The sequence below is a fragment of the Thunnus thynnus genome, chromosome 5 (genome assembly GCF_963924715.1).
Source record: "Thunnus thynnus chromosome 5, fThuThy2.1, whole genome shotgun sequence".
Classification (NCBI taxonomy): Eukaryota; Metazoa; Chordata; class Actinopteri; order Scombriformes; family Scombridae; genus Thunnus; species Thunnus thynnus.
The window spans coordinates 5,986,457-6,258,918 of record NC_089521.1 but is presented as its reverse complement, the minus strand read 5'-3'; the positions used below and the strand labels follow the sequence as shown (position 1 = coordinate 6,258,918).

General features: G+C 39.7%; 5 protein-coding genes and 1 long non-coding RNA gene across 12 annotated transcripts; 1 reads left to right on the top strand and 5 right to left on the bottom strand.

The window, feature by feature from the left end:
• Positions 1 to 57,680: 57,680 nt before the first annotated feature.
• Positions 57,681 to 161,353, bottom strand: kiaa1549la (KIAA1549-like a). Of its 4 annotated transcripts, none has more exons than XM_067588888.1 (24): positions 160,704 to 161,353; positions 121,809 to 122,540; positions 118,266 to 119,078; positions 117,361 to 117,476; positions 112,886 to 113,108; positions 110,199 to 110,332; positions 109,082 to 109,250; positions 100,644 to 100,703; positions 99,574 to 99,734; positions 96,851 to 97,022; positions 94,630 to 94,790; positions 93,037 to 93,072; positions 84,848 to 85,038; positions 79,093 to 79,238; positions 72,524 to 72,648; positions 71,483 to 71,703; positions 69,842 to 69,974; positions 67,290 to 67,531; positions 66,844 to 67,009; positions 65,029 to 65,126; positions 62,513 to 62,658; positions 62,255 to 62,409; positions 62,064 to 62,136; positions 57,681 to 61,286 (listed from the first exon to the last, which is right to left on the bottom strand). In XM_067588888.1, exons 1-23 carry the CDS (start codon positions 160,945 to 160,947, stop codon positions 62,107 to 62,109), a joined length of 4,674 nt encoding a protein of 1,557 aa, XP_067444989.1. In that variant the 5' UTR covers positions 160,948 to 161,353; the 3' UTR covers positions 57,681 to 61,286; positions 62,064 to 62,106. The 4 variants fall into 4 exon arrangements, with proteins under 4 accessions (XP_067444989.1, XP_067444992.1, XP_067444991.1 ...); XM_067588891.1 differs by lacking the exon at positions 160,704 to 161,353 and adding an exon at positions 148,568 to 148,827; XM_067588889.1 differs by lacking the exon at positions 57,681 to 61,286 and adding an exon at positions 61,298 to 61,751.
• Positions 161,354 to 162,218: 865 nt separating this feature from the next.
• LOC137183796 (uncharacterized) lies at positions 162,219 to 164,104 on the bottom strand. The gene is made up of 3 exons (XR_010928536.1): positions 163,881 to 164,104; positions 163,196 to 163,227; positions 162,219 to 162,571 (listed from the first exon to the last, which is right to left on the bottom strand). It is a non-coding gene; the product is annotated as an uncharacterized lncRNA (long non-coding RNA).
• Positions 164,105 to 164,671: 567 nt separating this feature from the next.
• LOC137182575 (homeodomain-interacting protein kinase 3-like) lies at positions 164,672 to 203,486 on the bottom strand. Of its 2 annotated transcripts, none has more exons than XM_067588885.1 (18): positions 203,103 to 203,486; positions 199,281 to 200,332; positions 198,783 to 198,974; positions 198,316 to 198,497; positions 183,747 to 183,870; positions 180,042 to 180,161; positions 179,322 to 179,408; positions 179,010 to 179,194; positions 178,658 to 178,823; positions 177,930 to 178,053; positions 177,600 to 177,694; positions 176,395 to 176,549; positions 174,781 to 174,942; positions 174,318 to 174,689; positions 173,996 to 174,157; positions 173,590 to 173,864; positions 170,845 to 170,996; positions 164,672 to 169,108 (listed from the first exon to the last, which is right to left on the bottom strand). In XM_067588885.1, the coding sequence occupies exons 2-18, from the start codon at positions 200,328 to 200,330 to the stop codon at positions 168,539 to 168,541; spliced, it is 4,173 nt and encodes a 1,390-aa protein (XP_067444986.1). In that variant the 5' UTR covers positions 200,331 to 200,332; positions 203,103 to 203,486; the 3' UTR covers positions 164,672 to 168,538. The 2 variants fall into 2 exon arrangements, with proteins under 2 accessions (XP_067444986.1, XP_067444987.1); XM_067588886.1 differs by having other exon boundaries at positions 176,395 to 176,546.
• Positions 203,487 to 206,401: 2,915 nt separating this feature from the next.
• Positions 206,402 to 216,408, bottom strand: tcp11l1 (t-complex 11, testis-specific-like 1). Its single transcript, XM_067588884.1, has 10 exons — positions 216,084 to 216,408; positions 215,544 to 215,693; positions 212,749 to 212,881; positions 212,536 to 212,656; positions 212,047 to 212,267; positions 211,618 to 211,754; positions 211,056 to 211,234; positions 210,737 to 210,918; positions 209,397 to 209,569; positions 206,402 to 209,286 (listed from the first exon to the last, which is right to left on the bottom strand). The coding sequence occupies exons 2-10, from the start codon at positions 215,683 to 215,685 to the stop codon at positions 209,063 to 209,065; spliced, it is 1,512 nt and encodes a 503-aa protein (XP_067444985.1). The 5' UTR covers positions 215,686 to 215,693; positions 216,084 to 216,408; the 3' UTR covers positions 206,402 to 209,062.
• A 1,006-nt stretch (positions 216,409 to 217,414) lies between these two features.
• LOC137182573 (DEP domain-containing protein 7-like) lies at positions 217,415 to 224,413 on the bottom strand. The gene is made up of 12 exons (XM_067588883.1): positions 224,212 to 224,413; positions 223,798 to 223,983; positions 223,513 to 223,654; positions 223,268 to 223,363; positions 222,529 to 222,719; positions 221,666 to 221,867; positions 221,365 to 221,519; positions 221,025 to 221,156; positions 220,688 to 220,830; positions 220,358 to 220,483; positions 219,465 to 219,540; positions 217,415 to 217,932 (listed from the first exon to the last, which is right to left on the bottom strand). Exons 1-12 carry the CDS (start codon positions 224,276 to 224,278, stop codon positions 217,721 to 217,723), a joined length of 1,728 nt encoding a protein of 575 aa, XP_067444984.1. The 5' UTR covers positions 224,279 to 224,413; the 3' UTR covers positions 217,415 to 217,720.
• A 236-nt stretch (positions 224,414 to 224,649) lies between these two features.
• Positions 224,650 to 247,446, top strand: LOC137182572 (coiled-coil domain-containing protein 73-like). Of its 3 annotated transcripts, XM_067588881.1 has the most exons (22): positions 225,338 to 225,405; positions 226,444 to 226,471; positions 227,370 to 227,459; positions 227,882 to 228,022; positions 230,125 to 230,196; positions 230,315 to 230,386; positions 230,465 to 230,500; positions 230,689 to 230,763; positions 232,325 to 232,363; positions 233,638 to 233,773; positions 235,317 to 235,396; positions 235,560 to 235,682; positions 235,923 to 235,982; positions 236,176 to 236,280; positions 239,089 to 239,199; positions 239,370 to 239,510; positions 240,257 to 240,476; positions 240,698 to 242,376; positions 244,051 to 244,144; positions 244,348 to 244,487; positions 245,984 to 246,072; positions 246,797 to 247,446. In XM_067588881.1, the coding sequence occupies exons 3-22, from the start codon at positions 227,415 to 227,417 to the stop codon at positions 246,969 to 246,971; spliced, it is 3,633 nt and encodes a 1,210-aa protein (XP_067444982.1). In that variant the 5' UTR covers positions 225,338 to 225,405; positions 226,444 to 226,471; positions 227,370 to 227,414; the 3' UTR covers positions 246,972 to 247,446. The 3 variants fall into 3 exon arrangements, with proteins under 3 accessions (XP_067444983.1, XP_067444981.1, XP_067444982.1); XM_067588882.1 differs by lacking the exons at positions 225,338 to 225,405; positions 226,444 to 226,471 and adding an exon at positions 224,650 to 224,668; XM_067588880.1 differs by lacking the exon at positions 226,444 to 226,471 and having other exon boundaries at positions 225,318 to 225,405.
• The last annotated feature ends 25,016 nt before the right edge of the window (positions 247,447 to 272,462 follow it).

The following is a 272,462-nucleotide window of genomic DNA, read 5'->3' as shown; positions in this document are numbered from 1 at the left end:
TGGAATCCAATTAACACACAATACCCCAGGTGGAAACACTCAGCATTGTTCACACACCAATCACAACATCAGGATTGATAACAGGGTCATGGATTAGTTCACTTGTTTTGGAACAATGGATCCAAAAAGACCTGAGGCAGAATAAATGTGATTTCTTTCTTTATGTACAAACTTTCTTTATGTTTTTTTTCCATTGGTTTATACTGGTAAATACATAGAAATTATTTTACTGTATTCTACTTTCTTTATCAGTTGCATATTCTTACATTACATTTCCTTTTTCACTCAATTTCAGTTTATTTCATTACATTGAGGAATTAAAAATTTTGAAAATGTATACATGTGTTGTGTCTTTATATTGTGCTCATCATGTAAATAGGTTGTTCTGGGTGAAAATCATAAGCGCCATTATTCATTGCAATAACAGGTTTTAACAGTATTGTTTTGAATGGATCTCACCAGTGTGTAATGGCTGTTTTGTACTGTTTGTGTATTTGATGGCTTTTGTGTGATGTCTGAAGGCAAAGTTTGGTTTAGATGTAAGATTACATGGTTTTGAGTGAAGAGATTGGTTTTGAAGTTTGAAGTTTGTGAAGATGAGTGTGCGGTTAAACATTTGTGTTTATACTTTGGGAAATGGAGCATAATTTCAAGAAAAATGTCTTAGCAATCGAGAAAAAATGTAATCCACAGTTCAAAATAGTCCCAAACAAATGCACTCTTTACTCCTCTTTGAGTGATGTTTGCTATAAACTATGTTGCCCAGATGTTTTAGAAAATTATTTAGCCTTTTTTTTAATGAAAGTATATATTCATGACCCATTTTTAAATCTTCAGTAGGAACCCCTGGGCTTGAGACAGTGCCAGAGACAGTATGGAAGTTAGAAAGCATTTAGAGACAGACTAACACGTTGATGGTTTTGGTCTTTTCACAGAATTTGTTAACAAAAATATAGAAATCACCAGCAACATACAGAGTGCCAGAGTCACAAATAAGGCTAATCCTGAATACAAAACCCAAATAAAGCCTCAAAACTGGCATAATGGTGTCCATGTAAACATACTGACTGACTGGTTGCTAATAGTTTAACAACTAATTGTACACTTTAATGGTTGCACAAGTTTTATGCTTGAAAACTTATTTGTTGAATGAGTTAAGGTAACCAACTGTTGAACAATACACGGGAACACAATTTTCCAGTCAATGTGGCAGGCACTGAGAACATTTGGAACACTGCTGTTAGATAAATAAAACAAAAATCAATCTGTCATTCTAGTAGAAAGCACGGTTATAATTTTGTAAGGATTTCATCAAAACACAAGGCAAGCAAACTGTCTGCTGAGAACAGGTGGTGAGGTGGCGATTTGTTCAATTTTCAATGTGTTTATTCAGTTAGTATGTTGCAATATGGAAGCACATAAATGTAATTGGCTGAGAATTGTTGGCGAAGATGAAAATACCCGACACAGGTGCTTGTGTTTTCAGGGAGAAGGCAGGTGTTAGCCTAGCTCACGTATTTTCTGTTTGATAGACAAATGTATTTCTAGAGCCTACCATCAGTGTTTTATCACTGCTACAGTATAGAACTAATGGTTTTCCAAGAGCCTTAATGGGCTTTCAGTGCAAGCATTTGGTTTAGATTATCTCAGCTGTTTATGCCAGGAGCTATTGGCATTCACTCACAATTTAGTGAGTTAAAATTAGTTGAAATATATTCAGGAAAAAATCACTTGCAGCATATTTCCTGTTTCCTGTGTTATAACTTGGTTTTCTGGGATTCTCATCCCTCTTCACTTGGTCTTACATTGATTAGGAGGAATCCTATTTCCCAATAAAAGAGATAATTATACCATCCCCGTAAGTCACTGCCCTTCACCATCTCATTCTTTTTCATCCTAAAGCCCTGAACTCCATCTGCAGCAGTGATTTTTGTCCAACAGGAATAATGAAAATGCCAGCTGCCTTACACATGACATCTGTTTTACTGGGGTCTGCATATTAACAGCGGATTTATCACTGCCAGCCAGCCACAAGCTGTTAAGATGGTAGTAATACATGACAGATTTACACAGAATCACACCTTGATTAAAAAAAAAGAAAACAAAAAGAGTAATTTGCTGAAACACAGCAAAGATGCAGATGTAGATATGGTTTTCCATGCCATGTTAATAGCATTTGTACCCATGATTGATTGCATTAATTAAAATAACAATTACCTCTTTTTTAGAGATAGGTGAGACTATTAATTGTTTTTTTTGTGGACTGGAGATTAAAAACATAAGATGTGGTGTGAATATTTTGTTTGTCAGACTACAGAAAGTGATAGTGTTGTTGTTTTTTTTTTTAAAGAAAAAGCTCTTTCAGTCAACAATAAGAGAAAAAAGACTTTGATACACAATTGCTCATCAGTGATTACAGTGATTACATTTCTCGCAGATAGGAGTACATTCCCTACAATTATGGGAAAAACAGCTGCTTCAGTCTTTAGTTTGAATACTGATATAAATAAATATATTGTGAGAATTTAATTTGCATGCCAAGATTTTATTTTCAAGAAAACACATGCCATAGATGGAGGTCTTCTTGGTCATGGTGAAAAAAAGCTTTATGTCTTCCTCTAATCCAGCCAGTAGGTTTCTTAAGCTCAGAAACCAATAAGCCAATTAAACTCCTTTTTTTTAATCAAAAGCTTTTCTCTGAGCTGAGGATCAATGGCATGGAAATTCCCTGGGTTCAAAGCAAGTCACATCCTAAATGTTTAACCAAATCCCTCTGCTACACACACAGCCAGAGGATTTGGTTAAACACACACACATGCACAGTGACTGCTGAAAACAAGGGCTCAGCCTACACTGATAGTAAATATCATGCTACTTGAACATCATCCTACTTGGATGCATGAAGCCAGATATTTGAAAGAAGACCGGGATAGTTGACAGAGCATGTCTTGGTACTAATCCATCAATCATCTGCCTCCCTCTGATTTCCCCACAGAGCACATACTGATTGATTTAAATCTCTCAAAGACCGTCTCCAAACCTCCTCTCAGAACCACTTTAACTCAATCGCTCCCTTTCCTCTGACTTTCCACAAACACACGCTCAATACACTTGTAAATGTATCTTATGCTAGAGTATGATCCCAGGTAAAGAGCAGCTCTTATCCCTCTCCCTACTGCCAAATAAAGGTCCCGGTTGATGTATAATGTTCCCTTAAAAGCCCCATCAGCTCTGGAGACCACAGAGACCAAAGAAGATCCCTCTGCAGTCACTGTGAAAGATGTTCCCTTTTTTCTGAATAGATGGAGGCTCATTAAGTAACTTCTATTCTTTTTTTCTTGCAAGTTTTTAATTGATTTTTTTTAACTTATTTTCAAAGACAAATAAAAAAAGCATCTTCAGATAAAAAAATGCAATCAAAACAAACATGAAATGAAAGCATGTGGGCTGGTTGAAGGCTTTGATCTGCTGAGGTAACAGGCTATTAAAGCTCAGGAAGTATAATTAAGCAGATCTTAGCATTTTTTCTGATGAGTGAAGGGAAAATGTTGAGGTACAGTACTTATATTGTTGAGTTGTATGGACAGAAACGTGGAAACAGTGCTGCTTCAAAATGTACTCTGCGTAAATTTCCTTAAAAACCTTATAATCCTTAAAACTGCACTAATCAACATTTCTTATATTAGCAATGGACCAAATTACTACATTTACAGCAGGATTGTATGTGATGACAAACCCACAGAAAATGATCACTCGGTTCTGCTGTCACCCTCAAATTCACATTCACACAAATTTGCATTTTAGCATCTTTCATGTTTTGATTTTTATAGCCTACAAATTCATTTTATGGTCCAATTGGGCAGCTATATTTAGAGAAAAAGCTCTGATAAACCAAACAATGGAAAGGCAAAGTTAGAAACAAACTGGTGAACACAGTGGGGGATTTAGCAGCTAAAGAGCCAGACATTTTCCTCAGAGTTAGTAGAGAACAAACCAGAACTACAATGAGAGTGAATACTGGGCTTACATTCATCAAGTGGCGCAACACCAAATGCATGCTAATGTTGTTCAGTGTCTGCTAGATGTGTAAATAGATACTCATCATAGAGCCAAAGATCTGGCGTTACCTATGTTCCACTAGCTTCATTCAGTGGAATCTCTCATTCAGCATTTCTTTCATCATTTTTTCTAAGAAAAAAATTCATTGTAACTTGGTTTTATCAACATCCATAATATTCACCAACACTCTCTTCAAAGGGAATATTTCCCACTCTTTAGCTGTCATCCCTGCCGTCACACATCTCCACACTGTCTGGCTGCCAAATTCACAAACAAAACATGATTTATCAAAAACTAAATTGAAATAATTGAAAATGGTGGTCATCGTATAAACCTATAGGATCCTTACATTATCTGGTAGAGCCTTGTGTTTTATATGTTAAGTAATATTGAGGATATAATTTCAAAGAAAATTTTGGAAAAGGAAAACAGAATGGAGAAAAACACTTAGGGAACCAGCGGCGCCTCCCACTTCCCAATTCAAATTGTCAATTCAAACCAAATCAGTCAACACTGGTTAATCCCTGGTTATGGCAATTCAGATAGAACCTGGGTCACAACCTGGGAGAGATGCATAACAATGAACTCACAGGCTGCCAGAAAAGACAATTACTGATTGACAAGAGCCGTGACACTTTTTACATAAAAGTTGGTAAACTCTTCAAGTAAAGGCGTGGACTGCCCGTCCACCTCAAGGTGTAATTATCAGTCTTTACAGCTTGAGCACCTGGTGTGGAAGTTAGTATGCACACAGACTATCTCAGTTGTTGAACAGATCGTAATACTGCCAGTCCACTCACACAACACCACTCTAGTTTCTATTGTGGTCGTGGATCTTGGTGTATTGTTTCTTCAGTGCCCTCAGTTTGTTTGTCATCTGTTTTTTGTGATCGGCAGATGCCTCTCTGGTTCAGCAGCCTAGTTATGTTAGCATATACAATGTTGTCCCTCACCATCCCAGTGATCTACCTTTTGATCTCTTCTTCACTATACACGGCAAGGACCTCCTGCACTTTGAAATCTTGCCAGATCTCCATGTTGATTGCCCGACCCTTGTACGACCCACCTCTTGAGGTGGGTCACCAAGCCAAGTTGGACAACGCGGGTTGACCCTCTCACACACAAAATCAACGTGGGTATAACCCTGGTTGGACCTCAGTCTGAAAAGGGTATTAGAGGATTCATTTCATTGTGTAGTTTTAATAAAAAAGATTATAGATGAATTTCAATAATATTGTTTGACATGTTTTTGCTTCCTTGTCCAAGAACATGAGTTAGATAAAGATGATGGAGCAAACCAAAAACTGCAAAGCAAACTTATTTAAAAGTATAAAGCATCCAATAACAATACACAAAGTACTCTATTTTAATCCTGCTCCTCACTTTATTGCAAACTCCTATGGGAAAAGCAATTCTGAGTAGAGCATGCATAAGCTTGAAGCAGATCAATACAAATTATGGAGCAGGGCATTGCCTTCTGATTGTTCTTTTTTAATGACCTAATTAAATGGGTACAGTACTGTGAGGAGTTTACAGGAAACAGTCAGCAGATAGTTAGAGGGTTGATTTCTTGCTCAGCATTCATTTACAACTTTTGTTTTCCATTCCGACCTGCTATACGTCATTACTGGACTGCTTCAGAGTGGTTGGTTTTATTGTTGGATGTACAGCATATTTCCACACATATGCATGTGGACACACTTGGACACACACAAATTTACACTTACACACACACACACACACACACACATACACACACACACACACACACACATACACACACACACACACACACACACACACACACACACACACACACACACACACACAGACTTTAAGGGTCGATTTATAATCTCCAAGATGACTTTTCCATAGTCCAGTGCCCCGGTTATTACCCTTCCATGTAATTTGATTTCAGGGAAATTAAAAACTGATTGCACTGGGGTTTTGATTCAGCCCACCAATGCTGCAACACACACACACACACACACACACAAACACACACACACAGTGCTAATAGTGAAATGTAATCACTTCAGGAGATGATACAGTATGAAGGTGTATTTCTGTTCCCATCTCATTATTTGATGATTCTATGTGTTGTAGATGAAAAAATGCTTATGGAAATCAGTTTGTGACTAGAAGGTACCATGTTTGATCATTGCATTAGTGTCATTCTTACATATATATATATATATATATATATATATATATATATATATATATATGTGTGTGTGTGTGTGTGTGTGTGTGTGTGTGTATGTATGTGTATGTATGTATGTATGTATGTATGTATATGTATACACACACACACACACACACACATACATATACATTTATGTATGTATGTATGTGTGTGTGTATATATATATATATATATACACATATTATATATACATATATATATACATATATGTGTGTGTGTGTGTATTAATACCCTCTAAAGAGGAAATTACATGTGTAGAAAAACATTCTTAACATGAGTCATCAGAATGACATCCCCTGTGTATCTCAACTTTCTGCTTTGGCGGTTGTCATGCAGCTGTTCAGCTTAACAGATGACAGACGGGATAAATGACTTTAAGAACATGATAATCGCTAATGGACGATAATCCATACCTGGATAACACCTCTGAGGCATCGTACAGTCTCACCTTCAAACACAAAAAGGAAATCAGCTGTGTACTGACATTTGTTCAAATGTCAGTTTTTTTCTTCTTTTCTTCCTTCTAAGCAGATGCGCTGCTGACTTCAAAAGCCTTATGATTCTAGACAAGGTGTGTGTGTGTGTGTGTGTGTGTGTGTGTGTGTGTGTGTGTACACTGGTGCTGCATGAATGTGTGCATGGGATTTAGCAGTCAAACTAAAAAAACAAAAAAAAACAAATATCCATGTTGTCATAAATTATTCATCTAGCAGAGAACTTGATTTTATTTTCCCTGAGCTGGCTGCACATTATATTTCCAGACAATTAATGCTCATCTGTTCAGAACCTTTTCCTTTTTAGAGTTATTCTGTGAAAATTAACCTTTTCTCTCTTTTTTGGAACTATTATGTTAACATGAATAATTTCCCAAAATTCTGAGGACATCTACTGAATGGAAATGATGAATCTTTTGTTTGAAAATACTGGATTGGTCATATATTTGTAATGATAGGGGGTAATGGTGCAAAGCACGATATGCACTTCATTTTGAGAAAACTGTGCTAATGTCTGTGCTTGTTTATGTTCTTCTCCAGCACAAAGCAAAACAGTTACAGGATTTAAAGGAGCAATTTGACACTGGTGCACATCACCCTTCCAGCTGCAGTTGCCATATCATGGTAAACGAAAGGTCTAAATTGTGGTCAATTGAATTGTTTTCTAACAAACTCCACAGTCATTTACATCTTAAAGGTAGCATGAAGAATTTACAAGTGGGTCTATTTTGCTGATAATTAGTTGGTGGCGGTAACACACAAAGAAACATATCATTGCACCAACAAAAGCAGTAAAGAAGAATAATGCTAGCAAACAAACATAGATTTAAATAATGCAGGATTTAAAACATAATAATCTAATCTAATTGCAATGCAATATTCCCAATACTGTAGGATAGCTCTGTCTCTTGGAGTACCCATATTGTGCCATATTTAATCAACTCACAACCAAGGACACACAATGTGACGCTATATGCTAAGCAATGTACTGCATGAATGGGATTTATTGGCCAAATGGTGCAAACAGTTTATTGAATGTCAAAGTGAATGTTGACCAATGCATACCTGGTAGAGTCAAGACGCGTTACTCATTTCATTTCACATCTGTATTTAAAGGTACCCTGCAGAGTCCTTGACCACTAGTAGCACTGTGGAGCAAAGTGTTCATGGGTGGGTGTCATGCACAAGCAGAGCATATGGATGACATTCCTGAGGATGGACTTTACATTATTCCACTGATCAACAGGTGGCGGTAACGCACCAAGAAACATAGCAATGCACTAGTAAATTGCAGGGAAGAAGAAGACTGCTAATCATAGACTGTAAAAAATAATGGTGTAGCCACCATGACATCACCCATTGATTTGTGGACTCCCGTTTTGAAGCCTCGAGTGTGCATTTTGACCAATGCCATCTTGGATTTTTGGAGCCAGAAGTGACCATATTTGGACGAGAGGGTGGCGCTAAGTTAACACTGTGCATTTACAGTCTGTGGTTAACTGTGATAATGCTACTGCTAATTTTTGCTAGTGAAAAACAGGCTTAACTTTAGAACCACCAACATTCCCACACCCCTTAGAACCGCAGAGGGTAGAGGGTCATTTCTTGAAGCAGTTAAGTTATTCATTTTCATCTATTTTATGATAGTAAAATAATAAGTAAGACTTGACAAAATAAATGTAAAATTCAGTTTATGGGGTTTATTAATTTTTACAATTGCTTTAGGCTATTTCATTACGGATCAAAAAGGTCAAATACATTTTAAAAAATCATCAATAAACTGTAGGCTACAACAAACAAGCAAAAAAATAACCATAGAAGTTAGCAATTAATTTTGGATAATAACATGTTATTTTAGTTACGCTACTGGGAATAAAGAAACAGAGCGCTTGCTATTTATTAATTTTACAATTGCTTTATTTCATTACAGATAGATAAGGTCAAATACATTTTAAAATTCATCAATAAACTGTAGGCTACAACAAACAAACAACAAAATAATTAACACGTTTAAATAATTATATTATTGTAGAGGAAGAAAACGAATTTTGGATAATAATGTGGTGTTTTATACTGAAGAAACGGAGCGCTCTCCCTCTCTCTCTCACACACACACACTCACACACACACATGCACACACACACACAGTGCTTTGGCAGTGCTCTTCATTTGTTCACCCATGGATCATACATGTTTGCAATAGTGCTAAATTATAAATATACAGTACACACACACACAATCAGCACACACACTGAAGACTTTCACGGTGCACTGTCCATACACTGCACAAAGGCACATCATGCACATTTTCATTTTTTTATTTTTTGAGCACTTGCATTTTACATTGCAATTCCTTCTCTGTCAAATCTAGCTAGATCTAGCTCTTGATATGGCAGCCTGCCTATCAAAAGACATCGAAACGTGGTCATTGCTAAGCAACCAGAAGTGGCACGAATGTTGAGCACAGCATTATACAATGGTTCCTGTAAGGGTAAAAATGACCTCTCGGTGGTTCGAGGTAAAACTGATCATAATTTTTTTTCTTTTTATCCCACATCTCCAATAATTAATATAATGCATTAACGCATTTAAGGAAAAGTCATGAACTGAGAGATGTAGGGGTTTTATTTTAACAGAGTTACATGAATTTGAAAACGCCAGGAGGGTAAAAATGACACCTTGGCAGTTCTAGTGTTAGAACCATTAAAACAAAATGTACTTACTGGAAAAATTGACCAGCAGATTCCTTTGAGGGTGTTTTAGTACAACCAAATGCTGAACAAGACTTTTTTAGATGACCAAAATGTTACAATGAACTTTCTTGAACTGAAAACACACTGAAATAGTGACAGCTACAGCTACGCCTATACTCTGTGAATATTAATTTACAAATTGAACATCATGCTGTATTGAAGAAGACTTCAAACTAGAGATTGAGACCATAAACTCATTAGGAAAGTATTTAATGAGGTAATAAATCAAGTGAGAAGTAGGGTCATTTTCTCATAGACTTCTATACAATCGGACTTCTTTTTGGAGCTATAGGAGTCGCCCCCTGCTGGCCATTAGGGAGAATGCATGTGTAAGTCACTTCCGCATTGCCTTCACTTTTCAGACCCAGAGCTACCCGTTTGCTGCTAACTAGCAAACGTAGACATAAATGATGCAGGTTTTACTTTAAACACAAAGGTCTTGGAGAAAACTAGCAATAAAATTGCAGCCAGCTCAAGAGAACTTCAACAGGGTGGCTCAATAATCAAAATGAAAAATTGATCCCAAATGCTCCTACAAAAAGGAAGTTCTGCTTCCTGCACAAAAGTCTACCTGAAGTAGTCTTTTTTATTCCATAATATATCTTCTCATCCAAACTTTTATAACCTCTGAGTCTGCCTGGCACTGACCTTTTTGACTGGTTTCTGTCATGAAAGCTTGGTTGTGGCATCTGAATGAATGCCAGCGTCAGATAAAATCAGTCTGATGTTCCCATGAAAATGTGATTGTGGTCAAATGTCGGTGGTTTTAGATTCCTTTTTGTTTGTTTGTTTGTTTACCTATCTTGGTACACTTAATAATGGTTAATCTTATCTTTCTATTGCAGCCTGAGGAGAAAGTTTATCATATAATGAAGAGATCAAATCTGTTAGCTTGGAGAAAATAACTTTTATCTATGATATTGTATGCCTCCCACTTACCTTAGTGTATAAGTGTACAGTATAAGTGCGTGGTAAAGATTACATGGCTTCACTATTGGTGACAGTAGTAGAAGTTAGACATTATTACAAGATTTTGGTGTTATAGAGGTAATCATCTGATGGAACTGTACAGCTACCACACACAGACAGGGACTCCATTCATTCTCAAGTCTGACATCTTAACTCATCTGGTGTAAATATAGTCACATTGATTATACACAATGTAATCGACACAATAGAAAGCAACAGTGTCAAATGACAACATCAGGATGTGCGGGGAGATTCACCTTCAATGCATTTTCAAAATAATGTTCCTTTGTGTGACCACCACCACAATACTGTAATTAAATCTGCCAAAGCTTCTATTTTCTCAACATGAAGGTTGGATATAGCTGGACTCTTGCAAGTAGTGAATCACACTGATCCCTTTTATTGTTATTGTGTTGCTTTTTTCTGTACTTGAAGTTTAAAGATCCCATCCAACCATGTTTTAAGACGTAAAAATGCATAATGCCAAAAATAATGTTTATTCCTCCAAAAAAAGTCCAATTTCCTCAGCAAAAATTCTTAAAATTACATCTCCTCCTGCTCCCTCATGCAAATATGTCTTCATTTCAAAAGTTTCACTGTTGATTTAAGATGTCTTAAGATGCTGTTTCATACTGGATCACAATTGGCTCCAAAGTAGTTGTGATGGCACAAATCAGGCTCCTTGGTATACGCATTAAACTGAGATTTAAGGTGAGTACAGAGAAACTTTCCCCCCTTCAGTAGATAAATGTGAAAACAGCCTTCTAGCGTCAAACTCTGCACATACATCATTCTGCAGAATGAAGCTCAAACATTCAACTGAAGGAACAAGAAGAAAAACACATTTTTGAATGTTGGTGGACTTTAAGAAAAAAAAAGACTGATCCTTTGATTTAGATTTTGTGTTGTTCTCTCAGTAAATTCGTTCTTTCTGGCAGAAAAATAAATATGTCTTGTCATAATGTGAAGACTATGTGTGTGTACCGTGTGTGTGTGTGTGTTTGTGTGAGGGCATAAATCTTATTATTAACGGTGCAATCATTTCCAAAATGACCAGCAGCACATTTATTACAGGGTCATAATTTAGCGATTGAGACCATGACTTGTTGAAAATTACTGACTTAGTATTTCTAGAGAGAAGTTCACGCTTGGCATTGCACTTTACGGTTCCACATTGGCTTCAGCCTCAAGCCGTAGTTGCAGCTTTGTCTGGAGGTGGGCTATGTGATTATTGGACTATACAAATAAACTTGTCTTGCCTCCAGTTTGAAAGCTCTTTATACCCCAAAACACTGATGGAAGTTTGTAATCCTTTGTGGCTCAATTGTACAACTTTGGAAAGTTAATAACTGCTGAGCAATAACATTCTCATCCATCTTAATGCTGTAGCTGTAAGCAGCTAATGACATAATGCTACAAGGTATCTTACATGGTATTCAATGTGATTTCTGGATGACACTGTATTGTATCAAAGAAATAACAAACTAATGACAAGGTCTTACAGGATAATACAATGAGATTAGACTAGAATATGGAAGAGTCCCATTTAGTCTTCAGTAACTGGTTAGCTGGATGACTAATATCGAAAGACACAGCCTACAGTATGTTCTGCCTGGGAATTAATATTTTACATTACAAATTAATCGCAGCTAATGGTATCATGTTCATTATGTTGTTATAGAAATCTCAGTAAAGTCTGTCATGTACAACATAGACTGTGGACACATTATTTTAAATTGATACAGTTGCTAAAGATTAAAAAGTATAGCAACAGTCGCATCCAATATTGATGTTATTTTTCAGTTATGTGTGTTTTAGAGTGATGATTAAAAAGAATGAGTTAAGATTATTATACAGCTGGTGGCTTAGTAAATGAAAATGTAACATGAGTGTGTAGTTAACAGAAACATTTAAAGCCACAATGCAAAAGGTTACATATAATTCCGTCTGAATGGACTAAGTGTTAGTCGATTCACATAGCAACCTGCCATTCAGAGTGAAATAGCTCACAGGCTATACAATAATGCTGCTGCCTGCTGCTCACTTTTGACTTACAGGTCACTGCTGTAGCTAGCTGGGGGCAGAGTGAGCAGTGACCTGCCAGGGAAAAGGAGCATCACCAGGCTAGCATCTTGTCATTTAAAATGGTTCTGTTAGCTCAGCGCTGTATGTTGCTTTTCTGTAAGAATGTGTAGTATGAGTTATGTAAAGTCTGTGTGGTCTATGTAATATCAGGATATTATGGCTGGTGACACATTTTTTAGGGGAGACTAATTTAATCTCTGGATTTACTTGGAAAATTGCACATATTGTACAAGCTGTTCAAATGAACATTTGTCCAATAGCAGACCAAGTTATAGGAGGCCAGGCAGGTCTTATCACATCCGCAGCTGGAAAATGACAATGGACTGTCCAGCTGGACTTAATTGGTCTCACATCACACAAGAATAACTGACCTTTCTCATCGTGGATATTTTGACATGTCCTAGCACGGAAAGCACATCTGTAACCACTAACACTGATGATGGCTCCCTTCCATTTAGATGTGCCAGTAAACCATGCCAGTCAGCCAGTGTGCACAATAGCAGGACCCTGGCACAGAACACCTAAATGGTATTCAGCAGTGATTAATGTTATTAGTTACACCTGTGTTTGAAAACCCAAAATATGTTCTATGAGAAAGTTCTGTGACTGGAACATGTTGCATGTACACACACATACGTGCAGGCCCACAAGCAAATGCAAATACATATAGTATATATGAACATACAAAAAATGCACAGCACAGCTGTTGCTACATCTGGGTCATGAAACAAATGAAAGTGATAGTACTGAAGGAAGGGCTCCCAGGCCCTCACTACAGAAAAAAAACTACGGCTTCAGTTATTTGCTAAACTGCAGTGCTGTTTTTAACCTTATTGTGGAATGTAGAGGAAAGCATTATACTTTAGCATACAGGTGGGAGCAAGAGCTTTTTACACCACATGATGGAAACCAGCTACGCTATGCCAAATACAGCCTCTCAGTACAATGAGCATGTTTTATTTATGCTCTGCTGCTGTTTCTCTGTGATAATTTGTTTAATTTAGCATTATGTAATTGATTGTAGGTTGTATGTTAGAACATTTAGTTAGTGAACAATAAGAGTGATAGTTTGCCTTTTTGTTAGGGTTGTTGTCCTCTTGCAATTTCTCTCTGTGTCTCCCAGCAAAAAAATAATTTGTACGTTACATAAAGTTGCTTGCAAGAGGAAAAACTTTCTGGGTGAAATCTGAGAGAAAAAGTGCTTTCCAAGGCCTTTTGGGAAAAAGGCAGAACATCTCCAAAAAGTAGTCAGCTACAGCGTGAATCATTGTGAATAAATATAACCCACTCGTGTGAAACTTTGAGTTTGTCATAGTGGTACATTTCACAGCCTTTTGGGAGACATTGGAACTTCTCCAAACAGCACTCAGGGTGCAGATGTGTGAATTGTGAGACATAAAATATAATCTGCTGGTTACATTAATGTAACCAGCAAAAAGAGGGAGATTGTGGCAGAATTACGAAGATAAAGATGGGGGGATGGAAGGATAGAGTAGAAAAATGAGGAAGAGAGACTAGATGACTGCAGAGAGATATGGATGTCCACAGCTGTCTTTTGGAGGGAGCAGGCTTTTCTTCAAGGCAGCTGTGTATACAAGTTGGATTTATTTGGCACTACGTCCGTGCTGCTTTTCTCGTAACAGCAAGGACGGTTTCCTTTCAGTGATTAATCACATGTTTTGTCAGTTGCAGAGAGTTATGCTTCTTTAATTTCATTTTTTATTTGCCTTCTATTTCAACCCCCTCAAGAGACTCAAAGGGGCTGTGATTCATTTTTAAAGGCTGGATTTTACTGGCACTCTGGCATCAAACTGAAAAACTTTGCACAGAGAGCAGCGATTATTTTCCATTAAAACAGTGTGGATATTTTGTTTGCGCAATAATTGATTGTGTAAACAAATTGCGCAATCTTTCTGTGTGTGTAGTCTAGATGAATGTATGTGTGTATGTGTGTTTGTTTAATGGTTGTATCATTCTCATCTAATGCTGGAAACATTGTTTCCTCACAGAAGGCTTAGTTGAAGGTTAACTACAGTTAACCATCTACAGTTAGGTTAAAGAAGGAAAGAAACGCAAGCAGTCAGGTGATCAAGCAGATGGTAAACAAGCTGAGACATTAGCCAGTTTATCTAAACCACTTGATATGGAAGTAAAACTATGTAATGTTGCTAATAATCCCTCATGGTGCGGACAAATAGGTCCAGCTAGCCAAGCTGGAGACATGAATATATTAATAAAGCTGAAAAGGCTGATCAATCTTGCTGCTCATTTGCCCAAGTGGCCAAGCGTGGTATTGCAGCGAAAAATATCCTGCAGGCCAAAACTTATTTTCTCCATAGACCACCATGATAAAACAAACATCTGTAAATGTGCAGATTGCAATAGAGGATAACCATTGCTCTTTGAATCATAAATTCTTAAACTATGATGACTTTATTTCAGCAAAACGTATCTTTTTATGTGTGTGACATCCTGGGATGGGTATCGAGAAACTGTACTAAATTGGTAACTGGTTCCTGACTGGTCATATTGATAAGCTCCTGGACAAACTGTGCTGCTATCAGTATTTATGTAACGTTAATTCATTCTAACATAGCTGGCGTAGGTGGCGGTAATGCAACTTAATGCTGGTTGCCACCCGCCATAACATGGAAAGAAGAAGAAGAAGAAAGTGCTGCACAGCCAGCGGCAGGCCAAGCCATTGACCAGGGTGAGTCTGAGGCAGAGGCAGGAGGAAGACTGCTGGAGGAAGAAAGGCCTTGTTTGGGCTTGTCAGGCTCCCAGATAACGTTATCTTCTGCCTTCTGCTTAGAAGTGGTGAATTTACATAGCAGCATAATATGATGTAGTCTCTGGCTTTTGTTTGATCTAGGCAAAAAATGTTGCCGACACTAGATATCAACATGATATGACCAGCTAAGTAGTTAGCATGCATTAGCTCAGAGGACTAACTTGGCTTGTTTATATTACGTGAATGTCGCTTTTTTTCCACATTGACCAATCCATTGGTTGAAGAGTGGGTAGAATTAGTCAACCAAGATTTTCTTTGGTTGACTACAACCCTAACTGTTATAAAAATAAGTCTGTAGTTATTAACCCAGGAAACAGCATTGATTTTAAGCACTTCTAATTTAACTGATATATTTGTAAATAAATAACTTGAACCTTTTCACATTTTCCATATCATGTCTTTATATTTTGCAACACAGAGTAGTATCAATAAGAGTATTGATAAGTGTCGGTGTCAATAAGCAGTATTGATATCGATATCGGTAACGTTAAATCCTAATGATACCCATCCCTAATGCCATCATACCAATGTGAAGTCTATGAGCAGTGAAGGTGGGGCCAGGAAAGAAACACAAAGGGGCATGTGCAGCAGGTGCAAAGTAAACTAGAGAGCATGGAAAAACCTTTTTTGCTTACACATTGGTGAGTGTTTTCACCATACAGTAGACATCTCACAGGCTCAAAGTCAGCAGTAAATTGTGGAGTTTAGTACCAGTTTTTTATGAGCGAGTCCCTGTTTTGTCAAGTGACACACATTTCACATTATTCTACTGATCAACAGGAGGCAGTTTTTATTCAACAATGCGGCTGCAAAGGCAGAAAATAAGAGTGCCAGCTAGTAAACATGGATGTAAACAATGCAGGTTTCAAAATTAAAATGGGGAACTGTTTCTTTACAAGAAAACTCCACAGGGCACCGTTGATGAAGGATTCTTTACAATGAGAGCAATTAGAATTTACATTCTGTGTCAAGTGACGACTGTAAATGACAAAATTTCACATTTGTTAAAGTTTCTGAAGTTCTGTAGTTACGGTATAATTTCAGTTGCAATAGTGTTTTCCAGCAAGAATTATCATCTGACTACCTTGATTTCATCAGTAAGTGGGAGTATTTGCCATCTTTTGTCAGATTACTGCAATCCTATTCATAATCTGTTCTGTTGCCATCTTCTTATCAAGTGTCTGATAATGTCTCTCAAGAGTGGGCATTTTTTCTCATTCCGACACTGGTAAAAGAGAGGGAGATGGAGTTGAGGAGATAGAGGGGAGAAAGTCACGGACAGAATAAGAGGAGTTCACAGTTTGAGATGCAGGGGAATTAACCACTTGATTTTCTCTGGACATAAAAACACATCAGTATTTAATCGGTATGTCAGCCCACCACTACACCAACTTTGAATATCTCATCTCGGATCTTAATCTTATCTGTGATTGAGACAGAAATTGATTGTCTTTCTCTTGCAGTGAGGGCTGCCCTTTTTAAACTTTCGATCCGTAGTGATTCAGATAAGGCCCGCTTGGCGGGGGAATGTTATCATCTGCTGACATATTGGATGCCAGAAAAAGCAGACTGATCAAACATGCTTTGAATCAGCATTGTCAGCTTGGGACAAACATGCTGATTAAAATGCCATGCCATGGACACATAAAAGACCACACAAGCACATGGTCCTACAGATTGACTCTAGGTCTCATAGAAATGACACCTTTTATATGCCTCCCTACTGCCATTGCACTATTGATCCAACCTTTAAGGAACTGTCTTGAAATTCTACTTTGATACTCCCAGTTTGTGCGGAGGGTTTACTATCATGGGAATTTTAGCCACACAGATAGCTCTTGGCCTGGCAATGTCAGTAACATCTTGACAATGGATTGACATGAAATTTGGCACAAACATTCATGACCCCCTAAACCTAATGACCCCTTATAGATTAGCTTGTTGTATTACTATACTCACCATGCTTTCCAGGAGACAAAGGAGGAGTCACCCAACTTCCCCCGACTTTCAGCTTTTAAGCTCTCGCTGACCTCATCGGTGATGTCAGGGGTTGGACTAAGTATTGGGGGAATTTATTGAATTCAGTTAAATGTTTGGTTTAGTATTTATGTTATTTTTATTCAGTTTTGGCTTATGGTGAGGAGTATGCCATGGATGATGTATTTGTGTAAACAATGCTAAGTGATATAAGTAGCATGTTGTTTACCTGTTATAGGTGGGAGACTGAAGCACCCCTGCAAGAAATATGGTTCTGCCTAGATAGATTGGAGGGCGTATTTAAGTGGAGAGTTGTTGGTTTGAGAGAGAGAGCAAAAATGAGAGGATGTCTTTGTAGCTGTGTGCATGATCATGCTTAGTTTAGTTGAGTTATCCTGAGTTAAGCTAGTTAAGATAAGTTTGATTTGTTTGTTTTCATTTCATTTTTTGAGATACTTGTTTTTTGTTACACTAGTCAGAACAAATCACTTTTTTTAGTCATTGAACAAATCTCTGAGTCTGCCTCTTCTTACCTTCCTTGACGCTCTGGCTAAGCTCCCTCAAATATTGCCATCAACTTTTGTACAGACATTTATGTTTCCCAGGGGATGAATCCTACGGCCCTCTGTGATCCTGTGACTTTTCCTCTAGTGCCACCATGAGCTTGACATTTGTGGTTTGGAGTGAAATGTCTCAACAACCATTGGCTGGATTGTCATGAAATTTGGTGCAGACATTCATGTTCTCCTCAGGATGAATTGTAATAAGGTTAAGGTTCGGTGATCCCCCGACTTTTCATCTAACGCCATCATCATCATTTTGCCATCATCATCATTTTGTTTATGACCAAATATTTGCAAACCAATCACATTCCCACCAGCCTCAGCTATACTTTGTGTTTTGTGCTAATTAGCAAATATTAGCATGCTAATATGCTAAACTAAGATGGTGAACATATATCTGCTAAATGTTAAAAAAAAATACATTTAATTTGTACCATACTTTCCATTCATAGTGAAACTCAAAGTGCTACAGTATTTATAACATAGAACACACAACATAAAGAAAATACTAATAATAAGGGTTAAGCCTTCCTGAATAGAAAGGTTTTTAGGCCTTTTTTAAAAGAGTCTAGTGTCTGTGCTGCCCACAGATGGTTAGGAAGGCTGTTCCATAAGCGTGGTGCAGCAGAGCAGAAGGCTCCATCCCCTATGGTGCAGAGTTTGGTACTGGGGGCCCGGAGGAACAAGCTGCTGGCAGATCTGATGGTGCGGGTGGTGTCTTTGATGGATTTGTAAGTGAGGAGCAGGACTTTGTAGTCAGTCCTGAAGGACACAGAGACCCAGTGCAATGAAAACAGAATTGGTGTTATATGTTCGTGTTTTCACACTCTCATCAGGATCCTGGCAGCACTGTTCTGAATGTACTGGTGCTTCTGGATGCTCCTGCCAGGGCTCCCTGTGAAGAGCACAGTGAAGAGGATCATCAGCATGTTAATATTGTCACTATGAGCATGTTACCAGATATAAGCATTTAGTTCAAAACACTGCTATACCAAAGTACAGCCTCTTGGAGCAGCAAGCATGGACCTGTGGCAAAATCTGTTTTCTTATTTTGATCATTTTATCCATTATTAACATTGATCATTTCCACATAAGCCTACTAATACAGTTTTCTATCAGAGACCTGCTCGTTTAGCAAGCAACATGCATACGCAGTGTGTTTACCATATCACTTTGCTTACCCTGTAGCAGCTGAGAACACATACTGTATCAGGTGTTGAGTGGAATTGATTTTTGCAAGAATCCAAAGGACCACAGTTGCATACAAAATGGGACCTGATGTTCCCTTGGCACACAATGTATCATATGAAGATTACACACTCAATAGTCAATAAACAACTTGCATGATGGACTATTTTGTTGCCAAGAAAAACAACATACACCAAACCCAACATGGGAAAACATGCCACTATAAGTAGTTTCCAACTTAAAAACAGTGATTGTAAGAGGTGCACTGCCTGTTTTGACACTTGGATTTCTATAACCACAGCATTTACATCTGATAAAGCCTCACCAAAGAGAATAGTTTGTTGTTGGCTGTCACAATTCCAGGAAATTGTAAAAAATGTTGTTTTTTTTCCTGACACTATTTCACATGAAACAGAAATTATTCATTTGAACCTCTGCCAGCGAATAAAATTGCAGAAGGGATTTTACCAGGTCACAAAACCATATGCACAGAACCGTTAATATTCAAATACATGTACATCTACATATTACATTTAAGTGCTAATCTGAATGTATGAAGATGTCGGAAATTTTCCAAATCAGCTTTTTCTAAAGAGGCATTTCAAAGCCAGAGTGTGGGATTCTGTTCTTCTTCATGTGTGGGCAGTATAAGACTCAAATATGCATTAAGAATCAACATCTCAGCATTTGTTTGCATCTATGGGACAACACTACTTGTAAGAAACTGTTTCTTCATATTGTCAGTGATTTCTGTATGAAAAACAATTAACACTTTTAACCTAACATTTTAAGAGACAAATGTTTTCATTTACTTGTGAAAAGTGGTTAAAAGAACAACGGTTGGTTCAATCACTTTTCAACTACCAACAACTTTCTCAGTCATTGCTAATTCTGATCCTCCCTCTTTGTGATCTAAAAACTTTGACAACTCAGTTAAAGTATTTCTTCCTCTCGGCAACTATATTCTTTAAAGTCGACTCTGCAAAGAGGAGGAGAGGGAGACAGCAAACAGACTCCGAGCTCTGATGAAGAGCACAGAGCCACTGCATTTATCAGCACAGAGCAGAGAGGAGTTCTGCACCAACATGCACACACATACACACACATCAATTGTAAGACACAACATGTGACATCAAAAGTGCAGAAAGCATACCTACACACATACACACACACACACACAGGCACCACAGTTGTCTGATGAGCCATTCAAGTGCAGTGGATCATATCAGTCATGTTATTAGACTTTTGTCCCCCCTGGCTCTGTGTCTATGTGCCTCTCTGTAAAGCTGCTTTCTCGTTGTTGCCTGCAGATGTTAAATAGTCTATTAAAACACCGTATCACGGTGGTTTTCAATGCTAGGACTCTCAGGGGGTCTTTGTAAGATTATTTTGGGTTATTACAATTTTACCCAACCCTATAGAGGAATCCTTTTTCTCATGGAGTTGGAAAGTTTATGACCACTGTGTTGCAAGTAGGTGATATGGATGATCATTTGTGGCTGTTTATCTATATCTGTAGCTATCCTGTACAATTATTTATAGTGAATATATATAGGTTTGTTTTGTATTGCATTAGTGAAATAACTTCACTGTAGTTTATGGAAAATAAAGCCTAGTGAGGCATATTGCAGATTTGTGATTCATTTCTATAAACAATCCATTCAGTGAAGAGGTGCCATTTGTAACAGAAACAAAAGCTATACTTCAAAAACAATAGTGATGCGTATTGTAATGTTGGGAGACAAATGTTGTCAGTGTTCTGGTACAAGAGGTGATCCTGAGATGAGCATGAAGTGTTTTTGTTGCATATAGTGCATTTTGGATGTGAGATTAACTGTTGTGCTGAGCTGCATGTTGGTAAAGAGAGCTGCGTGAAGAGTTTTGAAAAAGTGACACCTTGCTGAGAACAGCTGCCCATCCCATGATCCCATGTCAATATAAAAATATTTATTGGTGCAGGTTTAAGAAATAGAAAAGCGGTTTAATCTCAATTTGTCTCGTCTTATTACATTTGTTTGTTAAATGAAATTATAGTGGACAAAATGGATTTGGCAAAAAAAAAAAACACTGTTGTCTTAATGATAAACAGGACCCCATATTTTTTAAATATGGTGAGTGGGTATCTACCAAAACTGCACTGTAGCCTCCATCAGCACTCTGTCATGGCTCGTTATGCAGGAATCATCTGGATATAATGGATATTTTGCTGCCAATCATTACTTAAGCCCTCACAAAAAAAGAATATCCTTCCCACCGAAGAAAATGTCTGGCTTGTTATTTTCGAATACAAAGTGTCATTCTGATCCACAACCCAGCCCCGAGCTAAACTCTAAATGACATGACCAAATGAATTTGTACTGAACCAGCCCTGTGGGCAGTAAGGAGCGGGTAAAAGCTGCTTATTTCTGAGCTGATACAAAGCCCACACAGAAAAGTAATAGTCAAACTCACACAGTGAGGTGAATGGGTAAACACATCAGCACCTGCCCCGGGGGTTAGAAGATTGGTTCCTTCACCTTCTGCAAGTTTCCTCTTTAGTTGTTCAAGAAAACTGTCACAAGATAATTGTTCAGATAAACAGACTTTGGCCATATGCAAGCTAATGTTTAACAATGTGCCCTCTTGTTGGGGTAAATGGTGTACCTCTACATTTCCTTCCACCCACTGCCACTGAATCACAGAATTCCCAGCACCACAAACATCATTAATAATGCATGATTGCTCCCCTGGGGTTTGGTTACCACAATTTTTCAAAATTCCTCAGCCTGTAGTCATTAACTCTTAGTCCTCTATTATTATGGAAAGTATGAACACTTTGCCGCAGTCACTGAACAATTCAAGTAATTATTGTGGTTAGTATACTAAGTCCCCAACAGCTTGCCAGGTCCCCTTTCATTTGATACTGCTGAAACACTACTGAGTGAGTAAAGCCAGCCTAAAACCAAATGGCTAAAACCAGCCAGCATTTCTAATTGCTTTGTTACTGTGTGAAAGTGAGCTAACTGTATGGGCAGTGTCACTGGATTGTCACTAGATTTGTGTCACAAATTCATTTATATTTGAATTCGAATTGCTCAACTTGAATAATTGCATTGACAAACTGAATCTGAATAGTATAATGTGAAATTGAATGCATTAGTTTGAAAGTGAATTCCGATAAACTTGAAACTGAATGTAATATTATGAAATTGAATTCAGTAGCCCTAAAACCATATTTGATCCTCACTGAAAATGTAACTCTCTATATACTTGCACAATCAGTTCTCACAACTCAAATTCAGTTCTTGCATTTCAATTTCAGTTTACTGAGACATACATCTGGTTGTTGAGGAAGAGCAATCAAATGCATATTTACAGAACTCCTATTCACGTATTGTAACAACTACTTTCTCTCAACGATATCAACAATCAACTGGAGTTAGATATTTTGAAAGTGTTTTTTCTCTTCTGTGTAAAAACTGTAGTTTTATGTCTTGCCTTTCTGGAGAAAAAATACTTTTTTATTTGAGTTTTGTGCCTGATCTGTTGCCATGGTAACATTTTGGCCTCAGTAGGCTTTTGTTAATACTATCATTTTGTAAATGGATCAAGTTCATTTTTTAAAATTCCCTTCAGTTCTCTGGACATGTTACTACGAGCTGAACACTATCAGTTTTCAGCCTGTCGAAGCATGACCAAAGGCTTGATTCACAGGTTTGTATAAATTTATAATATATATGAATCTGTCAATCTGCTCTCAATTGCTCTTCCTCAACAACCAGATGTGTGTCTCAGTGAACAGAAATTGAATTGCAAGAACTGAATTTGAATTGTGAGAGCTGAATGTGTAAGTATATAGAGAGTTGAATTATCAGTGAGGATCAAATACAGTTTCAGAGCAACTGGATTCATTTTCATAATATTACATTCTGTGTCAAGTTTATAGGAATTCAGTTCCAAACTAATAAATTGAAATTCAAATGATGTGATTCAAATTCAGTTTTTTAATGCAATTATTCAAGTTGAGCAATTCAAATTCAAAAATAAATTATTCAAATTCAGTATCTAGTGACACATATTTCTGCCTATACCACTGAGTTAAGGCTGCACTGACACAGTGGATGGATACTCTCACATCTAAATATTAAAGACCTGAAACCTTAACTGATATTATTGCTGTTGTAAGATGACTTCAGTGAAAGAAGAAGAGATGTGTGGCTACATTTTCACCTTTTGTTAGAAGAACCTTTGGATTGTGAGATCAGTTGGTCTGTTGGTCAGTCCATTCAACACTTTGGTCCAGAGGAACATATCATAACAACTCGACCAGGTTTCCAAGAAATTTCATGTAAAATTTTGGTATATGTTCCCAAAGGATGATTATTAATATGTGCTATGACCCTACAATCTCTGAAAGAAAACCATTGGCAGATTTTTTAAAAAAGTAATCTATAAGTCTATATTTTCATGAAATTTGCTGGGGATATTCAAACTCCCCTGAGCTTAAATTTTAAACTTTTGGTAACCCTCTGATCTTTCTTTTAGTGCCATCATTGGGACAAAATTCCAAAAAGTTTGCTGCACACATAGATGACCCTGTTCTTATACAACTAATTTGCATTAACAAAGGTGTTTTGCTAGACAGACAAAAGCATAATGTGAAACAACGCTGCCCCCTCATTCATTTGAATGTGGTAATAGTGAGTTTTCAATGCAGAGGCCTCCAGCAAAACAATGCAGGCTTGTCCAGCAAAAAAGTTTAACTTGCATAAACTCTTGACAGTTTGCAATGCAGCATCATCAGGTACTAGTCAAAAGTTTGGACACACTGGTGTTGACTGACTGTATATGTGCAAACTCACTCTCCTGGTAGATTACTTGTAACGTGAATGGCATACCTAGCAGTCATCATGATGAAAGATACAATAATACGCTGTGATAACTTCCCAGAGTTGTAAAAAAAATCCTGTCTCACAGTATTACAAAACTGCTCAACAGTGTTTTGATGTATGGTAAGCCTTCAAACTCATCGATATGTTACTCAAACTGGACTTTCTGGATCACATTTGATTGTCTCACCAGTATCTGAAACAACATGCCCCAACCAACACAGTTCCATGCATTTTTTAGGGCTTTATTCACTAACAAGCATTAAGTCTGTCCTCCCAGGAAAAACGACACAATAGTGGGAGGGGTGGCGGGGGACATAACCCAACAGTGGACTTGGACATGGACAGGAGATCGCTGTTCGTTTCTGGTTTCCAACCATTTCCAACATGATTCAGGGCAGTTTTTTAAAAATGTAACTAGGATCTTCCTCTAATCTTAACCCTGTGGTTATCATTGTAGCCATGAGGACGAAGTTTGGCTAACTTTATGGAAGTAGTAACTTTAATCCACACCAAATGTTTCTCTAACCATAACAAAGTTTCTTCTTCTTCTTTCCCTAAACTTAACCCAGTGGTTTTTGTGCTTAAACCTAACCAGACCTTAACCACGTAAGGAAAGTGTGATTTGTAACAGTTTTGGAAAGCACAGACAAATGATGTTGTCCTGCTGATTACTGCAGATAGGAGTGCCAGATTAGAAAACGCTAATATGTGTCATTCTGTCAAACAATATATTTGGTCATTTAATTTGGAGGACTTGTTGCAAGCATTTATATTGAAACTATCTGCAAACTGCTTACTGCCAACTCAAAATGTTCATCCCGGAGCGCCCCGGTGGCTTAGAGGTTAAGATGTTGTCCATGAGTTGGTCCTGTCGTCTCTCTCCTGGCACTGTCTAATAAAAGCATAAAATGCCCCAAAAACAATTTTAAAAGATGTTCATCCTGAGCATATCTGCAAAACTGTCTCTAGTTTCATTTGTTTTCCTATAAACTGTATGATTAACACTTTAATGGTTATTTTTAGTTTTTAGTCAACTCAGAGTACCTGGTTACGGTTAGAGAAAGATCATGGTGTAGGGGTTACTACACCTGTAAATTAATATTTTGCACTTGTAAAATTATAAGGGGCACCACCTCCATTAATTTATTACTTAGGAAGAAATTAATGAAATCAAATTAATCAGTCTTATGTCTGAAAGTCTTGAATTCTGAATACAGGGATCTTCATCTCTGTTGTAAAGGAATACACAAATACAATGACTTGCGATAAATCAAGATATTTATTGAACTACCAAGGGACATGAGTGAATAGGGAACAACTAAGCATATACACATACTATAAACAAGGAGAATGAATGACGCAGCATTATCTATATGTAGTTGGTAGATAAAGATATGGGATGACTGTTGCCTGAGAAGCAGCTAGTCAAATCAATAGTACAACAGCTTACTTCTGAATTACCAATTGAAGTTACAAATTGTAAAAGCACCAGGGTTTATGCAAGTTGATGAGGGTTTCGTAGAAATACTTGCTTGCTCCCTGGGGTGGCCTCTCGTGGAGAATGGAGTTCGATGTACAGAGTCAGTCTCCTTTTGTCCATGGACAGGCAGGTTAAGCTCCTGAATGCAGTTATTCTTTTAATCAAAACTGTTAGTCTCATAACAATTACATGATTTCTAATTTTGCATTTTTGATAGTGACTTTAGCATTTTGAGAGTGAAACAAGCAGAATTGTACACACATGATGTTAGTCTTGTCAAAGCTGATGGAATTATGTTAGTGGTACATGTACTATCTTAAAGGCAGTGGAATAAAAGTCTAAGGCAAACACATTGTGTTATATACACAGACATACTAATGCACTATATTAATTGTCCTTAAATTGTCGGTTATTTGAGTCCTGAAAGTTCACAGTAGGATTCAAATTGGTGCCAGCTAGTCTCTGTGGGTGACTGGCTCTTAGAGGCGAGTTATGAAAGGCAATGGCGGGGGATACTTATCCAAGTTTTGCTAAGAGCTCACACTGGGTGTGAATTGGTCTTTCCATGTTACTGGTTCTTGGAGATCTTGAAGGGTCAAAGGTGGTTTGGGTCAGTGGCCATGTAGGAGAAAAGGGGTCTTCTTATCTCAGTCGTTGCTGTTTGCAGGATGTTGTAAATCTCACTGATGTCTTGTTGGCCAGCATTCCTGGGGAGTGTTGAAGAATAACACGAGAATAACAACTTTCTGTTTTGGACACTTCATGAGCTCTCCTCTAGTGTGACCCTCTGGCCAAAATGACATCTTTACACACAAGATATCACATAATCTACTTTGCAGATTCCCATAGTGATCAACCTGCTTAATTTTACTGACCCATAGTCTTTCTTCTAGCACCACACTTCTACTAGCAGTGGAGTATGTGTCATGCATTTTATTGAATGAGTGAATTATGAAATGGACACAAACATGCATTAAAATGTTGATATAACATCAAGTTACTCTCCAGTGTAACATGCAATTTCATTAAATAAATGCTAACATGGCCCATGTAATGTATTGCCTTGCTGAATGAACTAGCTCTAATGCAAGTCATTACTTGTGTCCCAGTGCTGGAGAGTATCTGCCGTCATCCATCATCCTCTCTGACAACCACAATTATATCCTGAGCTATGCAGACAGCAGGTTCTTACAGAAACATGACAGCAGGCCACTGATATAATTGCAGCCTTGCACGTAGTCATGTCTAGCTCTCCTTTGTTCAAATGCTTTGGGTTCCCCCTCTCCTCCACGATACTCCAGGTAGTATCTGATCTATACACAGAGCAGCTGGAGGATGAAAAATAGTGTCAACAAAGTGAGATAATCCATCACAGAGATGATGACTTTGGTTTTGACATTATTTAATTGTGCTGGATTTGACCATTTTCATGTCAGGGAATAAATCACATTACACCCTGCTTATTGTCAATCACCTGACACAAACAAGAAGTTGTCAAAGTCCCTCCAAATCACACCACCCCTCAACACCCATGTGTTCTTCAATGGTTTGTTTTTTCAAGTCAGGACTTAAACTATGAAGACTGTATTCCAGGAGTTTCCAGAGTTAATGCACAGAACAAGTAGAATGAGTACAATAAGAAAAATAAAGCTCCATGTTTCTTATGATGTCTGAAGTTTTTCATTCCTTCTTAAATCATAAACTTTTCAGACAGCAGATGCATATGACACCCAGTGCGTGTTGTTCACCTGTAATGGACCTGTTTATATGTATTTTACCAGTTTGCAGGGGTGCAAACTCATCAGCGGTGAAAAAGGTGACAAAGATGTGAAGTCAAGTCATATTCCCCATCTGCAATTTCTAAAACATGTAACAGGTTTCATTTCTTGATGCCTGCTAAACAAATAACATATATAACATATGTAAAATTATGAGATTTCTGCATCACTCCACCCATAACCATGTTATCTAATGCAATGATCAAGTTTAAATACTCAACCAACAAGGTTTAAGGGAAGAGGATGCTTTTGAACAGCTTTTCTATTGCTAGTTTTCTTTTTTGTCATTTCAATGCCATTTTCAGTCTATGAAACGAAAATGATACTTTTTTGCAAAGCTTGTCTCACTTTTTACTCTTTCAAATAATTAACCATCTACATAACTTTTCTGTGCATGTTTTAATTTTTCTTATTGATTCACTATTATTATACACATAAGATTAAGGGAATACAACGTACCTGAAATTGCTATTTGTTCTGACTTATTTGCATCATTTCTTGATAAAAAATAAAGGTTATAATACAGAAATATATTGCATTTATGTCTATATTAGTAAATTTCAATCTGATAGAAGAACAAGATTTATTTCATCCCTATTCAATTGTGGTGCCTGGCCTTAAAACACCCACACCCACATTTAGGTTAAGAAATTTCACATAGCCTTGGCTATGTTGCAAATTTGGCCTATTAGTGCAGAGAAATAAAGGATATTGGGATGTTGATGATTCATCGGTTATTGATTAATTGCTGTTATAAATTCCATGGATTAAAAATATATTAACTGATAATGCAGAAGACGAGGGACGGAGTTGTTGTCTGGCGGCTGTGCAGTTGAGCTGAGCCTCATGCTAACGCTAAACTAGCATCTTGAACAGAAGCAGCGGCTTGGCTAATGCAGGCTGAGAGCGGAGTGTTAGACAGCAGGACTCTAATTACACATGCTTCCAACGAAATCAACACCAAAGTGACTGAGCAGCTGTTTCCAGCAACAGTTAAGCCCACAGCCTACAGGACACAGTTACTTTCTTTAATAATAATGGCTATGTTAGCTGGCCAGCTACCACCTGTAATAAACTGTTGTCTATCTGTCCACCATTTATGTTGACTCATTTTCACTGATTTAAAATTCAACAACAATAATACAAATCTTACCAGTGTTATCCCGTCATGTGGAATTCCGATGTTTGTTGTCACTTAGTCACTCTGTTACTATGAGCTAAAATTGAGTGATGCTCTGTGTTTAGATATTCCACACAGGTCTATAACAAATGACCTATTTTGGATTTAAAACGGCGCTGAAAGGTGACAAGTTTGCACCCCTGAGTTTGACCAACTTTTATTGTGCCATTGCTGTCAGTAGTGTCTACCCACCTGTGTTCATGTTTATTTGCAATTTGTGCCTAAAAAGAGAGTGAAAATGCCAGAAATTTTAAAAAGAAATGCTAAAGTGTACCTGCCTCCTGTAAAAAGTGCCACATTGTAATTGTGTGATTTGATGGTAATTAAAGGTAAAATAGAGACAATGAGACACAGTTGACTTTATTTAGTTGTGCTGACTTTATAAGCAGCTGTTATTTCACAGAGAACTGCTATATTTATTGTTCAATTATTATTGGAAACTTTATTCTCCTTTACTGTTTGTACTGTAAGTGTGACTGAATAAGAAAAGTGAAGATGTTTGGGGTGTCATTATAGAGGCTGATTAAAAAAAACACCACAGGATACATGCAAATTAATTAAAGAAAAATCAATTCACCAAAAAACACAATGCAGTCATACATGGGAAGCAGCATTTAAACACCACCATGTTTTATGATGTGTTGGCGCGTCTGTGTCTCAACAAATAGAGCAGGTCGTCCATTAGTTGCAGGGTTTGTGGTTTGATCCCCAGCTCCCTCTGGCCATGTGTAGAGGTGTCCTTGAGCAAGACACTGAACCCCTATTTCTCCTCATGGCCAGGTCAGTGCATTGCATAGCATTCCTGCTGCAATGATGTCATCCATGTGTCAGTCAGATTTACTGATGCTGGATGAGTTATGTAATCTGGTCACACTGTCAAACATTTTATTTTGTCAAAATTTTAGATTTAGATTTTTTTTTTGCAGAAACATAATTACTGTAGTGATTTCCCACAATGCCTTTCAACAGCCCCAAGATTGTTTCATTCAGAGATGGGCGCATTATCATAAAAATATGCAAGCCATTTATGATCATTCGAGTATGTGTACAATCAAGCCTCTTACTCAGGCATGTAATAATGCAGCAATGCATTATGGTTGGCAAGGCTGCTGGTAGAGAAATCGTTATTTTCTCCTCCTCCATGATGGATTCCTCCCTGGTGAGACTATAAACAAGCTGTCGCTCTTTGATTCTCTGGGACCGACACCAAAATCTGACATTTATGATAATGTTTGATCAGTGGCGGATCTAGAAAATTTTGCATGGGGTGGCAAGAGGTTTTGGCTGGGTGGCATGGAAGGGTGTGGTATGTTGGGATCCTTAAATAAAAATACAATTCTACTTCTGTAGGTAAATGGATTCAACAAAATATCCACAAATAAATTTTATATTTATTCTTATATTATGTTATTTTAATACACACGTTCTTGATGATGCAGGAACAGGATACCAGCATTCATACAAAATACTGTGCAGTTCTTACTGGCTCTGCACTAACCATCAGGTCGTGTTTGACCTCAGTTTTTCAAGACAGCTAAAGGCAACAGTTGTTATGCTGTGCAGCAAAACATGTATACAAATATCTAAAATCAACACTGAGTTTTATTGCTGAAAAAGCTGGAAATATCACCACCTTTGCCTGATCTGTTATTAACACAGATTGCTAACAGATTGTCAGCAATCTGTTATTAACACTGATTGGTTAATAACAGATTGACACCTGGCTACCCAATAAACACCAGAGGAAAAAGGACCTGAAAGGTTCAAAGACTACTTAAAACACAGGACATTTCAACATCATACCCCCGATCTGCCCCTTTGTTTGTTCTCTGCCTGTGGCTCTTAAATATTATTTAACTGTGTTAGTGGATTTTTCCTTTAAAATGATCAACAACTGATAACCTGCAAGCAAGAAGACACATCCTCAATATTAACACATAAAACTCTTTTGTTTCATCTTTTGACATGAATAACTGGAGGCATCCCACACTGTCCTCACTATGAAGTCATTTATCGACTTTATTTGACTTAATACTTACTCTCACACACACGTACATACACGCACACACACACACACACACACAGATACAGACAAAAAAGAGAGGACCCAAGCGAAAAAACCCAAGGCTATGCTATGTGAGTGATTTATTCATTCAATAACCAGAAAGATGATCATTTTTCTCCATTTGGCTGCATTAGCCCTAATAGAAAAAATGTTAAAGAATGTTAGTAAATAAGAAATAGTGAATGGTGGAAAAAGGAGTAGAGCTTCTTTATTGAGTTTGACCTTCTACCAGCTGATGACATGATTGCCTGATGGTAAAATCTGCAGTGCACATAAATCATGCCAGATGAGAGAATGCATTGGGCTATGGAAATTAGGCAGGAGAAAGGTTTTGTGAAAACTGCTGAGTGAGCCGCAGCTGTATGCATGTCACCTTTTCATGTCTAATTTCTTTCCTCAATCCTTTCCCTCCTCTTTTATTCATTTTTTGTTCTTACTTCTTCAGCCCTTCCCCTTCAAGACTTACCTTTGATCCATCCTGCCCTAACTTACTTATTCACACCTGTTAGAGGAAAAATGGCACTCTTCTCCTTTCTCTCGCCTGGAAGCAGCCCCACGAATACCTTGAGCTGACTTGTATGTACTTGTGAAAAACGTAACCATCTGAGGTTTCCAGGTCATACTGTAGGAGTGGCAGTGAAGCGGAAAGAAGGGCAGAGCAGCTCTCAGACTGGACTTGCCAGTTTATGGACTGGTTCACTGTTAACTTCACTCTGCAAGGACTCTGTAAAGAAACTTCCTGCCACGAGTACCGAATTATACTGTGACAGACAGAAAATTGAAAAATCAGTCGTTGGGAGATAATGAATGAAAGAAGAGGTCTTCACTGAATTTCCATTCATATTAAGTAAAAAATTGCAAAGGTCACATAGTTAAGAGGTGACAATGAAAGTGATTGATTCTAGAGGTAATACTGTATGTGGGTTACTCTTTCCTTTGTTTCTAAAACAGCTATGTGACTAAAAGTGGGTTCCCTTCTTTGCAAAAAGACTTTTGCCCAAAAGTCCAACAAGTGGTACATTGCTTCCCTAAATGATACAAATGAGTGTGTTCTGATCTGACAACCTTATCAGCAGGACAACATTGTTTGTCAGTGTATGCCGCTGCCATTTCTTATCTGCTGTACATTTCAGGTTTAGGCACAAAAACTACTTGGTTAAGGTAAGGGGAAAAGCATAGTTTTGGTTAAAAGAAATCAACCTTGATTGTTGGCGGGCAACAGGATGCAAAAAGTGATCTCTCATGGCAAAGACTCGCCCTTCGTCAACCCATCCATCCACCACTAGTTTTTTGTAGTTCTGTAACGTCACGCTAGTTCCACTTTTGCTCCTGATGAATGTGAATATGCTGTATGTTGTTTTTTAGCTAATGACTTCCAAAACATTCTGACGATTCATGCCCACACAATAGAGTTGCAATGATTTTGTATCTTCTCCCGTCCCGCAGGGCAGACACGTTATCTTACTGTGTAGCATTAATAAAGAGACGCAAACCTGTTGGTAATAACGTAGCAAAATTATGTTCTAGTGCATAATTACATTCATACTACTGCAATGATTACAGTTATTCTAGTTTTAGACCTGTTCTAGGGCAAAATTACATTGTATTTATTTATTTTAGCCTACTTATTATTTTAGAATATGTGTTGTTGGCTGTGGTTGTTTGTTTTGCTGAGGTTGTTTTATTTTGTTTAGTTTCCCTGTGTTTTTTGACACACTGATCAGGAGTAGCGCTCCTAATGATGATGGCATGAAACTCCTATGTTACCTCCTAAAAGAGCGCAAAAGTAGTAATAACCTGCGGTATCACATAATGCAATATGCACGCTTTGTTTGGTGTTTCTGTTAGTTGCTCGTTCAGTTGAAGTCGACAGGTTACAGCAGCCGGTGGTGCGCACTCATGAGTGTGTGTGTATGTGTGACGAGCAGCAGCAGGTAGCGGTATCGAGGAGCACCAGGAGGAGTGCTGACTGAGCACTCAGCCTGGCTCTGTAAGAGTTGGCCTGCAGCGCTGGCTAAATCCTGGAATCCACAGTATTTTTTTTGACCCCCTGGTCCCACCAGCAGCAAAGTTAAGATTTGCGTTGGGTCCCACAGGACATGTCGTATCCCAATCCCAATGTAGTCCTCTACTGTGGAGCTGAGAGGAACTTAGTGAACAGTGAGCGGGTCATTATTATGAAATGAACCCCGACAGGTTGATATAGGACCCCGACATGAATCACCCTGAAAGGGTTCATTTCATAATGACGACCTGCTCACTGTACATTATCCTGTTTGTTACACTGCTATTTACTAAAGAAATCAATAATCTGACACAAAATATTGACTTAAAAATGATTTTATTTATTTAATAATTATTTTATTGCTTCCACTGTCATGTAGTGAGGGGAACAGATGGACCCAAATGCAGGAGATGGCAGGCATGCAGGATCAGATGCAGAATATTTAATAATAAACATGAAACACTGAGGCACAGGCACAGGCACAGAAACAGGGAACACTAACCATAACCACTGGAGACACAGGAACACTAACCAGAAACATAGATGACTCCACCAAGAGTGAACTCAAAACTGGACTATAAATACATGCTAAACTAATCAGGGAATGGGGAACAGGTGACTAGACACAAGGGCAGGCAGGGAGTGATTGGCTGAGGGAAACACAGGGAGCAGGGCAGGGCTGACAAGACTGATACAGGGCAGGTGTGGGGAAGACACAGAGCAGGGCAGGGCTGACAAGGGTAAATGCAGGGCAGGTGTGGAGAAAAAAAGGCAGGCCAGGGAGGAGTGCAGGAACACAAACTGAAAACCAAAACCCAGAAAACACAAACTCTCAATGCAACGTACACTAACCCATCCAAGAATAACCATGAACACAAACCCAAGTACACAACACAACTAGCAAAACATATTACCAGAAGGACTCAACAGAAGTGCAACACAGGAAACCCCAAAGAACACAAAAACGCAAAGAGTCCAAAAAACACAAAGTCCAGGCAGGATGTGACATCCGCTAAAAAAATTGTCCATTAGATTCTACTGCGTGCATAGCGACGTAAATATCTATGAAAACTTTGTAGCCTTTTTAAGATTAGCTTACTTAGCATTACAATTCACGTTAAACTGAACATTTCTGTTGATGGTAAAGTGAGACAAGGTGAATGTGACTTCTTTGGGAATATTGATGTTGACGTTTCTGTCCTCATTCATCTCTATGTTTCCTTCTTGCTGGGACTGTGCAGTTGACACACCTGGAAACACAATTGTTACTAATGTTACTACTGGTAACAATATTACTATTATCACTACTGCTTATCGCTTAAGTTAGTATGTAGCGATAGGCAACTAGGAGAACTGCTTCCATTGCCTTAATTGGAGGACAGGATCTTGCTCCACTTTTCTTTTTCTGTAATAGTAGGAGTCCAGTAGCTCCTCAGGCTGCCCTCACATCTGCGTCCAGTCACAGACATTATCTCCCTACTCTCGAGACCAGCCTGAATGTCGCGACTGAGCTGCAGTTGGTAATTTTACCGGACTTCTTTCTGCGGATTGATATAATTGGACGTTGTCCTCCAGAGTCTATGATCAGAACTGCGTTCATAGCAATGGTCAGTTATTCATAGCAGCGGTCTGCTATTCAGACCGTAGAGTGGCGTAATTGACCAATCACAATCGAGTATTCAACAAAACCATGTAATAATTCTGGCTAATTCTGTCTCCCCATGCAAAATTTTCTAGATCCGCCACTGATCAAACATTATCATAAATCCAATAGAATGGATGAAATAAGACTCAGGCTAACTCAACAACAGGAAATCAGAGACTGTTGTGTCCACATCTTTACAGAGACCTGGCTCCATTCCAACATCCCAGATCAAGCTGTTGCAGACGGTTTTTCACGCCGACAGAATACAAGACTCCAGTAAGAGGAGAGGAGGCGAACTCTGTGTCTACATCAATGATGCTTGGTGCTCAAACCCAGTCAGTCACCAGATGTCGAGTTTTTAATTTTAAGATGTTGACCATATTATCTGCCAAGAGAATTCAGAAGCGTGTTTGTTGTTGCTGTTTACATTCCTCCAAATGCAAATTCAAAAAATGCTCTACAGGACTTGTATTAAGTCATCAGCATTCATATGACAAAACAATCGGATGGTATTTTTATTGTAGCTGGTGATTTTAATTGAACAGACCTCAGAACTGTTTTACCTAAATTCCACCAACACGTCCAAATCCCCACTAGGGGAAGTAATACCCTGGACCATGTTTATACGGACATTCCTGGCAGCTACAAAGCCCTCCTTCGTTCCCATTTTGGTCTATCAGACCATATTTCCCTGCTTCTCCTGCTTACTTACTCTCAACTGATAAAAAGGGTCAAACCATCAGTAAAAACTATTAAAGTTAACAGATGAAGCTATAGCAGCTCTGCAGGACTGTTTTGAGTGCACAGACTGGCACATGTTCAGAGATGCCGCCACCCAGGAGAACCAAATCAGTCTTGAGGAATATACATCAACAGTGACATCATACATCAGCAAATGTGTTGATGATGTGGTGATCACAAAGACAATAAAATCATTCCCCAACCAGAGAGCCTGGATGAATGGAGAGGTGAGGGCTCTATCTAGAGCCAAAAAAGCTGCCTTTCAGTCAGGTGATAAGGAAACATACAACACTGGCAGAGCAAGACTGAAAGCTGGCATAAAAGAGGCAAAGCGGAGATAACAGCAGAGACTGGAGAGAGACTTCAACGCCAATGACACCAAAGATATGTGTCAGGTGATCTAGAACATCACAGGCTACAAAAGCAGGAGCGCCCCCCAATATGTGAGGCCACGTTGCCAGATGAGTTTAAGTCATTCTATGCTCACTTTGATATCCTCAACAAAGAGTCTAGATGTAAAGTCTACTCTGCCTCCAGAGGACCTGCCACTGTCAGTGGCAGATGTGAGAAGAGTCCTGCTGATAGCGAATATGAATGAAGCTGCTGGGCTTGATAACATCCCTGGCTGTGTATTAAAAACATGTGCCAACTAGCTAGTTGATGTTATTACTGACATTTTTAACATATCACTGTCACAGGAGAGTGTTCCCACCTTCTTCAAGACAGCCACCATCATGCCTGTACCCTGTAAAAAGTCTGCAGTGTCTAGTCTAAATGACTGCCACCCTGTCGCACTCACTCCTACTCTGATGAAGTGCTTTGAAAAACTGGTTCTCCAGCACATCAACACAACATCACAGCCAGCCTGGACCCTCAAAAGTTTGCAAACAGAATCAACAGATCCACAGAGGATGCCATCTCCACTGGCCTCAACTCAGTTTTCACACACCTTGAAAATAACAGCACCTACATCAGAATGCTGTTTGTTGGTTCAAGCTAAGCATTACATACAATCTCTCCACTGGAAAACTTACCACTCTGGGCTTAAATAGCACACTCTGCAATTGGATATTGGACCCCAGACAGTTCGGATTGGTGGTCACACCTCCTCCACTCTAGTGCTCAACACTGGAGCCCCTCAGGGTTGTGTGCTCAGCCCCTTCCTATTCACACTCTACACCCATGACTGCAACCCCAGATATGGAGATGACTCTGTTGTGAAGGTTGTGGATGGCACCAACATCATCGGATGGATTTCAATCAATGATGAGAGTTCATACTAGGAGGAAATCAACAATCTTGCAGAATGGTGCACAGAGAACAACCTACTGCTCAATGTCAACAAAACCAAGGAGCTGATTATTGATTTTAAAAAAAAAAGGACACAAAGATACACACCCCTGTCTACATCAGTGGAGCTGAGGTGGAGCAGGTAAACAGTTGTAAGTTCCTGGGTATCAGCATCATAGAGAACTTGTCATGGACATCACACATCTCCACCCAAGTAAAAAAAAAAGCTCAGAAACAACTGTACTTCTTAAGGAAACTTAAGAAGGCAAAACTCCTGTCCCAAGTTCTTGTTAACTTTTACAGAGGAGCAATAGAAAGCATCCTGACTGGAAACATCACAAATTGGCATGGGATGTGCACGGCTCAAGACAGAATGGCTCTGCAGCAGGTGATAAACAGAAAATCATCTGTACCCATCTACCGAGCATCAGTGATATGGGTGAGGTGAGGAGCCTGCATAGAGCCTAACGGATACTAAAAGACAGAACCCACCCCAACCACAGCCTGTTCACCCTGATGCCATCTGGCAAGAGATACAGAAGTATCTGCTGTTGTACCACCAGACTACAGAGCAGCTTCTTTCCTCAGGCTGTGAGACTCCTCAATTCATCCTCTGCACTACAATATAAAAAATAGTTTTATTTTTATGATTTATTATTAATTAATCCATTTATAGAATTTCCATTTTTGTGAGTAGCATAAAGGGACTACAAACTACATTTCATTATACAATCTTGTGTTGTAAAATGATAGTAAATGAATGTTGAATCTTGAATATTGCTAATGTAAAAATATTGATAAGTGCAGCTTTAACCCCCAAAACGTATGAATGAAATTGCAAGAGCTGCTGAACAACACCTTGGGATTTCTTTAGGAGACCATCAGAGGATGAAAAAGTTAAATATAGCATTTATACTTTCTTTCCCTACTTTTGTTCTGAGCCAAAAAAGGCACACAGCACACATTTTGATGTCAGCTGAAAATATGGTGGTGAATAACAGTTATATCACTGTTGGGATCATCTATATTAGGAGAAAGCAACTGCTCAGTTGCGAGGGAGGGAGAAGGCTCTTTCAGTGGATGCAAATATTATGTTAACCAATTAATTCATAACAACAGTGACATTAAAACTCAGAGTATCAAACATTCATGGCCCCAGCAGAGCATCTCTCTTTTCTGTCATTGTCAACAGCTGCAAAAATGGCAGTACTAATTAGATTTTCGAAAAACAATGAGAGAAATGAATCCAAGATGCCATTCACTGAATGGCATATAAAACTGTTTTCTTTCAAAAACAAAAAACCCTTGAGTGGTGAAAAGGCTGCTGCTTTTTTTTTTTTTTTTTTTTTTTTGGTCGCTTTTTTAAGTGAACAGATGAAAACACATATAAAACACATACACCCCCTCAAAACAAATAAATAGAGAAGTAAAATAGACACATAAAATACCATAAAAATACAGCAAGGAAGGTCTAAATGCAGCAAACTCAAATACAAGTTTACATACCCAGTTTCACTATACTGACAACCATTTCAGCATGATCAATAGCACTGAAATAATAGCATTAGAGTCTATAGTGGAACATCAAGAGAGAAAAAAAAGGTAAATAAAGATATATTAAAAAGAGAGGAAAAGAAAAGGTTTTGGTTTCACTTGTAGAGATCTATGCACTCTGTCCAGGATGGGGGCTTCGTTTAGGTTTAGGACCTCTTTCAGAAGTTGAGAGACAAACTGTGTGTGCTGTCTGCTCTCTGCCCCTTCCTCAACCCCAGTTGAACGCAAATTATTCCGCCTGAAGCGACCGTCAAGGTCCTCACATTTGGCCCGCAGGTCCCTCACCTCACCTTGAAGTTGGCCTATGATGGTGTGGAGCTGGGTGACACAGTCGCCAGTGAAATAAGCAGCTTTCTCTAGCTCCCTCAGTCGGGTATCATGCAAGGCTTGCAGGTTCGTGACCGATGTTGTTAACTCACTTCTCACAGAGTCAATATCCAGTTTAATATCAGCCCGTAGGTCCCGAATAGCCACCCCAATTTTTGTACAAATATTGTCCCAGAGTGAGTCGAGTGCCTGGTAAAGCATCTTCTGAGTTAGCATTTTGTCACTAGCTGAGGCCTCGGGCCCGTCTGGGCTCTTGGTTACAGCTTCTAATGCCGTGCACGAGGCAGCAGCACGTTGTTTTGTTGATTGGTTTCTAGTACTTGAAGCCGCCATTACAGTCCTGAAGTGGTTCCAACTTGCTATTTGATGTTTACGAGACTTGATATCTTCAGATATCTTCCCTCGCTGCTGGTTTGATAGATTTATATTAATTTGTAAAGTTGACCTTGTAGGAACTTGCAGGAGACGCGTCTACATATTAACCTGTTCAAGAAAGTCTGCTTCTTTAAAGACATTTAGCATATACATATTGTTTCTAAACAAAGAAACGCTAATTTTAGCCCTGGAGTGGTTCAGAATGTGTCATTTTACCAACAAATTTATAGTAGTGTTCTATTGTGATAATAGATTTATGTTCTCATCAAAAACAGACAAATATCACATGATTTACACGTGTTTCTTATGTATTTTCTTATTATACAGAAATATATAAAGTACCACAGAGCTTATAATCTGATACAGGTACAGATCAGTGCTGAATACTAGAAAGATTGAACACTAAAAACATTCACAGATTTAAAAGTGAAGGTTCACATCAAAAAATATTAATGCATGTATCAAATACATGACTTACACACTCTTATTCATATGCACAACATACAAAAAAATAGCCTACAAAGCTGACATGTTAACACTGATGTTATTCTAGTTACTTTAAAAAGTCTTAATTCTAGTTCCTTTAAGCTTATTACTCATATACGATTCAGCTTAAAAACAAACAATGAAGAAATCCTCACAAGCCAGCAGCCAGACCTCCTGCACACTCATTCACTAATCGAACAACATCAACAGGTGACTGAATAACCACTCAATTAAAAACTGGATCAATTCCAAATAAATTAGGCTCTTTCCATGTGAGTCCAGACAGCTCACTGTAACTCCTCAGTGTTTCAGTGTCAAGGCAAACTACCTACAGCACATTATATGATCTCTGCTGCATTCTTGTTAAGCAGATAAATTCACACAACAGCCACAGAGAGACATTTAACCATCAGAGAAGAAATTAGTGACCAAAGAGACAGAGAGAGAAGCTGTAACTGACTCATGTCATCTGATGTCTTCTTATGGAGTTATTATCATAACAAAGGTTCAGGAACAAGACCACGCCCCTCTCTCTCACTAAATTCAATCACCTGCGCCTCACTAATTCAATCATCCGTGCATACCTATGTAAGCCTGTCTAACCCCTTTCTCTCCCGTTCGTCTCAATTCTCACGCAACCTACGACACACTTGCATCGCAAATGCTTACCAACATACCGTCCACGACTAGATCCAGCGGTACCAACGAGATATCTCCTTCACCACCACATCCACATGGAACCCTTCTCCTCCAGACGCCGCACTTCTGATCAGCTGGGATCCAGACGCTCCACACGCATCCACGCAATGGCCCACTCGGACGCGGCTCTTTTCCAAGCGATTAACATCTTTAACCGGATGTTTGCTCACCTCCGGCGAGCTCTCAAGGAGACGGTCATCCCACTCCTACGAAACGATGATAAAGACAAACTTTCCAACTCTATGCAGACTCTACTTCCATCAACTCTCTCGCTGGCAGCTCAAATCCTCCCGCTCTTCTGGGTTCATTGTCCGCCGCTGGGCCGACGCACACCGATGACGTCACAATGCCACCTACTACAACAGAGCCCAGACTTCTTCAGCCCCGGCTGAAGGAGTCCCTCTCTCATCCCTCTCTCGATCCGTCCTTTCTGAATCATCTTGGCTCTCCTCCGTCGATATTATTTGTTTACAGCACCCCTTTTCACTTTCTCCTGCAACCTGCTTCTTTTCATTCATTCATCCTTTATTTACATCTCGAGGTATCATTGAGGGTGTGCCCTCTTTTTCAGTGACATTGACTGACTGCATCAACTGCTCTGCCACAGTGAATGATTTTCATTGCAATCGCTTCATATCGATTCATTGCTTCAGGGAGCCTGGATTTCCTCATTAATTGATATGTAAGAGCTCCCTCATTTCTAACCCCCTCCGTTGTGTATTTGTTTGTCTCATCCCTGTGTCCACAGGCTGCACAATCAACCCCTGCACATACATCCCCTCATCCCGGCATCCTTTCCTCTTCCGTTCCTTCATCTGCAGCTACCTCAGCACTTTCGGCTCCACCCGCCCCCGCAGCTCTTTTCTTCTCTTTCCTCCCATAGCCACTACTGGTCCTGCTGTTACCTCAGCCACAGTCACACCGAGCCACGGTGCTCCCTCTACTGGACCCACTCCATTTTCTCCTGTTCATCTGCGGTTTCCAACTAGTCCTCGTCGCTCCTGCATCCCTCCACTTGACCCTTCTTCATGCCACTCGTCAACCCTCATTCACACCTCTGTATCCCACCTTCATCCAGCCCTTTATGAACCTCCCAGCTCTCACCCTACCCCCTCATCCTCCGACACCCCCAAGTGCTTTCCGAGACAACTGCACTATCCAATCCCACGACATCCTGCCATGTTCAGACGCAGCAGTAGGTGGTTCGCCTCTGATCAGCCACCTGAACGGCCCCCACCCCCCCCCCCCCCCCCCGCTCTCTATGAACCGTTCCAAGTCATCTTTGCAGCCCTTCTTTGGGGGCATAAGCGGTCTTCCAGTCATCCTTGTTTACACAACCTACTACATTGTCATCGACCATAATAAACTAGAAATTTAAATCCTTGGCACCAGACTCAGATTCCCACCTGAAAGCCGGTCCCTCCATTTTCAGCTTCCATGCCTCTCACGGTCTTTCGTTCCCTTCACTCAATGTCCTGACCCTCTCCTGCTTCACCACCTTCGCCCGTTTCATTCTCAAGATTAAATCTTCTACCATACACGTCTACGCCAGACAACTAATGTCTCCATAAAACTGTCCTCAGGGGCACCATACCTAGCCTTGTTTCACGCACACTTTGGCATGTTATCTGTAAGTCCGAACCACATCTTATGCCAGATTTCCTGGCCCACTACCAAACTCTCCGCACAGGCAACCTGTCTCCCCACATCAACAAAGTCAGTCCACATTCCTAACCGTACTCTGGCCAATTCTTCCGTACTGGAGCTGCTTCAGCCGCTTCCAAATAAGAAATCCCAGACCACCTGTTAAAATTAAATAAATAAATTCTTGACCGCTAGTCTTCCCAAGATTCCATACCTACCTCAGCAACATTCAAAGAGCCCGTTCTCACTTAGTCCAATGAAGTTAACTTTGGGGGATGACGAAGCAGATAGCTCATCAAGACATGCCCCCCACCCTGAGTCTTGACCCCCCGGTTTCCTAGACGCTCCAGCCTCTTTGTCATTCCATTTGGTCTCCGTCATCCTCATGCCATTGATCCACTTTATCCCTCTCCTCGACCCTCATCCAGCCCACCATACACTATCCTCATCCAATCCTGAACTCTCTCGATAATCCAAATAAAACTACTTTTTATACTGTTCAAATGGTGTGGTCTTTGTTAGTGAATCTCTTATCAAGTATTCATGTCACAACATCCCACTGTATTTGTGGCTGTTGGTCATCTTGTTTGTTTGTTAACCGAACTTTTTCGCTGCTGGATAACCAGTCTCATATCATTAGCAACAATGACAAACAAGCTAACTCTCCCTGTTGCTTCTTTTAAATTATGTTGTTAACTTTCTACAGTTGTTGAGAAGAGTTCACTTCCAAGCAGCAGCACATTGGGCAGCTGCACACCACTGTAGTCCTGCCATGGCTCCAGCCCAGACAGCTGAGGCAGCGAGGCCCAAGGTTGCGCAAGCAGAGCAAAGCTCTCCATACGCTCCGCAGAAGTGTCCTGCCACTGCCGCACCCCCCGGTCCAAATCCATTCTCACCGTTAGCTTAACAGTCCTTTTTTGTATTTTGATCTCCCCCTTGCCTCTCAAAAATAGAGGAGGAGCAACCTCCTCTGTCTTTATGGATGAGCCTCCTCTGGTGCAAACCTGAAGAAAGATCACTGATGCTATCCACAACTAATATAAACCTGCTTTAGTGTATGTCAGTGAGTATTGGTCACAGAGAAATTAGACTGTTTCACAGGGAAATGTTTCACAAAGAAAACTGAACAATACTCAGGCATTTCTGTATGCTGTTCCCTTTTTTTTTTTTTTACAAATCATGTCAATCAACCATTTCATTAAATTAAGTGAGCAAATAAACCAAATGTTTAGAAGGTTAATTTTCTAGGTAGGCACAGAAGAGAGTGGGTGTGTGAGGCAGTGAGTCAGTAGAAAAGCAAAAAAGAAAGTAAGTAAAAAAGTAGGTGAGAAAGTAAAGAAAGCTTCATGTGGGAGAAAGTGAACTGTGAAGTAATTTTGAAAGAAGGTGTGAAAATCAATAAGTGAGTGAGTATGTATAAGTATTCATGCAGCTAAGAATATAGAATATAGAAATAAGTGAGAAACTGACTGTGGAAATGAATGTATAAATAAGGATATTAGTGAAATAAGATGTTAAGAAGCTGCATTAGAGAGGCAGTGAAAAAGCACAAATGTAAGTGGTAGTGGTTATTTCATGAGTACAGTTGTAAATAAGTGAACAAATATGCAAATAAGGCCTCTTAGGTTCATTAAATCAACTAATAAATTTATTCTAGCGCAGAAAAATTGGCACGTAAATTGCTTCCTTATAATACATTAACCCTAAAATCACCTGTAATTTCCTTGATAAAGACCTGGAACTTTATGATAAATTATGTTATAATGTTATATAAAAATGCTTGAAATTCAAACTACTCTTTCAAATGTCAACAGTGAACCTTTAAACCCTGTAAATATTTTATTTCAATCTTTACTACAAAGTGCTCTGCAGTTAACTGCATTTATCTGACTGATGATCAGTTCTAGCATCTTTTATGATGAAAAACTTTTTTTTTTTCACCCAAAAATGCAGTGTAGGAGCAGGTCATTTTCACAGGCAGCATACAACTCCATTAACTCCCACCAAGAGGATAGGACAGTGTGTATGCCGTCTGACAGGTGAAACCAAGGTCAAAAGAGTCTGTAAATCACTCACTGCTGCTCTAAAATTTAATTGTTGTGAGTGCACGGTAATAACAGAGGGTGACTCCTGAACATATTGACATTCTGATCAACTCAGAACTTCTCCCTTTTGAATTTTGGAAACTGTGATGAGAGGACATTGAGTAGAGGTATTTTGGTGAGGGGGATTAAAATAGGATTTTGAAAGGTCAGGGGGACAGCCCAGCCCAGCATCCAGAGGAATTACATCTATATTGGACAATTCTGTACCTCATGATTTACATCCAGTGCCGATGTAGGTAGTATTACTTTTAATACTTTTTAAAAGTGGTGTGGAATTTGGGGGATGGGTGTATAGCAGATGTAACACTTTCACCCATGAAACCAGAGTTCATGTCTCACCTCAGACCTTCAATCAAAGTTCATCTTTATATCAACTGTAACCACTATCTTTCCCTAGCATGTTTTAGTTGCCTAACTTTAACCATAGCTTATTATCATGTTCTCTCCCTAACTTCAACTATGCCTTACCTGCAATGCACAGATATTGTAAAAAGCAAGCTTAAAACATTGACAGTGGAAGTGAAAAATGTTGGAATTCAATGTAATTCAGGGTTTTACAGAATCATCTAGCAACATGTCTGTACAGTTGGCACACAAGATGAAAATTTGCTTCACATTCAATCTGAATGCACATTAGCGAGGTTTGGGTGGGAGGGTTGAGTCAACCAAAGGTGTGACATCATGTTTTCTACTAATACTAAATGTTGTACAATTGATCTACCCCAAACTTTAACCAATTGGTTCTCTTTTTAACTAGGACCACAAGGTTTCCAAAACCGTATAGTCTTTTTGCCCAAACCTACAGTAGGTGGCAGATGAGAAAACATCATATGTGCTTTGGAAGGAAATTTCAAGAGACATATTCTGTCACTAAGTTTAGAGGACTTGCATCTATTCTGCATGAGAATGCTTCACTAAAAACTTTTGATGGACAGCTACGGGTGCTCTGTTTTGCATTCATAATACTACTGTATATCATAAAACTGTTTCACTTTAGTATAATTAAAGTCCTCCTCTGATGCAGCACTTAAAGTTTTTTTTCTTTATTTACTGTATTACCAGATCTAATGACTATTGATATGACATCTCTCATTCTCTGTCTCCCCCTCACTGTCTGCTGCTGTCCCACATTTTGTTCTGGTTTCTGAAACAGCCAATGTAATAATGTCACTGATATTGATGGGCTCTCATCAGGAAAGCTGTGGAGATTAGATAGACAGAAGAAGGGGGTGAAAGACAGAGAAAGAGGTGCAGCTGGAACTATAAAGTGAATTACCAGCAGCCACCCAGACTGAGAACCAGAGAGGAAGAGAAGAGAGCAGCAGCGGAGGGGACAGAAGGAAAGGGAAGCACAGACGCAGAGTTCATGTGGTTTAGAGGGGAGCTGTGGCACTTGGATGTAATTCACTTTATTCTCTCAAGGGGAATCCATTTACCCCTTCCTGCAATTATGGGGCCTTGTTTCCTCTCTTAATCCATCCAGTGTTTGTTTGTGTTTGTTTCTGGTGACGATTAGCGCGCACACACATATAGATGTACACACACGCACCACAAAGCCACTCTCCTCTGTAATAAATCCCTCATTACTGGCAGTGGTTGTTTTTCTTTTTCCTCTCTGCTGTGTTTTGGCAGTTGGAGCTGTTTTCCCTCGCTCTGCATTATTAGCTTTGTGCTGTGGCAACACAACATGGAGCCTCCTTCACCCCACAACACTGGGACACAGCTGACAGAAGGGAATACACACTCTAATTAGGAATACAATGCTACTAATAATATTTCTAATACAATAATCATAACTGTTATTTAGTTGATTTCTTTCTGTCATACTGTGTCATGGGTGCTTTTATTTTACAAAGCAAGATCCTGGTGGGAATTATGGGAGTTTTAGGAGTCTTAGAGCACCAGATGGCACATTATCCTTTAAAGGGTCACTCACACCACCACAGCATTTTGACAAAATATTTTTTTTGTAATTTTTGGTGAACTGACCCTTTGAAGATTATAGCATCTTCCTCACAGAACAATGTAGGGGCGTATGGAGGAAAAAAAATATTTGATCAAGGTCACAAAGGTAATGATAGTGACTCAGTAGTTTTTCACAGGTTTAACCTGTGTTGAACGCTGTGGTCATTAAGTTCACAGTGAATACATACAACATGAGGGTCTTTTCAACCACAAGGCCTTTCTTTTCCTCCTGTGGGATCTGTTAAATGTCAAGGTTGAGGTCAGAGCAGCCAGTCCTCGGCCATAAATAAAATACCACGTCATAGAACAACATTCAGTGTGGTCAATAACATTACAGTGATAAGATAGGTAATCTTCAGGTATCATTCCTTTTTATTTTGGGTCGTACGACTGGTGCTGAAGAGCTGCTCTACTTCCCTTTGGAGCGAAAGGAACACAAAGCGGATATGCTGTGCAGATGTTTTTTTTGTTTGTTTTTTTCCATTTTAACTACATCCAGAATGACAGATGTCATAGATTTGTTTTAGATTCCACTACTGCCACTACTTTGAGGGCACACAAATGGAAATTAGGGCTGTTGTTAACGCGATAATAACACATTAACGCAAATTCATTTTAAGGGCACTACTTTAACACAGGTTCTGTTGACCCCTTGCCTCACCTGAATTTTAGCCCTCTAGCATAAGGTCAGATGGCAACTAGCACAGAACAATGGATAAAGAAAAGGGTATTTTGAATGGCAAGTTCAGCTCCAAAGCCCTGTCAGACAGGTCTGTCAACAAGAGCAAAGTAATTTGTCGTTACTGTTGATGTGAACTGAGTTACCACCAGAGTACATCTAGTCTTAAATAGCTAATGCTAATGCAGGCAGCCTCGTTAGCCCCAAACCATCCTGCTTGCAGCAAACCACGCTTGATAGTGTGTGAGGGAAACCCACAGACAAACCTTCAAGCATCAAGCTTTCAACAGCAGCAGCTAAATGTGTAGCTGCAGCTTGCAGGCCAGTGAACATTGTGGAGGATGAGGGTCTGCCTGAAATAATTCAGATTGCATCCAACGACTGCCCTTGAACTGAGAGCCTCCACTGTATTGAACATATACAACCTGTATGATGACCAAAGAGTGAAAGTAATTTTCTTTCTTATACTCCCTTTCAACTGTTTCCTGCTCACTTTATTTATTGTTTGGTTTATTTTGTATTATCCTGTTTTTATCCCATAGCACAAGGGGATGTTTTTGTTAGACTTTATTTTTCCCATGTGAGGTTGAACATTATTACGGTGTGTGATTTGCTTTTGAAGTGAGGGATCCAGGGAGTGATCTTTAATCAGTACTGAAGTAGGCCTAATGGAAAATTTAGCTGGCCAATGTGCCCATCTGTTGCTTGTTGAGCTTGAGTTTGCCATAAGTTATGATTTGAGCATATTTATAAAAAGCCAAATGCTGTACCTGTGAGGGTTTCTGATGATCTTTGTCATTGTTTTGTGTTAATTGATTTCCAACAATAAATGCATACATTTGCATAAAGCAAGCATATCTTGTCCACTCCAATGTTGGTAAACACTTGAAACATGGCCCTTCTGTGTGGAGTTTGCATGTTCTCTCCATGCCCATGTGGGTTCTCTCTGGGTACTGTGGCTTCCTCCCACAGACCAAAAACATGCAGGTTAGGTTACTTGGTGACTCTAAATTGCCCGTAGGTGTGAATATGAGTGTGAGTGGTTGCCTATCTCTATACTAAATGTTACCCATGATTGACTAGCTCTCCCGTGACCCTCCAGAGGATAAGCAGTAAAGAAAATGTATGTATGGATGGAAATGTCCCTTTATGGTAAATTTTGAACATATAAAAAAATGTGTGATTAATTTGCAACTAACTATGGACAGTCATGTGATTAATCACAATTAAATATTTTAATCGATTGACAGCCCTAATGGATATACATCAGGTGAAAAAGGGTTCTCTGAGAGCTTCCCAGCACTTTGCTGCTTCTTCTCAGATCAAGGACAGCAAACATCAGAAGGGAGAAAAGACTGGAACAGACTGATTAATTTGCAGTCTTTAATAGACTGATGTTTTGACACCACATGTCTCCATAAAAGTGAAAAAAGCTTCTTTTTAAATGAAAAAAAATCTCAGATGAAAAAAAATCACTATGGAATAAATCCAACAGGGGAAATAACACCCAATCACACATTGACCATTCTGTTTCTCTTTCAAAGTCTTATCTGCAGCTGCTACATTGACAGTAAACATGAGACTGTGTAAGCTTTAACTTTGTATGAACTTTATGAGAATTATCAGCATGACTGGAGTGATATTTGAGCATACAGATTTCTTGTCTGACCGTTTTATACATAGATTAACATCAGCTTTCCTTCTGACTTTGTGTTTTGATGATTGTGGCACAATTTGGTTCATGTTTATGTATTCAATCAGGGATAAAATATGGACGGCTGCCATTATTTTCAGTATAAATTCAGTTGTTTTCTGTATGTAATAACCTGATTTACATCCGTTATTTTGTATGTTTGTATGTTTTTCTCTCATCTCAAATGTTATTGCCAATTATTGATAACATGCATAACTCCTATCCAGCTTATGTTAATGTGCATTAGATTTATTGAAATATTTTATGCACCTATAATAAGAGTAGCTTTGGGTTTGAGGATAAAACAGTAGTCTTTTTTAGTTACCGTCCTTTTTTCTTCATGTGAGATCACAAGTCAGTTTAACAGAGTAGGTTTTTTTCTCATTTTATTTTTTAGCATCAGCCCTATTACCGATACAGCCCTATTATTTATCTACTGCTCATACAAATCACCTGTTATTCTTCATTCCAGCTGACTCCAGGCACCTCTTCCATCAGCTGTAAGTTTGTTGAACCTCATTTGTTGAATGTTTTATGATGGAAATTTCGGATTGTAACTTAAAGCTGCAATAACAAAATGTTCAAGTTTGGTTGAAAGAGTTCCTAAATTCTTTGGGTTGCTCCAGTGTTTCCTCCTGATAAGACAGACCTGAGTCTATCTTTTCTTTCCCACAGTTCAAACACATGCAGGTCAGGAAGAGTGAGTAAGTGTGAGCGAATGTCTGTCTACTGTGTTTGCTCTGCAGCCTCACCTGCTGCTGTCCACACAATGCCTTCCAGTGGAATAGACTCCATGACCCTGAAAATGATGAGGTGTGTAATGAAAATGAATGTTTTCTTTCAAATGGTATTAAATGGTTTTACTAATCAGGCTGTTTTTTCTTTTAATTGACCATACACCAAATATCATACAAGGTTGCCACCACAACAGTAAATGCAGTCCTTGGACCACAGCGACATATTCTTGTGTGAGTGTGTGTGTGAGTGAAGGTCTGACACCAATTAACATCATCACACCCCACCTTGTTGTCAGAACACCAGTCTGCCTACAGCTGAGGACACAGATATAAAAATAGTGGAGGAGAAAATTAAGTGTTACACTGATGGATGGATTGATGGATGGAGGAAGGTGAAGGAATGGAGGAGTGACAAATAAAAAGATTGTGTGTGTGTGTGTGTGTGTGTGTGTGTGTGTGTGTGTGTGTGTGTGTGTGTGTGTGTGTGTGTGTGTGTGGTTAGAGGAGAGAGGTGGAGGGAGGCCCTTGGGGAGATCATGGGAAAATAGGGCTGGTTTACATGGTGCTGTCACAGGAATGGATGGATTGACTGTAACATGTTGTCAGTCAGGGGTTGGTGGGGAAGTAAATGATGGCTTTCCTCCACAATTTACACACAAACCAGAGCTCTAAAGGGAGTAGAGTTTGTAATTCCAGCTCAAAAGTGCCATTGGACTTCTTTAAAATTGCCCCCATATGTCTTATCATGCTCATGGAAAGATGTATGTGTTATCAAAAGCTCTTCCTGTCCCCATTGAGCTGTTTTGGAGTTTGATGTACGTGATGCCTGTCAGTGTCTGGAGTCACTTATCTGACTCCGGGGAATTTTACACCCACTAAGAATCATTGGATAATGACACATGATGACACGGTTTCTCCTTCGCTTCCCTGAGAAATAGACCTTTTGGAGCCACATATCTCTGGGGTTGTGCAATATGTGGTCCATGTTTCTCCTTTTTCGACAGAAAAATACAGATTTCAACAGAAGTGAGAACGGGTAATGAAGGCATCTGGCATAATCAAATCTACTGTAAACCACTGCATGTAAACCACTGCATGTATGGCTGTAGAAACAAGAGTTTGGGATTTTGGAGGACTTTTCCCAGTTGCTGTGGGGGTGGTCTGTTGTTTCTCCAAGTGTATCACACAGTGCCATCTACTGGTGATCTCCTGTATCTGCTCAGCCTTTTAAACACTGGTTAGAAGGTTCATGCACAAAGTGCTCACAGAGTAAATGAAGCAAGAAGCCTGAGGAGCCTCAGCCACAGCTTCTGTACAGGTGTAATTATGATTAAAAATGAGCAATCCAAATAAAAAATTACTTCAGGGCCAGAATCAGACAGGGGACCAGTTCCAGTAACATGGTCGTTGTTGTATTAATGCAGCATGTTTAATTATGAACACTAGAGAGGGGGTCAGTAAGTGCTTGTTGTACCTTTTTGGTGGGTATGTTATTTTAATTACACACTTCTGTACTGTATGTCATAATGCAATACTATGCTATGTGGCTTATTTTCATGGTTAGCCGTTAGCCTCTTGCTTTCAATTAAATTGGATCTTAAAGGAATACTGCAGTGATTTAAGGTTGCACATCTGTAAAGTTGAGGGACTTACAAGACAATTTTCAGAATTGAAGCAGCAGAGGACAAAATATCTTGACTTTTAGTTCCTACTATGGGTTGAGCTGTGAAAACTCTTCCTGCACTTCCCATAATGCAACTTGCAGAGCATCTTTTCGTTAGACCTCCGCTGTCTGGGTTAAACTGTTTTTACAGGATGAATAGTACCCAATATGATGACTAAAATGTATTTCATGTTTAAAAATTGGTGGAGTGGCCCTTAAATGATGCAGCAGATATTGATGATATCTTGTCCTCAAACAGATCCAATACATTTGGGATGAACTGGAGTGCCTTATCACCCATCATCAGTGTCTGACCTTAATCATGCTCTTGTGGCTGAATGGGAGCAAATCCCTGCAGTCAGGTTCAAAATGTTGTGGAAAGCATGAGACCAGAAGAGTGGAGACTTTTATAGCAGCAGATTAATGCTCATAGTTTTGGAATGACATGTTCAATATTATTGTTTGGTGTGTCAACTTAACTGTGGGTATGCTCTATGTACTAATACAGTGAAAACAGACTACACTAAATAGTGTTGACAGAGCTCTTGTTTGGCAGGTATTATACTGGCTTTCAGTGGTCTCAGAGGAGCACTGCCTTCAACTTTTTCATGTATTTTTCAGCTGTGACTAACCCCTCCATTTCAGCCACATGTTGCAATGTGGAACAATATTGCAAATATATTATAAATAAAAATGTGTTATTTACTTCACTGTTTTTCTCTCAGTGTGAATACACTGCATACTAGAACAGAGTCTGAATACGGTTTTAAGCTCTGACTTTCTAATGTTTCATTGCCCAGAATGCAAATTCAAAAGCTATATCCTGAATCCTGGATACCATAATCCTCTCCGTACATACACTCCATCAATCTCTCAGATGCTTTATGATAGATGATGCATTGTGATAGCAGGCAACTAACATTATTAGATTACTTAATTTTTCATAGTAAAAATGTGTTAGCATTTTTAAATAACAAGGCAATTATATTCCCACAATTTAAGAATGAATCTGACCTAAAGGGAAACTTTGCTGATTTTCAACCAGCATTGTATCATTACAATGTGGGCAGTATATGCAAATTAACAATGTTTAACCTCCCTTCGTGTTGCACCCAGAGCTCCCCGCTTATTTACTGGCAAAAGCATTTTGATGCATTTTGTGTCACCTGGTAGACTTTGGAGATTTGCCTTAGACTACAAACTACGTTTCTGCATTCCACTGTAGTGGTGCATTCAAGGACGGTAAAATGTGGGTCTCCCAAAACACTCCATCTACCATGTTGCACTAGCAATAGGGAAAAGAAGACCTTAAAATATACTACTAAATACTTTAAAATACCAGTGTATTTGGAAGAAAACTACTTTAATGATACAAGGCCGAATATCAAGCTGTTGAATCAGACACAAAAGAATGTGGAGGAGGAAGTGACCACTGGAGCTACGTTACCGCCGCAGCCTGACGTCAGCTGCTGAGTTCTCTGTGATTCCTAACAAACACTAACACAAACAAACAACTACCTTTACAATATAATATCAGAGCTGAGAAGTAGTGCTGCTGTTACACCATGTGAGGCCGAATATCGTGCTGTGGAATTAGACACAACAGAGTATGGAGGAGGAAGCGACCATTGGAGCTGTAACAGCAGCAGCCAAGAGAGAGTCACCTGCAGCTGGACAGGCAGCTGCAGCATCGACAAGTGAGGATCATCAAGGAGAATGAAGACAGAACAGAAAACTCCACACTGCAACAAACTTTTTGTTGCTTTGGTAAACGTGACTTTGTTTTCTGACAAAATATTACAGATGTGGCTGAAAATATTGGTACCCTGCCACCTTTTTTTTTTAAAAAAAACAACTAAATTTTCTCTGTATTAAGTTGAAACTGACAGAAGTATATGGTATGCATCGTTCTTTATGTCACATTGAATATAACTGGAACTTTGCTTTCTATTTACAACTTAACATATTATTCAATACAATAAAACAAATGGAAATTGCATGGCCAAAAATATTGGTACCCTTAACTTAATATTTTGTAGTACAGCCTTTTGAGGCAATAACTGCAGTCAAGCATTTTCTGTAAGTCTGAATAAGGTTTCTACACTTCTCCATTCTTAGTTCAGCCCACTCTTCTTGAGTAAACTGTTCACGTTCTCTCAGGTTTGATGAGTACCATCCACCCAACTGCAAGTTTCAGCTCTTCCCACAGATGTTCATGGGATTCAGATTAGGACTCATAGCAGGCCACTTCAGAACAGTCCAATATTTTCTTCTCATCCACTCTTGGGTGCTTTTTGATGTATGTTTGGGGTCATTATCCTGCTGGAGGACCCATGACCTGTGACTAAGACACAGCTTTCTGACACTGGGCTGTATGTTTTGCTCCAAAATGCCTTGATAGTCTTCTGATTTCATTGTGCCCTGCACAGATTCAAGGCACCAAGTGCCTGAGGCAGCAAAGCAACCCCAAAACATCAAGGAGAATGGTGTTCTTCTCTTTGAAGGCTTCATTTTTTCCTCTGTAAACATGGGGTCGGTGTGATTTACCAAAGAACTCTGTTTTCCATGTTCAATGTGATGCACACAGTGGCACAAAACATCAGAGTGAGTAATTTTCTCCTTTTAAACTGGCTGCATGAGTGACTATAAGATTGAAAACACCTGTGATACTAATTAAAACACAATAGTCTGCTTAAAGTATCACTACAAATCAATTATTTCTTACAACTTCTAAAGGGTACCGATAATTTTGTCCAGGCTATTTTAGAATAGTCTTTGTAGAATAAGCGTGAATTCAGTTATTTTCACAACTTTTTTGTTTCGTTCCACTGCAAACCAAACATAGACATGCATTGACAATATTTTTTTTTTAATTTCAACACTGTTCAGGGTGAATGGTGCATTATTTTAATAAAATACAAGGGTACCAATCACTTCGGCTACGTCTGTATATCAGACTTTGCGAACTCTGAATACAGGATAACAGTGACTATGTTACCTGTAACTTGTGGCTGCATACAGTAGCACCTTGCAGCACTCAGTAAGTTTAAAATAATTATGATTGCATACTTCTATCACATAGGTGACCTAGTTTGAAGAAATCATCATATTCACGGCAGTGAATTTTCACTTTAATTGGCTGATAGCTTGCATGTTAAAATATTGTATATTTTCTTTTGTGAATTGCGTTTTTATATTGATTTGAAGTATTATGCACAATCTTGTGCACACTTTCCTGCCAGTTTATGTTGATTTATCAGTGGATTAAAAGGTGTGTGAGTTGGCTGATGGACCAGTGGAGGGAGCAAAGCTACTTTGTTAGCGGTGTTCATAGAGCATAAATTGTAGAAGATGAGGAAGTGTGAGGTGCCCAGGAAGCCCGACACAATGCAGCTGTACACCCACCAAATTAATATAATGGTGGAAGATGTGAATGGGAATTGTTGTAAGCTGCCTAAGTCTTATTAAGGCAGACAGACAGAGACAGACCTCACCACTGTGTCTGCGCTACTGCTAGATCTGCGATTGACCAGAGGGGAAACAAGAAGCAAAGCAGCCACTGTGCAGCCACCGCAGGATGTCACACACATCCTGGGCTTGCAGAATGAAACCTGCCCCCAAGGAAGCCTGTAAGTATCTACTCTTTGTTACTATATCAGGTGAATTGGTGAGACATGGGGAGCAGGCTGGTTGCAGGGGCTGACAGAGTTGCCGGTGGGAAGAACAGAATCCTTTGTGGTTTGGTCATTGGAGCACACACAATCTTAAACCTCATGCTGAACAAACCAGCAGTGGAGTGTTTATCCCGTCTGTGTGTGTGTGTGTGTGTGTGTGTGTGTCCCTCAGGGCTGCAGCAAGACTCTCTGACCAACAGACTGTTTCCAGAACAGCCTACAGATGCTCAGAGTAAGGTGAGTGGGCAGACATGGAGGATAATTAAGTTCATAGGAATCCGAGGTGGCGTGTTGGATTTTATTTCTGAAACTATTTCTATTGAGCAACTACAGTATGTGTTCATCTTTGACATTTTGTCTTCATTAGATAGTGATACTTACTTACTTAACACTTAAGCCTTTCACGCTGAGCTGAAATTAAACGAGTGCACATACATTTGGTAAATAACATAAATAAAGACAATCTCTACTGCATTTTGCTGTCATTTATGGTCGCCATCTCATTGCTTCTCTGCCTTTTCTCAACGCCGGCAGGGCTGAGTCCTCCGTGTGTGTGCAGCGCAGCAGAGGAGACAGACAGTAGTGGAGAGTTGACAACAACTAAACTCGTTATGTTACTGTGAGTGCAATAAAAGCTTTGTGAGTAAAAAGCCAAGAAGAGTAATTTATCAATGTAATCCACGCAAAAGATGGACAGACTCCAGGACTGTGGATTTTGGCCCCCATCACTTACATTGTAAACACATTTGGAGGGGATCTTCTGATAGTCAGTATGAACAGAAGGGATGATTACAGCAAGATAAACCTATTTCAGTCTTCATATGGGCACCTGACTATTATTTTAAGACAGACTTGAAAAATTGTGATCCTGTCCCTTAATTCCATTCACCCACATTGTATTACGGTGGAGGCAGAAATCTCACAGACATGGCCTACATCTCAAAACCTGAGCATATAAAAACAAAATGATTTGCATGGCTATATTCTATTCCAGATAAGTGAGAAATTATGTCTTTTTGCAATGTGGTTGAAGCCACTTGAAGTACCAAATTACATGATCTGCTGGGGACAAACTGATGATTTTGGTGTTGAAATGACTCACTAAGACATCTCCTATGAGCATTATTTATTGCCTCAGAACCACAGTCTATTTCGGTTCCCAATCCATTGCTAAAGATGGACTGCTCAACAACAGGAAACAAAAGCAGATAGCGTAAATGAGTAATATTTCACTCCTGTCTGCACTAATTTTTCCTCTCCTCTCCTCTTCCTCTCCTCTCCTGTATATAGAACTGTAATTACAGTGTCTTCTTTTTCTTATTAGCAGATAAGACTTTCATAATGGTTCCCTGGAGAGCCTGTCCAAACTTAATTAATGCTGGCTAAACAGTCCACTCTCTCCTTCTGTCTTCGTCTCCTTCTCTTCCCACTCTGTCTCTCTTGCTCTCTCTCTCTCTCTCTCTCCCTCCCCTCCTCACCCCTCCTTCTCTCTCTATTTGTCTCTTTACCTCTTATTAAACAATGGCAGCCGCAGGGAGAAAGAGTCAGGCCGTCAGTGATAACTACTAGGAAGCCCTGTGCAGGAAAATGAAAGCCGGACTTGACACAGGCTTGACTCAGACAACACGGAGCAACCATCAGGGGGTTATTGCTGTTGCTGTTGTGTGTGCTAATTTACTCATCGAATTGAATAGTGTGTGTATGTGTGTGAGGATCTAATTCCTCTGAGCAGTGTAAGCCCTGAAATCATGCTCTGATCTTCGGCTGAGTAGCCCGCTCTTTAATTCCCATTTGTTTGACTCAAAGAGATTAGCCATTAATTACTGGCTAGAGAAATTAAGCGCGCACACACACACACACATACACACACTCTTAACCGCACACAGATAGTGCGGTGTAGAGCCGTTAAATAGTGCTCATTACAACGGTCCTATACCGCACAGGCCAAAGACACATAGAGCTGAGACAGCATCATATAACAGGACACACACATGTGCATACAGGCACACACACAGACAGCTGCTGGGGGAACTATTGGCCAAAAGATGCTGCTCTGGGCGAATTCTGGCAGGTTTTAGCTGAGTATAACATCAACCTCCTGCATGAGAGCGCAGGGGATTAGCACCAGAGAGACAAGCTGACCGAAGCCAAGACAGGATGAAGAATATCACAAACACAAGGCACCTGAGCAAGCACAAAGGCAGGCTGTACAGTGTTTGCACAGAGCCCATCAAAGCTTTCCAAAGCCCTTTACATCATGTTGAGCTTCATTTCACGCTGTCCAAATGAGCCCCTCGACCCCCTGAGAATAGAAGAGAACAGAACTCTTACATGTCTGTAATTTGAAGCTGCAGTACTTATTATCTTTGTATAAACAGTGGATCAAATGATTATAGGAGTAGCTTATAATGACAAAGCCGACTCTGCAGTTTCTCTCAGCTCTATAGAGCACCTGAGCCTCTATTAGATAATTGTTTTGGTTTTTCAGATTGCAAGTTCCGCTCACAATTCCCTCATTTCCAGAAGCAGCTGTCAGAGCTCAGTGAAAAAACTCTAAGACACACTGTACACTACATGTCCAGCACCAGATGCTAGACAGCCGGTGAACATAGTGGAGCATTTAACAGTTAAAGAGCCTGATATTTTTCTCAGTAACTGGTGCAGCCCAAAAACAGTGCTAAAGGCAGAGTGATAACTCCAAATAATTGCTAATGTTGCTCTGGATGTGTAAAAAGGCAACTGTTTGTTGACAAGCAACTTTATAAGATAATAATATGTCAGTGTGGTTTTTAGATTGTTCCACTCCCACTAAGTGACCAATAAAATCAAAAAATGCAGCTTTATTTTACTAACATCATCATATTTGATTACATTTTTAAAGTAAATATGCCTGTAATGTTAAGTAACATTAAATAAAACTGCACAAAATAAAACAATATATCTCATATTGCAAAATGTTTCACCAATAATTCCATTAGACTAAGTGACCCAATCAGCAATTGGGTAACTGCTTCTTACATTGAACTGCATGAATACTACTTGCTCTTAAATACCTACTCTTCTCCTGTTTAAATTGTTGATTTTTTTTTTTTTTTTTTTTTTTTTTTTGAGTGGACGACATTACAGGTGCTTCCAAAGCTTCTACTAGTTAAGACGTTCCTTAAGTTTTAAAGTTTGAAACCAGTCTGTAAGAACTTTAAATGGACTTCACACAAACTTGGGTAATGGATTCACAAATATCAGCCCTGGAAACTTGTCCTTTTCCTGATCTTAAGTACAGTAGGAAGGCACAAATCTGTGACAACCAGCCTCTTTCTTCTGCTGAGGTATTCCTTTGATTTTATTATAAATTTTCTAAGAAAAAAATGTAATTCTCCAACGCAGCACATTGCTGCAGGCTAGAACCAGAGGCACAACAAGCGGGGATCACTGTACAGTGATTCATGGCTGTGTCTGCTGCAATTTACACAAAGCGGTCCTCACTACCTCAAGTTTGCTTGTGTTTGAAGAGTCAAGGTCACTGACAGGAGGCTGTTACAGCAGCTCGACTTTCATCTCAGGGACAGAAATTATTCTCCAAATATGTTTTATTCATTATGTAACTGATTCACCTTAAAACAGAATGTTTTTATTTTACTTTTGCATGTGGCCACTGACAGAAACAACACAAAAATGGAGGCACAAGCTCTTTTGATCACTCGCTGTAAGGTCTTCAGAAAGTGAAGAAGACCGAATATGCCACTGTGGAGTCTGAAGGACGGCTGAGGATAAGGCCTGTACTGTGTGTCTGCCTCCCTCTAGTGGTGTATAGACAAAGACTTACAGAACACTGATAAAATTCAGCACAGCAGCTTATAAATTCATAATCTGAACATGTATATATCTGTTGTAGCACAAATATAAAGTAAAAAGACAAATAAACCAAAAAAGCACAAGAGCCAAGAATTGTAATTTGTCTTTATTGTTTAAATTCACCAAAAAGTTTTCTGCATAACTACATCCAACAGCATTCATTGTTGTCGTCACTGTAACCTCATCAACACCCGAGTGACGATAATGTGACATCATCAGCACTGCCATGACATCACAGCATCATGACATGGCTCAAACGGCAGAAAAAAACTACTGACAGTCAGTCCACCCCAGAGTCCGTCTTCAATAAAAGCATCTCGCCGCTACCCGTGTAAAGCACAAACATTGCACATCAACTTATAATAGCATAGCATCAAGTCTCTTTCTTCAAAACCAAACCCACCCACCCCTCTATGGACCATGAAGTCAAATAAAATCAACATTAGTGGAATTGGTCTCACCTCAACCTTGTTTATACAGTGAATATGATTTAAAATCTAATCTTTGCTGAAGATTTCCAGTAATGATAATGATGATTCAAAACATCAATAGCACCTTGTGCACTCATAATGCTCCAGTACTGTCATCTATACCTTTGCTCTCTTTTCCCTAAATACCCACATCTAATCTTTATCATGTGCAGGCCTAGTTTCAGAAAGGGGAGGAAGAAGACTATTTGTGCTGCTTTACACATATAGTCTTCATTTGACAGATTCTGAATATTAAATGTATTACTTGTATTTTAAATATATGTAGGTGTATTTTCATAAATCTAAAAGGCAGGGCCATAGTCAGGATTTTAGAAATACTGAGGTCAAAAGTCCCCCAAAGCAACCTTCCCCAAACCTTGAAAAAATGTAATTAATTTTTTTCTATTCCCACAATCTCTACATTAATTTAACTGTTTAAATATATTTTCTGTAAATTCTATCTCCATAAGTACTATTTTAAAGCCAGGCTTATAATTCTGGTAAAGAAATACAGACATATTTATGTTTTTGGCATAAAAGTGTCAAACTGACCCTAAAAAATATTAGAACCAGGTTTTAAAAATTCACCATATGTAATTTGTGTGTAATTGTAGAATATAAACTCTTCCTTCCCAGGTTGTTAAAACCCTAAAATTTCCTGAAACAACACTGAGGACAAGTCCTCTCAATGATAGCTACGGCCCTGTCTGGGGGTCCCAAAAGATGAATCATAGTTTAGCTGAAAAATGATTTTTAAATACTCTGATTATGCATTTACAGTTTTGGACTTAGAAAGGATTTCTAAAATGTTCTGTAGGTTTATAGAATCTGAATATATCATGCTATTTGGCAGCATTTTTGCATTTATTCTGCTCTTTTCTGCCAAGATTTGGGCTTCTTTTATAAAAGCGCTCATTTCATGTAAAACTACTACTGTCCTACTTTTACATTACTATACTATCTCTCTACAGAAGGCTTTCTCACTTCCTGCCTCATCATTTATTATCTAATATACTCTCATTTGGTATCATTTACCACTTTTGACATAACATTGTATATCTTATCTGTTTTATGTCCACTTGGTGAAGTTAATATATGGCTATAATCTCCTTTAGTACCACCTAAATGATGAGGAGCCTTGCACACAGTGTGCTAACAGATTTTCAGTTCTCCTCAACAGAAATGAGGGTAAATATAATTTAGACTGTGACATTCTTTGTACGAAAAAAATTGCATTATTTCCACTAATATGGCTATATTAGCTTTGTTCAAACATGAAGAATACTGTAAATGCAGGGTAAGATCTGCTCAAGTGCCTTCCTTCTGCATGTCCCTCTAAACTCACCCTCTGTTTCTTTTGTAATATATTATCTGTAATATTTACTATGCTGTGTAGGTAATACTATGGAACAAGATGATCCAGATGATACTGAAATGTGGCATCCTTCAGAAAGTCAAGGAGTTACAAAAACAGACTGACCGTCCTTCATCATAAATGCAGTGAAACTAAAAGGAAGAAAAATGGCATCAGAACAATGTCGAGCAAAGTATCCCTCCCACAGTACTTGCATAAATCTCTTCATTAAATCATCTGCTATATACAGAAATACATTTAATCGTTACATATACGGCTCATCCGAGCTCTGTGAGTCTCTTGAACAGTACTACACCATAGTCCAGTGACCACATATTCATCCAACTGATCTCTTCATCAAGACCAAAATAACCAAAAGTCAAAATTCCTTATACAGTAGAGTACAGTAGACACCTTTCAAGTAAAAGAACTGTTTTTCTAAGAATACTGTTGTGTTCACATAATTGTATCAGACCTGAGTCAAACCAGAATTGAAATCTTCTCATCATATGGCAAATGTTTTTATCTCTTGCTTTTCGTGATGTGTCAAACAGCCCCTACAGCAGGTAAACTGGCTGCAAAGCTACAAGACTGCATATGATTTCAGTGTGTACATTTGACCCAGGTCTGCCTAATGGTTAGCAGACAAAAACTTCATAATTGAATGATTGACAGAACATAGTGACTAATTCTTGTTTTCATTGCTGAATCTGATGAAGGAAAAAGGTAAACGAAGTAATTCTTCTTTAAAAGTACAGAAATGCCATCATAACCACAGACAACTAAGCTGCCGATTTCTCTGCTTTGAAGAATGTACTATATTTTTTTGCCTTGAAATAAAGGTGAGTGATAGAGAAACACTCACTACATCTTTTTTGTACAGTAATCCATTGATAATAATCAATGCACAAAAGTAAAAGACAAAGCACACAAATATCCAAAAACTGAAATTGAGACAGCTCAAGACAAGAGATTTAAATTTTTTTTTTTCCTTTTTCCTTGGATTTTTTTTTCTCACTTAAGTTTAAAATACACATAGTAACCAGCTGTAGAAGGTTTACATAGGAATTTGGATTCATCAAAAAAAGCACAGTTTTAAGTCAGTCCAGCTTTCCTGGCTTTATGGTGGACTTTAGGGGCAAGTCCAGGATGGTCCAGTCCAGTCCAGTCCAGTTCAAAGGAGGGATAGACTACTGGCCATGGCTGGGGCACTACTGTACTGATTATGTAGCGCTGTGTGCCATCGTGTGCTGGGCAGGTGGCAGTTACTGTACGATGTTTGCTGGGGCAGAGAACTGGTTGAAAGGTCGCCCCTGTCACACTGCATGTGCCTGTACTGTACTAACCCTGTTCATCCACACAGGGAAGAACAGTACAGCTTCACGTAGCTCACCTCACCTCACCTCAGCTCAGCTCAGCTCAGCTCAGTTCAGCAGTGTGAGGGGCCTCTTGCTGTACAGAGGAGGCAGTTTACATAGAGATGGTGACTAGTGGCCCAGAGGGGCCAGTAAGGGCCTGGAGAGGCCGGGGGCTCAGGGAGCAGAGAGAATACAGAAAGAGGGAGAATTATGGCTGAGCATTTGCATTGCTAAGGAGATTGAAGCAGAGCTTTGACCAGGTAAAGGGGCTTATGGGGCAGAGGTGCTCTGGCCAAGGCTGCAGGATGAGAAAGACTTAGAGCTGCGGAGGAAGCGGGCTGAGAGAGGAATGTTGAAGGGGAAAGGGGGAGCTGGGGATAAAGTGGGGGCAGAGGGGGTCCACTGGTGATGAATGAATCAAACAGGAGGAAGGCCAGGTTGAAGTGAAAGTGGGGCGATAAAGCTCCGGAGAGTTTTCAGTGGGAGGCCCTCTGCCCATCCAAAGAGACACCTGCAGGAGAACACAGTGACCACATATGACAGAGGCTACAAATTAAGTTTCAGATCTCATTATTAGGCATTGGAATCCCCCCCTGAAGAAAAAAACATTTTCAGCTTTGCTTTTGTATGATAATTTATCATCCTTTCATCTGTTTATTTCTTTAATCCTTTAATCATCTTAGTATTTACTTTGTTAGTCTTTCATTTGACATTTCAATTAAAGGCTGCTACAGTATGCATATACAGGTCAGTGCATTTATCACCACATCAGGTTTTAATTTTCTTCCCTGTGCAGGATTCAAAATGCTTTTTAAATGGATTTCAGTCTCAGTCCAGGTAAAGCTTTGCTTTCCTCTGAGAACCACTGCAGACATTTGATCCTGTCACACTTTCCCCTGCAGGCTGCTCTGTGATCTAAACTCCAAATCCGATAATGTTTCTGCTGTCTGGATGGAATAACTCACCCCAGGCAAGACTAGGAAGATAGAAATCACCAAAACAAACAAAAAACAATTTTACTTATTATTGTTAGTCAGTATTTTTTCAAGGTGATTTAAAGTACTATGTTTAAAGACTCAATGCTTTTGATTGATAATGACTTGTATTTATATATAGGACTTTTTATTCTTGATCAAATAGTCTAAAGTTATCATATGTTTTCACCAAAAGTACCAAGCATCTACTGTCTTCAGGCATAAATATAAATTAGATGAAAAGCTTCAGAATTTATTGCTCACTTAACAAACATGACAACTAAGACATGCAGCGCTGAGATGAGCTGACCCACCGAGCTGTCGGCTGTTTCCACTCAGTGTCACAGGCAGACGACTTCAGCAGATGGTTTCAAGGTGACGTGAGTTCTGCAGGGACGAGTGAAGAAAACAACTTCACACACTGAGTAAATACTCTCACAGAGACAGCTCATCATGTTGTACACTATATGATACAAGAGCTGTGTACAGTATGTATGTGTCTCACCGGTGTGTCGTTCCACTGCCGCGGCAGGTCTTCTGGTTCAGGTGGGTAGGACATCCAGGACGGACTACGGTACGAAGATGGCGGTGACATGACAAAGTAGTCTGAGTACCCCGGGCGGTTGGCTGATATAGCGTACACTGCTGTTATTGGATTTCCTGTGAAATGTGAAGACATATTTATTAAACTATTCAGCCCACATTTCACTCCTATTATAACTGCTGTCTGTAATTCAACACCCTAACACTCTACACATCTCACCTGAGTAGGTGGCAATGGACTGGTCGACAGTGACAGCAGGGAAGGGGGTCCTGGACAGTGGCAGGTAGGGGGCGCCATTGTGCTGCTGAGCCTGCAGGTCTGAGGCCTCCGACACACGAGGCTTCAGACTAACATCAGGGGTGGAACTGTTGGTGGAGAGGAGGGACACACGTTATACTCTGAACAGACAGCATTGTTTTGGTCAGCAGTTGACCTTTTTGTTGAAAACAGCAGCACAAAACTGATCTTCATGTAGAGCAGAGGAGATCAGTTGGGATGGGAAACGTATAAATCTGTTACACTCAAATGAGGGATTTTTCAAATTATAACTGGGTGAGACAAATTTGTTTATTCCTAATTATCTGCTGCAGTCAGGCTGATGAATCAAGAAGAGAAAAACTAGAAATTGTTCAATTTTCTGAAAAAAAAATGGTGTGCTCACTTTGAAAATTACAGGTGCAAACACCATAAAATGTCGAAAAAAAGTTAAAGGTGTTAACAAACATTAAAATGATTAAGTTGAATCACTTAAAGCAGTTGAAGTGTTTGTTAAAGTTGAAGCGCTGAAAGGGGTGCGTGCACGCAAGGTGTAAGAGGCAAAAGCAGTTGAAATCAGTTGATGTGTAAATTCTGTTTAAGTTTAAGCTCTGTAGGTAGTCGAGTCCTCAGTTTATATTTAAGCACTGAAAGCAGCTGAAGTGTCATTTAAAGAATAAGAGATGAAAGCAGTTGAACTGCCAGTTAAGTTGTAAATGATTAAAGACACTGAAATTTCAGATGAAGTTGAAGCACCAGATATAATGTAAACTGTAAATAATTAAAGTGTTAGTTGGTCTGTAAGCAGTGATGGCAGCTGAAATGTGAGTTGTAAAAGTAGTTGAAGTGTCAGTTGATGTGTTTACATTCAAAACAAGCAACATAGTTGAACTAATGACCAGCATACACTGACCAGATCTGGTTTTCATCAGCATCCACTTAACAAACCAGTTAATTCATGTTTGGCTTTTTTGAATTGCAGATTTATGTAGACACAAAAATTATGAACTAATTATATTTAAGCCAAGATCTGGTATGCGCAGCATACTAATGCCTATAAGGGGAATACAATATTAGAATATTACAGGATGTGTTTTCCTGCTGAAAGGGAGAGGGGGTACACACATATAAATTAGATTGTTGGGCTATAGTATAACAATAACATATTTTCTGCGCAGAGCCATAATAACTGTAACTAAAATGTGATGTTTGGAGTTTTAGCATCCTACATTTATATTCTACAATTCTTTTCAATTTTTTAAAATTCATGGCATGTATATTCCAGTATATTTACAGTCAGTATATTTACATTTCAGTTTCAGGCCAACAAAAATGAATTCAGCATTTCTCCCCCATCCGAATTTTATCCGCTCTTCTACAGTGCCTCCTCCTCCTCTCCACTGTATAAGCACAGGCTGTTTTACATGTTACACTACAGTAAGAGACCGGAGGACAGATGATGTCATTGCCAGAGCCCAGAACCATAATGCACTGTGCTCACTAATGTCTCACAGTGCATACTAAAGAGGAATTAAAATGCTGCACTCCTTCCTCCCTGAGGGCACAAAGGAGTTGATGTATGACGAGCTGACTGATTATTACTAAAACCTTTCTGTTTCTACTTTTAAAGCAAGAACAATGGTCACACACCTATGGCTCTGATTCTAAATTAAATTAGCAGCAATTAGAGCATTACAAAAGAAACATAGCTGTCTCTATCAACCACTAAATTATATATAAATGACATTCCAAATAACTAAATCATAATGTATTAGATGAATGGTCAACTGCTGTTCCTGCATTTTCCTGCAGATAGGCGAGTTCGTCCCTGTCAGTCTGCAGCACATCGTGGCTGAACATGTTTACTTGCAGCAGTTATCTTCTCACTTTGTCCACTAGATGGCGTACATGCCCCTTCATGCAACCCAAAACAGCTGAACAGTCGATCACTCTCTGCAGTGCTAAAGTGCCCAGCAACACGGTGCACACAGCAACAGCATTTAAATGAAGAAGCTGCTCAGTTCAAATGATGCAGACTAACATATGGGCCTGAGAGAGAGAAGTGAGAGGCAGAGATAGAGGGCGGATGAGGAGGACAATCAGTTCAAATGATGCTGAATAATATTCTGTATCTTTTTTTCCCGCTCTGTATTCTCCTATGCGCTCTACATTTATTTATTTATTTATTTTATACAGCCCCAGTGCTGCGTTTTGATTGGCTGTGGAATCACAGGAATGCTTTTAAATGCCATATGTGGACATTTCCTTCAAGTTTGTAAAAAAGTATAAAATTACGAACCACATGTTCAACACAGTGAATGTGTTGCTAACTGAGTGAACGATAATTCCTCATAAAGCAGAGCATTTTTAGATCAGTCATTTACAGAGGGTACACAGTGTTCCTTGTTTTTTATGAGTTTTCTTCATTTGAATTTTTCTCTTTTATAATGTTTTTTTTTCCTCTCATTGATGTATGGTACCGTCGTAGCGAGGTCCCAGGTGGTGGTCCTGGTCTTGAGGGGATCAGTGGCGGAGGAGAACCGATTCCCATATCAGGAAGCTGGGTGAACCGGAAACCCTGCACAAGACACAAATATGATTTAGACATCTATTTGACCAGCATCTGGACAGTATGATTTCAGAATGTTCAATGCAACCTTGAAGTAACAATAAAAAGATCCTGACAAATAAAGAGGGATAGAAAATCAGATGTCTGATCAGAGCACAACACAAACAAAATTCAAGCTGCACAAGGCAACTTTATTTGTTGGTGGGTGTTCAAGCCTCAGTCCCTTTAATCTCTGTAAAGCTTCTCCCTTGCTGATCCGCTGTTGGCAATGCACGCACTGACAGCAGTAACGGCAGCTTCTCTCAATGTCCACACTCTTTGTGCAAGTCTTTGTGTGCATACATTTTAAATCATCTTTTGAGTGCATTCACAGTTTAGGGAAGTCGTTGTTACGAAAAAAGGTGTGAATTTGGTGAAAATATTCAACTTGCATGACTGTATCTACAGATAACTATTTAATTATGCAAATTATGAATGTTTATCACAGGCTCAAGCTTTAGCTTTTGATCAGCACTACAGAGCAATTTTCAACTGGCTCTGCATGGCTATGACAGCATGGCATTGTGATTTGGTTACTGAACAGTGCTGGCACATGAGGTGAATTCTGATTAGACATATTAAAGTATAACACTGACAATATCAATCTATATTTTTCAAATCCCCCCAAAAAAGACCAAAACCAACTGCGATTTGATCTGACTAACAATTATCTGTATAGCCAAAGCCTGATACAGTATGTCTTATTCCTCTGTGTCATAGAGCTCCATTGTTCAGAAACTATTAAAACACATCAGTGAGCCACACTATTGCACTTGTTCCTTCATTACCATGAACACACACACTGTAGTTTATTTTAATTCGATCCTGAATACATCGTCCTGTTCTTGGAAATACTCACTGCAGCACCAAATGTGTATTAATCCTTTGCTGAAAATAGACCCCAACAAATGCACTATTTCTTCCTGTGTGAGTAATGTTTGCCACAGAACTACAGTGCCCAGCTGTTTTAGGAAATTACTGAGCCTTTTTTAAATATGAAATTATAAATTTATGATCTGGTTTTTAAAGATTTACGTCTTTAGAAGTTATCAATGGGCTTGGGACTGAGTGCCACAGGACAGAGAAGTCATAAAGAATTCAGGGACAGACTATCATCATCTTGTTTTGGTCTTTTCACGGGAATTGTTGACAATGAGAGAACTAAACAAAAAGCAGCTGCCTTATCCCTTAAATCTGCTGCTGTCATGAAGGAGAGACCCAACTGATTTGATTTAAGGAGGAGTTTTCACACTTGGCCCAAAAAAGACTATTATATAAAATGCGTACTTGTCACCTGCCTTTTTCTGCTTTTAATATTTCTTTATGATCCATCCTATCATATCACATGCAGATCTATCGCACTCTGTTTTCTCCATAGACTTCTCTGTGAGTGTTTTTTATTGGAACTACTTTCTGCTGAAGAAATAGTCCCCACTGAAAACAGCTAATTGACAGTGAAGTCTGTCATATATTAGGAAGACATTTGTGTTATTTTAATGACATTTTTCACTGCTGTGAATACCACACATGAAACTGCGTTCACCTCCATTATATTGGGATGAAGGAAGAAATCTCTGAGACCCATATTTCAAAACATTGAAAAATAGTTCACATTGATCTAGACACTGTATGTTTTTATTTTTGTGCTTTGGATGCAGCCACCCTTAAACCTCCTCCAAGTGCTTACCGGTTTGGGAAGGCTACACTGATGCATGTCCTCGTAGCCTGCGTTCCTCTGCCTGCCTCCACAGGGATGGTTCATGGTCCCCGGGGCGCTGGTCACCCCGTCACTGTAGTGGCTGGTGTGGGACGGGTTGTAGGCGCTGTGGGCATGGTGGTGGTGATGGTGGTGGCTGCAGGTGAGGGAGGAAGGTTAAAGGCAACATTAAAAGCTAAAAAATGTTCAGTTCCTTCTCTCTTCAGCTCAGTCTTTCTGCAGAGTGCCGTACATAATCAAGCAGATATGTTCAGATATTTCACTTTCTGAAAAACAGCTGGGAGTGGGATGTACGCTTGAACACTGGGAGTTCAAACCGACTATCAGAGCTCCTCTTTCTTTTCTTTCCTACACAATACACTAAATCATGCAGACCTGCTTAAAAATTAAATAATCTGTGAAAAATATAAATTTACTTGGTAGGAGGGGAGGGTGGGTCATGGTCCGGGGGTGCCAGGCTGAAGGCGTTGCCTAGCAACATATGCATCTGAGTGCGGACCTCGTCAATGGATGGCTGAGAGCTTAGTGTGGAGGAGTCAGAGCCGCGGTGAGCCTTCACCCCCAAGCTGCCGTTCCCAGTGCCAGTAGATCCACCTCCATAACCCAGAGAACTCATCAGACGGTCCACATTGGTCTCCTCAAACGGTTCTGGTTCACCCTGCAAAGTACACACACACATACTCAGTCAGTCAGCAGGAGATGGTTGCTTTCAACAACCCACTCATTAAGCAATGAGGATAGAGAAGTAACATGTGTTCCTGTCACCATCCCAGATCAGCGATATATTTCCTATCAGTTAATGGAGAAGTTTAAAAACAGCCCAAACTTTCAAGATTTTGATGAATTATTCCACCAGTGTCCCATCCAACTAATCGGTCCCACATCTGCCCTGCAGAGACAAGATAAGTGGTGTGACGATGGAAGGATTCCTCCGCACATATAACTACTTTCATATATTTCTGGATTCTCCAAATGCTTAAACAGGATTTTATTTAATTGCATTATTTTTTTTCTTTCACACAAGACATACTGATTGATGTTTAGGCTTGATTCTTCTCTGCATCATTTGAACTTCCTTGTAGGTTTGGTCATGTTTGCATTCATTCCACCACTTGGAGCAGCAAAAGCTGGATATTTTAACCCATTCATTCAGCTTTCTTGATCTTGCATTTGATGTATTTTACTGATTTCCCCAAATTATGCTTTTTATTATGTTTTTATGATGCTTATGTTTTATGTTATATTATGTGCTGTCGTGTATGGTTGTTGATGTTTTTTTGATTCCCCTAGGGGCAATAAAGCTTTCATTCATTCATTCATTCATTCAAAATGCTGTACAAAATACTGTCGATATTGTAGATATCTATTTCCACATCTCTGCTCACTTGTTAACTAGTTTTCACACAATTTTCAACATGTGGTGTTGATGTGTTACAACTGACTCAGCTTGGTGGGGGGTAAGTCTTTTGCAGTCAGTGACAACAAGTACTACATGTTTTTTTTTACTTTCCTCTTCAACACAAATATGCAGATAGATATTTTTTATACCAAATTGTGATTTCCATTTTCTCACATTAGCTACTCCACAATCTTTCCATGCAAGATGTAATGCACATATACAGTACATTGTTGCCTGGGTAATATGGCTGAAATTATGTTACAATGTTAATGAAAATAAGTTCCAATATTGTAAGATATAACATGATATGAAAAACATATACATGATTAAATAATTGTTCAACACAATTCATATTTATTTCATTGACTTACATCTGACAAAAAAAATCTTGGATCTCTGACAAATTCGCTTGTATTCATTACTTTGGCCAACTGAACCTTGTAATAAGATAAAATATTATCTTAAAATAATGATAGGATCATATTAAATGTTTACCCAGCCATAATACATTGCATACCCACAATCCAAAACAGCACACACGCAAACATGAAACAGGCAAACCAACACAACGACTTGGGATACTGCTGTAGGTTGCTTATGGCAAGAATTGTAATGCATGAACAGCAGCCTGATAAGATATGCAGTATACCTACTGTACACACACACACACACACACACACACACACTCAGTGTTCTCTTGTGCTGCTTCAAACAGTTTGGCGCATCCAAGGCTATTAACCGCTATCGAGCCACCCATCTGAATCCATGAATAGGCTATAATCATATTCAGAGTCATTGACATTCAGCTAGGTAGCACGGTCGCTGCTGTTACTGCGGCGCAGCAGAGAAGCAGCATGAAGAGATTTCACTCACATTCACTCAATCGTCCCCATTTTTATCTCTTTCTTCCTTTCTCCATCTTTTGCTTCCTTTTAATCTTTTTGTCGTTTCCCTCCTTTTCCACCTCTTTCATTATCTCTCTGTTTGGTGCAGGTTTATAAAGTTCATCCAAAGGTAATTTGTTAATCCTCTAGGTGTGAGCTCAGAGAATCGGAAGGAGTGAGCATGAGAGTAAAGGAGGGAAAGTAAGGATTTAAGTTATAAATGCTCTCAGAAGATTATTTTATTATTTTGACAAGATGACAGAGCTTTACTTAGCTACAACCATCATGTGACCTATTTGGAAGAAAGAGGGTTTCATCATCGCTCTGTATGACTCACCTGGGGAGAGGTCGGACCTGAGCTGTATTACAGTTTGTTACAGAATCCTTCAGAATACTTCAGAATATTTCACAGCTTTATATGGTTTTGTTGCTGGGTATTTTTCTGAATTTCTGCCACTGTAAATCCTTCACATCCTCTACTCAGAGACCTTTGGTTAGTCCACAGCGCTGGTTAAAACTTAAGGGTTATAAGGGTCTTTACTTCATATCACTGACATTTTTAAATCTCATCTTAAAACCAGCTTTTGTTCACCAGCAATTCTCTTATTCCTGGTTCAGTGTTTTAAAATACTATACAAAAATGTCGGCGTTCTTCAAATGCTTCATGACTTCTCCAGTTACTCACATCATAGCCGTTGTTGCGGATGCCCCTCCTGGATCTCTCCCTGAGCACCAGCAGGTCCATCTCTGTCTCCACTGGGCTGGGGCTGCTCAGAGACTGTCTGCTCCAATAGGTGGGCTCCCTTGGGTGTGAGTACCTGATGGACAGATGTAGGAGGAAAACACTGTAACTACAGCAACTGATGACACTAAGTGAGGTCATAATCTGGGGTTTGTGAATTTTGGGGTTTTAGAGAACAAGAAGAGTTTATATGTAACAACAGAGTTACACATAGTGGGACTGAGTTAGCTCAATAAATAGTATTTGAAAAATCTTAAATATATATACCTATATTTTATGTCTGCTAAAAATGTTGACTTAATGTTAATGTCATCGATTTTACAATTAGAGTGTGAACTACATGGATTTGATGATAGTGTTTTATGTCATGATTTCATCGTCATTTAACCGTTAAAGACACACTTAGTGAATTTAAGGGCTGAAGACTCAAAAATGATGTCACTATTTCAATTTTTTGGAAAGTTATAACTTTAAAATCATGGAAACTCAGAGAAACACTGGTGCATTTTTTTTTGGTCTTGCTCATATTCATAAAAAAATGGAGTATTGCTGATCACATCTTTCAATTTTGTTTTCATTTGGAAACATGTTTTGTTTGGATTCATTGAATGTGAGAGGGACTCCTGCTCTCAGTTGTACCTGGTTATCTGATTATCCTTATTGTTATTTTAACCAAACTTTATGCTCATAAATCAAAATTATCCAAAAATTCTTTTTTCTGCCCTTTCTTTGCTCATCCTGCCCGCCTGGCATGTCTGTATGCATTTTGTATACCTAGAAATGTGATGAAAAACAACTTTGTGCTTTAGATGACTTAATGCCGTGGTGTTTCTGCACTTTGCATTTCACAGATGACTTTTTAATCAAACTACTGCAGTATGGTGGCACCATTGATTATCTGTTTTCAGAAGGTGCAGCAGCTCTCTCCTCTTTGTCTGAGCAGCATCATAAACAGTGTACAGGATGAATATGTTAAATCAGCAAGACACACACTTCTCTTTATGAATTGTAAAATATTAATGCGCTGACCAAAAATCACTACTCACCTCTCACTCACTCCTTATGCGTTGCTTAGCAACTATGCTCCTCAACTACAAATCTACAATAGATCCATAATTCTTGATGGACAAATACAATTTATTTGACTTTAATTATTATTGATTAAACAAGAAAAAAACATAAATTCAAAATATGCATCATAAGATGTTTGGCTCTGCCTAAGAATGCCAGTCAATTGAAAAGCACTTTAATAGTTCACTGCTTAAAATATATGATGAAAGAGAATAATTTCATACCTCAATAATTAAATAGGACTCAGCTTTTATAGTTAAATCTACTCCTCTATTTCTGTGAATATAAAACCATTTTACACTGTCAGCACATATTTATTGAGATTTTATCCCATGTCATCCAACATCTGAAAATATTTTTTGTGGTTGATTCTTGTAACTTGTTTAACCATCTGCAGTGTAAGGCAAATGATTAAAAGGAGAATTTTTATATTTTGGATGATGACATGCCTTAACTTGTACTAAAATGAAACTACTAATTTTTCTAGCATCCTGCACAATGCCTATTCCATACCTCTTATGACACCCTGCGAAGGAGGCCCTCTTCTCTTCTGCGGTCATTGGCTCCTTGACCCCGTTGTCGTGCCGACCGTGCCGGGTATCACGATGACTATAACCATGGCTGCCTGTCTCGGACAGTGAGAACTCTCCATAGCCCTTCCTTCGGGCCTTCTGGCGCAGTTTGTTCCTGTAGTGCTCAATGTCTGACTTCTGCTTCAGCCCTCCATGGTTTGCCTGCAGATTATACATAAAGTATTGAATTCAAGTACTCACATTCCATAAACTTAGACCTAAAGAGGCCACCAATTGGGTGCTGTGTTAATTTTTTATGACTGAGCCGACATTTTTGTCCTGTCTTCCTAGACAAATCAATGTGTTTTAACAAACATTCCCTCCAGCCCAATAATCAGAGAATGTGTCACGCCCTAAACATGATATTTTTTGCTAATGTACACCAATCAATTGCAGATGAAGAGGAAAACCAGAGATCCCCCAAGGGTGATTTTCTGATCCTATGTTAATAGACAGAGGAATAATTTATCATCAGCCTGTGTATGGCTGTCTCAGCTGCAGGGAAGTGCAGAGAGGTTGGGATGGAAAAGGGAGGATAAAGAGTGAGAGGTGACAGGCTGGGTGGGAGGAGAGTGTCAGGAGGGGTGAGAGATTAGAAAGGAGGCACAGTGTTTGTAGCAATAACAGCTAAATGCAGTATCAGTGCAATGTGTCCCAAAGGAGATGTTAGGTTAATGCTACAGCACAGAAAGGGCAAGATGACAGACGCCTGAAACTGCAGAATGTAACATGAAGCAACAACAGAACTCCAAACATAAACACAAACTATGACTGAAAAATATCTGTCACACTACATGACTACCAAATGTGGTTGTACTGTATGTGTGTTTGTGACTCATGATGACATTGTTCTAGTTTTTGCACTGTCCTACACTGTCAAGACTGCAGACTCACCTCACAGTTAAGAGCAATGAAGCCTTGGAGGTGTGTGTGTACATTATACAGTATATATGTATACATATGTGTGTGTGTGCAGACACACCTCCCCATTGACGACCACAGAGTCTTGGCTGTGGGAGGAGGATGATGGATAGGAGTAGGTTGGCTGGGCTGTCATGGGTTTAATGGTGATGAGACGCAGAGAGCCTGTATGGTCTTCATACGGGTCTGGGAAGAAGAAGAAGACAAACAGGTTAGTAAGAATCAGACCGTCTCTGTGATGTTGCTATCATAGGAATCATCACAAATTCTGCCAATTCCCACATTATTCACAGAGCAATCCTCTGGGTAAAATTCTCAAATTGGAAATTCTGCAGCAGTATTAGTGCAAGAAATTTCCCTCAGTGTTCAGGAAATAGTTTGACATTTTTGGAAATACACTTATTCACTTTTTTCCCCTAAGAGTCAGATGAGAAGATTAATACCACTTTTATATCTGTCAGTCGCACAAAAGACTACAGCCAGCAGTTGGTTAGCTTACTTTGGCTTAAAGCCTGGAAACAGAGGGAAACAGCCAGGCTGGATCTGTCCAAAGGTTAAAACAACTACCTAACAGCACCTCTAAAGTGTAGTATAGCCTCAAGTGTAAGAATGAGAAGTTGTGGTTTTACAGTGAGTTATGTGGAGAGCAAGGCTAGCTGTTTACCCTGTTGCTAATCTTTATGCTGTAGCTTTGTATTGAATGGACAAACATGATGGTATGAGTATTCTCATACTTAATGTATTAATGAGGTATGGTAAAGAGCAGAGTTCTGACTGCTACTGCAGTTTATCTCCCTACATTGTTGCCTTGGATGCTATTTGTGCACGAGTGTTTCGTTTTACAAATTTTAGATGTAAGTTGTACACAGAATATACATCCGATGTGACTCATCATTTTATTTGACAAAGTTAGAGCCTTATACTATATGGTGTCAGTGGAATGTGTATTAGTTTGACTTCTGCTTTGCAATTTGTGGTTTTATTACAATTTTAGTTTTGAAGCTTCATTAAACATACAAGAAAAAGTACATGTTTTCTAGAGTACCTCACACGATTAGCTATCTAACCTTGACAAGGACAACTCATTACAAGGACAATATACTGAGCCCCTCAGGAAACAAACACATTTTCTCCTCTGATGATGATCCAGCTCTACAGTTGGTAGAGATATTAACCATGAGTACTTTTTTGGTGCAAACTGAAATGTGTAGTTAGCACAGAGTATCAAAAACTGTGAAATACTGAAAGCTGGCATGGAATATTAGTATTGCCTAGCCACTAGTTTCAAAAAATAATAATATAATAATATTTAATATCATTAATGATGTCTCCGCTCCATTCAAGTGCCCCAGTACGTCATGACAGTGTGACAGTGAGCCAGCATGTACAATACCAAGACCTTGAAACTGAAGCAGTTAATTGGAATTCAGCTTTTCCAACTGTGACATGTCAAAATGTTGTTTTTTTAGGTTCATTATTAACAGTGTGTATCTAAGAGAAACATTTTTCCATCATTACCATGGGAATCTACAACAGCGTCTTCATACTCAATAATTAAAGTCAGCTTTTTGGCCATGTTGTTTTTTCTATGTTAACCTTGGCCTGACTGCACTGTATGCATGCAAAAATGATGACATTTGTCTGATTTTGTCTCCACTGTAAGATTTAGTGGTTGTCATGGCAACTTTACAAATTTAGATTAGAGCAAACATAAACTAGAAATTGTGTTTCGGTGTGTTTAGAGCCTAAGGATTTCAAAAAACCCAACTCTGTGCAGTTTAATGTTGTTTGTCCTGAGAGATGAGAAAACATTATCTGTATTTGATGTGTCATTTGCTCCTTGCAGTATATCTCTGTATTTATGTGTATGTTATTGCAGGGAGCAGCAGATGGACAGTGTTGTGTTGTACTGAGTCCACTGTGACTCACTGCCTGACTGACATCATATGGCAGTCTGCTTCATTGTAGGGCTACAACAGTCTGCCATCAACTCAGCTCCAAACCCACACTGTCACCATTCATCCTAGCTGCAGCTCAGCCTGCTTTATTTGTTGCTCTTCCTGCGCCGCCTATCAGAGTGTGACAGTTAAGGTCAGGACAAGTGGCATCACGAGCAGCAGAGGCTGCGAACTACATTGGAGACCATGACACAACATGTAGATAATGTGCACTCTGAACACGGGCTGCTGTTGTGAAAGGTTCGTCACATTTTCTACTATGATCACAACAGATGCCAACATTGGCCTGTTGTATAATCAAACATCAGGTCAAGGATTTTCCTGAGACAACTGAGTGATGTTAGAATAGAACACGCTGCTCCTTGTTTCTGTTTTAGCATCTGATTACGTGGCTTCATTTCATTGCTACAAAACACGTATTTACATTACTGGAATAAAAAAGTTTTTGCAGCAACTGTTACTGAGGGCATTTTTTATTAGCATTTTCTGTACACGGGGAAATAAACACTGTGACTCAATTACAATCTGCTTGTTGACTTTGCGTCAGCTGTTTACTGTTTTATGTCTGCAATGATCTACTCATTGCTTACAAGTACGGAGATGAGTTTTTTAGTCACACTAACAGCATGGCTGTAAGGATGACAATGTTGTCCACCTAGTCCACCACCTTGGTCCAGACTGAAATATTTCAAGGACTATAGGATGAATTGCCATGAAAGTTTGTACAGACATTCATGGTCCCCAGAGGATTAATGCTATTGACTTTGGTGATCCTCTGAAATTTCATTCAGTGCTACCAGCAGCTCAGGGTTTTTGCTTATCCAGGGAAATGCCTCAACAACTGCTGGATGGATTTCACAAATTTTGGCACAGACATTCATGTTCCCATAAGGATGATTTTTTCCCCTCTAGCACCATTGTCAGGTCAGTGTTTCACTCTGTCTAATACTTTGGCTTGTGACCAAATACTGTACCTGCTGCATTTGTTGCTTCGTGGTAACTAGCAAATGTTAGCACATTAACAAGCTGAATTGATTTGTTACTGTTATTGTTACTGTGAGCTACATGAACATGCTGATGTTGGAATTCAGTTCAAAGCTCTACAGTTGTGATAGTCTCTCTGGTCATTTATTCATACATTCATTGCTCATTATTCTGGTAGTGTTCAATTTAGCAAGTGAATGGTGAGAAGTGAAAAAAGGATTTTTAAAAATCTGCTTTGTCGAAAAATTATGTAAAGGTGACATAAAAAATATTTTGTATTTCCATCTTGCAGATCACAGACAGACCAGTGTCATTTACTGCACATAAAAGGGCCAAGGATTGATCTGGATGATTATTGATTTGATAGTCAATTTGATCTATACCAGGATCACTGTTGCATGTTATCCTCCTTTCCTTTCACTTTTCCCACTTATCTGTCCAATGAGACTCAGCAGTGTAGATGTTCATAAGCACACCGTCAGAGCAACCCAACAGTGACCAGACTTTATTATCTGCTCACACTAGATGAGTCTGTTTTCTATCATCATCATCATCTGCTGTTATCATTATGCAAACTATATTGATCATGAATCATCTTTTAAATGATGAAGCTGAAACATCATTAAGTCAATCTGATAGCACTGGAGCCACAGTTATGATTAAAGAGATTCTCAGTGTAACAAAGAAATAGAGAATATCCTTCACTGCCCCCAGACACCCATCCACACACACACACACACACACACACACAACACTGCTGTACAACCGCACACACCTACTGATTCAGTTTGGATCCCCCATTGATGTTACACATAGGAGGAACATGGGAAGTGTGATGGGAAGTCTGTTACGACTGGTGACATTTGTGAATTTTTGCTGTAAATTAAAATCTCAATATAATATCTATGATATATATCTGATATAAACATAATACTCAGTGCTACATATTGTCTGCTGTTTGGTGTGAAGGGTGCACACGGCTTTATGGTTTTGTCTGTTCCTTGAGTGAAGTAAATTTTGGTACATTTGCTTCTTGTCAACTTGAACTATGCCCTACCTTGTTATATCCATATGAGCTGAGTAAGAGAGTTACTCAGGCAACACAAAATCACTATGACACTCCAGCCTAACCTTCAAATTACACAACAAAATGTCAGAGGAGACTTCGATATGCCATTAGGTTTAAAGCAAAAGAGCAAACGGAGCACTTGACACAGCCAGGTGAAAAGCAGCACTTTTGCATCTGCAGGTAACACTTTTAATATTCTCCTGTGACTGAGTTGTTGTAAATGTAAAGTATTTAAATGTACTAACAGAAAAACCCTTTTTCTTCACGCCACTTGTCTGCATTGTTATTCTTGTGATTATTTCTGTTCTTTTTTTCCATCTTCTCTATTTGTATTTTTTTGTATTAACATGATTGTGTGTGCAATCTTTCTTTCTCTTTGAATTGCATATCTATTCTTCTTGTTTACTGGATTTACAGTTTTATTAATCTTTCATTATCTTTATCAGCGCTCCAGCGTGAAGTCTGTTTTCCTTCCTACTCTCTTTTTTTTTTCCCCCAGAATACAGTACTTTGTCCATCTTGTCTCTCCGTGAAAAGTAGTGAGAAAATGAAATAATTACTCATCCTCCTCTATCCTCCTCTCCTCCGGGTATTCATTCATTCCCTTGCATAAACACTATAAATCACACAAATTACTGTGAACATTGGCTTGCTGATGCAAAAGAGATTGAAAATCACAGCGTCCTAGAATGTCAGTGAACAGAGGCAACGCTGCAGCATTATTAGCGATCAGAGCAATGTTAATGCAACCAATTCTGAGTCTGAAGAGCTGGAAGAAGATCTGCCTGGTAATCTGTTGAACGAGTCATATCGATGATGCAGCACATTTACTGCCACCACTCACAGCAGGTACTACAGATGAAAGCATGTGTAGCTTTCATCTAAGAGTATAATAATCTGTATCAAAGTATTAATAGGATTATAAAGTATATTCCAAAGTAGTAGTTCCAAAAATCAAGTACAGTATGTCTGGCTGAATGTCACAAAAAAGCCAAAGATGCAAGTAACATCTGTATTTTTTTGCTGTGATGGTGCAGCCAAGATAAATGGCATCTTGTTTTTGAATATACTGTATGTGTCAAGTACCTTTAGTGATGAACTGGAACAAAAAAAATGATCAAGCAGAAATCCCTTAAATCCTTCCGTCATCATCCACAAGAGTAGAAGCACATCAAACTATAAAAAGACATCTGATTGGATGTTCGGCTGTACCCACATTTCCCTGTTAAGAATTTCATTGAACTCTCAGGAAGTGCCTAGTTTCACATTTTGTTCAACTTTATATGAAATAAATGGATATCAGTTAAAATGTATTCTTTCCCTTTTAACACATAGATCCAAAACTAAACTCAATATGTCCTGGGAACAAGACCCGGTACCGCTTTCTTATCAGGCTGCTTATATAAAGGGTTTAGAAGATTTACACTCTGGCTTTATTAATGGTTAATAAATCATTTACTACTGCTCTCTCAAGATCTATTATTAATTACTTATTAACATTCTGTCTTTCAAATGAATTTAAGTACAAACTAAAAGATGCCAGCCAGAGATTTTACACAACTTGGCAATGAAAAAGATGTTCTCAATGGATTATTACTGATCTATAAAGCATCAGTAAATAACTCACTACCCATTAATAAAACCATTAGTTACAACTTATAAAGCTATTTGTTAAGATCCCATTAAACAGCGTTAATTTGGCAATACTGACGTCCAGAGTCGCCCAAACAGCTGCACATTGACATTGTTGCTCACAGATTTAACAATGACTCATTTTTGTAATGCACAAACCATATGCTGTGGGTTGTATGGATTTGAATAACACCTAATGTATCATTGTGCTGTCAAAGCTCCTTCCACCCACTTTCCTGTCTTTTTCCTCTGTGATTCTACTCAAAAGTAACTTGATGCAATGCTAAGGGAACACACGCTGCCAAGCGCTTGGCTTTTATCTCCATGCAGCAATTTCAGCTTTGTATCCTGGAATGAGGTAAGTCAACTCAAAGCACCTGAAATACTGTAAGAGAAAGTGAAACGCAAACACCTGAAATGTTTCTTTTGATTCAGCGAACAGCAGGATCCACTGTGTGTGTGTGTGTACGTATGAGTGTGTGTGTGAGAGGAGTAAAACGACACGTGAGAGCATGCGATATGACTATATGTGTCGTCACTGACAGTTACATGATACAGCAGCGGGCTGAGTCACTGCATGCATGAGTGTGTTCACTCTTTTAGTTGATGTGCACTTCATTAGTTCATGTTAATTATGCTTCGGGCAAAATATCGTAGTATCAGGATCTGTGTGTGGGCAACACAAGTATAACAAATGTGTGTGCATGAGTTAGGTTGCTGTATGTGTGTGTGTGTGTGTGTTTTTTTACTGATCACTTTTTTATTGGCAATGACAGACTGTGGTGGGCTCGAACATAAGGAGAGGCAGATTTTCTCTTTTTCTCTATCCGTCTATCCGTTCTCCGCTCAATCTCTTCAATCTTATTTCCCTCACTTACTCCTCAGCATAATATTCTTAAACCTCTCTCTTTGTTAATCTTCTTTTTTTCACTCTCTTTCTCCCTCCCTCTTTCCTTCCCTAACCCTCCTCCTCCACCTCCTCCTCACCGTTGGTGCTCCTCTTATGCAGATCCTCTTTGCCGTTCTTGCTGCTGCTGCCGGTCGCCGTCCTTCGGGCCGAGGAGCTCTTGCTGGTGTTCAGCTTCCCAGAGCTGCTACTCGACACTGAGCTGTCCTCCTCGCTTGGCAACCGCCTGTAGTAGCCATGGCAACAGAGAGAGGTGAGGGAGAGAGGGGAGGGCTTGTGAGTCTCAGCATGTACACAAACAGCGCATCATCTCTCACTTAATACTGGAAGCACACTGAACAGGTTACAATAACTTTAAGTGTGTTCATACGTGTCATAGATAAAAATTTAATTCAAAAAGAGTGATCTCACACATACAAATACAAATAAATCACAGATAGAGGATAAATACAAATGTAAAGGACAAGTAGCAACAACAATCTTGATTTTCATGGGCAGGTTGTTCCACAGCTGAAGGCCTTTTAAAGGAGAAAGCTTCAGTTTACAGTGAATACATGTATGACACAGTACAGGCGCACAACTGCACACACACACCCAGCCGACCATCAATAAACTCATACAGAAACCTATGTATACAGAGCTTGTTCTCTTTGTTCTTGCCTCGTACACACCAGGCACATAAACCACATACAGGACACACACACACACACACACACACACACACACACACACACACACACACAAACACGTTCACAGCCTCGAGGCATGTAAGCCACAGCAGCTACACAACGTGACAGGCCCGTCTACAGGTGGTGTGAGATGCACAGATCAGCGAGACCGGACATTACAGAGCCCCAGGCAAGGCTAACTCGCTGTCTGTGTGAACACATAAACACACAAACAGAGTGCAGCCTGAGCAGCGGTCAATGGCTGGCCAAGTCACAGTAAAAGTCATGTGGTGTTAAGCAAAGAGCCAGAGGGATGGAGGGAGAAATACACTGTGTATTCCATGTAAATCTGTTTGGGAAAGGCCAGAGACAGGAACAGCAGAATCAGTAATCACACTGCTGGAAAGTAATGTTCATCTCCCTCCTCTCTTTGTGCCTCACACGCTGTAGCTCTCTGGAGGGTGCAGTGAGCAGAATAAATGCTCTCCCTATGAAACCGTCCCTCCACTTTGCCCCGTGGTTAGCATGGAGTCCACACCTTTTTCTTTCCCCAGACAAGTGAGCAATCTGCAGCCGAAATGAAATGAATGTTCATCTCTCTTGTTTTGTTTTTTTTTTTAAAAAACGAGCATCTTGAGACGAGGCAGAAAATGATCACATCACTCTTTTTGTGTCGAGACAATAGCGCAATCTTCATAACACGTTGATTACCATATTTCTCACCATTTTGGGAGACATGCTTGTTTCAAAAATATATTACACTAAATTATCATCAATTATTGATTATCATTCAATTTGAGCAGAGCCAAATTTATGATTTTTGGCAACTGAAAAACGATGACCAAATCACAAATATATGGAGGGAGTTACAGTGAAATTGAAAGGGAAAATTAAATCAAAATCATCAAATGGACACTATTATTAATACTGGCTGTGATGAGATCTCATCATAGCTGCACTGTAAAACATGAGGGACAAAATTTACAGTCTTCTCTGTGCAAAAATCTTTTACTGTCATGAACACTTTTTCTATCTACCTTTTGCCTTGTGATTTAGCACACCAAGCCTCTTTGTGCTTGTGCATTTTAAGGGAGAAAACACACTTCAAAAGCTTTGTTTTCGGTTCAGTTATAAAGTCCGAGAATACCCCCCCCCCCCCCACCCCTCCACCTTTGTAGTTGTTTTGGTGTGAAATTTCCCCTCTGATCCCATAGCACGCAATACTGCAGCTGGTTAGAGGATGAGAAACTGCCTCATTTTCTAATTAGTGTACACCCAGGTGGTAGAATAACCTACAGTACCATCTTTGTAAAATTCCCCTATAAGATATACGTATGCATATATACAGGTTAGTAAAGCTGATTATCACACTACGCCAGCTCTTCCAGCATTTTACACTGTCATCATTGTTACACTGAATGGCTCCCTCTGGCATGGCTTTAGCCAGGGTTATAAATATACATGTGTTTATCACCCTCGAGAAGCAAAGCACAACTAATCCCACCTCCATTCATTTTCGTTTAGCGGTGTGTAAATATGAGGCTGTGTCTTGTGTGCGTGTTTCTGAATTTGCATTTCTGTGAGAGGAGGCATGATGCATCTCATTTATGACTCCAAACTTCCTTAAGGAAAGATGTCACTACTGAACGTGGGAGGGTGTGTAGGTGTAGTTTCTAGTAGGAAAATGTCTGGGGATGGAAAAGTTTTAAAAATTTGTTTTCGTTGTTATGTGCTAAATTTTTTCTATGTTCATGCATACAGTATACCAGATAATAACTCATAATCTTCCTGAATTCTACTAGAAATAAGACTTTTTGCACATTTTGGTAAAAACATTTAAAACTGTGTGATTCCAACAGATGTTTACATGTCATATTCTTTGCTCATGCATAAAAAAAAGAGGAGACAAAAAGGAGATTACAGCAGACAACATCCAACAGTACAGACAAAATAAAATACATGGAAAAACATTTAATTAAATGCTAAGTCAAATGACATAAAACATAAAGATTAGCAGCCATCAAATGGGTGATATTTTACACCTTTAAATTTGCCAGTACTCTTTCTCCAGCTGTGTAATCTTAATGGACATTGTGCCAGACATACAGTAAATACAGCAGAACCCAGCAAGTAAACCTGTCAAATCCAGTATAGTTTCCCAGTGCCTGTGAGGACAAATGCCCCTGTGCCTTTTTTTTTGTGTAGCTAATAACTGATGGGTGTGCTGGAATTTCATCATCTCGTTTCCAAAAACACTGACTATGAAAAAGGACGAGACTCTCTGCTGTCAGGTTCTGACGGTATCAGTAAAAATGATGCAGCATCACTTAAACGATGTTTGCTTTTCAACTGGCTCATTATTGTTCTGGGTCAGATTGACATTAGATTTCTTTTGTCTTTGTCTTTTTCCTTATTTTTGAAAATCAATCAGGGGTCCAGAATTTGGCTGTAAGAAACTAACTAATTCCATGTCATCTGCATATTTATAAATGTGTGGGCTATAGCACAGGCTTGACATTCATTAGTGTGAAGGGTGCATAAAATCCAGCGCTGGTAATTAGAGGACAGAGTTAATATCATTTCCTTACTGAAAAAGACAAGAAAGTCACTCATCCAAAGAATGTTATATAATCACAGAATCACCTGAGCAAACCAGCTGCTTAAACAGGCTTGACACATCCACTGTATGTAATGGAGGTGGAGGGCAAAGATACAATCTGTAGCTGTTTATTTCACAAAAATATCTATTCACTCCCAAAGTGGACGAGGCCTACACCAGAAGATGAGGGAAATCATCTAGACTGCCTTGATTTCTGTGTTTGATTGTTTTCTACCGCCAGTTATACTCCTACATATATGCACACATATATATATATAGAGAGAGGTTTTAAAAAATATATACAAAATAATACAAACAAATAATCCATCCTCCACCCCTCCCGAGACAGATGTTTACATCTCTCCAAACATCTCCCTGAAACTGATCATTCATTTTCTTGAGGCATGTTCAAGTTGCTTTTATAAGCAGCTATAGTGTCTGAGGCTGGTTTAAATGGACGCCAACAGTTGCTAGACAGTGCAGTATTTATGAACAGAGGAGAGTGTGAGACACTCTGCTGTCCTTCACATTTTTTCAAGATTAAACAGCTAACTCCATCAGATCCAGCAGATGTCTGAGGAGGACTGAATCATTTAAACTGCTAATGTGCATCATCTAAAGTAAAAACCCTCTGACTCACAGCAGTACCTCACTAACATTTGTTGATAATCTCTGTCTATTTTTATATAGAATCTCAAACCTGCAGTGAAATCCAAACCTCGTTCCAAACGTTGATTAGATCCTGTTCATCAGCAAACAGGAGACAGAGTCATTTACATGTATATCCTGCTATAATTCACAGTCTCTTTTTGCTCAGAGGAAACCTTTCCAGCCCACTTAGATGTATGTGTCAAACCATGGCTGAGAAAAGGTTTTAACATCTCAACATTACTGTAGCAATTATGTATTCATGCTAAAATGGTCTATGTAGCACATTTACTTTCCCATAGTCTTATTTACTGTCACAACAGCACACAGCACCACTCTGTTATAATAAGCACTTCTGAAAAGCTAGTGATCTGCATCATCCAGTTTCTCTGCTGTAAATACATGTATTCCCTGTCTTACTGTCTCCAAAGAGCCCCCTCGTTAACACTGGACTTATCTTGAGATCATGTCAATCTGTCAGACTCTATACTGCTTACTGTTGGCTTCTCTCTGGCTTAACACTGCGATTCACAAATAAACACTGATGTCTGGTCCTCCTGAAAAGCTCTGGGTTTTGTTACTGGCTTGTTCACTGACTGAAACAGCTGCTTGAGAACTTTGTGGCTCCCTTTCACAAGACGCCCAGCTGGGAACAGTACAGTATGTCTGATCAGCTCATTATTTCAACCCTGTACCTGTTCGCAACCACAGGCTATATTCAAGATAGGACTAAGAAGTCTTTGCCAAAACATCCAACATGAATCATCATGATATCAGAGGTGTGACAGAAGAGATCTCCTCTATTCACCTCGGTCTGGCACTTACCACAGTTAAGTACAGTTTGTAATGTTTCCAAACCAAATTAGGGCACAAAAAGCATTTGTTCTTCGTTTGCTGGTTAAAACATAATTAATAGGTCGGATATAAAATCACTAACAAAAGAGGTTTTAAAAGCTGATACCCATAATAATGTTTTGGATCATATTAATGTAATGTATTTAATATTTTTGAAGTTGCATTGATCAATATATTTATTATATTATTAACAATCAAACATAAAAGTGTAATGTAACCCACAGAAAATGATCACCCACCTCCTCAGTTTCCCTCATCTCTACAGAGCGTTTGAGCATCTTTCAGCTCATAGTTTGGTTTTCTGACCACAACTTTAATGTTTTGGTTCTCTCTCATTAAGCCTGTTCCCAGCTGCAGCAGGAAGGTTTTAAACAAAAAGCTCTGATACAATAAATATACACTACCTGCCCAGCATCAAACAACAGACTCACAAAGTTAGCAACTATCTGGTGAACATAGCGGCGCATTTAGCAGAGAGAAGAGCCAGATATTTTTATCAGGAGTCAGTTGAGATCAAAACAGAGCTAAAAGAAGAGTGAATACTGGAATATTTGTAGGTAGGTGGCCAGGCAAACTCCAAACTACAAATGAATGCTAATGTTGCTCCGTCTCTGATGGATGTCTAAATAGGCAACTTGAGTGAATATCCAAAACAACTTTATAATGCCATAATGTGTCACATGTGTGTCATGTTCAGCTTGTTGTCAAATTCTGCCCCAAGTGGGGAAAAAAAGATAAATACCACTTTAAACTTTCCCCGAAAAGTAAGGCATTCACTATTTTCCATAACCTCCACCTCCGCCCCTACTACTAATACTACTGTTACTACTATTATTATGTGCTATCTCTGTGATATCTCACCAAATTGCCATACACATGAGTGAATTAAGGTTAAAGGTTTCTTGATGTAATGATCTACAAAAAAACAAACAAATTCATATCGAACATATTTAAGGTGAATCACACCGACTTGCTGACATCCAAATTTTGATATAAGGTCAATGGCTTACTGGTATTTTACCAAACAAACAAACAAGAATAGAAATGGGTCAGTATCTATCTTACCCTCCTTTGTGTATGTCAGCAGACGGTGGCCTCTTGCTGGCGGTTCCATCCTGGTGGACCTTTTTATCCAATGACATTGACAGTGGAGCATCTCGCACAGGCAACCCCAACACCAGCGTCTCCTTGGTAACAGAGGTGGCCTCATCAGTTCGACCCATGTGCTTCTTGGCATAGTCAAAGCCCTGGACAGGCTGGAAGGGAAAATAAAACCACACACGGAGGGTCAGAAACACTTTTGATTTTTACAGTGTCAAAGCTCTTTCAGCTTTCTGATCAATCCATTCAGGAACTAAATTCTTCAGCTCAAATTTGCAAAATAATGGCTAAGATGTACTTCAGTATTTGTATTCTTAATCCATTGCAGAATAACTGAGAAATGGTCTGTGGTTTTTGTTTTTAGAGAATGGGCTTAATTTTTAATTTACATGTTGGATGGACAGACCAAAAGCAACTTGACACATAAATAAACAACAGTTTCCAGGATGTAAAGCACATGCAAAGACAGCAAAAAGGCAATACAATGGTATAGTTTTCCATCTTTATTACATAACACAGACTGATGAGAAAGGGACATATTTTAAGTATATGTAATTTATCACCTGTAATAATGAGCAAAGACAATAAAACAGCCACAGAAATACAGCACTTACACCATGATGCATGGTGCAAAGGAGCATAGCCAAGTGTAGCACTAACTGCAGCGAATGTTGGTAAGTGAGTGTAAAATGGTATGGAGTCAAAAGACTAATTAAACAATGAAAGCACACGACAGCAAAGCAAACCACAGTCAGACTGACATACTGTGGATGTTATTTCCCAGGGTATCAAAAAAATCCTCAAGTCTGTGGGAATTCTATAACTTTATATGTAAACAATCCTGTCTAATAAGACTAAATCACAAGGTAGTGGTGCAATTAGAGTTACAGTTTTGTACGGATTAAACAAATGAAATAAAACATGTTAATTAGTGAGCTTTAGAGGTGTTGGTAGGTCACCATCGTGAGATTGTTTTCCACTCTATTACTGTAACTATAACTATTTAGTCATTTTTGGTAAAAAGCATCACCAGCCGGTTGAGCTGGTAAAACTGAACCTGTTCTGTGCAGTTATTTGACGTCACACCATGAGTTTTTCGTTTGTTGAAGTTGCCTCTAGTTGGGATTTGGAACTGTCAGTGTGGTAAGCTAGCCTGATAAATATTTTAATGTAAATTCTGTTTCGATGTGATCTTCCAGATGTGAATAAATACAAAATGGCAAAGCCATGAATTGTATACTACCTGTCATAAATTTGACATACTGGTGAATTTAAGTTGGGATGGAACTGTGTTCATTTAAAATGACTCATAAATAATAAACCACTCTCAATCTCTTTCAATACAGTATAACAAGCAATATATGGATTAAGTCTCTAGTGACACTCGTTTGATCGACAGCAAATTCTTTCAAAGTGTGGCTTCAAGATTTTCATCTCAGTTAAAGCACTGGACCGACTGACACGGCTGAATAAAGAGTTGCTTACAGCCAACATGACATGGTCCCCTGAATATTAAAGAAAAACCTCCAGATAAGTCTTACTTCAATTACAGATAAAGGTAATTGGATGGACCTCCCCAAACCAGTTTTTATCAGTCTCCAAACACTGTGGCTGGCATAATGAAAAAGTTGAAAAATAAATAAGTAAAGCTTAACAGCACCTTTGAAGTCAGGGGTTTGGGCATAAAGAGACAGAACAGCGGAAGGCGTGTTTTGCTAAAGCCTCTAAGGCCTGGACACGTTCTTTGTATTGCTAAATGCCTTTCGATTTACAGAATAGGGAACGGGAGAGAAAAAGAAGAGAAAGACCCCCTTTTTAGGTTACACAACAAAGCAGACGAAACCCTGATTTTTGCCTCCCCTTTTCTATTTTGAGCGGCTCTAAAATAGGACGCCTAATGCATTTGATGATGTATGCTAAATTCTGAGTGCATGTGAGGTTAGGCAGCATGGGCATCCGGCTGATGACGTTGTTAATAATTCATCAGTCATACACACCGCTGTGCCCTCAGCTTGCTCCAACACACGTGGCTGCAGCCGTGGCTAAGTGTCGGGGAAATTGATACATGCCCATATAGACAACACGCACACTCACATTAAAGAGAGACACAGAGGAGGGATAGACCCTCTCACCATGGCATAAATATATGAACTGTTTGTGTGTGTCTGCATGCATCCTCTACCAGTCTAAGTGATGTATGATGACAGTTGTGACTCTTTCGTGTGAAAGATGTATGGAGAGTGCAAACATTTATTTGCCTATGGCCTCATGCTGTTCACAAGTTGAGGGGGAGTTGAGCTGTGGGTGTGTGTGCGTGTGCGTGTATGACGAGCAAAGAAAGGGGGGCGAGGCAGGAGGGAAGTAGTGAATTAAATGTGCTGTTCCAAATATATCCCGGCACCAATATGCATTATGAGTATGGATTATTGAGAAGCAAACACTGGACGTGGTGTCAGGGGTGCTGAACTGACGGCAGCAACCTGACACACGCTGAGCACTGACAGTTAAAGATGTGTCATTCGGTGGCTGATGGGTAATGGCTGTCATGCATGGAGACAGTATGGATTCTCAGAAATGACAGGGCCGAGGGGTATAACCTTGAAAAGTGCGCCTGACATTTCACAACTATTTTACAGCACTGGCTCAAGGTCTTTCTCTTTCTCTGCCTCTTCTTCCTCTTTTCACATTCCTTCTTTTGTAATTCTCTTTGCCTTTCTTTCTTTCTAATCCTCCCTCTCTTTTCCCCATCTCCACCACCATCTCTCTCTCTCTCTCTCTCTCTCTCTCTCTCTCTCTCTCTCTCTCTCTCTCTCTCTCTCGCTCTCCCCCTCCCTCCCTCCCTATGTCTCCTGACAGTGTGTTGACTTAACAAATGGCCATCTTTCATCTTGTACGAGCAGCTCAGTTTAATGAAGACTTTGGCTGCAGACAGGGATTGTGGTACGGCACAAGACTCCGATCAGTCTGTCAGAGATGGATGGCGGTATAACTCCACATCCATTTACAAATGTGACGGAGGAAAAGAGCGGGAGAGAAGAGAGAGGAAGACACGGGGTCTGACCATTTCTTCAAGATGTCATGTGAAGTGACTGCAAGTGTGACCCCACTGCTCCACCAAATTATCCATACTTATTTTCCTTGCTTACACTATCAAACAGAAGCTTCTCCTCTTGTCTAATTTTAACTCAGAGCAACAGCCAACAGCAGCTTGATGAGGTACAGCAGATGGATGAGATGCTCTATTCCCCCTGCGGCTATATTGATTTAAATTCAGCTCTAGCAGGGCGGATGGCGGAAACACATCACAGAGCTGCATGCAAAAAATGTCCCAAAGAGTCGCTGCATTTAACAAGTAAAATAAGGTACACAGCAGGGTAGACCGGGGCGCACATAGACATGACTCTTAATCATTTGCGACCAATCTCAAAACTGCCGTTCCTTGCAAAGGTCTTAGAAAAAAATCGTAGCAGAGCAGATAATTTCTTTCATGAACGGTAATGGTCTCTGAGAAATCTTAATCAGGTTTTCGGGCAGGTTACAGCATACAAACTGCACTCCTTAGGTTTTTAAATGATCTTCTCTTAGCAACTAACTGTGGTCAACACACTGTATTACTCCTGTTGGATCTGTCTGCAGCTTTTGACACTGTTGATCATAGTATTTTAATTAAACGTTGTAAAAATTGGGTAGGCATTTCAGGTTTGGTTTTAGATCAGTTCTGTTCTCATCTTTCAGGAAGATCATTCTGTGAGGAAATTGGAAATTATCAATCAGCTTCAGTACCGCCAAAATATGGAGTTCCACAGGGATCCATTCTTGAGCCCTTACTATTTTCCATTTACATGCTACCACTTGGTCATATTATTAAAAAACACAATATCCGTTACCATTTCTATACTGATGATACACAATTATATCTCTAGTTTGACACTAATGACACCAATCAATTAAACAACCTCCACACATGCATTGCAGATATAAGTAACAGTGCTTGTGCATACGTATTTGGGTCTCTGATGTGCCTACTAACACAAACTGAAATAAGACCACACAGTCAGTTTGGTGTGGGCAGGCTTGCTCTGTACTCATGTGATTTAACAAGTCATTCAGATTTGATGCCCCTTCTTACTTCACATGGGTTGAAGCTAGGCTAAGGCTGGGCTACGGGCAATAAATTCACATGTATGGCGGGGCTGGACCAGAGGACAGAGCCGCTGCTTGACGACAGACAGCTGCTGAGCCCTGGTGAGCTCTGCAGGAGAGAGCCAGCTGTGGAGCAGAGCCGAAGAGTCCTGCATCACTGCTGCTGCAGCTGCTCCTTTTCCCAATTCTGCTCTTATCCTGAGCAGCTTACCGGCGGGAGGAGTTTGTTTTGTAAACTTTTGAGATAGAGAGACGTGGATTTGTCTTCAAATTCACTTTAATGTTACACAGTATGTAGATATCTATGTGTATAAAGAATAACGTAGCTGCCATATTTATGCCTTTAGATTACATTATTTTGAGTGTGGATGGAGCAGCTATAATGTTAGTATAGCTCTGATCAATCTGAACTCCATTCAAAAAACAAGCATTTTAAAAGTTGTTTCCTTGTTTGTTAGCAGACAGACCTGACAAAGGATAAATTCACGCCTCTCAACATCATGATGTAGTTATTTCGGCATCCTTTTGATCCATTTATTGCAATTAAATTACAGCAAACAGGATGAGAAGGCTGCTGTGGCACTTGATTCTTGTGGTATTTTGACCAAAGCATGTCAGATACATTTTATTAAGACCCAAGGGAACTGTGTTAACTTGTGGAAAAGGGGTATAATATGGCCCCTTTAAGGCTCATAGAGGGTTAGCCCCTAAATATATAGCTGACCTCCAGACCTCCTATGAGCCTGAATGCAACCTGAGATCCTCTGGTAGGTCATTTCTTTCCATTCCTTGGTCAAACCTTAAAATTAAAGGTGACTGGTCCTTTTCTGTTTGGGCCCCTCAGGTGTGGATTGACCAGCCAGAGAAGAGATCAGAGAAACTAACATATTGTCTTCTTTTAATAATAATATGCACTGGTTAGATAAACTCCTCCTGGAGCAGGTTGATGCACAATGCTGCAAAATACCTTGAGTCCTTTAAATAGCAGACACTGCATTGTACTTTCATTGAACAGCTAACAAATGAAAAATGGATTGCTTCTACTTTTGCTGATTCCACCTCTATTGTACTCCACATGGAAGCCGGCTATCTGAGGCTTTCACGCCTATACATGAAGGCACAGAGGGAGTAAAAACCATTTTGAAGAATGTTCCGGCTGCACAGTAGACGTGCAGAGTGATGAAGTCAGCTGGACTCTGCAGAAATCACTGTTTAATGCTTCAACACACATGCAGACCTCATAGAAACCACAGTATTGATCTGCAGCTTTAGCTTGTCCTGCATGGTGACTGATAGCTGAGTGGGCTGGCAGCAGATCACACACACATGCATGCACACACAAATACACACAGTTGATCAACTTGATTGAGTCTATTATTCTACTTAGGTCTGGTTAGTATTCATGTGACAGGCCACACACACAAACACACACAAACACACACACACACACACAAACACCACTGAGGTGGACTACAGCTTAAAAGAGAGTATTTATAAGTGTAAGTGAGAGAATATAGTATAAAGGCCCACGTGTACAGTACATTGTAAGAGCTATTGGTTGCTGTAATTCTTTCCCTCTTCATATTGGCTGAAAAATGCTTTCTGAAAGCCAAAAAAAGTTCTAAAGCCAAAAGAGTTGGTTAAATCAAGTGGGTATCTTCCAACAATACAATCTTTTCAGTGTGAAATTCCCTTTTGTGTTACGGTCCCTCAACTGCCGCTCAGCAAGGAAACACTGTCTGGGGAGAAGACAAAGAGAGGATTTTTGCACTACAAAGACTTTAACTTTGGAAGATACACACTCAATTTTGCTAACATCAACTGCTGAAGGTTCATATCAGCTTCAGCTGAACTTTAACAGAATAGTTCAACATTTTGGGAGATCTGCTTATCTGATCTAGCTGGAGCCAGCAGGCAGTTTTGTTAGCTTAGCATAAAGACTTTGAAACAGGGGGTGGGGCAGCCTGGCACAGTTCAGTGACAACAAAAAGCTCACTAATCAACACAAAAACTGGAGTGTAAAAACAATATGCTATTTCTTGACCATGACCAGTAATTGGCAACTGCTCCCAGTAATAGACACATTGTGTTAATTAGTGAGCTTTAAACGTGTTGCTAGGCAGATTTTTTTCACTCTTTGACTGAGCCAAGCTATCTGTTTAACCCAGTTTCCAGTCTTTTACACTAACCTAAATTGTCTGATGACTCCAGTCACATTATTTACCGTACAGATGAGAGAGTGGTATCAATCTTCTCATCTGACTCTCGGCAGGAAAGATGATAAGTGTATTTCCCGAAATGTCAAACTTGCTTTAAAATACATGTGTTCACAGAATGGGGACTGTGGATTTTGTCCCTCATGTCTTACATTGGAATCACTTCACTTGAATCACTTAAAAAGCCACCAGGATGTGCTAAATGACCCCATTTAGCACATCCTGGTGGCTTTGGGGTCTAAGAAGCTGGAACTGTACCATTCCCGTGTCGGGATACAGCCATGATCTCTCTCTAAATGCTAATAAACAAAAAAGTAACAAATCACTTTACAGTCAGAATGGACAGTAGGAGCTCTTTCAGAATTTCAAGAAAGATTTTTAATCAACTGTTTGTATTTAACTCCAGTTTGCCACATTGCCACAAGCTCTTCCCAAACCCAATCCCTGTGTGAAATGTTTATCTCATTTGCTCATGCATGCCACTGCTCGGGATTGCGAGAGGGTAAATACCACTGTGGATAAGAGCAGCAATTGCAGCCTCACGGCACCACTTGTGAGATTTCATATTGTATTTCGGGACTCTTTAATATTTGATGCACTCTCTCGTAAAACACAACAGAAGTAACATTAAATGTTTACAAATGATTGTGAAAGCAAACAAAACCTTGTAGCTCCGAAACTGAAATGTTAATGTAATACAAAAAGGAGATGCAGCAAAGCACAGGCAACACAAACATCACGTACATGTATTTTCACACACAAACGTTGGGGTGTTTACACCCTGCTGGGCTGTCGTGTCACATTCACAGAAAATGCCCGGTTCACCCATCCATCCCTCCATCCTTCCCTGCCGCTCACTTTGCCTCTTAAGGGATGAGGATGGGAAAGGCTGGACTAAAATAACCCGCAAATCAGCTGACATGCTCCACCACAGCAACTGTAACCACAGGGGCAGCTTCTGCATGGTTCTCAGGCTGCATCCGGAATTTGAACATTTTTTGCATTTTCTGTCTGTCGTCTGTGGCCACTGCTGTTCTGCTCGAGGTCTAGCCGTGATAATCTAGCTGGCATAATCCTGTGGAACCTCATATTTGAAAAAAAAAAAAAAAAAAGAATTGGGTTAGGGGTCTGTGAGGGGCTCCTGCTGAGCCACTGTGGGATGAGAGAGAGTTGCTTCATCTGAGATGAGGAGGATAAAACGACTGGCTCGAAAGGGAAAGGAACTGGCAGTGAGGCAGTCTTGGCTGATGACACAAGCTTGAGTCACTTTTTATGGATGCTAAAAAATCTAAATAGATTGGTTTGGTTCGCAGGTGTTAAGCTTCCTTTCCGCTTTTCATGTTTATGAGCTTCTTCTTGCCGACAAAATTGAGCTCATTTGCCTGCTTTTACAAGCCAGCGCCTCCTTGTTAATCTAGCCGCTCGAACTCAAACCTAAACAATTTAAATCTTAAGGAACGTGGTTGTGAATTTTACACCCCTATTATAGTTTTTTTCACTTTTTCCTCTCTGCCCCCCCTCTCCCCCTCTCTCCCACCTCCTATTGATCTCCCAATGCCAATGAGGATGGTGGAATAAGTCATGTCCACAGCACAGTAGCCACATGCAGGAATTTACCCAGCAACAACGACAGGCAGCACATACAGCAATAAGCAGCCAACAAGGCAGTTGTACACGAGCTGATCGGCTCTGTCAGTCAAAATCAGTACAACAAACCAGTAACTCATCCATTCATAAATACATTCACTCAGTCACTCAGTCAGTCTTCCACCACACCTGTTTCTTAGTGAATACCTGGTGGTGGTAACTGCCCTCCCTTCGATATGAGGTCTAAACAGAGAGAGAGTCAGAGGGACAAGGTCAGGGAGGGGTTAATATAGAATAGAATAGAATAGAATAGAATAGAATAGAATAGAATAGAATAGAATAGAATAGAAAAGAAATAAGGCATTTAATTAAAAAGACTAGATTAGAGGAATAAAGGAACGACTTGGGTCTATTTTGTGTAGTGTTGGCAATCATTCCCATCCAAATTAATAACATTGTTCTCACCAAATTCTATCAGGGATTGTAGCAACATCCCTAAAAACACATTAGACTGTGCAGGACACACAAGCAGTCATACAATCAGACAGCTTTTAAAGGACAAGACTATATTTTTTATTGATAATTGTTTTCCCAGTCAGTTATTTTGGGTTGACACACGGGAAACATAGTTGGGTTTTATCAAATTTTAAAAGCTGTTTAAAACCAGGACTATAAAACCAGCTATTACTATCTTACTGCTTCACTTTTGGTTTTCTTATAAAGCACTGCACAGCATTTTCAGTACATTTTGATGTCAGCCTGGTAAGTTTAATGACTCATTTAGTCAGGACATTTTGTCAGGGGCACCAGAAACATTGCAGATATGTTTTTTACTACTGCTCTGTTGAAGAAGGAATCTTTTACTGATGGTCAAAGCTGTAAATCCTCTTTGATCTGCGGATAGAAATATTCTGTGTATTGATTTATTCATAGCATTAGGGAGATTCCTCTGGAAGTTCATTAAAAGTTTGTGTGAAAAGCTTGACCTTAACCAGAGTGCGGCCAATAGCCGAGTTATCAATGCGTGTGCAGCCAGTGACAGGAAATCTCACTAGAGTGGGAATCTTATCATGATATCAAATGTGAAAAACACTTCAAGATTATGGTGTTGTGAACAAAGCTGAGCTTCTTTAAGAGCCTCTTCAGAAAACATGAGCGTGGCCAGCTTATAGCTTGTTTACCACTTCACTGACAACAGTGACACAAGCAGCTGTTGTTCAGGCATCATGTACTGTCCTGTGTCCAGGAGAACAAACTGACCTGTTCAAACCAGCTGGTAGGAATCTACTACACACATGCTCGTTTGAAATAATCGATTTTTATTTAAGCTCAAATGAGTTGGAGTGAATGCTGTTATGTGAAAGGGCCAACATTACCCTAAGGTTCACTTCCAGTACACTGAGCCCTGCTCATTTCCTCTCGGCCGATTAGTCTTTGCTGCATGCATGATTAGCAATGACCACGGGCTATTGGGCAGCGAGAAAACAGATGAGTGAGGCCCCCACAGATGGGCTTCAATTTTTCTGACCTGAAGGAACAACTTAACACAATCAGTTTGCTGTGTGATGTGTCACATATTCAGATTAGATTCAGCTCATGTGATCTTAGATCAACATTTTCACAGTAGAATAAGTTTCTGGGACATGCTACGACGATGGGGTGAGACTTAAGACCCCCAGAGTGAGGTTTTAGGTTTTAATAGAAGAAGAAGAAAGAAGAAGAAGAAAGAAAAAGGGTAGATGTTTGGAAAAGGCAGGTTAGAGACAAAGCTGACTGACTGACCAAGTGTGACAGTCTTACCTTGGAGCGTGTTTTGAAGGTCCGGAAGGCACCGGTTTTGAAGATGACCCTGTTCCTCTTACACAGGATGAAGGCCACCATGACGATCACCACCAGCAGCAAGAAGAGAGGCGTCAGAACAGCCATGATCCACAGGTTGCTGGGCGGCGTCTTTACCACAGCTACACACACATGCAAGGATAATTTGTTAGCATCTGATATTGCATTCAATCATTCCTGAGCAGTTTAGCCACTGAGCGACCCCTCATTGATCAGAGAGCACACATAAGATAAGCAGAAAAAACACACAATTACACTTTTAACCTCTTGTACACACCTCAAAGAGTAGTTTGTTATTTTGGGGAATACGCTTTCTCAGTGAGATTTAGATGAGATGGTCGACACCCCTCTCATGTCTGTTCTCTTATGTCTTGTTCTGAGTATTGAGCTTGAGCCAGCAGGCGGAAATCCTAGCTTAACATAAAGACTGAAAACAGGGATACAACTAGTCTGGCTCTGCCTATTAGCATCTCTAGCCTCATTAAAAAAATTCTGAAATGTTGCAAAACAGAAGAAAATGTAATAAAAGAAAATAACTTTATAGACCTGACATCAAGATCCAGAACTATGCTTTAGTGTACAACATGAAAAACTTTTTTAAATCTTAAGTTTTGAATATTTTCCCAATAACTTTTTCTTTTTTAGCTGCTCTGTCACAGACCAGTGTGCCTGAGGAATGTGTTTTCATTTTAAGGACTAATGCATTTTGTTTGTACTGAGCCTGTTAAGGTAAATACAATGAATTTTATAAGACCACTGTGTTCAGTTCCCAACCTGGGCACTGTTAGGAGGAGCTGTGAAGGGGCACTGATGGTTGTTGGTATCTCTCCAGTTTGTTAATTATAGATTCTGAGGAAATGTGAGGGAGAAAATAAGTAAGAGGGAACACTTTGTCCTCTCCAGCAGCTACAGTGTGAACATCCTGCTGCAAACGTTCTCTGAATGCCATTTAATAGAAATATTTTCTAGCTACAATCTGCTGAACTTAACATCAGATATCAGTAATGAAACAAAAATCTGTTGCAATCTTTGATTATAAGTTTATTACTTAGAATTTGCCTTGAGATTCTAAAGCTTTATTGGATACATAGTGCATTATGTAAATTTATGGAAAACCCAAATGCTACAGAATGTCACAGTGAGCCAGAACTGTTACGCTTGAGTTCAGCAGATAAACTCTGAGGAGCAGTTAAAATGCCAATGTTTTAAGCTGTGTGGCGTCTCTAAAACGGCTGTTGAATGAGAACTGAGGTCTGTGAGTCGACTGTGAATCTATAATATCTATGTATCATCTAAATACCAAACATATATAGTATATGAAAAGATCATCTGTGCAAATATGCAAAACAGAAAAAAGTCCACATACTGCACTGCTCTTATTTTTATGCTAATTATCTCTGTAGTAGTTAGACTTTACAATTTAACATCAAGAAATTATGCTTTCATTCAGAAACATTAGAATAATAAATATAAATAAATAAGATTTAAGTTTTCTTGTGATTGGGGTTAAATTGGTTACACTGACAATAATATTCTGATGTTTATCAATGCTTCATGTAGCACTTTCAACTACGAATTTCCAGTGTAAACAAAAGAGACAAGTGTATTTTCTTTGACAACACACTAGAATAATATGCTGTCATATATATCATTTACAGAATTCCATCAAGTGTGAGCCCAGGCATTGACTTACCTATATGCTATAGGTGCTCTAGTTGTTCACCTCATCAGTACGTAATGTGTGTTATGCAATATGATGTAATATTATTCATAATATTTTGGATTAAAATGAGAAACTGACTACAACTAATGTTAATCCTTTTGTTTTAGTATACTAAACTGATATCTGCCACTGTCTCCCTCTTGTGTGTTCATTGTCTGGCCAGATAGGAAAAACGCTTCTCCTTTTGTTTCTTTGTCAGTCATGAGTGTGCTCAGTTTGCTCACTGGTAGCTCAGTTTCTGAATAAGACATCAGTATATAGGAGGCCAGGAAGAACTGCATTACTTTGTCCTGTTGAATGTGTTCACTTTCAAGTGGTTTGTTTCTCCTGGACATGGATATTCGAGTAAATAAAACCTTAATTTGCATTGTCTCTTGTGCCTGACTTGCTTGGTCCCTCACATGAATAATGTGTAATCATGTTAACTATGACAATGGTACAGTAAGATAACCAGCTTACGCTCAGCCTGCACTTGTACGAAGTAGCCCAGGGTCAGAGCCATGGTCTGGGAGTCCAGACTGCTGAGGGTCTTGGCAGCGGTGGTTCCAGTGATAGGTGCTCCATTCAGCTGGGCGTAGTAAGTCATCTCTGCTGGTTTCTTGGGACCAGGCAGTCGACGTATGCTCACCATCTGGGAGAAGAGATATATAGTGTCCAGTATGTTTACATTTTGTAAAAAAAAGTGTTTATATGACTTTTGATTGGAATACATACAAATGCATTTCCATTCTGGAGTCATTCCGTCTAAATAATGTTTTAAGGATGGTTTATTTTTAAGATACATATCATCTATGGCCAGATTTAATGCAAAGTCCTTTTTCTCCCCTCAATGACAGTTTCAAAATCCCTGCTGTATCTACAGTGGCCCAATCAAAATGCAGAATCGGCTCTGTTACTTTGATCGCACTGAGCCATTTGCTGCAAGATAACTACACTTTGGGAAGACACTCGAGGATAAGTGAGTCACTTCAAATCTCAGTTTCCTTTCATCATACATCAAACACCTTTTTTTCTAATTTGACGAACACATCACACGGTTTAATCAAATCTGGTAATTTGATTTTGTCATAAAAAGAAGGGATGTGTGTTATTAAATGGCTGGATGATTTCTCCCCTGACTACACCCCCTCTCTCTGTCTTCTCTCTCTGAGCCTCTCCCTCCTCCATCTTTCCAGCCATAAAACTGGTCATCTGTGGCTTCCCATAAAACCTTGAGGGTGCGTGAGGCATAAAGTCCAGGAGGAGTCAATCGTTGTCTTAATTGGCACAATGTGGAACACTGGGCGGGGAAGTGACATGTACAAAACAATATACTTATAACAACCTTCAATTCAAGAACATTTTGGGAAATTTGCCTATTTACTTAGAGTGAGCAGCTCCACACTTAACACACAGACATGAGGTATCAATCTCCTCATCTCATTTTCAGAAAGAAAGCCACATTTCCCAAGATTTGTTTCTTTAAGTTAATTCATCACATCTAGTTGAATTCCCTACGATCATTATCAATGTATTTGATTACTGGTTACGTTGAAAGGATTGTTATTGTTGTGTGGCAAAGAAAGGACTGTTTTGAGAACTGTCCTTCTTGGTGCATTCAAAGACAATGCAACATCTGACACTTTGGACTTAGCGGTCTTGTGAATTAATCAAACATAATTCATGAATGTACTACTCCTCTGCAGTCTCTTCAGATGTCAGAGGGTTCTTGAAGGCATCAGCAAGGAGAGTCCCTGCTCATAACTGTCACTGGCGCTGTCCAGGGTGCTGATTCTGTAGCTGTCCCTGGTGATGCTGATATTCACACCAGCAGGCTGAAATCCCACTGGCAGAGACTGAAGTTCAATAGATTCCCTTGACTGATCCGTCTTATTATGACTGAAACCCTTACTTCATACTGTATACTAGTCTCTTTTAAAAAAGGCATAAAAACTTTTCTATTCAGGAAGGATTTTTCATCTTAACTCTTATTAGTATTTTCTTTATATTGTGTGTTCTATGTTATTAATACTGTAGCACTTTGAGTTTCACTATGAATGAAAAGTGTGGCACAAATTAAATGTATTATTATTATTTATTATTATTACTGTACTCTGTTGTTCCAGTTCCTTGTTCTGGGAAATGCCAATCAACCACCTCTCTAGTCAATCCTGTCCCTCCATACTTTCATGCTTAAAACTATTGGTATAGTTAACTAATGTCTTGGACAGTGTGAGTTACTTATTTCTGCACTTTCTGGAGGCGGGTTTTCTTTCTTTTAGTACCTTTACCTCTGCTAAGTCAAGAAAACTTTACTGTTCAAGTTGAGTAACGTTTTGAAAAGGGAAATTAAAAACATGCAGTTCATTAATTGTTCACTGTGATGGACTACCTGAAGTATGTTTTCAAGTCTCAAGTAAGTTGATTTTCTGTACTGAAACGAATAGTAACCAAGCTGCTCTAAGTGAAACCTTATCTTAATTGTAAACTTAAAGTCTAATGACTTTAATGGCTCTAGGGATGGCAATATTATTGTGTCAGTCAGTAGGTCCACCACTTGACAACTTTTAAATGAGTTGCCATGAAATTTTACACAGACATTCAGTGTCCATAGACGATGAGTCCTATTGACTTTGGTGAACCCCTGATATTTCCTCTAGAGCCACCATGAGCTTTTTAGTTCTTTGTTGAAATATCTCAACAGCTATTGGATGGATTGCTGTGGAATTTGGTACACATCTTCATGGACCCAGAGGATTAATTGTAATAACTTTGATTGCCTGACTTCTAACATCACCTAACTCATGACATTCCCATCAACCTCAGTTGTACTTTGTGTTTAGCGTTAATTAGCAAATCAATGCTCAAATCAATGAACATGCTAAACATTATACCTGATGAGCATCAACATGCTAGCATTATCATTGTGAACATGTTAGGATGCTGATGTGGGCATTTATCTCAAGTATAGCCTCACAGCAAAGCTGTAGAATCTCAAAGAGCACATCTTAAACTAACTCATATAAGAACTGAAAACTATCTAAAATGATTCAGTTTGCAAATATGTCCTCACTCAAAAAAATGGAAACTGTTTCTTTAAAAACTGTAAGTACTAAATAAACACAGAATAAACACCATCGTACAAGACCACTACTATCATCAGGAATACTCACAGTGACACAAAAAAATCTGTCTCCACCTACCTGTACAGTGTAGCCACCCACAGTGGTGGCCCGCCGGGAACGTGCAGTCCGAGAGCCCTGCCTGCCGGCCACCAGGAATAGCTCAGCCAGCCGCTGCTCCATCAGGCTGGCAAAGCTCTGATAGTTGGCCTCCAGGGAAGAGCTTTCCACATCCTGGATCACTGTGTGGAGAGACACGAGAGGACAGAGGAATTATTTAGGGGATAAAGAGGTGTTCAGGCAGGCAAAAAGGGGAGAAAGAGGAGAAAAAGAAAACGGGTGAGAGGATGGGATGAATGAAAGGTAGGAGAGTGTCAAATAGGGGCAGGGGAGAAAAGGACAGTATTAATGTTGAGAAGAACAAGGGAGGAGAAAGGGAAAGAGAAACAAGAGACAGAGGATGAGTGGGACATTAGATAGGACTGGATAATCGTCTCTTCCATTTAAAAGCTGCTCATCCAGAAACTAATATTACAGCTGAAGTGACACACAGATCAAACACTGTCTGTCTCTATTTCACACACACAGAAACAAATACAACCATGTATCGGTCTGCACACCACACACACACACACACACACACACACACACAGAGGTGTTTGCTTGCATCAATCTTGCTCCTGAGTGTGTCTCTTACTAGAGGCAATAAATGAGATAGAGCAGTGGACAGACTGCACACACACACACACACACACACTTCAGCATCATTCACACCCGGCCGTGATGTGATGTGAAGTGATCTCCCCCTCTGCCCCAGTCAGGAAGCTCTGAATTATACATCAATAGGTTTTCCCAGGAACAGAGCAGCTAAAGACACTCTGAGCACAGAGAGCGCAAGCGAGCAGGCGAGGGAGGGAGGGAGCGAGCGAGTGGGGGAGGGGGTGTTAAGACAGGGAGGGAGGGAGCAAAGGAGGAAAGGAAAATGTAGAGAGCAAATACGATTCTGCTGAATTGTGCAACAGCGAGTGCCAGGGCATTTAACTAACTGCTGTTTTGTCCGATCGATGCGGCTCTTGATTACCGCTGATCACCCAGTAGCACTTTTGCCTGTGTGTGTATGTGTGTGTGAGAGAGTGTGAAGAGCAATTTACCTGTTATCACCCAATAGTTCTTGGTTGCCATCGACGTGTTGAGATTATGGTATTCAAGGGCTGGAGAGAGAGGGAGAGACAGAAAGTTAAAGCTGAATATCTGCAGTTTTTAGAAAGCCTAATTTACAGTAAGACTTTTAAAACCACACCTGAAATTGGATTTGTAAAACCAGACCAGCTATTAATGATACTTGCTATGTATTACTCACCTTTTTGCACATTTTTACCCAGTTTTCTAAAAATATTTACCCCATAACCCTTTTTCTAATCTCTATATAAAAGTTTGAGGGCACATCTTGAAACCTTACATTGATCTTGGTAACATCATGGCTCCTGTTAGGGTGCCACAGGGCAGAAATGTGCTGCTAGGCCCCTACTGAACCCCCACCTCCAGCTATCTGTGTATTGTGTATGTACCCTGTTGCCTCCAAGTTCAAATCCAGTGCATGCTGCAGACTACAAACGGCAGTATTAAACACTCAGAAACCCAAAAAACAACCAGTGCTCCTTTGCTAAAATCCTGTATTGGCCCAATTATTTTTTTGGAAATACATTAAAAAAAGGCATTGTGTTATATTTAAGGTCTACGCATTTTTATGTTCACAACAGAAGATGTTTTCTGTAAATGGAGAGAATACTGGCCTCTACTGTTCCTACAAAGTGAGCATTATGAGTTGTTTGTAGCCTTGATGTTGGTAGGCTAGCATGACTGGTTCTAGTGTGTCTTTTAGAGTTAATCAGCTCTATAGGTGTTTGGGAAGTCCAGCAACTTAGAAGAGATTCTGGCAGCTTGCATAACATGTTTTGCTGTCACAGAGGAAATTAATTCCTATTTGAGTGAAAACGAGTCGAACGTGTCTCCTGATGTCTCTACTACAGAACCAGATTGAGGACCGAGTCATCTGTAAAGGAGGGTCACAGAATGGCAGCTCAAAAAGCTCCCCAAACTTGAACTTGAAACATGCTTTGACATGCGGCAAAATATGGAATTTTATTCTGACTGCCTTGTACTTGAACTGAAAAAACTTTCCTAACAGGACTAGTCTGAATGATATTGAAAGTTTACAATAGAACAACTGAATCCACTGGTTAATGCTAGCTCTGCTTGAAATGATCTAATGGAAATTAGAAAGGCAGCTTGACTATAGTTTGACACACATTTTCTTTTAATCCGTATTTGTATTTTTATTCAGCTGTGAGACATATGTTAAATATGGTAAACATGGCACCTGCCTACCGTGATAGTTTTTTTGTCTTCAGGGTTTAAATTTTAAAAAAAATAACAATGCAATGCAACACTGTTTGGCCAACACTACCATTACCCATACTTATTTGATAGCATCAGCATGAAACCTAATTGGAAAAACCCTTAAAGATCCCCTCCAGATATATGAATAATAATTTGTGTCTCCACAAATAAGTTGAATTATCTCATTATAATCCTTAAAATGGCATACCCTCCTTCTCCTCATTGAAAAATCCAGAATCTGTGAATATGCAAACATTTTTTATTTCAAAAGTTTAATTGTTGGATGCAGGATGACTCCTGCTTCACTGAAAGTCCATTCTCAGTGCTTGTCCACTGGAGGCTTCAAGTTTCCATATCACACTTGGTTATATTACACACTGGACCATGATTGGCTCTAAACTAGTTGTGATGTCACAAATCATGCTCACACTGTAGGTTCACATCTTCAACTCAGATTCAAGGTGAGCACAGACAGGCTTTCCTCCTTCGGCAGATAAATGTAAAAACAGCCTTCAAGTGTCAAACTCTGCACATACATCATTCTGCACAGTAAAGGTTGAACATCCAACTGAGGGAACAAGAAGAAAAACACATTTTTGAGTGGAGGAGGACTTTAGTAATGTTCTAAAAAAAAATGTTCTCTTTGAGACAAGTTTACATTTGATCAATATGATTTAAAGCTTTTTAGGGATCCATTAGAGCACTATGAATGTGACAGCAGTATGTTTGTGTGGCGCAGTGACAGATCTGCAGAGGAGGAGAATTTTAGTTCTGGCCCCCGGCACGGATGATAAAATCCGATTAAACACTCCTTGTCAGGTTTCATTATCACCCTTTACCTTCCTACCTCTCACTGTCTACTTCCTCTATCCATCTACACCACCTCTCACCCTTTCTTTCTGCCTGCGTGCCTCTGTGCCTGCCTCATTCCCTACCTGTTTACCTGTCAGCCTATTCTTCTCCTAAAACGCCTGCTCCTTTCCGTCCAACTGACTGTCTCCTTCTGTCTCTATCTACTCATCATCACTCCTTCAGTCCATCAGCCTCTTTCTGTGTCCTATTCATCCGTCAACCTATCTCTCCTTATTTCCCATCTGCCTGTTTCACCATCTGTCTCCACCTAACTCCTCCGAGTTGGCTGTCTGCCGAGAGTTGTGTTTAACTCAAGTCAATGGCGCTGCAGTGTTTCTACTCAGCTCTCTGACTGTCTGCCTGTCTGCTGCTGCCTCCCTCAAGTGTTTGTACACGAGCACATTTACATTCACTTAGTGTTTCTCCAATTTAAACAAGTTCACATTTAGCATTTAAGATGAACTGCACTGAAGTGTTAGGGTTCAGACTCATTCAGTGCCCTTTACAGAATCTGTTTCAAGAGGAGCAGCTCAGGGGAAACAAATATGATTTTCATCCACACACCAGCTGGAAAATGAAGTTGCATAATTCCCCTCAAAAAAGAAAAGACAAAGAATAGGCTCCTGCCCCATTCTAATAATAGAATGACTTTTTATTCTCTCCATGATTGATCTGAACTGCATCCAGCTTGTGAGAGCCTTATATTTTCTTTCCTTAACCACCAGTCTTGGTCATGTCCATTAAAAGTAAGTGATGTCTGAAATGATGTCTTTTGTATTCTCAGCAGCAGATTGTTTGGAATAAAAAGAATAAGACCTATTTCTTTGGCAAGGCCACTGAAAGCTTCCAGAGTTTGGCTCAACAGGCAATAAGACTCAAATATCATCAGCAAAGAAAGACATCAGATTCTTGATTGACAACTGATACCATGGACAGTTTCAAAATATCACAGCAATAGCCACTTAACTCCAAATAATCTTGCCATAAAACAAATATAAATAAAAAAATGATCATATGAACAGTGCAAAAAAATGACCCTCTAAAATTAAGAAAAATATTGAGTGTGAAAGATCAGTGAAAGCTGAAAGCACCAACTGCTAGTCAATGGCTGAAGAGCCTCTCAAGTTGCCAGACCATGGACAAGCTGTTGTATGCTGCAAAAGGCCACTTATAGACATTCCTAAAAATATGAAGATTTTTTATACACTAACTGGAAACCAAGACATCCTTCCAACCCCGTACTTTCTGGTGAAGTGAAATAAATTTAGTTTATGTATGCCACTCTGATGAACTAATTAACTATACACAATTTCTCTCTTAATGTTTTCTGTTTTGTTTCACTTTTTATGTCCTTATTTATTGTGGAAAAATATGAAAACCAATAAATATGTCCAACCAAAAATGAACTTAAATGAAGGTTCACTGTGGCTTTTTTCCAGAGAAAACTAGTGTGTGAGCCTTGAGTTATGATTTTTTAAAGCCAGACAAATATTGTCTAAGCAACAGAAATTTGCAAGTAGCAAACAAAAAATGCACCATCCTGAAATAAAACATTATGTATTGCCTTCTTAGCAGTGTATACATTTGAATCTGCTGTATAGCTGAGTGGGGACGTACTGTTTATCCTCCAAAGTACAGATCATGACTGAATCTCCTGCTCATTGCATGGCACAGTGTACTCTCCAGTTAAATGTTTACATGTTGTAGACATGCATGCAGCTGCCCACATTGACCCATCTACATGTAAACAACCACTGAAGGTCAATATTCAGACCGCTTTGATCACATGAGAATTGATCATCCATCTGTGCTCTCAGTATAACCACAGTCAGTGTGTCTGTACAAGTACATGTCGGGGCAATTAACCCCGATCACTGACAGGACATTAATTCATTTTATCATTTTATATGATTCCATAAACATCCCCTCATCCTTCTGTGATAAGTAAAAAAAGTTGTTTTTAAGGGAACAGACAGGGTTTCCGTGGTGATGCCGAGTGGGTTTAGATGTGACTATGTGAAGTGTGATGTTTCAGCCCTTTGGGTGTTGAGAGCACACACAAATAGATACTAATCTAATCTCACCAGGCTAAAATTAGCTCATTCAAGGGGCATGGACAACAGACTGCCTATGGCATGATTCAGATGATAGGAGTTGTACAGCTGTTTGCCCTTTTAAAATCTCACAGATGGCATTAGAGACTGGAGTGCAATACAAACAGAGCTCTTGTGGTTCATCTATGAGGACTATGGTCTTTCATTTATGTCTGCAATGTCTTTTAATAATTGGAGTCAAAACAAACACAGTGTCCAAGTGTACTGCTGCATCAATCACTGTTTGCTGGTGTAGGGGTGTGAATTGGCCAAAATTAGATGTCATATCACAGAATTATTGCTCATGGGGCAGATAGTGAAAACAATAAAGATAACAAGATTGCTCTGAACGGATCTAATTTGGCCTACACCTACTGTAGGTAACTGAACACCACGTTAGTTTAGTCCTGTAAACATTCAAAATTTTGCATTATGAAAAGTATGCATTTAATACAATGTCATACCTCTTTTGTTTTGTTGAACTTGTAACATTTAATTTGCATTAGCCTATATGTTTTGTAATGCTGTCAGGGTTATAGTTTTTATCAACATAAGAAAATGTTATATAATTGTATGTATATTAAAGGAATAGGTCGACATTTTGGGAATCTCAATGTATTTCTCTCTGAGAGTTAAATGAGAAGATCAATACCACTGTCATGTCTGAGTGTTAAGTGTAGAGCTAAAAATGGGAGGCTATCGGCTTGGCTTGGCTTAGCGTTAAGACTAAAAGTATGGGGGAACAGCTAGTCTGGCCCTGTCCAAACTTCAAAAATTAGAAGGAGTTAGGTGTTGTCACTGTTTCTTCATGGGCAACGGTTTATCTGTTCGCCAGCACTTCAATGCAGTGTCTCCAGTGGTTGCCATGTGACCTCACTATGACGACAACACTTCAGGAATTCACTGCACCCAGCTGAGAAATGGTTACAGAATGTAACTCCCCCTAAAACACAAATTACTTTTATATTACTATTTGTGTATGGATTAAATGAACGAGGTACATTGTGCAGTGAGCTTTAGCGGTGTTAATAGGAGGATTGTTTTCAAATTCATAAACAACCATGCTAGCTGTTTCTCCCTGCTTGCAGTCTTTTTGTCTCTTTTAGCCTCCTAGCTCTTGCTCCATACTTAAAGACACAGCGTAATTCAGAATACATTCTACAACAAATCCTGTGTTCCATTGTTAATTGTTTAGTTATCTCTTGTTAAATGCAAAATATATGTTAAAAAACACTTTTGAGTATTTTGTATCTTTTTTTCTCTTTCTGTAAAAAAGGAAAAATATAAATCATTTTGAACTCGGGTGCATACTCATAAATGTATCCAATCAAATGGTGACTAGCTAACCCTGCATATCATATAAAACCGCACTAGACTGTCGGTTGCAGTAGCTAGCAGAGTGATGTATTAGGAGGTGTCTGTCCTCTCCTCCTCTGTCTTCTGATCTGACAGTGTAAGTGAGGGAGGTGGAGGTACACTACAGCTCTGTATAGCTTTGTAACTTTGTATTGCCAAGCCATGTTCACTTTTGAGTGATCCAGTGATATGTGAAGGATTTGATTTAAACCCCTCTCTTAACTATGCCCTGTCCATATGTTCCATGTCATGTAGCAGAAGCTAAAGACACTCTAACTGCAATTTCACTATGTCTGAGACGTGAGATGTAACTCTTGGAAAGAAAGTAAAGAAGTGTATTTTGTAAAATGTCAAACTGTTATCCTTTAACCGTCTCTGCAAAACCTTTACTGTCAATGTATTAGATGTGTTTTCCTACAGAGTCCTCCCCTCATAAGAAAGTCAATGCTGTCTTGAAGCACAAGATGGGTCACACTTTTTCAGGTTTTTTACCACCCTAAACCTAACAACCCTCTGGATGATGGCATTCTTTATTTGCCCAACTATCCATCTTGACCTCTTCCATATAAGTATGCAGTAATAGGATGCCACACACCCTGTACTGAAATAAATGTATAGCCAGTGGTGTTAATCCAGGCAACTCCAAAACACATTTGGAAAACAAATGAGTTGGATATACGTATTTTGTAGGAGACAGGGTTGAAACCAGACATTTCTTGAGATCATAGTATAATGTATAATCTGACAGTCGTCTTTGCTTGCACAATATAGAGTAATTCTGAATACCCCCTTCGAGAAGCAGGTCAAACATACGCTAAGTCATGAATCATGCATTGCCCTGCAGTGGACTCAATGGTTCTCAGCAGTCAGTGTTGAAGAAGGCACCCTACATATGCTATGTAAGTCTGTCTCAGCCCAGAAGCACACTGTTAAAGAGAACGAGCAGGACAACAACTGTTATGTAATGACTATAAAATTAGCATGAAGAGACTGGACTCTTCTTAATGTCCAGTTCTGTGCAGTGAAGAAAACAAACAGCAGCAGTTGCCTCATCACTGTGAAAACTCAAACCAAGACTCACTAGGTTGGACGAGGTCATGTTCTACCCCCCCGCCCCTTTCAACTCAAAATATCTTTGTTCCCCCCATGTCAATATTTAAATCCTTCACTGCTGGCCACCTTCTTTCCTAACTCCAACCCTTGTCTGGTGAGCCTTTCAAGACTGAAATAAAGCCTTGAGTGCAAAAATCTTTTTTTAGGATTCAAGCACAGCTCTGAACACGTATTCCTCTCCTTTTACTGCTCATAAAAACACATGGAGATGGGATGTGGGCACAGTCTCTATCCCTGATTTTGTGTTTTCAAGTCAACCTTCACAGCCTCAGGGTAACACTCAAGCTAGTTATAAAAATATGGCTCCCTCAGACTTTCCTGGCAAACTTAGTGGATTCAGGGTTTTTTGCTGTAATGATATTTTAATGCGAGACGTACATCAGCACGTCTAAGTCGATTATTAGTGCTGTCTTTACCTCAGAAAAAAATCATGCGAAAGGTGCAACAAAAAGGAGGAAGAAAGTAAGAAAGGAAGCTAATACTTTGAAGTTAAATAGATGATGAAAATTCTAACAAGGATTTCGATGTCTAAAAAGTCAACTTTTTAACTATAAATGAACACGACTTTAATAGAGAGAGCATCTTTCTGGTTTGTCAGAGTGAGTTTTAAGTAACACCCATTAGGACAACATGATGTCAAGTCAGTAGAATGTCGACAGATCCGGATCTGCGATGTGCTTCAGTGCTGTGAAATGTCAGTTTGTATGGAACTTAAAATGACAGCCATAAATAATGTTGGATTTGACAGTGTTATGGAAATGAGCTCTGGCACTTAAAAGTTGATGTGTTAGGCTGTTTATATAGCTAAACAAATTACATAATTGCATTAAATGTTCAACTGTCAGAACCATGTGCTCCATTCACAGATAATTGCTGAATTTATTTTCACTTACAGCCCTCTGTGAATGATTAGAAATTTATCATAACTGTCTTGCTGTGCCTCTGAGAAGATGACCTGGAGGTACATCAAGTGAAAGAGTACTGAGCACCCTCACTGAATTCTAATTTGTTGGCTAGAAACCATTAATTGTGGGTTAGACAATGCTAGCCACGTCTTTATGTGTTGCCAAAGGAGCAAAGCAACTCTTTGTTTCTGTGCTTGCACAGAAGTGAGCCATGAGTGAGGAATGAAATGTCCACAGGCTGTGGTGCCAACTCATGTGGCTGCTGGCTGCTCCAAATATCCGGACAAGTTGCCTGATGACCTCACTTGCTGATTTGCATATGAATATATCTTTTTTAATATGAAAAACTCTGTGATCATCAGACCTGTTTGGATTCAACATAGAATAAAGTAGAACACTGGTATCCACCATAACAATTAGCTTTTATACATGTACTGAGCACCTGGATGCTGGGGTGGAGGTGGGGTTCTTTATGTAGCAGCATCTAAAACAAAGTAAACATTACTCTGATGTATTTGACATGTTGGGTGAAGTAATTCTCATGTTTGTGTTTATATGGATACCTTTGATAAAGTGATGTTTATATATTTATATATTAATGTGTATATTGTTGTATAGTCTTTTATCTTTTAATCAACTCAGTTTGTAGTGTAAGCTTCTATTAGTGCAGCATGCTGTTTAATCAGAAATCATTAATTAGCTACACCAGCTAAACATGAGCGCACTCTCCTGAAGAGATGAAGAAATGATGACCAACCATTGAGCTGAGGTCACAGTCAAATAAACTGATCATGAATTAGATCTATGTGGCACATGTGCACATGTCTGACTTGAAACTCAGCATCTAGGGTTCATCGTGGGGTTACGTACGCTCAGCGATGACCAGGGGCGGGTAGAACAGGAAGTAGCCCACCAGCTCAGCAGTCAGCTGGTTGAGGAGGCCGCTGGAGATCGTCCCATTAAGAACTGCGTCCTGGTTCTTCACCACATACACCAGAGAGACTGACGGAGAGCCCGGCTCCTGGGACACACTCTGGATCTGACAATAAACACACAAACACATCAATTCAATATTTTATTTGAATAAACCATTTACTAGGTTACTATGTGCCCCACAGGGGCAATACAAGAATTATTTTAAAATTCTTTACTCATAGCACACACAAAAACAGGCAGCAGTGGGCACATGTATAATTCAGGCATTCATACAGAAATATCTATTGGTATTATACCAAATGTCTAAGATGCCCATGAAGAATGCATAACAGAGCCCCAGACACAGTATGACACTTTGAATGAACAATGTTTTTTTCCAAATATAATAGGACCTGTGTGGTGCTCTGAAAATAATGTGACTGAGTCACCGTAGTAAAGTGGATGACGATACAAGATACGAGGAATTCCCATCACATTCCTCCATGAATATAAATATTTCAGAGCATAAATTATGAATCGACCCTATATCTGCCTCTGCTTGCTGAGACCTACTTTATGATTATGATGGCGTGTGCATGTATATCCTGCAGTCATGAGAGTACCTTGACAGCCAGAGAGAAAGTGATAGAAAATGAGAAAGAGAGGAAGAAGCGGAGAACAAGAGGAGCAAAGAGAACTGAAACTGTTTAAGCATAAAACAGCACCGTAGAGGAACGAGCTTTGATTGTGTCTCCAGAAATAAACCATTATGTGCCTCTGCAGTCACTCCCTCCTGTAAGTGTAAATTGCTACCAAAACTGTCTTGACTTTATGACCTTTTATTGAAAAATTACGGCGCAATTTTCTGTGTTTTATGTGTTAATTTGCAGTAAAACAACAATGTGGCCGTAATGTAGCCATCATGTAAAAACTTGTGCTGTTCTAAGTGTCCAGAATTTCAACTAGAGCTTGAGTGTTCACGTTAGCCTGATTAGCTTACTACATGTAAATATGACATAATTGGTTGTCTGGATTTCGCTCTTAAAATAGCCTCCATGAAGTCATGCATTACCTCCACGGTGAGCCTGTTGTAGGTTTCCAGCACTTTGTCCTGAGCCTCGTCAAAGGCGTTCTCCAGCCTCTGCTCCAACATCTGGACAAAACTGCATGAGTAGATGTTGTCTGTCGGGCCAACAAACCTCAACACTGGGAGAGGGGGAGGGTGGGGGGGGGCAGACAGGAAATTAGATTTAGAAAAAGTTTAATGGAAATGCATGTACAAGCTATCTGCTGCAGAAATACAAACTGAAGCAAAAGAGGGAAATTATTTAGAGATAATCTATTTAATCAAGCTGAATATGGAATCTGCATCTGGGACTGTGGTTATGGTATTAATGAAAGTAGCGCTCTAGATAGATGTTGTCCTAAGCGGAGAGAGAGAGATAAAGAGGATTATCGCCGCTATCTAGAATGAGAACAACTAAAAAGAGTTGTTGTCTGTCAGCGTCATTCAGCTCTGCACTGGGGAGGAACAGGGTAAACAATATTGAGTCCATCAGCAGATTATGGAAGATGTTATTAATGTTGTCGCAGTCCTTTTGCCGCAGACAGTTACCCTCCATTCTCTCGATGCACTCTTGTCTTTCCTTTCTCCATTCTTTTTAAAACCTTTAAATGGACAGGGATAGGAGAGGTGGAACAATATTCTGACCTAAATTCAAACGCTGTGGTGCTTATGAGTGCAGGCTCCATCTCCCAAAAACAGGCATTAAGACTCTATATCCCTCACTGGTCTCATAGTCTGCAACACATTGCAGGCACAAACAGTGTTGACCCAGTTGGTAATCTTATGCAAATTATGCTGTGGCTGGTAAATTGGTATACACTGAATTAATGGTTTATGGGCTAAACAAGATAGAAATGGATTTTTTTTTCCTGCCTCAAGTGTTCACTTCACATACAGTTCACCCCAACATGGAAAGAGTCTTTACTACAGTATACATTACACTAAAAACAATGAAATATGTCATCTGGCCATGTATCATAGTTCAATGTATTATGGACACAGCTCAGAACTTTACTGTTCCCCTGCTACTATGTGTAGGATTTCAACATTTCCAATTTCTCCATCACTCAGTGGTAAAAAGTGCTTTTTTTAAGGTTTGAAAAAAAAGATCTTATAATAACTGACATTTTCTATAAACTAAAACATCATCAGAATGCTTTAAACATAATTAACTGGGCATTGGAACAAGCTGTTACCACAACATTGGGGGCATATTGTCACCACAAATGAGACAGGAATTAGCTAAATAATGTGCTATTTCCTAACTGTGGAATGCAGTCAGTTCAAAGACCTTTAATAATGTTAATTTATTGGCCTGACAGCAGCTGAAGGGACGTATGTGTCGATCTTAACACTCATAAATTACAGGTTTTCCAATGCTGTCAGAGTCATTGTTTTTGATAGAGACCAGCTGGATGGGTTTAAACTATTCACATGAACTATGCACCCATCTTGTACCTTTTATAGGAATAGATGACAGTCTCTACCACATCTGCTGTGTATCCTGATGTGACAGCAATAACTTATGAGTTTGTTTTTGTATGTTGTTCCCTGTAAGAAACATGACTGTAATACTATGCATTTGTGCGTGAGCGTGGTTTCCATGGGAACGCAGCCGTCATTCCGTCTAGGCTTTCATCATACGGAAGTGGGCTAGGTTTCATCTAAACTACGTTGGAAAAACAATAGACACGTCCAACAATCACTCTGCTTTAAGTTCTGTGTTGTTCTCTACCTCCTCCTGAGAAAATAATCTGGGTCTCTAGCTGCTAAATGCTCCACTATCTTCCCCAGCATATGTCTGCTGTTTGGTGGTGGGCAGGTGGTGAACAGTGAGAGTTTTTTGTGCTGAAAACAGCTTCCTGCTGCAGTAGTGAGACTGAGACAAAACAGTGAAGTTGCAGGCTGTTAAACCAAAACAATGAAGACACAAAAAACAATCTGTAGAGCTGAGGGATAACTCTCTACCAGCAACCTCTTTCATATAACACGTAGGCATTAAACCCATTGTCAATATAAAAATATTGATTAGTGCAGCTTTAAGAAATTATATTATGTAAAATATCTACATTCTTAGCTACATAAATCCTACATAAATTCTGTTTAGTGAACTGAATCGAATCTGAGCAACATGATTTTACAAACTAAAAATTCTTAGTTAAAAAATGCAATCTGCATATTTATCTTTTAAATAACAATGTGTTAATTGCAACAATTTTCCTCCCGTTGTTCCCAGAAGACTTGATGTAGATATGTGTGTGTGTGTGTCTGTGTGTGTGTGTGTGTGCATGCAGAAATGTGTTTTTTAAGAGGCTTAAGAGGCTGACTAAATGAATGGACCAATTTGCCTTTACTCTGCAATCATGGGAGTTTGTATGGGATTTAGGGTATCAGAGAAGAGTAAAGGAGAGCAGACATGTAATCAGAATTTTCTAATTTTGTCTCTGCTCTACTCTTCCCCTGTGTCCCATTCCCTGTTCTCTCATTGCATTTTCTATCTCTTCGCTCTCCCTCTGCTCATATTCTCTTCCTCCTCCTCTCTGCATATCTCTTACCTCTGCTATTCTTTATCCTCTTACATTTCACCTCTAGTATTAACATCATCTGACTGTAATAATGATTCTGTTTGTTGTTGTTGTTATATTCTTTTATGTTAAGGTTGATTTATCTTATTTTCCATCAGGTTTCATCACCTGTTTTCAGCTGCAGGTGAATACTTGGAGAGGGCACCCAGGTTGCCACGGGAACCAGAACTGCCTTAACCAATGGGGTGTGCTGCCTGATGTCCGACAACAGCTTGTCAAAACCGTAAACATTCAGCGCCTCAACCACCAAGGAGGAGATGTAGACAGTTTTACTGCTGGCCACGTAGTAACCCAGCGTCACGTTGTTGGGGCCGCAGTCATCACGCTCCACCTGTGACAGAGAGAGACACAGAGAGGGGAAGAATTCAAGATGTGAGCTTTTTTCACTACATTTATTTCAACAAAAGCTGTGCACATATATCCTAAAAACATGGTGATGTTTGTATATCTAGAGGATTTGTGTTCTTATTTCAAAGCACATACACTGCAAAGAACCAGACAAACAATATATGAGAAGAAATCAGTGCTACTGATTCATTCTACTGGATATGAGGTGTACAGCATCCTTTTCTACAGCATGTTGTACTTGAGCTATGTTGCCTGATATCAGACAGAAAATGTCAACTCGTTACGCTCATAACAGAAAGGTAACACTCATTACATTTCCTGAATCAGTCAACTCGGTGGAGTAGGAGGATTCAAAGGTCTGGACTCAGGCAGTGAGCTATGGGTTTAGAATACAAATGCATCAGACTGTGAATATTTATAATCCTTGCTTCTTTTTTTTTTTTTTTTTTTTTTTAAGCCAAATCTGCCTCGAGGGCATATTTTAGCTTTAGCCTTCAACAGTCATAAATCTGACTAACTGTGTCCTGGAAAAACACATACAGACAACAATTGGTGGTGAGTCAAAGCTTATATTTCTGGAACTATACTCCGCCCACCTTCCTCTACCCTCTACCTTTAACCACACTGAGCAGCTGTGGCTGTTTCCTCTCTCCTCATCCTCTCTTCTCCTCTCCTCTGCGAAAAAAAAAATCAAACAACACTCGCCCTGATTTTAAAATTACACATAGCTGCCACCTTTATTCGAGCCACTTCCCATTGCCAGCACTTGCCAAAGCTTTAGCCCCAGTTTCTCAAGCAGCCCTTTGGTTTTAATTACATTCAGGGACACATTCTTTTATTCCAACAGCCCACCTTTGGGTTTTGCATTTCATTAGGAAATCTTTCATTTTATGTTTTTACTCAAATGGAATGAGCATGGAATTAAATTCGAGCTCTTTCCTTTAGTTTTTATATGCTGCTGCCATATTCCTGACTGCAAAGGATTTCATGTCCTCATGTCCTCCTACACCAATAGCTCATAGGGTGGCCCTTTAGAAACTGAAGTACTTCATTTCATATATCACTGAAAATGAGCTCAGTCCTATGATGCAATCCTCCAACCATCAAAAATGTGGTGTTTTCCATAGTGAGACAACGAATAAATGGTTTACAACACAATGTAATGTAGCTGTAAGCAGATATAGGGAACCTTTTCAAGTGCTTATTGATGTCTTTGTAAGCAACTTCAACTCCAAATGCATTTAAAACAACTATTAAGAAGATTATATATGATGTATGAGGATATACAGTATGGAGATAGATGATTATATATACAGACGGGTGACAAATTATAAGAAAAACCGGCACAGGTCTGAATGCTTGACCCCTACAGTGAGGGGATCTGGTGGCTCTGTTATGCTTTGGGGGCATTTTGCTGGCATGGTTTGGGTCCACTTGTCTCCTTAGAGGGAAGGGTCACTGCAAATCAATACAAAGTTGTTCTGAGTGATCACCTTTATTCTATGATGAAACATTTCTATCCTGATGGGAGTGATCTCTTCCAGGATGATAATGCCCCAATTCACAGGGCACGAGGGGTCACTGAATGGTTTGATGAGTATGAAAATCATGTGAATCATATGTTATGACCTTCACCGTCACTAGATCACAAACCAGCTGAACACCTATGGCAGATTTTGGACCGACATGTTAGACAGCGCTCTCCACCACCATCATCAAAACACCAAAAGAGGGAATATCTTTTTGAAGAATCATCCCTTCAGAAGAGTTCAGAGACTGTAGAATCAATGCCAAGGCTGAGGAACACATTCTTCAATGGTGTTCCCACAGCATAACAGAGCCACCAGATCCCCTCTCTGTAGGGGCCAAGCATTCAGACCTGTACCGGTTTTTCCTTTCATTTGTCACCCGTGTGTATGATTACAACTCTTTTGTGTTCTTAAACTTTCAAACAAATTTTACCAGTCATGAATTCTTCACAGGAGGAGTGGAAATTGTTGAGAAATAAATTAATAAACACTTAAAATGTGTTTTCATCTGATAACAGCTACATTATAATGAGTTATAAATAAAGTATTAATTGTTTATATACTGCCTATAAATGCTTACAATAAAGCATTAACCCATTTTGAATTCCTCATACACTCTGGAGAAGCTGCAAGGTTGACTTATTCCACTTTTGTCTGCTTACTTGAAAAACATTGTGTCTAATAAGGCCAACCAGACCTTACATTCCCCTCTGCTGTCAATTCTTTCTCCTTGGCAACATTTTATAGCAGCAAAAATGGCCAATTTAGCAAGCAATTATGGTTAAATGTTTTGTTCAATGATGCAACACATTAAATGCTGATGCATGCTAATTTCATGCTGTTTGACAAACCCTGTCCTGCTGCAGCCAATATTTGTCTATCAACAATCCCTCAAAACACTGTCGACATATCATAGCTTTTAAGCTCTGCCCAATTTTATACCTTGTTTTTGCCGCTGCTGTCTCTCAACAGACTGATCCACATTGCCAAATAATAGTCCACGTTATCTGATGGAGAGGGAACTGAGCAGTGTGTGTGCTTGTGTGTGTGTGTGTGTGTGTGTGTGTGTGTGTGGCAGGGGTAGATGAAAGTGGACTGGAGCTTAGAGACACTGAGTCACTCCCAGTGCAGGCTCACAAACAACTGGATAAAAATAGAAAAAGCAGGCAGATGAAGACTGAAGACAGACAGACAGCGAGATGAAGAGAGGCAGGTGGACAGACAGACAGACAGGCAGGCAGGCAGGCACGACAGGCAGACCAACAGACAGGTTGGCAGATAATCAATCGACTTAAAACGAGGCGGCGATCAGATAGAGGAGATGGAGAGAGGGGGCAATACTAAAAAAGTAAATATTGATAAACACAGAGGAAGAGGGAGAGAGAGATCATTCGAGATAGAGAGGACAGACAGAGAAGATGAAGAGGAAATAGAAATAGACACAGCGGTTGGAAAGGAACATACTGTAAGAGGTTGGACAAATCAAAACAAAGGCAACACACAAAGAGCAGCAGAATAGAAAGATCACCTGACTGCACTGCTATGATGGTGGAAAAAATAATAGAAATAGATATAATTTATTCTGAATTTATTTGCCATTACCTTGAGTGAGTGTGTGTGTGTGTTTGTGAGAGAGAGAGAGAGAGAGAGAGAGAGAGAGAGAGAGAGAGAGAGAGAGAGAGAGTATGTGTGTGTGCGTAATAACCTCTCCAAGCAAACACTAACTATTCAACAGGTCATTTCTATTCAGACTCTAACACTGTTCTGCATTAGTCACCTCTCTGTCTCTAGCACCATTCAGATGAGTCCTTGTGAGGTGAATGAGCAGGAGGAGAAGATGATGAATACTGTAGATTATTGTAAAATGATGACACACTCAAAAAAAATAGGATATCTCAGCAGACGCAAAGAGCCGGCACTGTGGCAAAATTGCAATGTAAAGATTAGATTTTTATCACATTAGCATTGGAAAGAAAATAACTTTTACCCGGTGTAATGAAGCAGGTGCACACTTGTGGTCATCTAATTTACATCAAGAGCATAATAGACCTGTTGGAGTTGGTGCTGAGTATACTGAATGCAAATATGAAATGGGTATATCATAAGCAAAGCAAACGAATGCTCTGAAAACCATTTAACACTGTAAATATTCTGTGATACACTCTTTTATTTATAATGAGACAACTTTGTACTTACATACAAAATTCAATTAACTTTTTATGAGCCCCTGACCTGTGTTCACATTCACTCGCCAATGACCTGCATTTACTACCTACTGAGCTGCGTTTACTTGCTGTGTTTACTGACCTATGTCCTTTATTTACTAGCCAGTGACCTGTGTTTACTAGCCACTGATATGTGTTTACCAGCCACTGACTTGCATTTATTGGCCACTGAGCTGTGTTTATTAGCTAACTGTGTTCACTAACTGGCTTGTGCTTACTAGCTGCTCATATAAATTTAGCAGCCACTTACCTGTGTTTACTAGCCACTAGCTTATGTGTACTAGCCTTTGACCAGTGCTTATTAGCCACTGACCTATTTTACTAGCCTTTGTTTACTAGCTCCTGACCTGGGACTACAAGCCACTAATCTGTGTTTACTTGCCACTGATTCATGTTTAGTAGCCACTGATCTGCATTTACTGATCATGGAGGTGTGTATACTAGGTGCTGACTTGTAACTGAACCTGTAAGACAGACTGACCTGTGCATAGGCAGTGGAGTCATTCAGGGCTCTCTGCAGAGCGTGGCTCAGTCCTTTGGAGAGATTCTGTTTCAGAATTAAGTCCAAACGGTTCCTGCGCAGCTCAATGGACAAAACTAAGAAGAAAGAAATGTTAAAAATCAGAGCTCAGTAACTGTGCACAAGTGTGTGTTCATGCAATCTGCAACAAGACTCTGTATCCTTGCTTGTACCATGGATTTAAACTCAATTTAACCACACCTTTAGCCTAAATAAATAAAAAATAATACCACACTTTATAGATCCCCTCGAGCACCATGGAGCTGGAAAGGATTTAACATCTTGCTCACGGACATTTACTTCAACAGGGTGCACATGTGGTCACAAAAACTTGGCCTCTGTTTAATGTCTTGGCTAGCATGAAAACCTGCTGCCAACCCCAGGAAAGATGGAATGAAGGGCTACGGTCTCCAGTTTCTTATTAATCTAAATGCTTATGCTCCAGGAAAAGCTGTTTTAATTAATTTGTGTGCATGTAATTACATCTTGTAGCATAATAGGTACATTGTGTCCAAACTTCTGAAATGGCACTGAGCATGTATTCATTATGATATAATAATATCATTTTTCCAGGAGAATGGCTAAAACCAGGCTGTACATAATGTCGAGTATGTTTTGGGTAATTTGATAAGGGACTGAAGTAACAGTAAAGTGTCTTTTTGGAGAATTCCCTAATGATTTAACTATTCATCACTCTGTTTTTCCCATTTTGATAGTTTATGTGCAATTCATATCTACAATGATTCCAATGTGAATAATTGTGAGCAATGCATTATCATTAGCGTGACTGTGAATATGTTTAACTTCACACAAGTAATTTCCTGGACTTTTCTTACTAAAATTAATCCAAAAGATGGGCTTTTTACCTGTTCTGACCCAGTACTTCTTGGTGACATTGCATGGTAGAGGACCCTCCTCTGTGCTGGTGCTGGTTGGAGGTTCTGTGGTTGTAGTAGGAGGAGGCGTGGTTTGGACCAGAACAAACAGAGTAGTGGCAGGTACCTTGGTTGTTGTTGTTGTGGTGGTAGTGGTAGTAGTAGTGGCAGCAGTAGTAGTTGCAGGTGTAGTAGTGATAGTAGTGGTTGGAGGAGTAGTAGTAGTTGTAGTTGATGGGACAGTGGTAGTGGTAGTGGTGGTCGTGGTGGGTGTTGTAGTAGTGGTGGTTGTAGGCTGAGTTGTAGCTGCTGTGGTCAGTCCAAGGCTTGTCATTTGCTGCGGGGTTGTAGAAGTGGTGGTATTTAGTGGAACTGTCACAGAACTCCCAGAGGTCATCACCTGCGTCGTCATCTCAGAGGTGGTCACAGTAAGATTGGTCGTTGAGGGCTTCGTCGTTGTTACTGTCGTCAGCTGAAGGCTGTTGTTGGTCACAGTGTCCTGGCTTGTGGTTCGTGAAGCCATGGTGGATCCCAGTGGTGTAGGTGAACTTACCGTGGTGGATAACGGCAAAGTGTGCATTGAGGTGGTGGTGGGTGACAGAGATGTGTTTATGGTGGTTGCTGAAGTGGTCGTGTGCCGTGAGATGTTTCTGGTGCGCACGGGCACAGTGGTGTTCCATTGGTGGGTGGAGAAAGGGCTGGTGACGTTGGCAGGAAGTGTGACGTCGTGGTCGCCCACTGTGGATAGGAGTGACTCAGGGACAGTAGGAAGATCCCAGGCTGGCAGGCTGCTCACAGAGTCCTCTGTAGATAAGAAAACATTTGGAAATCAAAAATATTGAAGAATAAGTCTAGTTATATTTCATATTTTATATCTTATAGTCAACAAATCTCATAAAAAGACTAAAACCAACAATCTGATGATACTCCAAAGACTGATATCCTATTCCTCTGTGCCATAGAGCTCCACTGTTGTCCAAAAACCACTAAAAATACATCAAAAAGCCACACTGTTGCACTGGGTGGCATGTTTCTTCATTACAATGAACACAGGCACTGTAGTTTATTTTGAGTCAATCACACATACAGCATCCTGCTGCCATAAATACTCACTAGAGCACCAAACTGTATTGATATGTGCCTGAAAATAGTCCCCACAAATGCACTACTCCTGTTTGAGTAATGAATGCATAAAACTACAGTGCCCAGTAGTTTTAGGAAATTATTTACCGGTTTTATAAAATGAAAGTACATACTTGCAACCTGTTTTCAAGACTAAGGTCTTCAGAAGGAAAGAATGGGCTTCAACAATGAGGATTGTAAAATGGCAATAAGTTGCATTTCCTGAAACCAATGAACCTCTTCACCCTGTTACCATCTACTACTGGCTTTGACGTGGATCTAAGAAATTCAATTGCAATACACCCAAAATGCCTTGAAAATCCATTCACCCATTTAATCTCCACCTGGACATCGATGCATTTGGACACTTAACAACAACGTGTGAAGCAATGCATCTTAAACCCACTTACAGCAACAACTCAAAGGGATCAGAGCATGAAGACAAACATATAAATGACGCATTTGGCAGACAAGGAAGCAGGATAATAACAAACTTGTCAAGACTGAATTGTCTGGTTTCTCACGGTTGAGGAACAAAAAAGATGAGGAGGTTACTGAAAGGGATGAAGTGTGCAGCGGTTTCAATTTTGCATAGGAAATTCAAATCCAATTTCACTGTGTACACCAGGGAGGGATTTTAATGTCAGAGGTACATTTAATCCATCTACATTATCTCTAGACAAAATGCTGACGATGAGAGGTGTAGAGGAGGCTGGAATGAATAAGAGGGATGCAATCAATCCTTTCAGACTGAGAAGGATCCAGATTCTTTTTTTTGTCTGTTCTTCACATCAGCCAATAAGGACATGTTCTATTGTGACTGTGATTCAGTGTGATAGAGGATATTGTGCAATGGATATTAGCTTTTGTTCATTCTTGTGTAGGAAGCAACAAGAACGTGGAGGAAATACCTTGTTATTGATGTCATTGTTATCATGATGATGGTGATGATGTAACAAAAAGTGGGAAGGCAAGGAGGCGGTAGAGGGAGACTCTTGTGAGACCAGTTAGATCCGCAAGGTGAGGGTTAGCAGAGCTAGCACTATTGCTAGCTAGCTACTTTGCTAGCTTGTTTATTACCTGCTAATACAACGTTATCTTATACTACACTTTAATTCTGACTTTAGTAGGAAATGATTATTTAAAGTGGTGTTTGTTGTCTTGTTACTACAATAGCAGTGAACGTCATTGTGATCTCTCAGATATTCTGCAGAGCTGATGGAAGTCTCACTAAGTAACTGACCCGCACATTTAAGAAAATCATGCTAATAGAACCGTAATGCAGATATCGAAAACACTTTCTATTGAAGGGATCTTTATTAAAGTTATGTTAATAACTATTAAGTAATAAATACTACGTTTTTTTCTCTCATAATCAATATTTTTACTTTTTTTTTCAGTAATTACATTGGAATCACAGTGAAGGTTCTGCTTTGTTAAAACTAAACAGAGGTGAAAGAATAAAGTGACGCAGCATGTTGATTAACTATTTACTTTTGTTTAATAGGCGGCACAGTGGTGCAGTGATTAGCACTGTCACGTCACAGCAAGAGGGTTCTGAGTTCAAACCCACCGGCCAGTTTGCATGTTCTCTCTGTGCCTGCGTGGGTTCTCCAGGTAATCCAGTTCCTCCCACAGACCAAAAACATGCAGTTTATGTTAATTGGTGACTCTACACTGCCTGTGGGTGTGAATGCTTGTCTGTCTCTATACTATATGTTAGCCCTGTGTGACTACCCCACTTCTTGCCCAATGTCAGCTGAGATTGGCTCCAGCTCCCCCAACCCTCTAGAGGATAAGCAGTAAAAGAAAATGATTGTTGATTAACTGCATTTTTCCATAAAAGACAACAGTTGTGTTATGTGCTTCTTCACTAATTTCTTACAAGATAAGTTAACAAGCTAGTGAGGCTACTGCTCAGACAGTCTCTGTCACGTGACCTTTGCCTTGCAGGTCAGAGCAGTCCCTTGAGAGTCTTCTAGGCAGTAGGAGGAGACACGACATGATGGTGAAGATGATGAGGGAGGGAAAGATGACGATGATGATGAGGATGGCAATATGTTAAAGGTGATTACAAAATGATGATAATGGTGATGGGGATGATGAAGATGATGGCTAAATAGCTGGCCATGATGATATCAATGCTGAAAATTATACAGTAACAACAATGGTTAATAATGGTGACGGAAAAAAAATATGATATCAGATCCCACTGAGTGTAGGTGCACAAGAGGTTCTAGTTGTCCATGTTCTCATTTTAGAATCTATAATTGACAAAGCTGTGTAAAAGAAATTGAAACTTTGACCACATAAACAAAAATTCCAAATAAAATAAAAACAAAACAAGCCAATTCCACTGTAAAAAGTTGGAATATATTTACATGATAGAACTCTTACAACCCTGTACCGTACCCAAACTGGAGTTGCTGCTGCTGTTGGACGAGTTACTGCTACCATCAGCCATAGAGATGGTGTCTGAACTTGCTGCCTTACTGTCTCTGTTAGTTGCTGGGGAAGAGGGGGAAGAGGAGGAAGAGGAGGAGGAAGGCAAAGAGGATGCTTTTATCGTAGAGGAAGAGGACGAAGAGGAGGAGGCCTTGGATGACGATGAGGAGATTTTGGTCCAAGCAGCTTTAGACAGCAGTCCTAAAGGTTTTCCCACTGCTGGTGCCTGCAGTTCAGTGGTCTCTGCCAGCATGGTGAGGACTGATGAGAAGGCTGCCTGCTCTCTCTGGCCCTCTCCACGCGTCTGCAGCCTCTGCCGCCCCAGCCAGGCAGCTGAGTCCCTGGGCATGCTTGGCTGGTCTTCTCCTTCTGCGTCCACCGGCCTCCATTCAGCCCCAACTCCAGCCCAGGCGCCGGTTCCAGTCATAATCCCTGTCTCGGCAAAGACTTTGCCACCTGCTCCGGCACGCACTCCTGCTTCTGTTTCAGTCCAAACTGCTGTTCTGGCCTCAGCAAACACTTTGCCCTCAGGCCAAGCTCGGGGTCCAGCTCCAGGACTGGCGTCAGTCCCATCCATCGCATCTTTGTCTTTAGCCCCAGTTCTGTCTCCAGTCCCTGGGGTGGCTGAAAGGTTGGAGGGCACTGTGGGGTCCAGAGGCAAGACAGCCTGCCTGAGTGACTCATGATGACCTCCCTCAGCTGTAGGAAACAGAGAGACAGAAGGACAAAGGAGGCATGAGGGAGAGGGAGATGGAGAAAAAGCATAAATAGTGTTTAATTAGGAGGTCTGGGTAGCAGCAGGATGGTGAGCTGTCTGACTCCCACTGGCCTGACAATGACTTCTGTTTCAGTTCTTTAGTAACTCGTATATCATCTGCCCTTCCATACCCTCAAACACACACACACACACACACACATGCACACACACAGCTGGAGTCCTCAAATCATTAGTCCTCATAATGCCACTGCAACTGTCCAACTCCCAGGAGATTTAAAACTGCTCTGCTCACACTCACACACACACACACACGCAAACACACACACACTCATCATGAGAGGATACACACTTCTCTATTGCTCTCTGGCAAATACACACATGCATATTCTTTCTCTTTCTCTCCTCTGTCTCACACACATTTATCCAAAGGGATTAAAATAGAAAAAAACCCTCTAAAACTGCGACTGTGGAAAAATAGTAATAATGTCTAAAGTAGGTCACTTATGTTTTTAGAGGATAAAGCATAGGGAATTAATTTAGATGTTCCAGAGTGCATAAATTAGGACACACACACATACACACACACCCTAATCAGCTGTGATTTCACAGATACTAATCTGATCTGTTAGGTTAGCCATGCTAGCCCATGGATTTATTATTCCTAGAACATACACAACCACTCAGGCTGTGGAAATGCATCAAATACGGCTCATGGCTCAGACCAGCACTAATGAGACTGAAATATATTTCCCGAGCAAAGTTTAGTGTGAGTTACAGTATTTGTAAGTAATGACTGTTTTGTAGAGTCATTTGTCATTTTTCAAAATTTGACACTAAATGATTCAGATACATGGAAATGGAAGAGCAAAGAAAGCATCCAGTCAAAGCATTTAGCATCAGCGTTTATCTCCATTCTGTGAACTGTCTTCATCTCCTCCGTAGCCTCAACAAAGCCTGAAGGTTTGGCAGACTGAGGCGATTATCCTGCCTAATACATTCAGTCTCAAAGGCACCTTGCCGTAGTGGAATTTGTAAGATGAGGAAAAAAACAGGGCCGACTGGCTCACTGGCCGCCTTGCTGGGTGACAGTAAAGTAGAAAGGTTTGGTTTTGGCATCACTCCAGCAGGCGGATGTTGAAGTTCTTCTGTTCTCCATGTAAGAGGGAAGCAAATGTTGGACAGAGTGGCTTGTTGTTATTTAAGCACACACACTGAAGCACTCATTTCAGCCTGCAAATGCATTGAGTGTGCATGTGTGTCGCACACTTCCCACGCTCCCCATGTCTCTGAGGAGGGTTGGTTAATTAAAAGACAGTGATTCCGAGCAAGAGAGGCTTTACAGAACCAGCTCTGGGCTTAGCTGCTGTATATCCTCCGGACACCTGCTATAAAGCATTTCAACCACCCCACTATTAACTACCACCACTGAGCAATCTGTTCCTTATTATAGGATGTCATATCATAAATGTCATTAAAAGAGGAAATTAATCCATTGACAATTTACATTTCAGCCTTTTCACAGTCTGTGTTGCGTGTTAGTGCCTGCCTCAAGAGCTTCATTAGTCATTTTGAGAGAGCAGAAAACCACAAAGCTAGAAATGGCAGGGGTGATTAACTTGGGCACCACAAGGAGAGTAACATGCTCGTTAAGCTTAACTGAGAATTCATCTTTCTTTTTGCTGCAGTTCATATCCCAACTGAAGCACTACAGTTCTTCAGCATGTAGTCTCTTTGCTTTGATGTGATGTGAAAGGGGATAAATGCTGATAGCAAGCTCCGCCTGAAGGCAAAGATTCCTGTTGACGTGAATTGAAATAATTTTCGAAAAATATATACAGTATTTTTAAAGGACTGTTTGGTGTGCTACAGTAGAATGCTGAAGTACTTCCTAAAACTGTAGACACTGTGGACCTCTCACCCACAGAAAAAGACACCTGCTTACACAGCCAACAGCATATACCAACTTCAAAAGCCCTTCAATGAAAGAACTGTTGCAAAGCAATCACCTACCAACACTCAACACTGCTATTTGGTTTCACATTAGTATGGTTACTATGTGTAGAGTTTGAGTATTTCCAATTGACACCACAACTGGGCGAGTGGTGGTATCAAAAAAGACTAATGTGCAGCAGAGCTTGCAAATTGAAGCAAACATATGTCAACAAAGTTTTAAGTTGAGCTGCTATAGTGACTCTAAAAGTGGTTTCAAAGTGCTAGAATCTAGCACTAGGTTAGGTTAGGTTTAAGAAACACACTTTAGCTCTCAATCAGAGGTATGACCAAATGAATGAGTTTGCTGTTCTATTACAATGAACAGTGACAGAACTGAAGGACTGGACATTGAGACTGTGACAGACCAATTTTCAGTTAATCACAAAACAGACACACATCAAAGAACACATTTCTTTCAATTGATTACTTAGTGACTGTTATCTGTCAGCAACAGAAACTTAGTAACAGTTGCTTGTCCTAAACATGTGTTATTAGAGTGTTTGTGTGTGGTACCTGCTCCTTATTGCCATTCACTTGGAAGGAAAATGGTATCATGTTGAGAGCCTAAAATATTGTGTTGTGCTTTATAATGCATTTGATTGACAGATCGCTAAATCATTTGCATGCATATAATGTTTGAGATTTTGACCATCCTTTTCTTATCTGCCTCCATTACTTTTCTAACCCATACCCTAATAACAATCAATATTTGCTAGTAGGAAAAATATATCTGGCTTCATCATGGGAATTTGTTTTTTGTTTTTTTTAAAGCAGCACGTCTGTGGATGGCTACCAGAAATGTGTTTGTTTGAATGAACAAATGGATGGATGAATGGATGGGTGGAGGGATGAATGAAGGGATCAATGGATGGTGGGATGGATGACAGGACAGTACCATATGCATGACTGTTAGTGGTGTTTTGAGTGTTTTCTCTTCCAACAGTTAGCCACCTGGTCTGACTGAGAACATATGTGACTCTACCATCAGACCTCTGACAAAACACTTGGAGTGAAGAACCTCCACTGAGAACAAATATGGACAGGATGGATGGATGGATGGATAGATGGATGGATGGATGGATGGATGGATGGATGGTAGAACAGAAAGTGTGGATTAAAGATGGATAAATGTGGATCAGAGCAGACCTGACCTGCTTTATCTATTTGGACAAAACACACAGGACATTTTTTGCCTATTTCCATGTGAGAACATTCAGCTTATGGCAGATTATGAGAATCATCACATGGAAATGGTGCACAAAGCGCTACTGGCCATTTAGAAGGCTTTAGACTAGTGTCATGTTATGTATTGACCATAGAGCCTTGCCAGCTGGCACCGTGTCCACTGATGCCCTGCTGAATCTCTGTAGATGCCAACACAACCCTGTAAAGCTTTGCCAGGTCACTACAAGCTTTCTGACCATTCAGATTAGCTGTTCCCAGGTGCGTGTGATAGTATAATGGTAAATGTCTATGGTCTATGGCCATGGCTTTGCCCTCCTTAGTGCTGAGTTGTGTACTTGGGGCTTTGGGCCAAGCAGAGATGATCCATTCTGCCCCCCTGACTGTGAGCAGGACAGGTGGTTAGGAAGTGTGAGAGTGGTACTCAGCCAACTGGTCCTCAGCTCAGTGAAGCTCAGAGAGAAAAGTGAGGAGGGGGAGTCTAGTTAGCCGAATATGACAACTAGCCAACTGGTGGCAGGTTTTAATTAATGTAATGATTAAAGCCAGATAAAAAATAATACATGTCTTAATCTCCATCTAAGAGTTGCACTTGGCAAGATTTTTCTATAAGACCACACCAGACTCACTGGGCTAATTTACAGAATTGGGCTGCAGTACAGGCTGCCACATGATCCACAGTAATGAAGACATTGTAGCTTTACCTCATTAGTCTGAGCAAAACAGTGGTGTTAGTTGTTGTCACTGGCAGAAATTCTCACACAAAGTACAGAAAGCGATTAAACAAATTAGCACAATGCACTGAAAGCTGGACTCGCTAACAATAACTGAACCTTCTGCAAAACATTTTTTCACCAAATGTAGGCTATGTACAGGATGGTGGCATCATATGACCAGATTCAGCAGTAATGAATGCATCAAAGTTTCTTAAATTCAGTTAGCTCTCATCACCAGAGCTACACACCTTTGTACACTGGCAGCTGCAAATGGCAGCAGGGAGAAACTGATTGATATGAAATTACAACTTCAGTATCAAATTTTAATGTGAGTAACAGCAGTTATGTGCACACAGCACACTCCTGTTTACTAATCTGTACAATAGTGAATGCTGCTTTGTAGATTACAGTTTCACATTTCTCTCTCACAGTTGACTTTGGTACCCCCAAAATTTAATTTGCAAGTGATTTTAGAATTAATCTAGGATCTAGGAATGGCAGTGTTGGTTAGTTGGTCCAGACTAAAATATTTTGATAAATATTGGATGGATTGCCATAAAACATGTACATGTGTACATGTATTCAAAGTCCCCAGAGGATGAATCCTAATGATGTTGGAGGTCTCTTGACATTTCATTTGACATACCATCAGCTTATTGAGTTGCTATTGTTGCACAACCACATGTCATGGTTTGAGTCTGATATTCACTGTTTTTTTCTAGCTTTGGTTTGGTGCACCGGCTCCTCAGAAAAATATATGTGTGTTTAGTTACTGACATTCTTCACCAGACATGTTAACATTTACATTTTAAACTGGGCACTCAAGATACACTTGTCTTAGCTTGTTTGCTTGACACTGCTGCCTATATGGTTTAATGTAGAAGGCTTATGAGACCGACTCAGACTGAACAATACAGTAAATATGTAATACCCAAAATCTGCTAAAAGAGTAAAGAGGGGACTAAAAGCTGAATAGAACTGCATAGTTGGGTGTTATTGCTGAGTTAGGCCACCACCACAAGAAACCTTTAAACTTCGACTTATTGGCAATATAAATTATTTTAAAAAACAGGTATTATAAGCTGATAAACAGGTATATTTTTATATAAATTTCATGTGTTCAAGTTCTTTTGTTGGCGCAAGCTTAGAGGTAAGATAATTCCTGAGAGGTTATTTATACCGAGTCAAGTTCTATATTTTGAGCAGAAAGTAAATGCCGTACCATCAAACCATGTGTTCACGTTCAGTGAGGAGGAGAGTGAGTCGTTTGAGGATGAGGAAATACAATTCTTATTGTTTAAATGAGAGATTTGCTTTAAATGAAGCCTTTGTGGTTAGAGTGGGAGTGCTGGTAGCAAGTCAAAGCATTGATATACTCGATGTGGCATGAGACTCAGTGGGAGTAAGGATGGTCTCAAGCCAGTAGATTTTATCCAACAGACTGAGGCCGTCCAACAGGATGGACATGTTACCATTTCCTGGAACTATTCAGGGCACCCATCTGTCTGTGTGGAGGCGAAAACAGGAGACTATTTGGATGGATTGTCCAATGGATGGATGGTCAGGTAGAAATATAGATGGATGATAATGGAAGGACACAAACCAACGTCATGTCTACACTGACAACAAAAATACATAGTGAAATTTTTTATCTTAATCGTCCATGATTCAGTCTTTATTCAGACACCTGTGAGTTGACATGTTTGCCAACAGATTAGTATAACCAGGGCTGTTGCTTTGACAGGATCACAAAATATCAGTCAGAAACCAAAACTAGGTAGTGTAGCAGCAATCCAGAAATGTTTGTTATTCTCTGGGAACGCTAATATTGAGTAGAGTTTGGGAAAGTGTGCCATTTTTTTCTCAGTCATACTCAGAAGAGCTGCCAAAGTGCGAGAAAAACGACACAACTGATTGTAACCAATTATCATATCAAATGAACTGTGAATGTAAAGAGGAAGTGCATTTTTCACGTTTAATTTGTAAAATATATTTTTTCAAGATGAGACTTTTTTTTCCAGAACTTTTTTTTCTCACTTATTAGTCTTCAAAGCCAATAAGCCAAAGCGTGGGAACTACCATTCCTCATCACAGCCAATTGACTCAATTTACACACATAGTGGAATGATGGCTAATAACTAATGGTGAAGCACCTTGGTTTTCAAACGTTGCATCATCAACTCATCTGAAAGACACACACACACACACACACACACACACACACACACACACACACACACACACACACACACACAGTAGATATACTGACAACAGACATGTTCAAGCAGAAACAACCACTTTGTCTTTCAGCTGGTACTGAACGGGTGAATCAGGTCCATCCAAATAAAAGTGTGGGAAATTTGTTTTTGATTTAGAATTTTAAAAAGGGATTTTCCGTAGTATCATATTTCATGGGAGAAAGTTCTTTGTGCAGTCTTTTAAAATGGTTCCCAAACATTTCTGTAACCATGACACCCCCTCATAGTGATTGCCCACCTGCACAACAAGCTTTTCAGCTAAATGGAAAAAAATTAACAAGCTAACAAAACAAGTAATACTGATGTAAAATATGAGACATATATGAACTAACATCAGTATTAGTTAGTTAGTAATTAGTAATATGAATTAGTATTAACAATGAACAAAAAGTAAGTGTGCTAATCTTAGTTGTGACATTGCAGCCTTATATACAACAAAGGGTTTTTACTTTAATACAGAAATTTGCTAATTTCATCTGTTTTGATATGTTTGAAAACATAATATAAAAAATGTAGTTCATGTAAATGAGCTTTGTTTTTTAGGTGGTGAAACATTAAAAATTGACATTACAGTAAAAGATGGAAATTAACATCTCGCCTTTTGCCCTTCCTTAAGGCACCCCGGGGTGCTGCATCACTCATTCTGGGAATCAATTTGGGTTTAATACATAATATAGTGCAGAACATTAATATTCCTACATTAAAATGTTACAAGGAGTTGAAGAGCCACAGGTGATGAAACACTCACATTCTTCTTGTTCATGACCTTAACTGAAGACACTACTTAGTATCCGATTTCAACTCATCACTCATCATCTTCTACTTGTGACTTGACAAGATTTCTCATATGATGGCACACAGGAGCTGCTATGAACCTGACATGGAGGTAATCTGGTGTTGCAAAGGAACTTGGGATTTGACTTGAAATATGAAAAATGCAAGACCGCCAGGAATGATCGTTGAAATATCCTATTCCAGTATTAGTTCATGTGCATACATTTTTCTACTTAATACTGTAAAGGAGAAAATGGTGTTTTTAAAAAGGATCCAGTTTAAAAGTTACAGAGTCATTTAATCCAGCAGTTCTGCAGCCATAATGAATATTTCACCCCTCTTAGCAGGCCATCAGCATACCGTATCTGAGATTTATTATATTTTTGGTTCTCTGCTTTGTGTGTGTGTGTGTGTGTGGGAGTGGGGCAGCACAAAGTAATAAAATGTCAATGCTGAAATGCCATTTTTCACAGCTGTTTAAGTTTTTTATTCTGGGTGTTTTGGATCAATTCAGACCTAAACATGGATGGATTGCTGTGTCAAGCCGAGGTTTTTCTCTATGCAGACTGTACCATCCTGAAAATTGTTAGAATGACAGAAAAAGTAAGGCAGAATTGCCCCATTTGTTTGCCTCTGTAGTTTCAGTTACTGTAACAATTTAAGAACCTGAGAGCTTTTTGAACCATCTGTCTTTAGTGTCTTTTTCACACTCATTGTAACGGGACTTTGATAGCTTGATATCCTTCAAATCAAAGAGATGGAGAAAAAAGAGAGAAGAGAAGAGAAGAGAAGAGAAGAGAAGAGAAGAGAAGAGAAGAGAAGAGAAGAGAAGAGAAGAGAAGAGAAGAGAAGAGAAGAGAAGAGAAGAGAAGAGAAGAGAAGAGGAGAGAAGAGTTGTATTATGCTAATCCTCAGAGATCTCGGCTTATACTGTCAAGACATCAACCTAATACTTCAAAACATAGAGCAACAAACTATGACATCCAAATTCCAGGCCAATCAGTAGAATAAAGGAAACAATGCAGAGAAGCAGACTGAATCTATTTGAGGTAACAGTAAATCCAACAGCCCCATTCAGCTTGACAACAGGGCTGCTTCTGCTGCTGGGTCTCCACAGCAACCGCTCCACAGAAATCTGATAAAGTCCAACCTATAGTCACATCAGTGCCCTGCATTTACACAGCTTATGATAAGAAGCAGCATTACACAGTGTTTTTAATGGCAGGATGAAAACGCATATGAGGGCTTAACACACTGTGGCAGCAGTTCAAAGATAAATGATAAATGGACCCATAAATTGTTTATTAATCTATGATAATACAATTATGATCAGTGGGGAATTATGAAGATTAGTCGACTCTATGAACAAGGCACACAACAGAGATGGAGCAAACACAAAAAAAAAACAGAAATGTCTGCTTTCATTTAAAATTATTTCTCCAGTCTGTCAAGAATACAGTTGTAAATGCTACACTGGAGCTATGGAGGACAGATTTTATCAGCGGGTCAGCAGATGACTGAGTGGGGATTTGAAAATAAAACTAATAAGAGTTATTGTCAGCTGTAGATCCTATTTAGACCTCAGCCAGTATGGCCTTCTGTCTGATGTGAGAGGCCAGTTGGCTCAGTAGGTTTGCCCACCTACTGAGCAACCTACATCAACCCTCCATGAGTTGTACAGTACAGCAAGCCATCATCACACAATGCATACTGTATGAAATTACACTTTTCCCTGCATGATTTTTTTTTATTGCCCCTGAGATCCGGCATACTGATTGAAAATGTATGTATTAAAATGCATTAGCTTTAATAGTAAGATTTCACAATTTTTCTGCCCTGAGATGTTGACTTAACGCAGATCCTTGATTGGATGAGTTGCACTGCTGCAGAGAGGGAGATGAACAATGTAATAAAACATATCACAATGCACTAAATCACTTCAATTCAAGACCTAGTGGATATGTGGGCTCAAAGATCAAACTACTATAGAGATTCAAATTTAAATTCACTACGTCAAAAATATGCCATATATCGACTCTGTTTATAACATCACGTGTTAGCACATGTTTTGATGTAGTCCTGACTCTGGAAAATCCATTTGACCCTGTGCATGCTGTAACAAACCCCAAAGGTCAAAAAGGGCTTAACATGAACACATCATACACAACAAAAAACTGCAAAGCATCTAATGGCAGTGATTGTGATGTGATGTGTTTGTTTGGTTCTATAAAGTCTCTTGACAAACATCTAAAGTGTACACTGCAGTGGTAACTACCTGGATCTAGACTGCAGGGTCACACAATGAATTTGGCAAACTATTAAAACAATTACTCAAGGACGCTTGATTTATCTTGACCGAACCAGAAGTTACACAGCAAAAAAAAGGAAAACCTTTTGAATTGTCTAAAGTTTCTGGTGCATACCGAAGTGCGAAGTGATATATGCATAAGCTCAGTTTCTTTGTTGCATGGCCCTATCTTCTCTCATACGGCACAATGTACTGCTGCTCCAACATATCAAGAAACTATCCAAAATATATTCAAATTTAACCACTGTTAGATTTCAATTATTTGTTAATCTATCCTAACAGATGAGCAAGTATAACAAGGCTGTGGGTGTTAAACTGCAGAAAGACACCTGTAAGTATCAGGATAGTAAGATGATATATTATGATAACAGAAAGAAAGGGGAAAATCGATGTGTTATTAACACAAAAATGCAGAGACACTTGACGAAATACAAACTGCAGTTCCAGTGATTTTGGTCTATTTAAGGCAGAGCAGAACTATTGATGGTCAACATAAACATAGGTGTCAAATAGCTAATGGTAGATTATTATTACACTGTATTCTAGAAATGTTGGAAAGTTGGCAGCAAAGTAATAATAATATCACTTTGAAGGCTGCTTGAGACTGCCAGGTGCCTTACAGGAAGCAAAATAATACAGGGCAGTCTGTTGGGATATCTCTTATTGCTTAGTTGGTTTCCATCTATTGCTTAGTTGGTTTCCATCTGCCTGGCAGACTGCCCCTGTACTGCTTTGCTTCTTATCAGACATCTGGCATTGGCTGGCAATATTTTGGCAGTCTGTCTGCTAGCTACCCTTGCTTGGCTTCGAGGGATGTGTCTTTCTATTGCTTATTAGCAGGGGTTAAATTGGGATTTGGTATGTGGGGGGCTTTGTGGTTTCAGGGCTGCCATGGGTGCACGTTTGTGTGTGCATAAACTACAAAACCTGATTGATATCATTTGACAAATTGTAAATAAAATATAACAAGGTGAGACAACGCTCTGTTCTGAACACTAAAACGCTAATCAAAGTCATTCTAGATACTTTTATTAATACCAGAGTCAAATACACTTACGAACGGTTAAAATAATAGCTTTGGCATCAACAGACATGTATGTATCAAAGCAAAAATACATACTTATTACGTTACATAAGAGAAACATACCATATAATCAAGTAAAAAAAACAATATATAGACATTAAATTGTGTTTTGAATATGTATTTTGTTTATATATTACTGGTTTATTTTGAACACAAAATCTAATTGACGGTTTTGTTCTTGCTTCATAGCTAGTTTGATGCCAACATGAAGCTGTTAGCTAGCTTAAACTGAAGCTAAATTAAGTTGTGTGTAAGGAACGGAACTCTCACTTAAAATAGCAAGACTTATCACAATAAGCCAGGCTTTTCCTTTATCCGCCTTGATGGAAAACCCCCCTGTAGTTACTCAGTTAGTTAGTTAGCCACCTAAAGGGACCAACATGTGATGAAGAGCACACCGTCGTGTGGTTGTTTCACTGCAGAGAGAGACGTGGCAGTGATCAGCTGTGGTGTAGGAGACTGCAGTCTGACAGGTAACATAGAGGGAACAGCAGCCCATCACTTGTTACTATTTCTGCTAACACTAAAGACTGACAGAAGTCATAGATAAGTTAATAAATTTCAGACAGCTGATGTCACATCTAATTCTGTGGTTCACCCTACAGAATGACTACATTTATATGCAGACACATTTTCCAGTTTAGAGTTTCATTCTGTGTTTGATTTGATCACTAGTAATGAAAGATGGCAGTAAAATTTATCCCCTGCATACTCCATCAGACTTTCATTTCCCTTTCACTATGTAGTTCATCTTTACATCATTCATCATCATATTTTTGTTTTACTGACTAAGTACTAACTTAAGTAACTTGAGTTCAAGATGTACCAGCACACATGGTACACAGTGATCTGAATAAGAAAGTGTTTAAATGCTATAGTATATTCATTTCTGAAACAGGGATATTATTTTTACATATGTAAATACTATGTAACCCAGATACAGCACATAGTGTGCCAGTATATGCACTCGGCAGAGCTACACCTGTTAATCATTTGGGTTGATATATTGGCTGACATCAGCTTATTGCAGATACTGTATTAATGATGTTGGTGTATCAGTCTGCCACTAAGTAAACACAATTGCAGTACGGTAAGGACAAAGATAAGTTCAAACTGTGTCGCCATTGCATAGTTTGTCCACCACAGAGTGCTAACATTTATTTTTCAACTGTAAAATGTCCTGCTCAGTACAAATTGTGATCACAGTGGGGAAAAAAATAGAGATTAAGACATTCTCATCAAAATGCATGTTCATGTGTTTATATACAAGAGGAAAAATGCAGGAGGGTTTATAATTTATTACTCTTGCTGTATCTTGTCATTTTCATTTTATATTCATTTTTTTATTTCTCTGTTCTTTTAGGCATCACTTTCACCTCCTTACTTTGGTGGCACAGTGAGAATGTTAGCATATGTTTTAGCTAGCTTTGGAATTTTATATTTCACTAAATGTACCTGCAGGCACCCATGTATTCATTATTTCTAGTGACACATTATGTGTTTTGCAATGACAAAATATATATATATATATAATAATAATTGCATCAGTGTGCAAGAAAGCTGAGTGAGTGTCAAGAGACAATATGTTGTACCCTTCAATTTTTGCAGTTTTAATCAAACTTCTTGTGCTTACACACCATTGGATAATGAGAAACGATGCACACCAGTACACAGAAATGAAATTAGTGGTAGTGAACAACCTGAATGTCTTCTAGCAGTGTACCTTTGGGAGTCTGACAGAGGTTCAGGAACAGGAAAAGGCATATTAAAACAAAGACACACACACAAAAAGGTAAAAGCATCAGTAAGGCAATAAGTATGCAGTCATGCAATAATTAAGACAAACACACACACACACACACACACACACACACACACACACACAGGCAGGCAGGCGAAGGCAGCATGGCGCCTCATCTGTGCTGCTCTATCGCAGGGTCCCGTGTGGCTGGTTAACACAGTCATGTGACTAGCTGTGGGGCACTCGGTAGGTCAGCCAGTCTAGCAGCATAAACAGAACTGGGGAGACATCCTGAGCTGCTGTGACGTGCACACACACAAACCTTAATTGACACGTGCACTCACAATACACACACACACAAGCTAGCAGATATTTATTCTGAGGCAGAAGAAGAGACGCACTCACATTTTCAGTGGCAAAAAGACGTACACTGACACACACACACACACACACACTCTCTATCTCTGCTTTCTGTCTTTATACATAAAGTGCGTATAAACAGTCACAAAAAACACGTATTCCTCTGTCTCTCCATCTGTCACACACGCACTGTACATACACCACAGTGACATCACAGCCACAGCAGCACCACAATGCTAACCACCTGGTATCTGAGCCAGACATAAAGACAAAAAACAAACACTGACTTTAAGCTTAAAGTTTGTTCCAATATGTCTGAAATACTTCCCATAAAACTGTTTGGATAATGTTAATACTCTTCAGGAGACTGGAGAGATGAAATGTATAGAGGGCAGGGCAAGATCACTAGATAAATGCTTTTAAAAAACACAAAAGTCAGGAAGAAGATATTTGATAGCAACATCTTCAGTCTCCAGCAGGGTTGGAGATTTGTTGTAGCTGTGTACAGACTCAGACTTTGCCGCGGCTGTGAAGCAGAGAGGCGACAGATTCTGCATACATTCCTAAACAGTTCTCAACACCCTCCCAGCTGGCTGAAGCTAATGCTGTTGCCGTGTTCAACAACCTCCCATCTGGCCAGTGTTGTAACTGCTGTGGTAGGAGGCATCATCTGATGATCACCAGAAACACAATATTCAGTGTTAAAGTTACTATTCCATGATTGTGATGGGCACAGCTACGGTTAAAGCACAGGTAAGATTAGCGCCAAGTCAAGTTCCACTATCAAATATACTACTAGAATTCAACCTTTGAAATACTGCAGATCAATGTGTTATCCCAGGTGTGGAACATAAAGCTGCCTCCATCCTGAGAGACTACTCAGATAAAAAGGTTGAGGGAATTCTGGATTTATTTGAGCAAATTCTTATAGAAACTTGCAATAGTCTTTTTGTTAGTTTAATATTTTGTTATTCATTATTTTTCCATCCTCATATCTCCAAAGACTTGAAAAAGGTCCACAAACCAAAATATCAACCGACACAGCTAGAAACAACCATAATCCAAGCATCCTCCCTCTTTCTTATTCATTGGTTTTTAGAGACGTGCAGATCCGCACAGCCACAACCACATAGCTGTGGAGGCTGACAAATCGCTGCCTACCAGTGTGCTCCTCTGTAATCCTGGACACCGTGGGGGCCTTTCCAGTCGCTGCCTTGAGCATACTCCCCCAGCAGGAGAGGCTGGATGGTGTTGAAAGCATTTGGTGGAAGCAAAAACAATTCTCACATCTTATTCAAATGGTGGTATGGCCCATGGAGCAGGGAGATTATAGCAGAGTCATCTCGGACTCGAGCCTGCAGGCAAACTGCAGGAGGGCCGAGGAGTCTTTTATAAGAGGTATAAATTCATCCAAGACAAGTTTTTCAAAAGTCTTAGTGGCTTGTGATGTTACCACCATCAGTCCGTGGTGACTAAGCACTGTGTCTGTGTTTTTCCATTCCATTCAAGAAGCTTTATTGTAAATCTCCCTTACTTTTTCCACAAGGTAAATCATTTAGTTCAACTTGATGAATACCACCAGTTCATGAAAAGGTGCATGTTCTTGAAATGACAGTAGCAAATTGCCATATAAAGTTTCATTCACATAAATGTCATACAAGAGCATAAAAAATGTAGCATGTTATGCATATTAGGGAACTCAAAAAAGTTTAAAAATATAGATACACTGACAATGTAGTGTCATCAGAGCAAAGCCATACTATCACAGAAATAAAGAAAGAATAGGTTTGACATGGATTTGGATGCATCTTGCAAAAGTCCATGACTAAGATGAGAGATGATCAAGGGTGGTGATATGAAAGGATATGCATAAAGACCCTGAGGCAGCTGTTGGAGTGGGAGAATTTTCCAAATAACTACTAAGTGAACATGCCAAAATATCTGGATAAAATCTAAAAAAAAAAAAAAACCCAAAAAACATTGATGAACCCCAGTTAACTGGGAAACCATGATTAGGGCAATAAAGTGAACAAAATATTACTTTTGCATGAAGTTTATTTTAGTAATTTATTTTCATTTGAGGTATTACATTTAATCCAAATTCATTCAAATTATTATAATTGTTAATTCAAACAAGTGGTTTTACCCTTGAAGAGAAAAATGTACATCATGACTCGTGGATTCTGTTTGTACCTCAGAGAAAATTCTGAGAACAAGAAAATTGGTGAAAGTTTAAAATCATTTGTATGTGACACTTAGATAATCTGATTGTTGCATTAAGCCCGCTGTACTTACTGCATGTTCATAATATTTCAAATATAACCACTAGATTTAAAAATGTGTCATCCGCCAATGGTGAGAAACACTTTTGCTTGTTTTCCATGCAGATGAACTCATGCTTGTGTCAAGTTACTGACACATCTGTTCTGGCACAGCTGCCTCACCCACAACAGCACAAACTCACAGAGCCATAAAGAGCAGGAGGTTGGCTCTGCTCCGTCACAGCTTTCACTTTTATTATTCCATTATATTTTATTATGCGAGGCACATCCATTTTGAATTTCATTTTCTCAAACCACTGCTGAAAAGCCCTCGTCATTCTCAATACCGTACAGTGGCATCGTCCTTTCTTCGTCATGAAAATGTTACTCATGTTGCTGTAGGAAATGGGAGTGGCAAAGGTCAATTGATTCTCTCTTTTATCTAATGTGTTCTAATCCACTGCCTAAACTCGTCTCTCTGCACAACATTGTGAAACGCTGCACTGTGGGTCATATGTTTGATGTGGGAAGCAGAAAGCTAAAAGGGTATAAGAATTTATCTGACCCTATTTTTCTACAAAGCAACATTTTTTCTTTTTATTTTTTTGTTAGTCCTGCAGTTCAGTGACTAAGCCTAAGTGACTAAGAAGTCTGATGAGGGTTCAGGTTGAATTTCACCTATTTTCTCCGAAGAAATTAATGATGTCAGCCCCAATTATGCTAAATTAACTTTTATTTACTGGCTGTAATGGCTGTTAATGCCTTGGAAAAAATGTTAAACACAATACAATCCATCTTCAAAACCAGACTCAGCTTTCCCTCTGAGTTCACATAGACTCTCTCTAAGAATAAACCAAATCAAATCTCTGCAGCGTCATTCCACATCGACAATGGAAGTCTGCATTTTAATACTGCACTTTAAACAATTAAGGATTATAGTTCTGCTAAGCTGAGAGTACCTTCCAGTCTTTTTTTAACAAGATGCATTTAGTGAAATTGCCTGCCACACACACACGTGAATGTATGTGCACACACACACACACACACACACACACTGTACATTGGTGTGTGTGTCACACACTGAACTCCGGAGCCTTTAGCTCATGTAGAGCGACACACAGGGGGACGAACACTATTACATCATCTGCCTAAATCCATTTACTCTGGGACAAACACACAAAGACACACACAAACACACACACAGAGCTACACATACAATGACAAGAACAACAACACACACACACACACACACACACACACAGAAACCCAGACATGCATGCACACAAACAAGCAGACAACAGACAAAGTGACACACACAGTCGAGGACAAACACGGAAAATACCACTCAGTCCCAACAGGAGCACAGACGGACTTACAGCAGGAAAGTCACACATGAAACACACCCAAATTTAAGAAAAACACACACACTGTATGCCAGCTCAGATCTCATCTCTCGCTTCATTTCCCACAGCCAACCTGCCGCTGCCGAGGCTTCGCTTGCTTGACAGCAACCCTATGATGAAAGATGATGACTGATTGCTGTGGAAGTGTTCATATGAATGTATGTTTGTAAATGTGTGTGTGTATGTACATGAGAGACAGGTATAGGGAGGACGGCTGGATGCTCCTTTCTTTGTTTTTTTTCACTGAAGCCTTTAAAGAGTTTTTCCTTTCCATCCGTAACCTTGTCTCAGCACCATCACAACATTACAACACTGAAGGTTTCTCAGGTTTTCAAAGAGACTCAACCGTCACAAGTCAACATGATAGAGCGCAGAATAGATCAAGACAGAATAGATGTGAGAGAGAGAGAGGAGGGACGTGTGTTAGAGTGTTGATGAACCTACAGCCTGTACAGGACTTATGAATCTATTTTAAAACAAACAGGAAGCCCACAAAAATACCAGGAAAGATATGAGACACCGAGCCAACGATCCCGCGGTAGAATTGTGGACTATGTGGAGCCACGTTGGTGCTGTGTACCAATAAATCTGTCAGGCAATCTGGCATCACTGACAAAGATTTATCACAACCCCAGCAGGAAAAGATCTTGATAAAAAATAAATTTAAGCAAATGTAACTGAACAACCAAAGTGTTAGGAGGGCATATTTAAAGCACAAGGCAGGAGCTGTGTGAAAAAGGCTGATAAATTTCACTTGTAGAGCAGAGGGAAAATTCTTAATGAACTGGCTATGAGAACAGCAAGGCAGTTTTGACATAAAAGAGGAGAGAATGGAGAAAATGGAGCAGCTTTTGAAGCAGAATAGAGAAGCTGGTACTACTAACTGTGGAGGAAACAGGAGCCCAGTGCATCATGGGTCAGTGCTGCTCACTTCTGTGCATCATTCCAAAGCCGTATTTTCCAGCACCGGGCCCAATCCCTGAGGCCCTACTGTGTGACTGTAGGTCTGTTCCAGCTGAACAAGTGCGTGGTTTAAAAGAGGGAGAGGAGCAGAGGAAAAGCGAGATGTATCTCAAAGTTTGTGTAAACCTTGGGGGATTCATAACTCATGTTTCAACAACATAAAAATGCACAAAAAAACCAAAAAGTTCAATTTAAACAATATGACAGAATGCTGAAAGTTTCAGCGGTGACTTTTCTAAGACCTTTCTGCTCTTCTGGTCAGTTGGTAGATCACAAAAATCAAAAACTGGAACATCTCCAGCTGAGAGTGAAGCTATGAATATATCCAGGCTTTATTTTTGAGTATTGTTTTCTGCTCCACATTTGCATGTGGTGCTGATGTAGTGTTATCTCAGGGGGGGAGAAGATTTTGTAGATTTGTCATACTTTTTTCTTCCCTGAGGAAAAGAAGAAGTTTTGAGGGATGTGGATCAAAGTTGTTGATGTTAAGTTTATTTTTGTAGTGTCTTCTATTTGAACAGAAGTTCTGAGGGGTTGTATCACTTCTGCAGGAAGTTTGAAGGCATTAAAGCTGCTATAATCTATATTTGTATATTAATAATGGATCAAATGACTGTGTATGTGAAAGGGGTCAACTGTAGTAACAAACATACAGAGAGTGACGCCACAGAGCATTTCAGCATCTTTCAGCATCTTTAACATTTTGGTTGAGTCTCACAGCTCTCATTAGCGTCATTTGCGGATGCAATTAGCAACTGTTTTCAGTGAAAAAGCTCTAAAAACTCACTGTACTCTACCTGCTAAGCACAAAACAACAGATGGACAAGGTTACCGACTAGCTGGTGAACAATCAGCAGCTGAGAATCCACATATTTTCTTCAGGAGCTGGTAGACTATTGGAGGTGAATATAAGATTATATTCACCAGGTCGTCAGAAACACGACTCAAAATGAATGCAAATGTTGCTCCGTGTGTGCCGGACATGTAAATAAGCCACTTTTTTTGTTAATAAATTCGGCTTATCAAATGTATAAGGTGATTATAGCTCAGTGTTGTGTTTACAGCTTGTTGCCACTGCCCCCATATGGCCAAAACATCAGTTAATGCAGGTTTAAAAAGCTATCACTGAAAAGATTTTCCAAGTTGGGAATGATTCCTGTTTATTTAACAGCCCACAGTGTTGTCCTGTTTGCCCAGATTAAAGTCTGGTGCTGGGTTTGGTCACTGGTGGGAAATCTTCTCCACCCACACAAAGTGACAAGTCCAATCTGTCTCCTGAGCAGCAGGAAGAGGTGCTCTATCCAGAGAAAACTGGACTCCTTCAATACCCCCTTTGGTATAAATTGTTCATATCTTGTAGGAAGTAAGCAAATACAGTTTTTAAGAAAAACATTAAGGCTGTATATTGTAATTTCCTTATTATGTAAATGTGGAAAAATCGTCATAGACCAGCTATGTTGGAAGACGTGAATATATTGGAAGCTGCTAACTGATCACTCAACAGCGTTTCTGAGTATTCAAGTTTGTCAAGGTTACTCCACTCAAAGTGAATATTGTGTGACGTTAATGATCATAGCTTTGAACCCAACAATTCTGTTTGCAAAGGAGGCTCTCAAGTCAAATTCTTGATTCACAAACAGCACATCTCCAAACTGCAACAGGCGGTTTTAAGTTACAGAGTCCAGGAAAACAGTGATGATTCCCAATACCCCGCATGGGTCATTGGACACCCCAAAATACCTCTTAGTGGCTTTTAGTGGTACTCTGCACCCATCTAACAGCACACATTGCAGTTTGTTGTATTTTTAGATTTCAATTTTGGACTCTGGTAAAGGTATGATGTAGAGCCACGGTCAGATGTTAGATTAAGTAGTATCTGTCTTTGGAACAGAGATCTGTCACAGGGGGGAAATTCAATCCATTTTTATTGTATCGGGACAACAATATCAAAGCCACATAGTAATAAAGTAGTTTGAGAACCTCAGTTTCACCTCACCAATGGAAGCTGTTTTCATGTTGTCTAATAAATACAAACAGAGACTTGGGGCTGCATAAATAGTTTTGCCTGTAAAATAGATTATTGCTTGACATGAAGGTGATTTCAAACAGACACTCAATTTTGATATGTATTGAAAATGCATAGATTTTTATGAAAGTGTTTGCAAAGCTGTAGCGTAAATAGACAACTGAATTTTAAAGGTCAACAGATGACACTGTTCATCTGTTATTGAGAGAACTTACTTTTACTTATGTTCAATTAGTATAAACTAATATTAACAGCAAAATGTAGTTAGACTTGCATTAATTGATTTTTTGGCCACATGGGGGCAGCGCAACAAGCTGTAAACACAACAATATCATATTATCACCTTCTGAGGTTGTGTGTGTTAGGAAACTGTTGCCTATTTATACATCCAGCAGACACAGAGCAATGCAAGCATTCATTTGGAGTTGTGTTTCTGGGCACCTGACAAATTTAAGACCAACATTCATTCATTGCTTTTAGTTCTCTACAGACACCTGAGGGAAATATTTGGCTCTTGCTCGTTGCTAAACGTTCCACTGTGTTCACCAGCTAGTTGTTAACTTTGTTTTTCTGCTGTTTGGTGCTGGGGAGGTGGTGTACAGTGGTTTTATCAAAGCCTTTTCACAACAGCAGCTTGTCGCCTCTGCCAGTGAGACAAAAAAAAACAAAAAAAAACAACAGTAAAGTTACAGGCCATAAAACAAAAACAATGAGCTTAAAGATGCCAAAACACTTCATAGCGCTGAGAGGAACTGTACAGTTAGGTGATAATTCTCTGTGAGTCTGGCAGTGCGAGAAAACCCTTTCAAATTAGTTAATAAAAAATATTGAGTAGTGCAGCTTTAACTACCAAATGTAGAAGTTCTCACTCTGCAGCACAATAACCCCTTTTATAGTGTCATATTATTGGATGAATATAACTGATGCATGACTGTGTGAGCACCATTTTAATGTTGTAGCTGGTGGAGACGGAGCAAATGTTAACTATACATGGTTGTGTAGTTTAATCTACAAGTAGGCGTCATGCTGTAGAATAGAATGTACTTCAGTACATGGCTTATATTACTGTTTAGTTACTTTCCACCTCAAGAGAACTGAATCAGTATCTAATAAGCAATAAATATAATAAAAAGAATACAGCCAGAAACTGAAATATAAATGTTACATAATGTAGTATTCATAAGTATATTAAAGAGGATACCAACATTTAAATATAAGGATTCTACCAGCTCAATAATCAATGACAGGGAATTTTAAGTAACAATATTGGCAATCTCAGCAACGTTATTAATTTCATACCGAGCATGTGAGCCACGAAAGTTTAATACATAAAGCATGTACTGCATGTTTCAGTTTAAAATCCAGTCACATCAGGTTGTGTCTTCACACAGATATGTCATGTGTTTGTCAGCTGGAAACTGCTGCTTTTCTAAAAACATGAAAACTGTCAAATTATTGAAGGCAACCATTTCCTCTGAGGAATGTCAGAAAAGGAGGACGGGCGTCTTTGTAGTTTGACAGACAAACTCGTCATAACAAACACACACGCACGCACACACACACACACACACACACACACACACACACACACACACACAGGAAAGGAAGTTCAAAGCTCTAATTCTCTTATGAATAACTATTAACTCAAGTACACCCTCAAAACAGAACACATCACACACTCGTGTCGTCACACAAGTGCACACTCATACACACTCAGACGGTCACTTGCTCACTCAGACACACACACACACACACAGTTATGTGAAAGCAAAATCATAGTGAATTGTTACGGCCCTTGATGATTTTTAAACCTTGTGTGTGTGAGTCTATACACAGTAAGTGTGCCTGTGTGTGAAGCTGTATTGATTTTCCAGTAAACCACATGCCAAAACTGCTGCAGGATGCACCATGTGACTCAGCACAGACCAATGAGTGAGCTGAGTGAATGCGATTGGCCCTGAGCGCTTGATGTGTGTTTGCCCTTACCGCGTCCCCTGTGGTGGCACGCTACCCTGTGTGTGTGTGTGTGTGTGTGTGTGTGTTTTATAAGAAGCTGCCATTACATTACTGACAGTAGAAATCACAGGTATTAATGTGATTAAGCATCACCCTCATTATCCTCAACCTGACTTTTATCAGCCACTGCCTCCGACCGGTGATGATGAGACGATGAGGACGCGGCGATGTTGATGAAAATAAAATCTCTGCAGTTTTTAAAACTACTGTAAAGAGAATAAAGTCTACACTAATTAGTCTCTAGCCGTTATGTAACCAAGCCAACCATAAAATCACGCACATACACACACTTAGCGGAGTTCAACATCTTCACCGACAGTTTGTGCCAGTTAAGAAGACATCACAGGCTTCTAAAGTCTCTGGAAAAGAAAAAAAAAAAAAAGCGATTTCACCGCAGAGCTCAGCGACAGCACTTTACTTCAATCCTTAAGTATAAAAACTATAAACCAGAGACACCGCGCTCCGCTGTTTTCACCTTTCATCTTAAGGCTCTCGGTGCTTTAAGTCAGGCCCTCGCCTCATAATGCCGCTGCAGCAAACTACCTCTGATCTTCACAGTGAATTTCATACAGCCATCTGAACCGACGGGTGCACTGGTGTTTTTCACATGTCCCTCTCACAAACACAGAATCTAATCTGGGTTGTTGTTGAGTGCACGGGCAGCTTACAGCTTGCTAACACCTTTACTAGGTCTTGAACAGCATGTCTGATTATGCACAGTTATGAATATTTTATGTAGATTTTTTTTTTTTTTTTTTTTTTGTCAGGGCTGCTAAATAGACATCAGAGTGTGCAGGGAGGTCAGGACCATGCCGGTTGACTTTGATTTACCCGAGGGGAATAATTAGCTTCCTCATTGAAAGCAATTGTTCCGTTTACACAACAAGGAGGAAAATAAGCTACCACGTGGAAACTGATTCACTTAATTGTCACTGATTGCAGGACTTTGATTTTAACCACGAATGAAGTGGCTTAAAATGCATGTAGAGGAATGTATTACTTTTTTTTTAGTTTTTTTTTTTAAATGATTCGGCTGTCATTTAAACACGATGTAATTATTCATCTGCAGTCCAAACATTCTGCGGCCTGAATTACCCCGGTTTTGAAGGCACTTAGATTTAGCTGCTATTTACATACACTGAGTGTGCAGGATAATAACCAAAATCCTGGCTGAGGTCAAACTCAGGATAAGCTGTTTATAGGAATCTTCATATTCCCATCAAACATGAGCAAAGAGAATATTTCAAAGATCACCATGCAACAGAAGAGAAATACTGCATTAAACATCAGCTTATCTGGTGGAAATAGCAAGTTAATTTCAGGCTAATACCACCATTCTGCAGCTGTTATATCATCACATTCAGATGAGTTTTGTGAGCCTCAACTTTTTTTATTTGAACATGAAGCATGTTCATCGTTCATATATATCACCTGTTTTATTGCTTTCATTTTTAGGTGCATTACAGTTGTCTTTTTTATACCAAATAATTAATTGTATTAACATTTTAGTGTTTTTTATTCAGTGTCTACGCCCACTCCTGAGTAACACCAATGTCATTGGAACATGTTAGTGTGTGTTAATGTTGCCACTGTTGTGGCAGAATATCTTTCATATGTTGTCTGCTGTGACCGGTTTGATGTCTGTATCTTTGTTGTTTGTCTGTGCAAGGGTGAACTAGTTTCCCCTTTGGAGATTAAAGGACAGGTTCACATTTATTCAAGTCTGTCTTAAAACAACAGTCAGGTTCCCATATGATCATTAAAACAGGTATCTTGCTGTAGTCATTCCTCCTGTTCATACTGGCTATTAAAAGATTCCTTTACTGTATATCTGAACAGGCAGCATATACTGTACATAACCACCTACTATATGTATATAAAGTAACATCATATTTTTTTACCATTTAATATTTATCTCAGCACTTCCTGCACTCTTCACTTCTTTGCACTATTTGTATCCTGTTTACAGTTGTACATGTTCATTCCTTGTGTATATTTCTGAAGATTGTTGTGTTGTAATTCTGTATCAGTACATTGAGAGCCACTAAACCGAATCAAATTCCTTATATGTGTAAACATACTTGGCCAATAAAGATGGTTCTGATGATTGCTAATGGTCTTTCAATATAAGTGATGGGGAATAAAATCCACATTCTGTGAAAAAAAAATACTCAAATGTTTATGTGAAGCTAATATGAGGCTTCAGCTGTCTGAATGAGTCAAATCAAGTAGATATCTTCCAGAGTTACAGCACAAATTTCCCTTTTTTTGTTACTATCCGTCCACTGCAGCTCCAAGAAAACACAAAGACTAGCTTCAGATAAATTTATGAAATACATTTTTACACTGAGGCAGGACTGACTATTGGTTTAAGACTGTTTTATTACAACTTGGGTCTTATTTTTGTAGTTTTGGTCATCAGTAGTGATAACATTCTACTCACCAGTGATGGTCAAATACACAAAACTAAAAGCCAGGTTGTAATAAATAGAATTAACCTCTGAGTTGTCATTCTATGCCGCCACCTATCCCCTGTGAGTTAGTCAACAATCACAGCAACTACAGGACTGACTGGCACGCTTAAACAGGGAAAAATGTGGTTCTTACACACACAACTGTGAAGTCAACATTACATATCAAACACACTAGTGGAAAGACACTATGACAGACAGGCACATACACACACACACACAGAGCAGTGAGTGAATGATGGAGTGAAGGAGGCAGGTGAGCAACTGCAGTGATACATGGCGAGTTGAAGGAGAGGAGGCCAAGCAGCTATAAATCCTTCTCTCTCCAAGTCAGCCCTTAAGAAGCAAGGGCTGATTAAATTTTCATTCTGTCTCCAGCTTTCTTTCCCTCTCCCCTCTCTTCCTTTTTCAGATGCTACAGTAGAAATAAATCCCTGCCGCCTGTCTGTCGGCCTGTTTGGAGGCTGAAACAACCTCCTGTGGGTACGAGTAACTCATCAACATCTAGCAAAAAGCCTCCACAGGACAAGTTTCATCTGAACAAATTGACTTTTCTCGCAGTCAACACACGTTGGGTTGCATCCTCTGTGTCCTGGAAGATTTTCTAAGCAGCTGATTTTCAATTGAATAGTGGAACAACTTGAGATTAGGCTCGAATGAAAGATACAAACACACGTCGAAGACAGCATGGCGGAGTGAGTCTCGGCACAAAAACACGGAGGCTTTTGAAGGCGCACTCCAGCATCGGTCTGACTATATAAAAGCCTTACAAGAACAGCAAGGGTTTCAGACAAAAGCAGTCCTCCTCATTTTTATTTCATTTCAGTGACAGTAAAAAAAAATCTAAATCTAAATCTTCTCATTTACAGGTCCTGAGGCTGAAAGACACGAGTATGACAAAAAAATCACTTTCAGAGAAAACTCTGTTGTTACAGGCAATCAGGGTTGGATTTAGTGATTTGGGGGCCCTTGGCAAACTCAGTCATGGGGCCCCTTCGCGCTTTATTTTCAACCTTTCTCTAATTACGAATGTCTGTATTGGCGGTCGTAGACAAAGTACTTAAATCTTTAAACTATTAATACCACACTAACAATACTTTGTTAAAAGTAAAAGTCCTGCATTCAAAAATGTACTTAGGTAAAGTGCAGAAGTATTAGTACAATGTACTTATATTTACTTAATGTCTGGTCATGTCAGAGCTCATTTTAGCTGCTTTATATACTGCTGGCTAGTTTAATCAATCATAAATCATCATATTTTCTCTGTTGATTGTATATTTTGTGTGTAAAATCTTAATCTGTAAAGTAACCAGTAACAAGCAGTCAGATAAATGTAGTAGAATGACAAGTACAGTGTTTCCCCCTGAAACAGAAGGAACTGAATCATCCTAGTAGAAGTGGAGCAGAAGTATACAGTTGCATAACATGGAAATATTAAAGTAAAGTACATGTACCTCAGAACTGTAAGAATAATATTAGAGTAAATGCACTTGGTTACTTTTCACCATATGGCATTAAGGAGGTTGATGGTTTCCATAACTGCAGTCATTTACTCACCTGAGGTAGGCTACTTATACTTGAGGCTACTTGAATATTATATTCCTTATGCTACTTTATATTGGTACTCCACTACATTTAAGGATGAATAATTTTGATACAAAATATCTGAAAGGTATAATATGTAATTATTCCACATTAAAATGTCTAAGAACAACTAGACCTATGTTATATATTTTGTTGAGTTGTGTACTTACATTATCCCAAATGTTTCCAACAATTTTCAAACCCAGAGAAATCTGTAATTTAATCAAAGTAACGGACCGTTTCATTTGGTCGCATGTCAATGGCCTCATACCTCCTCCACCAAAGAGTAAACACGCACAAGATGCATACGGCGGCGCTGTGTTTGTCCGCTACAATGGCGTCTACCAAAGAGTAACTTACACACATACAAGATAATACAGAGGTGTTGTGGTTGTTCCACAGAAATGGACTTTATTCAGTTTTAAGCCATATTTTCATGATAAATTTAGGTCGCTTTTAACTATATCTTTTAGCCGGAAGAAGGATTTTAGTCATTGGACGTCTGGATTTTAAGTTATCAGATAAATAAACTAGGCAAACGTTAGCAGCAGCTCGGCTAACAGCACCTCCAGGAAGTCCGGTGGTCATCAAACATCGTTGGAGAAATATGTGAAACAGTTTTAATTTGTATTTTCAACGATTTTAATCTGCGTGTACGTTTGTTTTTGGAGAGGAGGAGACCTCTGCGGATAATTCGGCTCCCGGGAGAAACCGGCCGAACGTCTGGATCTAAAGTTATAAGAGAAATAAACCGAACAAGTGTTAGCAGCAGCTCGGCTAACAGCCTGTACCGGATGTCCGGTGGTCGCCGTACATCGTGGGAGAAACACTAATTTTTTAGGTGAAACAGCTTTATTTAGTGTTTTTACCTGTAATCTCCGGGTCCGTTTCTTCTAGAGAGAAGGAGACCTCTGCAGGTAATTCGGCTCCGGCAAAAACATCCCGAATGATTAACACTGGAGTAATCCTATCCTGGTGAAGCTGGTTATTTAACAACGAAGACAACAACTCCCATGATCCCTTGCTACTTCACACCGTCATCACACTCCGTCTTTTGTTATTGTTTTGATTGAGAGACCCCTAGCGGCTGAAATTACATATAGTGCGTTGAAGTGATAAAATATTATGCATCATTATAGATTAAACTACCCTGCAGTAGCTACATAAATTAAAGTGTTTAATTAGGGGGCTCCCATCATCTTACAAGTGAGTCGATGCAACAGGAATAGTAACTGTGGTCCTGCTAGTTGTTTCAGGAGGAGTAACAGTTTTTACAATAATTGCTTTACTTTTCCTCTTTTTTCTTTTGAAACGCTCTCTGTAACAACTGTTTCACTGTTTGACTTTGTGTTGGATTGCACGTTACCTGGAGGAGTTTCTTCATCCCTATAGAGAGGCATGCTGCAGTGAAGGAATAGTCCATTAATCTGTACAGCGTGGGGGAATCGTATATTAACATGAATATTTTTAAGGGTTTTGGTGCCCTTTTCTTCGTTATTTCAGGTTTAATGACTTAGAATAGTCACACCGTTTTATATGTTTCATATTTAACCATTATAATAAATCCATAGCTGTTTAGGGCCCCTTTTAGTTGGGGGCCCCAGGCAGTTGCCTACCTTGCCTTATAATAAAGTCCACTCCTGCAGGTGATAAGCTTCAATTAAGGCCAAATTGCATGAATAGTAAAATCCAGGAATGGAGAAGAAGGATTGAGCCTTTCTTCACCTTCTACCTATTGTATATGACTGAAATATTTGGTTTTCATGTCTTTGAATGAATACAGCAATTACAGCGTTGATGATGACAATAGTGCTAATAATGGTGACGATGATGACGTTACTGTAGTTGAGTGAGTGTCACACTTCTGTTATATTTTCTGCAAAAGCTTAGTTGAGTCAGGAAATCAGCTTCTGTCACTCCCTTTTTCTGTTTTTTCCCCCACACTGTCAGTCTTCTCCACATTTGATATTTCCTGCCTCTTCACTTCATATTTAACCAATCAGAAATCAAAAATCAAATGAAACCGTGTTACTGGTGTGACACCTGCTGTCGTTCGGGCCCTGCACGTCCCCTCCGACATCCCTCCGGAGGGAAATTTCCAATTTCAGGGTTGACACTTCATCTCTGCAGTTGTCATTACCAGGGACAGTATGTGCTCTCCATCAGGGGGGAGATTATTATTTGTTGCCTGTACAGGGGTTCACCACCTTATGAGATCATTTTATGATGGGGTCACACCAAAACCTTTTTTTTTTTTTTTGTCAATTCAGTCATGCAACTAGGCAGAACTCCTAAAAGCACAAACCTCTGCCAACGCTGAACAATTCTATCAGCTTGCAGTCATAAAATTGATTTCCTGACCTTGAAAAGTCGCTAATAGGATCAGGCAACAAATTTCCGTTAGTTTCATTTCAGTTATAACATAATGACTGACACTTCACATTTGGATCATCACCTAAATGTTCTCAATTGTTCCTTCCATCTATTATATTTCTTGGTGTTTTCAAGGTGCTGCTAACAGAGTGAATCTTACATGCAGGAATGAAAAGATAAAGAACAAATGTTTGTGTATAGTGACTGCACACTCTGTCCATAACAGTATATGTTCAAGTATCTTTTGTTAACATTTGCATTGGCAACATGTCAACATTTTCTAAACTCATGAAAAGATACTAGTCAATGGTTTAATTCAGAGATGACATTAGTTCATGCAATGACTTTGGACAAATAATAATAATAGTAATCAATACAGGTCAGGACAAACATGAGCAATTCATCTCTGTACGGGGGTGAGGCATGTATAGCAGTCAGAGCTATGAACAAACAACAAAGTTTAGAGGACATGTATATAAAATGAATCAATGGTGATGGAAATGTATTGTCCTTTAAAAACTATCTTCATATTTGGTGATTTTTAAGTTTTCAGATTAACTGAAGGATCAAAAATTCTCCTTTTTGTGGATTCATAAAATTCTCCTACTTCTTACACATTTAAAACCCCATCTGACTGTCATAAAGACCCTGCACACACACGCACACACACACACACACAGGTGTTTTGAGTTATTGGATGATTAGACCTCTGCTCAAGAGGTGACCTCACTTTGTGTACTAATAGGCCTTTTCTCACAGCAGACACTTTAACTTGCCACAGTAGGAAAAGCACTGGTGTTAATAACCTTAACGATGGCTCTGTTCCATTCAAGCATCCCAGTAAGTCATGACAGTGTGATCAGCACAGAAGAACCCTGAAACTGAAGCTGCTAAATGGAATTGAAATTTCCATTAGCTAAATGGTCCTCCCTCAGAAAAAATATTGTGATTCAAACCAAATTTTGTGGATTTCTACACCACCTAACCTTTTGGATTAAGTCAAGAAACAGCCACCTGCACTATATTAGTTAGACTGAGGGTGCTGTGAAAACCAAGAATGCATTAAGAACAGTATCGTGTGAAAGTTTCAGATCAACAGAGACACAGAGCGTCCCTGTTACCAAAGTAACTTACTCTCACTCCTGCCCGCGTGTGCACGGCACACGGTGCAAGAGGAGAGACGCTGTCAGTGTCTTCTTTTCGTGCCGCAACATTAGTAGTTATGAATTTATTTTTCACTGCATGTGAAAAGTGTTGATTGCATGAGTCTCACGGTCAATGCGTGAGAGCTGGCAGCCCTGCGATTTCATTACATCATGTGATATGCAGCTCCAGCACAGCTACTGAATGCACCTGGTGGTCCGGTTTAAGAGGAAATGTATCTAAAATAAATAAAGGGGTAGACAATAAACAATTGGATGAAAAATTGTCTTTGTGTAAGAGCGATGTATTTCCAAATCTGTTCATTTTCAAGTTTTTAGATTAACTGAAGGATCAAATGTTCCACCGGGGTTTAAAAAGTCTATAATTCACTCTTTAATTTAGTCCCTGAAATCTGACTGCAGATCATCTTCTGTTCAGCTGATGGCTTAAAACACTCCTGTATCAATAATCCAGACAAAGTCCTGACAACACAAATCATTTGTGAAGTAAAACACTGTCATTTTGAGGTGTAGCTACACCTTTTTTTCTTCCTCTGTGTAAATTCATTTTTAGCACACACACAATTGGTAAAGATCAAATAAAACCTTTGCAAATAAACCCCAAATTACATGCAGGGCCAGATATCACTAGGGCTCAGTGAGAAAATATAGTTTCCGTGTATGTGATCTGCATGAATTGACCCTTTAAGTTTCCATAGTTTCCCTTATTACACGCAATGCAGAGATTCATTGGTCAGTACACATGGTAATTAAAACGCGGCACCTTTTCTATAGTACATTACATCTGGAGGGGAGCGTGATATGTATTCTGTGTGCACACACAGATGTCTCAGGTTTACCGCAACGAGCTAAACACCCACACATTCCTGCAGATCCCTACAGACACATTAAGACGTACACACTTCACATCCCGCATTGCATGACACTGAGCAGACTCCATATTGTGTACCGAGTGCACACACGAATGAGCTTTGAACATGAGAAGTGTTCTCATGTAAAGATGCTTTGTACATCAAAGCGCTTCTCACGTGAGACTGGCGGAAAATAATTAACCGTTTCTCAAACACACCGATGATGAAACACACAACTTCTCACACACAGCCCCCACAGATTAGTAAAAAAAAAAACAAAGTGTGGCTAATTGGGATTATAAAATCAATTTATCCAAAAGAGCTTCTGCCTACTCATATGATTTGTAGCAGGGCCCTGCCATGCATAATGTATTTAATGTACAAGCTGGAGAAATATTTATGATCTGCATATGAAAACCTCTCTCTCTCTCTCTCTCTCTCTCTCATTCCATCTCTGTCTTTGAGTCTCTCTCAATCTTCCCCACTCAAATTTACACACACGCACGTACACACATATTCCAGAAATAGATTATTAACTCGGAGTGCAGCAGAAAGGAGCTGTCTGTTATGTTGAGGGTTGCGTTGAATGTGTGTGTGTGTGTGTCTTCCTGCTATTATGTATGATAGAGGGTAAAAGGCTGAGGTGTACCCCGGCTCAGATAAACACTTTCTGTCAGAGACGTTTAGCTCCGTGAAGCTCGCTCACAATCACGTTGTGGCTTAAGAGAGAGAACCGTAACTCAAACACAGTTGTGTCAATCATATCGGTTCATTAGTGCTTCCTCGTAAGACTTAATAAAGCTGCCTCTCCGTGTTTCTGCCTGGCAACAGAGAGAGGAATGACAGCGCTGCCAGAAGAGGCGTTTAGCATGACAGCAGGCATCATTACACAGTCTACCTGCAGTGAAGAAGAGTCTCTGAGGTACAAATGTATCATAAAAGACAAATATTGCAAAGAAGATTGACAACGCTATGAGAAAATGGAGCTGTTTGGCAAAAAAATGGCACCTCTCTTTCTTGCAGCACATTATACTGTTATTGGTGGGCAGTATGTAATTAAGTCTCCATGGTCTGAATAGTCTCATGGTTCTGGTTTGAATTTGTATCGCGCATATAATCCAAACTTCCATCCGATTTCTCTTTTTTCCCTTGTTGGTGTGAAGAGCCCCAGCAGTGCATAATCAGAGCAGCACAGAGAAGTACAGAGCGGAGTGCAGCCAAGCAGAGAGATGCAAAACGAGCCTCTGCTGCTTTAATGCTGGGAACATGTGCGGGGATGATGCAGTGCTCGGGCCCCCCTCCCTCCTCTGGGACCACATACAGGATCTTGTACTGATTCCAGCCAGAATCCTCTTAGATGTACTGCACACCTCTGATCACCTCAGCTCTTCAGACAAAGGAAAAAAGGGGAGCGTGGCTACAGTGTGATACAGTGTGCAAAGAGGGACAGCTGAGGTCTGAGTGTGAGCAGCTGGCATGAATTAAAGATACAACATGCAACTTTTCAGGAAATAGTGTTGATAGTCCATGTTCATGGTTCAGCATCTCAGGAAGACAAGTGGTTACAACTATGGGGAGTTCCATGGAATGACCATAGATGATGGATCTCTATGGATTTTTTACAAGGTCAGCGACAATGCTCTCTTCTAATTGGTCTCAGGTGTCTATCAAAGTCATATACTGCATAGATACACTACCAATATAGCTGTAATCAAAACTGTTCTAAATCAGTTCACACAGCCTAACAAGAGCCACAGATGACTCACAGAATATTGTTGACCATTAAACCAATGATACATGCTATGTTAGCAAAGATTAAACTTTAAAAAGTGATGATAAGGCCATATGATTGACATGTCGAATGTATATGGTGTTTATGAACATTTTAGTATGAAAAAAGTATTAATCTTTCAGCCTTATTTATTTATTTTGATCAATGTAATAATAAATTCATGAATTTTATCAATCAAACTGTAGATCATTTGGGATTATGACTTAATGCTTGTGGTAAAGGAACAGTTTGACATTTTGGGTGATATGCTTATTCACTTTCTTGCTGTTGATACCGCGTTACATCTAATTTGTTTAATCCGTACAAAAGAAACTAAAGGCTAGCTGTTTGCCCCTGTTTCAAGTTATTATGCTAAGCTAAGGCATCATCTACTGGCTATAGCTGTACTATACTGTACAAAAACTGAAGTGTAAACAACGAAAGTTGTGGTTGTACGGGGAGTTATGTACTGGACCATGTACTCTTTCCCTCTGCCTCCAGTCTTTATAAACTAAGCAAACTGTGGTAGTTTCATATTGACCAGACAGATCATCATGATGATGGAGACGAGAAATTATTATAGCAACCAAAACAATGTGAGTATTGTTTAAAGACTTGAACCTATCCTTTAGGCTAATACAACGAGTAAAATAATGGTTGAACTAAAGATAAGCACCACGTTCTAGATGTCAATCTTCAAATTTTCTGTTTAGTTTTCTTGGGTAAGGGGTCCTGATTTTTGTGTTTGCCTCACAGCAACTTGGCATCTCATAGCACACTATTGTACGTATCACAACTGTTGCCACCATCATGAGCTGAAAAACATCACTGAGCTTTTACCAAACTTGCCGCAGCACTGTGCTTCATTTGCCAAAGTTTGGTGGCAAAGCCTTCTTAATACATCTTCTGAGACGTGCTGTGACACAAAATAAATTGAGCAGAAGTGAACTGCGGCTTCGGGAACCTTTTGGATTGGATCTTGTAAATGTTATTTACTTCAGTGCTGAAGAGGACACAGCGGAGCGTGTGCTGCCATTCATTCAATTTGTCAGAGTTTCTAAACCAATGAACTGAGTGATCATGTGTGAGTGAGAATCCTTATGAAACCAAGTAGTTGACATCAAATAAAGGAGGTTGTAGCACAGCAAGTGTTCTCATCTGTCAACCATCATCAAAGTTGTCAGAGTTATCGCATCTGACAGTCCCCATGCATTAAATACGAGCTCGGTGCCTAAGTGCACCACAAAACCACAATTATGAGTAAAATTTGCTAAAATTGACGTATGCAGGTAAGTCATTCTCCTTTCACATTTAATAAAGCTCTGCAAAGATGAACATGCGTAGATTTTATCCTTTTGAAAATTCAGTGCAAACCCAAATTAGGTATGTTATGTTGGTTGTTACACAGTTTTGTTTCCTGATCAGCTTTAACAATTTGACAGCTATGCATCCTGATCTCATCAAGCTCACTGATACAAGATATGTGTGTGCTTGTATGTTGCTAGAGTAGCAGCATGCATGAAACACCATCTCAATACCAGTCTTTTCTTTAAGTTTTATATCACATTCAAAATCAACCTAAATAAGCATCTGAATCTGACTGAATACCTGCTCTCATGCTTATAACATTTCTGTTCTTTGTAACAATATTCATTGTAACATTGCTTCTCTTCTGGATAGATGCATCACAAGAAACTTTTCCCAGTTACAGACACTAAACTTTTAATCAGATTGTGTGAGCGCAGACCCTCTGATCCTCAGCCAACTCTTCCGCTCTCAGAAACCACAAGAGACAGAGAGGAGCCAGGCTGTACTGTACCTAATCAGCACAATCGATCACTTTAATTGATGACAACAGATAAATGATGAACAGCAAAGGATTTATCAATGACTCTGTGGCCAGCTATTCAATTCCTCACAGTCCCACCCAGGCTATTAGACTCCAGAGGGTTTGTCTGATTCCTTCGTTTAAGACCAAGAAAATAAGGAAACACGTTGTCTCATACACAGTCACTATGAGGATGCAGCATCCCTCTAGATTTAATGAAAATCATCAATTAGTGCATCATTTATGACCTTGAAAACATTAACCTTTAATTACAGCACCTGCATCACAGCAATCAGTGTTGCTTTTTTTAAACACTAAAACAGAGCAGCGACACACCTCCCACACACACGCTGAGTAAGGCAGAGACTAAAACGTCCACGTGTAAAGTCGACTGTTGACGCTCATTTAATGAAAAGTGAAATGTTAGAAAAAAAATTGTGAGTGCTCGTCTAATATGTGAATTCTGTGGACTTTTGGTTCTGGCTGTCATCACCCTCAGTAAAGGAAGCGAGTAGAGTCTGTTCCTCCTTTTGTTCTGCCACTTGAGAGATCTCACCTGAGTTTAAAATGTTGATATGGATTATATGGATTTTTTGAGTCAACTTCAACTTTGGTGAGCTTTGACCCACAAATTCACGCCATTAACCAATAGTAAGCCATCTTGACAGTGCTGACCTTTGAGCTGATGAAGAGCTGCAGAATCCAAAATGGAGGAAGCTATCGTAGCTTATTAGCTGTGTTACACCATTCACTTTTATTTAACCTCCTCTAACTGTTCCATAAAAGAGCAGTGGTTTGCAAAGAGTTATGAGACTGGAGTTGATGGTACAAATACATCTTTGGACCAAACTGAAGTTACTGTCCCATTAGTAAACAAGCTAAGCTAACAAGTTTGCACTATCTGCATGGCCAAATACCACCAGAGGTACATGAGAAAATGTGTTTTTATTGAACTTTTTGTGAACTGACAATTTAACAATGGTGCCCATGATGGGAAAAAGTAGCTAGATTGGTTGCTAGGTGTCTTTTGTGAAAAGCCATCCGAAGAAGTCCCCTGATGACATGCTAAATCCAGCGACAAGTCTCCAAATTGATAAATGAATTCACATTTTTTCACATTTATATTTAATATCATGTTAAGTTGTTTGTAGATCAGATAATTCCTGACTTCAATCATAATTTTAGCCAATTTTAGACTGGGGCTGACTCTGTGTGTTTAGACACATTTGACAATTGAGAAGTTTGGCTTCTTTGTTAAATGAAAATTTGAATATTACTCAACATTTAAAAAAGTGTTGCTTTGGAATCAGTACCAAAACTCAGGTATCGTATTGGCAATAGTATCAAAAAATTTCAGATGAGCCTTCAGATGTAATCAGATGTAATATATATATAGTCGCCAGTACTGCAGTGATTGTTTCATGTATGTCATTATATGTATGTGATCTGTGGTCTCTTAGCAACTTAACAATTAGACTACTAAGATATCAAGAGAAAGGCTATGAGATATTGTTATTCCCCTAAGACAGTCTATCATCTTGCCACTTGCTCATGTTAATTCTAAAAAAATTAGTCACTGGCTGCAGCCCAATCTCTAAATCTTCCTTTGTTCCCCAGATCCCTCTGGACAGTACCACTTCATCTAAATAACGGGAAGAAATGCTGTCATGCTGCCAGCTTACCTTGAACTGTTTGTAAAATATGTCTATTAAAGAATGAGGTAAAAAAAAAAAAAGAAAAGGTCACATATACAAATGATGTGTAATTGTATCAAAACAACTGCTGTATGTAGCGAGTGACTCAGAGATGACCAGAAAACCGGATGTTGGAAGCAGAAGGTTTGAGTTCACTTCAAACCCAACAGATCTCCCAGTGCTTTAGAGAGAGCGTTTCATCTCCACTGGTGTGTCATCTGACGCTGATTATTAGGCAACAAGACTCTAACCTGGCACTTACTCAGATGTTATTTCAATCCCTGACTGACAAACACAGACACACAGTGAGAAAAGTACTAGCTGCACATCCGTTCCCATGGTAACACAGACCAATAGATCTCAGCTATTGACTGAGGATGAAGATCTCTGTAGACCTATTAAAGAAAACACCTACACACACACACACACACGTACTGTATGTGCCTGCAGACACAAATACTCACACATACACAAACACACACACACCATCAAGGCATCACATCAGCCTACAAAACATCTTTTTTTGTTATAAATGGAGATGGAGAGAACAAAAACACTGTGGGATTTTTTCTCTCTAAAAAGACCTGGAACAGCTGAGTGTTTGAGTAACCAGGTAAGAGAGAGAACGTCAAACCTCCCCAAGCCATGCTATGGAAACGCTCGCTCTTAAGTGGCACAGCAGCATGATATAAAAGAGGATATGTTGAGAGTGAGTGGGCGATTTGCTCAGATTTAACTCAGGAGGCTGGGCAGATAAACTGCCTTTTTCCAAATATTTTGGCAATCTTCTCCATATTCTACATTCTTGCTGTCATTCTCAAATCTACGCTAAACTAGGAGTGATGCATTTAATAAATTTGGGCTTATAACAGGGCGGAGTCTTCCTTTATTAACCTCAAATGACACCCGGAGGAGTGGCAATGCGTGTTAGCAAGACGAGCCAGTATTACATTACTTCCGAATCTGAAAGTTAATAAGAGGTTGCTAAAGTGGTACTGAGTGACAGTCTTCTTCTGACATCCTGACTGTCACTCGCGAGTCAACCGCTTAAATAATTATCACATTAAACCAGAAGTAAGTCAGCAGAGCAGCCAGTAAGACCTGTGATGTAAGTGTAAAACTGAAAGAGGCCATTTGCTCTGGTTTTGTCCTCTAATTACTACATTTTAGGAAACTTAGAAGGCTGGCATTGAAGGCCTGTTATTTTATAAAGAGACATGGGAGTCCTGAGTGTTTGTACATGGTGTGTTTAGGCGGGATACATTGTTGTCTGGCCCCAAATCATATTTGTAGAGATAAGAAGGCATTCTTTCACAAATAATACACGTTTGATTTCAATGGATAGAGGAAGAAAAAACTCCTGAGATCGTCAAAGTTTCTCCAAATTAATAGATTAATGACTTAATAGCAAGAAGAACAATTTTATGGAGCTCTGAGAGCCACGTGCCACCAAACAATGCAGAAACCTGGATTACTAGATTCATATAAAGTAAGCATCACTTAGCAAACATGACATATTCACAACATATGATGTAATCAATGTATCCTATGGTACTTGAAAAGAAACTGAGGTGTCTTTAAGGTAGCGCTTCTTATATTTTTTTCTTTTTTTGTCTTTGGTTTGGGTAGAGATTGACTTATCTCATGTATTCATGCATTATTTGTATCGGGACAGCTAATGAATACTTGAGACTTGCTCTATTCTTTGTAGTTTTATCAGATGATTTTAATGGAGATAATGTGAATAAATATTTGACAAACTTCAGAAATGCCACGTCTCATTCTTAGAACTGTCCACAGCAGATTATCCTGAGTAAAACAGAGTCATTATTTCTGAAAGGAGACAGGACATTTGACATTTAAGTTTTTCAAATGTCATCTTCAGGACTGTGGGCGCCGACAATGAAATTCCATTCACATACGTCGTGAGTTGGTGTCACAAGTCTGAGTAGCCAATATCTCCAAACCTCTGCAAATAAAACTAAACCCTGAACTATCTGCATGACTGTATGTTTTATATGATTTGGGTTAATTGACCCTTTAATAGCTGGTTGCTTCTGTGAGCCTTAACAATTGGATCCTTGGACGCATTTGGGCTGCATCTTCATTTTGTGAATGTGTGCTGAATGCAAAGTCAGTTTGATCACTTTGTGTGCGTACTTATGACATTTATTTGTATACTGACTGCGTCGATATTCATTTATTGTCAAGAACCTGTGATGTACGCAGAGAAATAATCAACGCAAATTTAACTAAGTGCTAGCCAGGCGTCATCCAAACTCAAAATGGCTTGCAAATGACAAACAGCGACAACTAGAGGTTGGCTGAGGTTCACGTTTAAGACGCAATAAATAGCTGTAGTTCTTATTAATTAATTATTAATCTTTCCTGGGAGGTTAAATGCGTAAAACCAAGCGAAATTATAACTAAATAAACCACGTTAAAACTGACCTTAAGGTTAAACTGCTTTTGTTATCATTACAATATTAATATTATAATGTATATTATATATACATGCCTGGTCTTCTTACAGAGCTGTAGATAAAGCAGTATATGATGGAATTATGTGAACGTGTCTCTGCTGCTATTTTTGTGTTTTCCTCGGATGGCAGTGAGGACACGGAGATCATCAATTATTTATCTGTGCCGGCTATGAAACGTCCCCTATGGATGTGTTGGAGGTTGACGACCTCGGGGCTCAATGCTCCATGAATGAATAAAAAGTTTCGCGCTTAATGCAAAGAAACAGAGGGGGAGAGAGAGAGAGAGAGAGAAAGAGAGAGAGAGAGACTGCCGCGGTGAGTGTTGTGGCTGCGCGGCGCAGCGCTGCGGTCCACGGTGCGCTCCGGATGCCTGTTTGGGGACGTGACATCGGTCAGAGCTTGTGTGCGACCACACCGATGGCTTAAATACAACAGGAACGTCATTTTAAATATAGTTAGAAGAATGAGTTAGAAAAATGAAAATATGTAGGCTACGAGAGAGTCACCAAAGCCCTCAGAGATCACCAAAACAGCTCCAGACGCATCAAAATGACTGCCATGGCTTATACAACACAGCGGTTGTTTTTACAGGTTATCACTGACATCTAACAGAGTCTGAGAAACTCTTCCACACAATAACCTCTCTCTAATTAAGCTAGTAAAGAAAAACATTAATGACAGAATAAAGCAATCAAGCTTGAACGGAAAAGGTAGTTTCAACATTCAGAGCAGCTCAGGCTCAGGTCATATGCTGTTTAGGGTCTATTTAGGCTATATGGTTATAACCCATCAGGAACACTCTTACAGGTTGGATAATAACACAGCAAGCATCACTGTCTTACCGTCAGCGGCCAAGGAGCACTGCATCATCAGCATCAGCACGGCGCCGATGGTCACAAACCACCGGGCCAGCATCCCATCCAGCGCCCGCGTCCTCTTCCCGTTCCTCGGCGAGCAGACGGCCACCATCCCGGCATCCAGGATCCATGCCGTCGGACATAGAGAGCGGGGGTCTTCTTTATTATTTACCCCTCCGACCCCGGGGCCGCTGCCGCTGCTGGAGAGGAGCGCATGTTTGGGAGCCATTGGTCAACCAATTAATCCTGAATGGAAAACATCTAACGGCGCTGGTGTGGTGAAAGGCATCCGATCAACCTGCCCCCGGTGCGGACAAGCAGGGCTCCGCTCTCCATGAGCCTGCGGGGTTGCTGTGAAGGTCGACGGAGACAAAACACACCAATGTTTTATTTTTCCTTTACCTGTCTCACTGTGTCAGTGTGTACGCGCGCTGTGTGTGTCAAGATGTGCGTACTGCGACCACCAGGCGCTCCATCTCTGCTGGCAGATGCGTTATTGCGCGGCTGCAACGCCGGAAAAACAGATGATTCCGCCCTCAAAATAAAAGTAGTTCGGAAGTGCATTTAGTGTACGGTGTGGTTGAACTAAATAGCGTGCGTGTGACTCCTCATCACAAGTTTAATATTTCTGAGTTGTGACTCCTCCTCAGTTATTTCTTGCAATCCCTCTGGAGAGTCCGGACCACTTTTTTTTTTTTTTTTTTTTGAAAAAAGACACTTTAGAAGTTAAAGATGCACAACCTACCGTTTTCTTGCAGCACATAAGAGCAGTCAAATGTTATGAAGCACCTCAAAATGTAGCCTATTATACATAAATGGCTCCTCAGGATAAATCTGTTTGTAATACATTCAAACACATCCACACATCCATGATCTCATAAGGTCTAAAGGAGCTCATGTAGTTAAATAATTAAGGACTGAAGCCACCTAGAGGGTGGTTAATTTGTTGTTAAAGGCTCAGTGTCCTGCTTAAATGTTTATATGTGGGCTCCAATGAAAACACAGAATAGGCTACTGTGCCTATCATAATGTAGTTGGCACATTAGATGCTAAACAATAAGCTACCCATCAGCTTACCTAAATGATGCTGTCACCACAAAAGATATGAGTTTGTATTAAACAAGGGCTAAAGACTGTTTAAGGTGTATTTACTATGTTATTTTTTGTAGTTTTTGTAGACTATGCTGTATCCTGAGGTCAAACTTGCACAAACACCAGCCTGAACTCAAAAAATGTCTGTAACATAAATACATACAGTCATTTCAGTGGCACCTTTTGCTGCCTGACCTCTAACCAACACCAAGGAGCTCACACACAGTTTCTTCTCTCTTGTTGTTTTGTTCTGTAAATTTTCTTTTGTTTCTCATATGTAACTTATCTAACGTCCGGTCTTGTTGTGTCTAACTGTGTCTGACTTGACACAGTTTCTGGGAACAGTCTGAGTGTGTGCTGTGATTATGGTTAAAATGACAGAAACAGACGGGTCATAACGGTCCGCTTAATTACTCCATCTCTGAAGACGAAGATGTGAGACGAGACAACTCACTTGTGTCTTTCTTTCCTCTTTAATGGAGCGTAGGTGAAGCTCGCTGCATCATTAGAGGACCAAAAATCAAAGCAGGCAGTGACGCCAGCGGGGCTCTGCTGTGAGGAGCAGGCGGGCCCCTGGCGGCCCCTGGTGGGAGCTGAGGGCAGAGTCACACTGACTGTTCACAGTCACAGTCGGTAAGAAGGATGACTGGCCACACAGGGGACATACACACATCGTTAGATTTGTTCCCATTGTGCCTGATTTACTGTAACAGAAGTCATGTTGAAATCATTATTTTGCTGCTGGAACGTCCTCTAGGACCCTGAAATTGCAAACATTGTGTTAATTCATCAAACTACATTAGCCTAAACTTGCACAAAGGGAGGCTTATGAGAATTTATCTGAATGGTTTTGTTTGCCTGATTTCAAATTATAAAAATGTTAATTATGTTCAGCAAATGTTTGCCAGAAGCAGACATTTTTAATTAAAAACACCTTTATGTTAACACTCAATCATGACAGTCATTAAGTAAAAACTGTTGGAACAACAGGACCTCTGAACCTCTCAGTAAGACATAGGATGAGTTCTCAACATGTCATTACATTCAGAATAACAGCCGTCAATTACATCATTAAGACTTATTAAAATTACAATTACTCCACTTCTCTCATTGAGAAATCCATAATCAGTGAATGTGCAAATATTTTTCATTTCAGAAGTTTAACTGTTGGACACAAAATGTCCCCATTTCACTGAAAAGTCCATTCTCAGAGTATGTGCACTAGAGGCTTTATGTTTCCACATCACTTGTATAAATTGCATACTAGAATAGGATTGGCTTCCAACCTGTGATGTCTTATACTGAGATTAAAGGGAAGTATAAAGAGACTTTCCCCCTTCAACAGATGAATGTAAAACAGCCCTCTGGTGTGAAACTGCACTTACATCATTCTGCACAGTGAAGCTCAATCATCCAACTGTAGGAACATGAAGAAAAACATATTTTCAGTGGAGGAGGACTTTAAATTAGCTCAGTGGTTCCCAAACTTTTTCTAACATGCACCTGTTGGTAAGTCAGGAAAAATGTCCCAGTGTAGGCTACTTTACATTTTGTTTTGCTGTCTGAAAAAAAGACCCTGAATCTTGATAGCCGTACTAGCATCAGAACACTTTTGTTTCTTTATCATTCACAAATTAATCTTTTTCATAACTTTTTCATAGTAAACATGCTGACCCATCATAACAGAAAAAAACACAGGTGGAACTAATGAAATGATGAGGATGGCACCTGGATTTATTTAAACTTTAGCATTTTGTTGATTGTTGCACTACTTTCTTGTTGTTTAAGGTATTTCTTATGCAGATGTCTACTTCCTGACGTTTCTTACTTTAAGAATTAAAAACAAAAAAATAAATAAAAAAGCTTCTGTCTAGCACTCAGGAGCTCCTTCCCACTAATTTTTTCTATGTTGACACAACTATTATATATTTTCCACATACAGAATTATCACTTATTTGGGTCCACACTCAAAGACATGAAGGTCACTACTATGTTAACCTAATTACATCACTACTTCATGACTAGCGACCGACAAAGTACCTGTTGCGTCGGCACTTCAAGGACACTTACTTTGCTTACAGAAGTTAAGCTAACGTTGTGGATACGTCATCTATTGGTAACCACAAGGTTGTGTAAAGGTAACTTCTCTGACCTATTTAACACACTGACATCAGCAGATTAAACACAACAGCAGCTGATTTACCATTTTCTCTGCAGACTTGTCAAAGCAGGAAAAGCACAGGTGTAAATAATGATGTAGCCGTCCATTAACTGTCCCAGTAAGCCACTTCAGAGTGAGCACACACAACAGCAGAGCGCTGGAACTGCCATCAACACTGTTATTCATTACACCTGCACTTTTCCTGCTTTGACAAGTCAAAATGCGTTGCTGTGAAAAGGGTCTATTTAATACAGTCAGTAAGTTAATCAAGGATCCCTTTAAGTGTGCCAACAATTAGAAATGCTTACATTCTTCATTGTGCCACCCAGGAACATTGATTATTGTCAGTGTTCTAGTTACTTATTATTAAGTGGTACACCAAAATCAAAGTGCTCTTTCATCAACCTACTGACATATTTTAACTGCAGCTACTGTCAGTTAAATAGATGTGCCTATAGGCAGTAACATAACCTTTACTGTAGCCACATGCTAAATGGCTGAATCTGGATGTCTCTTTCAGGCAAAGGGCTATTATAAATGTTTCAATATAATCACTATCAAATTATTGACATCAACATAAAACCAACACAGTCGTCTGTTAAGACTTTGTTCATTGCTTCGATGTGGCAATAAATACAAGTAAATCAAATAGTAACACTTGTACATGAATTGTCTTTCAACAAAGAAAACAAACACTGAGTGAAGCAAAAAGATCTTTTTTAATTCAAAGTGAATCTTGACATAGTACACCATCAATTCATAATTTGACACTCACCAATAAGAGTCACCAAGAAGGAACCCGCTTTTTGTGACAAAGTACATAAGGCTTGGTCACATTGAAACTCACTGAGAACTAGAGGGGGGAAAAGAAAACGACCGCAAACTGGTAAGACACACATTATTACATCCAAACGATAATCATTTTCCCAGTCCTCATATTGTTGTATATTGCACAGTGCAGTTGCTACATGTCAAACTAGTGTAGCATTTAGGAAAAAAAAAATCAAAAACATAAAATCATAAAGCCACACAAATCTACACATATTTAGAACAGTAACAGTTTCAATTTAGCAATCGTGTCTACATATTTGTGTCTAAATACAATAAATGTCAACCCAATAATTAGATAGCTGTGGTACAAAATCTACCTAAAACGTGTCTTAGGATTTAAATTGCGCAATTACAATTTTTTTTTCAGCCCAGTACCCAAATGAGATGTGTCAGACCAATGTTTGAGTTGGTAGTTTTGACATGTGGGGGTCCAGTAAAAGCAGGCCAGCAGGGACCAAAACATTGCTGACTACAACCTCTGAAACACTGATGAAAATAAATTGGATGCAATTCTCGTTTATTGCCATATCCCCCAAAAAAAGATTAATAGGAGGGACAGAAAGCTTAAGTTCCCCCTCATGTTTTTGGAATTATGTGTTTAGCAGCCACTCTGTTTTGTTACTTGAGGCTGCTGGGCTCCGTGTGCTTGTTGAGCTTTGGATCTGGGACTGTTTGACCCTCTGGTGACTTTGATGATGCAACTGTCAGCGTTAGGCTGCAGTGGGGCAGGATTATCTATCCTAAGCAATCAACCCAAAGTGGTGGGGGATTATGGCGTGGGACATCACTGAGGTGGTACATGTGTTCATCTCATCGCAGGTGCTGAGCTGATGGAAACAATAGAAACATATGGGGGGGAATCAATGAGAGCAGCTGCACACCACAGGGTTAAAATGAAGAGAACACCTTCCATGAAGTGAAGTACAGATTACTGTGCGGCAACACACCTCTTCAATCAGTTAGATATCTAGGCTGCACTCCACGCTGAACAGTGCGTCCTCTCATTTGTTTAAGGATCGTCAACACAGTAGCATAATAGACGAGTACACAAAATACACCCAATACTTGAGCAACATAGCAAAACCATTACAATGTAATACAATAAGTAGGTGAGGATTGGGCAACTTTGGACCTAAACTTTTAGTATGATTGATGGATAAAGCCTTTTGAAAGAACCCCTGACTGAAACACATGATGATATCTACCTATGGTAATAGCTGCATACAAGAACTATCAACATCCCGATCACAAAATGAGAGAAAACTCTGTGTATCCATCAGAAATGCAACAAATAAGTCATCTGCAAACCAAAAACAGATGTCTTGGGTTCCACAAATACATTCACGGTGTGAGAATAAAGCTTTGCATTTGTGTATATTCAGGCCCTATGTTTTTTGAGTACTGCACGGTGTTCTTGGTGAGCGCAATAAAACATTCCCTGACTTGTACTTTCTTAGGACTGTAAAAAAAGAGATTGTTTTTCAGACCTCATCTCAGTCTAACAAACAAATAACTTTGGGGTTTCGTGATGTGAAAGTAGGAGCTGATCCCCTTAGAAGGAACTAGTCTACACATTTTCGACTGCTTTGATATCAATGCGATGCAGCCACTTGTTTGAAGAAAGGCACTAGTTGTACAGTACAAGAGTTGCAAATACAGTCCAACAACGGGAAAAAAAAAGCAATTTCATCAGAAGAAAAACAATAATACATCAACGACACACCAGTTACAGAATCCAAGAGTGAACCCAGCCTACGTTTCAAGATGAAATACTGATGCTAAATGCTCACACACACACACAAAAAAAAACACACACACACACACACACACCAAAAAGCAACAGAATAAAAAAAGAAAGAGAAAACTCATAACTTCCATTACAGCAGTTTACAATCACTTCAAAACAACAAAGCCAATATACAGAGGCACAAGCATATAGGAATAGCATTCAATATACTCTATGATCAAAATAAAATCCACTCCTATTGTATCTAGTTGTCTGAACTACAATACAAAAGAGAGAATGCAGGCTAGAATGAGATTAATCCTCTAAATTCACAGCTACGAAGTGGCAGATAATCAGTACATAGCAGCTTATTATCTATACATTCCAAATACAATTTGCCAAACATAGCTCAGAAAAATAAAACCTCAACCTCATTTTTTAAAATAGAGATCTCTCAATATATTCCAATGTTGATAACTGCAACAGTATGCTGGAGGTGAAGGGAGAAATAGTATCGACCATGCTTCAGAAATGATTAATGAACAGTCTTTGGTGCTGATTGGATTAAAATACCAGCTGATATGACGACAGGTAAAGACGCAGCTCTACTACACACTGGAAATCAAAAACACAAAACCAAAAAAAAAAAAAAAAAAAAGCAAATATCAAGGCTATTCATCCACCCTGAAGGAATGTATCAAAACTGACAAAAGGCTTCAATACATGGACAAAAGGTTCGTCTCACACGAATATTTGAAACAATTACCGATAACACCTCTAACACTCAATAGCCCAGCAATGATACTGTAAGTTGATAGGTTATTTCAAACACTGAGAAGCATTTAAAAGTAAAACATAAAACAAATTTTATCTCTTTTTTTAGTCTATGCCACTCCCAAAATCTAAAACATTAAATGCATTAATGCAGGTCTAGCCTAAATGCAAAAAATAAAATAAAAACACAGCAACCCAGAGGCTATCTAGATTGTATTGCAGTTACAGTAAACAGTGACAATACTGTTATGAATTAAGTACTATAGTGAATAGAAATCGATTATCAAAATATCAAATCACTCTTTATGTACATAAAAAGCTCATTCAGTCAAAGCCCTAAATGTGCAGCCTCTAGCTAAAGTAAATCCATACTCTGAGTTAGAAAGCAAACTGAAGTTTGAACATTTGCCAATATTTAAACATAACCACAAGCAGAATCCTCATATTCATCCAATAAGCCCATCGTATTCAGAGTCTAAAGGTTAAGTGCTGCAAGCCCATTTAAATTTACAATCTATAAGCTCCTGAAGTAACGTCATAAACTCTGGTTTTAAGGCACTAGGAGATGGCAGCAGCAAAGTCTGCCTGAAACAAAGACAGGAGCGTTCAATCCTGGTTAATACAGACTGGGATGGCTAAAAAAACAGATCTGAGCGGCTAGCACATGCTACAAGGCAACAAAGATAAAGGGTCGGCCTGACAGCAAACAACAACGAATGATTTCCAGCCACTAATTAGATCATATTCTCTGAACACTACTCAAACAACAAATGACAGGAGGTAATGTGCAAAGGACACATTCTTAATTTAAATTTCCTTATCATCATCATTTGTGAATTCATTCACTCTTGTGATGCTCTCTTATAAAGCTCTGCAGTAATCGATCGTTATTTCTTCCGCTGGTTGACATGATTTTGCAGGAAGTCTTTCAGAACACAAGTTGCTCTGACAATCAAACACCATCATTGACTTTTGCACCTCCACATTACAGAGGCCTCGTAACACCATAAAACATCATCTTCAGCATCATTACTTTTGGGTTTCTTCCTCAATCCCCTATCATACATCGTTATTCATCTTCCTCTTGTTAACCATATTTTCCTCTTCTTCATATTCATCATCACAAGTGTCCGTTTTGTGCTCTGCTGCTAGCTCTACAGGCCCAGGTCGCAGCCCCAGTCCATTTCCTGTCGCCCTTCCTCACAAGAAGGTACTGCTGCGGCCCCGTCCTGCTCCTCAGATATAAGAGAACTGGGGGTGGTGGCTGAGCTTGGTGGGGCTCAGAGGGAAGCCTGTGTAGGCGGCTGGTGAGGCCATGTAGGGGTGAGGAGGGGGTGGCGGAGGTGGGAAGGGAGGTTTGAATTGGTGGGGGTGGTGGGCGTAACCGGGTTGGTGATGGGGGTGGATCGTCGGGGAGGGAAGGAGCCTGTGTGGGTGGGGAGCGGGGTGTCCAGGGTGGTGGGGGTGGGTGCTGATGCCCAGGGTCACCTGGTGAACTATAGCGCCCCCTTGGGGGTGGGAGAGACTGTAGCTGTGCTGGAGGAGAGGGGGAGGAGGAGGGCGAGAGGGCAGGATGGGATGGGGGTGGTGGGCGGCGGTGAGGGGGCCGCTGGGAGGGTAGGACAGCAGGGTGTGTGTGGGCAGGCCCTGGGTGTGTGTGTGCGGGGCGGCCGAAGTGTGCGTGGGGCTGCTGTGTGGCAGGTGCGTGAAGGTGTGGGTGTGGACAGTTGGGGGGATGTAGGCGTGCGGCCGCAGAGGACCATAGTTGCCGTTCCACTCTTTGTTGCTGTGGTTGGAACCGTACGGCTGCATCAGAGAGAGAATAAACAAACACAGTGACAATCTGTTAAACACCCAAATTCTACCCAGACTGTTCAAGAAATAATCTGATATTTTGGGAAATATGCTGATTCGCTTTGTTCCCAAGAGTTAGATGAGAAGTAGGCTTGGGCGGTATCACAGTATCACAGTACACCAGAGTATTTAGAAATACGGAAGGTATGATTTTCAATACCATCAAAAATACAGACTCTGAGTAAACCTGAAGTACACCTGGAGTTTACCAGGTGAACTTGAAAACAGCGTGTAATCCTGCCTCTAACTATAATGTGGATTGCAATGGCAGAGTGGCGTTGTCTGTATTTCTGCTCGTCGACTCCGCAGGAAGTGAAGACTGCAGAGGAAGCGATTCAAAGTTTATAACTTTGCTGAGAACTTTGCTGAAACTCTTTTCTAGATTTTCATCTGCTGGTCTTCAGTAAGTTTATTTTAAATTTAGTTATTCAGCTGTTTCTCTGCTGTGGTACTGGATGAACGGTAAGAGACAGTGTTAACTGTTTCATCTCTGAATTTTTGCCTTGTATTTCCACCTAAGCACTCATAATCATAACATATTTTCTGCGCAGTTGGCGGTTTGTGGGTCGGGTTGGGTTTGGGTGGTTGACTGACGCGGGCAGTGCGGATTGGCTCCCATAACAGGTCCGGTGGGTGCAGGTATTAAAAAACCCTGACCCGCACATCACCACTACTAATGTCATACATGCTACAATGACTTCCATCACCAGCAGCTCAGCTTTTACATTTTTTTTTTTTTTTACAAATACATATACCCCAGTGAAATGTCAGGGAGGTATGAAAAAAAAGATATCACCCAAGCCCAATGAGAGATTGATTACAGCCACATGTCTGTTCAGCATGGAGCTGGAGCCAGCAGCTAGTTAGCTTAGCTTAGCATTGAGACTGGAAACAGGAGGAAACAGCTAGCCTGGCTCTGTCCAAAGTTATTGAAATCCACCTACCAGCACCTCTAAATCTCACTAATTAACATGTTATGGATGTTGTTACCTTTGGACAGAGCCAGGCTAGCAGTTTCCCCGTTTTGCATGTTTATGCTAAGGTAAGCTAACCAGCTACTAGCTCTAGCTTCATATTTAGCGTACGGGCCATTTCCCAAAATATTGAAATATTTCTCTGAAGTCATTGCTTGATGTTTTTATCAAGCCCTTACTTCAGGGACTGAAAGGAGACCAGAATACCATTTATTGTACCAGATGGGTTATATTCCTCAACTGGGTCAATTTTACTAAAATTTGGTTTGTTTGTATTATGCAGCTGTCTTAGGAACAAAGTGTCCGAGTACCTTTGTGATTTTCACATCTGTCTGTTTCCCACCATGTACTCCTTGGGTTTAAACTTTTTATAAAGGTTCTTTGTACAAATTACCTTTTCTTGCTACCCACACCTGTTTTTGCAAACTGTTGTGTAAGCTCATTAAAATTATACCACTACACAACTCAGCCCCCGTTATTTTTAATCTCCAGTATTTCAAAAGGAAAATTTTTTGGTATTTCTGCTGAATAATTCCAGAGACCAATTTCATTTGCCTGTCATACAACTTTGGACACAACATGCCCTCAAGCTCTGCTGCAAAGCATGAGTCATCTCATTAATATTCTCCAACAGATTTTGAAGAGTTCTGCTCCTTTTCTTTATCTGCATCCTGCCTCAAATATTTTAAGAGAAAGGAAAGGAACTAGACTGACCTGTCCAAAACCCAGAGGGTGCTGCTGCTGCCCCGTCAATTTTTGTTGCCGGGACAGGAGGGGGGCGGATGGGAGGAGGGGGACGGAAGAGGGAGTGCTTTGTTGTCCTACCAGGCTGCAGCGGCCTTTGGACCGGGACCAGGACTCTGAGACTGGGACAAAGAGAAGACAGAAGGGAGTCAAACAAGGACATACATATATATTGCAAAAAAAAGATGGCAGGTTAGTCCGCATGACCTGAAAAGCTAAAGACAGTGAAATAGAGCAACAACTACCAAAACTTCAAACAACAAACAAGCATGCATACCAGAGAGGGAATAGATTCAGATGTTCTTTTAATATGGAGCATATGTTCCTCTTTAGACCTTAAATGCAGGTATTTCATCTGAAAATGTTTGTTACCTCCAAGGATTTGACAGCTGATCATCACTGTCTACTGAGCTAATCTGATCATACTGTAGAGTAAATTGAAGGTTGCACAGATTAAATTAACTGATCAAGATGCCCCCAAGCCACTGATGGTGTAGATCTAATCATAAGGTCAATGTGCCATACTGTGTAGCACTTCACAGTGCCAAACACTGCAGAGCTGAATATTTGGGGGCTGTGGTGACCTTTAGGATGAGCTATTAATATGACAAGCACACAATCCTCATACATGTGCTGTGTTGCTTTACCTGGCAGTGAAAGGCTGACCAGACAGGCTAACTAACATCAAACAGTATGATGAGACCGGTCCATGTTAGGCCCCAAAACCTAGGAACACTGCCAAAATTGTTTATTATTAAACTTATTTTCAAATGTTTAGAAAATGCCAATATGATATTGAAAAAAATGAATAGCAGAATTTAGCAGGGATGCCAAATTGTTCTCCTGAGTGCTGATGTAAAAACAATCAATGTAGCTGTAACTACAAAACAGCAGCTAGATTTAACATTTCTAAGAGAGCTGTGCAATGCAGTGTAGAAAGATTTACACAAACCAAATTTGCACTCAAAGCAAAAGCAGGAAACCTGACGAGATACCATCTGAAAGTATATCAAGCTAACACCTTAATGAGATGCAATGCGTATAGCATACTGTACTAAGTCAGCCAAATAAAAACAGCCAACTTCTTTTTTAATTAAAGTCAAAAGATGAATGGAAAAGCTCAGTCTTAATAGCAGAGGACATTGAGTTAACAACACTGAAGTTTTACTGAAGACTGAAAGAAAGTCTCCTTTACTTTAATAATAATAAAAAAGCTAACAGCTAATTCAACTATGGTGGTGTTGGACGTGTTCTGGTGTGGCAATGTTTAACCTAACCTACACTTAACAGATATAGTGAAATGACTGCTGTAGATGTTGGCCAAAGAAAGGCACTACTCGATGCAGCAGAATCATGCCACTCCTTTTGATTACAGTCAGTGTGGACAAAGTGTCATTTTACAGCAGGACTGTGACCCCAGTGAACAAAAGAGAATGACCTGCTTCAGATGAAATGTCTGAATTAGTGGTGTAGAGGAATTTGACAATTTAGCATTTTATGGTCATGGTGTAACTGTAACTTCTGCTGTCATTAAAGAATCATCAAACGTGTCTTTCACATTTAAACAGGTTGAGAATCTTCCCATAAAACACAGCACCATACAACTAGACAATAAAATCCATCAAGTTGGTGAAAGAGAAAGGCACATAGATTGTTGGCACTCAGAAAAGGCACCAGAGGAGCAAAGTTGATCCTTGGACTCTGATTTGTGTCAGTTTTAAATTGACTCCACTATTAATAAAACTAACACGGGGAGAACTGAAAGGTGAAACTGATCACACACCAGTGCCTTTGGGCAACTTTTGCTCCATGGCAAGAACCAGCAGAGAAAACATAGGCTCTGATTCAATACCAAATGAAATGCATCCACCTTTCCCTCCACTTGGGACTACATTAACTGTACTCCAGTTAAAGTTAACGGTAACTTAAGGGAACAGGAAATACACTGAATGATTTTACTATCAACAATAGTGAATGCTCAGACGAGGAAAGTTTCCATCATTTTACTTGTTCTGCACCGCATTCAAAATAATTAAATTGCTGTGCCTTTAGAAATCTGATTCAGTAAAGCTTACATTACATGTAGACGTATGTACATATACAAAAAAAACACTGCTTATAACCCAACTATTTATGTGTAATATGAGGGAAAAACACACCCTCTCTGTTTTTGTCTTGAGAATTTTCTCTTGATTCTCTGGAAAATTTCCTTTAAGAAAAGTGTTACTCTGATGGAGGGAAAGCGATGAAAGTTAGGATGCATCTCTGGGTATTAGACTACAGTGTGGCCAGTTCTCTGCTGGTGTCTCTTGATCACCTGTTAAAGCCTCTATGACCCACTAGGGGGCGGTAAGCCCCTACTGCTTCCATATGACCTGCAAAGCAGACACCGCCAAAGCAAAGGTGACAGACCACAAGACAGGTGGCAAGAGGGCACATTTATAGCAAAACACTTTTCTGCGTGTTAATACAATATTTTCATGAAAGCACCAAACTCCTTTAGCTTGTAATGATAAAATTGAAAAAAAAAGAAAGAAAAAAAATCAGAAAAAACAGATATACCATCTCTTTTTCGGATGTTAGTATGCTACACAACAAAAACAAGAGCTTATCTATGAAATCCATCCTATGTATAATCAGAGGAAGTCATACAGTAAACTCATGCACAAAGAGAAATATTTGTTTCCTGTTTGAAAAGTAAACACCACCACTGACCTGTTCTCTGGAAACGCTCCTCTGTCCCTTGAGTGTTGTTGTTCTGCACTCTCATTGGTGGAACCACCATTGTCCTGACACCACGGGGACTCCTGCCCTGCACTGCAGGGGAAGGCAGTGGTGCTACCATGGCAGCCAAGGGTGGGCGGTTGTTGTGGTTACTATTGTCAAGGTAACGGTAAGGACTGTTGCCACGCGGGGAAGTTGATGTGTCGGACGTGGGGGAGCCTTCCACTGTGTCACAGCCACTCTCGTGGCCGTCGTCCTCTGACATGCTGGGTACAGAGGAGAAATAACACATGAACCTGGCTGAACTATCAAAACTTATGAGTGTGTTTATATTTAATCTCTCTTTCATGGAAAATTAGTTATTTGGACATTAAGACAAACATCCACAAACAGCTACCTGTTGGGTCTCTTGCAAGGTGAGACAGAGGGGCTGGACTGAAGCGAGTTGGAGGCAAAGGAACTGGTGCTGAGGCTGCTGTCGGGGCTGCTGAGGGAGCACACTCTCTCCATGGTCACACTGGTGTTTCTGCACGCCTCACACACACACTCTTCTTTACACCTACAAACAGAAAAATACAGGTAAAATTTTCTTCAAATCCAATCTTAATCTCATGTTAAAACATTCTGCGGTAGGCCAGGTGAAGGACACACAAGATGCCCTTCTCTGGGCTACGGTTGATTAGGATCATCCCCTTTAAATTGTCTTTGATGTTACTCACTCGCTCAGACGGCACCTCTGAGGATCTTCATCCTCCCCTTCATCTTCTCCGTCTGTCAGTTCACTGCGGATGCTGATCACACTGGGCGCAGGGCTTGGTGTGTCACCCATTAGAACCGCCACGTCTCGCTGTAGTTGACTGGAACGCTCCAGCTGTCTGATACCATTTGGCACAACCTCTTTGAAGCAGCTGACTTCTTCCTCTGCATCATCTTCCTCCTCATCTGTGTTTTGAACTTCCTGTTGCCTGGTTTCCACCACAGGCACCTCCCTCTGAGGCTGCTCCCTTCCTGCCACTGCCTGACCAACGACATCGACCATCTTGGGGGTCCGACACTGTGATATGTGGATGTTGCTCGGGTGGGACAGGTTCCTTTTTATAAAGGACAGTTGATGTGTTAGATACAAATGAAAAGGCAGAGAGCTTCTACTTTCAAAGGATTGATTACAATTCAGAAGCTCACCTGTTGTGACTGTGTCTGTTCCTTTTGGTGGCTGGCTGGGGCCACACAACATGAGCTATGCCAATGTTGATTGGCTGATGGGCAGAGAGGGCTGGCATCTGATTGGTCAGGAGAGGCTGCTGCATCATTGAACTGTAGTGGCTGCTGTGGGGACGCACTTTCCTGTGAAAGATATAAAAAGATAAAAGTAAAAAGGGGGTGCAAGAGAAATATCATGCAGCTCACCATTCACCAAATGCAGGTAAATTTAGTCTTAGGCGAGTAAAGTATGGACATCAATCTGGCCAGTGGAAAAAATAAATTTCCGACACACGCTGGAGAAAGTTGCTGGTTCACTGTGTTTGTTTATGGGGGTAGATAACTCTGTTTCACATTCCAGCATAGTAGATGGCGGTGATGTACCTTAATGCTGGTTGCCACCCGCCATAAAATGGAAAAAAGAGAAGAAGATAGTGCTGCACACCCATCAGCAGGCCGAGGAGACAGCCATCGACTAGGGTGAGTCTGAGACGGTGGCGGGAGCAGGAGAGCTGCCCGGGCTTGTCTTGAGATAACATTATCTTCTACCTTCTGCTTAGAGGTGGGGAATTTACAACTCACAGCAACTTCATACGATGTAGTCTCTGGCTTTTGTTTGATATCTAGTGGTGGCAAAAAATGTTGTTGTACATTTCTGATTTGTCGTTAGCGTAGTTAGCACGCATTAGCTTGGAGGATTAACTTAGCTTGTTGACTATGTTACTTGAATGTTGTTGTTATCCTGAGCGCCCCACCGAACCCCGTTCTGGCAGCTCAATAAAGCGTTACTTGTTGCCACACACAGAATGTACAAGTAGTACATAATCTAAAGTAATTTGCTAATCATGATCCTTCTATTAAATCTGGAATTCAATTGAGATGTAAAGTAGTTCTTAATTAAATCATCACTGAAACAATGCCAATGGATTTTCCGATTGATTATGCTGCTGTAGTCTTTACATTAATGTGATGGCTTTTAATTACAACTTGAGCACATTAACGTGTTGAAGTGCATGTTTGCACACTACTGTAATATTGATTGACAAATGTATATGAGATCAAGATGACATGATAAATAGTGATAATAGCAAATTGCGATAGTAAAAGGCAATTTATTATTTTGGCTGGTAAAAAAATCAGTCTGGCCAGAAAATCTTTCATCTATCAGCCACCTTGGCTGCTAAGCTGAAAAGTTAATTTTGGACACTGACTTTGGGTAAAAAAAATATGATAGGAACAGATGACTACTGTAATGAAAACAAACAAATTCATAACATTTCCTAACACAACCATCACTTTATGTGTGATGTATTGCTTCCCATGCTGGGTCTTTGTCATCTACATTTGTAAATGAAAAAATCTTTTAGAAACCTGGTTGAGCATATGCATAGACGGAAAATGGGTTTCTCCAGCAGGAGTCTAATTCTGTTAACTCTTGTTTTTTTTTGGTTACATTTCAGAAAACATGTTGCAACAGAAAGCCAACAGTAGCTGTTACTTAAGTGCACGTATACACACTGAATGCACGAAAAATCTTTGACTTAGAGGAAGTCTTGGAACCGGGAATTTCCCAGACTTCAAATTTGGGTGACTCACCCCCAGTCACCGATCCTCTGCGGTCCAGCCGTGCTATCGTTGGTTAGGGAGGACGGGGGTGGTGGAGGTGGGTGAGAGGGAGGGGGACCTACTGGAGTCATCTGCTGCCAAGCTGCGGGGACAAGGAGCTGCTGACCCCGGCTAGACCAGGCCTGCTGTGCGGACAGTGAAGGAAAATCAGGGATGTTATGCCATCATCAATAAGGGTTCATACACTATGGATTTCCATGACTTTTCCATAACTTTAAACCAGTTTTCATGACTGAACATTCTGTAATTTCTGTGTACACATGAAAGGTTTGTAGAGTAAACTAACATCAATCATTTTCAACAACATTAGAACTGAGTGATAATTAACATCTTTTATCAGTGGAAGCATATTGTAATGATATGATCATATCATGTTGTCATTTTATAAGCTTCTGCTGCCCAAATTAACAATAAAAACTAACATACTACAGAATTCTCAATGTTTTGTTTTGAAGTGTTTATTCATCAGCTTGGTCTGATGTAACACTCAACAGTGAAACACAGTTCACTTCATTTAAAATCAATTGGTTATTTCACATGAACTTGCATACATGTGCCATATCGTGATATTAGAAAAATATTTTATTAATGTCATGATAATATAGGCTAGATTATAGCTTGCATATTACAAATAAAATTTAAAAAAATCAATGGAAAGATTGTTTTTGTTAAAAATATACTGCTAGCTGGCTATCAGGGAACAAATTAAAGATTACTAGAAAAGTATTACTGCTGTCTGTGCTTCTGTTTGTGATATGGCATCTGAAATATACAGGTCATATTTAAATTTGTTATTCACCTTGTTAAAATATTTATGAAAGTATTTCCCATGGCTTTTCCAAAACTTTGTGATTTCATGTTTTTCTAAATCTTTTCCAGGCCTGGAAAATTCATGACTGTACAAAGCCTGATCTATTGATCCCCATACATACAATCTCTTTGAACTCCCTCAGAACTAGGACTGCTGTTGAGTTCACAAGTGAGTGACAAGTTAGGAATTCAGAATCTTGCTAAAAGACAAATCAGCTGTGTGACTGCAGGGGCAGATCCGCCTATACAACTAAGTCTCTGTTGTTCCAAATGTTACTTTCACTTTTACTCCGTCATTGCATCTCAAAACATTTCTACATAGTTCAACTGTTAGTACTTGCATGCTAACAGGATCTGTGTTTTACCTGTGCTATTACACCCGGCCTCACTGGTAGGGGTTGTATGGGAGGGGCCTGAGTTACCATAGGAACAGAATACCCTGCTGGTTGATTAAGATTACCTTGAAAAAAAATGCATAAAACAAAACATCAATAAATGTAACAGTGTCTTGGTGAAGCTATGGCACCACTCATTTACAGTTAACTGCTTTAAATTAGAACAGACTGAGTTTTCCAAATCATTCTGATTATACTGGAAAACATTTTAAAATATGAAATCTGTGTAATAAAATTACGTGTACCTTTATTAAAAAAAAGTGTGGTTAAATCATTGTAAGCAGTATGCTGTCAACATACCCTGCATGGTGGGAGGACAAAGAAGAAGAGCAGGTGGGAACGAGTCACTGCACCCAAACTGACCATTCCCAGTTGTTATAGCTATCCCAGGATGCAACACTGATGGAGCCGACTGGGTAATAGCCTACATCAGAAAAAGGGTATAAGGGGGTGGTGGAAGAGAAGACAGCAGAATGAAGAATGAAAAGAAAAAAGAAAAGAGTAGAGATGAGAGTGGGAAAATGTGGACAGAAGAGTGATGGGATTAAGGGGAAATGAAGCGAATGACAAAGGAGAGATACAAAAAAAATACAGATACAGGAGGAAGATTAGCTGGATTACAGTGACTGACAGCGCCACGTGTGACTGAGACAGACACCAAGAATAATATTCTGAGGTGAAGTGTTATGGCACCTTCTCTCCTGAAGAGGGCAACATGAGGTCAACAGTACAGAAACATTGCTAAGAAACATTACATAACCAAAGAGTCATATTCATAGGCATTCAGTTATGTATCTATCCTGAAATAAATGGGAAGTCACAGAGAGGCTAAGTGCAAAGAAATGAGAAATAAGTTAAGTGAAATTCCATGTGGAATGAATGAGACCTAATTTTTTTGAGGTGTAACAGCATTGCTAGTAAGTTTGTCTCACTGATATAAATGATTACTGATGTTTTGAAGTGATACTTTCCCAGATCTCATACAATAGAAAACATTACTAGTCGAAAGATCACACACTCACACTCACCTGAGTGTGGACTGGTATGTTGCTGTAGCCCAGAGGAAGGCCAGAGGAGACAGTGGGGGCTACAGGAGGTCTAGAGAAATGAATGGTGTTCTGGTTCAGAGCGTCAAAAACTGCATTAGTGGGCCGACTGTGACACATGTCCATGATACGGAAAGATGACTGCACACTAGAAGAGATCAGAGGAGTTGTAGTTGGGTGAGGAAGAGATTCTTTATGATTAAATTTCATGCTGCGGTCAACAATATTGCAGACAAGAATGTAATTATGCCATCCCTTTGCACAAAGCTAGAAAAACAAAACAAAACACCATCGTGCAAGCTACCACATTTCATGTCAGTTGTCGCAGCCTTACTGGTTACTGTGTGGGTAGTCCAGCAGATGAGTCATAGTGAGGAAGGGGTGATTGAGGACGCTGTCAGGAACAGTCCTGTCCTCTGCATCAATCAGCAGCATGCTCTTCAGCAGAGACACAAACTCCCTCCTGTCTGCTTTCTCTGCTTGCATGTCACTGTTATCAGGACTCAGCACCAAGTTCACCTGAAAAGGACGCAGTGAAGCAGGAAGAGAGAAAACACTGCATATGAGAGCCACAGAGGGCAACTAGTGGATTTTTGAATTCACAAAGTATATCTGTAGATGTGAACTGCATTCTGGTTGGACTCACATGTGCTATGTCATGCAGACAGCTGAAGATATACTTTCTGGCTTCTTTGGATTTGAGTCCCGTCTCTTTCTCATGCTCTTCTGTCGTCTAGAGGAGAAATAAAAACATAAGCCAGAGAATCTATGGTATGTATGAAGTGTATATAAAGATTTCTGTATAAACACATTTTCGCGTCTCTGTGTGTTGAAAGCTAATAGTGAGTTGTGTTTCAATGATGAGGAATAAAAGGTCAAAGCATTAGATCAAATATACACAGGTACTTGGAGTAGAGTATGTGTGTTTCCATGGAAATCTGTGTGTTCAAAGTGTTAGGTGGTTGTGTTTTTACTGGGAAGTACATGTAGAGATAAATATTAGGCTCACATTCATTTAAAATGTATTCAGAGTCAGCTCAGCAGGTAGTCTAAACACAGTTTCACATTTCCGTGAGCTTTCCTCAGGGTGTGCTGGCTTTGTCCTGTTTTGAGAAGCTTAGGCAGCTGTTTCCTATTGGGAATGCACTACCACTTCATAGTTTTTTTCCTGTTTGAAAGGACTTGCGCTAGAATTTCCAATGAAAACGTCTTGCTTTTCTTAAGTTCTCACCTTCCCAGTGCAAACAGTAGATGTCTATGCCCCTACCAACACAGATATCAGTGACTGTTGACAGGAGGATGTGTACTTTAGTGTATGAGATGCATGATGCGTGCGTGTATGTTTATCTGATTTGCGTGCAGGTACTTTTAGTCTCCAGGAGGCGTAGGGAGAGTCAGACTCTTTGGAGAAGAAACGAGAGGTCTTGGTCCCCTTGTTGAGCAGCTGCTCGCTAGGCAGGCCTTGAGTCTGAGAGATGTACCGGATCTGAGCCCAGAGAGACAGGAAACAGAGAGGAAGAGGCAGAGAAAGGGAGAGAGGGAAGGAAGAGGAAGGATTTTAAGTGTTGTTGGACAAGGGGAAAGAAGACATGGGAAAATGTGGGAGAAGAGGATTGACAGAGGAAGGATAAAGAGGTGGAGAGAGAGAAGACAATGGTTTTCATCACAGCCACTTAGCTGAAATAAGATAATCAGCTTGAATGTAATTAAATTCATTTCAGCCAATGCGTGAAAATATAGCTTTTAGTTCACTCTAACCATACATAATTTTGTAATTTATGTCGGCAGCTTATTAGTGTTGAGGTGAATTTAGGAGAATCTTTTGCTGTTGCTCAGATGTGATTTTTTTTAAGGCTGATCAAAGGATCAATATGTTCCAGCTTCAGTTGTTGTTAGCAGACAGTTTGCAGCTAGTTGGCCTGTTCACACCTTAAAGGCTTAAAAGCCACCAAACTTCCTTTACACCACAAAACTAAAAACAAGGATGAGGATATTCCTTCAGTGAGTAGCTCTTAAGCTGCCCAACCACACATATTCAGTGTATTCAAATCAATGCCAAATAATTCAGCAAATTATTACCAAATTAAATATCTAAAACTGTCAGAAGAAAATACATGTCTTTTTGTGAAGAATCAAATGGACTGACTCTCATTTAAACCAGTGGTTTAACTTTTAAACATAAGACACATTCAACATGTAAACTTATGTTATACTCTCTAATTTGGATTTTGTCCAACAGCTGGTCTATAAGTTACAAGTTATCTAATACGGCATGCACTTCAACCTTCACTGCTCTGCCAAACTGACATAGTTAGAGCACTCCACGTGGCCAAAACGGATGCAACAAACAAGCCACACATACACACAGATAGAGGAGTCAGAGGTTATTGACATTTGACAGAGGTTACTGATATTTGACACATCAGAGCTCTAATTTGACAGTTTCATTAACTGTTGTAAAGACTGTTTAATAAAAAAAGAGGTATTAAAATACACATTACATTTAAAATAGTAGCCCTTATCTTTGGTGTTACTCCTGTTGAAGGCAGATTTACCAAATACCAAGCTGACCTTGTTGCATTCTCTATCCTCATAGCCAAATGTCATATGTTGCTACACTGGAAGAGTCCTAACCCCCCTGGCACAACTTCTTGCTTAAAAGATTGCATGTCTTTTCTCAACCAAGAAAAATCAAGCACACAGTCAGAGGATCTGTGAAAAGATTCCACAGAACTTGTGACCCTTTTCTCTCCCATAGTAACTCTCTAATTGCAATGGACACTTAATCTGATCAATACCTGTCTTTACTCCGCCCCCCTTCTTATTCCTCCCTAATCTGTCACTCAGGAAATGTATTTTGTACCCTCCTAGGACATGTGGGAGGGTGTTTTGCTTGTGGGTTGAAACAGTTTAACATATCTGAAAACCTCAGACTTCCTATTTGCAGTTGGTATCTGTATTGTCTGTACCATGCTTTTAAATCTGCTAAAAAAAACCTTCACACACACAAAAAAAATGTAGTCCTTACTGAGCCACAGAAAATCTACTTCACCTACAGAAGTATGCTCAAAGCCTCATGTCTTTAATTTCCTTATTTGAACTTTAAGTGATAGATTAAAATGTTGCTGTTCCTGATGAAAATCTTATGATCTGAGCCTGCTTCAAACTAGTGAAAACCCTCCTCTGAAAATGCAGTAATGCAAGTTATGACTCGTGGGGAAGTGATCACATAGAACTCTCAAAAGGCACAGGTTTGGATATTTTGAGCAGTATTGAAAGAAATAAAGATAACTGAGACAAAGACAGCAGGTCTCTGTCTCTCCACAATGTTTTGATCTATAAATCCATAATGTTATATAATGTCAAACCATAAGCATAACATCACATCTATCTATTGCATCACACTCAAAATTCTAAACTATCTTACTTGAAACAAACAGTCAAATCTATTGCACAAGAGTTTGTTCTGTTTGAGAAATAAAAATGACACTACTGAATCATGCAAATTCATGTGTTAACTGGGAATTCCAAACATGAATATCATGTAAAACTACATGACCTTTCTATGATATATTATAATATATTTCCACTGATTTGTTCGTCTGTTTCTTTTGTTTTTCTGTTCAAGGAAGATTTAAAGTCCTTACAGGTGTGGTTTCCAGTACTGTTTGATTTGCAAGTTATAAAACAGATTCTGGTATACCCCTGTGAAGTGAACCATCTGTAAATTTTCCAGATATGAGCTGAATTTTCCCAAGAATCCATCAAACTCTCTGGCCTGCCCTGTCTTGATTACCCTTTAAAAATACCATGATATTCCAGAAATTCCATGACCAATGGAAATCCTACAGTGATACGTTTTACAGCGTGTGTGTGTGTGCATTTGCGCACATGCACGTGTCTACGGCCCAGAACAAACACACTGACTGGCCAGAGGGCACTGGACTGAGAACCTGCTGATGGTGCACTGAACGCTCACCACAGTGTGTGTGTGTGTGTGTGTGTGCGCGCGCACGCACACATGTCTACCATCAGGCTTATGTTTATAAATACATTTTGCTGTGTAGAGTGGAACTGCAGTGAGCCTTGGCATAGCACAGCATGCTTTTGGGGGCTCAATGTGCACGCGGGAGTGTGTGCGAGTGTGTGTCCTGGCATGGCCCAGTGGTACAGCAGAGCTGTCACTGCTCAGCAAAGCGCTATCAGCCAACATCTCTGACTGATGACTGTTCAATCTGCTAGCTGCTGCTGGAGGCACAAGTGACACCGCACCAAAAAACCTCTCTGAAAATGGACACATGCATGTGCATTTAACAGGGTCTCACCAAACAAGCCACCAATTCTTTAAAGACTGTTCGTGCAATGGAAGTACAGCCAATTTCAAACATTTGGTTTGGCGAAGAAAGCCAAATAAGTTAGAGCTTTAGAGAACTTTGCAGATGTCCATAAAAGGTCAAATATCACTTTCTAGTATAATAAATTCCAAGACAAGACAATACCCGGCTGTCCAAGTTTCTCTTTTACCAAATTACCAAATTCATATACTGAACACATGATGAGACTTGATTCTGATCTTCACAGAGTTGCCTATAGTTCAACACAGAGTAATCCTGTACTGGTCTGTGAATGTGGTGTGGACCTTTTCCCATGCTCCCTCTCCCTCACCAGGGGACTGCGTTTAGAGTCCCAGTTGTGTAGTTTAGACCGCGGAACGCTGTGGGAAGATAATCACACATTGCCAAGAACAATTTCCTGATTCACTCAGCCCAGATTAGTACTAGGTGGATTTCAAGCTGGATTTGTTGGACTTCAGTCATACAGCAAGAGAGAGATCAGGGAGCAACAACAAATAAAGGTTTAACTATATAATGAATGTACTGTTGGGTTCCATCTACTGGGAAAGCAGAGACCTAAGAATTATAAGCATTTAATATGTATCTTTTAATCTGTGAAAAATGTAATTTCTCTGTTTATTTTGTCCTCTTTACTCCCTCGCCAGGGGAAAGGGATATATCTTTAGGGTCTCTCCTTCCCTCCCTTGGAGTGTGTGCGTGTGTGTGAGGAATGTTACCTGGTCGTACTCCAGCGCTCCGGGGTAGAGGGGCCAGCCCAAGAAGAGCTCAGCTATCACACAGCCCAATGACCACATGTCTATGGCCTCACAAAATGGCAGGCCCAAAATAATCTCTGGAGCCCTACAGAGAGAAAAAGAGAGGCAGAAAAGGTTACATCTGGGAGTTGGTCACAATGTATAATCACACAGTTACAGCCCAGGAGGATAGCATGTGTTTGGATAAAATGATTCACAGAGCTAGGATCTCTGCAGCTTTTGGTGGATGAAAAAAAAGGATAAACAGAAAATGTGTCTGGTGAACCAAATGGTGAGATAGTTTAGAGGGTAGTGGAAACCCTGTCCACCATATAAAATCAATATTAGGAGTGAGTCTGGGTTTAAAATAACTACTACTACTACTCCACATAGCGCTTCCTGCATAGAGAATTGAAGGGAGCTAGCCTCCTTGCACAACTTCTGTCGTCTTTATCAAAACCCCATCATGTCAGCAATGACAAAAGCTATTTCAAAAGTGCTGCGTTGAATTCATCACTGTCAAGTGTTGATCCAACAGCAAGGCATTTCAGGGTGGTACGTGATGAAAAAACATAATGTCGTTGAATGACATGCTAGCTAATTAATGTTGGCCATCAAAAGAATAATTCACAATACAAACAATTAGAGGAACATTTGTCAGGATCTTCTTTATTTTTAGACTTCTTAAACTGTGTCACCTACAAGAAGTATTTAGTCACATTTTCAGTTGTCATGGTCACAGATCATTGTCTTATTTCATTTTGATTGGTTGCCAAATTTCAAGAGACCAGGTCTTATCTAACATGAGTCTGTGAGGAGGCAGATGCCAGAGACAAAGTACAGGAATCAGAGACAGAGTAGATATATGGACACGGGAGAGTGGCATAGTTGAGACCGTGATGGACAATGAATGATAACTCTCATCCCTGTGAAGTCTTTTGGTTTAGTTTCTGTCTGGGTCTATCTATTAACCTAACTGAACTGAAACTGAAACCAATGCCAAGGAGAAGACCAGAGCGGGCTGGCACTAACCTCACTGCCAGTGCACAAGACACTGCAGGGAGATGGGTGGAGCAACAGCAAAAAGTGAGTGGAGCTCACTGAAGTTCAGGTAAGACATGCATCCTTTCTTGTAGTTGGCAACCGACGGCATGTTACCTGTTAGCAGCTGGCATAGCCATAAGGCTTAGTGGTACCCAAATACCTAAACAAAGATACACCCCTCCCTTCATGCACCTTCAGAAGTTTGCATGTTGGCTCCACGGGAAGAAATCAACAGTATTTGCATTTATTCATTCATTGATAAGGTTGATAAGTTTAAAAACACATATAAAGCAGGATATTTGTGTGATTTAAACAGCTGCCTGCTCAGATTACACTTCACTAAATTCGACATAAACAGAGCGTGAAAAAAACACAGGGGGGCTCCGTGAGACTGTGTGGGATTCAGTGTGGATTGATACATTTAATAAAATGGAAGCGTATCTGTTCTGTGACAAAACACTTTCTATGTGAATTGGCCGCAGCCTCTCTCTCTCCAGTTCGCCAGCCCTCCCCACCATTCAACGGGTACTGGCGATAGAAGACTGTCATGTCCTCACACAGACAGCTGCTCTGATAACTTCCTGTGTATGAACACGAATGCCCCCTGCTGATTGGCTGGAATAGTGTCGCGTGGCTCCGTCTGAGCCACTTTGTTGGTTTCCCGTTTACAGAGCCAGGGCCGTGTATGAACACCAGATTTTTTTTTTTCAGCGCACACACACAGAACAGACAGCTAGCAGACTGTGAGGAGATTTTCGTTGAATTTAACAAAAAGTGTATTAAACAATCTTTCTCCAGAATCACTGCCTCTACCTTTAAATCCCCTTGACCTAACAACAAATCATTTTACCAGTACTACCTGTGTCAATGTTGTCAAATGTGTATGTATGCAATCTCATAAAATCGTGTTGACCATCATTTTAAGTATAATGCAATACAACACCACCATATACCACAGCCTCTAAAATGACCATGGAGATAAGTCAACATCTTTCTGACACAGTCTCAACAAAAACTGAATATGGTAAGAACTTACTGCAGGGCTGTTTTGTGAGTCACTACACAAGAAATTACATTCTCATCAACAACAGGTTATTCAGAGACCTTAAACTGAACATTACACCCATATGACGTGCATACAGTGTTAATGCAACAAAGAACTAAATCTCTTCCAGTGAATGGACTTTGTCACTTACGCAATTCAAAGGGACTAGTAATCTTGCAGCAGTAGTGTGAGCCCGCTGTATGAAAACAATGGGCTATTAGGCCTGGACACAGCAGCTGAGCAACAGTGCTGCAAATAGCAACCACTGCCGTGACGACCACAGGGGGAAATGACTGTTGCCAAGCAACTACCGGACGCAAGACCATAATGTAACACTTCTACAGGGTGATAAATGGGGCGATCGCTCATCATTATGTGTGTGTATAACTGTGAGCATGCGTGTGTCAATGTGCATGCATGTACGTCTGCGTGTATACAGACAACTGCAGATGTTACACCCATCACTTTCACAGCACAGCCCATACTTTCAGCCCTCCTTAGCCTGAAGGAGGAAATTACACTTTGCCATTTCCTATTGCTCCTTCAAGAGGAAGAAGTAGAGTTATGCAATACCAAAAAGAGCCTTGGGGGAGACTGCCACAAACATTTATAGTTCAAGATCACAGAGCAATCCTGCAAGAGCAAGGACTACGACGTTGATTGTGGTTTTCCTAGTTTTAACTTATTCTTAAGTGATGTAATTAACAGAGGAGGATTTTCATAAAAATAAAGCTGTAGACAACACAGTAACTGTTTGGACACAAAGCATTTATTCTGACAAACTGCAATTCGTAATGTACGTTCATATTCACTCTGCTCCGACGGTCGAAACGTGCCTGACCTGGGAGCAGTCACACCGCCTCTCTATGCCACCACACACCACCCTGCAATGATGGCTCCCAAAGAGGCCGCTATATCAGTATTTACATTTTAGCTTTGCTTTGTTCTGTATCATATGACTAATGTTTAAGTGTGCCCACATGACCAACACAGCATTTCCTCATGGGTAATTACATCTCCTAAAACTTCTAGTTGTAACAATGTCCACTCAACATCTGAAGAGAATCCACACTTTCAACTCACATGGCCATGCTCTACTGACTGAATACACAATAAGTTATCGTTACAAAATTAGGGAAAACTACACGGACTTCATTGTGTTTTTGTTACACAGCTTTTAGCTCTGCTTAACTCACAGGAAAAGACTACAGACTAACCCTGACCCTAAGTTAGGCTATTGCTCAAGATTACCAAAACCTAAAACTAAAATATAACGTTTTGCTGCTAAAAAGTGTAGAGAGTTTTAGAGTCTTTAGTTTTAGACATCATCTTTGATAGTAATTAGTAAGTGTTTTGGCTTCATACTGATGTCAACATTGGTCTGTTTCTCTAAGAGATGAGTGTTAACTGGAGGTGATGAGCAGATATTCTCACAGACTGCACAAACACAGGCTCAGGGTATTGCTTACCATTACAGGCCTATGGCAAAAGTAAACAAACATGCACACACACAGTGAGTCGGAAGAATAGGGATTAAAGTGAACACACAAAAATAAACCTAAAGAGGAGTGTGTGTGTTGTTGTTCCCAGCTATACTGCCAGAGTCATAAAAGCAATGGCCCCAGCTTTCCAGAGCCGTAACAGCTCATCACATAACACACGTATAACACACCCTCACACACCCACAGGTGTTTGGCAGCCAGACCAGGTTCCAGAACTAACTAGTCACACTAGAGAGCAGCAGTTGGGACAAGTGCAAACACTGCAGAGTGTATGACAACACACTGCTGCTGTACAGAGAGAACAGAAATACAGTAACTACGAATACATACTTAGACTTCAGGCATGTACTGTATCTGAGTGTGTTTGTTAATCTGAGTGATGTTAAACATGATTTGATGGGAAGGCGAAAAGGACATGTGAACCCTGTGCTTTAACACCTGCAGACAAAACTGATCCATGATGATCAAATGGCAAACACATCCCACTGCATTACTAAGACTTAATGTGTGGAACAGCTGATCACATTACATGAGAGCACATATGCGCAAGGCAAGCCAAGGCAAGGCAAGGCAGTTTATTTATATAGCACATTTCAACGCAATTCAAGGTGCTTTACATAAAACATTAAAAGCATCAAGAAAAAGAAAAACACTATAAAAGTACATTTAAATACAGTTAAAAACAGTCATTAAAGAGCTAAGAGAATAGAAAATAAAAACAAGCTCAAAGTGGATAAGACAGATAAAATACAAGAACAGTCTGTTAGTTAGTTACAGTGCAGTGTTAGAAATGAATAATTATTTGATTTAATAAAAGGCAGCCGCAAACAGAAAAGTCTTCAATCTTGATTTAAAAGAGACAGAGTTGCAGGAGACCCGCAGTTTTCTGGGTTGTTGTTCAGATACGTGGAGCATAAAAACTGAATGCTGCTTCTCCATGTTTGTTTTGACTCTGGAGACAGAAAGCAGACCTGTCCCAGATGACCTGAGAGGTCTGGATGGTTCATAACGTAGCAGCAGATCAGAAATGTATTTTGGCCCTAAACCATTCAGTTCTTTATAAACCAACAGTAGTATTTTGAAATCAATTCTCTGACAGACAGGAAGCCAGTGTAAAGACCACAAAGTGATATGATCCACTTTTTTTGGTCTTAGTGAGGACTCGAGCAGCAGTGCTCTGAATCAGCTGCAGCTGTCTAATCGATTTTCTAGAGAGACCTGTAAAGACACCATTACAGTAGTGGAGTCTACTGAAGATAAATATATGGACAAGTTTTTTCCAAATTCCGCTGTGACATCAATCCTTTAATTCTTGATATATTCTTGAGATGACAGTAGGCTGACTTTGTAATTGTTTTAATGGGGATGTTGAAATTCAGGTCTGAGTCCATGACTACACCAAGATTTCTGGCCGATTGAAGCCGAGTGCTGACTTTTAATCGTTCTTCCTTGGCTCCAAAAACAACTTCAGTTTTATCTTTGTTTAATTGAAGAAAATTCTGACAATCCAATCACTGATTTGTTCAATGCACTTATTCAAAGCTTATATTGGACCATAGTCTGCTGGTGATATAGTTATGTAACTCTGTGTGTCGTCTGCAAAATTATGGTAACATATTTTGTTGTTTTCCATAATCTAAGTCTGTGGAACCATGTAGATGTTGAACAGAATTGGCCCCATTATGGAGCCTTGGGGAACTCCGCATGTGATTTTTGTCTGCTCAGATGTGTTATCAACTTACAAAGTAGTCCCTGTCCTTTAAGTAGGATTCAAACCAATTTAGTACTGTGCCAGAAAGTCCCACCCAGTTTTCCAGTCGGTCTAGTAATATATTGTCAACTGTGTTGAATACAGCACTGTGATCCAGTAATACTAACACTGAAATTCTACCACTCTCTGTGTTTAAGTGGATGTCACTGAAGACCTTAAGGAGAACAGTGCTGTGGCTTGGTTGAAATCCTGACTGGAAGACATCAAAACAGTTATTTGGTGCCAAGTTTGTTGAAAAAACAGCTTTTTCAATGATTTTACGTAAAAACGGGAGGTTTGATATGGGCTTATAATTGTTCATTAGTTAGGTATCTAAATTGTTCTTTTTTAAGAGCAGCTTGATGACAGCAGTTTTCAGGGCCTGCAGGAAGAAACCTGAGAGAAGAAATATGTTGACAATTTGTAGAAGATCTGAGCAATTAGAAACATTTTTGAAAAAGCTTGTTGGCAGAATATCAAGGTAACAGGAGGAGGATTTCAGATGTATAATGTACTCCAGGTTTTTATGGTTGATTGGATAAAATTGTCTCATACTAATTGAATCAGGGTTTCCGCCAGTGTATTGCAAGCCCAGTGGCCCACCGGGCCTAAGCATCAGGGAATTTAAAAAAAAAAAAAAGTATTTTAAGATGTTTTCTAAACTGTGGCGCAGCTCCTTTAAGGAACAGCTCAATACATAGCAAGTGTGCAGTTGAGAGAGAGAGTGAGTGTGACCGTGAGGCTGAAGCACCTGGAGCAGAGGGTATGAAGTTAGTAGTATAGCTGTGAACACTGCAGTGTGTGTACAGTTTAGGCTATTTGTCAGTGAATAAATGCTACAACTTGTCAAGACCAAAGCCAAGTTCCCATGTCTTGCTTGTTTCTGTCGGAAACAAGTACCTTGACCTAAGGAGACATGAGAGAAGCTGCTCGCTAACAGCTACGTGTGTTTACAGCAGAGAGAAGTAGGGAGGACAGATGTCACACCCCACTACTCTGTGCTGTGACTCTGCTGCTGCAGAAGATCATGGTCTACTTTTCTGAGTTTTGTCAGTGAAGAATGAGGAGGCAAATCCATTGCAGGCCCTGGTGGATAGAAGTTCAGAGGCTACTGACCCAAGAGAGTGTGTTAGCCTGTCGACAGTAGCAAACAAGACACGTGCATTATTATTGTTTTTAGCGATAATGTCAGAGAAGAAGGACCACCTTGCATTTCTCAGTTCCAAATTATAAATGCGAAGTCTCTCTTTATAGATGTCATAATAAACCTGGTTTGTTTTTCACCACCTGCGTTCAGCTTTTTGACACTCTTTTTTCTATTCTATTCTATTCTATTCGTGGCATTTCTCCATGGAGATCTTTTCTTACCAGAGACAACCTTAGTGTGGTGTTTTCAGTGAAAAACCATTTTGTGATTACCTCTGTTTGAACATTTGTATGTACATAGATTGCACTCTCAAAGAAAACACAGGAAAGATCAGAGAGAGCAGAGCAACCAACAATAACTACACAGTCAAAATCAATACTGATTATAGACAGCAGTTCAGCAAAGTCATCAAAAAAGGTTGCACGGTATTTAGGTGGCCTGCAGATATTTAGGAACATAGCTCAAGAAGAGGAATTCAACTAAAGAGCTACATATTCAAAGGAAGCAAAATTTCCATAAGATATCTGCTTGCATTGGAGAGAATCATGAAACAAAATGGCAACTCCACCTCCTTTCTTTTGCACTCTGGCTTCACTCATCAAACTGAAGTTGGGAGGGGTTGACTCGATAAGAACAGCTGTACTGTTATCTTGGTCTAACCAAGTTTCAGTTTGTTCTTGACAATAAATTAATTAAAAATTAAATAATTTTCCTGCCAAAGACCTGATGTCAATAACGCTACTTTAGTGTGTTAAAAGCATTATCTGCCCAAATTTTTGTAACAAGCAAGGAATGGATGCTAAATTTGATAAATTGCAGAACCAGTTGAATGTTTCCTGTTTCTTAACAGATTCACCATTCTCTTTCTATTACCTATCAAGACAGGAATTGAGGAAGCTACCAGCACACTGGGCCCTGGCATGTCCCAGAAAGAGTCATGAGTGCCATCAGCTTTGCAGCCTGGACCCAGCAGATATCAGTTAGAGCATGCTATATTTTGTACAGAGACAGCTGGACGTGCTACACTATTATCAGGCTGGGGAGACAGAGTGCGATTCTGATTTCATCGTGAAGGGGGTGGGGTGGGTTGGACTGTGTAGCTGTGATGATAATTGTGTCTGGTGGAGGTAGACGCCAAGGGGGTTTAGGGGAAAGAAAATGGGAGCAGGACGAGGGGTAAGTTTGGTCCCAGCAGTGACCGACTCTTTCCTCTGCTCAGTGAACTCCCAAGAGGAGGGGAAAGAAGGGGGGTGATTGGAGAGGAGGGTGACCTGGTTGAGGTTGGGGGGGGGGGGCTGATTGAGGTGGTGGTTGGTGAGGGGGAGTGGAGACTCCTCTTTGCTCTGATAACTCATGTTTAAAGCTCTCTTCGGGCAGGGACTGAGGTGGCTCTCCTTCAAGGTTTCTACCATGCTGTGTTATGTCTTCCTCCTGTTTTGATTCCTCATCTCTTGACCTTGGCAGAGGAAACAGATGGGTGACGTAGGAAGTAAAATTAGAGGTGAACAATTTTACTCCTGACTTGTTAAGGCAAAATCCATCTGCCTTAAAAAGATGTCTACGGTCCCAGAAAAGGTTGAAATTGTCAATAAAATGCACTGAATGGATGGTACATGCAATTGAGAGTCATGTGTCCAGTGCCAACAGTCTGCTTAATCTCTCAACTCCTCTTCTGACTGGTGGTAGAGGGCCAAACCTCAGCAAACACCTCCGAGCTGACTGTGTTCAACAGATCAATAAAGTCTCGTTTCAATATTTAAGACTGTTGTTTCACAATATAATTGATCTCTATGTGCACTATGATGGTTTTCACAATTGGATGTGCAGCCACAATATGCAGAATTCTTTGTAATGTCAGACACCCTATCTGTTTGAGGCCCAGTTGTTAGCTTTCCCTGTAACCTTTTACTTTAAGATTTACTCTCAGTCGCTACCCTGCTGTGTGAAGATGAGTTTATCCAGATCAGACGAAGATCCAGGGTCCTGCAACAGTGAAGCAAATCTGTTCTCCACTAGCACACTCGGTTGTTGGAGAGGTTTGTTTCTAATTCTCCCTTTTGCAGCTGTCCACAGCTGTGTCCTACCGAGTATAGGGCTTGAAGACGCGCTCTGCCCGGATGATAATGCAGGCCAACCAGTCCCATCACAAATCTCAGGGTACTGGGCTCTGCCAGTTACTCAACGTCCCATTTTCCTAGGAAATGATTTATTCTTAGGCTTTGCACCAAGAAAGTTCCAGGGAAGACTACCGCTTGTAGATTTATTACCCACTATGAAGCCCTCCTGTTTCTTAGTAGTCTTGTTGCTGCTAATTAGCTGTGTGTTAGTGTGATCTTGTCCATTTTTGAGTCCATGTGGTGTTGTTCTCATATAGTCCATTCTCTTCCACATTCACTTCTAACCAGTGAATTTTTGTTTCCAGTGCTACAATCTTCTGTAGAAGTTTATGGAAGTCATCTGCAGAGAAGGGGGGCATCTTGCTGCTAATTAGCTTTAGCTAAGTACCACGTTTCCAGTATTGTTGGTAGGCTACGCTCATGTAGTACTGTCGAGGTCATAAAAATGTTGAAATATGGAAATAGCCTACTATATCTACAAAAAATTACAGTCCCGGTGATTTATATATATCTAGAGGCCGCTTCTTGTAGTTTCATTCAGAAGAAAAACAAGAATATCAGCAGAAAAATGCAAGCAGAAGCGAGAGCAAGCAGAAAAGCGAAACTGTACTGCAAACTGTAAGAAAGCAGGATCTTTGCTTTCACAGACAGAAAGCAAAGATCCTCCAAAAGACGCCGCTAGAAAAGCAAATAAAAGTGGTATATCATTACTTTCTGTTACATTTTCAAAATGCTTGCATAAAAATGGGAGAGTTAATGATAATCCTTTCTTGGTAAAAGACGCCAACACAAAGTCTCCATTCATAGGGGTGCTCTTTAGGTCTAATAAACAGATTTCTGATTTTACGGAAAAGAAAACATTTAGCAGAACTATCGGCCAGTATAATACTTCCATGCAAAATGCAGCTGTGATCCAGGAAAAATGGGTGGAGGACTTGGACACATGGCAGGAGCCACTGAGGGAAGGTGGCAACAAATAAATCAAAAAATTGACTAACAAAAACTATGACACTGGGTTAAGTTTAATTAACAAACATTAAACCGTGTCTCTGAGCAACATCAGTTCATCAGTTTATTTAGATACCACTGGTTGCAACTATCTTCCTGGAGACTGCATCAACACTACATTTATTTCTTAAATAAATGTGTGCACACACAGGAAGCAGGAAAGGCAGTGGTATTTCAGAAATAGAAGAAAACACTAGAGCTAAGCAGAGACAAAAAACACACACAGTAGGCTAATTAATTCAGTAGATTAAAAAAGAGCATGCAGGTCAAGAACAGGGAATCTAGTGACATGTTTACACAAACACTGCTTGCTGTGTGTGATAATGTATTATTCACCATGTGCTATATATACTTTCTAGCAGCAGGTATGGATTCCCCAGCCAAGCTGACCATCAGAACAAACTAGAGACAGACAACATAAATCTGCAAACACTGCTACTTGTCTTTTCTACTGTTATACTTCCTTCCAAAATTTAAGGGCAAACCAAAAAGAAGTCCCCAGTTGCATCAAAATCCCTCTTCTTCTAGCATTGTTTGGTGAAACGGTGGAGTGAAACTGACAGTGTGAGCCAGTCAGCAAAACTCAGCTCAACATACGGATGCTTTTCAGAGGGAAGGCCCAAGGCTACTTGTCAGGGCCTATTAAGGATTCAACTTTCCTGTTCCTTCCAAACAGAACTTGGCAAAGACAAACATCTGAATATCTACATCAAATACTTTGACAAATGTGTACAACATGCACTGTAGCAATATGAGTAGATGTCAGGGTAAGACCCCTGCAACAAAGAAATCACATCTAGATATAGGAAGCCCAACATAAACTGCCTAAATATGAGAGCATGCTAAGATGATAGCTGCATTTCCTTCCACCTGATCTGTTTAGCTGAATTATTCACATAGCCCAGTGATCCATTTTCATTGTGGGAGGTAGTTTTACGTCACCAGCCCCCGCAGGACAGAACAGTCACCTCACCAGGCCCTGCTGTGTCATGCTACCATGGCAACAACACATTAGAGCATGACAAGCATTGAATAGCTTCTGCCAGAGCCTTCTATCAACAAGTGTTACGCTTCTAAAATCAGCAAAGTTCATATTACCACCTCACAGTATTTTCAAATTAAGCACAATAAACTATCAAAGTGACTAAGCAAAATCTCAGCCAAAAGGTAGCACCTGTATGGCTGTAGGTGAACAAAAACCTATCTACAATTTGTTTGCCTTCCTTTGGTCTAACAGGACCAATGTAAAATTGACTTAGGCGATGAAACAAAACTGATGAAAAAAACTGTTTCATTTGAAATACTGCTGAATGCATCTTTGTTTTCAGAAGAATTTATACAAGGAAAAAATTTACGAGAATATAAAACAAAACACTAGATTTAAAAAAGCCAATTTGAACCAACCACAGATCCAAAGCAAATTCTGTGTGAACTCAAAACTTTATACGGCTTCTGAAAACATTTAAGTATATTTTCAGTGTGTGACATAGCCTGAAATCTCAACAAAATAACTGCGCTGTATAAAACAAAGCACAGATCCTGTAAAATATACCAGTGGCAACACAAACCAAGCTCCTCATACATGAAAAGGCATGCTACAGGAGTATTAGAGCACAATTATATACGAGCTGGGGCAGTCAACCTGAGGAAATCAAGGTAGTGAGTGAAACCATAAGTTGTTTTATTCACAAGGAAATGAGCCTATTTTGTGTTGAAAACTCCAGGTTTAAGTGAACAATACTGACACAAAAACTATGGTAAAGAGTTCAATTGAGATTTGCATTGAATTGTTTGAGTGGGACATATGCGCACCCCTAATTAGCATTCATACTAATCATTATAATATTCATGACACATGTCCCGTTTATGTTTGTTGTATGCTAAGAGTCAAAGGCTCAATCTGTTGATTGTTGGGCAATGAGTATTTTTTTGTGTTTCTCATCTGATCGTAATTTAAAATATGGGCATGTTTACTCTTACATTTACAAACAATATTAATGTAACCAAATCTTTACTAGCACAGGAAAACATTAACAACTTAGATTTTTTTTTTTATATTTTGAAAACTGATCCTTTGCACCAAAACCACATTTCTGGCAATGCCACTACCTATGGTTCTGGAAAATCCAGGGAAAACCCCAGAGCCATAAAAAACCTCCTCCTACCCACTGTGGTGAGGCCTTTTTTACCAGCTTCACTATGGTAACAATACAGTACAGCCATTATGCAATATGAGTACAGGAGATGAGGAGACACTGTGTCCTGCAAACCACTCTCCTGATAACCTGATGCACAAACAAAATGACATACACACTTCTCTGAGACTCACATTGCATAATTATGTAGATTATACAGAAAAACGGTACAGTGCAAACAAAAGAAAAAGTGCAGTGACATTTCTCTGTGTACAAAGAAATGTACCTATCCAAGTTAACATATAGACCTACCAACACACATTGTACAAAGTAAACTTAAAATGCGTATGCATTACCAGCTGTCGTCATGGCTAAACCAACTCCCACACACACAAACACGCAGTGGAAGGGAGGTGGGATGGGAGGCAGATAAAGAGAAAACACAGAGGAATGGAAGTGTTGGTGTACCATTATAAACCAGAATGTTACTGTGTCTGTAATCTTTGAATAACTTTTTTTTTAACCCAATGCCCTTCCATTATTTGTCAAAAGGCAAAAAGAGCAAAACAAGAGCAAAACAAAAACGATTGAGAAAAAAAATTGTTGCACAACGGTGGTGGCCACAGCAAAAACATGGCCAGATGTTACAAGATTTGAGGGCAGTACAGCTTTGTGGCTCAAGCAGGTGAAGTTACTAACCTCGACACGCCAATTTTCTCTCCTCAGAGAAGCCCTTTATCACATCTGAATTGAGATGTTGTGAGGCTTGTTAGGGTACATTGTGTAACCTACATGAAATATCCAACCTTGGCAGCTGTTGCATGGACAGGGGCACACATATAAGCACACCCAGACACACACAGGAATGTCTGAATGTTTTTTCCTGGATCTAAATGCGGGTTTTCACATACCACATTCTTCCCTGGCCCTCTGTGTCCTGAGTGACCTCCCTAAAATTCAGTGCCAGCCCTTTTTAACTCAACTATGATATCAGTGTTACCGAAGCTGCTCAAAGACAAAACACACACAAGCACACATGAACACACACTCATACACACTTAACCAGGTCAACTGCAGAGCAAAGCCTTTATGTTACATAACAACTATAGCTCCTCTCTCCCCCTCGTCTCTCAAGAGAGGGGCGCCTTGAAGTGGCTTGCTTTTGCTAAAATAGAGAAGTTGCACAGCTGGTATTTAGGCACTCAGAGGCTCTCCATTTTACATTTTGGTCTACAAGAGTTTCAGAACAGAAAGTCCATACACTTTTGTGTTCCAATTTATACACGACTAGCAGAAGTTGACATAACTGAGAAAGTGTGGTATTCCTTCCAGGCAATAAAAGCAGGACTGCACAGAGTGGATTAGTGGAAGTGGGTGTGTGCAGTGCATTAGCTGCAGACAAACCCAGTATCTCAACAGTATTTGGATTGCATAATGTTTGAAGAGTTTGCAATAGTTTACCCGACTTACTTGCTGGAACTTGCTAGTAAAAAGTAGGTGAATGAAAATGCTAGCCTGTCCTGTGGTAAGAGAACTTCTGGAACAAACTTTGAAGTAGCACCTCTTACAAGATCGGACGTCATTAAATGTGTCATCGACCACTCACTTTCATACGATAAGTCCACAATGAGTCATCAACAATTCACAAAAAACATTAAATGAGAGAATAGGTTCTGATGTTAAACAGATGTTCTACTTTGTACAATTAGTTGGAGGTTTTTTTGCTTTGTTTTTTGTAAATACAGTAGTTTAATGTATCTATGGCATAATGTGAGCTTTTAAGCTTACAGCTTAATTACTTAATTATGTTCTTTTGCACAACGATGTGTCTTGAATCTAAGTCCACAATCCTGGCTGCGTTTCATAAGCACATTCTCACTCTTACCCTAACCTTAGAGACATGCCAAATATTCATGACGCTGTTCCTCATACAAACATCTTAGTTCCTCTGCATGTTATGCAAGAGCAGCAGAGTTTAGGGCGTGACGTGCTGAACACAGATCAGACACATTCATTCAGGCATACATCCAAAAATGCATACGTGCAGGAAAGTGTGAGGGAGCAAGGCAAAAAGACAGACGGCAGGCAAAGGAGAGTGGCTGTGCAAGCCATGGAGTTCCCAGTGAGAGTGTGCAGGTTAATTCAAGGCACTTCATATTACATAAGAACAGAGCAGGCATAAACACATGAAGCTGAAGCAAGTCTGTGTTAAGACCTGTGGGAAACACAGGGACACACACATAAACAAGCATTACCCATGGGACAAAGTTAACTCACTGTGTGGTGGCGTATCATGATGACATATGACATGTCACGACATATCTGATCTTCCTATAAATACTGTACGCTTTCTGAACATTTTGTACCATTTGAAACTGGCTGAGTTTCTTTGAGATGTGGGACTTATTTTTTCTTTCATCTTGTTCTTGTTTCTCTCATGACAAACTTGAGAAGTATTAAAATTGCAATATATTTCACTTTCACCTCTTGACCATGACATGGCATAATGTGACTTGTTGCTTACCCAAAATGGCTGAAGAAGGGACCAAATCAACTACAAACTGTCAATGCAATGCCAAATCATCATCTGGCCTTAATGTCTGAGCTGTAAAAAATGCCAATGTATTCCAAAATGGCCATTCTTACACAGCTGTCAGTCATCTAAAGCTTCAACCACTGCAGTGCTTTCAATATAAGGGGGTAAAAAATATTCCAAAGCAACATCGGTTTTATTTGTTTTTGATCTTGATTAAGATGTTATTATAGATTATCCAGTGATTTGACTGGATGTGAATCTCCTCACCTGTAGTATCTGGACTGCAGGTAAGTGGAGCAGACAGCCTTGGAGACATGGCTGGCTGAGCCAAAGTCAATGACTTTGACTCTGTAGGGCTGCCTGGAGGGGTCCACCAGCATGATGTTCTCGGGCTTCAGGTCAGCATGAATCAAACCAAGAGACTTCAGCTTCTTTAAGGCTGTTGCCACCTTCAAAGTTGAACATAAACAAAACACAACATAAACGTCAGCGTGGCACTCCGTGATTCTCAGCTCAATGTTGGCTTTAGGCGTGCCAGGCATAAACAAAGCATTATGTTTAAAAGATTCTGAGCCCCATACAAGAACCCATGTTCACCAACTTTTATCTTAAATTACAGGCTGTCGAAAATGCTCAATATATAAAACGTTGATTCTTTCTGGGTCTCTAAGCCAAATACATGACTTTGTTTTGTGAGCTATAACCGTGTTTGTTTGCAACAGAGGTCACTTTACCTGCAGCAGAATAGGCCTAATGATTTTAAGCGGCAGTGGGCTGAACTTGTTCTGTTTAAGGAAGTCATAGAGGTTTTGCTCCAGCATCTCAAACACCAGGCATGTGTGGCTGCGGTGCTGAAAGCACTCCAGAGCACGCACCACATTGTGCTCATCTGCATTCTCATTGCTCAACCGTGCCAGGATCTCCACCTGGGAGTTAAGAACAAAACATTGAAATAACAGGTTAAGTTCAGTTCATCAAGTGTAAAAAAAAACTAGCTGAAAATAGCTAATATTGATTTTTAGCATCTAGGAAGATGAAACACTGTATCTCTCGTAATTAAATAGAAGCACTGTTTCTGTTGTCATGTGCTGGTAAAATACTTCAAAAATATGCCAGTCACAAGCAACAGGGAACCATTTAAGCAGGTTTTTCAATTAATTTACAATTTCAGCAAAAACACTGAGAATCATACACTTGCTCTATTCACACAACAAAAACACACAAATCCTCACCTCAATCTGTCCCTGGCGTGCATAGGATGGGTGGTTTTTCAGTATTTTGACAGCCACTACTTCATTCGTCCCCCTCTTCCAGCACTTCACCACCTGACCAAAGGTGCCACGACCCAGGAACTCCAAAACCTCGTAGCTGTTCTTCATGGAGCACAGAACCTCGTGCTGAACTAACTGATAGTCACCATCTCCAGATCCAGTTCTGGTTACTGTAGCTCCTGCCGCTGTCTCTGTACTGCCGTTAGGCCTGATTTTGGTCCCATCCACCCCAATTCCATTGCCGGTCACCGGCTCAACCCTGTTGTGTTGAGCAGGCAGTGTTCCTCCGCCCCCTACTCTAACAGTGTCTGTATTGTTCCCGGTGCTGGTTTGCAACATGGCCACAGGGGGAGGAAGTGAAGGTAGAGCAGATACCTCCTCCACTATCTGCATGGTTCTAACGCAGTTGTTCTCCCGTGGTTGTTCTCCACCTTCACCTGTCTTCTTTTCACATATCTGGGTGGCACCTGTGTCTAGAAGGTTAATGTATCCCCCTCTCGTCTGTATTCTTCGGTTTCTGCCCTCTTCCTCCTCTGCTCTGATACAGGTCCTCCTCAGGAGCCCACAGTCCAAGCCACCTCCTCCTCCACCTGATGGAGTTCCACCACTGTCCCTACGAAGCCTCACTTCCTGTGGGCCTCTACTCTGGCAAAGAGACTCCTGGTCCTGGATCCCAGTTGGACCTTCTCCTAGTCTCTCCCAGCTCTCCTCACTCTGTAATCCTGCTGTCTGCAATGCCCACTCCTCCCTTTCTTCAAGCTGTACTCCCCTTTGCAGTCTTCCTGAATCAGCACCGGCTGACGATGGGATAACGTTGTTGGGGTAGGCAATACCGTAGTTGACTCCGATCACATACGTCTTGGGTGGCGGTCGGTGCTGAAAGGCTCTGCTGGTGTTATTACTGTGGTGAGCTTTGCCTGTGTGTCTGCTGGTACCACTGCTGCTGGTTCCTAAGGCACTTGTTTGAGCTGAGTGCAGGTGTGATGGGTAGACCAAGACTTGTGAGGCCATACCTAAAAAGAGGAGAGAAAGAAAACACAAGCCACATGTAGCATTTATTAAAGGATACCTACGGCAACTTAGAAGAATTAATGAATAGACAATGCACTATTTCACTACACAAAAATTCCATTGAGCAAAATTCTGTTCACAGAGAAGTGAACTGGTCAAAACCAAAACAGCACCATCGCCATCACCATCTCATGAAACAAGATTGTGGTCTAAATAAAGCAGTCATAAAAGCTGCCAAAGCGAAAACACATCTAAGCCATCATGTCACCCTTACTGGAAAGGGGAACTAGCCCACTGTAACAGGAGATGGGGGAAGCCTGTTGCGATGCTGGCCTGTCCCTGCATGCTACTCTGTAGTTTCACGGAAAGAAGGGTTGCAAACCAAGCAGTACCCCAGGGGAAATTGTACACCATGAAGCATGATGAGTGTTCTGTATCTAAGTGACATTTTACAGATAGACCTATATTGCTGACTGGAATGATGAAATGACTGCTTACTGATCCCATTCATTGATAAACTTTTGGGTCTGGGACGCCACTGAAATATTATTCCACTAACCATATATACAATATTAGTACAGTTATTGTTACTTAATGTGATGAACACCACCAATCAACAGTTATCAAATGCTGCAGAAAATCCAAAGGAGCACACTGACAGCTGTTGTGGCTGCTGTTTGCCATTCATAGCCTGTTTTATTCTTCAGAGCAACTGATATGAAGCACTGACATTTTATACAGATACAATCAGACATGTTTCATTTGACTCTACCTCCAAATTTTGTGACATCTAGAAGACCAAAAGAGCTGTCATTAAATCTACATCCAGCCTAAAGAAAGAAGTTTCTTGTTTATACTGCAAATCTTGATGACTGGTTCTGAATTTTATAGCCTACTCTAGACCACTGGCTTATGTCTACTTTCAAAAGTGACCCATATCTGACTGACATCTGTATTTACACTCCAAACAAACAACACGCACACAGTATGTAAATAATTAGGTGGCCTGCGCTGTGAGCATAGAATAGTCATTTTCTTCTATGAACTCCTTCTATGGACAAAATCATCAAGTCTTTAGTCATTGGTGAGGCACAACTAGTGTCACACCTTCTCTAAGTGTTGGAGAGACAAAAGAAGGGGAAAAAAGCTGAATTGTAGTGACAACAAAACTCAGACCTGTACTTGAGAACCTAAGTAAATCATAGATAGGGTGTCAAACATTCCTCCCATTGTAACAAGTCATGACACCATGATAACAGGCAGAAAACAGGCAGGTGCCAAGCCTGTCAAGCCACACCGCTTCTAAAGACATAGATTGCTCCTGGGTTTACACTCAGACTTAGGTGATTCCAGTTTTAAAGCGACATCACACAACACAAAGCTGGTTGTCTTAGTTTAGTTCGACCAGAAAGGCCTGCAGGGAGCCAGTGGCCTTTCAGACTACTAACACACAGGCTCAGACAGGCAGAGGGGTGTGCCTCACCATCAAGATGACAATACAACACATTTTGCTTCTCATGACTAGTAGTAGGGCTGGTGAGTTTTATCAGATACACTGCTGATAAAGATAAACAACCTCTGTTCTGACCAAACTTTCCTTTCAACTAGGGAAAAAAATCTGGCTGGGAAAAACTTATGGATTCCACTCTACTTAGAACAATATTACTAAAATGCAAAAGTGAGCCGACTACTACAAACTGGTGAACAAACATATGTACTCTGCTTGTCACAACTTCCAGACAGCAAACTGGAGGTTGTAATTAAAATTTTTCTTTAAACCAACAAAGCTTTCTAGAGAACTAACAATATTCTGCCATTGCAAATATAACATGTTTGAATTGTCAAAAACTATTTATTGTGGACTGCTTCAACTACATTTACAACCCACAACTGCAGGTCTGGTAAATGTTAATAACTTGATGACGCAACTGACAGAAATTACTGGCAATAAAGCAAAGGCCACCACCATATGGCTGATATGGTGCAAATAATTCACCCTGTGTGAGCTTGCCAAGGTGCCATACCCATCAGATCTTTGACGGACACTTGCACAGACACAGCTGTGATACCTCCTGCGCTATCCCCTGACTGCCAAACTAGGTAGCCTGATATCTCACAGGGTGACAAGATCCAAGCCTGAAATGGAGAGCCATGACACCGAGTTGTATGCATGTATCTATGTGTGTGTGTGTGTGTGTGTGTGTGTGTGTATGTGTGTTTGTGGTGAGTTTCACCGTTGTGAAAGAATGCCAGCTGTACACGCAATTTGTTACTGATCAATCTAGGTGACAGTTAACATATGGGAGGGGAGGGGTCGTGTATGGGTTCGTGTGTGTGTGTGTGTCTGCGAGTGTTTGTGTGTGTGTGCGTGTGTGTTTGGGGGAAGGGCAACAACAGCCTAGACACCTGTTGAAACTTATATTGTAAGTGACAGGCAGCTAAATAATGGTTGTGTACATCTTCTCAGTGTAACGTTATCGTCTTGGGAAAACACATAGCTAAAGTTCTTCATAATAAAAACACACACAAGTGCATGTTCTTGTTATATTCTTAAATAATTACAATTTGTCGTTAGCACTAGGTTAACTAACTAGCCTTCACAGCTAGCGCTTGTGTGCCAAAGGGAACAAACTGAAGTTGGCTAGCTTTACAGTTAGCAAACAAGCCAGCTATGAGCGAAGTCCTTCCTATCTTACAATACTTAAATGACTAACACAAGCTAAAAGCAGTAAACGTGTTTGACAGCCAGTTTTGACAGATAAGCCGACCAACCTTCAGTAAGACCAGTAAATTGTATCACCCAGAGCGTCAAGGAACAGGTTAGCAACGAGGACCCGCACCACAGTCAAATCCTGCAACGATGCTGCTGCCATCTTGTTCCAACGACGAGGAGAGACCGAGCGACTTTTCGCACATTTGAAGCTCAAAATAACGCAAATAACTAGCTATTACGGAAGCCAGCTATGTCCCATGTTTTCGATAGCCGCCTCAGGTGTCACCAAACGTTGCTCTTGTGTCTACTCAGGACGAGGAATCCGTGTTTCTAAACTTTTGCATGTTAATACGCCTCCTCCCCGACAGAGATAGCTGCTGGCTGCTAGCTGTTGCTGCTGGTTCGGTAGCTTGTTGCTTCTCCGCATGTGTGGAATGTTGGGGAGGGGAGAGAGAGAGGGAGAGAGAGTGAGAGAGAGAGAGAGAGAGAGCGACGGAGGGAGGGAGGAGGAGAGAGAGGGAGGGAGGAGAGAGAGAGAAAGAGGGAGGGGAGAGAGAGGAAGGGGGGGGGGCTACAATGTAAAACATTCAATGAAATAGGGAACATTTACTTTAACAAGTTCAACTCTGTAATTTCAGATTTTAAAGAGCTTAATGACCTCTCAACATTAAAAATATTGTACTTCCAGGAGAAGGACACAGGGCACATGTTGCTGCCCAACATGTGTCAACATGCCACAACCTGTGGGACAGTGAATGACCTAGACACAAGCACACACACACACACACACACACACACACACACACACATATAGTGTGATGTGATTTTCTGAAATGTGAGGAGATGGTTACTGAGTGAATTACTCTGTTCCTACATACAATCCATAACATTACTGTTAACTGGGGATTCATTTCAGTATGGCTACTGTACCCCTTCATCCTTCCCTAAACATAAACCCTTTATCAGCACACACACACACACACACACACACACACACACACACACACACACACATAGGATATACTGTGTATATATATATATATAGATAATATATATCAATCTTGATGTGGTGATGTTGTGAATCTTAATGACTTTGGTGATCCTCTGACTTTTCCTCTAGCGCCACCATGAGGCTGACATTTTTTGGTTCCTGCCATGCAGATATTTTATGCAAACATCCATGAATTATAAATTATATTATATTATATTATATTATATTATATTATATTATATTATATTATATTATATTATATTATATTATATTATATTATATTATATTATATGATATTATAAAAAATTTGGTCTCCTGATCTTTCATCTAGCGCCATCATCGTGTCAAAATTTCAGCTCCCCCAATACTTTGGTTTATGACCAAAGACCCGCAAAACTAATGACATTCCCATCAACCTCAGTTGTTCTTTGTATTTAGTGCTAATTATCAAATGCTAGCATACTAATACGCTAAACTAAAATGGTAACCTAAACATTAACATGCTAGCATTGTCATTGTGAGCATGAAGCAGGCACATCGTGATGCTTTGAGCATCTTGCTGATGTTTATTTAATCTTGTTTCTTCTATAATCCTCCCTTTTACAATTGTTAAACTATGTTTTATCTTATCATATACAAGGCTTGATTATCAACCAGAGTAGGCAACTGCTCAGGGTTTCCAGACCCCAGGGGTCCCTACAGTACCAAAAGCCCAACAGCAAAATTTTGACTGAGGGCCCTAAAACAGGTTAATCCGGCCATGATTAAATATATAGTCTTTCATTATTTTTTAAATTGTTTGCAACAGTTTGGTTTTTTTTCATGATATTATCCTATGCAGTATGAAATTATGTAAGCATATCTAGTGTGGTGCTGTGCTGTGCAAACAATTATATTATATAATTAATTATATTATATTTTTCTTACATTCTGAATTATTATACTTACATTGTAGACCTTGTAAAACATGTTTGCATATTGTTTAATTATGGTCATGCAAATGAAGCAAATTTAAAATGGAGATAGCTTTTTTAAAAACTATTTTTTAGTTCCTTTTAGTTATTATTTACTGATATTATTTAAAAGAGAGAAAGTAGGGGATAGACAGCCTTCTTATTCTATGAAAAAATCTACAAATCCAGAAGGTCATGCATGTTAGGTAAGAATAGTCTTGCCATTGCTATGACAAAGCTTCTGGCATCAGAACTGGAATTGCTGAGTATTGTGACCACCAACTGCTCTTAAACAGTAATGATGACTCAAATGCATTTCACCAATAATCAATTATGTTAATTTCCTATTCTAATGTGGCTCACAATCCTGCAGTCCATAATGGAACTGTATTACTTGATTATATGCTAGTAAAGCACAAGGCCCCATCCCTAAACAAGAATTCAACAAATGGGGACATCCCATTGAATATTTGCACACATAAATTTACAAGGGCATTGTTCAGAGTAGGACACACACCCACACACAACAATGAATCTGGAGTTGAACTGGGCCAATTTCACCTTTTAACTGGGATTCAAAAAAGATCATTAAAATTCCACAGTCCCTTTAAAACAAGTGACCCAAACCAAAGGAGGAGCCAACTGGTCACTAAGCTCACAGAGAAATCACCCTAACAATATTATACAATATTAGCTTAACATTTAATTAGCTTCTGGACATCTGAGACTCAAACAAACTTAATTGTTGTTCAAGACTACACGTTAACAGTAAAAGCAAACCTCCTTGAAAATACAATTCTAACGCTCAGGAGGCAGCAAACTCTAACACATTTACATTTCTAATCATGTTTTTGCTCTTGCTGTTATATGGTTCTTTTTGCAGATATGTTCAAATACATGCGTACACAAACAGGCCAAAAAAAAAAACCAACCAAAAATCCCCCAACACACATTAGAGTGATCCATGAGCCTTACATCATATAAACGCTATGCTGTTGCCAAAAAAACAACAAAAACGGCTAAATAACTCATTTGAAAATGTGCTATTGGAGAGAGTGGAAACACTCACTAATGTTACAGGCTGCCATGCACTGCCTGTATATTCTGTTTCAATTACATTAATAAAACTCCCACTTAATGTCAGATTGTTAATGAATTCTAGCTCCACCTACCTTCTCATATATGTATTGCATATAAATCACCTTGGTGAAAATGATATTGATGGGTACTCTTATGTGTTGTTTTAGCATGAGTGCAACTTCTGGTGGTTAGTAACCATTAAATGATTACTGAATAAAGTGGCTGTCACCTTATAAACCTACAACGATGATGTAGTCTGCGAAATGCTATTTTGTGCTGTGCACCAACAAAAAGAAAATACACTTGTGGAATGATGACAGAAGTGACTCTGCTGTGCGGGACAAACAATGCTTTATTGACATGTTGGATGAACATTCAAAGACAAATAACAGTGTAATTGATGTGATTAGTCAACGAACATGTGTCCTTAATTTGTGGAACATATGATGCCTGGAGGAGTGAAGAAACATTACAACCACTCTAATTACTCTGCGGTAAGTTGAATCTAACAGGCTGTAGAGTGTAAAATATGTATGAGAAACATCAGACTCAACAGCAAGGCAAGGTGCTTGTCAACAGTAAACATTCTAAAACATATTATAAACCATCATAAATGTTATATAAATAAGTTAACTTAATTTAATAAGCAAGTAACAATTAAAAGCAACAGTTCATTCAAGTTGGTCCACAACACCAGTCTGGTTTCCCTTCAGTACAGCATGAATGTATTCTGATCATGTTCGTCTAATCTAATCTCATACTGAACAGTATCTGATAAGAACCTTCTTTTGTGCACATACAATGGATATTACACGTCTACGCACCTTTTTTCTGCTGTGAAATGGCCTGAGTTAAAAAAAAAAAAATGAAATGGTTAGTCTCACATTTTTGTTTTATAAGCGGTTGAGATTTTGCCATGCAGTTTTTCTCTGGGTATGTTGAGTCATTGTGGGCTTTGTTGCAATTCAGTGAGCTGGACTATATTATGGCAATGATTTCTGCATCAGTGTAATGAAATACATTGATTTGTCATGTATTAAAGTCGCTGCGTTAGCCAGAGACGGACATTCCATGCGGTTATTTTATTCCTCCTTAACAGTAAGAATGTATCAAATCTTAATTTATCTAATCTTATGTTTTGAGAGAACTGAATTATCTAGTATCACACAGGAAAAAAAACAAGCATTTGAGATAAGTCAGAAAAAATGTGTTTTTTTTGTTTTTTTTCAGTCAGTGTTGAAGTGATTCCTTTAGTGACCCCTGACTCCTTGGTTGGGAACCACTGCTCTAGCCAAACAAAACCGATAAGACTAATTTCATTTGAAGGGTATTAATAAGAAAGTTCAGTAAAAAGGTGTTAAGATTCTGTATCCACTGTATTTCCCAACTATTTCAGTGTAAAAAACAGCATGCAGTCATCTGTCTTTTACATGTTCTTTTACTTGTGTGTGCTGTACAGCTGCCTAACCGTTTAGTATCAACTGAACCGTCAGTACCACTGAATTTGAAAACTGTCATATACTGAAAGCTGTTACTGAGTACTTGGTCATGGTCCTTATTTATTAAGCATCTCACAGCAGGAAATCAATCTGGACCAAATATTTGATGAGGAATGCCTATTTAGTCTTGTTTTTTGTTTTTTTTCAACTTTCTTAAAGTAGAAAATAAGGAACATTTCAGAGAGCTCCAAAGGTGTCCTAACCTGTTAGGAGCTGACAGGAGATGCAGGTCAGGCAGAGACATGCACGCACTTACTGTGGGAGGAGAGATGAATTGGGGATGCTTGATGACAATGAGCTTATAGGATACAATTTTGACAAAACTTTCATATATTTGTGCCTTGTGGGTGATGCAAAGGAGAACACATCCGTGCAGAAACCAAGGTTTTCACAACATGGCAAAGGGAGAGGTTTACAACACTTACACCATTTGCATTGGGCTGTCAGTAATAATTGGCGAGCCATGACTTAAATGTATATATACAATTTAAAATAGAGGGCAATTTGCCCCAGCTGCATGAAATAAACCATGACAACCAAATCCATAGATAATTTTACAAGCCTAGTTCCTTATTGTGATTTAATAATGTGCAAGGTTACAAACACGGCAAAAATGTCAAATGTCAATGTCTAATTTCAATTTCAACTCCAACTAACTTGTAAATTAGGAAAAATGTTATGTCTCATAACAATATGAACATATTGTGGCCTCTCATATGTATGAGCCACATCAAAAGCAGCACGTGTTTTGATTTGCATCCAACACAAGGCTAATCACAAAGATTATTCAGTTTTTATCAAAACAGTGTCTTTTAATAACACATCTCTCACAAAATGTGCCTGCATGTCTGACGGCCATCTCCTGATAACAGTTTATGACACAGATTAACAATTGATGAAATTACTCCTAGGCTTACTTACTTAAGGCTAAGCAGGATCAAATATGCATCACTCTGAGAATCAGAGTCCCAGTAAGGACTGATTTCCTATTTCCTTAATAAATACAGGCCATGATCTTTCAACTTGTTGACTCCATCTCTAATTAGATTCTGTACTGCACTTCGCTACTGCTCTTTTGTAGGTTTTGTAGATAGAAATGTGTTTATATTCAGTGACTGTATGGTAACTGTGATCATTGTTCTAGTTCTGGTACTAAAACACATTTATTTTATTGGTTTGGCTATCAAACTATTTCAAATGATACTCAACCCTGCTAGTAATACTGAACAGAAGAGAATATGGCCATTGTAAGGTCACAATAATGAGGCCTGAGATTTTATCACATAAGCAACACTGTGAATTAATGCAACTGAGGTGGAAGCCAGTGTTTTTTGATTATGTTTGTTTGAGGTGCACACGCCGGGAGGCTGGCTTTACCCACTGAATACAGATCAGCTTCCTCAACTCTTTTCTCTAGAACTTAACCGTTAGTCATGAGGGGAAATTGCAAAACTACAGACCACTCTCCACATCCCGCCTACTCTACTGTGTAGTGTTTACGTCTCTGTGCTGGAACACTCCTCTGGTGTCAGGATTGTCTGGAGAATCTTTTGGTAGAACGGGGAGAAGACCAGCTTGTTGAAATTGACGAGGCGGCTGAAGCGAACAGCAAGCTCTTTCAGCTCCCTGCTGACTGGAGCCAGACCTCCTGGGAGAGGAGGAGGGGTCTTATGTTTACTGGACTCCAGGGAAGCCAGGAGGTAGGTCTGAACCCGAGAGTCTGAGAGGAGAGGAGAGAAGTTATGTGTCATTGCCAAATAAATGTCTACATAAACCACAAAGTCAAACACAACCTATTAGAAGAAAGTCATCATATGTGTCACTTCTTACCCATCAGCTTGCGGACAGTGTTGTCTGGCTGGATGGTGGCTAAGATTTGCCCCTTCAGCGTGCTCTTTCGGTCAGCAGAGAATGGAGAGTAGCCATGCTGGCTTAGACACTGACTCAGCTCAACACACAGTTTCTCCCCGATGGTTGCTAAGGCATCCTGTGCACTAAAAGACCTTGAGGCAAGCAATAAGAAATTACTTAAGGACAGTTTGGCAACACAAAATGGTTATGACATATTATCACCTTATAAAGTTGTTACAGTTCAATATTCATTCTCCTTTTAGCTCTGCTTTGGTCTCTACCAACTCCTGAGGAAAATATGTGTCTCTTTAAATGCTAAATGCTCCAATATGATCACCAGCTAGTCTCTTACTTTGTCTGTCTGCTGTTTGGTGCTGGGCAGGTAGTGTACAATGGGTTTATCATTTTTCACTGTAAACAACTTCCTACTGTGGTTGGAATTGAGGTTGATGAAAGTGGAGTTTGCAGGCCGTAAAAACCAAAAAAATGAGCTGAAAGACACTAAAAAGCCCTGTGAAGCTGAGGGGAACTGCAGAGTTGGGTAATAATTTTCTGTGAGGTCATCACCATGAGTTACCACATTCTTGTGATCCTTTGTTTATATACAAATGTTGATTATTGCAGCTTTAAAATGACTTCTTACTTGTAACTACTCAGGAATGCAAACATGGACCATGGGACACGTGACAAAGGTCTTTGACCAAATTCAAAGCAGGCATATCACAGTAAGAGCATATGTTTCTTACGGCCCACCAGGACATGCCACGTGCACAATTTGTGGTCACCCTGTAACTCTAATCCCAAGTGAGTTCATTTAGAACCATGCTAGTCAAAGGTTTAAAACCCAGTGAAATGAACACTGTTCCTGGAAAACTGTAACTTTCAAGAATGTGTTTTTCTTCTTGTTCCTTCAGTTGGATGAGCTTGACTGCAGAATGATGTATGTGCTAAATTTGACACTAGGAGGCTGTTTTCACATTCATCTGCTGAAAGTGGAAAGTTTCTCTGTGCTCACCTTAAATCTGAGTCTAAGGAGTAGATATCATTTTAAGGATTTTAATGAAGTAATTGATTGGATATAACCATATTGGACACAAAATTATTCAAAGCAGAGTATTTTTTATATTTCTTAAAACATGTCTAAAGGGGGGCTTTAATATCTGGCTCAATCGCATTTGGGACACTACATCCATGTCCTCTCCACTCCACCCTTACAGCTTGTATGCATGGAGGTGAATAAATAGTCAGCTGTCCAGTATAGCTTGTAACATATGTGTGACTATTGTTTGACTGTTTGCAGTTGAAGCCATTGTACTCACGGTGTGTGCATGTCTGCAAGCATGATGTTGACAGTGTTTTTAAGGGTCTCCATCAGCCCTGGCAGGCCTGAGATGGCCTCTCCTGTGGTAGTGTAGACGATGAGGAGCACAGAGGAGAGCAACACTAACTGCTCAGCCTCCTGCTGCATCTCCTGGAACCGAACCTGATCCATCATCACTGTCTAGAGAGAGGAGGACAGAAATAAAGTTGGTGGAAGACTGAGACGCAGCATGAGATGTAGAAATGACGAGCGGGAGAAAAAACCTGAATAAATGATAGGGAGACACAATGACAGGCTTCAGGACTGAGGGTGTTTACCTCTGGGAAAGGGTCCGAGGCGTGGTCCCACCTCAGCAGGCGCAGATAGGCATGATTATGAACATTAAGGGGGAGGAGTGAAGGAGGGTGAGATGAGGCAGCACTAGAACCATCCGTCCCAGCCTCTCTCAGGCATCTAACTGTGTCCTCAAGCCACTTCTCAGTGTAGTCTAAGGCATCTAAGGAAGAAAGGATCATCAGAAATGTAACATCAACTGAGTTTTATGGATGTAAAACATATAAACACTGAAATATATTCTGCTTGATTAAAATTGCATTTATTTTTTGGCCACTTGCGGGCAGCATGACTGAAAACAGAATATTGACATATTGTCACTTTATTAAGTTGTTATGGTTACATCAAGTCTCTTAATTGGTGCCGGTAGGTATTGTACAGTCAGAGTTTTGTCACTGAAAACAGCTGCCTGCTGCAAATGGAAACAGGGTTGATGAGATGATGATGAAAAACCCAAAAGAATTAGCTATTAAGAGTATTCTTGCTTTGCTTTCGCTCTGCCACTTATATAATGCTCAATACTATGATGAGGAAAAGTCTCCTTACTGGGTTGTTTTTCCAGAAACTCCTGGAACTTGTTCCTCTCATACTCAGCTGACTGCTGCATCAGATGAGGCCTGATGCTGCTAACTGCAAAGTTAGCCATGTCCATCTTCATCAGGTCCAACGTGGAGAATATGGCCCTTAGAGGGGAGATGACAGAGGAAGGCAGATACAGAAACAGAGAATCGTGTGTCATGAAATTGCACCCTCTCAAAATGTACTGAAGACGCATGAAATTACAAATCTAACAGAGTTAAAATTGAACTTATTATTCACTTATTAAGGTTTTGCTAGCTCATCTCTTATCATTCTCTGAGGTAACATCCAGAACAAGCTGACATTTATAGAGTAATAGATTGAAATGAAATTACACAATCTAAAAATAAACAGAGGCCTGGAACATGCTGTGCTAATAATAGTTTATTGGCCTACTTGAGCAAAGGCACAATATCGGCAATCTCCTTCAGCTTATTGATGTCCTGGTCCCTGCAGGGGGCGCACAGTGAGCCCATCATCCCAACAATGAACTGGGACAATCGACCAATGTCAAGTGCTCCATTCTCAGCCTGCTGATGGATTAGAGGCAGGTCCAGAACCTCCTCAATATGGGACCGCAGACGTCCATGGCCCGGCAGCAAGAAAGACAGCAGTGTCTGGATGGGCAGATGATGATGAAGGCAGGAAAGGAAAGACATAATGACTGAATGTAGAGAGGGATGAACAAGGGAGGGATGGATATTGCATTGCATGTCCACATACAATAGGATGAAGCCCTGTGCCTGTGACCTTCTCAAAATACGAACAACTCCAGGATCATATTTTAGGAGAGAAGGTGGCAGCTAAATTTAGGGCACACATGTGCAGAGTGCTGCAGTTATTGTGACCAGTCTATTTCCTGAATAAACTCTCACTCTGCCTCACCTCTTTGATCTCAGCCAGCAGCTTAATGGCATGGTCATACGACGGCGGGTCCTCCTTCAACTGAGCTTCCAAACAATCCCAGAATGCTCTGTGCATAATCTCCTTCACTCTGCGCTCCAAACTGTACAGGAGCACAGGAGGGATGGTTACTTCTACAGCAAGAAAGAAGACCAGTACTCAAAGGAAAATGACAGTATCCAATCAAAAACTCACCTTCCTTCAGGAAGCTCTGCAGGTTTGACTTGAAAAGCCTGGTTGACCACTATTTCGTGGGCCAGAGTCATGTTGGTGACTCCTTTAGCCGTCGCCATCAGCTCCTCCACAGACACAAACCTGGGAGGGCTGGCTATGAGGGAGGAAAAATCCATCATTATAAAAAGTTTCATTCCTGCAAAATTACACATCAGTGTATTTCTCTCCAATTTTCTCCGATTTGAACTAATCTGCAAACACTGTGTTTTATCTTTTAGTTCAAATGGGACTGTATTGACAGCAGGCACACACCAACTACAAGATGTGTTATCCCCTCAACTCATCCTGCTGTCAGCGTAGCTCTCTGTTTAGTCTGAAACCTAAGTATCTATTGTCTTTATTCTTGTGCTCTAGGTTAATCCAATTTATAACTATGAGCATGAAGAAAAAGTCACACATTCCAACTCACACTTGCAATATCATCATCTGTCAAGCATAAAGCTATGTAAATGAAAAATGTGGAAAGTATGATAAAATTCATAGTGGGAACAATCAGATAAGGAAGCATAATCTAAATCAGAGCTGACTGTGCTAACCCTTTCTAATAAAAATAAGTGTCCAAAGTGTTTTATTTGTCTGGTTTCCAGCTTTGGAAGACAGTTTTGTATATTGATATTCTCATGTTTTGAGGGTCAGCAACACTAGTGTTGAACCATGGACGTAACTAAGGCCAAGGTTAATGTCTGAACATTCAAGACCTCATGGACAGGACTTTATTTTTCAGAGGGGCTGCGCTGTGTGCTGTCTGTGCCAAACATGTTATACAACGAGCATCCATCAAGTCCATTAAATGTGGTGTGTCTCAATATAAGAAGCAAGCCATCACTAATAAACCCCCTGCTTGAAACTATGCTTTCACATAGACCAAGATCAATGAATCGGCCAGGAAAAATATATAGGCCAACATATGCTTACTGCAGATACAGTATATTGGTATCCATGTACAGTATATGTTGGTTGATAAGTAACAAACAATTGCAATAAAGAAGTGCCACACTAGGTTTGAGATAATTTAGAAGCAGTGTCAGCATTACATAGTTTATCCAATAGAGAACAAGTTGATTTTTACACTGTAAAATATCCCGCTTAGTATGTGTCTTAATCACAAAAACAGATTGTTAAAAAAAATACTATTGGTTGATTTATCATTTAAACTCCAAAATTATCATTATCAGGATTGTATTGATATCAAAAATCCAGTATAGGTATGCTGAAGTGACATCAGAGATGAGAATTAAAAGGGAACTCCACTGAGTCTCAGTGTCTGTTTGCAGGTCTTGAGGAGTGCTGCTGGATATGTGAAAAAAATCTACAAAGTCTATTGTGAGTCTAGAGGGAGCTGTGTGAAACTTGATAGATTACCTCGTGTGATGTCACTTGAGTCAGCATTGGTTGGGGCTGAAGACTACAAATCAAAATAAAAAAACATCTTGGGAGTTAGAAAGAAATGAGGTTACCAGACCTCTGTAGGCCGCTCCTCATCTCTGCTCGCGGCTACATTAGAGCATAACACACCCAAATCTCAGACCTAACTGTGGTCAAGTTGCATTGTATATAAAAAAGATGATAGCTCTGGTTCTGCTACATTGATTAGGATAAAAAAAAGCTGTCCATAATGACTCCGACAACGTTATAGGAGTGCAATGCTAAATCGGCAACATTCTATTTTAAAGGAGTGGAGTTGTTGAAGAGTTAAAAACAGGCAAGCAGTGCAGACAAGGAGAGTTTATTTGCCAACCCCTGAAGGAATGAGCTTGTGAGGCTGGCGTGTTTCTTCCCCTCTGTTCAAAGGGAAGGTTGTTTGTGTTCCCATTTAAATGCACAACTTTTTTCTTTTATTAATCTAAGGATGACTCAAGTCAAACTGGAGCTAGGGTAAGGCTTGACAACCTCACACTATGCTTCCAGACCTAAAATACAGTATGGATTAGAGCTGCAACGAGTTGTCGATTAATAGGATAATTAGTTGGCAACTATTTTGATGATTGAATAATTGTTAAGCATTTTACCAAACATTAGCTTGTTCAAGGCCCTCAAAGATGAGAATTTGTTCCTTTTCTTGGTCTTAAATTACTGTAAATTTAACATTTTGGGGTTTTGGACTGTTGGTTGGACAAAATAAAACATGTGAGGACATCACCTTGGACTCCAGGATGTTGTGTTTTTCACCGTTTTCTGATGTTTTATTGCCCAAATGATTAATCGATGAATTGTGGGAATAACTGTCAGATTAATCAATAACAAAAAATGATCTTGAGTTGTAGTCCAAGTATAGACACACGCAGCAGCAGCTTGGACATCCTGGACTGTAGCTGTGTAACAGAAGTTCTGTTGTGTTAGTCCATGGATACTGGTCACATGATCAACAACAAAATCTTTTTGATTACTCTCGCACATGTAAAAGCTCCTCTCTGCTTATCTCATAGCACACACCCAGCGCATCCCCTCTGAGGTATAAATGTGTCCAAAAACAGAGCTCATCAAAGGAAAGAAAGGCTAGGGATCACATTCAAAATTTAACAAGAATCAGTAAATCTTATTCTCACCTGTTAAGATATGCAGGTTAGGCTAATTGGAGACTCAACTGTCTGGATGTGTGAATGGTAAATGGTTGGAGAGTGTGTGAGTGGCCTTCCTCTTGAAGTGTTTCTTCCCTTACTCAAATTAAACTGAGGCAGGCTTACATGGCCACTGTACTTCATCAGGGCTGTTGCTCTGTGGGTGGAGTTCCCCTCTGATATCGGCTTATTCCTCACCTTGTGGAGTGATCCCTCTGTGCGGGCTCGGAGTATTTGCCCGGACCCTCTTCCTCACCGTCTCCTCCGAAGCATCCTGCGCCCTCTCCTCCTTCGCCTCCTTGTCTCCTCCTCTCTCAAGGTGGTCTGCCTCCTTTGGCATGCTAAGGTCTGCAGAATATCAGATGACGGAATTAAACTGCAATCTGCAAAATGCTGTGCAGTGCTGCTGAATGCCTGATGATTGCAGCACATATGTGACATAACATATTTGACATGAAGCAGTATTGTCATTGACTTTTTTAGCAGTGACAAGCAGTGATGAAAAGGTTTTTGTAATGTGATGTGGTTACATATTACAGTACAGACAGTTAGGACAAATGTAGGTTTGTTATTGTTATCTAGAGATGATGACATCACCTACAGGAGGAGAGGAGGGGGAGAGGAGTCACTGTGCCACTGTGTGATGCTAAGACAGAGGTAAACAGAATAAAGCCTCTTGGCATTGTGGCTGTCTTCACAGCTTTACATGTTTATTTTATCTTTATCTGCGTTACTAACCTTGTAGTCGGCAGCCCAGAGGAATAAGATGAGTTAGTGAGCTGTGGAGCTCAACTTATGTACCGTTAGCTGTAGTCGGCGTGAACACGACTCTGTCAACAACAAGCAAAGCCTAATGACACAGCTACTCCTTCATAACACACCCATAGCGGCATAAGCCCGGTCACAGATTTATTCACAAGTTCACCACAGCCAGAAACCGTCTTCAACACAAGAAAGGCGTTGTTTCGTCCTAGAGAAGTCGAGTTTATTTACGTCGTAGCCCTCCCCTGATGGTTTGCCGCTAACCAAGCGACACTTCCTGTTTTGGGTGGGGCTAACATGACGTCTTGTTCGAGCCCCCTCCGCGCGCACCACGGATGTTCATGGCGGGCACGCGAGCATCTTGGGTAACATTTTAAACTCCTTAAAACAGTAGTTTTCGAACTTTTTCACGTTAAAGACCCCTAAACTGACACAATTAAGATTTTTGCCTTTAGATGTTTTATTACAGAAGGTGTATGAAACCCATGACCAAAATAGTCACACATTCTGTCACTGTGTTATTATAGTGAAAATAAATTATTCTTCTGAACCTAACCCTTTTTGCTGGAGCCTCCTCAAGGGCCCCTGGGGGTCCCCAGACGGCATTTTGAGAACCACTGCCTTTAACATTTTTAAGGACTTTAAAATGTTACTCATTTTTAAGGAGTTTCTACATTAGTAGACTTCTCTTCTTATTCCTTTGCACTAAGATAGCTAGCTAGCTAGCTACCTACCTACATAGATAGATAGCTATTTACTTATTGCTGTGGGGAAACTGCAGTCTCACAGCAGCAGAGATTTGTAAGGGAACAGAAATAGGAATAATAAGTAAGGAACACGATAAATAAAAATACTTATATACAAAATATATATGTGCAATGGTATGCATCAGTGTTGTATTATTGTATTAATAGTATCTAGAATACAACATATACAGCAGCCATTCTTATTGGATCATTAGATCATTCCCTCTCACTACTCAGGCAACAAGAACTACATCAACCGACCACATAGTGGCACTTTAAGAGCATTACATGTTTGTCAACAGTTACTCAACTTTATGCTCTACATTTTTTTCCTTGCATTCCTTTGGACAAAAGCTGCAGACTTTTCTATATTTTGAATTAAACACATTCAATTTTCACAGCCTTCAAATTGGACTTTATTTGGCAAGACACATCTAGACAAAGTTGAAAATATCAGAATAAATGTTATTATGCAAATCATTTTGCATTGTTTTCATGTGAATTTATAGGTTTTACAAGTTGCCAAATTAAATGTGGTTGAGATTAGGAAAGAGGGCAGGGTTTAAAATCAAATAAGATATTTATTTATTTATTTGCAATATTTCACTCACAACTTGCACATTTATGAAGTCACCAGTATTTCTAGGATGATTCAGAAAGGAGAAAAATTTTACAACATATCTTGCAAGATGAAACTTATTTTCCTCAATATATCCAATGGTCAGTCAAGTCCATCTGTAGCTATTTGCAAAAAAGAAGAAAAAACAACAACAACAACAACAACAACAAAAAACCACACTCTTCTCTTGCTACTGTTTAAACTGTATGTGGCTACAGAACACAGCATGGGCACATTGCCTCACACATTTACAGCACACTAACAGCAGATTCACCAAAGTAATGGTTAAATATCTGTGGGTGGGCTTGGTAAAACTGTCTGAGCAGGCGCTTTCTCTCCTTGGTTGAGATCTTGGTGTCCAGGTGGATGCTGTTCAGCAGAGTCCACAGTTCCTGGTTGGTGGTCGTCTTTGTAGAGTCAGTGCAAGTCCTGCTGGGGACCTGCTGACAGAACGCAGAGCCTGAAGAACAGAAGAGAAGAGAGACACACCATGTTAAAGTGTAGGAAACACAGAGTTGACAGTTAAATGTTTAGATGCCATATTCATCAAATTCCCATTAACAGTGCCAAGTAACATCTGGGACTTTAAAGCTACATGAGTGGATATTTTTATTTTTTGGCCACTTGGGTTGAATGGAACACACCAGAGACACGCAGCAACATATTACTTTGGAGTCGTATTTTTGGTGAATGTAAATCAAATATGCACTTTCCTTTTAGCTGTTTTGGTCTCCAACTCCACAAAGAAAAATCTGGCTCTTAAGTAACTAAATACTCCACTCTGTGAAGCAGGTAGTTGTTAACCTTTTCTGTCTCCAGTTTGGTGTTGGGCGGGCAGTGTGCAGTAGGTTTATCAGAGCTTATTTGAGGTTGATGAGAGCAATGACAGTGAACCAAAACACTAAAGTTATGAGCTTTAAAAACAAAGCAATGAGCTGAAAGATGCTAAAACGCTCCATAGAGCTGAGGGGGACTGCAGAGTCAAGTGTTAGCTCTCTGTGGGTTTCTCATTACACAGCAGTTATTCAGCAGTGGTGACATGGGGTGGCTTTAAGAGCAGGAGCTTTTAAAACCAGGATATGAGATAAGGAAGTAATGCTCATTTTAGCTGTATTCTAAATGAGTAACAATGCATTTTGAAATTGGGTACTTTTATTACAGTTAGCCGTCATTGGCAATATTCACATAAAAATGTGTTAACAGATTGGGGTCCATGTTAAAAAATTGCCCATTATATGAAAAGTATAAAATAACATAATCTAGTCTGTTCAAAATATGACAAATATATTTTCAATGCATTATGTTAATATGCTTGATAGTAACTTTTCAATTTAGGCAACAGAGACAGTCTGCATCTTACAGGAGAAGCTTTTAAGGAACCATCTCCTGCATCAAAAATATGAACAATATTCATCCACAAAGATTCAACGCCAAGAAAAATATTGCATGTTGAAATCGTCTTCTTTTCTTCAGTGATTCAAGATATCTGGAAACAGTGACGTGTGAAGTAATAAATCATGACAGACACAAATGAAGCAGTGGGGTTTTTTTTTTAGACATCTGTAACCAGACACGTGGTGGTACTGCATTGAAATGAAAAATAGCAGAACCATTATCAGCTGAAATACCATGGAAATTATGGGTTATCAGATATCATCAAGAAGCTGAATAATAAACATTCCTAAATGTAATTAAGGCACATAAGGCCACAATGACCTGTGAAATCCCTGACAGTTTAGTGGATCCAAAACCTCATGCACAGACGTGTAATTTTGAGTTTATCTCAAGAAAAAAAAAGATGTCATGATGGTGAGAACAAGTGAAGTATTATTTATGCATGACACATCTACCCTGGATCGAAACCTGCAGCTGCACAGCAACAGCTACACCCCGCTGAGATGGTAGGATTTCTACCATGTCCCAATCTATTCTCGTAATGTGCTAGTATTTAATGGCTTTGTGTTGGGCTACCACCCGTAAACAGGCATTTACCAGTCACATCGGGCTGCTTCCCCTGTACCAAGCCGGCCAGCTTGTCACTCACTCCTTTGTGCAGAGCCCCTGGTATCTGGAGCAAAAAGAAAAGAAAGTCTTGGTCGGCAAATCATTTAATGACAGAAAATGATTTGTCGATGAAGTGAAGTGTGAAGTTACACAGTTGGAAATTGCCTGTTCATTCAGTAGGCGCTCCCATTTCTCCTTTTCACAGAAGCCCTTGCACAAATGTCTGTTACAGCATTTCCTAAACTACATTTTGCAATTCAATTTAAGCAATTTATTTATGTAACAAGGAGTTACAGCACCATTGGACAACACAAATGCTTTGTTGACTTTTTATGAAATATTATTGGGCCAGACTCTGGTTTCCACTTTGTGCAAGATGGTAGATTTTGATTTAATCGCCTAAATTTAATTAGAGCAAATACATGTGAATTTTATACATAAAAGGTCAGTTTACTAGTACTGGGGAATGCTATTCAGTCTGTAAATACAGTTGAATAATGTCTTTTGTGGCTCAGGAAGTGCTTTGTCAAGTCTGAGAAAATAACCCTGGTGATGTCATAGTGATGTCATCAGAGTTATCATGACTTGGGCTCTGGGGCTTCAAATTTATAACAGAAAGACACCTTGCAAACTGGGGGTGTATAGTTTGAAAAATGTGGGTGTTAATCATGCAGGGAGGGACTACTGAAAAAATGCTATTGAGTTGCATTATGGGTTGCTTCAATTTTGACTATTTCAACCAACATTTCTCTTGTGAGTCTCCTAAGGTGTGAGTGTCCTAAGGACATGGAAATACGAAACACCAAGCAACCCATGGCTTAAGTCAAGGTAAAGATCCAAAGAGAGCAGCGTTACAATATATTCTGAAAACATTTCATTACCTTAAAGATTTCCTTTATGTTGCTGAGCATGAAGACCACCATCAGGTCCTCTTTCTCCTTTGAGAGAGCTTTGCAGTGAAGGACTGCCCTGGAGAAAGAGCACTTCACTGCCAATCTGTTCTCCATCTGCAGGTTCAACAGCATATCTTTAATGTCAAATATGGTACAGTTGTTGAAACAAGCTCACTTTTTTACCTGCCTCTCACCTCTCCACCTGAAGACAGAGGGACAGGCTGTATATCACAATGATGATTTCTAGGTTTAGAGATTCTTTCCTTGGACATTTTAAAAATGCATCATTCAACATAAGATTTAGTAACTATTTTTCACCTCCTTGTCCAGTTTTATCCCTTGTGGGTCAGCTGCCAGAGCCATGAATGAAAGCAGCCTGCGCAGCTCCTCTCTGCAGCTGGATGACAGCAGCTTCAGACACAGCTGCAGAGCTTCAAGAGCCGTGCTCAACTTTGCATTCACTGGGAAAGAGATGGAAATAAGAGTAAGCAGAAGGAAGGATGTTGCACTGATACTGAGGTTAAGTTAAGTTGGCATATGGGTACTTTGATAGAGAAACAAGCTTGTTTCCAACCCCTGGTTCACTCATACTTGGACAATGGGAATCTAAACAAGTGACACAGCTTTTCTTGTGAGCCACAGTCCCAGTTCTTACCCAGCAGGTCAGTGATGGCTGTGTAGATGTCAGTCATGTGCTGGGGCAGCAGTGGAGGTCTGTCTGTGTGGCTGTAGTGTTTGACCAGTGTCCCATACAACAGCAGCTTACACTCCTCATCACAATTATTACCTGGAGCCAGAGATGAAAATTAATACGGCACACGTTAGTTGATGCCAATATCATAAACACAGCACAGCTGCGTGCATCAACACAAACCCTCAAGTGAAAAAACCAACCCCTGACAGTGAATGAACAAAAGACTACCACACTGTATCAAATCATAGCAAAAGCTCAAAAAAAGGACTGATCGCCCACTGATACTCATTCAAGCTCTTGCCTCCATCTTGGGTGCTGCTGCTGTCAGCTGGCACTTGCTCACAGCTCTCCTGATCTCGAGGGAAACAGTGAGGCAGCTCTCTGCTCAGCTCCACCACCGGCTGGTCAGGGAGGAAGTCCAGACAGTCCAGAGCTGCACAGAGCCACTCATCCTCCCTGCAGGATAAAATAAGTATATTTATTTTAATAAGATTAACTTTATTGCAGAGACACTGAAATGAAATCTGCATTCATAGCAACTACATGTGGAAGCAGTTCAATTAGTAAGATGACTTTAAAAGAACTGAGTGAGCCAAACGTACTGAGAGTCCTTGAAGGCCTTGAGGATCTGTCTGTCCAGGTGGTTGCTGCTATAGATCAGGTCTGGGTTACTGTGAGCCAGCAGGTGTGATGGAGGGGAAGAGGGTGGGGTTTGGATGCACTGAAGCACCCCTTCCAGCAGGGGAAGCTCCACCAGGTTTAACAGCCTCAGCAGAGTCTGCTCCTGCCACACCTCATCTACCACTGGGAATTGGAGCAGAGTATGTTGGGTTTTTTTTTTTTTTTTTTAAATTATATCATATCGTTCTGTTGTATACTCTCCTCACTTTTTCACCTTTTTAGTCTTTGATTTTTAAAGTGTACAACACTTGACCTTCAGGTCTTTTTCAATCATTGTCAGCAAGACTTTCGCTGAGGAAAGGAATAATGTCATAATAACTGGTCAATGTGATGTGGTCAGTATTTTGCTGATGTGAATTGATCTGCTGTCAAAAACCCTTTATAGGCATTAATATGACGTCCAATCAATGGGGCTCAGTGAATTCATAAATAAATATGTGGATAAATCATATTATGTACTTTGTAAAACTCAGATCTGCTTCTTAAAATTCAGTGACAACAAAAATTCAGTCCTGGTGGTTGAAAAAAACAAACATTTTGAAAGTGTTTAGAAATTCATTATTCTAATGTACAGGCGACCTGCTCAGTGTTTCCTTCCCTTTTACCCAATGTATGCTGGAAATTCCAACCCATGTGACCCTGAGTAAATGTTTAACAAAATGAGGAGATAAATGAGTTCATTTATGCATCTTCTATTAAAAGAAATATGACTGAATTCCACTTGAAACCTAAACGTGGCCCTCAATGTAAGAGAGGCAGCACAACAGGGTGAAACATGACTTACATGATTGTGGTAAAACAGAGTCTGTCTGTGCTTTGCTAGGACTCAGACTCAGACTGTCCACCATGGGCTCCAGTGACAGGCTGGCACTGACAGGAGTGTCCACTTGGTTGGCTTTTATGCACGTCTGAGTGAATTTGACAGGGGTAGACATTGGAACATGTGACCCGGTGGGAACTGTCTGCTCTTCCTGCCTGAAAAGCAAAACACAGACAGCTTGAGGGATGTCAGAAAGCATTTTGAGGGCTCTGGTTCTGAACACTGTGATTAATAGTTAAATGTCAGAATTAAGATACACCAGAATGTGCAGAAAGTTGGATAATGCATAACCCCAACAAAGCTTTCTCTTTAAAACATGTACATATAATTTTCACATAGAGTAAACAGTTGTCTAAAATGTTCACAGAATGTCACTTCACTGACATTTTTGCTCACTGGGGGAAAAACCAGGACAGTTGACAGTTCATGAAAACAGATATACACAGTTGGCAGTATAAACCTTATTAGGTATACATGGACAATCCATGCAATTACATAGAGTAGTCCCATCAATAAGTCCTGTCTTTGTGAAGTTTAAAACATTCAGGTTTTGTTGACACTGGTTGAACAAGGTGTTGATTCCACTCTTTGGTCATTTTTGAGGCTGCATTAGATTGTGTAGCTAATAAACCAGTACCTCAGTGTATGATATGAATGCTCAGATCTAACAGAAGTTAAACTTAACATAATGTAGACTTCATACCTGTCTGAAGGAGCACTGCAGAAGAGTTTTTGGATCCCGTTCACAAGCATACCTCTCTCCAGCTCATCAACTGAAGGAGTATGCACATTTACAAACCTGTGTGACATTTTAAAAGGCAGATAAAAGGCTACATTGTTCACATATTTTCAGCCAGCATGGATGACAGCTAGGAAAATATTTTGACTGTGACATAATGAAAGAATATCTCACTGAAGAGGGCGTAATCAGATTTGTGTGTGTCTAACCTATAAAGAGCACTTTTGCTGTCCTGAAACAAATCCTGCTTCTTGTCTCTGCCAAACACTTTGGTTCCCACTGCCTCAAAGACATTGCAGTCAAGCAGAGCCTGGCACACCAACACCACTTTGTCCCGTGATACGGTAGCAACTTTAATTGAAATAAAACAAAGTGGAAATGACTAATTGTTGAATGTCTTTTGGCTCATAAATAAAAACAGGATAATGAAGAGGTTCATCCAATTATTTGAAGTAAAATTTGAGAAAATAACACACAATGCCCAGTTCACGCACCCTCAAAGCCTTTCACATGATTTATGTGTTCTGCCACCACATCCACAGCCTCTGAGCCCAGGAAACAGTCACTGTGGGACTTCAGGTGGACTCGTCTACGCTTCACTGTCACGGTGGACCTGAGGTGGGAGATGAGGCTACTCCACAAGGAGGAAGACTGGACTGGTTTGCTGGCCACACCATGAGCTGAGAGACAGGCAAAGAGAAACATGATCCAAGGAAAATAAACTAAGTCACTCTCTTCATATTTTACAAATGATCTTTGCAGGGCTGAGTTAGGCTACTGATCTGAGGAAAGACAGTGGATGGAAAAAGAGGAAAGGCAAGAAAATATGAAAGAATAACTACATGAACAGGCCTCCGTGAGCTACAGGAATCGCAACACCTCGTTGAAACGCGTGTTAATTAAATTACCTTGAGGACGCACACACAGTTTCTCTGCAAGGTTCAACGCCGCTGCTCTTTCCTTAATTGAAGCCATGTTTCCCAACTGATAAAACAGTTGAGGAAACACTGCTTTGGTTGGTAATAGGTGGGAAGACAAACAGGAGAAAGCAATTAACCTAGGTCCACGCACAGGAGCATCTGGTTTATGTAGTTTCCAAATATAACCGCTAGATGGCAGCAATCGCTTAGCCACACTGAGCCCACCCACCTCTGTGACGCAGAACTGAGTTTAATCTTGCTGTCTGTCTTTTTTGTTTATACTGTTAAAATTATGCGGTACTATGTTGTCTGACCTACATGCTAAAATATATTATGAATATTTAATGTTGCAGTGCTGATTAGTAGCCGATGCTGCCTTCATGTACCCAGGGAAATATCAACTTTACCAATGTAATGGAGGGGATGCAGATGCATGTAAATGATGGTAAAAGTGATATATATATATTGTGTGTGTGAGTGTGTGTGTGTGTGTTAAACATACATTTTGACCTGCATGTCCTCTAGGCTGCAGGGAGCACACATCCAGTCACTTTATTAGAGTGTATGGGTACTCTGTGTTTCCACATGTATGAAAAGTGAATATGATATGGCTCATTTAAACCCTTTCATCTGCTCATACATGGTTTACAAAAAGGCCCAGAGAACATAATATGACTGTGATTTTTAAACTTCTAATATATTGAAAATGTATTTATCTCTCTACTTGGGTTGTATGAAGAAATGGATACAAGCAGCCCCTTGCATTTTGGTTGGTACCATTAATTATTTGTGATATATTCATGCACAAGTAGACTTAAGGCCTGTGCATGCTAAGAGACCCCTACCTGCAACCTCTGCTGGAACTGCAAAATAAGAGAAAGGAGAAAAACATGGATACCAAAAATGCCAAGAGCATTGTCTTCATGAAAATTGCATTTTTGTATAATTTAAATCAGTTCATTTATATAGTTTTACCTTGTTAGAGACACATTGGAAGAGTTGAATTGAAGCATTTAGGTTATATGGTTGGGTTGGTTAGGTTTCGGCATGAGAAATTAGGATTACGGTAAGAATATCAGGGTAAACCAGTCAGAGGCATATTAGGTGGGTCATAACTTCACCATCCTGGGACAAAAATATCCGGAGGCACCTGCAGGGCGCTGCTGGGATCGATGTTTAAAGGTTTTGTATGAAAAGAAAACAACGTTTTTACCACGCTAAATCATTTAAAACAAAAAACATTGTAATTCCTGTTGACGTTAACATATTTTTAAACAGCTACGTTTTAAATTTATGGATAAATGCATTAGTTTGGGGTTTAAGGTTCTGTTAGCTAATTAAAGGCTCGTGCTAGCAAACATGTTAGCTTTGGTTGAGCTAACGTTAAAGTTTTGGCTAATGTCAAAATGTTTACCAAACAAAAAGCTTATGTTGCTTGAAAATGTATGAATTCTGACTTAATTCATTAGTTAAAACTGTTAAACTAGTTAGCAGACTAATTAGCACTAAGTCAACTTCAAAAATATTTGAATGCCAGACAAAATAAGTTTTAAGTTTTAAATTTTAACTTGGAAACTGAGGAGACTCTTGACCTGATGAATGAGTTGAAAGTGTATATATATGAATTACAATATACCAGGAATAACTCAAATAATGCTAAAAGACTATAGCTAATTTTCTAGATAACTTGTCTGTTACATAAATTATGTTTTCACATTTTTTTCTAAACTTAGTACCCGGTTTTAAAGAGGAGGATATAGCTAACATTTAGAAAGAGCTTGCTATTTTGTCTGCTCTTCTCTACACGTTAACCAAATACAGTGACATCAGATATCACAATATTTTTGACCAAATACCTTGATACCAATATTGCGACAATATTGTAGGAATGACTATTTCTGCTTTTGAAAAGTATTTACACAATGAGGTTTTTGATAAATAATCATCAGTAATGTGAATATAATGACTGAGTGGGTATATAAAAATAATAGAACAGCTACAACAGTCTGGTAAGTTCAGAAAATTACATCACTTTACTGTAATGCAGCCTTTAAAACCAGGAAAAGACAATATTAATGCCATATCACAATATATCCAAAATCTAAGATGATATCTAGTCTTATGTCAAGATATTGTTTGCATTGCTGATGGCTGCACTGTGATTACATGCGTAACAATCTCAAGGCTGTGGTTTAACTTTCTCTCCTTGGTGCATTACAGAACAGTCACTGACATAACTCACCCAAAGGTAATCCAGACATCATGTTGCTTGATATGAAATGTGCCCATTTAATGGATGGCAGTTCTTTTAATTTGTCTTTTCATGGCTTAGATATGGTGGTTAATACCTGCTCAACTGAATCACAGGAGATGCGAATAAAGACATTGTGGTTTACTCCCTCAGTCACACTCGCACATACACAAAGACACTGTGCACACAAGACACACGTACACCATCACTTTGAAACACTAACCCACGTTTTGCACATCCCCTCCCTCCTCAGCCTGGGGTCACGGTGTCATTTTATGATAGTAGCCAATTCTAGCAGGGATCATTTAATTCTCCAACATGATTGATACCAGCGTAGGTTAAATGGGAGAAAAAAGGTCTGTTCTATTAAGAGATCAGTGGCTAGTGGAGACCTCCCACTTAAATAGTCATATTTTGCAGTGTGTGTGTGTTTGTGTGTGTGTCAGTCAGTTTCTTGGTTATATTGAGGGGACAGAGACAGTTCCAGGGGATTATCCACAGGTCAAATTAAATAACTTAGATAATTTAAAAAGCATTGACAGTGCAATTTGTCCATTCAGTGTTATTGCTCTGACCCCTATTTGTGTCAATGGGCTGGTTCATTTTAACCTAGATGGCTTGTCAAGGTGTTATCTTCTCAGTGCAATGGTGTAAAACAAAGAAAGAAAAAAATCCTAATGGTCATTTCAGAGCCATTACGTGAGATTGTAGTGATTGAGAAACATTACGAGGCTTTAATGTGTGAGCCTGTTATTTCTAATAAAATCATTTAGCAGTAAAAATTGCAGATGAGGAAGTAATTATACTGTAAGTGGAAAAGCTGAGTGTTACTGCTTATTAAACTGCCTATTCTATTAACCTTTTTCAACAAAATGATTTTTTTCTTGATTAACAGGGAGAAGAGGCTCAGCGGGACCTTGGCCGACCCTGAAACAACTCGATGGATCTCAGGGCGGACTCTGGGAATCTCAACACCCAGACCATCGTAAGTTACGACTTCTGACAGTACAAGACAAGGCATACAAAATTCATCAGCTTCTGTTTTTATATACCTATTTATATAATCATATGAGCAACTTCAAATTATTGTACTTTTCTCATTTTTGGTCCCAGAAATAAAAGTTCTGCATGTTTCCTGATATTTTAAAAAAAAGGCTGGGGTAGGACCTATGCAGAATTTATATTGACAAACTGATGAATCAGTTGTTTATTTACTGATTAGATATTTACTAGAGCTAGCTTATTAATTTTTTCTTTATTGTATTCAGGAGGAACATGTACTGTCTTTGTCCTATAGTCTGCACTTTGTCTTTTGAATATCTTAAAAGTGTCAAACTGATTTAATTCTGATGCATTTAGGGAGTCTGTCTTCTTAGCTAAATTAAAATTTTGATTATGTTTTTGCAGGCAGGTGGACCAGAGACCCAGCAGGAGCTGTCTCTGTCCAGTGCTCCCAGTCAAACAGAAAGCGGAGGCACCATCTTACTACAGTTACTGGAATTTAAAACCCATCTACTCGAGGCTGTAGAGGAGCTGCACATTCGAAGGGTATAGTAGCAGTTTGAAAGTTTTTATACTTTTTATATTGACGCCTTATTGAAAAAGATGCTTTTAGTTTAAATTCCAATTTGTGAAATAACAGCTTCACTTTACTGACTGCACAGAAGTCAAAGTATCTGATGTTTGTATGTAAAGTGATAACCAGCAGGTGCCTGGCTTTTTATGCATGTTCTTTTAATGTCACCATCTAAAGCAAATATATAAATATATAATAGAGACGAATGCACACAAAAATAAAAATTATGAAAAATGTAAAAAATACAACAAATAACATAATTAAAAACTAGCTGAAATAGATACAAGACAATAAATAATAAAATTGATAATAGGGAATAAAATATTTTAAAACATGAATACAATAAAATAAATAATGGACATTGCAGTCATTCCTCTCAAACATTCCTCTGCATCTTATCAGTTTAGTGAAACTGAGACACTAATGGCTTTCTTTTGGCTAAAGGGGAGTGTAATTTTGTAGAAAAGTGGAGAAGAGTTGGTATTATAATGTTCTTAGAGAACACTACCTGCCTTTTGTCCGGGTTTGATGCACATTATGTCAAGATGGAGGTCAAACAAGCCATTTAGCCCTTGACCATTAAGTAGGAAGTACATTTGTTTGTAAAAAGGCAACAACAACAAAAAAAACTGTTTCTACCCTCCAGCAAGTACTTTCAACCTGACAACACATCCTGAGTGTGCTTAAAGGTTAGAGGAGCAAATATGGGATGTCGGTCGTTTGTTGCAATTTCGTCTTTTATTGTTATAGTCATGTTAACTGGGACGCAAACATTAGATGGTATATCAGTCTGATCCTCCTCAGGCGCTGCTGCTATCAGAGTAGCACTTTGTAGTTGTGTGGTTCGCAGGGTGGAGAGGTTAAGAAGAAGAGGATGTCATGATGGTGCCGGACATTCCTGAGCAGGTCAAATTCCAATGGGTTTGTTTTCTTTTTTTAATACAATACAACCCGCTGGTTTAGTTGGTGAGAATGTGATATACTTGTAGATTTAACCCTTAATGAGAAAGCTCTATGTGTACGGACAGACGGGAAGGTGAAATGCATATGAAAGTCACTGTGAGCTGGGAAACATCTTTGCAATATTCAAATAAAGACTAATTATTCCAGGTCAAATATAAACAAAGACATGTTGTGACGAATCACAGTGACGCATGCATAATAGAAAACTTTTGGATAAACTATATCTAACTTCTTCTAACTACACTATCAAATAAACCTTCACATCTTCACGCCCAGAAACTTATTTTTTTTTCTTTTTTAATGCCTAGTAAAAGGCATCCATTCAGAACCACGATAAAACAGTAAAGAGATGAAAAGCCATGACAAATATATGAGTCGTGAATCCCTGTATATACCTACATACCAGAAATCATATATTATCAGATATTGTTTAGCAAAATATAAATTAAAAGATGTTATTGCCTCCAGCTCTAAGTTCATCTGCTGTTGCCTACTTTGATTTACATGGATTACCAGGATTAATAAAGCTTTTTAGTGTCTTTTTTAACACACACACACACACACACGCACACGCAGTAATTATTCCTCAGTGGGAAAATAACAGCTTTATCTCCTGTGCCCTCCTTCTTTGCAGTGCCACGCTGGTAGCGTAGTTTAATAGGAACTTATAAAATAAACTCACTGAGTTAACCAGCTCCCACATGCACATAAAAAAGTCCCGTGGATATAGAGAGCAATTGACTTTTACCTGCCTTCTCCGGGGTAAGAGGGAGGATAGGGATGGCTTTCCACAAATATCACCTCCCTTGTAATGTTCGTCTTTCTCCAGGTGCTTCTACAAAACATACAGAGGAATGAACCAGGGAAACTTACTGCACTTTGCTCAACTCCAGAGAGTTTTTTTTCCCACAGAATGGAAGAGATAGTGAATTTTCTCGCTAGGATCACGCCGTACCAGCCATCATCCCATTTGAATTTATTGTCTTATTTCATTTAGCAGGTGTCGTCAGGTTGTCTGTATGACTGATTGTGAATTTGTCTTTATGTGATTGGTCTTGGCCAGGTTTGTGGAGTATCAGGTTTATGTAAATTATGTCTTTCCATGGTTCAGGATGCAGAGACACGCTTTGAGGATCAGATCAGTAAACTGGTGTTGGAGAAGCAGGAACTGGAGTGGGAGAAGGTACAGCTGGGCCTCGCTGGCTCTACATCAACTTTCTGTAAAAAATGAATGAAATGAATGATGAATAAAAAAATTTATTACGTTGTTTTGATCAATTTTGCTTTTTCCTGTATGACAGGAATCCCTCCAACATCAAATTGAAACCGTGACAAACCAGCACACAGAGTCACTCACCAACGTTAAGAAGCAGGTACTTTTGTTAGGGTTGCACATCTAAATTAAGACTTTTAACAATGCACATAAACATCTTTTCTTTTCCTTTCTTAAGTTACAGGCCAAAATCAGAAAGATTGAGGAGGAGAAGGTATGAAGGGCTTATATCCAAAAGTGTCACCATGATTCTCAGAGCATTTCTTTCAATTAATGTTTTTAGTGGAGTAGTAAATTCACTCATCTCAGTTGCACAATCTTGGCCGAGGAGTGGATTCTTTTGTATTGTGTTTTAGTATTTATTACTTTTTTGACACTCACAATAATAATATAACATTTCAGGGAAAATACCAGGTCAGCGCTGAGTTAAAAGACAAGGAGATTAACAACTTGAAAGAGGAGCTGAAGTTGTTGCAGGTACTGAGCCGTACAACACTCACAGGCTCTTCTCTCGGTCTTTCTATCTCACTCACGCACCAGCGCTTCCATTCATCTCGTCACCTTTCTAACTTTCTTTTTCTCATTCTTTCTTTCGAATCAGAGAAAAACAGATTTTTATCATTGAACTGAAGCTGTTAAAAAAGAGAAGTAAATAATGATTCCCATGCTGACCAGAGTCAAGGGCATAAAGTGTTAGTGCACAGGCCTGACCCAGTTTGGCTCCTAGAGTGTTCGTCTTCAGGCTTGACACCACAGAGGTGATATATAGCCGTCCCCACAGTCCACTGCACTTTAACAGCCCAGCCGTGCTACAGAGACAATAGAGACTGTTTTTGATATTCTATCTGGGAGACACAGACTGCAGTGTTTGGCTATCGTGAGGCCCGGGTGTGTTCATTCTTGTGACACGGTCCAGTGGATTCTTTTAATTTAACACATTTTCACATCAGTGGCAGTTGGGATTGAAGTGATTTAATTGCCATGTACCTTGACGATCTGCTAAATTACAATTATGTGCTCAATTGGAACAGTATGGTTCAATTCCTCCATTTTAGTACTTTATCGTTATTTTAATCCCAATAAATTACTGGGCTGATGAATATCCATAGCAATATGGCTCAGTATTTTTACATTTCTGGATTTAAACAAACAATAGACAGTGTATGACTGCTCCCAACTTCATTAATGAAAAAGACCATTAACTTTTTATTTTATTATTAATTAAGAATGTATTTTTGGAAGGTCATTATGATATTTTTGGGAACATTAGGTTTGTTTTGATACTGTTGCATTACCTGGTAAAATTATGAAAATCCTGCAATTGGCTCCAGGTCTCAAATAAGTAGTCGTACAGGTACAGATCAGTGCTTCTTAACCTAAATAGCTAATGTTGGACCCTTCCTACATGACACATTGTCCATGTCACTGGTTGCACAAGAGTATTTCACTTGTTTGTGTTGTTTCATTTGATTAATCATCTGGAGAGTAGATAAAGTATTTCCTTTGAAAAATTAACATAAATCAATTTGCAACCCCTTAAAGGTTATCTGGTGGTTTGGATCCCTAGAATGAAAACCTCACTGGTATTGGTTAATGAAGTCCTGGTTGTGTAGTAAATGTTCTCAAAACTCTGAAAACAAAGTGTCAGTGCACACTTGACAACTAACAGAGACAAAATATAATCATAGAGCTCCAAAAGAAAGTTTGAATATTTCTGCTATTTTGCATGATGTGCAAAAATGTCTGTTGTATCAAGAGATCAGAGGTTGTTTTGTGTGTGTTTACATGAAACAGCAGATGATAAATCAGTCTCACCTCAAGCTTGATTTAGCATCTTGGTTTAGTGTATACATAGATGTAGTGTCATTGATTAATGTACAGAAAATCCTGATTGTAACATTTCATTATTTTCATTGTTTTGGATCCTGAGAAGAAGAGTGGAATATCTTTCAAATTCATATACAGTAACCCATAATGCTCTGCTCATCAGGATGGAAACTCTTCATCTTGTCGAATTTCTTTTACTGCTGTTTTACAGTTGCTGAAGTACAACTTGGAGAAGAAATCAAGCGAGCTGGTAAGAAAGGATTTTCCACTTGTACAAATTGTTGACAGAGAATGGGTGGGAGTGAGAAAAATTAAAAGAGGAGGACGAGGGAATGGTGCTAAGGAGGGATGGCTTTGGACGGAAGAGCTCATCAGGAGTAACGGATAGGGAGTGTGTGACACTTTGAACTGCCAGCACAGCAGAGAAAATATCTCTATTAAAATATTTTATAACTGGGCCTCGCTCGGTTTAACCCTCTTCACATAACAGTGGCACAGCAAGGGAGTTGAAGAGCGCTGGTGTATTTGAGACAGGGAGGAGGGAGTGAGAATGAGAATGAAGGGAGCGAGTAAAGAGAGAGAAGAAAAGAATTTGCTCAGCTTGATACAGACAATCAAACTGTAATGGCAGTTTGAAGAGCGATAAAGTGCTCTGAGGCATACAGTGAGTTGATTCCCTCATCCCACTGAAAGAGACAGACTCTGGCTGTGTTAAACCATGATCCTCTCAATCACCTGACAGCTGTTTCCACTGTAGTGTTCGAAGTCTGACAAGACGTGCCTCTGCATTTTACCTCCTCTTGTTTTGTGTCTGCCCCTAAACTTGGCAAAAGATGAACTTCTTCCCCTTAAAGGAAAAGTTACATCTTGGGAAATAGGCTTGTTTAGTCTCTTAGTGAGAGTTAGATGAAAAGATCGTTGCCACTCTTGTGAGCTGAATAAGGAGCTACAGCCAGCAGCTGGTTAGCCTAACTTAGCTTAAAGACTGGAAGCAGGGGGTGACAGCTAGCCTGGCTCTGTCCGACAGTTGCAAAACCCACAACCAAAGTGATGACAAGACTCAAGGAAGTCACTGCTCACAGCCAAGGAATAGTCCCGCACATAATCCTCTGTAAAAACCCCTGCTTCCAGTCTTTATGTTAAGCTAAGCTAATCAGCTGCTGGCTGCAGCTTCCTATTTAACAGACAGATAAGAGAGTGGTAGAGAGGTGTCGATCTTCTCAAAGATGTTCTCAAAACAAATTCACTGAAATTATTATTAAATTAAACTATTGCTTAAAGGAAAAGAAACATATTTTACAGTTGAAACATTTTTCAAAGTTCATCCTCATTCATCTATGTATTAATTCAGTGATTCATTCTTGCAACATATTTGGAGTTAAGTAAGTGTTGGGTAATGTAGTGTTTTTGCACTGTACTTGGACAGATCTGAGAGTCAAACCATGTCCAGTACTGTGGCAACTTTTTCTCTTGTTTTTTTCTCTCTGTAGAGGGCGCTCATTTCTTTGTCTGTTTTAACTATAGGGACAGAAACTAGCCCTGCAGAGTCGGTCAAAGGACAGCCATCTGAACCAGCTGGGGGAGGTGGAGAAACGTTTCAGTGCTCTGTCCAGGCAGTGTGCCACGGTCAAGCAGGCCCACGAGAAATTAGAGCAGAATGGTAATTGATGGATGAATGGAAGAAATGCATATCGATGTCTTCCCTGTGTTGATGGCTGGAGGTTTGCTGATTTTACTACACTAAAAAAATAAAGTTTCCATAAAGTCAGACACAACTGCACTAACAACATTCCACCCACATCAGGATACATACAGTGCATCAATATGTCCTGCTGAATGTTAACCTTTTAGTATACCTAAAATGTTCTCAGTGTTCATGTTATTAGATCTTACAGAAGGGGCCCTGTTTTGCCCCCAGAGCAGCCTGAATTATTTAGGGAATGAGCGTAACAAGGTGCTGGAAACAATTCACAGGGATGTTAGTCCATACTGAGTCTGACTTGATACAATAGGATAATTCAACTCCTCCAAAATTTTCAGCAGCACATTAATTCCTGCAAAAATCCTCTTTCACTTCATCCCAAAGATATTATTTTGGGGTCAAGATCTGGGTAATAAACAGAGGTCACTGTCATGTTACTTTAAATACTCCTCTAGGAAATTATGATAAAGAGTAGACTTTATGGCTATGAAGTGATCTCCCAGGTCAGGTGTTAAATAATGCTCAGTTGCTACCAGGAGGCTTTATGTGAGCCAAGAAAACATTCCCATAACACTGACACCAGCAGCCTGTCCTGTTGACGCCAGACACCGGGCTGACTCATGGATCCATGTTGTTGATAAGAGAATATGCATCCTCTCGGTAAATCGGACATTTTGCTACTCTTCAGCCATCCACTTTGTTGACTAGATATCCATTATAGCTTCCCGTCCTTGTTATCAGCTGACAATAGAGGAGCTGTGTGCTCCGAGATGACCTATTAAGTTCTGATGTTTACTTCTGGGCCCTGGATGTCCTCTGAGTGGATGATAACAGTCTACATAAATGGGGAGACAGAATTAGTAGAGTACGTTTACATAGTGTATTTGGTTATGAATGTTGACAGTAGATAACAGTTTCTCTGGAGCTCATACCAATATATGCATTCCTTTATACAATGTTGTATTATTGTTGTAAATGCAGTAGTTTGCCTTTGTAATCAGAAAAATGAGGATATGAAATGAGTGAATTAACAGCAGAGGGCTCTACATTATCAGGTAGCTATTGCAATTTCAAATTTGAGCATGTATCGTCACAACCACACCGGCCATTTTTAAAAATATGTATCTCACATTTCTAAAACCACAGTATCTCTATTTATGCAAAGGGATGATGCAATCATACATTTATCTCATGCCGCCAGGGCTGTAGCTAATTTAAAATGCTAAATGTTCTGTGGCTTGTCTGGAAATTGTTTCACAATTCACTGTAAGAAACACAGAACAGCCAGAATGAGAATATAAAACTACAGTGTCTCATGTAAAAGTTAATAGTTTGAATGTTGAAAGTTTCTGATGCTTATTTTGAGTTTGTGAGTCATACAGGGTCCATTCCTGTCTGCCCTCATGGATGTCTCTCACTAATGATAATATTTGAACTAATTAGTTATGACATAGTATTATATGTGATGACTATTATCTCCTACCGTGTGTAATTCTTACAGTTGATGAGGCCATGAGAATCAATAACAAACTGACTTCTGCAAATGAAAAACAGGAAGCAACCATCGTGTCATTAAAGAAGGTATGTGGAAAAGTGCCGTCAATTTGTTATCCAGCGAATACAAATCCAAGTTTACTCCAAGAAATAGTTTTTAAACTAAAGTAGTCAAATTGAGTGATTTGAAAGGAATCAACTTGGATCATTTTGTAAGTTTGAAATATTTGAACGTGTGGTGTTTTCTCAGGAGTTGGAGGAGGTCAGTAACAAGCTGATCAAGACCAAGATGTTATCAGTACGACATGATAAGACCCAGAGTCCTTCAGGCAGAGAGCAGCATGTACAGCAGCTGCACCAGAAGCTGAACACGGTAGATAACTAACACGTTTTTCGTCATAGTTGATACTCATCTCTTTCACATCAACATGACTATCAAATTAAAACAATAATTAACTGGAAAGCTTTATTAGTGGATCGTTTATATTTAAGACTACAGTTCAACTTACTGATTTGGAAGGTAAGTAGAGATCAGCACGTACAGCATGTATGTCACACAGCTTGTGAGAAACGTCTTAACTGGGATGTGAGACATTCCTTGACTCATGTTTAGGAAACTGAAATGAACAAGAAGCTCAGGGATGAGAATGTAGCTGTGCGAGCAGAGAAACAGGTGAGAAACTATAAAATAAATAAAACCTTATGGGATCTCAAGCTTATCCTCGATGCTTTTCCTCCAGTGATATTTTTTTTTGATGAGCAAATAAGCTAAAGCTAAGCCTGCCCTGTTGTATACAGTAACTGTAATGCTTCATTCAACATACTGTACCTTTATTTTAAGTATGTATGTGTGCGTGTTTGTATAGGAGGTGATGAAGACTCTGGAGCATACCCAGCAGCTGTTGTTGAACCAGACACACACTGTAAGCAGAATAGAGCTGGAGCTTCAGACACAAGAGGAGCAGTATCAGGTCAGAGTCTGTCATTCTGTGCTGCTTCATGGACATGACAGAACTGTAAATGAAGACAACAAGCACTGCTGTTCATGCAACACCACAGACTTACTCTTCCCCATGCTTATAATGATCCCATTTAGAAATCTTTCCTGCCTTATGAGTCAGCTGTTCTGACTGCACATCATATCATGTATTGTATTCACTGATGAAGTGACACTGATACTGTTTCTGGAAGAGTTCCTCTTGTCCTTCAAGTCAAGTCAAATTTATTTATAAAGCACATTTGAAAAACAAACCACATTGACCAAAGTGCTGTACAGACCAGAGCAGGTAGCTAAAATCACACGTACAAGAAATACTGACATAAACAACAAGGCACACAGCTTTTAGGCACAAATAGACAACACATGAGCAAAGGCACAAGCCAAAAATCAGCCACATCAGAAGGATTCAAACACTAGTGAATAAAAATAAGTTTTGAGCCTGGACTTAAAAGAGGAGGGGGCAGATCTAATAGGGAGGGGAATACTGTTCTACAGTCTAGGGGCTGCAAAAGCAAAGGCACGGTCACCCCTGAGCTTAAGTTTAGATTGTGCAACAACTAGGACTGACTGTACCTGCCCTCAACTTTGCTAATGAAAAATTTTAAAAAATTTCGCACTTTGCAAGGAACACATCTAAGCTGATACTGGAGGCAGGGCAGATGACTGAATTTATGGTGCAGAATAAGACCCTGGGATTATTAGAGTTGTTGGAAATTAGGTCATAAGAGTAACTGCTTCTTGATATTTGTGAAGATTATTTCTCAAAATTTCAAAGGAAGTTTGAAGTTTATCATTCTTCCACTTTGGTTCAGATATTCTGCACTCCCTCTTCAGAGCTCTGGTGGTGTCATTAAGCCAAGGCAGACCTTTAAACTTAGGCTGTTTCAATTTAAGGGGAGCAACAGTATTCAGAATAGAAGAGCAGGTGGTATTAAATAAGGAAGTGAGTTCCTCAGTGCTGAGATGGTGATAGTGCAGGTATTGGGAGCAGCTATGAGAGCCTCAGAAAACCTATAGGCAGTCGAAGAGTTAACGTAGCCAGAGCAACGTACAGGAAGATGAGATTTAGTAGAAGAGAAAGGCAGACATGCATCAAATATGACAGCACTATGATCATCAATTATATCCACATTGCAGATCGAAAAACCAAACGATAAGACTAGATCAAGTGTATGGCCTAGTTTGTGAGAGGGGCCGGTGGTAAACACAGCAAGACTAAAAGACTCAACCAGATGTATCACCTGTGCTGTATTTGCTGGGTTCCTGCCGGTCATAAAATACAGAATTAACATAGGATTTTGAGTGGAGACAAGTAAAGCTAGGAAGTTTATTCCTTTTCAGATTCATAGTTGGTAGGGAAAATAACGGTTGAATGTTCAGTGCAACTTGAATTCCATGTTTATCGCATTAGATGTTAGATTTCAGCTTTTCCACAGCAAGCCCAACTGTTTTAGAAGCTCTAATTTAATTGAGTTGAAATGAAGCTGAGGAGCAAAGGATAATCCAGGAAAATAAAAGAATTTGTAGCTCAAAGAAAGAAATCTTATCAAGTCATTGAGTCATGAAATGTCATGGACTTTAAAACCATTATTTACTCTCACAGTCATAATTTGTCTAAAAGTAAAGCTGAATTTGATATGAAAGTAAAGCTTTTTGGCTCACAAGTGGACACAGAAAATTAGAAATTAGAAAATTATCTTGAAAAACCATATAGCGACCCAGAATTACAGTAATATCTCATTTCACAGAAAAACTACTTCTTTAGCATTACTTAGAAAAGTAAAATTCGTCCCTCCAGGTCATCTGGAATTTAGACACATAATGTTGTTCCTTGAGTGTTTTCCACATTACTTAGTCTGTTATTGCAGACAGTCGACGCAGGTAACACAGAACGACACTGTCTAATCATCCAGATAGAAACTGCAACTATGATGATTTTAGGCTTATGAGATCATGATTTAAGGGGAAATAAATATTTTTTAAATAAGATGGGGGGAAAATGGGAGAATCATCAACCGAGAAGAACACCAGGAGAAGTCAGCTGGCAGGTATATAGGCTTTTTCCCTCTCGCTAGTCAGTGAGATGTGCTTTACTGTGCTGTATTTTGTGCTGAATAAGAAACTAGAACAGCTTCTTGGAAAACTACTGTGAGTGGTGACATTTTTGTTGTTGTTCTTGATTTCTCTTTTTCTTTTTACTTTCATGGATGCTCATAACTTTCTCCTATAATTCTTGTGCTCTAAACTGATTACTGTGCAAATGTGCTGTATGTCAACATGGATTTGAGTGACAGAGAATGTGCTGTATATCTTCCAGTAAAACCCTGCACCACCTATTGGTTCCACACAGATCAGGAATTTTCCAGGGTCTATTGAAATGATTATGGACTGAATTTATAGAAGGACAGAAATAAATGACGACCATCGTTTCTGTCCATAAATATGATGAATGTGGTGTTGTATATCACAACATTTACATTTACATTAGTGAATATAGTCTACTCCGCAACTGAATAATAGTTAGTGTGTTTATCCTGCATTTATGGCTTTAGAGTTTATTGTTCTTTTTTCTTTTCTCTGTGCCCCCTTCTTATTTTTAATTCACCTATTCATTAATGTATTAAAATCATTATTAAAATGACACAAGCCAACTGATTTGTATTAGCAAGAAGTCCTCTCTCTCTCACTGCCCTGTTTAAGACCTTCTGTTCACGTTAAATAAACACATAAAAATTTAGTATTGCATTAAAAATTCTATGGATGATTAATTTTACTGCAGGCCCTTAAGCAGGAACATGAGGTGATGCGAGAGAAAAGCAAGGCAATGGAAGACAAGGTGGCCCAACTGATGGAGAGCTACACTGCTTCCAAGACCGTCTGGGACAAAGAGGTAGAAGAAAAACTGAAGTGTGAGAAAAGGCAGTGTGACAGTGACATTTTTATATAACATGTAATGGAAAAAGGAAAAATATTCGTCATCAAATGTTGTTTGTCATACCAAGACACCTGAAAGCGTAATCATGTCTTTCATTTTTGTGTGTGTTCGTGTGTGTTAAACAGAAGACAATGTTTCTGGATCGCATCAAGAGTGAGCAGCAAGACCATCAAGCAGTGAAAGAGGCGTACGACGAGCTTCATCAGAAACACACTGAACTGTCTGCACAGGCCAAAGCACAAGCTCAGCACCTACATGAATTGGAGGTACAGACACAAACGCGTATATAGTGGCACGTATATGTGTATCAAAACACACACAGGAGTTAGTGATGTTACCACATACAGAGATGAAGCTACTTCAGATACATTATATTGTAACTGGCACTTGAAGGTGTGCCTCATATTGTCACCACCTGAACCTTGATGTTTTTAAATTGGAAGATTAATGTAAATGTGTACCAAGTCCTAAGCAGCTGTAGGAGGCCTCATCAGGCATATGAGAAACACCTGCATCTGCTCAATAATCTTACATATCCAGAAGTGAAACACTAAGCGTGAGTTGGTGTTAAAACACTCACATTTTAACAATAAGGGTGATATGTTATTGGTAGTCAAACAATAAATATTACAAAAAAAAGTTGAGTTTGAAGACTAGTTTGAGGGCATTTTTCTAATGTGGCAACTTTGGGCAGAATATTAGAAAAAGCAGTCAGAAAGCACTAAGGAATCCAAAATGAATTGTAGAAAGTTCAATGATAAGAGTAGCCACAAGTCGGTGTCACATAGCCATCATGTGTGGTGAATGTGTGGTTAATAACAGAAACACTCTCAAACAAAATATAAACTTTGGCAACAGAGTAAAAAGATGCAGTCGCAGATAAAACTTCCCTCACTTCCTACAACTAGCTCAGCACAGTGCTGTTATACGTTCAGCTGCTGGTGGTGTCGTCAGATGAACAAGAAGCATTGGTTCATCCTAAGCATGTGGCTGTTTGTTTTTCTCTACACAGAGGAGAGACTGCAGTCAGAGCCTCAGCGTTTCTACTGAGCTCTTCCCCACTTTATTGGAGGGAACTAGAGGAGCGAGACCTCTTAATGAACCCAACTCCAGCTCTGAGCTAACTAGCTTTGGCAGTCTGCAACACTTGGCTTCTTCTCAGCACAAAAACTCAGACTGTCTGGAGGACACGAGCGCTGTGACTAAGCTAGTTGCCACTGGAGCAATGGGAGGTAAGCCAGCTAGATATAAAATTAAAGACTGAAACAGATTTTATTTCTTTTACTATTCTGAGAATTTAAACATACATTTTACCCACAACATACAGTATAAGCAATGGAGTGACAGATAACAGTACAGTATCAATTTTGCATTATTTTTCTATAAAGCTATGCCATTTTTATGTATAATTTAGCCAGCTGTTGAAAACCTTGTATGTTGTGTTCTCTTTCAGGACAAGAAGCCTCAACCCATCATCTGCAATCTCAATATAAAGAGCCCCCAAACATTTCAAACCTATTTACCTTCCCACTTGACACCAACAACGTTTGCAGCCTCAATAGTCTTTCTGGAAAAACGAGCAGTGACACCAACATATTGAACAAGTACATGAACAACTCTAACACAAGTGAAAGAGATTCTGATATGGTTTCAGATGTGATGTGTACTACTTCCTCTGTGTCTGATGATAGTCTGCTGATTAGCAAAAGTAGCTGTGTGAGTAGCACAATAACAGCATCAAGCCCTGACCACACGTCTATCGATGGATCTGTACTGACCAAAGAAAACAGCGAAGAGGTAAATAGAGGAACAAGTGAGACAGAGCAGGACGGGAAGGACGACAACAGAGAAGAAGAGGACAGAAATAAGTGGAATAGAGAAGACGTCCAAGGAGAAGATGTGAAGGAGGGGGGACTTGCTGGAGAAAAGAGAGGAACGCTCATGACCCAAACAACAGATAGAGTGGACAGACAAGAGTGCAGGGGAGGGGACGCCAGAAAGCCTAAAACAGAAATAAAAGATAGAGCAGAGGGAGCGGAAAGAGGAAAGACAGAAACACCAGAACCAGAGATACAGGCCCAGACAACTAGTGATAAAAACAACAAATATGAAGAGAAGAGCAACATACCGCGGGTCATTGACTTCATGGACAGCACTGAGACACCACTGACTGCCTGTGAGCCTTCAGACTCCTCACAAAGTCTCTCTCAGGTCATTAAGACGGATGCTGACTCTAGCCATGTTAACAAAGGAGGTGGCATGGGAAGAGGAGGACAGCTGCCGTGTACCTTGAGTTCTGATGAGAGTCTAAGTGTCAGTCATGGGTCTAATCCCCTTGTTCAAGCGGTGCAACACCTGTGTCAAGATGCTGAGTCACTTTGTCATTTACCAAGTGCAATTCAGCAAGTTTTTGAGAAAAACATAGAAGAGAGGCTATCTGACAAATCCGATTTCCCAGCTGAACTTTCTGAACGTAGCTCACAGACGATTTCTGCACAGTCAGGTGGTATTGTCAACATCCAAGATTTACAGACAACTCAAACACAGACAGAAACTAGTAATCCTCCTGACATTGCCAGTATTATAAATCACACAGATGAAATGCGTGATACCAAAGTAAGCGAAGAAGGTGTATTAGTGAGTACAATGATTAAACCACAAGCATTACCCCAAAGTCAGGAAATTTCAGAACAGGAGAATGGGCAGCTCAAGTCTCTGGTTACTGATGGTCAGACAAATGTGAACAGTGCGTGTGAGACTGCCAAGGAAACAGTGGAAAAATTTAATTTGAAGGATGCCTCTGACAATATAGACCCTAAATCTCAAGTGGAAACTTGTCAGGAGCACTTTAAAAATGACAAACAAGATGTAGAAGATTTACAGACCACGGAAAGTGAAGCTGATTTGAAGCTGTTTGTCCATCAAAATTACAACAATGATGCATCACCAGGGACTGACTGTTCAAAACACCATGACCAGCCTGTTGTAAAAGACATGCTTCTTGATGATACCAATGAGTCACCTCTGCCTTTCAATAAGACTTACAGGTCATCATTTGACTGGGGCGGTGCTCAGAGAAAAACAGAAGGATCCACAACTACGTCTGTCTCCGTCCTGCATCAGTTTGCCCAGGTACTACAACAAAAAAGCATTACCATTTAGTGGCCATTAAGAGAACCTTGAAAACTTTTTTTTTTTTCAATTTTAGCCATATTGCCATATATTCATATTGGTTATGAAAACATTTCACTCACTAACTGCATTGCAGGTTTTAAAGGAATAGCTTCAGCATTAAAGGTGCAATGTGTAAGAATTGTCCACCTGATCCAAACAAGTAGGGGGCAGCATACCCCCCTCACCCTTCCCCCCAAGTGCATCACCCCACCACCATTATCAGTCACTGAACATAGCGTAAAGCTTACTGTTTACAGTGAATCTGTGCAGCAGCGTCAAGATATCAAAATGCTATGGAGACATTAGAGCCAGTGGTAAATTACAAAAGAGCTTAAGGAATCAGAAAGTTGTTGCACCACGGAGATAAGTTACAACATAACTCTAACAACTCAATAGTTACAGACATGCCTCTAGGGTAGGTGTCAATCATAAAATGTCACAGAACTCACTAACGGTAAAAAACAGCAGTTTTTTCTGACACACAGCATCATTTTTTTCCATTAATTGCTGCCATTTTACAAAACAGTAATCCAGTAGAGACCCTGTGTATTGCAGCTGAGTTGGCCAGCTGATGTCTCATCAGCCAGCGGCTGCAGCAGCAGCCGGCTGCTGCTACAAGATTGGTGCAACTTTCCAAATAGGCGTCAATTGGATGAACTGACCACATATGGGGAATTTAAATGGTTACTTTCTCGCCTGAAAAAATATTGAAACTTAATAAAGTGACATATTAATAGTCCTACAGTGAAATTTACAGCACCTTTAATCCTGGCTATACCATTGCTGCCAGTTGCTCTGGGCAGTACTACTTCTTCCTCTCATGTTGGACTGAAGGCAGACTGGATGCTACAGTGACTCACTATCACCCTCGAGGTACAAAGTGGGATTATGAGACAGCATGGGCCGGACATGGCCAGGGCTAGCTGGCTAGCATGCTAACTTTGGTAGATGTCTCTGCAACACAATACATAATGTAACGTCTTTTGATGTAACGTCAAAACTGTTATTGTTCTTCACATTCTGTTGATAATTTTAGTTAATTTTTGAATGTTTTAAACTAGAATTCTGGCCAAATCTTACACATTGTACCTTTAAGACTGGAAGCCTGGCTTTGTCCAAAGTAACCAGTGCCTCTAAATCTGACATGCTAACATGCTAATTAGTCAAATGAAATAATAATACCCTAATGATAATCACCTGTTTAAAGGGAAAATGAAGGTTAACTTAATGTTTTTACCGAAACTGACAGTTGTAAAGACCCACTGAGATTTAGTGGAGCTTCTTCCTGGTTCTAATTTGACCTGCTAAACGTATTGTTGTGTTTGTGTACACACACAGTTTTAACAGAGCAGTAAAACTGATTGTCAAATTGCTAATGTTGGTTGTCCCACTGGACCTAATAAATAAATACGATTATTACTGATAGAAATATTGGCCAAGTCCACAAAAAACAAATTCAGGTTATAAAAATCTTAAAAGTATTGCTGCTATTTTGTTAGTTTAATCAGTGGAGGCTCGAGAATGTATTATATGAACACAAAACACTTATGTTTGGCTACATGGTCAGTATTTTTATAGTTGTTCTAGTTGTTTAGTTATTTTGGTCTCATTAAAACATTGGTGCCTTTTCAGGGACCCCATATGTCTGAGCAATGTACAAGTGGTGGATTCCTCGGACATCCTCCCAGCACGATACCCATGTTCCTCAAAAGCAAGCAAAAAAAAGGTGATGGTTGTGTTTAAATAATCCATTCAGCTCAAGAAACATTTTACCATAGTGGAACACAGTAGTACTCCTCTGTTGCTCCTCTGAGAACCTCTCACACAGTGACCTCTGTGTACATCTGTATTTCATACTGAATCTCATCACTAATAATCATTCATTCTAACCTTCTTGCTGTTCTTGCCATCTCACCTCATTCCTCTCAGTCCCCTTGGTGATTACCAGGGCGTCGGATCTGTTGAATGCCTCCAGTGTCTCTGGGACCTCAGCTTCCTCGAGGAGACACCAGCAGGGAGAGTGGAAAGCTGTCGGAGAGACCTGCAGAGAGACAACATCAGCAGACATGGTCAGTTACAGAAGCTGCTCTCGGGACAGCTCGAACATTTACAGACAAGGCCTCATGTGGTTTACCAGCAGTTGATACTCAAAAATAATATCAGGCACCACAGACTATACAATATCAAACTCTCTTTGGAACAGAGGCAATTTTAAAACAGATCCCAACGAGACAGATAACAGAGGCGAAACAGCAGGCAAGATTAACATGTCCATATCTCTCAAATAATGTATTGATGATTCCACTCTGTATGATCTCAACTTACAACTATGTTGAAAATTTAATTTTAACTGCTGAAGTTCATGTCCAACTACATTTCATCACAGTAAAGCCACAACATTGTTCTGCATAACGACTTAATGCTGAACAGCAGGAAATCGCCACAGTGTGATGTTCACGGAGAAACACACGAGCCACCTCAGAGGACGTTAGAATGACCCTTATAAAATATTTTCTCGATTGAATGAATCGGTTTTCTGTTCCACAGATTCAGAGCTTCATCATTTTACAAAATGTGTCTGAGTGGACCCCAGGGGAAATTTGTGCTATAGCTTAACGAATACGTCTTTTATATCAAGCTGACATGTCCTCATAAGAACTAGACGTTATAATGCTTTTTCAACATTTTTGTGGTCCAAAAAGCTCAGAGTGTGAGAGCAAGCACATATTAGCCCAGGCCAACACATTAAACAGAATGTACAGAATATCTGAGAAACATTTCAGAGGTATAAAACTTTGACAAAATATTAAGCCAGGTGTTGAGTGAAAGGACGTAGCTGATGTATGTTGAACTCATAGACGTCCCATAGACAGCCAGACAGACAGGGAATGAATGACCTGTGAAAGAAAATCTAGCTAATGATGCTTGGGCACCTCTCCTCTCTCACTCACTCAGTCTTTATCCATCTCCTCACTCTCTTTCTCTCTCTCTCTCTCTCTCTCTCTCTCTTTCTCTCTCTCTCTGTCTTTCTCTCTCACTTCATCATCCATCTCTCACTCACTCACTTTCTCCGTCCTCTTGCTACTTTTCTCTTTTTCATTCTCTGTTGCACTTTTTCACTCTCACACGCTCTCATTCTCTCTTTTGTCACCATCACCGCAAACTGTCACTCTGTTTTATAAGATCCAGGTGCTGGCAATTGAGGGAGATAGAGTACAACATGCCTCAAGTATGAGAAAAAAAACTGGTCCGATAGTTTAACAAATTGCAGCAAGGGCCAAAGCCTTCATTTTCTGCGGACTCTGAACACTGGGAACGTCACACAGAGTTCAGTTTGGGTCTGGCTACTTTCTCTGGGCTGGATACTGTTACATATCAATTGCCACTGGTTATTGTCTGCCCTGCCTTTGTTTATTGGATAATGTTCCTTTTACCAGAAATTTTTGGTTTCCTCAGGGGGTCTTGAGAAAGAATGAAATTGTTTTCTGTACAGGCTAAATATGAGATAAATGCTACTGTTTGACATTATATGTGAGTCCTACTGTTTGGTGTCATTTTCATGTAGGAGAGCAGAGTTTCTCTGTCCATCACTTCTTTTCCAGCGTCCACCTCTGCCAGTGCAGTCAGTAGACAGTCATGGCAGACCACTTCAGGGTAAGTCCATTCATATGTGTATGGAAAGGGGCCCCCCTTCCTATGAACCAGAATAATTGTTCTACCCTAAAGGAACAGATAACTACGAAACAGAAATTATATCATTATCATGGACTTTTTTATGACCATCAAAAGATCCCAGATTAGGTCTGGAGTAGTCTCGCATAGCCAGACATATCTCCACACTTCATTTTAGCACTGTGCCAGCGCTGGAGAAAGGTCTGGAGCTACATATCAGCTCTGCTGCACACAGATGCAGTAAACAGGGTTAGTGTTAGGGTTAACAGTGATAATGCATAATCCAAGTCCAACAAGCCTGGGATAATGTGTGATTGGTGGTCATCCAAACTCTTGTAGAAATCTGACTAGCACAGAACAGACTTGATTATTGTTGTATTTATTTCCAGGGGAAGTTTTTCTTAAAGCTGCAGTCCATAATTACTTGAAACGATGTTATAGCTGCAGTATCTAGCTAGGTGAATGAAAATGTTCTTGATCAACTAAGTAATAAATCCTTATTTTATTCATCCTAGTGATTACATTACACACTAAAGTAAAATTTGCAATACTATAATTTTGGTGTAAAAGCTGTGGTTTGACCAGACATCATTTACATTGTCTGTCACAACTGGCCACTAATCAGAACAATGAGACCCTATTAGTGGGAAAATAATTCTGTAATTGCTCACTAAGATGATCTAATTTTCATTTCTCCTCACACCAGGTGTAGTAGAACTACACCAACTGCACGTCCTAAGTCAGAGTCTGACTGGGAACTCTCCTGCTCCCAGGAGAGGGAAGAGCAACAGTCATCATTCAGAGCCCAGATATCCAAAATCGAACAGTTCCTCAACACAGAGAGGCTCCGCTTGCCCAAAAGACGACGCACAGACAACTAAACGACCAAAACATGCTGCTCTAAAGAGGGATGCTACTGTATCTATAGTTACATGACAAAAGTGTATGTTTACTGTAGCACATATTTGGTAACTACTGTCAAAGATGAATTACTGATTCCTTTCAACTCGATTCCTGTTTGATTACATTTCAATATGTTTTATTTGCAAAATTAGAGCCTTAGCTGTAAAAATTTATGCAAGTATCTAGTTTTTAGCCTCTTCATATTACTGTTACACAAACATTTCTACATTTTATTTGAATTCAAGACTGTTGGGTTCATTTGTTTTTTCCTGTTGTGTATCATAGTGATTGTGTATTTATAGATAAGACAGGCAGAGGGGATTATTCCACTGGATGTGAATTTATTTATGCAATTTTATTTGAAAGATTTTATTTCATCATACAGTTGTATGTGTTTAAAGTGGTATTGAAATTTAGAAAATACATCTATAAAAATAAAAATGTCAGCTTGCATTGGCTTTATATGTCATTTGTTAGTTTTTGCGATGATCAGTCACATTAGTTGTTGGTTTACAATGCTCCAAATAATATAAAGAAGTTATACACTACTGCTTTATCTGAATTGAGGTCTGTGTTTCTAACCCTTATATGCTTCTCCCTAAGGAGTACATTTAGATCAACAAGGATCGCTTCCTCCTGTCTCACTGACCAGAGCAACATAACTTGGCAAAGCAAACCCAAGAAACAGCTGGCTGGCCTTTATACTCAAGTACAAATTTAATGAAACAACATTATGTGTTACATTAGGTTCACTGGAATCACGTATTTCTCATTAATTTCACAGGGAACGGCCAAATCAATAAACAGCAAAGGCCAGGGTCTTTTGTCGGTTAAAAAGGCCTGTAACTGTTAACAGCTAATTAACATTAATTAACTTCATGGCCAATCAGGGTTGCATGTCTCAGAGGGGCTCTAACAGTGGAGGCACCTTTGATCGTCACATTTTGTTTCTACTGCTTCTGCTGTTGTTGTTGGACCAATTACAACTTGGGACACAACTGGTTAGAATCTGTTAACACCTATTAACATAAATTAAGAGATAACAATCAGCGTAAACCCCCTAACACTAATTAACAAAAATCAATTAGTGGGGAAAACAGGCCAATTAACACATTCTAACGAGCCTCTCGTTAACTTTATGTTCCCTATGAGGATGAACATATGGCCCCATGTGAGCATGAAGCAGCTGACCACAGATACTTGGCCTCTAATTAGTTTGACTGCTCTCATTCTACATATGTACTGTAGGCTATGTCTGAAGCAATGACCTGATAAAGCTTTTGGAAGTGGGCTGGAAGAACATGAAATGATAGAGTTTTGGTTAAGTAAACATTTCTCTTCAGCTGAGCTTCAGTAGAGGGAAAAATTATAGTATATTGGTTCCTCTTGGATCAGTTTACAGGACAATGTAGCAGCTTGAATGAATAAGTAGAGAGACTGTAGATTTAGGGTGTCTCCAGTTCTCTCCATTCCTGGTGAGACGTTATCCTGCAAACTGATCAATTCAAAGGTCAATCAAATGTCTTATCAAAATCTTAATGGGTGGAGACAAAAACCAGCCATCAAAAACAGTGAAATTTAGGAATAATATGTATGAAAAATGTATAATATATATAAAAACAATATTTTTTTCATTCATTCACATGACATCACATCACTCATGATTTTCATCATCTTACTAGGTCAGCAAGCTAGTTTAACAGCTAACTTTGATAGCTGTATGGATTTATTCCATATGTTAGTCACTCTGACCATTTATATTTAATAATTTCACAGACCTATCAACATGTACTTTACGTGAGCAAAGTCTGTGCAAAAACAGTTTACAGTCCCTTAATTGGTGCCTAAAATTGCTAGGAATCAAAGTTTGGAGCCACTTTAACTTTAGTGAAATATGATTGGGTGCAATGACACAGTGAGCAGTGTTGCAACCTTTGGTTTACAGCATGGGATGCTGCAGAGTGCCAATGTGTTTAATTTGAACCCTGTTTCATAGCAGCAGCACAAAGGCTTAGTATTAGCTATTTTCTACTTTAGCTACGTACTTCCCTAGCTACTTCACTTATTCAGTGACTTTCAGTTCCATATCTCAGTATCTCAGTGTATGCAAGAACATTGTATCCTTTTTGTGCCAAGGTTCACCAATCAGCTACGATGGTTGTAAATTGTTTTGCTGACAATTATGGCACAAAATGAATAGAAAGTTTAGAGCTGGCAACTTGTTGGAGGGTCTCTCTGGCTCCTGTTTTTGAACATTTACGGGATTTTATTACGTAATTTTTTTTAAATCCCAATGCAGGACAGGTACATGTTTGGTGAAGTTTCCGTCACTGGCTGCAAAGTGTATCTAGTAAAGATCCAAAGCTGCCCCTGTTGACTTGATAAAGAAAAGAGACCTCTCCCCCCTCAATCCTTCACAACCATTCTGCTCACGTACTAAAATTAATACCACACATTTGATGGTGGCACAAGGTCTCCGCTTGGTCCATCTTACTACACTTACTGATAATGAATGCGCCTGAATGTTAATGCGCTCATAAAGAAATCTGGAGCGTTTGAGTGGCTGTGCCCACCTCTGCTGACCCTTATCCTTTTTTGGGCGGTAGGGAGGGGAGGGGAGGAGAGGTGGGGGAGGTGTGGAATATAAAGGAGTTAATTTTAATACACTGGCGCATGCAAACACATACACGTTCAGTTTCTCTCTCATACAGTTTCTGTCTCTTCCTTTCTCACTTACACTCTCTCACACACACACACACATACACACACACACAGCCTGGGTTATGAAGTGTTGGCGCTTTGAAACACTCAATTACCCTCTGGCTGGGGAGGATACCTGCTGTTAATTACTGCTCAGTGTTTTATATGGAGAGTAAATAAAGAGACCGCTGACATTCACATTCCATCAATGTGTCCCCCAGTACATGCTGTATCGTGTGTGTGTGTGTATGTGTGTGTGTAGTGGGCTTATTTGATGTTAAAATACCCCCTTAGAGGTGGGCAACATGGGAAAAAGAAGATAGGTCTACTATGTAGCTAGTATGTGTATTAGCCCAGTGATACAGTATGTATGTATATGTATATTTAGATCAAGTCTCAGCAGGGCCAGAGGGCCAGACTCACTTGCTAGCTATCGAGTCACAGTACAGTGAAGTAATGAACAGTACTTGTACACAAACACACACACACACACATACACACATTTTAACCGTTTCCCCCAGCTCAAATACAGAGGCCTATACAGTGAAAGAGCAGTCACAAGTTTGAATTCAACCCTGATTTACTGGCCCATTTTATTGAACTTCTGTACATGAGAAGGGAGGAAAGCAATATATTTGCCAATCCTCCAGCTAAATGGGTCTCACCACTAAACATTGTTGAGTATCCTGGGGTTATGGGGCCATGTTTTGTCATATTATACCTCTTTGCTTCAAAAGCCATCACAGTAAATCTGGCCGGGAAGTCGTATTAAACGGTGCAGTAGATGTCTGCTGAGACGGAGGCTGAGTGCAATCCTGGCACTCTGAGTGTACTCTGCAGTCTTAAAGTGAAGAAGTGCAGCTGCTCCTTTGGCCCTGTAAAAATACTTAAATGAGCAGATTATAAGAGAGAGAGGATTGTGCTCCTGCTGACTGGCCTTGTACTATATAGAACCTCTTTTTTTGTATTTTTCTGTATATGGCAACTCTTCTATTATAGATCCATGTGACATTATTTGTTGAAATTTAAGGGTTAATTTCTTCCTTTTTTGGTCAAGAGAATTAGCAATATCTCCCTCCCATTTTCACTTTGGGTTCTAGTCTTAAAGGACCATACCACTGTGTTTGCAAGTTTTAACTCTTAAATACAAATGATGTATACTTAACATTTTTGCTGACTATTTTGAAATACATTCCAAACTGTTTTAGATTTGTTTGATATAGCAGCCATTGGTTTTCATTCATTTCTGTACAGCATGAAAATCAATATCAAGACTCTTGAAAGTTGCATGAGTTGTATAATCCATGATATTGAAGTTCAAGTCTACATTACATTAGTGTTGATAATGTAGTTTATGTGCAGACTTATTACTGAAGTGGGTGAATAATAAATGTGATTTTTTAATGTTTCACCCCATAAAACTGGGGTGATATTTAGATTACCTACCTCTAAAATTATGTTTTAATATATAAAAATGTAATAAATATAAAAATTACCATATTAATCATATTATTATTGAACGAAACACGCTTTCCAGGATTTTTTTCAGATGCACAGTAATTAGAAATAGTGACAGCCAGAGCAAGTGATATAAAGATCTGTCACTATAAACAGAGCCCAATCTGAGATAACCAAACATGAGCCAGCTAGAAGAAATAAAATCAGACTGTACAGTGCACTGAAAAAACAAAATCGCTATTTAGGGGAGTGTGTCAATTAAAAAAGTTTGGGGTGGCTGCTAGGAATAGTAGAAAAAGTAGATGGAACATTTTTAAACAGAGCAGCATTGTTTCCAAATGGTTATCTGTGATTAGTAGTAATTGGTATAAAACAGCCTTTTTCCCTGATGTACCCCCACAGTTCTGTTAGATGAACTCAAGTACCCCTTCATCAACACCATCATGTTCCAAATGTGTTCATTTGAATTAATTTTGAACTGGATATTATTTTATACTATTAATTATATAGAAATGGATATTGAGGAATAACCTGGTAGCTGAATGGTTACAGCGCATGCCACATAACTGCAACATCCCTGGTTCACTTCCCTCCGTTTCTATTCCCTTGTTTACTGTCTGCCTCTTCGCTCTCAACTGTCTAACAAAGGCAAAAATGTTCCCCCCCAAAAATAAGTGGCTATTGTTAAAATGACTTCTTTATGCAATTGAATTGTCAAGATTTTGGTCAGTTTGGTCAAGTTTGCAGTAATGACCACTCTATTCTTAGCTATTCATTTCAACCATTTATCCATTAGTTTTAGCTAACTCATTCAACTGTTTATTCATCACTTTCAACTTCTTATATGAACTATTTATTCATTACTTTGAGGTATGTATTTCATCTAATTATTCACTTTTTAGCTAACCGTATAGGCTTATAGATTACTTGTTTTCACAACATTTGCAACATGTAATTTTCAGGTGTTACAGCTCACTCAGTGTGTTCATTTTTTAAAAATCAAATGGTAATTTCAATTTTATCAAATGAGTTGATCTACAGTCTTTCCACTTACCCCCTATGGAAGGGAAGGACCCCCTTTGATACAACTACCCCTTGTTGGGAATCACTGTACCCATGTGAAAACTATAAAATAACAATTGTATCGTCCTATGGAAATATCCTTGGCTTTTCCTTCTCATCATTTCACTAAGCTGAATCAAAGCTACATGGATTACTTGTCTAAATCCATTCCTCCCAAACCAAATCTGTGAAAATCTCCTCTTAGCTTTAGGATATGTGTGACTTTATACACACAGTAAATCAGTTAACTACCCCTTTAACAGTTGAACACATCAGTAGAATTAAAAGAAAAGAACACATCTAAACTAAAACCTCTCAGTGTTTTATTATTTTCTCCACATAGCAATCCTTATTCTCAGGTTTGAAATATAGTTGTGCTTTTTGTCTTCTGTGGTTTCTATCTCTGCACATTTTTACTGCGGTGAACCCTCACGACGCTGATAAATAACAGGCTTCACCTTTCCTTAGCAGGGCTTAGCATGACTGACTGCACTCCTAGTCTCTCTGAGAGTGTGTCCTCAGCTGTGAATCACTTGTGTTCAACACACACCTACACTCACATGCATGCACACACTCCTCTCGTCTTTCATCCTTGTGGAGAGAGCAGAGCAGAGAAGATAATCTCTGAAACGTCGCCCTGCTGTCAAAGGTCAGCAGAGTTGAAAGGTCGCCCTCTGCATCATTTATAGGCTCTTAAATAAGCCCAGGCCTTATGCTACAGCCAACTCTCCCTTTTAAAGCAGTTATCAGACTACAAATTATGAATCATCTTCCTGATGCACACATCTTGATATTGAGATATCAGAGATACAGTGCAAGAGAAAGAGAACATTGTGGTAAGAAGAGATATGGAGGGAGACACAAAGATAAATACAGCAACAGAAGGAGACAAAGATGGGAGATATACAGGCCAGTGGTTCTTAAAGTAGAGTCTGGGGATTCCTTTATATCCCTACTCTATAGTATTTTACCATAAATAAAATCATTTCCACGTTAGACATTAATGTAAATATCATAAACAAGCAAGTCAGTTGTCAACTATAAAAATAGGGGTTGCAGCAAATGGATAATGTGAGTTAGAGTGGCTGTGTCAATTTGCATGCTTCCTGGTTGCCATTTTCCCCTGGTTGTAACTATGGTAACAACTAGGGGAAAATGTGTTGATGTAGATTAATAATCAGAGTAAACATTGCAGTTCATTGCAGTCTGTACTTCCAACCCCTGATCTTCCAACATCTCAAGTTTTCAGTATTGTTTAATCCCATGTGTCAGCAAATGTATGACAGGCTGTTGGACTGGACAGATGTTCCAAACATCTGTTCTTTTCACAACATTAGAAATATAATAGCAATTTCATGCTTTAAAAATTGACAACTTCAATAAATTGAAAATTGAACTGTTAGTCACTATGTTATGTTATGTTAGGAACAAAAAAAAGTATGTATATGGAGTTTTTAAATCATTTAGATGCACATTCAAAGACAGTTCATGGTCATCCAATTTAAAAGAAATCCAACTAAATTAGATTATAAGTCAATAAATAAAGGTGAATAGACAAAATACTAATACTCCAATAGCTTCATACTTCATACATCAATGTGTGTGCAAACAGGCCATTGTGTGGAGCTAGGGTTTCAACAGCACAAATGCAAAAATCGTTTTGGAAAGTCAGTATGAAGCATGACAATACCCTACATAGCCTGATGTGCTGTCCACTGTTGAAAGTGAGTTCTTCTTTAAGCATGACTTAAGCACTAGAACTGTTACTGTGGCTCACATGGTCAAAGTTTAGATGTCAATCTGTTAGAAATCTCTTAAAATCAAGATGTGTTCAGATAAAAAGCAAAGAACATTTTCAGCTTGCGTTATTTGTATAAATTTGATCATTGGGACCATTTGTGCAGTTTGTATCTATTTGCCCAAAACATCCAATGTACCAACTGTACAGATGCATCCAGAGGTTTTCATGATGGCTGAAGGTAGAAGAAGTGAAAGACTGATGCTAAATAATTTCCAACATGTTTATCCTTACCATGCAGAGTACACAGAGATTAACAACAAACCCTGGCTTAAGATGGTGGCTACCATTATCTTAACATTATCTCAAAGATTGTTCCAATTACATATATGTTTCCTACACGCCTGATTGGTACAATGCCTACTTTGTCATCTATCCTTGGTTTTAGCTTTTAATTTTCAAACTGGAAAAACAACTGTTGTCAAACATATTCTACACTATCTAACTAAGCTTAATAATGGAGTTTCAAGAGGCAGTGAAGCATGTTATCTAAACTACTCCCCATAGTTTGTTGATTGGTTTGGCCTCAAGCTAGTTAGGTCAGTTGTCAGTGGATGTTTTTGAGATTAAAATCCTGTTGTGAAACTGAGTAAACAAGATGTAGTCTTCTTTGCAAGGCTGGTCCAAGACATGATCTTACCTAAGAGGGCCCTATGACCTAATGTGAGTATCTCAGAGGCTATTAAAAATCTTTGCACATGCTTAAAAAGTGTCAGAGACACAGACAGAGAGAACAAATAGGACGAGCCAAAAAGAAGAAAAAAGATAGGATGAAGTGAGATAGAGGATCTGGTCGGCTCTGTGATACTGTGTGGACTGTGGTTGTGACTTGAATTATCCTCCACAGTAGACCACCGTGGCGGCAGACATACGTTTCTGATTTCCTGGGAAGGCTTTAACTTCTTATGGGTACATGGTCCTCCCACAGACCAACACTGTCACTGATGCCTATATATCTACAGGAATGTGTGTGTGTGTGTTAGAACATGTGTGTGTGGTTGTCTCTGCACATGCACTCCGCTCCAGTAGATGAAGCCATTTTGTTATTGATGGAGTAGGGGACTAAAACTCAGGTCTGGGTCACACAGACACAGACACATATGCACAAATGCACACATGTAGACTACAGGAGGTGTCCATCTGTGAGTCCCTCCCTCAGTGGGTTGCTCGCGGTCGGTATGATGGAGAACTCTTTTTCGCTCCAGGGGATCCTATAAACCTGTCATGACCATGATCTTTGTCTCTTTCTCTCTCTAGCTGTCTCTCTGTCCCTTTCTGTGCTTTCCTTTCTTTTCTCATGTCTTCACATGCTAGTTTTGCATTTGTAATGTTACTTTTTAAATGTTCGAACGGTAAGAAGCCTCACATGAGATTAGAAGCGTTTCTCTCTCTGTGTCTCACATGTGTACTGCCCTCTAAATCACAAGCCCAAAACGACCTGCCAAACTCCATTATGCTACAAATGTATTTAGTTACTGGCTTCGAAATGTCAGAGAGTGGAGGCCTTTCAGTCCATAACAACACGTTTGTGTTCTTTTTGTTTTGACGTTGAACCATAGCTTGAACTCATACTGTAGATAACAGCTGCTATGTTTGACCTTGTTTTCTTAGATTTTGTTTCAAATAGATGGGACCGGTGAGGCTGAAACAATAAACCGAGGGTGTAGTGTGATGTGTGATTTGTGTACAGTCCTGACTTTGAAAAATGTGTATGAATTTTTATCACTGTGAAGTAAGCATAGCAGTATTATAAAAGCGCAGTGAAACAGACCCATTAATAACTTTAAAGCATTAAGAGGAGAATGTGAAGGCAAAAGGTGAACTGACTAACATCTCTGAAGTCCTGCGCAGGAGGTAAACTGTAACTTAACACCAGGCTAAGGCAGTGTCTGACTGCCCACTGTGGTTAAAAGTTTCAAGACTGTTTTACCTCAGTGTGGTCCAATCTGTGATGTGGCTGCGCATGAGATAACAAGACTAAGGGCGTTTTCAGACCTGTGCTTTTTAGTCTGGTTGAATTGGACTCTGGTTCGTTTTCCCCCTTGGTGTGATTCATTTGGGCAGGTCTGAACACAGCAATCGTACTCGGGTGCGGATGAAAACAAACAAACTCTGGAGTGGTTTGTTTGTGGTGGCAACATGATCTGAACTTGATCCGACCAAACTATCAGGCGTCCTCTGTGAGTTGTAGCCAGGTGTGCTGTGATGAGCAAATTGAACAGTTGCTAACAACTAGCCAAAGAGTGAATTGAGGTGCAACCTGGAATAGTGAAACAAAGAAAGCTATATTTGACCAGAGGACCTTCTTCGAGACCTTCTTCCTGTGTTTATGGTCTTGCTCCCACACCAGACACATCTGACCACTGAGTGGAGCGAACTTTCTCACGTGTCTTGTAGTGATGCATTTTTGTTTGCTTGGATTTTTTTCTGTGTGACAAGCAAATGGAGAAAAGCAGACAGGAAGGCAGAAAGTGATGGGGATCAAGATTAAAAATGGACTAGTAATTCCACTGACCGGCCCATTAACCATTCAGATACATGTCTGTTCTGTTTGTTTTGATAGTGAAGCAGTAACGACACAGATAAATCTCTTTCTCTATTATGATTCCATTAGTAGAGCCAGTGTCATTTTCCTGCTCTCTACGGCCCATGGCCTCTGTGGTTTTCCGTGGGCTGGTCTGCCCAGAGAGACCCACTGCCCTCTACCCAGAAAAGGCCTTCCCAACTAGGGGACACGTCTGGATGACCCACTGGTATGTTGGAGGGTCAAGACCCATGAGATAAATAGTGAATAAAAAGACAAAGCAATGTGAACCAGAATGGACATTTTATGATCTCACAAGAGGGTAGTATTTTTTTGTCCTCTCTTGCCACAAATTCAGTTTGACCAAGGTCAAAGATATAAATATTAAATTGACAGGGAAGTGGGCCATATGAGACTATGTTTAAATTTCCTCTATGTACATAACAGTCTAATACTAAGTAAGTACTAGTGCTGTGATTGTGATGTGCTTTGAGTTGTTGTTCCAAGCAGGTCTGAGGGCAGTGAAACTAACGAGGTCTCATGTTGCTTACTTACTCTCATCAGCATTACAGTTTACAGAGACTATATAAATGTTTAGCTAGTGGTACTAAGTGGGATCCAAAGTGATCATTAAAAAAGTAGAGAAGATGTATTCCAATTATGTCTTTGACCAAAACACGTCAAGCAGAGTTTCACCATATTCTTAAAAATGAACATGATCCAGTCAACAACATGCGATCACAGTAGTTGTACATCCCAGACGTGGGGCAAAGTCATTGCTTTGCAATTAAGATCTTTAAGTCCCAAGTCATCAAGACCATCAAGTCTCGACGAAAGTCCAAGTTCTACACTTTGTACTTCAAGTCATTATACACTCTTCATCAAATATGATGACTAACAGAATTGATTACTGTTTTTAATATTTTATATTTTATTGTATTTAATAAAAGCAAAATTATCAGCGTTGTCACATTATGTCATTTGTAGCTCCTGAGCCAAATGTTTCATCATTTTTAGCCACACTAGTGGAATGGCTCAAGGGATGACAGTGTTGGTCAGTCAGTCTACCAGTCCAGACTGAAATATCTATCTATCTAATACTAAATAGATTGCCATCAAAGTTTGATAAGCAATTCATGGTTCCAAGAGGAACCCCTGACTTCTCTTCTAGCGTCACCATGAGGCTGATATTTTTAGCTATGCTAGCTAGCTAACTTTAAAGTCTCTATGATACCAAATATGGTAAACATTACCTGCTAAAGGTCAACATCTTAGCATTGTCACTGTTTGCACATTTGCATTCTGACATTAGCATTTAACTCAAAATACCAGTGCCTACAGTCAGTACAGCCTCACAGAGCAGCTGGTATGGATGTAGACTCTTACAGCATGGTAGATATAAAGTGTTTCAGCCACATTTTTCAGTCTGTCTCACTGTCTCTGTCTCATCTGTGTCTGATGGAACAGATACTCTTCTATTTCAGTCCATACAGCTGTCTACACATTGCCATGTTACTGCTCGTGTTCTGTTTGCACTATATGTGAGTAAATGTATGTGAAGTATTTGTATGTTTCAAATCTATTTTCTTCCCTTTTACACATGTAACTACAGTGATTGTTTTGGGACTATGAGCACTGCTAAAATGTAGGTGACCTGCACTCATGTTGTGCTTCAACACATCCTGTGTAGACACAAGAACTGAAACATCTGCTGCTGCTTTGCTTTGCTTTGCTTACTGTGTGTAGACACAGTGTTAGTGTTGTTCATTTATTGTTTGCTAAAAATTATGATGAGGAGAATTACTAAAGGTACAAAAGCCATTTTTCATTATTTCATCAGTTTTAAATGGTTTTCCCACATACTGTGGGTTGTTATGGTTGCATATTACCCACCACAACACTGCATGTTAAGCAAATGGGAGCTGTGACATTAGTTGGGCTGAATGATGCTCACCTACACTAAGCTCCACAGACTGGTTAGATCACCATGATACTATTGGTCCTCAATGCCAACAAATTATCACAGTTGGTCTCACTTATCAGTGCTCTGCTGTATTTAAATGAACAATGCCTCCTTCAGCCGACAGTTGAGTATGTAGCTGCAGACATAATCCAGTGTGGGAAACCAATTTGTAGATGCAGTCTAACTGTAGCTGCATAGTCTTTGTGTGCCAAGCACTGTTTTTGTTGTGGAAAGTTAAGTTGCACAACTCATAAATTTCTCCATAGGTTGTGTTTTAGTGTTTTAAAGCAAAGGTTAATTTTTCTATTTTGAGGCTCAACATTCACTATCTGTTGACCAGTAATTTTAGAAGCCCTTGATTTACAGATACACAGAGGTCAGCGCTTTGATTTACTCACTTCCTGTAGTGCCTGCCTGTTATTTGTTCTCATGTTTTTTCCTCTCTTAATGGTTTTCCATAACTGGTAAACATGTTGTTAAAAATAACTCTTTTAGCTATATTATCTGATTGATAACAGTCATTAATTTAACTTTAGCTCTTTATTTAATAAAAGGGTAATATACAAATAAATAAAATTCTCTATAAGAAACTTTTTGCAAAGGGGGAGATAAAGCCGTATGATTGCTGTTTTTTTTCTCGAAATAGTCTTTTGATAACTAATTGATAAAATGATGGATAAAGTGTTTTTGCTTTCAAATAACTATTCAGAGGGAGGTAATAACGTGAGTCGATAGTAATCTGTTAGTTGCTGATTGATGGCGTTCAGTCCAGCCCTTAATGACCTGTCAGATGGTGGGAAAAATGAGGTCATAGGTCATCGGATTCAGATCAGCGGAGCTCCTGCCCCACCACTGGCCACTGCCACTGTGGTCATCTCTATATTTCTCTGTCTCTGATAAAGACGAACAGTGTTTGTTTTTTCGTGTGGTTCTTCATGTCGGAAGTGAAGTCGGGCTGTCCTCCAAGAGCAACATGCGGAACTAGAAATAGAGGGTTGAGATTTGCAAGGGAGTTCTGATGGAAAGAAAACAGATAGAAGATAGAGATGTTAAGAAAACTGCAAGAAAGAAGAACAATCTCATACTGGGATGCATAGGCTCTTTATTTTTATTTTTTATTTTTGAGCTCATTTAAAGTCTATCAGGAACTATTTCCACAGTGACTCTGCTGAGCTAGCTGAATGTTCTTAATCTTTTCAAGTAAAATGTATTCAAACGTCCCATCATAAAAACTATATCACAGCATGAGATACTTTCAGCTATGTAGCACCAAACCCCAACATCAGAATAATCTATTATTACCCTTGATGACTGAACCCATACCCCACCATCATCATTCCCTGTCAGCCCATTTGTTATTAAAGTGCTGGAATGTGTCTGGTACTTCATCATGGTGAGCAGCGCTGAGCGGTCACTCTTCAGCGGGAGGCCGCCTGACTGGGCTACGTCCTCACCCCCAGCTCCCCAACACACACATACTACAACAAAAACACAGGTACACACATGCTTCCATCCAGTGACCACAAGACACATTAAATGAAAAGAGTCCACACACACATACTGTACTGTAGAGAGTCTCACACACAGAGCTGATGATGGCAAAGCTATCATGGATGGATGATGGATGGTCTGAGTGCAGGGAAGTGTTTGTCTGCCAGGGCACAACTGGTGTCAAATCCAGTTCATTACAACTTATTTTACACATCTACCTAAAATAAAAGAATGATGTAGTATACAGGCAATAAATAAAATACCACTTTGTATATACTTGCTGCTCAGATTCTTAACTTGCACCTTCTTTAAGTAAACATAACATGCTAGCAGCTCTGTTTGGCAGCATTTAAGCACAGTGGTGCTAATGTCCAAAATCCACAGTATGTCTATACAGTCATTTTGTGCAAAAATGCATTTAAAAGTTGAGGCTTCAGCAGTTTGAGTTAGTCATATCAAGTGGATATCTGCCATATTTAGTCTTTTTAACATCAAATTCCCTCTTTGTGTTTCCTTGGACAATGTTTCCCTTTTGAGCTGCGCTGGAAGTATAGTAACAAAAAGAGAGACTTTGGCACTGAAAAGACTGTAACGTTGTAGGTATCTACTAGATTTGACTAATTTAGATGGTTGAGGGTTCATATTAGCTTCAGATAAACTTTTAAATACATTTTTGTACCAAAGAAGGACTGAATTTTGGTGTTCAGTGTTTGTTTTGGGTACCTGACTTGTTTTTAGACAAACTTGAAAAATTGTGAACCTGTCCTTTAAAAATTTGACTGTGGCTGTGACTTGAAATAAAGCTGCTTGAGGTGATCACAGCAGTATGCATAACATGAGCAACACCATAGGATAATAGTTAAGAGGCTTAAAACATTGAATTTGTTTGGATTAATAACTGAAACTGCATAAATTTAGCTAGGAAAACAATGTGAAGCCAAGGAAAGGAAGAAGTTTCAAAACCATTGGTTTATGGGATGAAACCTTTTCTCTTAGTGTAACCCCTTTTTATGTGAGGACAAGCCAAGAATGTTGCTTTTTTTGCCTTTTTGTGAAACACTTTCAGTTGACCAGCCGGTGAACCCAACACACACATATGCAGCCCTTCCGCTGTCTGATATCTGTTTCAGTGTTCCTCTTAGTTTTCTTGCCAAAAGTTTCCCTGCCAGCAGGGTCATCTGCCCCGCTCTGACTCCCTGTTAGCTACTTTATTGCGCTGGTTGGCTGACTGACTCTGGCTCATTATGAGCAGGTGACAAGGACAAGATGAAGATGGAGGGCAATGTTAGATCACTGGAGCCAAGAGAGTCAAGTTAGACCACTGAGGGCTGATGCGAGGAGGCTTTTCAAAGTGTGTTTTGCTCAATATTTAAAATGCCTTTATTAATATTACTATTATGATTTATACTGTTTATGAGTGTGCATATTTCTGTGTATGTTTGCAGGAGGTATACATTGTTTTGTACATCTCTGTGTGAATCTGAGGTTAGACGTAGCTTCGTAGCCTGTAGCAAAACATCAAAACAGCCTCAGCAGCTCCCTCCATCACCACCCAGCCATCAGATCCTGCTATGGCCTTGACTGGGTTGCTATCACTATTCACACTTTGTTGCATTTCACTCTAGTCTCAAGTCTTTTATCTTTAGTGCTTCTGATCCTCCATGCTTACAAGAGCCTGGGAGTTTTTTGTTATTTTTTATTTTTTTGCATTGCTATTGTGCTTTAAAGTGGATAAATATATTATCAGTGCTTGTTCTACCACCTGAAGAAACCTAAAAAATAGAGGAAGGGTCAAGTGTTAGCTGAAGGCAGAGAGTGGTTGATCTCAGTGTGTTTATTTATCCTATTTATAGCCTTTGTTTTACCAGTGGACTGTCCTTATCAGACAAGAAGAGTCAATTCTGGTTTTGTGTGTTTAGAAGAAGTCCGTTTTGTCATTTTTTCCATCCCAATATTGGTACTTCCTGTGAACCCGACCTGAGCAAAAAGCCTCAACTTCTACTTTTATATGAGGACGTGTTTGCCCACAGTTTAAGAAAAAGAAAGTGCATGTAGATTCATAGTATACATTGTACTCCTCTGAGGTAAATTACATACATATTCTTGTCTTAATTTATGGATGATATGGTGATGACCAACATGAGGCCATAGTTAAAAAAATATTTTACAAGAGACCAATGTATCACTAGTTCTTTTCAGGCTGTTTTAGTATCAGACAATTTCAGCTGTCTGGCGAGTTAAATCAAAGGCATCTCAAGTGAGTCAAATGCTTGGATCTATTTTCAGATGTATATTAACTCACGTCTACAGCTTCAGATTGCGTCGGCTGGATTTGGCTGGATATTAAGGACAAAGCTGTGATTTGTTGCTCCAGTATTCAACTCTGAAAATATATATACTTACTAATTTGGAAGCTCTTCCTTCAGCCGTCCGTTCAGAGACAGAGATAGTATCTTTGAAGTATTGTCTGCAACGGCCAGAACATAACTTACTTCACACAGCCTGCTAAACCTGATAGCAAGCCAACATCTGTGTGTGTGTGTGTGTGTTTGACTGTTGCTGTATATTTCTTCCCCCTCTTCTGTATCTCTCTGTCTTCTCTCACACATCTGCCTCGATAAAACATCTGTAAAGGATGGAAGGTTGGAAATCAACACTTCCACACAAATACAGGACTTTTCTTATTAGTTATTGTTGTCTTTTGTGGGAGGATATTCATTATTCCACTACATTGTCAAAGATCATTTTCATAAGAATATGAGAAAATATTTACAAATTATATTGGAACTGGAAAAGTTCAACATTTTGTGAAATATTCTTATTTGCATTTCTTTCTGGGAGTGATGAGAAGATTGATACCATTCTGCACCAATCGGTAGATTTATATTATCATGTGTGTATTGATGATGTGTAATGTGAAAGGAGTCTCTTGTAGTGATGAACCCAACTCTGCAGTTTCCCTAAACTCTATGATGTGTTTTAGCATCTTTCAGCTCATTGTTTTGTATTTACAACCCACAAAAGTACTGGTTTGCTTCACTCTCACCACTCTCATCAGCCCTGATTACAGACACAGCAGACAGCTGTTATCAGCAAAAAAGCTCTAAAAGCCCACTGTACACTACCTGCCCAGCAGCAAACAGCAGACTGACAAAGTCAGCAAAACAGAAGTAAAAGAAGCTTCTGCTGGATGTGCATGTAAGCATCTGTTTGCTAGCATGTTAGCCAAAACAACAAGTTGTTGTTGTGTTTTTATCTCGTGATGCTACCCTTAAGTGACCCAAAATTTCGATAAATGCTGCCTAAAACGTGGTTAGCTTAGCTTTGCATAAAGACTGGAAACAGAGAGAAACAGCTGAAATATGAGAATGACAATTTGGGGTTTTAGTTGAATTTACACGCTGGAATTACTTCTTTACAAAAGAACAGCAACAACACTTATTTATTAACTTTGGACAGAGCCAGGCTAGGTGTTTCCCTTTGCTACCAGTCTTTATGTTAAGACAGGCTAAACAAATTTGGTGTAGTTTGAGGGTTTTGCACAGTATCTTAGCTGTTCCTAGAACTGTGCTCTACTGGACAGAGACCTCAGATGTTGTACCTGGAATCTGCTGGAGCCACTCTCCCAGTTTGTGAATCACAGCCGCCAGTGCTCCAATTACCACTGGCACCACTGTTGCCTTTACTCCCCACATCTTTTCTAGTTCCTCTTTCAGCCCTTGGTATTTTTCAATCTTCTTGTGTTCCTTCTTCTTGATGGTGTTCTTACACCCTGCTATTATGTGCTGAACTGTCTCAGGAGCATCTTTGCACAGCCTGCACCTGGGGTCCTGTCTGGTATGGTGGATCCCCGCCTCTATTGATCTTGTACTGAGTGCCTGTTCTTGTGCTGCCATGATCAGTGCTTCTGTGCTGTCCTTCAGTGTTGTCCCTCAGTCCAGCCTTCTCCAGCCACTGGCAGGATTTCTCGATATCAGCCACTTCTTCTATCTATCGGTGGTACATGCTGTGTAGGGGCTTGTCCCTCCATGATGATTCCTCCTCCTCCTCTGCATCATCGGGTTTCTGTTGCCTGAGGTATTCACTTAGCAGTTCATCTTTGGGGGCCATCTTCCTGATGTATTCGTGGATGTTGGTTGTTTTGTCCTGGACAGTGGCTCTGACGCTCACCAGTCCTTTGCCTCCCTCGTTCCACTTAGTGTACAGTCTTAGGGTGCTGGACTTGGGGTGAAACCCTCCATGCATTGTGAGGAGCTTTCTTGCCTTGATATCAGTGGCCTCTATCTCCTCCTTTGGCCAGCTTACTATACCAGCGGCGTATCTGATGACTGGCAGGGCGTACTTTTCAGGACCTGCCTTACTCTGTGTAGGTATTTGGCTGTGGCTGACTTCCTTGTGGCCCCCTCAAGGTTCCCATTTGCCTGCGGGATCCCAAGGTATTTGTAGCTGTCCTGAACAGCTGCAATGCTGCCTTCTGGTTGTTCAACCCCCTCGGTTCTGATCATCTTCCCACTCTTCGATACCATCCGACCACATTTATCTAGTCCGAATGACATTCCGATGTCGTTGCTGTAGATCCTGGTGAGGTGGATTGGTGAGTTGATGTCTCGCTCATTCCTGGCATACAGCTTGATGTCATCAGCTTGATGTCATCCATGCAGAGGAGGTGACTGATGGTTGTTCCGCTTCGGAGCCGGTACCCATAGCCACTCTTTGAGATGATCTGGCTGAGGGGGTTCAGGCCTATGCAGAACAGCAGCGGGGATAGTGCATCACTTTGGTATATGCCGCACTTGATGGTAACTTGTGCAATTGGCTTTTTTGAGTTGGCCTCCAGAGTTGTTTTCCACCACTCTGGGTGCGTCCCATCCATCAGCAGCTGGTTCATTTGTGTTGCCAGGCGTTAATGGAGTGCAGTCAGTTTCCTTAGCCAGTGGATCATGTCCGGGCCCGGTGCTGTCCAGCTCTTCACACCTGACACTCGTTCTTGGATGTCTGCCATTGTAATGGTTACTGGATCTTGTTCTGGGAGATTGCTGTGGTCTGCTGTGGTCTCTACAAGCGGGTAGCCAGAGCTGTGAGCCTTTGCTTGGCAGTCTCCAGTGCCTCAGGTATAGACAGCTTGTTGTACTTCCTAGGTAACCCTTTCGTCCCCACACCTTTCTGTAGCTCTGAGAGTTGACTAACTTCTCTCCGTGTTGCCTTGATCTTGGCCTCCAGCCTCCTTCTCCATGGGGGGTAATGCTCTTTGTGGCTTATGGTGTTTATCTTGTAGCCAAGCATCTATATGATCACTGTGCTGTGGTATATATCAGCTGATTGGTCTCAGTTACGGTCCTAGTAGGGACAGTACGTAGTGCTGTACGTAGCTAGCAGACTTTCAGAGGGTACTTTGTCACTTAGCCTTGGTAATCGGCTACGGGGGTACCGGGTGTCCAGCCTCAGTTGCCCTTGTGTTAAGGTGATAAGGGCTTGTTGGGGCTTGGTACCCAATATCGGAGTGTGGGGGGGATGATGATATCACCCCTCTGACCTGTCGTCCTGGCTCCCCCTTGCCCGTAGCATGTTCGTTGTACCTCATCAATCTCTAGTTGTGATAGCAGTTAGCGTTTGCGGATGACGGAACACTAAGCTAGAAGTTGTTTCTTTGTCCGCTTAGATGTTGGGTTTCGAAGCATCCATATATCTTACAACTTCTGCATGTAGCCCCTCTCATTGGGGATACTTGTATAGTAGCATTCCAACAGATCCCTGTTCTCTGCCCTGCTCCTATATATATCATATATATGTCATGTTATATAAAGTATACACACAAATGTATATAGCATATACATTTGTGTGTATATATATATGTATATTCTGTATACATTTGTGTGTATACTTTATATAACATGATTAGTGATGTATATTAATAGTGAGTACATATGTATTATTGCAACAAATCTTCCATCTCACTGCTCTTAATTCTAACAGATGAGATTTACTTCAACCATAATCGTTAATCTATTGTATATTTGTGTTGGTGCTTGTTTGAGTGTATCTATAGTGAATTTGAGGTGTGTATTATTAACTGAGACTGCAGCTGGCAGTACCACTCTCAATCTCTTTTGGATGTAATCCCGTATCCTCAGAACTAAGACCAAGCCCTAAGTGCTTCCTTTGATATTATTTGCAATGTGTCCAGTGTTTATTCAAACAGCTTCAGAGGGACAGAGAGTCCAGCAGACTCCAGGTCAGTTCAGTTCACCACCTGTGTTTGCAGAGAGTGTCTCTATACTCAGTGGATTGTAAATTTGAGATCAACATTGACCAAAAGACACATTATTTCGAGGTTGAAGGTCATGGCAGCCCTGTTCTGTTCACTCTCAACTATTAATTATCAGTGTTTATGAAAAAAAACATCTCAAAGCTTAAAAAAACTTCTGTCCAATTTTGGATTTTGACTCAATATGTCTGCTTTTCATTCTTCTTCACATTCCAGTTTTCTGCACATTTTTTTGAAATGACCGTGATGCACCTGTCATGTTAACCTGTTTTCTGTGTGTGACCAGCGCGTAACCTCTCCTCATCCTCACTACCTCATATCTGTGAGTCATCGAACCTACTGCAGGGAGTGTTTCAGCGGAAATGTGCATACTTTGAGCCAACTTTAATATGCAAAGTGTCCAACCGCCTCTTAAAAATTGTTGCTGATTCAGTTTTGTAATACCGGTAGCTCATCTTTCTTCATAATCCTACCTCCCTCTTGACACTACCTTTTGGACAGTTTGTAGAATTTTCCTCACTTTCCACAGAGAATTACAACATAAAACAAGTTGAGCCTTTTCCCGTCTGGTGCACTCTCTTTAGTGTTGTAATCTGCCGTATTCTTATGTTGCTTTATCTTCAGATATCCAAATGCATGTGTTAAAACAGAACAAATGGGGTTTGTAGAACAGTGTGTCTTTGAGAGATGTCTTGCAGTTTCTCTCCATTTCTCCATTGGTATGCTCAAGGTCTGCTGTGCAATGCGGCTGAGACAACAGCATTAGCACAGGGCAACTGGGGACTGTAGAACAAATAATTGGATCAAGAGGAACTGTTATGTATTCCTCATACTCTCTCTTTTTGTCTCTTTCGGTTACTTCAAAAAAATCTGGGTATTGGCATCAATGTCCCTTTTTTCAAGGCAGTTTGGTCAAAAAAACTATAGAAAAATGATTTCTTTGTTGCCATATCATTAGTAAGTTGAAGAATTCATCCTTCCTCCTTCATATCAGTAAATAGCTCAGGCAGGAGGACACACACACACCCACACAGAGCTTGTCTGTAGGGGAGCAGGGAGGAACCATCTGGACTCCAACTGATCCAGACACGACCTGCTGAAACAAAAAAGCGCTTCACATGCATAAATATTGTAAACAGGGGCCTAAATTCATTGTATAATTATTTAATGCATGTTCTAACATTGGATCTGAAGAGTGCACGATTAACAATATTAAAATAAGTTTGCAGAACATCATTAAAAGATGTACAGCACAATGTTTCAAAACGAGAGTGAAGCACCTGCTTGCATGTGAGAGTTTGTGAATCTTAAAGGAGTTTTAGAACCAGGCTATGTTTAAAAAAATCTTTGTTTCACTCTGTGTCTGGGGATTTAAAAAGTGAAAGGAAAAAAAACAGAATTTTAGTGACATTGATGTAGTCCTTAATTTAAAGAAGCTCCACCTTAACATCAGTCCACTGCGTATGGAAAAACAAAATATTTCTCGGGTCACTGGGATCTCTGTGTTTCTAGAGAAAGCAGTGGGTGTAAGGTAGTCGACTTTTCATTTGAAGATAATTTGTTGTTCGTAGAGCAGGAATGTGTTCCATCGGCCGTGGGGGCCATCAATCTTAAGACGAGATTGGTTGACTGGTCAGATGCCTGAGTGCTCCTCTGGGATAAGCAGACATGTTAATATGGAGAGTTGAAGGGTGTGTGATTGTCTTTCCCTTGGTGTGCATCTGTGTTTATGTGTTCCTGAGAAAGAAATAAGAAAAGACAGAACAACAGAGCAGGGAAAGAAGAACAGCAGATTGACCTAAACTTGTTGTGGCTGTACTTGTCGGTGCTGCTGGTTTATTTCTCAGGCTGAGTCCTATCAGAGATCAGAAGGCTTATCATGATGGATCAGTGTACATTTATCAGCAAAACACAGCACAAAAGAGACAAACATGGCTTTGTATCCAACTGTCAACCCAACCGAAGGTGAAGGAATTGTTATATTTTGAGGCCATGAGTTGCTACAGCAAGGGTACAAGGCAGTTGTGTGTTTGAACTTTTGCCCTTGGATTATTAAGTGCACAAAAAATGTGCACAGTAGCATCTTGGGTTTCAGACTTGGTTGGACCACAACTCTCATTATTGCGTTTTAACAAGTTACAGATAAATTGTCATCTTTTCAAGCTTAACACACTTTATCTGTTTAGCTGTGATGGCTACAGGCCTTTATTACAGTTCAGAGGACAGTTTGACTTGTCATAGAATGAAAAGCACCGGTGCAGTTAATAAAATTAACAAATGCTCTGTTCCATTTAAGTGCCCCAGTAGGCATGCTAGTGAGCCAGAATACACAATATCACAGCCCTGAAGCTGGTAAATCCTCATTAATGTTATTAGTTACACCTTTTTGTTTCTGCAATGACGTCAAAATGCCTGCCATGAAAAAGGTCTACTGCTCATACTAACTATCCATTTCTAATTCAGTTAATGCTGCTTTTGTTTATAAGTCACAACTCGTGATTCTGTTTTTTCCAACTAGGAAAGATAAATCGACATCAAGAGTTAGAGTTGCTAGCCAGCCAATTTTACAAGACTGAGTGCTATTTAAGACACTTAGATTTCCAGGAGCGTTACAGCAACAATGTTTTTTATTTCATTTAATTTATTTATTTTGCTAATTGGGGGCAGTGGAACAATCTTAAAACAACATTGATATATTATCAACACATAAAGTTCTTGTGTCAAATGTTAAACAAACTATTGCTGGCTTTCACATCCAGTATTGCCAGCATTTATTTGGAGTCGTGTTTCTGTACAGCAGATGAAGTCCAACATTCATACTTCTAGGTTATTTTTAGAGCCTTTTTTGTTGAAAACAGCTGCTGCTGCTGCTGGAAACATGGTTGATGAGCGCAGTGAGAGTGAACCAAAACAGTGAAGTTGTAAGCCATAAAACCAAAACAATGAGCTGAAAGATGCTAAAATGCTCCACAGAGCTGAGGGGAACTGCAGGGTTGGGCACTAACTCTGTGTGGGTTTGTCACTACTAGCAACACTTTTAACATTACATATTACTCATTTGATCCATTGTTAATGTTATGATATTTATTGGTGCAGCTTTAAATGATTTAGCATACAGTGACACTGATTAAACCTGAAACTTTAAAATATTTTAATGCTCTTAGCAGCCAAGAAAGCACCACATACATCCCTGTTTTTCTCGTTAGTACAGTTCAATACATGAGGAAAACACAACACCAATGTTGGTAGTGACACCTTTTCCACTTGAGGTTGCAACGTCAATCAGTATTAGAGAGAACAAAACTGATAATCATGAGTATGAAAAATTCTGGATTATCACTTTAAATTTCAAGAAAATGTCAGAGGATGACTTTATAGTATTTTTTACTTTATGCATAAAGAAAGAATTTACTTATAATGTGCACATTTTACATCTTTTTGCATGTTTTATACAGTATATTTTGCATAGAGGATAGTATGTCAGTCATACAAGCTCACACTTCATTACCGCTACATCAATTTTTTTCCATGCATGTCGGACACTGTCTGCCTCTGTAGGAAACAACATAAGTCATGTGCACGAGTAAAACAGCAAGCAAACTCTGTGTGTGTCAGTGCACGCCTGCGTGAGTGTTTACGCATATGTGCACATGTACTCCTATTTCCAAGGCTCTCGTTGATGGCTGAACAAAGTAGTCTGACACACTGATTCTTCTCCTCATGACAAGCACTTTTAACACTGCGCTCCTCCCTCCCTCGTCCTCTCCTCCTCCTCACCCCTCTTCCCTCACTCTCTCGCTCGCTCTCTCTCTCTCTCTCTCTCTCTGTTCCTAGTGGAGTTGAGGAGTTGAATCATGGGTCAGCAGTTCTTCGCGCAGAGAGAGCCAGACTAGATTTCCAGATGGTGAAGTCACCATCTATCTCCGCTCATCAATTTAACACAGATACACCTAAACTCATGCTTATGAGCACGCACACACAATATGCCCTCACACATATATCATATGCTCACACACTGATTTTAATTTAATTTAACCAATGAAACACACAGGAACAGTAAACACATTGCTGCTGCCGACTGTTCCCTCTCCTTCCTACCTGCCTCGTTTCCTCTGACATACAGAGCCAAAGTGTAAAACAAATTGAGACATGTCAGTGCAGTAATTGGTTCCAGGGGAAGAGCATGATGGGAAGAAAAGCGCTGAGTGGACACTTCCGTTAAGAGGGGGGAAAACCCACTTTAACTGTGATACTTTCATGCTTCAGACCGTGTGTGTTTGTGTCCACTAGTGGCAGTTTGCCAGCGTCTTTGGCCCGCTGAACATCCATTTGTCTTCAGTGGGAAGAACAACCAGACTCAGGAAAATACAAATGTGACCCAAAATCAAGACATCATATTCAAGTTGGCGGACTTGTTTGAGAAACTTTCAGTTAATAAAGGAGAGTAAATGTGTCCAGCTGTCTGACACTGAAACATCTGTCCCAGTGGCTTTAGAGACTGTGTTTCCATTTCAGCACTCAGTCAAGTTCCGTGTGTTTGAAAGGAAATCAATTTTGTTGTGTAGATGGCTGTTAGAAATAGATTCCCAAAAGTGAAACTTACTGAGGGTGGTGTCTAGTACTGTCAGTGTGTGTGTGTGTGTGTGTGTCTGTGTGGGCCTGTCATAGGCTACTTTCGGGGACAAATTTCAGACTTAAAGCCAGTTAATTGGGGACCAATCGGGGACAAAAGCCATGACCCCAGTTGGGAAAAAGCTGATTTTTGGGTCAGTGGTTGTGGTTAGGGTTAGGTTAAGTCTCCAGGAAATTAATATAAGTCTATGTAATGTCTCCAAAATTAACCTACGACAGTTTGTGTGCGTGTGCGTATGTGTTTGTTTGTTTGTTTGTTTCCATGGCCACAAGACAATAGGCAAAACCAGGCACATCAGTCAGAGAGAGATAACCTTAAATAGGCCTACAGTGGCATTACTCAAGGACAGCACGTACTAACACACACTCACACACACACACAGGCACCGTGAATCTCCAATTTGGAAAGCATGTACGAGAGGAAGATATTGACACAGAACTGAGGAAGGCCAAATTACAATAATGTGATTCATTTCTATTTGGTTACAAACTTTCCATTCCTGCTGACTTTTCCAAAGTCAATTCTGTTGGCAGGCTGGCTGATTGATGGTGTCAGCTTGATGTTAGCTGTGTCCAAAATTCCTCCGATTACTAATAAATATCATTTTTAATCATCACTTTACAATTTTCACATCAGTAAAAATGTGACGCATTGCATTGTGGGATTGTTAGCAGAAATTTGTGTGCACGTCATATCAGAAATCAGTCCCTATTGGTGCACTACGACATTTTATTTGTGTGTCCAGATGCTGAGTGTGTAAGTGTATCAACTATATAGTGTCCTCAAAAATCTCACAATGGAATAAAAAAAAGTAATGTCCACTTTCTGCTAACAATCCCACAATGCAATGCTCCACATTTTATAGATGCAAAAATCACCATTGTATAACAGTGGTGTTGATGGTGATGACAAAAATTACAATGATGAGTGAATGTCCGAAATCTCGATTTGCTGCTCACTATTGAGCAAACTATTATAGAGACTGTTATAGGTAGTTGTGAATAAGTGAATATGGGAGTGATTTTGGACATAGCCATGCCACATGTATTGAATTCAATGGAAAAAAAACCCCTTAAAATTCTCTTTTGAATTTCAAAGTTAACACATTCAAGACCTTTGGGTCTCAAAAGTTAATTTCCCTTCTAACTTGTCTTGTTTGTTAGTTTGAAAATGTGTTATTCCTTTATGAGATAATAAGGCTTAAAATGACGTATATTTGTGGATGTGTTTGCCCTTATTGACAGGTGCCTCAGCCTATCACATTCAGCTGTTGTGGTTACCACTTGCTCATCCCCCCTTGCTTTTCTTTATTCACCCAAATTTGGATTTCCTTGCTTCAGTAGGTGACAATAATGGCTACAAACAAATGGTAATAACCAAATCAAAGCTTGACATTCCCTGGATGTCACAAACACTACGTCATCATTGTTGTTCTGTCTGAGGAGCTGACTCCTCTCAAGCTCTACAGACTGCTGTGTCAAAGTAACCTTCATTAAGAAATAAATCCGCCCCATCAGGCTTGTTACTTATACTCGTAAACACTGCAGAATTTACACAGTTCTTGTTTATGTGGGC

Bases quoted from the DNA above. Each gene is read 5' to 3' on its own strand.
- kiaa1549la (XM_067588888.1), bottom strand. From the start codon at position 160,947: ATGGCTCCCAAACATGCGCTCCTCTCCAGCAGCGGCAGCGGCCCCGGG. The intron at 100,704-109,081 runs GTACGTAACCCC...CTCTCTCTCCAG, and splicing joins GCCCCTGGTCATCGCTGAGC to CCCTTGAATACCATAATCTC. The intron at 67,010-67,289 runs GTAAATTTATAT...CCTCACCTGCAG, and splicing joins CCACCCTCCCCTCCTACCAA to CCACCACCATCACCACCACC.
- LOC137182575 (XM_067588885.1), bottom strand. From the start codon at position 200,330: ATGGCCTCACAAGTCTTGGTCTACCCATCACACCTGCACTCAGCTCAA. The intron at 178,824-179,009 runs GTAAGGCTGCGA...GATCTCTTCTAG, and splicing joins GACTACCCACACAGTAACCA to TGTGCAGTCATCTTTCCGTA. The intron at 174,158-174,317 runs GTGAGTAACATC...TTCTGTTTGTAG, and splicing joins CAGAGGTGCCGTCTGAGCGA to GTGTAAAGAAGAGTGTGTGT.
- tcp11l1 (XM_067588884.1), bottom strand. From the start codon at position 215,685: ATGCCAAAGGAGGCAGACCACCTTGAGAGAGGAGGAGACAAGGAGGCG. The intron at 212,268-212,535 runs GTGAGGCAGAGT...CTGCCCATCCAG, and splicing joins TGCTGGCTGAGATCAAAGAG to ACACTGCTGTCTTTCTTGCT. The intron at 209,287-209,396 runs GTAAGAAGTGAC...CTCTCCTCTCAG, and splicing joins CACTGTCCGCAAGCTGATGG to ACTCTCGGGTTCAGACCTAC.
- LOC137182573 (XM_067588883.1), bottom strand. From the start codon at position 224,278: ATGGCTTCAATTAAGGAAAGAGCAGCGGCGTTGAACCTTGCAGAGAAA. The intron at 222,720-223,267 runs GTATGAAGTCTA...TTTGCTTTTCAG, and splicing joins TGCAGTGCTCCTTCAGACAG to GCAGGAAGAGCAGACAGTTC. The intron at 221,157-221,364 runs GCAAGAGCTTGA...CTCTGGCTCCAG, and splicing joins CAGCAGCACCCAAGATGGAG to GTAATAATTGTGATGAGGAG.
- LOC137182572 (XM_067588882.1), top strand. From the start codon at position 227,415: ATGGATCTCAGGGCGGACTCTGGGAATCTCAACACCCAGACCATC. The intron at 227,460-227,881 runs GTAAGTTACGAC...ATGTTTTTGCAG, and splicing joins ATCTCAACACCCAGACCATC to GCAGGTGGACCAGAGACCCA. The intron at 235,983-236,175 runs GTGAGAAACTAT...GTGTTTGTATAG, and splicing joins CTGTGCGAGCAGAGAAACAG to GAGGTGATGAAGACTCTGGA.